The sequence below is a fragment of the Hemiscyllium ocellatum genome, chromosome 9 (genome assembly GCF_020745735.1).
Source record: "Hemiscyllium ocellatum isolate sHemOce1 chromosome 9, sHemOce1.pat.X.cur, whole genome shotgun sequence".
Lineage (NCBI taxonomy): Eukaryota > Metazoa > Chordata > Chondrichthyes > Orectolobiformes > Hemiscylliidae > Hemiscyllium > Hemiscyllium ocellatum.
Genome location: NC_083409.1, coordinates 47,236,643 through 47,505,689, shown reverse-complemented (window position 1 = coordinate 47,505,689; position 269,047 = coordinate 47,236,643). Strand labels below are relative to the sequence as shown.

The 269,047-nt window shown below is 40.1% G+C and overlaps 2 protein-coding genes and 1 non-coding gene across 4 annotated transcripts; 1 reads left to right on the top strand and 2 right to left on the bottom strand.

The window, feature by feature from the left end:
- Positions 1 to 28,734: 28,734 nt before the first annotated feature.
- LOC132819000 (vascular cell adhesion protein 1-like) lies at positions 28,735 to 33,484 on the bottom strand. Its single transcript, XM_060830234.1, has 7 exons — positions 33,260 to 33,484; positions 32,452 to 32,727; positions 31,771 to 32,064; positions 31,379 to 31,645; positions 31,005 to 31,268; positions 30,639 to 30,893; positions 28,735 to 30,535 (listed from the first exon to the last, which is right to left on the bottom strand). The coding sequence occupies exons 1-7, from the start codon at positions 33,330 to 33,332 to the stop codon at positions 30,369 to 30,371; spliced, it is 1,596 nt and encodes a 531-aa protein (XP_060686217.1). The 5' UTR covers positions 33,333 to 33,484; the 3' UTR covers positions 28,735 to 30,368.
- Positions 33,485 to 88,324: 54,840 nt separating this feature from the next.
- cdc14ab (cell division cycle 14Ab) lies at positions 88,325 to 267,495 on the bottom strand. 2 transcript variants are annotated; one of them, XM_060829729.1, is made up of 17 exons: positions 267,131 to 267,495; positions 266,863 to 266,953; positions 266,480 to 266,555; positions 245,999 to 246,091; positions 197,550 to 197,624; positions 196,790 to 196,869; positions 169,569 to 169,635; positions 168,419 to 168,481; positions 167,866 to 167,953; positions 165,635 to 165,865; positions 146,432 to 146,570; positions 134,694 to 134,856; positions 119,836 to 119,951; positions 104,312 to 104,359; positions 98,314 to 98,439; positions 94,763 to 95,081; positions 88,325 to 88,608 (listed from the first exon to the last, which is right to left on the bottom strand). In XM_060829729.1, the coding sequence occupies exons 1-17, from the start codon at positions 267,174 to 267,176 to the stop codon at positions 88,579 to 88,581; spliced, it is 1,851 nt and encodes a 616-aa protein (XP_060685712.1). In that variant the 5' UTR covers positions 267,177 to 267,495; the 3' UTR covers positions 88,325 to 88,578. The 2 variants fall into 2 exon arrangements, with proteins under 2 accessions (XP_060685712.1, XP_060685713.1); XM_060829730.1 differs by lacking the exon at positions 197,550 to 197,624 and having other exon boundaries at positions 88,327 to 88,608.
- LOC132819225 (U6atac minor spliceosomal RNA) lies at positions 139,575 to 139,698 on the top strand. Its single transcript, XR_009645063.1, has one exon. It is a non-coding gene; the product is annotated as a U6atac minor spliceosomal RNA (small nuclear RNA).
- Positions 267,496 to 269,047: the final 1,552 nt, after the last annotated feature.

Here is a 269,047-nt window from a genome sequence, read left to right as displayed (position 1 = left end):
ACAAAAGACCTATCTATCACCAGTAATCACCCCAGCAGACCATGAATCAAAGTCCTTATCTCCAATACTGATCTTTGGGGCATGCATTCAACTCAATGAGCATTGTTAACTTACATTAATTCGTGCATATCTCAATTCAGAGTTTCTGACCTTCAAGGTGCTGCCTATTAACCCCAGCTCTTCTGTCTCACTCAGCCAAAGGTCATACCTCATTCAATTTATGTTACTTATTCCTACATAAATCATGAAAATTTTCTCATGCTCCAAGTTATTTACCATGACAGGATGCTCAATGTTTAAAACAGTCATTCATGGCTGCAAACAAGAGTTCTTATTCCTCTGACTACATGTTCCTTACACAGACCCACTTGAGTGCACTCAGGAAGGATATAGAGTCATAAAGATTTACTGCATGGAAACAGACCCTTCGGTCCAACCTGTCTATGCTGACCAGATTTCCCAACTCAATCTAGTCCCACCTGCCAGCACCCGGCCCATATCCCTCCAAACTCTTTGGATTCATGTACCCATCCAGATGCTTTTTAGATGTTGCAATTGTACCAGCCTCCTCCACTTCCTCAGACAGCTCATTCCGTACATGTACCACTCAGTGAAAAAGTTGCCCTTCAGGTCTCTTTTATATTTTTCCCCTCTTACCCTAACCCTATACACTCTAGTTCTGGACTCCCCCACCCCAGAGAAAAAAAATTGTCTATTTATCCTATCCATGCCCGTCATGATTTTATAAACCTCTATAAGGTCACCCCTCAGTCTCCAACGCTCTGGGGAAAACAGCCGTAGCCTATTCAGCCTCTCCATATAGCTCAAATCCTTCAACCCTGGCAACATCCTTGTCAATCTTTTCTGAAACCTTACAAGTTTCACAACATCTTTCTGATAGGAAAGAGATCAGAATTGCATGCAATATTCCAACAGTGGCCTAACCAATGTCCTGTACAGCCACGACATGACCTCCCAACTCTTGTACTCAATACTCTGACCAATAAAGGAAAGTATACTAAGCGCCGCTTTCATTATTCTGTTTACCTGTGACTCCACTTTCAAGGAGCTATGAACTTGCACTCCAAGGTCTCCTGTTCAGCAACACTCCCTAAGTGAAGGTGCATGAAAAGTTTGAGAATAGCTTCAGGATGAGGGACTTGGATATGAGGATGGGTTAGTCAAATTCTGTTGCTTTCCTTAGAGAATTTTGGGATTGGCTTGATAAAGGAGATGGAATAGAAAGAAGTAGTTTCTTTGGAGGGGTTGAGAACCAAAAGACAGGTACGTAAGATGATTGGCAAATGGTCCAAAGGTGACACAAGAGAACATTTTTCCTGCTCATTGACTGTTTAGGATCTGGCATACACTTCCAAAGAGGATGTTGCAAGCAGATGCAATTGGGGCTTTCATATGGAACTGGATAAACACCTGAAGGTTTAAGAAAATTGTGCAGTGATGCAAGGAAAGAGTGAGCAATAGGACTTACTGAAAGACTTTTGGTGCATACTTAATGGGCTAAATGATGTCCTGCACTGTGACCCCTCTTTCAGTGATCTTGTGTTCCATTCGCTAATTGATACTTGATGTAAGCAAGAAGTGTATTGGAACCTTTTCCACATATGTGCGGTTTAAAGGCTTCTCTTTACTCTTCCTCAAATTTGATTTCTTTGGGAATTTTTGAGCGCTATTTTTGTCAGTGGAAAGCATATGATAATTTGTCATTTTTAATAATTTCACAACAGGTTTGCATAATTACTGCGTCGTCTGCCCCTTCCTCATTGGTCACATTTTTCTCAGGGTCCATTTCCTTCCTGAATTTTGTGGAGTCACTAGTAACCAAAATACTGAAACTTATTGTAGTTTTCTTTGTTCTGCATTTTATAATGTCTAATCTAGTTTGTTGATTTGATGGCTGGAAGCAACTGAGGTTCCACTTAAGGTCAGTGCAGGAAGAACAAGGGGAGTCATGTAGTGAAAGAATATGATGTTTATTCTTTGCTGTTACTACCTTTCCTCACCATTTTTTTCTATTCTTTTACATATTGCCTTCAGTTTTCTTATTTATATCAATGTTAATTACTTGAAATAATTACCAGAATAATTGTTTTTGAACCATTATCATGTAAGCATGTAATCACCTTTTCAAATTGAATCAGTTCTTCAGGTTGTAACTTCCTTGGCTTTGGAAAAGACTAAAGGTATTTATATTCTGATCAATCTGTTCAGAGATGTTATTACACATCGAGAATTTGGCTCCAGACCTCTGGCCCAAAAGTAGGATTACTACCACTATGCCACAAGAAGCCTGTTGCAACCCACTAAAAGATCAATGTGTGCAGCTCAGTTTTCAGTGCCAAGCTGCCACTTCTACCTGGATTTCAACTGGGTATAACAGGCATGCTTTTGACAATAAATCACCAGTGAACCAAAGGCATGTATGGTCAGAAGGTAGCAGTGAAGTACTTGTATGCAATAATATGGGTGTTGGGGCATTTGCAGCCAGGAGACATTGTAACATGCAAGCACATAGCATGGCCATCAAAGCTCTATCAACAAACACAATGCTGGTGAAACCTTTGTGAACTTTCACTATTTTTACTGTTTAGAATGGCCCTGTGTAGAGAAATGATTAGAAATATGGAATTTTGACATTTATTGATGGAGGAATAGAATATAAAAGTAGGGAAGTGTAGCTGCAACTGTACAAGGCATTAGCGAGACCATACCTGAAATATTGCTTAAAAGGTTCACTAGATTGACTTCAGCGATGAGGGAATTATGAAGAAAACATGAACAGTTTAGACTGATACTTTCTGGAGTTTAGAGGAATGAGAGGAGATATAATTGAGCTAAATGAGATGCAAAGGTGATTGACAAAGTAGATGTAGAAAGGATGTTTCCTTGTGAGGCAATCTAGAATGAGAAGTCATAGTTTTAGGATAAGGGATAGCAGATTTAATCAAAAGAAGAAGAGGAATTCATTCTCTGAGGGCCATGTATCTGTGGAATTCACTACCAGTGTCTGGTGGATGCTAGGATACTGTGTAAGCTTAGAGATGATAGAGTTTTATTTCATAATAGTTAGAAAGGTTATTCTCAGTAGCACTTCTCTCAGTTCCTAAGGAAGTTGTACAATATGCCATCTTGGGCTGTCAATTCATCTCTAGATGCCCTGAGTGCTTTTGTAGTGACAGGTGTACTGTTAATGCCTTCAACGTTATTTATTACTACATTTAGAAAGCTGCATGTTGATGGGTAATTTGGTTGTTTTGAGCAGGAACGTTTTCTGATTTGTTCAAGATCTCTACTGGGTTGATGACTTCCAGAGAATGAGGAGGTGCTGCTTCATACGGAGATTGTACAGATTGTATATCAATCCAAACAGTAAAATGTTCCCAAATATACATCAACACAAATTTAAAGCAGAGGTTGTAACTGTTATCAAAAAACTGCAATTCGGTCAACACAATCATTCGCCTTAATTCAAATATACCAGTGCACACATCAAGAAAGTAGTTTAGTAGTTGAGTCATTAGAAGTTTTCATTTAAATCTCTGCCAACAACACAGTGCTATTCTTCGTATTGCTTTGAAATTTTACATTAGCCTGATCAATTAACAGATACAAGTATTGTTGTGGTAGATTATTTTACAATCATTTGTTGAGTCAGTGTTAACGAGAATTCATCAGATATTTATACATTGTAAATCAAATATATATCTATTACTCAAATTCTGAAAGGTCTGTTTTAGACAAACAATTTTGTTTTCAACACATTTCAGATGTAGCAAGGCATCTGTTACTGCTGGCTTTACCACTCCCCAGCTACCTACGTGCCGTCCTATCTCGTCCATGCCAACCAGATCCTATATAAATCTAGTCCCATTTGTCAGCATTTGGCCCAAATCCCTCTAGAGCCTTCCTATTCATAAACCCATCTATATGCCTTTTTAAATGATGACGTAGTTGTACCAGCCTCTAAGTAATCTAATCACTAATCTAAAGCCTCCACCACATCTCCGGCAGCTCATTCCATACATGCATCACCCTCTGCATGAAAAAGTTGCCCCTTAGGTCCCTTGTATATCTTTCCACTCTCACCCTAAACCTATGCCCTCTAGTTCTGCACTCCCCCACCCCAGGGAAAAGACCTTGTTTATTTACCCTATCCGCAACCCTCATGATTTTATCAATCTCTATAAAGTCACCCCTCAGCCTCCACTCCAGGGAAAATAGCCCCAGTTGATTCAGCCTCTCCCAAAAGCTCAAACCCTCCAATCTTAGCAACATTGTTTTGAAACTTTTCTGAACCCTTTCAAGTTGCACAGCATCTTTGGAGGGAGAGCAGAATTGCATGCATTACTCCAAAAGTGGCCAAACTCATGTCCTGTTTCATTCACAACATTCCTATTCCCATTCTTGACTAAACACCCTTGCTTTGTCTTGCATGGTGTGGTAAGAGGTCACCCTGACATTCTGTTTCCAAATAAGATGTCAAGGTTAATGCTGGTTCAGCCATATTGCATTTTCAAAGAAACTGCTGCATCAGCATTTAAGCATGTTCGTGTAATTTAACTGTTTTTTCTTTAACTTGACTATTTTCCTGAATAGGAAAAAATGAAACTTGAATGATTTATCAAGTTAATTAAAATCCTCTGTCTCATTCTAGTCCCAGTGTGTGTGTGTGTGTGGATTTACAAGTTAAATCGTTACATCTAAATTTCCTGGTAACAGGGGCTAATTTATCTTGATGCTGCATTTAAGTGAATAGTTTTACTTCTGGGAATGGTTCTTTGCTTGAATTAAATGCTCAGAAATGTATAAAATTTCCAAACTGGGTGGAGTGAAGAGTGACCTTGCGTGAACTGAAACTAATTTGTGTATGTAGGAATAACCAGGCCCTTGTGGGAGTGTGAAAGGTCTGAAGCCAATATTTGCTACTGTCTGCACTCCAAGCTGCTGTCTTGCAATGAACAAGTGACGAATCTGATTGAAGAGTCATTTTGGCTGGTGTAGAATTCTGTTTCTTATCTTAATTAGAGTTCTTTTTCATATTTGCCCCCTCCTTTTTCCACCCCAATCTCCCCCCAACGCCGGCCCTTTCCTCTTCTTCCCCACCCCGACACCAATCTCTGCCACACCTTCCCCCCACACCACCACCAGCCCCTTCCTCCCCCACCCTGGGGGGGGGGGGAGGTGGAGTGGGTGAGGTAGATGGCCCTGCTTTCTCTGATGGATCTGCTGAGTTTTCCCGGGAGTTAAGAGCGACATTTTTGATGAGCAGGCGATAACAGCAGATTTTTAGGAGGAAAAGCTCTGAAATGAAAGAACTGGTAACATTTCATCTAACACAAGTCATGAAGGGAAGTTTAGTGGTCAGCAGTCTGATGATAATACAGTCCAGGAAGCAGGAGGTGGGTCTCAGAAAATAAGATTGTGGGGGAGGAAAGAGAGTAGAACTAGGAAAGGTGAAGGTTCATGGCTGGGACAAAAAACTAAGCATAGTTCCTCATGATCTATCCCACATTTTAATTACAAAAAGGACCATTGATTTACAGTTATATTGGAAATAGGTATAAAAATGGAATTCAGTCCCTAACAATGAAATAACTTGCATTTAAATATGTGCTCTCATTACCTCGGAATAGTTTGTAGTTAACCAAGTGCTTGTAGTCAGTTGCAATATAAGGAGAGCACCTGTTGCAATCTTGTTATTTTACAAAATAAATTTTGAGTCAACTGATCACTGTAGATAGGTGGATCTGGTAAAATCATGCTCGTTGGTCCTTAATGACTAAATGAACCACACATCAGCAGTGGTTTACATTTGTGTATCCACAGTGTTGTTTAGTGGCAGTCAGCTAGGGTAGATGCAGGATCAACAGCAATGACCTTAGAGTGAAGGTTGGGAGGAGAGCTCGAGTGACTACCCTTGAAATCAAAGGAGTATTTGACCAAGTGTGAAGTAGAGTAGCTCTGGCAAAATTAAAATTAATAGGAATCAGGGCAAACTGTCCATCAGTTGGAATCATACCTAACACAAGTCTATGCTGTTTTAGCTCATTATAGTTTTAAGAAATTCATTTATGGATGAGGGCATCACTAGCCAGGCCAGCATGGATGCAGATTGATGAAGGCAGAGTAGTGGGCGTTATCTATATGGACCTTAAGAAGGTATTCAACAAGGTTCTGCATGGTAGACTGGTTAACAAGGTCAGATCACGTGGATTACAGGGAGAACTTGACATTTGAACAGAACATTTGATTAAAGGTAGGAGAGAGAGGTTGGTAGTGAAGGGTTGCTTTTCAGACTGGAGGCCTGTGACCAGTGGTGTGCTTCAAGGATCGCTACTAGGTTCACTGCTTTCTTTCATTTATATTAATGATGTGAATGTGAACATAGGAGGTATGGTTAGTAAGTTTGCAGATGACACCAAAATTGGTGGTGTAGTGGACTGCGAAGAAAGTTACTTCAGAGTATAATGGGATCTAGATCAGATTGGTCAACGGGCTGAGGACTGGCAGATGGAATTTAATTTAGATAAATGTGAAGTGCTGCATTTTGATAGGGCAAATCAAGGGCAGCACTTATACACTTATTGGTAAGGTCCTGGGGAGTGTTGCTGAACAAAGAGACCTTGGAGTGCAGATTCATAGTTGCTTGAAAGTGGAGTCACAGGATAGTGAAGAAAGCATTTGGTATGCTTGCCTTTATTGGTCAGTGCAATGAGTATAGGAATTGCACACGCAACCAACTTATCCCACGTGGCTCCGACTACTTTCAGACATCACAATTTCGACCTGACCAAGACAACCACTACCTACAGCAAATCCAAAGCACCCAGAAATGGTTCTCCATTTGGATCCTCTGCTTCATGCTCATAGCCATGTGCTGCCACCTACTCTCCCTGCAGTCAGCCCTGCCCCAGCTCAGGGCCGCGCTCTCCCACACCTGCAAAGGATCCCTGTTGTTCTTCATCCTGAGGAGGATGCACACACTCAGCAAACACTTTTTTTTCCAACTTATCGAACATCAAGGAATATTAAGTGCAGCAAACTCTCATGTACTTACCTCCAAACCCGGGATTCCTCGTCATTCCAGAAGCTTCTCCAGACCTCCAGAACCGCTCAGATGCCATTAGCCACACTGCCACTATAGTCATAACTACCATGCCCAATGATGGCGTCATTTCCACCAACACTGCCTCAAAACTGCAGCCACTGCTGAATATACAGGTTCTGCAATCACCACGAGATCACTGCTGCTGAAACCACCGTGAAGGTTACCCGTCACGTCACTTCCGTCCCTATGGTTGCTGTCGCCTTAGCCACTTCTGCCCCCACCGACTTCACTCACTGGAACGCTGCCGCTGAAGACATCGTGAACATCACATGGAACGCCACTTCCACCACCACAGATGCTACTGAATGCACCGCTTTCGCCCTCCTGATTACTATGGTGTGTTTCACTTCCTTTGGTGATGTCGCCCATGAGACCATGACCATAACCACTCCAGAGACAGTCTCCATCCCTACTTCCAACTCCAACCTGTACACCAGGTTCTAGTTGCCAGCCCTGCTGAGTTTTTACCATCCCCTCCGAGACCTCACCCTCTGAAGATGAATGGTCTGTCCTCAGTAAAGGGCTCACCTTCATTCCACTATGCTCCCAGGTCAAGGAATTCCCTAAATGTTGTGACATCGAATTTTTCTTCCACCGCCTCCAACTCTGTGGTTGCTTTTTGATTCATGGCTCCCATCCAACCTCAGAGGGCCCGTTCTCTCATCTCTAACATACCCCATCCACTTGGAACTCCATGCTGGCCTGTCAATCTCTTCATCTCCAACTGCCACCGAGAGATTGACCGCCTCAACCTGTCCACTCCTCTCACCCACTCCAAACTCTTATCCTCGCAATGCGCTGCCCCCAACTCCTTCCACTCTAACTCCAAATTCCCCATCAAACCAGCAGATGGGGCTGGGGGTGATGCAGGGTACGCAATGGTAGTTTGTTGCACCGACCTGTACACTGCTGAAGCCCGTGCCAACTCACAGACACCATCTCCTACTGCCCTCTCAACCAAGACCTCACCTCTCATCAGCAAACCATCACCTCCCAGACCATCCACAACCTCATCACTTCAGGATACCTCCCATCCACAGCTTCTAACCCCATAGTCCTGAACCCTGCACCTCCCAGTTCTACCTCTTACCCAAAATTCACAAACCTGACTGTACTGGTTGACCCATCATCTCTGCCTGCTCCACCCCCCCAACTTATCTCCTCCTACCTTGGCAATGTCCTGTCCCCCTTTGTCCAGAAACTCCCAACATACATTCCGGACACTACCCACACCGTCCACCACCTCCAAGACTTTCGTTTCCCTGACACCCAATGCCTCAACTTCACCGTGAACATCCAGTCCCTGTACACGTTCATCTGCCATGGCGAAGGCCTCCAAGCCTCCGTTTTTCCCTCTCCCATCAAGCCAGCCAGTATCCTTTCACTGACATACTCATTCAATCGGCTGAACTGGTTCTTACATCCTCAACAATTTCAACTTTGAATCCTCCCACTTCCTTCAGACCAAAGGGGTAGCCATGGGCAGCTATGCCTGCCTCTTCAGATACGTGGAGCAGTCCATCTTCCGTAGTTACACTGGCATCATTCCCACTTTTTCTCCGCTACATTAATGACTGTATTGGCATCAGCTCGTGCTCCCACAAGGAGAATGAACAGTTTATCAACTTCACAAACACCTTCCATCCTGACCTCAAGTTCATCTGGACCATCTCAAACACCTCCCTCCTCTTTGTGGAACTCTCTGTCACTGTTTCCAGCAACTGACTCAATACGCACATCTACTTCAAACCCATCAACTCCCACAGCTACGTGGACTACACCTCCTCCCACCCCACTCCTGTAAAAATGCTATCCCTTGCTTCCAATTCCTTTGCCTCCACTGTATCTGCTCCCAGGAAGAGCAATTCAATTCCAGAACATCCCAAATGGCCTCCTACTTCAAGGACCCAAATTCCCTTCCTATGTGGTCAACAATGCCCTTCGGCGCATCTCTTCCACTTCCTGCACCTCCACCCTTGAACCCCATCCCTCCAACTGCAACAAGGATAGAACCCTCAGGTTCTTACCTTCCACCCCACCAATCTCCAGATACAATGCGTCTTCCTCTGCAATTTCTGCCACCTCCAGTCAGATCCCACCACCAGAGATATATTTCCCTCCCCACCTCAGCATTCCACAGAGACTATTCCCTCCGCGATGCTCTCATTAGATCCACATCTCAACCAACTCACCCTCCACTCCTAGCACCTTTCCTTGTCACTGCAAGAGGTGTAAAACCTGCACCCACATCTCCCCACTCACCTCCATCCAAAGCCCCAAAGAATCCTTCCACATCCGGCAGAGATTTTCCTGCACAGCCAAACATCTCATCTACTGTGTCCATTGCTCTCGATGTTCTCCCCTCTACACTGGGGAGACAAGCTGCCAACTCACAGGAAGTATCAGAGAGCATCTCTGGGGCACACGTACCAAACAACCCCACAATCCTGTGGCCAACCACTTCAACTCCCCTTCCCATTCTGCCAAGAGCATGCAAGTCCTGGGCCTCCTCCATTGCCAAATCCTAGTCAACTGACACCTGGAGGAAGAATGACCCCATCTTCCGCCTTGGGACTGTCCAACCACATGGCATGAATGTCGGTGTCATCAGTTTCCTCATCTCCCATCCCCGCACCTCATTCCAGATACAACCTCCAACTCGGCACTTTCCTCTTGAACTGTCCCACCTGTCCATCTTCCTTCTCACCTATCCACTCCAACCTCTGCTTTGATCTATCCCCATCAACCCCCCCCACCTGCGTCTACCTTCCAAGCTACCTAACCCCCAACCTCACCACCCCCTCCTATTTGTCCCTCAGCCCTCCCCTCACATTCATGAGGAAAGGCTTATGCCCGAAACGTTGACTCTCCTGCTCCTCGGATGCCGCCTGACCTGCTTTTCTTTTCCTGCACTACACTTTAGAAAACAAACAGCGCACTACAGGCCCTTCGGCCCTCGATGTTGTGCCGATCCAAGCCCACCTAACCTACACTAGCCCACTATCCTTCACATGCCTATCCAATGCCCATTTAGATGCCCATAAAGAGGGAGAGTCCACCACTGCTACTGGCAGGGCATTCCATGAACTCACGACTCGCTGAGTAAAGAATCAACCCCTAACATCTGTCCTATACCTACCTCCCCTTAATTTAAAGCTATGCTCCCTCGTAATAGCTAACTCCATACGTGGAAAAAGGTTCTCATGGTCAACCCTATCTAAACCCCTAACCATCTTGTACACCTCTATCAAGTCACCCCTAAACCTTCTTTTCTCCAATGAAAGCAGCCACAAGTGCCTCAGCCTTTCCTCATACGATCTTCCTACCATACCAGGCAACATCCTGGTAAACCTCCTCTGCACCCGTTCCAGTGCCTCCAAATTCCTTCTTTTAGTATGGCGACCAAAACTGCACACAAAACTCCAGATGCGGCCGCACCAGAGTCTTGTACAACTGCAACATGACCTCAGGACTCCGGAACTCAATTCCTCTACCAATAAAAGCCAGTACGCCATATGCCTTCTTCACAGCACTATTTACCTGGGTGGCAACTTTCAGAGATCTGTGTACATGGACACCAAGATCCCTCTGCTCATCCACACTACCAAGTATCTAACCATTAGCTCAGTACTCCATCTTCTTGTTACTCTTACCAAAGTGAATCACTTCACACTTACCTACATTGAACTCCATTTGCCACCTTTCTGCCCAGCTCTGCAGCTTATCTATATCCCGCTGTAACCTGCCACATCCTTCCTCACGGTCAACAACTCCACCGACTTTCGTATCATCCGCAAACTTGCTTGCCCAACCTTCTAGCCCCTCCTCCAGGTCATTTATAAAAATGACAAACAGTAATGGTCCCAAAACAGATCCTTGCGGAACACCGCTAGTAACTGCACTCCAAGATGAACCTTTACCATCAACTACTACCCTCTGTCTTCTTCCAGCCAGCCAATTCCTAATTCCAACCTCCAACTCACCCTCAATGCCATACCTCCATATTTTTTGCAGTAGTCTACCATGGGGAACCTTATCAAACTCCTTTGTGATGTAGGAATTGGGAAGTCATGCTACGGCTGTACAGGATATTGTTTAGGTCACTTTTGGAATACTGCGTTCAATTCTTGTCTCCTTGCTATACAAGAGGTGTTGTGAAACTTGAAAGGGTTCATATAGAATTTGAGTGTTGCCAGGGTTGAAGGGTTTAAGCTATAGGGACAGGCAGAATAAATTGGGGCTACTTTCTCTGGAGTGTCAGAGGCTGCTGAGTGACCTTATAGAAGTCTGTAAAATCTTGAAGGGCATGGACAGGGTGAATAGTCAAGGTCTTTTCCCCGAACAGGGGAGTCCAAAACTAGAGACCATAGGTTTAAGGTGAGATGGGAAAGACTTTAAAGAGACCTAAGGGGCAACGTTTTCATCCAGAGGGTTGTCTGTGTATGGAATGAGCTGCCAGAGGAAGTGGAGGACTTTGGTACAATTATAGCATTGAAATGGCATCTGGATGGGTATATGACTAAGAAGAGTTGAGAGGTATATGGACCAAATGCTATTTACTCAGACTAGATTAATGTAAGATATCTGGTCACCATGGACGAGTTGGACCAAAGGGTCCTGTTTCCGTGCTGTTCATCTCTATGACCCTAAAAGCAGGATCTTGTAAAGATGATATACATAAAGTGATTGTTCATCATTGAGAGTTAAAAGGAGGGAAACCTAAAGTTGAGATACCATTGTTAGATTTAGATAAGATTCAGTTGGAATTGAAAAGAATCTTTGAATTGGAAGAAAAAGAAATTAAAAAGAGTGAAATATATACCAACAGAAATGGAAAGAAAGAAGAAAGAGCAAAAGAAGATTAGGAATTGGCATTTGAACTTCAAGATAGAAAGGACTCGGAAAACATGACTAGAGAGAAGGAAGAAACAAATGTGTGTTTAGTGCCTAGATTAACACAAGGTGCAATCAAAAGATATTTCACTTAAGTTTAAAAGATAGCTGTGAAGTTAAAGTTGAATAGATGCTTGGACATTCACGTCATAGTGTCATGAGAGGTTCAGCTATAAGAATATGTCCACTAGTCTGTTACAAAAATAGGCTGTGGACTATGAAGCTGTTAAAAGGGTAAGAAGCTTCCAGAAGTTTATCAATTGAATTTTGGCACCTCAAGAAATATACCCAATCCAACTTTTATGGAATTTGCCAGAGAGAAAGAAATGTTTTGGGATCAGTGATTTTGATCACTCAAGTTAGACAAAATTTTGAGAACACAAGGGCAATTACAGTTACAGAAGAATTTCGAAATAGTATTCTGGTACCTCTTAAGGCTTACCTAGAGCTTCAAGTGACTTAACATTTCACTGCATTAAACTGTCATTATTTGAGAATTTAAGTTCTAAGATGAAGGAACAGTGAACTTTAGTTGTACTGTAGATCTGAACTTTTTAAAGGTCAAAAAGCAGTTACAAGAAGTCATGTGATTGCAGCTAAATGTCTATCATCTACTTGGAGACAGAATTGCTACCTTGCTGACTTGAGTTTTACAACCACCACAGGGAGAGAAGCCAAGTAGGTTCATTGCAGGGAAGGGGGCAGAGAAGAAGAGAAGGGAACGGGGAGCAATGGGGCAGGGACAGGAAATGGTGGAGATGCAGAAGGAGGAGGGGAATGTGGGGGGAGAGAGATTTCTCAAATGGAGATCACTAAGCTCCAAACAGAAAATGCCCTCAACTTCAAACCAAACTCAAGACCTTGACTGTTGCTGTGTGGGGGTCAGTCATTGTTTGTGGTAGAGGCAGAATATGCACCTACTCCAAACAGGCAACAATATAACTGAAGAAGACCTTACCAAAATAAATCGAAAGATAGTCATTTCCAAGAAACGACTCATTTTGCAGCTTATCGTCCATTTTCAACAATGATGTAGGAATAAAACCAGAAATTCTTGTACCGTGGTTTGACCTAAACAATGCCAAGCAGCAAGGTAGGTTCTGTGTGAAAGTTAAGATTAGAGTGGTGCTAGAAAAGCACAGCAGGTCAGGCAGCATCTGAGGAGTAGGAAAATCAACGTTTTGGGCAAAAGCCCTTCATCAGGTCTCATTCCTGATGAAGGGCTTTTGCCCGAAATGTCGAATTTTCTGCTCCACGGATGCTGCCTGAGCTGCTGTGCTTTTCCAGCACCACTCTCATCTTGACTCTGATCTCCAGCATCTACAGTCCTCACTTTCACCTCTGTGTAAGAGTTATTAACTGAGTAAACACAGTGTTTTAAAAAAAATTATTTAGTTCTCTGTTTTAAAGGATAATGTCACAAGTGTAAACATTTCAGGTGCCAACTGTGCATCTAAAGAAATGATGATATTGCCTGTTCCTAGTTTTATTTTAACACTGCAAGGTTACAGACATGGTCTTTATGGGATACCCCTTGTGTAACTTTAACAGTGTGAGCTGAGAGGATCACACATCAGGTCAGACCTTGATGTGCCTAGTGCTGACCAATAACTGAAGTATCATATCTGAAGTAACTGAAGTATTTTGGGGTCATAACTACTGTCCACCTTGTATAATCCCATAGTCATGGGAGAAGGCATGATGAGTCTATTATGAGAATTCATGTAATTTTGATCCCCAGTGGGAACAATCTTAAAGTTAGTGTGTGTAGTAGGCATTTTATCCAACCCCTAGCAGTTGAGGAGGTTTACCCAGGATTTCAACTCCATAATGAAGGTAATTAACCTTCAATAATCTCAACTATTTTTCTTTGTGAAGGAATCACTCTAATAGTTTTCACTGTTTTATGAGTTTTATTTTTGTATTTAACTTGGTTGAATGCTGTCTTAATGTCAAAGTTAGTCAAGCTTCACCTGTTCATATTTAGACCAAAATTTTAAAAAACCAAATGCTTCTTGATGAGTCCAATCTGAGCATCATTAAGCTGGTGATAGTAAGGGAACCTTTCCAGGAACAACTGGGTTATCTGGACTGTCAGCATGTTCTAATTCTATGCTGAGGTTTCAAATGAATCATCTATCTGATTTTATTTCTATTCTTGTAATCGTTTAATATACTGAGTGGCTTGTGTGGCCAGATCGTGGGAAATTTAAGAGTCAGTTGCTTTGGGCATATATGTGCTAGACTGAATAAGGGCAACATGCTTTCTGCTCTAAATGAGATCAATGAAGCAATTAGGTTTTTACAAAAATCTGGCACTGTTTACTGGTGCTAGCTATCTATTACAAGTTCTTTTGTTTTGGACTAAATTTAAATCCTCAAGCTGCCATAGTTGGTTTTGAACACAAATTCGGTAGATTTTAAGATAGGACCTCCGGATGACTGGACTCACAAAGAAACGTACAGAACTATACCAAAAACTATCTTGCTGAGATGTTTGTATCATCAATAGCCAAGAGTGAGGTGCCAAAAACTGGAGGTTGGCTGATGTTATTTAAGAGAGGTGGTAAGGAAAAGCCAGAGAGCTACACACCAGTGATCCTGATGTCAGTGGTGGGTAAGTTGTTAGAGGGGATTCTGAGGGTCAGGATTTACATTTATTTGGAAAGGGAATGAATGATTAAGGGTAGTCAACATGGCTTGATGCGTGGGAAATTGTCTCACTAACTTGGTTGAGTTTTTTGAAGAAGTGATGAAGAAGATGATGAAGACAGAGCAGTGGACATTGTCTATATGGTCTTCAGTAAGGCATTTGACAAGGTTCTGCATAGTAGACTAGTTAGATCACATGGAATACAGGGAAAACTAGTAATTTGGATACAAAATCAGCTTGAAGGTAAGAGACAGGATCGTGATGTTGGAGGATTGCCTTTCGGACTGGAGTCTTCTAACCAGCAGTGTGCCGCAAGAATCAATGCTGGGTCTGCTGCTTTTTGTTATTTATATAAATGATTTGAATGTGAATGTAGGAGGTAAGGTTAGTAAATTTGCAGATGTCACCAAAATTGGTGGTGTAGTGGTTAGTGAAGAAGATTACTTCAGAGTACAGTGAGACCTTGGTCAAATGGAGGAATGGCCCAGGGAGTGACAGATGAAATTTAAATAAATGCTGCATTTTGGAAAGGCAAATCAGGGCAGTACTTAGATACCTTAATGGTAAGGTCTTGAGGAGAGTTGTTGAACAAAGAGATCTTGGAGTGCAGGTTCATACTTCTTTGAAAGTGGAGTTGCAGGTAGACAGGGTAGTGAAGAAGGCATTTGGTATGTTTGCCTTTACTCATCAGTCTTTGAGTATAGGAGTTGGGGTGTCATGTTGTGGCTGTATACCATGTTGGTAAGGTCACTTTTGGAATACTGCATTCAATTCTGGTTTCTCTGCTATAGTAAAGATGTTATAAAACTTGAAAGGGATCAGAGAAGATTCACGAGAATGTTACCAGGGTTGGAAAGTTTGAGCTATAGAGAGGCTGAATAGGCTGGACTATTTTCCTTGGAGCATCGGAGACTGCAGGGTGACCTTTATAGAGATTTATAAAATTATGAAAGGCATGGATAGGGTGAATCAAGGTCTTTTCCCCATAGTAGGGGAGTCCAAAAGTACATGACATAGATTTAAGGTGAGAGAGGAAAGATTTAAAAGAGACCCATGGGACAACGTTTTCATGCAGAGGGTGGTGTGCGTATGGAGTGACTGCTAAAGGAGGTTGTGGAAGCTCATACAATTACAACATTGAAAAGACATCTTGATGGGGATATGAATAGGAAGGGTTTAGAGAGATATGGGCCAAATATTGGCAAATGGGACTAGATTAATGTAAGAAATTTGATGTGCATGGACGAGTTGGACCTAAGAGTCTGTTTCTGCACTACATATCTCTATAACTCTCTGACTCTGTAATTGCCCTTAAACCAAACCTGCATTTTTTCCTGTTTAAGCTGAGTGCTCTTAAAGGTAAACTCTATTTCAAACAGTTCTGCGTTTTAATTGTGCATTCATTTATGCATATTTGATAGTTTTTTTACAACATGTTTCCCAATGTTTCAGCTCTTAATATCCCACAATTGACTTTGTTGTGTTCATAGTCACTTTTATTTCTCTCACATTTCTCCCCATTTGCGTCTACTTTAGCTACCACCTCACTACAAGGGGACAACTGACAATGGATCCACAAGGAACAAATCCAGTCTATGGTTGTATTTTGGATAATGGAGTTGAGCACATTCTAAGAAGCAAAGCTGTGTTTATTTGGAAGTCAGGAGAATATAGATTTAGATTATTTACAGTGTGGAAACAGGCTCTTCAGCCCAACAAGTCCACACCGACCCGCCGAAATGCAACCCACCCAGACACATTCCCCGACATTTACCTCTTCAACTAACACTACGGGCAATTTAGCACGGCCAGTTCACCTGACCTGCACATTTTTGGACTGTGGGAGGAAACCGGGGCACCCGGAGGAAACACACGCAGACACGGGGAAAATGTGCAAACTCCACACAGTCAGTCGCCTGAGGCAGGAATTGAACCCGGGTCTCTGAGGCAGCAGTGCTAACCACTGTGCCACCATGAATTTTTAAAATATATTGCCTGTGTACTTCTTAATATCATATGTTTAGAATTCTTAATGGAGTGCAGCAATAGATATCACCATTTACACTCAGCACAGAAACTCCCATCGACATAGACTTTTATATTGAGTTAATTTGACCCAGGGAAACCATGGGGAATCTATCTGGTCAGCACCCATTTTAGCACCAATGATAGTAACACTTGGTGAATGTAGACTGGTGTCATATTGCACATTTCCAGCACACTCTATCATGATAGGCACCTTGACCAGCATAGGCAAAAGTGAGGACTGCAGATGCTGGAAACCAGAGTTTAGATCAGAGTGGGGCTGGAAAAGCACAGCAGGTCAGGCAGCATCCGAGGAGCAGGAAAATTGACATTTCGGACAAAGGGTAAAAAGTGAGGTCTGCAGATGCTGGAGATCACAGTTGAAAATGTGTTGCTGGTTAAAGCACAGCAGGTTAGGCAGCATCCAAGGAATAGGAAATTCGACGTTTCGGGCATAAGCCCTTCATCAGGAATGAGGAGAGGGTGCCAGGCAGGCTAAGATAAAAGGTAGGGAGGAGGGACTTGGGGGAGGGGCGATGGAGATGTAATAGGTGGAAGGAGGTCAAGGTGAGGGTGATAGGCCGGAGTGGGGTGGGGGCGGAGAGGTTAGGAAGAAGATTGCAGGTTAGGAGGGCGGTGCTGAGTTGAGGGAACCGACTGAGACAAGGTGGGGGGAGGGGAAATGAGGAAACTGGAGAAATCTGAGTTCATCCCTTGTGGTTGGAGGGTTCCCAGGCGGAAGATGAGGCATTCTTCCTCCAACCGTCGTGTTGTTATGTTTTGCCGGTGGAGGAGTCCAAGGACCTGCATGTCCTCGGTGGAGTGGGAGGGAGAGTTAAAGTGTTGAGCCACGGGGTGGTTGGGTTGGTTGGTCCGGGCGTCCCTGAGGTGTTCTCTGAAGCGTTCCGCAAGTAAGCGGCCCGTCTCCCCAATGTAGAGGATGGCACATCGGTGCAGCGGATGCAATAGATGATGTGTGTGGAGGTACAGGTGAACTTGTGGCGGATATGGAAGGATCCCTTAGGGCCTTGGAGGGAAGTGAGGGAGGAGGTGTGGGCGCAAGTTTCCTTGGAGGGAAGTGAGGGAGGAGGTGCCTTGGACAAAGGCCCTTCATCAGTAATAGAGGCAGAGAGCCTCTAGGATGGAGAGTTAAATGGGGTGGGGGGGGGAGGAGGTGGTTGGGAGGGTGGGAGTAAGGGGCTGGGGAGAAGGTAGCAAAGAGTACAATAGGTAGGACAGGTCATGAGAACAGTGCTGAGCTGGAAGGTTGGAACTGAGGTAAGGTAGGGGGAGGGGAAATGAGGAAACTGGTGGAGTCCACATTGATACCCTGGGGTTGAACCTTGACCAGTGTTACTGGCTCCAACACAGCATTACTTGTCCAGCGACCAGTGTTACTGATTCAGGACCATTGTAATATACTGGTCAATTCCCAAAGTACACTGGGCTTTCTGTGGGTTTTTCCCTGTGTCTGTATCCTTTCATTTTTCCTTATCTCAAGCCATTTTTATTATCAAGTTATTGTCTCCTTTTATTTATTTGTTTCAAAATTGTTTATTCCACTATTTCCATCTGACACCGGAAAGATGCCTGAACATCCTTAAGTTTCAGAACACACTATGGACTATATAATGAGGAATTGGAAAAAACCTAACTCTCAGGATGACTGATAATACTAATTGATAATAGGAATGCAAGCAAGTGCACCACTATACATCAAAAGAAAAATATGCATGATTTGTGAGGTGAGTGTCTGAAGAGCAATGTGATGCAGTAGACTTGACTAGAAATAATGGGGACAGTGTGATGGCACAGTGGTTAGCACTGCACCTCACAGCACTAAGGTCCCAGGTTCGATTCCAGCCTCGGGTGACTGTGTGGAATTTGCACGTTCTCCTCGTGTCTGGGTGCTCCAGTTTCCTCCCATAGTCCAAAGATGTGCAGGTCAGGTGAATTGGCCATGTTAAATTGCCCATAGTGTTAGGTGCATTAGTCAGAGGGCAATGGGTTGGTGTCAGACTGGTTGGGCTGAAGGGCCTGTTTCCACACTGTAGGGAATTTAATCTAATCTAAACATGTGTTGAGCACAGTGGACTGTGTGGGTGGGTAAAAACAAGGACTGCAGATGCTGGAAACCAGAGTCTAGATTAGATTGGTGCTGGAAAAGCACAGCAGGCCAGGCAGCATCCGAGGAGCAGGAAAATCGACATTACGGTGAGCAACCTCTTAGTCTCCCTACTGATCATACCGGTAAATCAAGCAAGTTGCCATTAAGTAAGCATGTCTCCTGAGGCTTTTGTAATATTACTGGCTTGTACTGAACTATCCAGTTCTACAAAGGTCATCTTTAAATTTTCCCCTTAAAATCTAAAGTTGTGTTTAAGTCATGTGGGCCTATATTCTGGCTGTTGCCATTCATTCAGTGCCAAACCTGAAGTCACATGTGGGTCTGTGTTAAAATGCCACAGTGAAACATTGAATTTACTGATTTTCAGATTTCCCTGTCTAACACACTATGCAGTTTCTATCAGAGCCACAGTGTTTGTTCAAACTAGGTTGGGTCCTCCCTCAAACTTTGCATTTTTTAGTCAAATGAATGTAATATTTTAATTGATTTAAATTTAGGTCAAGTATATAAGTTTTTAGACTTGTTATGTTGACTACATGAACAAAAATAACCTTTAAAAAGTTAACCTTTTAAGTAAACCTTAAAAAGCTAATGCAAGATGGAACTCTCCCCACAGCCACCACCTTTCAGCACAACGTCTCTATGCTTTGGTAATGCAGCAAAGATTCAAGGATGTTTGTTTTGGATGCAGTTAGCAATAAGTTTTGAAAGAATAGCTCGTTTCTATTTTTGTTGAATAGGGAAAGTTTTCAGGAACTTGAGTCAGTCAGAAAGTCTCTTGCTGTTATGCTTTGGATGATCTGATACAGATGGCCACAAATATTCACAAAATAAACCTACGAGCAGGCAGAATATGCTCAGTTCAACTACAGTGCTTTCATTTTTAAACAATTGTCTTTTAATGGGTTTCAAAGCTTTTATATTTGATATAGCAATTAAAAAGGAAACATTTTATAATTGAGTCTAGTGTGTTTTGAAAGTATTTGTGAATAATATAATTAGCTTGAGTGGAAACACTTGTGGAAGAAGAAAGGAATGACTAATTATGAAAATGAGTAGGGAAAATAATAATTAATCAAAAAGGATGAACTTGTTTTGCCCATTATGTAACCCCTCAGCTCAGATCCTAAATTCCCTCCCAAGTTCTGTCCCATTGTACTGTACAAGAAGATAAGGACCAGTAAACCAATAAATCTTGCAAGGAATATTAGTCAAATAACACATAATAAATACAGTATGTATTCACTTCACCATAACTCCTTGGTGAAGATTCGTGTGTTTTTCAGTGTCCACAAAATGAGATATATTGCTATTCAATCTGAATGAAATCTTACTGCACAACATACATTTTAATATAGACATTCCCATGTCAAGACATTATAAGAATATTTTCATTACTTGTTAAAAGGTTTGCTTCTGTGTTATCAATAAGAAGACAAATTAAGGACATATCTTTACAAAATAATATACTGTAATGGTAAATAGATGACCATGATCCTGAAAATTGTTTTCAAGAAACTAAGAACATAGTGTTGCACACAACCATTCCGAAAAGAAACTTTCCACATCCAACTAAATACGAGAATAATTGAATCAAATAAACGACTAAACTCTTATGTCCAGAACATGGGGTTGAGCATTGTCTGGACTGCTTTGACAAAAATGATCCTCAATTATATGAGCTCTCAAAACAAAAGCTAATAACTTCTATTGCATGGCAGAGTAACCCAAAGCTGCAAGTCAAGAAGATGGCATTTTATCAACTCATGGGTGATGACCAAATATTAGTCCCGAAAATTAAAGATGTGGTGTAGAGAAAGCCCAAGAAATCTAAAAATATGTTTATCATCTGATATTCAAAGTTTTTTTTGAGACACCTGGGCCATCTGTAGACCAAGCGTAGATGGACAAAATCTCCTTTATTCACAGGATGATGTTTTTCTTAAGAATGATAATGCCATCAATAAGTGCTGGAAAGAACACTTTCAACAGTAACTTAACCATGAATCCACATTGGCAGCTGATGCTGTCCAGGTTATCTCTCAGGATCCTGTGCTAGAGTCATTGGTAAACCACTGGAAAGCCTGCAGCCCTGAAAACGTTCCAAGTGAAATCATTAAGGTAAGGTGACTTTTGTTTTCATTAGGACTCCAACATATTAATCCTATGGATTTGAGAAAAAAAAAGAACAATGCCTCAAATTCAGAATATGGTAATTGTAACTATCTGCAAGAAAGAAGTAAGATTGCGCTGTCAAAATCAACAGGGTTGTTCCCTCTTGTCTGTAGCAGGAAAAATTCTTACATGCATTCTCCTGATTGCCTGTTTTTTTGTGGCTGAGAAAATAGAATGGGGCTTCATACTATCCAGAGGATCCTGCAAATTGTTCTTTATTGCCAGGCAAGTCCAATAACAATGCCAAGAACAAGAGTTGACTGAGGTGCCCCAGAACATATAGAAGATAAATGAGGACCTCCTGGAGGAATCCCACCTGATTGTCTCCTTTACTACAAGTGACCAATGGTGGGATCAGACAGATTTAACTAAACTTATCTTGGCATCAAACCGACTGCAGTACTCATCGGAGGATATTCAGCTCCTACTAGCCTTCACAGTGCTTGATGTAAATAAAACTCTCACAGAGATTTGAAAATTATTATAAGGTATCTGTACGTCCTCGGCGGCGGCGAATAGTCCCATCCCGGTTATTTTTACCTATTTCTTAGAAAAATGGATCTTAGTATCCCTACTCTAATACTGCACTATTCAATGGCTACTAAAATAGATGTTTTTTTCAACTTAATTTTTCAGCTGCAGCTGTCTTTCTCTATTTAAACCAACATCAATTGTGAGGAGGAATGGGGGAATCTCCCTATTAAAGCACTTCTGGGATGATCTTTTAGAATGTGTGTTTGAACGATAAATTAAATCACCACAATCTAGATAGTTTGCTGGAAAGATGGCATTATCAATCAAGTTTGACACTTAAGTTTACGCAAAATCAATAAGAAATCTTAGTTAGGTTAAGGGAAAATGGCTGGCCAGGAGCCACACTGGCCTATTAAAGACTGAAAGTGGAGATATTGTCCATGACTATAGGAATAGGCAGATATGGTGAATAATTACTTTGCCTTAGTCTTCATTGCTCGCTCCTTTGATTATAGGAGTTGTGAAGTCATGTTAAGGTTATACAGGTGAGGCCAGTACTGGTTGCCCTGATGTATCGTTAAGCTAGAGAGGGTTCTGAAGAGGTTTACCAGGATGTAGACAGGTTTGAAAGGTTTGAGTTATAAAGAAAAGCTGGATAGGCTGAGACTTTTTCCACTGTGGTGTAAAACGTTGAGAGGTGACCATGTAGAGGTTTATAAAATTATGAGGGATTTAGATAGGGCTAATGATAGGTGTCTTTTCCATAAGAAGAGGGAATTTAAAGACTGGGGGCATATTTTTAAACTGAGAGAAGAGAAAGTTTAGACATGAGGAGTAATTTGTTTTTACACAGAGGGTGGTTCATGTGTGGAATGAACTTCCTGAGGCAGTGGTGGTTGCAGTCACACATACAACATTTAACAGACACTTGGATAAGTACATGAATTTGTGCCAGGAATAGGCAAATACAACTGGTTTAGTTTAGAATTATGTTCAGTATGCACTGGTTGGTCTGAAGGCTCTGTTTCTATGCTGTATGACAGACTCTAACAACTGGAACAGTCCATTGCATTCATTGACGTGACCAAAGTTTTTGACTTAGTAAATCTTGAGGCATTATTGATTGTGCTGCAAATACATGGATGCTAAAAGTTTTATTAACTGTTGTAATTTCTCAATGTGGAGTATTGTGCAAGTAATTCTCACCACTGACCACCATCTCGTGTGTTGAATTATTCACGTGGAGCAGGTTTATCATCACCACTCTCTATTAGTGTAGGACTCTCATGATCTGATTTGCTATAAGAAATCAACTTGCTGGTCCAGTGAGAAGCAGTTCTTATCTCAAGCAAGGTGTAATTTATTGTATATTAGCAACATCGTTATAAAGACAACAAGGAGGAACTGGATGCTTGATCCTTCCAGGTTCTAAGTTGTTCCCCCATCAAGTCCATATTATGTCAGAATTGATGGTGCTTAAAGCTCTCGGTATTAATCTTTTTATTCACTTAGATGGTATAAAATGGTGTCCTCAGTATTTTTCCAAAATTAATATCATATATTTATGTATAAAATTATGTTTGCCAGCATCTCATGAACCCCAAATCTGAATTCAGATGAACTGGACATTTGACTGTTCTCAAATAATTCATTCTCTTTGGACTTGAAAGATTGGTTGATCTCTGGATTGAATACTTTTTTTGGGATATGGACATCATTGGCTGAGTCAGCATTATTGTCCATCAGTCAATGTTTTGAGAAAGTGGTGATGAGCTGCTTTCTAGAACTGCTGTGGTCAGTTTGGTGAAGCTGCAGCTATTATGCTGTTCGGGAGGGAGTTCCAGGATATTGACCTAGTGACACTGAAGGAATGGCAATATTATTCCAAGGCTGAATTGTTACGACTTAGTTTGGAAGAGTGTGCCAATAATTATTAAGCTAGAGAGGTTTCTGAAGAGATTTACCAGAATGCTGATTGCTTTGGAAGGCTATTGCTCCACAAACTGTCCCAAAAATGTATAAACTCCCAGTTAGACCACCAAGACTGCTATTGCCTGACTGCTATTATGGAGAAAAGTAGTTCAATTAGGTTTTGTCATTAACAGAAAACAACTCTCTTTGTTGTAATACACTTAAATTTTAAAAAATACAGAGAAAAGATTTCTCATCTACCACCAAATGACTTGATCTCTACCCCTTTAGAAACCCCAAATATACAAAAGACAGAAAGTTTGATGTATATTATTGCAGAGAAAGAATATAGACAATGAAAGCAAAATTCCAAAACTCAAAGATGCAGATTTCAAGGGTGGATCAAATTGCCTTACATGGTTCCTTTTGAGTTTTTTTTTTAGCTCTGATTACATGCTGTTGCCTGAAAAGCAATGATCAGTTTTCACTTTGTTTCTCTTACAAGAATTCTTTCTAAGCTTTTTTGGTTTTCTGTCCCTGCCCCAAATGGAGATGGGGTTGGGAGGTAGGAGAGAAGAGACAGGTGTTTCCCACTCAGTCTCAATGCTTCAAAAAGCAACATTCTTTTGTATAGCTAAAAAATGCACAGTACTTGATTATTATAAGTTGCAAGACTCTAGTATTTCGGTCATGTAGCAATTCATTTTCTATTTTAGTTTGTAGTCCCAAAAAACAAAATCTTATGGCCTCTTACCAGATGTTGAAAGAGAACTTGCAAGTTGTGACATTTCCATGTATCTGCTGATGTTGTCCTTCTAGATGGTAGTAATGGATTTAGAAAAAGTCAAAAGTCACACGACAGTGGGTTATAGTCCAACAGGTTTATTTGAAACCGCAAGCTTTCGGAGCCCCCGCACCATCCTAAGAGAATATATCGGACTCGGAATTTATAGTAAAAGACCAAAGGGTATTACAACTTATGCAAATGTATTGGCTTGAAAGGCACTGAATAAGGAGACCTGGTGAACTCCTGTGGTGCATCTTGTGTACTGCACACACTGCTGCTACTGAGTGTGGTGGTGAGAGAAATCAATGTTGTAAGGTGGATGTGGTGCGAATCAAGTGGGCTGCTTTATCCTGGATGGTTTGAGCTTCTGGATTGTTGTTGGAGTTGTGCACGTTGAGGCAAGTAGAGAATATTCTATCACACAAACATGTCCTTGCAGCTAGTGGACAGGGTTTGGGTGGTCAGGAAGGAAGTAAGTCACTTCAGGTTTCCTAGTCTGTGACCTGCCATTGTAACCACAGTATTTATATAGAGTCACAATGTCATATAGCATGGAAACAGACCCTTCTGCCCAACTCACCCATGCTGACAAGATTTCCTAAACTGAACTAGTCCCATTTTCCTGTGCTTGGGCCATATTCCTCTAAACCTTTCGTATCCACGTACCAGTTCAAATATCTTTTAAATGTTGTAATTGTTCTCATCTCTACTACTTCCTCTGGTAGTTCATTCCATACCTGCATCAACCTCTGTGAAAAGTTGGCCCTTCAGGTTCCTTTTAAATCTTTCCCATCTGCATTAAACCTATACCCTCCAGCTTTGGACTCCCCTATCCTGGGGAAAAGACCTTGGGTATTCACCTTATCCACATTTTTTGTGATTTTATACACGTCTATTAGGTCAAACCTCAATTTCCAGTGCTCCAGGAAATGAAGTTGCAGCCTATCTAGCTCTCCTTATAACTCAAAACTTCCAGTCTCGGTAGCACCCTTTCCTGTATAATAAGGCAGCCAGAATTGTAAACAATATGTGTGTATGAGTGACTGAGAGTGTGGGAGCATGTGGTATGTGAGAGAGCCTGTCTGTGTGTTTGTATATGCATGAAAATATACATGTGTGACTGTGTTAGAGAGCCTCTGTGTGAGAGAGAGAGAGATAGTAAGAGGGTGTGTGGGAATGTATGTGTGGTTAGTAATTCTTGCTGAAACAAGCAATTATTTCATTCTGACGTCTGACATACCTTTAATCTCATGCATTATTTTTATGAAGGACAGGTATTCTGTTGAAATAGGCAATTTTTTTTTGCAGAAATAATTTTTTCATTACCTGGTACAGACCCAATAGACCAAAGCACCTTTTTTTCCTGTGCTTGAGGTACAGTCACCATGCGCTATTCTCTCATGGGACAAATGGTAGTTGTTCAACCTGAGGATCACCAGACCTCAGGTGAGGGGGGAGGTTGGAATTTAACCCATGCAATTGGTATCACTCTGCATCATAAGCCAGCTCTCCAGCCAACTAAGTTAACTGACCCTAGAGTGCTGTAGATTTTTATGAATCTTTACCCCTAGCCTGGATCTCTGGCCTTGGTCATCCTCTCTGAGTGGCAGCTTCCATGGGCTTGTACCCACCACATCTTCAAGGTGTGACAGTTTTTTTTATCCCCAATCTGCTGAAACATTTGTGTTGGCATGTTGACTCTTTAACTTGTTGATTAGCTTGGATGCTTTCATTTGGCCTCAGTGATTGCCGTATTGGTCAAAACACTAAGTTCACTTCCTCAGTGATGCTATTTAAGAATTTTGTTTTTGCTTGACATGATCTCTATTTCTGGTACTTATCTTCCAGGGAAGATTAAAAAATTGCATTTTCTGAATTTTTCTTCCCATCTAACATGAGGCTGAAACCTGTCATAACTATTTGTTCCTAAGTTGCCCTGCACTCTGAGTTGTTTCAGTTCAGATGCATCAAGGGACTCAAGTGGGCTGTAATGTTTCTTGGCTATGTGCTTGTTAATGCGTGCTCACAAATATTGCTGATCCTTACTGTCTGAACTGTTTCCAGTGTTGACAGGAGTGGAAAGAATTTCTGCCAAATCAGTACAGTAGCAGATTTCCATCTTGCTGACAGATTGGAACAAATTTCCAATGCTAACATAGTTAATTTGAATGGATTCTGAACTCTTTTGGATTCTGCCGTGATTCTAGGGTGTCACAATGAAGTCTTCTACCATTTGCCCTTGGATCAATTGTTCCATGATCAGCTGTTTCTTTGGGCTATTGTTCCATTATTGATTTCTTCTGGACCAGTTCTTTGATAGCTTTTACTGGTTTAATTCGTTTTTCTGTTTAAAGAAGATTAAGGGCAAGACAAACTCATACTCCAGAATGAGAAATCTTGACTGTGAATTATGTATAGGGTTTCTACATTGAAAAGCTACTTATGTTGGAGAGTTGTTTGTCACATAGTTTTAATGGAAACCTCCTAGATGATGTACAGTAATTGCAACTGCAGATAGTGTATTTTCAAGCACGATTCACTAAGTGACGCTTGCCCTATATCAAATTTGAAATTAGCGAGTTGCCCATTGTCTTAGTTTTTCTCTTGACAAAAGACTACTAATAACTAGTTTTCCCTAGGAACACTTTAGGTATTTATTTTTATCGTAAACTCTTCCTTTTTGTGTGAGTAGATACTTGCCACCTTATTTTTCTGTGACTGTCTCCTACTTCAGCACTTTTTGTGAAAGTGACTCATTGTGTTATAGGTAAAGTGTTTTTTTTAACAGCTGGGCACTGTCTGTGTCTGTGAGGCCTGTATGTTCTAAGGAGCCAACAAGGACTTTTAGTACCTGGTGTCTGCCTTACTCCTTGTAATGACACATCACGTTTAATTTTCTAGCTTTATATCTTAATAACTAAATCGATTCTGCAAACCTCTACAGAAGGTTTCACTCTCGAATTGCTGTGTTGTCTTTTTTATAAATACTAACTGATCTGCTATGCATTTCTTGCAACTGTTGGTTCTGCTTTTGCTTTTGCTTTTGCTTCCTCAAGACTGACAGGTCTTTGTGATTCCCCAGTTTAATTTTTGTTGAATATTTCCCCTCCTTGATTGTAATGAACGGAAACATGATGTAAGAAAATTCCCCCTTCTTCAGAGATTAAAGTGGTAACCCCCTTTAGACCCACATTGTGCACCAGAAACTGAAACACTGGCCTAATTTGCATGTTAGAATGCAATACAAGTGAAAGACATTCTAGTCAGAAAATAATGCTGGACAAGATATGGAAACCTTTTGTTTTGCTTGATGCTGTTAAAAGTTGGAGCCTGTTCCACACACACACATTAAGGACCTACGGGGCAACTTTTTCACACAGAGGGTGGTACGTATATGGAATGAGCTGTAAGAAGAAGTGGTGGAGGCTGGTACAATTGCAACATTTAAGAGGCATTTGGATGGGTATATGAATAGGAACGGTTTGGAGGGATATGGGCCAGGTGCTGGCAGGTGGGACTAGATTGGCTTGGGATATCTGGTCGGCATGGACGATTTGGACTAAAGGGTCTGTTTCCATGCTGTACATCTCTGTGACCATGACTGGCACTCTAATCACATTCAGTGCTGAAGTGATAGACTTACCTGTGATTAGTTCCAGGAGTACAATATAATAAGCCAACCATTTCCAAATGCAAAGGATTACTCTAAAACAAAAGCACAGAAGCCGACCATTTTATCCTAATCATTTTATAATGGTAGTTACTTCCCTCATGAATAATAGGTTTTGCTATGTTTTCATACCTATTTATTTCCTTTCTCTTTATCCAACTGCCTAACCCAATTTTAAATATTGCTGTGAATTCTGCTTTAATCAACAGCACGGTTTAAATGTTTTAACAACATGTTTTGTCCTAAATCTGACGTACAATCTGGAATTTACTTGTTCTTTAATCACAGGAATCTACCAGTTTCTGTATACTGTGTCTCACCGTTCATGATTTCAAGTACCTTCTGTTGAATTCTCATAATTCTTTCAATTCTTGCTTCCTCTTCAGAGGCAGCATGTTTGTGCATCTGTGCTGCTCCTTCACTACTGCATTGCTTTCTGAGAGCAATGGCTTCAAAGTAATACATATCTCATTTGTCTGTAAATTCTAATATTCCATTAGCTTTTGTCACTTATTTAATTCTTTCAAAAGTAAATCATGCTTTTGCCAAAGGTCAGTAAAAGTATTTCTCCCTGTTATTCTTCCTTTATCCCTTGTGCTTTTCTCTCTGTTGCTGTGTGCCTTTATGACCCTCCTTCTCACCTCTATGTTATTTCCTTTTAGTCCCTAATTACTTTTTGTGTTTTGTTCCATTAGGGCAAGGATTGCAGATTCTCCCAAATATGCCTTTTTCCAGCAGCAATTTCTTCTCATGCTCCTCCAGTATTGTCAGGACGAGAACAGTAACATTGTTGATCTTACATTTGACTCCCAGATGAGCAGCATTCACATTAAACGTCACCAGAAAAAAGAGAGTTCTTTTTTAAAATACTTCATTTTATTAAAAACACAATTGTCAACCAGTATAAACTGCTGTACACTAGGTAGTTCTAGATATTGAATCATCTTTGGAAGCAATAAAACAATTTGGTGATTCTTTTACAGATGTGCAGAAGTAGATGCAACAAAAACTTTTATATCACCCGAAGTGTCACTAAAATCTTATCCATCATTTTGCAAACCAATTATTTTCACATTTCTGCAAGTGTCACATGAAGGCTAGCAACTGTGATAAAATGAACTTTGTTTTCTGAAGTTGTATTATTGAATTATCTGTTAAAGTTATTTGAAGTGAACAAAAGTACTTCCTGTTTTTATTAAGTTGCATATTTCAAGTTCCTGGATAATTCAAAGAAAGCTTTGAATTAACCAAAGCAGACTGCAGGATAAACTGAGTTTAATTTATTTTGTCATCTACAAGTCATACTTGCTAGTCCCAGCTTTAGAATTTGATTCCACCCCAACACAGTGTCACAAACCAGCATATTACCCAAGCTCAACAGAGCAGTCATTGCCTGGATTCAACCATAGTGGATAGTGACCTGGATCTGTACATCTGAATCTGTTTGTAGAATTGGTCCTCAGTATGTTGGTAGGTTATACTGCAGTAATCCAACCTCTCAATAGAGTTTGTCTACAGCATTAGTGTTTGGCTGCCTGGATTATTATTACAGTTATTTTAGTATAAACTGGGATTACTGTCACCTGTATGTACCAGGCCTACTGTGATAGTGGAATGAACACTGAATCTAACAGCATTCAGCAACCATATCTACTTGATTATCAAGTGTTAGGACTCTGAATGTGTATCTGCTGTCTATAGGTAGTTATCACAGTCATTTGTTAATGCCAGTATCTATTTTAGAGTGAATTGTTTGTACACTTTTACTATCAACATAATATATACTACAATTAATAAATATCACAGCTACTTAGGTAAAGAAATCTGAAAACTATTTACAATAAAGTGTCTTAAGTTCAAGTCATCTTTGCCTTTCATTCTCTGGATGCCAGCTGTTGGTAATGCGATTGAATTGCATTCATATGACAGGGACCATCTATACTTCATATCACCCAAAATGTCATTAAATCTTATCCATCATCTTGGAAATGAATTATTTTCACATTTCTGCAAATGTCACATGAAGATTAGCAACTGTGATAAAATTAACTTTGTGTTCTGAAGTTGTATTATTTGAATTATCTGTTAAAGCTTTTTGAAGTGAACAAAAGTAATTACGGCACGGTGGCACAGTGGTTAGCACTGCTGCCTCATAGCACCAGAGATCTGGGTTCAATTCCTGCCTCAGGCAACTGACTGTGTGGAGTTTGCACATTCTCCCTGTGTCTGTGTGGGTATGCTCTGGTTTCCTCCCACAGTCCAAAGATGTGCAGGTCAGGTGAATCGGCCATGCTAAATTGCCTGTAAATGTATGGGTGGGTTGCACTGCGGCAGGTCGGTGTGGATTTGTTGGGCCGAAGGGCCTGTTTTCACACTGTAAGTAATCTAATCTAATTACTTAGTTCAAGTTCCTGGATAATTAAAAATTCATCTTCCGGCCCACCAACCTGCTTCTCACAGCAGAGCCAGAAGATTTAACAGTCAGTGCAATAGGAATATTAATTCACACAGTCCTTTATTTCTTCACTAGACCTGCTGTGGTGCCATCTTGTACGATCCCTTGCAGTTACTGCTGCGATAGATATAATATGTCATACTAAATAATAATCCTGCAGCACCAAGTGAAGCGCCTACATAGGCCGTTTCTAGAATTCCCCTTGGTTTCTCATCAATGGGAGCACTTAGCTTTGTTTCTGTGGAGAGATATGAGACTATATTTAGAAACATATTTCAGTACTACAGCAGACCCAGACACCACACTCCCACAATTATATACTGAAAATATGTTTTACTTGCCATTAACGTGTATGTTCACAATTCCCGTTTGATACCCCAATTCATTGATTACTTCAACCATATAGTGTCCAGCATCACTTTGAGTTATTTGAAGGATGGAAAAGGAGTTGTTCGTGGAAGGCAAAATGGTTTCACTGTTGTTCTCCATTTTTTTCCAGGTGAAATTTGCAGAGAAGTTGCTGTGAACAGTGCAGCCAATGGTGACATTCTCACCCTCATTGACCAAGTTGGAAGGACGAACCCAAACAGTCAGAACTGTGGAGTAAGGAATAAAGTTATATTCTCATTAATAAAATTTGTGTGAAAATCGTTAACTTTCCAAAAAGTCAGATATTTTGTAACATGTTCACCAATTTCCTGACAAACCTTGAACGATGAGCTCTGTGTTCTGGGTCTGTATTCCCAGATCATTCCTGGCCTCACATTCATACTGCCCTTCATCACTAGATTGAGCTGCATCAATTATAAATGTTCCATTCTTTGCATGCAGCTTTCTTTGTCCACTTTCTGTCTTCTTGCTCAGTACAATCTCAGCAGAGGGGTTCGAGTGGCTGGTGCAAGTAATAGTGACATGCTGTCCTTCCTTCACGACGGAGGGACTGATCGTGAGGCGAGTATCTCTGGGGGCAGCTGTGTAGAGAGACGCAGAGTGAAGTTAGTGAATTAGCAAGAGAGTGCACAAAGCCAACATCAGTGATTTGGTGTGCAGAGCACTGCAAAGAGAAATAAGCTGCACTTACTGAGAACATGAATCTGCACTTGTTTGGCCTCCTGCCCTAACCTGTTGTTGGCTTCACAGCGATAGATTCCGGAGTCTGTAAGCTGGGCTTTGGGCAGCTGCAGAGTGGATTTATTCTGAGCAATGAGTGACCAGCCCTGGGCTGACAGTTTGCTCCACACAAAGCTGGCAGTGGGCTTGCTCTGAGCAGCACAGGTCAGCTGGAGATCCTGACCCTCTCTCACTGTGGTAGATGGCGTCACAGAAATTTCTGTCATCCTCGGAGCATCTATTGAGGGGGGAGAGAGAGATTTCAGTTCATGCAGTAAGAGCAGGTTGAACCTTTTTGAAGCAATGTGTTATCCATCGGCACACTATTGAATGTGATGGTGAATTATCTGTCTGGGTACTTACACAGGACCTGTAGTGTTAACTTGCTCTCCAAAGATTTTGAGATCTTCTGTATGTAGAACTGAGCCTGGCAGGTGATCTCCTGACCTGAATCATCCAGGGAAGGGATGAGTTCATTGCTGAGGGTAATCCCATCTCCCCCAGAGTGCTGCTTTTCAGCCAGGATTGTTTTTCCTTTCAGCAACTTGACCTCCACTCTGCCTGGGGGATAAACATCAGGCACAGTGCAGGTCACAGTGCTCTTCTTGCCCACTTCCAATGTCCCGACCGTCTCCAGGGTCAGCGCATCTGGGAAAGCTGCAGTTACAAGAAGTTTGAGGTCACTCTCAGTTAAGAGAACCCACAGTCTGACAGCATCCCTCATGACAGGCCACCCACATCTCCCAAATCTTACAAAAGCCCAGTCAGTCACCAACACACCCAGAAAACAGTTCTGAAACTGCAGACAATTTAAATTCGTACTTTTAAGTAAAAATCACCCAGAGCACAGCTGCTTTCTTTTCAATCAATCATTCTGTTCTGAGAGATTATTAAACATTTCTGGAGCAGGTAAAACTTGCAACCAGACCCTCCTGGTGCGCTGCCAGTGCACCACGTGAGCTCTGAAACTAGGGAAAGCTTTAACAAATGTTTTAAGCAAATATCAGCGACAGACATGCAAAAGACAAAAAGGTAAACACTCACAATAAACATTCACCTCCCGGGACTTCTGTTTCTTCTGATCACCACAGGTTGCGACACAGATGAATGTGTTCTCGTTCTGACGGGTCACCGGGGAGAAGGTGAGGGTAGACATGGAGCCTTGGCTGTTCACCTTACCCCCGAGAGGTTTGTCGATTCCTGTTCTCCAGCTGAAGCTAGGTGAGGGACATTCCTTGGTTTCACACCTCAGTACCAGCTCCTGGCCTACACGGATCCATGGCAAGGACTCCGGCTGTAGCTGTATTTGGAAGCTATACACTGAAGAGAGGCAAGGAATTTAGGAACTTCTTTGTAAGAAACATTAAAAATACATATTTATTTTTAAAAAGTTTAACAACATTTTTAAAAATTACAAACTTATAAGTAGTCTTTCAACTTTATGTAAACAGCCTTCCAGATTTATCAAACGTTTATTTTAGAAAGGCATACATATTTAGTTTTTAAAAAGTTTAATAAAATAAATTGTTCATAAACTTAAGTGCACCTGTAAGAAAAACTTCTAACTTTGTCAGAAGTTTACACGTTCCAGTTAAAAGTTCACAATTTAATGAACGTTAGAGAAGTTTGTAAATGCAAATCTTTCAAAAATTACAAACGTATCTAAAGTTTTCAATCATTTGACGTTTACAGATTTGAACCGTACTCTTTTTTGAAGTTCACAAATGAATTTTGTACATAAGCAGACGGAAGCCAAAACAGGTGTTTTGCTTTAATAATGAGCTAACAATAATGACTTCTTAAAAACAGAATAACGTGCATTAAACATTGGGAAATCGAATCCAGAACTTACCCGTTGTGAGCAGGAACTGGAGAGTCAGTGCAAAATACAGATGTGAGGTTCGAGCAGCCATGGTGAAGAGCATTCTCTCAGTTCAAGCCTGTGATATACACCGTTTATCACTACTAACCACAAGAAACTCTCAGCACTGCAGTGTGCTTCGTCCTCCCGTTTTATAGAGCTGTTTGCTGACTTGGAAATTTCCCGCTGCAGTAAAAAGAAATTCCCAATCACCTGATCCAACATCCCCTTCTGCTTTGTCTAATAAGGTTCTGGGAACTTCCACCAGATTCGTGGAGCCAAAATCATACAGGAGAATTCGCCAATCAAAATATTAAGAAATTGCGTGCAAACAAGAGATGCAACGATTAAAATCTAAACTTCAAAGTGCCCGGTATCTGATATGAGACAGTGATGTGGAGCATCAGGGAATAATTTAATGATACATTTTTGTTCAGCAGCGATTAAAATGTTGAGTTAAGTGGCTCACAAGGGTGTAGAACCATTTCTATTTCTGATCATCAGATTTTAATACATGGAATTCACCTCACAGACTTTTGCCTTCCCAATGCAACATTTGGGTCCCAGGTAGTCCCTCATAATGAGAGAGCAAACTAAGCCTGTTCCACTGCACTACGGCAGTCAGCTTAGCCATTGTGAAACTTAGTTGTTTTTTTTAGAAAGAGAGCACGTTCTTAGTGCAGAGTGCTGCAGCTGTTATTGGGCACTGGACAGGAGTAAACGATATCAAATAAGGCTTCATCTCCTTGTTGCTATCCAGTTGAAATTGCTCGAAAGAGAAGCCTGGGTCAACACAGCACCAGGATTTTGCACAGCTGCCAGGAAGTTGGCAAGTAGGGTAGATGGCACCATTGGGACATTCCACTGCCTGCAAGTCATCAGTGGAGGAGAGAAATAGAAAGGGGGCAATTGTAAGCAGCCATGGTGAAGCATATTCTCTCAGTTCAAGGGACTGGGTGGGTTGCTGTTCGGAGGATCGGTGTGGACTTGATGGGCCGAAGGGCTGTTTCCACACTGTAATCTAATCTAAGCAGAGTCGAGGAGAGGAAAGTGACTACAGATGATTAATGTGTCTCTGCTGCCTACCTTTTGCCTAAGACTGGATTGATGCTTCACGAACACAAAGGCCACATATGTACTTACACCCAAAGTAAAATACTTCCTTCCCATCAATGCTCACTTAATCTTTCGAATGAATTACAGAATACTTCTTAAATTATTGAGTAAGAAAGTAAAAATGAATTAAGTTTTATTCAACTTTAATATGTCGCCCTGTAAATAAAACACACATGATTAGGAACATCCAGTCTAATTGTGGTAGTATTTGGGAGTACATTTAACTGTTCCCTTCCTTCAAGAGAGGTTTTGCAGTAAATAGAAGTAATTGACTGCATTCCTAGCCCAAGACACCAATTTTCACTGTTCCTAAATCAAATATGTTCTTAGACTTCTGAAAAAGAACTATATCATTCCCCAAAATTGTGAGCTGGTGTGTCAACAAATCATTGCAATTCTTAGTCATAACATAAACTGTGCAAAAAAGGGTAAGAACAGCTCACCCTGTCTGTTAATCCAAAGTTCATAAGTAGGGTGACAGATGATGTTGCCAAGCCATTCTTGGATTTTCATTAAAATCCTGACAATCAGCTAAAAATATTTCAAATAGCTCAGTTTTCATCTTCACTCTTCTTATGAACTATAAACTGGGCCTGACGTGCAGAAAATCTGTGAGAATTTTATCCTTCTTCCTGTAAAAACCCATTTCAAAACATTTCATTACCTGCAGTGGACATGTCTCTCTTTCCCCAAAAGTCCCCTTGATCTATTCAAGACTGCAAGAAACTACAGAGAGTCATGAGCACAGCCCAGTTCATCATGCAAACCAGCCTTCCATTCATTGACTCTATCTACACTTCCCACTGCATCAGAAAAGCAACCAACATAATCAAAGACCCCTCCCACCCTGGTTATACTCTCTTCCATTGGGCAGAAGATATAAAAGTTTGAATACATGTATTAACAGATTCAAGAACAGCTTCATCCTTGCTGTTATCAGACTTTTGAACAGACATCTCAAATGTTAATGTTAATCTCTCTCTCTGCACCTTATGCACTCTCTTCTGCTAACCTAATGCACTTTATATTGTACCATCTGCCTATATAGCACACAAAACAACTCTTTTCACTGTATCTCGGTACATCTCACAATAATAAATCAATCAAGAGAGTTAACACTATTTATGTGGTGCCAATGGCTCCACTACTGATGAGGTATTTTTAAATGAACTCTGGAATAGGGTCACCAACTCTGGCTGGACTTGTTCCAGGGGATATCATCACATGACCTCCAATGGCCCCTCTCCCAAACTCCTGCCATCGATGTATCAATCATCAATTTCCCATGGTTTTGACTTTGAAAATCTGACTGCTCTATTCAAAGGCAACACCGCCCTCTCTACTATAGTAGCATGAAATACTGTGTAAAATAATGTGCAAGTCTCAGGTGTAGCTCAGTGGTATTACATATGTGATGTTTGAAGATTAAGAGTTCAAGTCCCAGGGTGACACTCTAGTATGGTGCTTCAGGATCTGATGAGTTTGATATTAGTATTAACCTGAGACCATCATTTGTGAATGCAAAACTAGAGTATGTTCCCAATGCATGGAACCATTTTCACAGAGTTTCAAATTTGAGTATTAGAATTTCCTTTCTTGTCATGTGTACTCAAGTACAGGACTATAGTGAAAAGTCTGACAATGTCCCCTTTTTTAGGTGCAATCTTAAGTAAAAAGTACCTAGGCACAAATCTTAGATACAAAAACAGGAATAAAAAAAGAAAAGTACATGCATTATTTTACAGTTGCCAGAATGCCCCTGCATTTGTGCACAAGTATTTTTTTAATTGTTCATTTACAGGATATGGGTGTTACTCGTCAGGTCCTCATTTATTCCCCATCCTTAATTGCCTAGAGGACAGTTAAGGGTTTTCAGTCATATGCATGCCAGATCTCCTTTCCTCAAGGCATGAATGAATCTGAAGGGTTTTTCTTTTACAACAATCAACTGTGGTTTCATGATCACCATTAGGCTAGCTTTTTTATTGAATTCCAATTTCACCAACAGCCAAGGTGGGATTCATACCTCTGTCCCCAAAACATCTACCTCGGGTTCTGGAGTATGAGTCCAGCGACTTTATCACTTTGCCATCACCTTCCGAGGTGATGTGATAAAACTGTACTCCAGCTGTCAAGGATTTCATACTTCCCCTGCCCTGGCACTGACTGCAGAACTATTCAATTTGTACAATTCCCCAACCCGCACCGAACCCTGAACCCCTGAACATTGCATTCTAACATAATGATGTCATTCTGTATGTTGTCCTCCATTTGGTTGGTTTTAAATGCGATTATGTAAAAATAAAATCACATGGCACTATTTTGAAGAGATGCAGAATATTATCGAGACCTGGTCAATGTCTGTAACCCCAACAGCACATAATAGGTTATTTACTCACTATCACATAGATATTAGTGAGGATTCAATGTATGAAAATTGACTGCCATATTTCTTACAGGTCGTTTCAAATTATTTAATGAGTTGTAAAATACTTTGGGGCATTCTGAAATTTTGAAAGGTGCTATATAAATACATGATCTTTTTCTGTTTGGACAGTGGGACAATGTGAAACACAAATCTGCTGTCCTCTCTCATGGTGACAGCATCTGTGTTCCACCAGTGTCACTCTGTGTTCATGCAGTGTTTTTCTTGTTTCCTGTCAGATAGTCACCCCAGACTGCTGCTACTGCTTTTCCTAAGATGGTGCAGTCTGAAGCCCAACTCTCAAGATCCAGAGCAGGTTGAGGTCATCCGCAAGGTCACCTTCAGTCTCTTTAGAGTGAGCCAGCAGACCTTTCACCACTACTGCTGCAGCCTTTGGTACATGGAAGCACCCAGATGGACACAGCAATCCACAAGACAGGTAGTAAGGGATTGTGTAAGTGTAAATGGCTAATTCTTTTACATAGAATTAAATATGTTGTTGCATAAAGTTCTTTTGGAAAACTTTTTGTTCATGGTTTACATTTAAGTATTTTGACCAAGAGAATGCTCTGTCAGGCCACTGTGAATAGATGAGAAGATGAGGAATGGTGACGAGATCATGAACTGGAGCTACAATAGGTATTCATGGACAGACTGACCAGACAGGAGGAGTCCCACTTGGCTATACTGCTTCAAGCTCCTCCACCTCTTCCTCCCTTTACTGAGGTAGCCTCCATATGGCAGATTATCAGGAACACTGCAGACCAACATGAACTTGGGGAACCCCTCCAGCAAGCACAGTCAGCTGAGGCATTGCTTGAAAATGACAATGGTGTCCTCCTTGATGTTCCTGGTAGGACCATAACACTCAGTCTAGGCCTACTGTTCTCACCTGGTCAGACAGTAAAAGAAATCATCAGCCATATAGGACATGTAAGTATAGCCACTTCTTGGCTCCTCATGGTGATTAAAGACATTGGGAATGATGGATTGTCTCAAGATGAGGGCATTATGGTTTCTGCCAGTGTGTTGCTCATTACCACTATGAAATAATTAACATGATTATTATATGTAAATGAAAAAAAGGCTTTGTGGATCTGATAGTTTTCCCATTAACATATGTGGGGCCACAGAGCTATGTGCATTCAATTGACAGCTCTCCACTCTGTTGGGATTCCCACTTCCCTGGCAACACCACCTGTCAATTTGTCTGCTTCTTATTGGGTAGAGGGTCATGAATTAGTTTTGTTGCCCACAGGGCCTCTGCCACCACCCACATATAATGGTGAGGGAACGTAAGGTGACCTACTCCTTCTTGGAATGATCCAGGAATGTAAACCTTGATCCCAGTGGTGAAACTGACAGTCTCTGGTATTTCTCCCCTCACACTGTGAACCTGTAGGTCCTGTTAAAGTAGAAAATTTGCAGATGATGCAAAAATAGGTGGGAAGGCATGTAGTGAGTGAGTATGATACCAACAGTCTGTGGCAGGACATAGACAGGTTAAGTGGGCAAAAAAAAAACTTGATAGATGAAATGTATGTGGGGAAATGTGAGGTTTGCATTATGGCAGGAAGAATAGAGGAGCTCTGTTTTATTTAACTGGAAAAAGACTGCAGAAAGCTATGGAACAGAGGGATTTGAGAATCCTTGTGTTGTAGTCACAAAAAGCTAGTATACAAGTTCAGTGGGTAATAGGAAAGGCAAATGGAATGTTGCTTTTATTTCAAAGGAAATGGAGTATAAACACAGATTTTACTAAAACTATACAGGCACTAGTCAGACGAAAGCTGGAATACTGTGAACTATTTTGGGTCCCTTATAAGGCAAGATATACTGGCATTGCAACTACCCAAGTGAACCTTCTCTGAACTAATACCAAATATGGAGAGACTATCTTATGAAGATTGATTGAATAGATTGGGCCTGCACTTGTTGGAAAATAGAAGAATCAAGGCAACCTTACTGAAGCATAACAAGATTCTTCAGGGACTTGACAGGGAAGATGCAGAAAGATTGTTTCCCTTTGTGAGAGAAGCTAGGAGCAGAGGTCTTGATCTCAGTAAGGGGTCTCACATTTAAAACAGATGAGAAAGAATTTCTTCTGAGGGTAGTGAATCTGTGGAATTCCTTACTGCAGATGGCTGGTGAGGCTGGGTCATTAACTATATTCAGATGAATAGAAATTTATTATTACTTGCATTTGTGAAAATACAGCAAAATGTGTATAAGTTGCCACAAAAACAGCACTATTTAATTACATAAATTATATTTTAAAAAAAACAAAGTTAGAACAAATATAATGTTTTATTAATTCCACAGCCTTTTGGTTTTACAAACCAAGGCCAGCCCTACTGTGGAGGACTGAGGCCTTCTCCAACTGCTGAGGACCAGGAGTCTCTCAAAACCTCCAAGGACCTGGGCTATCCAACAGAAACTGCTGCAGAAAGAAGAAGAGATGAAGTGATGCAAAAGATGAAATTAAGAAATTTTAAATGGTTTAATGCCTATATTAAGATAACGGTGGCACAGTGGTTAGCACTGCTGCCTCACAGCGCCAGAGACCCGGGTTCAATTCCCACCTCAGGCGACTGACTGTGTGTAGTTTGCACATTCTCCCCGTGTCTGCGTGGGTTCCCTCCGGGTGCTCCGGTTTCCTCCCACAATCCAAAAATGTGCAGGTTTGGTGAATTGGCCATGCTAAATTGCCCGTAGTGTTAGATGTAGGGGTAAATATAGGGGGATGGGTCTGGTTGGGTTGCTCTTCGGAGGGTCGGTGTGGACTTGTTGGGCCGAAGGGCCCGTTTCCACACTGTAAGTAATCTAATATGATGCAGGTATTACAAACAGTTGTTTCAGAATAAGAAACAAAAGTCCAGCTAGTATTAGAGTCATAGAGATGTACAGTATGGAAACAGACCCTTCGCTCCAACCTGTCCATGCCAACCAGATATCCCAACCCAATCTAGTCCCAACAGCCAGCAACCTCCAAACCCTTCCTATTCATATACCCATCAAAATGCCTTTTAAATGTTGCAATTGTACCAGCCTCCACCACTTCCTCTGGCAGTTCATTTCATACATGTACCACCCTCTGTGTGAAAAAGTTGCCCCTTAGGTCTCTTTTATATCTTTCCCCTCTCACCCTAAACCTATGCCCTCTAGTTCTGGACTCCCAACCGCAGGAAAAAGACATTGTCTATTTACCTTATTCATGCCCCTCCTAATTTTGTAAACCTCTATAACGTCACCCCTCAGCCTCCAGTGCTCCAGGGAAAACAGCCCCAGCCTGTTCAGCCTTTCCCTATAGCTCAAATCCTCCAACCCTGGCAACATCCTTGTCAATCTTTTCTGAACCCTTTCAAGTTTCACAACATCTTTCTGATAGGAAGGAGACCAGAATTGCATGCAATATTCCAACAGTGGCCTAACCAACGTCCTGTATAGCCGCAACCAACATGACCTCCCAACTCCTGTACTCAATACTCTGACCAATAAAGGAAAACATTCCGAACACCTTCTTCACTATCCTATCTACCTGCGACTCCACTTTCAAGGAGCTATGAACCTGCACTCAAAGGTCTCTGTTCACTCCTATGGCTTATGGCTTGGAAAGGGTGGACACTAGGAAATTGTTTCCGTTAGCCGAGGAGACTAGCCTTAGCCGTAGACACAGCCTTAGAATTAGAGGGGGTAAATTCAGAACAGAAATGCGGAGACATTTCTTCAGCCAGAGAGTGGTGGGCCTGTGGAAATTATTGCCGCAGAGTGCAGTGGAGGCCAGGATGTTCTTGACGTCACAAGGAATTAAGGGCTACAGGGACAATGCGGGTAAGTGGAGTTGAAATGCCTATCCGCCATGATTGAATGGCGGAGTGGACTCGATGGGCCGAATGGCCTTACTTCCACTCCTACGTCTTATGGTCTTACGGACCTTACCATTAAGTGTATAAGTCCTGCTAAGATTTGCTTTCCCAAAATGCAGCACCTCACATTTATCTGAATCAAATTCCATCTGCCACTTCTCAGCCCATTGGCCCATTTGGTCAAGATCCTGTTATAATCTGAGGTAACCCTCTTCGCTGTCCAGTACACCTCCACCTTTGGTGTCATCCGCAAAGTTACTAACTGTATGTCTTATGCTCGCATCCAAATCATTTATGCAAATGACAAAAAATAGAGGATCCAACACTCCACTGGTCACAAGCCTTCAATCTGAAAATCTACCCTCCACCACCACCCTCTGTCTTCTACTTTGAGCCAGTTCTATATCCAAATGGCTAGTTCTCCCTGTATTCCATGAGATCTAACCTTGCTCATCAATCCCCCATGGGGAACCTTGTCGAACGCCTTACTGAAATCCATATAGATCACATCTACCGCTCTGCCTTCATCAATCTTGTTTGTTACTTCTTCAAAAAGCTCAATCAAGTTTGTGAGACAATATTTCCCACACACAAAGCCATGTTGACTATCCCAAATCAGTCCTTGCCTTTCCAAATACATGTACATCCTGTCCCTCAGGATTCCCTCCAACAACTTGCCCACCACAGACGTCAGGCTCACTGGTCTATAGTTCCCTGCTTGTCTTTACCGCCCTTCTTAAACAGTGGCACCACGTTTGCCAACCTTCAATCTTCCGGCGTCTCACCTGTGACTATCGATGATACAAATATCTCAGCAAGAGGCCCAGCAATCACTTCTCTAGCTTCCCATAGAGTTCAAGGGTACACCTGATCAGGTCTTGGGAATTTATCCACCTTGATGTGTTTCAAGCTATCCAGCACTTCTTCCTCTGTAATTTGGACATTTTGCAAGGTGTCACCATCTATTTCCCTTCAGTCTATATCTTCCATATCCTTTTCCACAGTAAATACTGATGAAAAATACTCGTTTAGTATTTCTCCCATTTTTTGTGGCTCCACAGCCTTGCTGATCTTTGAGGGACCCTATTCTCTCCCTAGTTACCCTTTTGTCCTTAATGTATTTGTAAAAACCCTTTGGATTCTCCTTAATTCTATTTGACAAAGCTATCTCATGTCCCCTTTTTGCCCTCCTGATTTCCCTCTTAAGTATTTTAATACACTATGATATTATTGATTCGCTATGATGATTTTTCAGTCCTGCTTGGTGGAGTACATTATTTTATATCAAGCTTTGGAAATATCTGTAATGTTTATGTATGGAAAGATAATTTCCTTAAAAAAAATCTTGGAAAATGGACAAAGTGCCAAAAACGAAAGTTTTTGTATCGGGTATGCCACTGGCACCCAAACACCACAGCAACCCTAGCCTGAAATAAATCCCATTGTTGCTATATAGTTGACCCACTTCTATAATTAACCTTACATCATTGCTTTACTGAGGGCTTACTTTAGAATGCAGCAGTTCCTTAAGACTCCACAAATGTAAATGGTAAAACATTCACCAAGACATCTACAAATGCCATGATTGTGTTGGTTTCTTTTTAAAATCAGGCTGCAATTCTTTGAAAATTGAGATCACTGAAAGTGCTGTTCTTTTCTTTGAAATTATCTGGTTACATTCATTTTCCTTGCTATTATCTGCATGCATGTACACAGGAACAGGAAGGTGGTGTGTACAATTGCTTTGTTCAATTGATTGAACACAAGAATGTTTTCAGAGGAAGTATAATCTCCTAAAGGACATGTTGTTTAGCAAAGGGTTTTTCCCTCATAAAATACAGGAAGTGTTAGGAAAAGTACAGAGTGCTGTTTACTTAATTTCTAAAATTACCTAGTACATGGACTTTTTTAATCAATGAGTTCTGTTCTGCATCTGTCAGCACTGCTTGCTAAACTTACGTAGTTATTTTTAATTTGAAAAGAAGAAATGAAAAGGAAGAAAATAGAAAAGGAGTGAAATCTTGACAGGGAAAACAAAGTGTGCCATCAGAATGCACGTGAGATCCAGATAGAATAAAAACCCATTATCACCTATTAACAAAACCTGAAATTAAATCATGAGGTTGTTTTTGGACGTGGTAGTGCACTTGTTTAGATACTGCACATTTAGTTGGGAGAATGTAGTCTCAAATAAGAATGCATCAAGAAGCCATTAGGAAGAATAGGCCTATAATTATTTTCAAATTATCAACAAACCTTATCATATTTGCAAATCTCAACTTCCTCCAGAATGTATTCAATTTCCATAGGTCCAGCCAAAGCTGACAATCAAACTGACATGGTCCACCAATGGACAATGTGGGAAATGCAAGCAGCTGGGAATACTGCCCTCTTTGAAGTCAGAGTATTGACTGATGATCTTTCCATTTACCTGTGGCCCTTACTAGGCAATGTTGAAATTTTGAAACAGTTAAGGAGTTGGGAAGTAAGCCTTTTACATCATAGTACAACTCCAACAATTTCCACAAGGTACGTGCCCCAATTTTCGATGTCTGCTGCAACAGTGTCTTGTGAAACTTAATCCTCAACCTACTTTTGGAATATTAACTGATAGCTAGGTAACTCAACAATGGATTCTAGCCATCCAAATGGAGAGTTAGGTACCTGTGGAAACCACAAAGGACAACCCCAACTAGACCAGAGCAATTCCTTCTGGGCAAATTTGTCTGCAAAGAGATTGGTAAGGACCGGTGTCACTGAAGAATTTAGATGATCATGACATTCTGCTTGGGATTCAAAGCTATTCCTGTATAAGCATATCATTCAAATTCAGTGAGCCGCAAATTTGAGTAAGAGAGAGTGACTTCTTGAAGAATTTCATCTCTGGTGTATTCCAAACCACATTATGTTAGAAGAGATCAATTTGAAGTATAAAATTAGGTACTGTAACTGAATTTGTCCTGCTTATGATTTCTGTGGGAAAGGAGCCCAGCAGGAAAGACAGTGAAACAGCAATGGCAGGAATTTCTTTGAGTAATTCGGCAAGACTTCATGCTTGGGAGAAAGAAGCATACTGAAGGGAGGATGTCTGACCATGTATGACAAGGAAAGTCAGGGACAACATAAAAGCAAAAGAAAAAGCATATAATGTGGTGAAGGGCAATGAGAAGCCAGGGGATAAGCTGCTTCCATTCTGCCTCTGTACTTTTGCTAGAATTGAGGTGAAAGCCCTCCTCTTGTGGAAATGGGATTTCTGCTACACTTACACCAAGGTTATTGTAATTGGAGCGAAGCGGCTCTGAGAAGACTTCTGACAATGGTCTCTGTGCTAATTCCTAACTCGCGTGGTACATTCCAAATTATAACTACAGTTTTAGCACAATCTATTATCTTTTACTATATGAAGACATAGTGAAACTTAACTTCAATAAACATGTCATGTTTCAGCTATGATCAGTTTGTTTGCTCAATGAAAGCTAATGGCAGCTTTTACAACTTTAGGAAATACAGGAAATATGCAGTTGTAGGATAAAGAGGCACTTACTCAGAAATGGAATGGTTGTGATCTAATTTCAAACAAGGAAAGGTGGGCTGCATATGGGGAGACAATCAGGGAAAGTCATAGGTTATAGTTTCTGCTGCACCTGCCTTCTGTGGTATTCCATTATTATTGTTTGACATTCTGAAGATGGATAATTGATTCTAAATGTTTCTTGTTAAGAAGTCAGTCATCTATCCTGTTTGTTAAATGCTGTAGTGAATTTGTCAAACACAATTTACCTTTCACAAAATCATATTGATTATGCCTGACAAAATTCTGAATTTCAAATTGTGCTGCTCCTCCCTTTTTAAATAAAGATTGTAGCATCTTTCCAATGACCACTGTTGCTCTGTGACCTATTGTTTCCTGCTTTCTGTCTGCCTCTTTTCTTTAGAGTGTCACGTTTGTGCTTTTCCAATCTACTTGGTACCTTTCCAGAAATGAGAGAATTTTGGAAGATTATTATGGCCAATACATCATCCACCTCTGCAGTGACTTTTTTTTTGCAGACTCTTAAGATCCAGGTGATCATGTCCAAGGAAGATATTCACCTTTATTCCCAATAGTTTTCCTAGTTGTTTTTCTGTGGTGATAATGACTATTTTAAATGTTGCTCTTTGCCTTTTAGTTTTCTAGTTTTCTTGGCACATTTTTTTTGTGTCTTCAGTGTGAATGTACATACCTGTAGTAACTTTTCATATTTCTTTACAGTTTCCTGTCATACTCTCAGGGTGAATGTACATACCTGTAGTAACTTTTCATATTTCTTTACAGTTTCCTGTCATACTCCTATTTATCCTTCTTTCATCATTCTTTGCAGCCTTCTAAAACTTTCCCTTCAGGGTCATTTCACTGTAGGTGAATAAAAATAAATTCTGTTGTTCCTACCTTCTCCCCAGCTTCCTCCTCCCCCCCCCAGCACCCACCCCATCCCCAACATTTATCTCTCCTCCCTGGAGGCTCCCTGCCTCCATTCCTGATGAAGGGCTTTTGCCCAAAACGTCGATTTTCTTGCTCCTCGGATGCTGCCTGACCTGCTGTGCTTTTTCCAGCTCCACTCTAATCCAAACTTCCACCACCAACAACACCCAGGCAGATTTTATGTTGTTGTTCAAAGTAAGCTATTTACTTAATGGAAATTAGATCTGGTATGAAACACATTCAGCAACAACATAATGTCCTTTGTAGGGAAAAGGAAGCACTGGGACAGCAAGTGCTCTAAAGCATTGATAGCCAGTGACAGCAAGCCATTAACACCAAGTAGTGATGCAGTTCCTAAAAGGAACACATTGTTTATAACATGTGTCATCAACACTCTTTCAATAAAATTGACTGTGATTCCGTGCACGAACCAATAGGTCAATTTTTCCAAAAATCAAAACAGAGGCCCACCAAGCTACCCAGCACATAATTGGTAAGTGTCCTACATTTGATGGAGTTCCATTATAATCTTGCATTATCCTGTATTAGAATTCACTCTGACAGTGCGTGGAGATCCAGTTGTTGGCACAGAAAAGGTGTAACGCCACACCAATATGCAGCTGCTTTATTCAGCAGGAGTGAACAGACACAAAAAGGTGGGAGTGTTTGTGGAGTAATAATGACAAGTGAAGGACATATGCTGCAGGTCGAGTGAGTTTTTGTTCCTTCCTGTGGATCCGTGCAATTTTTAATCCAGAAACATACTACCAATGATAAATAATCTCCAAAAAACATTGGGAATTAAATTCATGGAAAAATGTCATGACTTGGATAGCATACATGTGTCAAGAATGAAAAGTGTTGCTGATGTTTTTTGAAGGAAATTTTCTGACTCTTAATCTACAAGTAAAATATCAATACTTATAATTGACAACGTTAGTACTATTTCAATTATGCTTATTTATTAATTTGAAGGGAGTCACTTTTTTTCCTAAACACCTAAAATTGGATTCTATCTAAAAGTCAAAATGCCAGTGAATATTACAATATGAGGTAAGTATCGAATGTAGCTCAAGGCACACTTTTGAGTAAGTGGAGAGATCTGTATGGTGTCCCTGTTTCCAAGTCTATTTCGTTTGTCCTCATCCTGACGAGTGCAAGACAAAATCTTCAACTTATTGTCCCTTTTCAGCAATGTTTATAATCTGCTTGATATATCAGGGTCTCCCATGCATTGCTGACCACATAGCAGCAGCCTTGCACCTAGTCGGAAGGAGGAACTTAAATTTATGTAATGCTGGATAAAGGTGTCATTGATAATACACGGCAGAGTGTACCAGTTCAGAACGACAACTCATCACTACCTTCTGAAGGAGATAGTAACATTGTGGTAATGTCATCAGACCAGTAAGACCACAAGACATAGGAGTGGAAGTAAGGCCATTTAGCCCATCGAGTCCACTCCACCATTCAATCATGACTGATGGGCATTTCAATGCCATTTACTGGCACTCTCCCCATATCCCTTAATTCCTTGCGAGATGAAGAATTTATCAATCTCTGCCTTGAAGACATTTAACGTCCCGGCATTCACAGCACTCCATGGTAATGAATTCCACAGGCCCACACTCTCTGGCTGAAGAAATGTCTCCTCATTTCCATTCTAAATTGACCCCCTCTAATTCTAAGGCTGTGCCCATGGGTCCTGATATCCCCATCTGACGGAAACAAATTCCCAGCATCCATCCTTTCTAAGCCATGCATTATCTTGTAAGTTTTTATTAGATCTCCCTTAAACCTTCTAAAATCTAATCATTACAAATCCCAGGATCCTCAGCCATTCCAGGGATCATCCATGTGAATCTCCGCAGGATGCGCTCCGGTGCCAGTATGTCCTTCCTGAGGTGTGGGGCCCCAAACTGGACACAGTATTCTAAATGTGGCCTAACCTGAGCTTTATAAAGTCTCAGTAGCACATCGCTGCTTTTACATTCCAACTTTCTTGAGATAAATGACAATATTACATTTGCTTTCTTAGCCATGGACATACTTTGCAAGTCAACCTTTAGTGAACCCTGGGCTAGCTGTCCCAGATCACTTGGTGCTTTGGCTTTATGAATTTTCTCACTGTTTAGAAAATAATCCAAGCCTGTATTCTTTTTTCCAAAGTGCAAAACCTTGCATTTGCTCACATTGAATTTCATCGGCCATTTCTTGGACCACTCTCCTAAACTGTCTAAATCTTTTTGCAGCCTCCCTGCCTCCTCAGAACTACCTGCCTGTCCGCCTAAATTCATGTCATTGGCAAATGCCCCGTCCCTTCATCCAGGTCATTAATATATAAAGTGAACAGCCTCAGCCCCAACATTGAACCCTGCTGGGCACCACTTGTCACTAGCTGCCATTCCGAAAAAGAACCTTTTATCCCAACTCTCTGCCTTCTGTCAGACAACCAATCCTTAATCCCTGCCAGTCGTGCACCTTGAATACCATAGGCCCTCACCTTACTCAGCAGCCTCCCGTGAGGCACCTTATGAAAGGCCTTTTGGAAGTCTAGGTAGATAACATCCACAGGGTTTCCCTGGCCTAACCTACTTGTTATCTTTTCAAAGAATTATGGTAATCCAGAGGTACAGACTGATGCACCGGAGACAAGGATTAAATGCCACATGACATTTAAATTCAATTAATAAAATCTTCCTAATGTTGACCATTAAACTCTCACTGATTGTTGTAAAAGTTACACTAATGCCCTTTTACGAAAGAAAAATCTGAGATTCTTAGCTGACCTCACCTACAGGTGATTTTAGATTCTTGGCAATGTAGTTGAACCTTAACTGCCCTCTGAAATGATTTAGCAAGCACTAGGTGTCTTGCAGCACAGTAGAAGTGTCCCTTGAGGCCAAAATGGTCTGAGTCAACTCTTGCTTGCCATGGGTCAAAAAGTGTGGTGCTGGAAAAGCACAGCTGGTCAGGCAGCATCCAAGGAACAGAAGAGTTGATGTTTCAAGCATTAGCTGTTCATCAGGGATGGCTGATGAAGAATTCATGTTCAAAACATCGACTTTTCTGCTCCTCGGATGCTGCCTGACCAGCTGTGCTTTTCCAGCACCACACTTTTTGACTCTGATCTCCAGCATCTGCAGTTCCCACTTTCTCCTTGCTTGCCATGAGCTTGTCATAATATGCTTGGTAAGTACTGGGAACAGAAAATTGTGGTCTAGTCAATGATGCCAACATCGTATGAATGAATAATGTACGTTAGAAGCCTGGAATCAGAGAGAGAATATTGTTGATGATAAGAAACACAACATTTACAGCATAGGGGCTGGCCATTTGGCTTATTATATCTGTACTAGCCATAACACAGTGTCTAGTCAAACCCTTCTTACCTCTTGCTCTGTAGGACTGTAGTTACACTACTTAATTGCACTTCCAAGTCTTTTTTTTAAACATGCTGAGGGTTTCTGGCTCTATCATCCTTTCAAACAGTGACTTCCAGGTCACCAGAACTCTCTGGATGAAAAGGCATCTCAACTCCCCTCTAATTCTATTATTTTAACTCTATGGCAGCCCTCTCCTGTTTTGATTTCTACATTTAGGGAAATAGGGTCTTCCCAACAGTTCTATCTAGATCACTCATAAATTTAAACATAAATTGTTGGGAAAACTCAGAAGGTCTTGCATCATCTGTACAGAGAAAGCAGAGTTAACATTTCGGGTCCAGTGACACTTCATAATTTTGTACTCAACCAAATCGCACCTCAGTCTCCATCTTTTCCAAAAAACACAAGCCTGGCTCATCCAATTTTTCCTTAGAGCTAAAATTCCTCATTCATACAAGTACACAAAGAAGGAAGAAGCATAGGCCATTCGGTCCATTAAGCCTGCTCCACCATTTAATAAGATCATGTCGGATCTGATTTTAGTCTCATCTCTACATTCCTTCAGTCCTCTGATAACCTTTCATCCCCTTGGTGATCCTAGGCAAAAGTGAGAACTGCAGATGCTGGAGATCAGAGTCTAGATTAGAGTGGTGCTAGAAAAGCACAGCAGGTCAGGCAGCATCCGAGGAGCAGGAAACTCAATGTTTTGGGCAAAAGTCCTTCATCAGGAATGAAGGTAGGGAGTCTCCAGGGTGGAGAGATAAATGGGAAGGGAGTGGGGCTGGGGAGAAGGTAGCCAAGAGTACAATAGTTGGTAGAGGTAGGGATGAAGGTGATAGATCAGAGAGGATGGTGGAGCGGATAGATGGGAAGGAAGATTGGCAGGTAGGACAGGTTATGAGGACAGTGCTGAGCTGGAAGATTGGAACTAGGGTAAGGTGGGGGGAGGGGAAATGAGGAAATTGGTGAAGTCCACATTGATGCCCTGGGGTTGAAGTGTTCCGAGGCAGGTAAGTGTCGCTGTTTGAGTAAGTGATGATGTTTGGGTAAGTAGTCAGACATGATTTCTCTTTCATGAAGCCATGCTGCCTCTGCTTGATTAGATTATGATTTTCCAAATGTTCTGCTGTTACTTGCTTAATAATTGATTCCAATAAATTTCTAATAATAGATATTAGGCTAATCGGCCTAAGTTACATGTTTTTTGCCTCCCTCACTCCATTTTTGTCACATTAGCAGTTTTCCAAACTTCTGGTACTTTCCAGACTCTAACGATTTTTGGAAAATTATAACCAATGCATCTACTATCTCTGTAACTACCTCTTTTAGGATCCTAGGATGCAAGCCATCAGGGCCAAGGGACTTATCTGCCCATAGCCCCATTAATTTGGCTAATATTATGTCTTTAGTGATGATGGTATTTAATTCCTCCCTTGTATTCTTTAGTGTTAATGAGATGTTCAAACTATCTTGCACCATAAAGACTGGTGCAAAATATCTGTTTAACTCCTCTGCTGTTTCCTTGTTCCCTTACCGTCTCCCTGGGTTCATTACCTAAGGAGCCAATGTTCACTTTGACCTTCCTCTTCCTCATTATATATTTAAAGCAACCCTTATTGATAGTTTTTATATTCCTTGCTAGTTTGCCCTGGTAGTTTATTTTCTCTCTCTTTATTTCTAGTCCTCCTTTGCTGGATTCTGAATTTATCCAGTCTTTTCGGGGTTAGCCATGGTTGGTTTATCCCTTTCTTAGAATCTTTTCTCCTGACTAGGATATCTTTTTGCTGTGAATTACTTCCTTAAATGTCTGCCACTGCTTGCTTGAGAAAATGGTTTCTTGGTCACCATTCCATTTTTTATCGGTTAAATTTAAATTCCACCAGTTTTCATGTCCCAGTAGAGAAATAGCTTAGACCTATAGTTTATATACTTTCCTAAGGCCCGAAACATCGATTTTCCTGCTCCTCGGATGCTGTCTGACCTGCTGTGCTTTTCCAGCACTACACTTTCGACTCTAATCTCCAGCATCTGCAGTCCTCACTTTCGTTATAGTTTATATATCCAGTGGTATTAATGGTTTGCCACCACCAACCTATCAGGACAGGGGATGTCAGTGATGTACCGATAACACCATTGCACTAGTCTTCCAGATGCCCAGGTTAATGCTATGGGGACATGTGTTCAAATCATATCATGGCAGCTGGTGGAGTCTAAATTCATTGAATCAAAGGTTAGACTCCGTAATGACTGTCTGTCATCCTGACCCTAGTGGGTGGCACGGTGGCACAGTGGTTAGCACTGCTGCCTCACAGCGCCTGAGACCCGGGTTCAATTCCCGACTCAGGCGACCGACTGTGTGGAGTTTGCACATTCTCCCTGTGTCTGCGTGGGTTTCCTCTGGGTGCTCCGGTTTCCTCCCACTGTCCAAAGATGTGCGGGTCAGGTGAATTGGCCATGCTAAATTGCCCATAGTGTTAGGTAAGGGGCAAATGTAGGGGTATGGGTGGGTTGCGCTTCGGCGGGTCGGTGTGGACTTGTTGGGCCGAAGGGCCTGTTTCTACACTGTAAGTAATCTAATCTAATCTGACCAACATGTGACTCCAAATCACTCTGCAATGTGATTGGCTTGTAACTACCCCCTGAAAGGCCTAGCAAGCCATTCAGTGCAAGGGTAAATGGAGGCAGGAAACAAATACTGGTCTTACCAGTGGCACTCACATCATAGAAGAAATAATACCTTTATTTTATAGGAAAAAATAGTCCAAAGGCATTTCTCAGGAAAATATAATAGGTTTTTGGTTAATGAATTGACGGAAATAATATGCCATATAGAGAGAGGAAGGGAGTGAGAGCCCAAAGAGAAGTCCTATGCAATTCAAGGTCAAAGGGACTCACAAGGCTGACATTCCCAGTGACATTCTCCAATGGGACGCTGCAGTGTTCTGCGATAAGCTTTATCTCATGATGGTGATGCTGGATGAGACTGAATGTTTTAACAGGACTTTGTGACCTGGCACTTACATTATTATCAGGAAGAACCAGAGGAATTTAACAATCCAAACATTAGCTCCGGTCTAAATAAAGCTTACTGACCCTAACAATCTTTGGAGTTACGAGTTAGATCAGAAATGAAAATGACCAACAGGCTAACTCTGTAGTGAATACTTGAGGAATGTTAATCAAACAGAAATAAATATTTATCCCCAGTTATATCCACACCTCCCTTGAGGTCAGGCCAATTGCAGATTTCTGTGTGATCTGAACAATAGCCAGGTCCTAAGGAAAGGCTGACTCCATAGGACTATTCATGAACAATAAAATCTTTGCAGGGACACCTGTACAAAGGTTAAGATGGACAATGCTGCATTTAACTCAACACTGTGTCTACTTGGTGTTGCTGTTTGGTTTGGAAACTCATATTTTAGGTAGACCAGCCTTGTTATAACAAAGGCAATTAGTTCCAGCCCATACAGGGCTTGATGCTGGCAGTTAATCAAAGGATAGCTGAAAATAATGTGTGAACAACTCTTAATGGGCTGCAATGGGAGTTAAAACAACTGAATGGAATGCAATACTTAAACATCAATGAGTGTGTTGGAAGGAAATATAATTAATTTTTGAGAGGAGTTATTGCAGCCTTGCACAGGGAGGGAAGTTCTATGAAAGATAAATAGCTGGTATAATAAGCGCTGAGGCAGGAAATAGAAGAAAATCAGCTTGTGCTGATTCCTGATGAAAATAAACAGCATTGTGCAAAGATGTTGATGAAGGGCAGAGTGAAATTAGGCAAGACTTATTGCCAAAAAAGACCCTGATTTGATTGGATTTATTACTGTAATGTGTATCAATGCACAGTGAAAAGTGTTATCTTACATGCTTTACACATCAGATCATATTGTACAAGTGCATCAGGCCAGCAGAACAGGGTGTCGGATTTTTTCTAAACATTATCAGTGCAGCTCACTGGTGAGGATTTGAATCCTGGATATCCCCCAGTGGTCAGGCTGGTACCTCACTCAATGAAATGGGTAACCCAGATGGAGAGAAAAAAATAGTAACAGAGCAGTAATACATAGATATGAACATACTGGTCAGACTGGACCTTGATTTTAAAAGATATAAAACAAATTGGACTATAAGTCTAATTTACCAGGCCCAAACTATGGCAATGTTCCACAGTGTGCAGACAGGAGAAGTAACAATTTCTTAAAATATTTAGGTGAAACACCATAGGAGATTTTCATACTGTTACACCTACATAAGTACAAGTTGTTGTTGTATTGTAGTAATAGAGTAGTAGTAGTAAGAGTAAGGGTTGAGGGATATGTGGTTAGATAGGTTGGTAAAGGTCAGACCAGGTTTATCATCAGGGTTATTTGTTATACAGGATTATCTGTTATCTGTGATACAATAGGCTGAATTTACTGCACTTCTGTCAGTGGGTTTGAAGGCAAGGGATTTTAAATTTAGTGCATAGCCTGCCCATCAACTCTTCACATTCACCACCATCCTCCAATTTTATTAGTGTTGGGCACCAACCTACCTGTTAGTCAATTAATACCAATATAGGGGTCTTATCCTGCCACAGGCTGCTGGTGGGTGGGGAGAGTGGGGGTTGAGAGTGAAGACCCCTCCTTGAAATATCTTAAAGTCCATTGATTGTCACTATGAAGGTGTTATGCCCACTCTATTGCTTTGTTAAGCCCTGCTCACAAATATCAGCCCAGTAAGTAAGTGTGGTCCCAGTTAAACACCCAAACACTCCTCAAATCTGCCACACATCTCATCCTCTTGTGCTCTAGACTGGAGAATGGTTGGCCTTTGATTGGCCAGCAGCTCTCCACTTGGACACCCTCACCAACCAACCCAATTGCCCCATGGCTGAACACTTTAACTCCCCCTCCCACTCCACCAAGGACATGCAGGTCTTTGGCCTCCTCCATCGCCAGACCCTGGCCACATGACACTTGAAGGAAGAGTGCCTCATCTTCCACCTAAGAACCCTCCAACCACACGGGATGAATATAGATTTCTCCAGCTTCCTCATTTCCCCTCCCCCCACCTTATCTCAGTCCCAACCCCCTGATTCAGTACCGCGCTCTTGACCTGCAATCTTCTTGCCGACCACTCCGCCCCCAACCCCCTCTCCGGCCTATCACTCTCACCTTCGCCTCCTTCCACCTATCGTATTCCCAGTGCCCCTCCCCCAATTTCCCCCCACCCCTACCTTTTATCTCAGCCCGCTTGGCACACCAGCCTCATTCCTGAAGAAGGGCTTAAGCCCGAAACATCGATTCTCCTGCTCCTCGGATGCTGCCTGGCCTGCTGCGCTTTTCCAGCACCACACTTTTCAACTCTGGTCTCCAGCATCTGCAGTCCTCACTTTCTCCCAGCAGCTCTCCAAGGCAGGACTTCTAACCTGGTCCTGACTCTGGTCTGTTATTGGCCAGTCAGAGCCATTGCTCTGTGGAGCAGGCTCTCTAAACACACAAACAGACCCTTTTTGTCAGATTAGGGACCTCAACATCCTGTTAAATCTAGCTTGACTGCTTTGTATTCACCAAGGTACATTCTACAGGCAGACCACACCATGTATACAACTAAATGAGATTGTTTGCCTGATGCACTTGTACAATATGATCCAGAGTGTAAAGCATGTAAAGACAACATTTTTCACTGTACATTGGTACATTACAGTAATAAATCAAATCAAATCAGGGTCTTTTTTTTAATAGAGCAGGCTTTGGAAGAAGAAATCAGCCTCTTCTGATGACCACCCAGCCATTTGAAAAGCTGCCTAATTGTTCAGGCCCAGATCCAATCCCCTTAAAATATATTAAGAAGATAGCCTAGATCCCAACTTTTTTCTTATTTTAAAGGTATGTGTATGGTATTGTGTTCTAGATGTAACTCAATTGGTCAAATTACCAGGCTTGAAACGAAACACACATTATTCATACACTATAATTAAAATTACAGAGAAAATAAAAACAAAAGAATTGGCTTAACTGTAACTCGTTTGAAATGCTTAACAAAATAATATATATTATAACCACCATTAATTAACTGTTTTAACAAATGAACACACCTTTGGTAAAGGCAAATTCAATAAAATAGATTGTCTCACATGCAATTCTAGCAGCAGGAAGAGAACCCCAGCTTTTAGTTGTAACAGGGGAATAGTTGTAACAGCGTGTCCAGTGGAGATTCACACGGATGATCCCTGGAATGTTAGGCCTAACATGTGATGAATAGCTGAGGATCCTGGGATTGCATTCATTAGAGTTTAGAAGGTTGAGGGGAGATCGAATAGAAACTTACAAGATAATGCATGGCTTAGAAATGGTGGACGCTGGGAATTTGTTTCCGTCAGGCGGGGATACTAGGACTCTTGGGCACAGGCCTAGAATCAGAGGGGGTCAATTTAAAATGGAAATGAGGAGACTTTTCTTCAGCCAGAAGAGCCTGTGGAATTCATTGCCGTAGAGTGCAGTGGAGGCCGGGACTTTAAATGTCTTCAAGGCAGAGATTTATAAATTCTTAATCTCGCAAGGAATTAAGGGAGAGTGCAGGTAAGGGGTGTTGAAATGCCCATCAGCCATGATTAAATGGCGGAGTGGACTCGATGGGCTGAATGGCCTTGCTTTCACTCCTATGTCTTATGGTCTACTAAGAGCTTCCACATCCAGCTTTAAGACCCCAGCAACTGCTGAAAGCTAAAACTAAAAGTCTTGGCTCTGTGGCAGCTTGCTCCCCCCCACCCTATCCAAGCTGTTTCTATTGTTCCAAGCTGTTTACTTCATTGCTTTTGAGCAGTACTTGTGTCTCAAGCTTTCTTCACTAAAAAACACTAAGACAAAATACAGCTCTTAATGCCAAAGTATCATCACACTATACCATTTTGTCTTAGAGGCCAAACATATTCACATTCAATTAATGTCATATTCTATCTAAATATATTTCAAGGCCACCTTTGGATCTGATAGAAGTCCATCCATAGCTCACCTTTTAAAGAGAGAAGAATCAGGTGAAAGTTAAAACAATCACCTTGTTGCAAACTAAGTGTGTCCTCTGTGATCTTCAGACCTCACCATCCTTTATGTAGCATTTGGACAGGAACAGGTGCTTTTCACATCGAATAGGATGCGTGCTTGTATCATGCAGTGGGTCCACAATCCCCTCCTGAAACTGAGCTATTAGCAAACACAAACTGAACTGCTTTTTAATCCCTCAGTTGAGTTCCAGTCCCATTGCATTATCAAAACAGCGCTATCCAAAGTCACAAATTTAAACTTTGTGATTGTCACTATCGGGCACTTTCCCTTCTCAGTCCCACTCACCTTCTTTGTAGCTGTTAACAAGGTTATCTGTGCTATTCCTCTTAAATGCCTCTTCTCCATTGCCCAGCTCAATGAGACTTACTTTATAGACATTTTCTTATCCATTTGCACCCACAGCATCTCAGGCAGTGGGTTCTCTTCCTGCTTCATTATTGTTACATGCAGAGTTATAGAGTCATTGTCATAGATTCATACAGCACAAACCATACCCTTCGGTGCAAACGGTCCATGCCAATCTAAATTAGTCTCACCCGCCTGCACTTGGCCTATATCCCTCCAAACATTTCTTATTCATGTACTTATCCAAATACCTTTGAAACATCGTGACTGTACCCACATCCACCACTTCCACTGTGTTAAAAAAAAGCTGCCCCTCATGTCTTCTTTACAATTTTTCTCCTCTCTCTGTAAAAATATTGCCTCTAGTCTTGAAATTCCCCCATTCTAGAGAAAAGATAATCTGCCATCCATATTATCTAAACCCCTCATGATTGTGTAAGCCTCAGAGGTCACCCCTCAGCCTCCTATCCTCCAGTGAAAAAGGTCACAGCCCTCCAGCTTTTCCTTTTAACTCAGGATTCCTAGCCTCTGATCTGTTCTTGTATCCACAATTTTAAAAGGCTGGAGCTGTTCACTGTTTGGTCTGAGAGTTTTGATAGTGGGGCATTCAGTGATGGTAATGCCATTGAATGTCAAGAGGAGATGATTAAGTGCCCTCCTGTTGGAGATGGTTATTGCCCAGCATTTGTGTGGCACAAACGTTACTAGCCACTTGTCAGCCCAAGTCTGGATACTGTTGAGGTTTTGTTGCAAATGAAAATTGTTTGCTTCAGTGTCTGAGGAGTTAGAAACAATGCTGAACATTGTGCATTCATCAGCAAACATCTCTACTTAGGCCATTTAGTACAGATCACTCTTTAACCTTACAATGTGCTTTCCCTTATAATTTGCAACAGTTAACATTATGTCTTTATAGCTTTTTTTGATAAATGCCCTCTAAAATCTTGGGTAAATATCTCTAACAATTTTCCAGTTACATAGTTTAAAAGAAATAAACATAAAAAGGTGGGTCACTGCGGCTGGAAATCAGTTCATTTCCTACCATAAATTGCAGTTAAATTGCACATAAATTATCAGATGGAGCGATGTTAATGCTGTGGAAAAGATTGAAAGTAAATCCAGGGAAACCAACACTTGAAATCTGAAAGGAAGTCAAAAGATTCTGAAAGCTCACAGCAAGCAAGTCACCTCACGAAGAAGTCAAGCAAGTCAATGTTTTAGACATAACCTTTCTTCAAGAAGTTGCGACATTCATTTGATTCGTTCACTTGTTTACTTTTCTTGGGATCTATGCTAGGCTAGTGTTTGTTACTGATCCTAATTGTCCATCAACTGAGAGACTTTCTCGGCCATTTTGGAGAGTCTTTGAGAGTCAATACACATTACTGTGGATCTGAACTCTTGCAAAGACCCAGCTAGATAAGGATGGCAGATTTTCTTCACTACATAACATTAATGAACCCGATAGGTTTTTAACTGATAGTTTTATGGTCACCAGGAACTGAGAGTAGTTTTCAATTTCAGGTTTTAGTAATTAAGTTTAAATCCCATAAGCCACTAAATAGGATTTGAAACCACATTTCGACAGCATTAGCCTGGACTTCTTGACTTCTAATCCAGAAATATAACCATGATGTCACCAACTCCTTTCTTCATCAACTTCTGTGATTTTCCAACTCAACAAAATCTCAATTTTTAAAATTTTCAATCTTTTTGTCAAATACCTCCATGATTGAGGCATCTGGATGTGTATATGAATAGGAAGGGTTGAGAAGGATTTGGGTCAAATGCTTCAACTGGGGCTAGATCAATTTAGGATATCTGATCAGCAAGGATGAATTGGAACAAAGGGTCTGTTTCTTTACTGTGTAACTCTGACTCTATGACCTCATCATTCCATATTTTTGTAATGTCTTCCAGCTCCACAACCCTCCACTATATCTGTGCTACTCTAGTTCAGGCATCTTGAGTTCCCACGGATGGCCTGTCTTTAGCTGTCAAGGATATGTCTCATACCCTCTTTAAACGTACCTGACATTATACCTCTGTTATCAAACACATCTCAAAATCTACTTTTATCAAACTTTTGGCAAACTGCCCAACATCTCCTTATGAGAAACCTTTGGATGTTTTACTATGTTAAAGGTCCCATATAAATGCAAGTCATTATTGATTGTGCCAATAGAACTTTTGCTGCATCATCTCTCATACAAAAGTTGTTAAAAATCTAACGCTTTAGAATTACAGACAAGATCTCACAGTTCTTTCCTGCAGTTGCTGTATTTTACTGGAGAATGCTTTCATAGGTATTGATTGCTCTGTATATTGCCTAAATGTTTTCATCATATTTTTAGTGGAGCAATATTCCTGTCAGACATCAACAAAAATACATTTCCAGTGGGAACTGCTGTATGGCAATCAAGAGTAGGCAACCTGTCTCAAATTGTCTTTGCCTTAGCCAACGATATCAAGCCATAGAGTAAAAAGAAAAAGCGAATGATTTTTACTACCTCAGAATGCCTCAAACACTTTAAATCAATGAAATAATTTTGAAGTGTAATCACATTGTCATGAAAGAAGTGCAGCAGACAATTTGCACACAGCAAATTCCCACAATGTGATGATGACCAGTTAATCAGACAAAGACTGAGGGAGAAATATTAACCAGGTGACTGGAAATCCCTGGTCTTTGAAATACAGGCAGTGCTGCTTTACTTCAGGGAGCAAATAGGGCTTTGGTGGGACTTAATGTTTGAAACCCAACAGCCCAAATGCTGTACTATTTAATAACTTTGGACTTTCCTGATCTGCATGATTCAGCTCCACAACCTTCCATGATCTCTGTATTCCTCTATTCAGGCATCTTCAGCATCCACAGTTTTGATGTTCCCCATTGATGGCTCGTCTTTAGTTGTCAACGACATGTGCCGTGCCCACATTAAATCTGTAATTTCTACCGGTAATCGAGAGGATGTGATTTAATGCTATGGTCCCACAGTTTGGGGCCCTAATCTGGACATTGTATTTGAATTTGTCGGAGGACTCTGGCACTAATTGTAAACTAAGCATTCCTTAAGGAATCTGAAGGAAAAACAGAGAGTAAGACCTATGGTAGAGTCATACAGCATGAAAACAGATCATGACAAACATAACCCCAAACTAAACTAGTCCCACCCACCTGCTCCTGGTCCTTAGCCCTCCAAACCTTTCCTATTCCTATACTTACCTAAGAGTCTTCTAAACATTGTAACTGTATCCGCATTCATCAATTTCTTGGGAAGTTCATTTCACATGCAAACCATCATCTGTGTAAAAACTTTGTCCCTCATGTCTTTTTAAAATCGCTCTCCTTTCACCTTAAAAATGTTCCCCTTGACTTGAAACTCCCCCATCCTCAGGAATCTACCATTAACCCAACTACATCACTCATGATTTTATAAAACTCTATAAGGTCACCTTTCAACATCCTACACTGAAGTCCCAGCCTATGCAGCCTTTCTTTATACCTCAAACCTTCCATACTCAGCAACATCCTGGTAAATCTCTTCTGAACCCTCTCCAGTTAATATCCTTTCTACAACTGGGTGACCAGAACTGGACAAAGTATTGCACAAGAGGTCTCACCAATATCTTGTACAACCACAACATGACATCCCAATTCCTATACTCAAAAGATCTGAGCAATGAAGGTAAGTGTGATGGGTAACAAAATCCTGACTGCATTGAACATAAGAAATGACCAATTAAATCAGTATCTCAAACAGCTTTGAACTTTTAGAATCGTAGAATTCCTACAGTGTTGGAAGCAGGCCAATTGGCCCATTGAGTCTACACTGACCCACCGAAAAGCATCCCCTCCTAACTTTATTCCCTGTAATCCTGCATTTCCCATGACTGATCCACCTGCACTACACATTCTTTGGTACTGTAGGCAATTTAGCTTGGCCAATCCATCTAACCTATATATCTTATCAGAAAGAAATGGAACTGTGAATAAACGGTGGATAGCCTGTTTAAATAGACGTGAAGTGAAAAAAGAGTGTTGTAACTATATGGTAAACATATTATTATGATTCCTAGCTTTGACTTCTTTTGTAGACTGAACATAGGACAATGAACAGTCTCGTGCAGGCCCACATATCTGTGCTGACCATGATGCCATTCTAAACAAATTTCATCTGCCTTGCATCTGTCTGTATTTCTCTGTTCCCTGCCTATATATGTGTCTGTCTAAATGCATCTTAAACAGTGCTGTCCTTTGAAGGCATTAGGTAGTCCAGTATCAAAAGAAAACAAGTACAAAACAGAATTACTTGGACAGCTGTCAGGGGTCACCTTTGAAAGCTTGTTTAAATCTTAAGGTAGCTATCTACCTTTCTGAGACTGGTATGAGAGTGATTTAAGGTACAACAGTCCAAATACTCCACAGTGAAAGATTTAAAACGCCACAGAAATATAAATGGCTTGAGACAAAATTACAAAACATCCATTAAGATTTGTTATCAACACGTTTATGCAGTGTAGCAGTAGTGACTCTCTTCTCCCCCTCTTTCACATACACAAGTAGTGTTTGTACATTAGAAGTACATATGTCTATTGTGCTGATTGAGATGAGAGATCTGTTAATCTTCAGAAGCAGCAATCCATTAAAAGGTGCAGTACCTTCCTGAACTAATTGGCGTAGATTGTTCTCCACTAGTTTCAAATGCCCACTGGATGATGAGAATCTTATTGAAATCGGTGACTGACATAATTCAAATAAAATGACCGAAACAGAAGTTTTGACAGATTGAAATAAGACAGTTCCACTTAATAACATCCCATTAGCATTTTTTTCACAGAATAATCAAGAGTTTTCTCTCTTTGACACATTGTTCTATTCTTTATCTTACTGATTTGTGAATGACAAGCTTTTATATGGGAGACTTTTTTATATTTTGGAAAAACATAATAATGGTCCCCATTCACCAACAATGTTTCAGAACTGGTTTGCACCAGATTGAAGCTGCCAGCCAGTTCACCAAAATACCCATCATGGTGTTTGAGATCAATGAGATGAATATTATGAATTCTGAAACTAAAAATAATTCTACTTCAGTTTGTCTTCCAGACTTCAGGTCATTTTTTTGCTAATCATGACTCATAGTTTAAGAGGCCTTTCTGTTGTGAGTACCTATTACTGCATTCATTAGATCCAATAGTAAGTGCTATCTCCTTTATGGTTCTTGACCTCGGAATTCATTTCCCTTAATGTTTTGAAGGGTATATTGAAATATTACAGGAGCACTTAGAGTTATAGAGCCATAGAGTTATACAGCACGGAAACAGACCATTTGGTCCAACTTGGCCATGCCAACCAGGAATCCTAAATTAATCTTGTTCCATTTGCCAGCACTTGGTCCATATCCCTCCAAACCCTTCCTATTCATATACCCATCCAGATGCCTTTTAAATATTGTAATTGGACCAGCCTCCACCACTTTCTCTGACAGTTCATTCCATACATCCACTGCCCTCTACATGAAAAAGTTGCCCCTCAGGTTCCTTTTTAATTTGTCCCCCCTCACCCTAAACCTATGCCCTCTAGTTCTGGACTCCCTCTCCCCCACCCCACCACCACGCAAAAGGACCTTGCCTATTTACCCTGTCCATGCCGACACGATTTTATAAACTTCCATATTTTATAAACCCCCAGCCTCTGATGCTCCAGGGAAAACAGCCCCAGCCTACAGAAGAAATACTGTAAAGTCAGTAACTGAATAGACAAGAGGCTTGTTATCCTATTATAGCTATTACATACCAACCAAAGCAGTCCCTAAACATTGTAAGGCACCTATTCTCACTTGAGGATCAGCAGCTCAGAAGATTAGACAGAATTTTAAAAAGAGTAAAGAATGATTAAGGATTAATAAGGAGGGAAAATTTAGAGTTTGAGAGAAAGCTAGCAAGAAATCTAAAGACAGATGCAGAGTTTCTGTAGATTTTTTAAAGTGAGCATTAGTCCTTGAGAACATGAGTCTAAGGAATTAGAGAATATAAGGAGATGACAGAAAATTGAACAGGTGTTTTGCATTGGCGTTCACTATGGAATAACATTGCATTAACATTGTAAATCTGGAAAAGGACAGCCGTGAGGAACTCAAAATTACGAATATAAGGGAAGTTGTGCTCAGCAAATTATTAAAGTTGCAAAGCTGACAAGTATTCAGGTCCTGGTGGACATCATTGAGGAAAGAGGTGGCTAGTGAGATAGATATTAGAGTCATAAAGACATAGAGATGTACAGCATGGAAACAGACCCTTCGCTCCAACCTGTCCATGCCGACCAGATATCCCAACCCAATCTAGTCCCACCTGCCAGCACCGGCCCATATCCCTCCAAACCCTTCCTATTCATATACCCATCCAAATGCCTTTTAAATGCTGCAATTGTACTAGCGTCCACCACTTCCTCTGACAGCTCATTCCATACACGTACCACCCTCTGCGTGAAAAGGTTGCCCCTTGGGACTCTTTTATATCTTTCCCCTCTCACCCTAAACCTATGCCCTCTAGTTCTGGACTCTCCGACCCCAGGGAAAAGACTTTGTCTATTTATCCTATCCATGCCCCTCATAATTTTGTAAACCTCTATAATGTCACCCCTCAGCCTCCGACGGTCCAGGGAAAACAGCCCCAGGCCTGTTCACCCTCTCCCTATAGCTCAAATCCTCAATCCTAGCAACATCCTTGTAAATCTTTTCTGAACCCTTTCAAGTTTCATAACATCTTTCCAATAGGAAGGAGACCAGAATTGCACGCAATATTCCAACAGTGGCCTAACCAATGTCCTGTACAGCTGCAACATGACCTCCCAGCTCCTGTACTCAATACTCTGACCAATAAAGGAAAGCATACCAAACGCCTTCTTCACTATCCTAGCTACCTGTGACTCCACTTTCAAGGAACTATGAACCTGCACTCCAAGGTCTCTTTGTTCAGCAATACTCCCTAGGATCTTACCATGAAGTGTATAAGACCTGCTAAGATTTGCTTTCCCAAAATGCAGCACCTCACATTTATCTGAATTAAACTCCATCTGCCACTTCTCAGCCCTTTGGCCCATCCTGTTGTAATCTGAGGTAACCCTCTTCGCTGTCCACTACACCTCCAAGTTTGGTGTCATTTGCAAACTTACTAACTGTACCTCTTATGCTCGCATCCAAATCATTTATGTAAATGTCAAAAAGTAGAGGACCCAGCACCAATCCTTGTGGCACTCCACTGGTCACAGGCCTCCAGTCTGAAAAACAACCCTCCACCACCACTCTCTGTCTTCTACCTTTGAGCCAGTTCTGTATCCAAATGGCTAATTCTCCCTGTATTCCATGAGATCTAACCTTGCTAATCAGTTTCCCATGGGGAACCTTGTCAAACGCCTTACTGAAGTCCATATAGATCACACGTACTGCTCTGCCCTCATCAAGCTTCTTTGTTACTTCATCAAAAAAATCAAGTTTGTGAGACAATATTTCCCTTGCACAAAGCCATGTTGACTATCCCGAATCAGTCCTTGCCTTTCCAAATACATGTACATCCTGTCCCTCAGGATTCCCACCGACAACTTGCCCACCACTGAGGTCAGGGCCACCAGTTTATAGTTCCCTGGCTTGTCTTTACCACCCTTCTTAAACAGTGGCACCACGTTTGCCAACCTCCAGTCTTCTGGCATCTCACCTGTGACTATCGATGATACAAATATCTCAGCAAGAGGCCCAGCAATCACTTCTTTAGCTTCCCACAGATTTCTTGGGTACACCTGATCAGGTCCTGGGGATTTATCCACCTTTAACCGTTTCAAGGCATCTAGCACTTTCTCCTCTGTAATCTGGACATTTTGCAAGATGTCACCATCTATTTACCTGCAGTCTATATCTTCCATATCCTTTACCACAGTAAATACTGTTGCAAAATACTCATTTAGTATCTCCCCCATTTTCTGTGGCTCCACACAAAGGCCGGCTTGCTGATCTTTGAGGAGCCCTATTCTCTCCCTAGTTACCCTTTTGTCCTTAATATATTTGAAAATTTGTTGCTGGTCAAAGCACAGCAGGCCAGGCAGCATCTCAGGAATAGGGAATTCGACGTTTCGAGCATAAGCCCTTCATCAGGAATGATGAAGGGCTTATGCTCGAAACGTCGAATTCCCTATTCCTGAGATGCTGCCTGGCCTGCTGTGCTTTGACCAGCAACACATTTTCAGCTGTGATCTCCAGCATCTGCAGACCTCATTTTTTACTCGAAGTCCTTAATATGTTTGTAAAGACCCTTTGGATTTTCCTTATTTCTATTTGCCACGCTATCTCATGTCCCCGTTTTGCCCTTCTGATTTCCCTCTGAAGTATACTCCTACTTCCTTTATACCCTTCTAAGGATTCACTCGAACTATCCTGTCCATATCTTACATATGCTTCCTTCTTTTTCTTAACCAAACACTCAATTTCTTTAGTCATCCAGCATGCCCTATATCTACCAGCCTTCCCTTTCACCCTGACAGGAATATACTTTCTCTGGATTCTTGTTATCTCATTTCTGAAGGCTTCCCATTTTCCAGCCATCCCTTTATCTGCTAACATCTGCCTCTAATCAAAATTGGCCTTTCTCCAATTTAGAACTTCAACTTTTAGATCTGGTCTATCCTTTTCCATCACTATTTTAAAACTAATAGAATTATAGTCACTGGCCCCAAAGTGCTCCCCCACTGACACCTCAGTCATCTGCCCTGCCTTATTTCCCAACAGTAGGTCAAGTTTTGCACCTAATTGATTTTATTGTCCCTAAATTTACGAGATTTGGAGAATATTTAATTAGATTGAAAATAGTGAATATAACTCCTTTATTCAAAAAAGGTGGGAGGAAAAAGCAGGAAACTACAGTCCAGATGGCTTAACGTCTGTCAACGGGCGGATGTTAGAAGCTATTGTTTGAGACGTTATAGCAGGACACTGAGAAAATTAATGGTAATCAGAGTCAGCATGGTTTTGTGAAAGGGAAATCATCTTTCATCAACTTAATGGAGTTCTGTGAAGGTGTAATGTGCTAAAAGGGGATGAACTGTACTTAGATATTCAGAAGGCATTTGATAAGATGCCACATCTAAAGTTTTTGTGGTAAATAACAGCTCCTGGTATTAGGGGCTATCACATTGGCATGGATAAGAGAATGAATGGCAAACAGAAAACTGAGAATAAGTATAGATGGTTTGTTTTGTAGTTGCATGATGTATTGAATGGTGTGCCACAGGGATCACTGCTTCAGCCTCAACAGTTTATAATTTGCGTGAAGAGACTAAAGGTCTGATCACAAAAATTTGATGATAACAAAGAAGTAGATAGGAAAGTAACTAGTGAAGAGGACACATAACTATAGACCAGTGAGCCTGACCTCGGTGGTGGGAAAGTGGTTGGAGGGAATCCTGAGGGATAGGATATACATTTATTTGGAAAGGCAAGGATTGATTCGGGATTGTCAACATGGCTTTGTGTGTGGGAAATCATGTCTCACAAACTTGATTGAGTTTTTGGAGAAGTAACAAAGAAGATTGATGAGGGCAGAGCAGTAGGTGTGATCTATATGGACTTCAGTAAAGCATTCGACAAGGTTCCCCATGGGAAACGGATTAGCAAGGTTAGATCTCATGGAATACAGGGAGAACTAGCCATTTGGATACAGAACTGGCTCAAAGGTAGAAGACAGAGGGTGGTGGTGGAGGGTTGTTTTTCAGACTGGAGGCCTGTGACCAGTGGAGTGCCACAAGGATCGGTGCTGGGTCCTCTACTTTTTGTCATTTACATAAATGATTTGGATGTGAGCATAAGAGGTACAGTTAGTAAGTTTGCAAATGACACCAAACTTGGAGGTGTAGTGGACAGCGAAGAGGGTTACCTCAGATTACAACAGGATCTTGACCAGATGGGCCAATGGGTTGAGAAGTGGCAGATGGAGTTTAATTCAGATAAATGCGAGGTGCTGCACTTTGGGAAAGCAAATCTTAGCAGGACTTATACACTTCATGGTAAGGTCCTAGGGAGTGTTGCTGAATAAAGAGACCTTGGAGTGCAGGTTCATAGCTCCTTGAAAGTGGAGTCACAGGTAGGTAGGATAGTGAAGAAGGCATTTGGTATGCTTTCCTTTATTGGTCAGAGTATTGAGTACAGGAGCTGGGAGGTCATGTTGCAGCTGTACAGGACATTGGTTAGGCCACTGTTGGAATATTGCGTGCAATTCTGGTCTCCTTCCTATTGGAAAGATGTTATGAAACTTGAAAGGGTTCAGAAAAGATTGACACGGATATTGCCAGGGTTGGAGGATTTGAGCTACAGGGAGAGGCTGAACAGGCTGGGGCTGTCTTCCCTGGACCGTCGGAGGCTGAGGGGTGACCTTATAGAGGTTTACAAAATTATGAGGGGCATGGATAGGGTAAATAGACAAAGTCTTTTCCCTGGGGTCAGGGAATCCAGAACTAGAGGGCATAGGTTTAGGGTGAGAGGGGAAAGGTATAAAAGAGACCTAAGGGGCAACCTATTCATACAGAGGGTGGTACTTGTATGGACCGAGCTGTCAGAGGAAGTGGTGGAGGCTGGTACAATTGCAACATTTAAGAGGCATTTGGATGGGTATATGAATAGGAAGGGTTTAGAGGGATATGGGCTGGGTGCTGGCAGGTGGGACTAGATTGGTTGGCATATCTGGTCGGCATGGATGCGTTGGACCGAAGGGTCTGTTGCCATACTGTACACCTCTATGATCTATGACTCTATGACATAAGGACCTTATAAAAGAATATGGATGAATTGAGTGAAAAAAGATTTGTCCAAAAGAGTATCTTTTGGGAAAATGTGATAAGCTAAATAAGTAAATAAGCTAAATGTTATCTAAATGGTGAGCGTTTACAGAATTCTGAGATACAGAAGGATTTGGGTGTTCTAATATTGAATCACAGAAAGTTAGTATGCAAGTACAGTAAGTAATCAGGAATAGTATGTTGTGAGAGGAATTGAACACAAAGCTAGGGAGATTATCCGTCAGTTATACAGGGCATTGGTGAAGCCTTTCTGGAATATTGTATACAGCAGTAGTTACTTTGGTTAAGGAAGGGTGCGAGCTCATTAGAAACAATTCAAAGAAAGTTTACCATACTAATATTGTAGTATAAATCCAGGAGCATGGACCAGTTTTAGCAGAATTAATGGCAGCATACCAAATTGTAAAGTTTATAACTAAATATCCTGACTTCTGAATTGTAGTCCTGGTGTTTTGTTGAGGTAAGATTCATGGCACCTGGTCAGCCATGACTCAGAGTGACCTTTATCACATAATCTTCACTCTTCACCTCATTGATTCTGTAACCAGGCTCGTGGGTGTTTTACCTTGTTGAATGACATGTCTGCAGAGTTGGAAGTGCTCGCCTCTGCCATGGTCTTGCGTTTCCACACCACTGGTGTCAGGTTTAAATCCTAGCTGCACAGCATTCCAGATACTGCAAGCCCACACTGTGGTGCTTAACCATATTCCAGGATGTGACACAGAAAAGCAAAAGACGGGTTGGCGGTTGAAGTGGTGGAGAGGAGGACAGTTCTACTTCTAGCTGACCACCAAAGGAGGCCACACCACCAGGCTCAGCCAGTCTCAGCACAGTTAGCAGCCTGGGGTCAGAATAGTGTCCCAGATTAAAAGCATCATCCCACAGCACAGGAAGGAGGTCAATGATCTCCTGAACACCTCAAGAATAAATGTTGTCATCTTCTCTCTGCTACCCCAGACTCACAGGGCCATCACTCCTGCAGACTCTGCCATATGTTTATCACTAAATCTCATGGACTACAACTTTACTATTGCAGGCATCATATCCACACAACGGCACTCCTATTTCATCCTCGCAGATTATGAACCCTTCCTACATTCTGCATGACCAGCTCACTCTCTGCAGCACCTTGGAATCGCTCCAGTTCCTATATCACCACTAAATGCTCTTCCATCCACTTAGACGAAACTCAGATATTCCTGAAAAAGGACTTATGCCCGAAACGTCGAATCTCCTGTTCATTGGATGCTGCCTGACCTGCTGTGCTTTTCCAGCAACACATTTTCAGCTCACAAGTGAAATTTCCAAATGTACTGTTGTATTCCTGGCTCCTGGCTCTCTGCCATTAAACTTTGTGAACTTCCGTACATTTTTTTTGGTGTGAGGAAAATTTTTTTTGACAGGGTGGCTAAAGGGCTGGGATGGTCTGAATGACTGGAGGTTTTGTTGGGTTTTGGGTTTCAGAGAGAATGAGGGACCGAGACTTAGGTTCCTCCTCCCTCCCCTCAAACAAATACTGGGTGAACTTGGATCAGGCATAACTTTGGGATGGGGAGAAATGAGGGTTGCCAGTGGTCTGTCCTTAGTTTCACACCACATCTTTCCTCACACGTGTACCCTTCTCTTGTTAAGTTGCCAGCTGTTGAAGCTTCAGATAGCCAGCGACTGAACCTCTGCTTAACAAAAAGCCCTTCCTTACTCTCCAACACTCACTGGACATTAATGTATTTGCACCTTCTTTCACTCCCTATCTTTTTCTCTCTCTTCTCGCTCCTCAACCCCAACCCCTCAACTCCATGCATGATCCCACTAAGCATTCCAGCAAAATATTCCAATGTTCACTTCCCCTCCCTTAATTGCAGATGGAAGCAAACATACACACACAAACAGATGACAACCCTATTGCAGTGGATGCGCCAGTAGAATAAATCACAGCTGTTCCAATTCTATTTTGATTTAGTCCCTGCCCTCCCCTTCACTGTTTTGATCACACAGCGTTGCCCTTTGATGTGAAGGGCACTGCTTGTTACAGGCCACTCGGGTGTTTCCTTTCTTCCTAGTGGAAGAGAAAGAAGTAAATCACAGCTGGCTGATAATACAGGGGCTGGAATTACATAGCAGCAAACAGGACTTCACTAATTCACAAATCACAATACAGCCAAATCGTGTTCACAAAGTTCGTGTTCTAGAACACACCAACAAATGTGAATGTGAGGCCTTGTTTGTTTAAACTCTGGAAAATGATAGCGTACCAAAACTTTTGGTTTTGATCACCTTTCAGCCCCCAATTTGTTGTGACCCCATAGAGAGCATTAACTTTTAAAAGAGAAATGACTTGTCTAAATGACCAATGAAAACAACCAACGGACAAAATTTCACATTTTAAGAAACAAACTGAAAGCAACATAAATAAGTCTTACATTTCAGAGGGGATTTGAAGAAAAATCTTTTAACTCAGAGACTGGTGGGATCTGGAATGCACTGCCTGGGAGGATAGTTCAGGCAGGTCACCTCCCAACCTTTCAGAAGTGATTGGATGAGCATTTGAATTATGGTAACATTCCAGACGATGGACCTAGTGCAGCTAAGTGTATTTTTGGTGGCACAGATTCAATGGGCCAAAGGGCCTCTTCTGTGCTGTATGATTTGGTGATATTTCACAGCACCTAACTCAGAGAATCAAAGAACAAATACTGTACTTTTGCATTAAATAACTAATGGCATTAAGATGCATCTTAGAACTCAAGGGCAACACTGTTGCCTCACAGCGCCAGGGACCCAGGTTCAATTCCTGCCTTGGGCAACTGTCTGTATGGAGTTTGCACATTCTCCCTGTGTCTGCATGGGTTTCCTCTGGGTGCTCCACTTTCCTCCCTCAATTCAAAGATGTGCAGGTTAGGTGAATTGGCCATACTAAATTGCCTAGTCTTCAGGGATGTGTGGGTTAGGTGCGTTAGTCAGAGGTAAATGTAGAGTAATAAGGATGTGTCTGGGTGGGTTACTCTTTGGAGGGTCAATGTGGACTTGGGCCGAGTGGCCTGTTTCCACACTGTAGGGATTCTATGTAACTCCTCCTGGCAGTTAACTAGCATTACAAGTTTAAGTCTAGATTATTTCCAGACATTCCCAAACACCATAGAGTCAGAGATGTACAGAACGGAAACAGACCTTTGGTCCATGCCAACCAGATATCCTAAATTAATCTAGTTCCTTTTGCCAGCACCCTGCCCATATTCCTCTAAAATCTTCCTGTTCATATACCCATCCAGATGTCTTTTAAATGTTGTTATTGTACCAGCATCCACCACTTCTTCTGGCAGCTCATTCCATACATGCACCAGACATTGCATTAAAAAGTTTCCCATTTGATCCCTTTTATATCTTTCCCTTCTCACCCTAAACCTATGCCCTCTAGTTCTGGACTCTCCCAATACAGGGAAAATACCTTGTCTATTTATTTTGTCCATGCCCCTCGTGATTTTATAAACCTCTATAAGGTCACCCCTCAGCCTCTGACACTCCAGGGAAAACAGCCCCAGCCTATTCAGACTTTCCCTATAGCTCAAACCCTCCAAACTGGCAAAATGCTTGTAAATCTTTTCTGAACCCTTTCAAGTTTCACTGCATCCTTTCTATCGGAAGAAGACCAGAATTGCACAAAATATTCCAAAAGTGGCCTAACCCATGTCCTATACAGCTGCAACACGAAAGAAAGCATACTAAATGCTGACTTCACTATCCTATCTACCTAAGACTCCGCTTTCAAGGATCTATGAACCTGCACTCCAAGGTCTCTGTTCAGCAACACTCTCCAGGACCTTACCATTAAGTGTATAAGTCCTGATCTGATTTGCCTTTCCAACATGTAGCACCTATCAGTTATTAAATTAAACTCCATCTTCCACTCCTCAGCCCATTAGCCCATCTCATCGAGATTCCATTGTACTCTGAGGTAACCTTATTTGCTATCCACTACACCTCCAATGTTAGTGTCATCTGCAAATTTACGAACTATACCTCCTATGTTCACGTCAAAATCATTTATATAAATGACAAAAAGCAGTGGACCCAGCGCCAATTCTTGTGGCATATCACTGGTCACAGGCTTCCAGTCTGAAAAGCAACCCTCCACCATCACCCTTTTACCTTTGAGCAAGTTCTGTATCCAAATAGCTAATTCTCCTTGTATTCCTTGTGATCCAAACTTGCTAACCAGTCTACCATGAGGAACCTTGTTGAACGCCATACTGAAGCCCATATGGATCATGTCCACTGCTCTAACTTCATCAATACTCCTCATTACTTCTTCAAAAAACTCAACTAAGTTAGTGAGACATGATTTCCCACACATGAAGCCATGTTGACTATCCCTAATCAGTTCTTGTCTTTCCAAATACATATAAATTCTGTCCCTCAGGATTCCCGCCAACAACTTGCCCACCACCAATGCCATGCTCACTGTTCCATAATTCCCTGGCATTTTCTTACTACACTTTGTAAATAGTGGCAACTAGCTAGCCAACTTACAGTTTTTGGATACCTCACCTGTGGCTATTGATGATACAAATATCTCAGCAAATGGGCCCAGCAATCACTTTCCTACCTTCCCACAGAGTTCTACGGTACACCTGATCAGGTCCTGTGGAGTTATCTACCTTTATGCATTTCAAGACAAACAGCACCATCCCCTCTGTAATATGAACATTTTCAAGGTGTCTCATCTTTCTCCCCACATTCTATATCTTCCATGATGTTCTCCACAGTAAACACTGATGCAAATTACTCATTTTAGTATCTCCCCATCACCTGCAGTTCCACGTAAAGGCTGCCTTGCTGATCTTTGAAGGGTCCTATTTTCTCCCTTGGGATTCTCCTCAACCCTATTTGCCAAAGGTTTTTTATGTAGGTCACCTTTGGAATATTGCATGTAATTAAGGACTCCATCCTATCAAAAGGATGTTGTGAAACTTGAAAGGGTTCAAAAAGATGCACAAGGATGTTGCCAGGTTGGAGAATTTGAGCTGTGGGGAGAGGCTGAATAGGTTGGGGCTGTTTTCCCTGGAACGTCGGAGGATTAGGGGTGACCTTATAGAGGTTTATAAAATCATGAGAAGCATGGATAGGGCAAATAGACAAAGCCTTTTCCCTGGGGTGCGGGAGTCCAGAGCCAGAGGGCAAAGGTTCAAGATGAGAGGGGAAAGACATAAACGAGACCTGAGGGGCAACCTTTTCACACAGGGGGTGGTACGTGTATGGAATGAGCTGCCAGATGAATTGATGGAGGCTGGTACAATTACAGCATTTAAAAGCCATCTGGATGGGTATATGAGTGGGAGGGTTTTAGAGGGATCTGGGCCAAGTGCTGACAAATGGGACTAGATTAGGTTAGGATGTTTGGTCAGCATGGACAAGTCGGACCAAAGGGTCTGTTTTAGTGCTGTACATCTCTATGACTCTACATCCCCTTTTTGCCCTCGTGATTTCCCTTTTAAGTATACTCCTATTGCCTTTATACTCTTCTAAGGATTCACTAGATCTCTGCTATCTATACCTAACATATGCTTCCTTTCTCTTGACCAAAAACTCAATTTCTCTAGTCATCCAGCATTCCCTACACCTACCACCCGTGCCTTTCACCTGAACAGGAATATACTGTCTCTGGACTCCCGTTATCTCATTATTTTGAAGGTTTTCTATTTTCCAGCCAACTCTTTACCTACAGACATCTGCTCCCAATCAACTTTTGAAAGTTCTTGCCTAATGCCTTCAAAATTGGCCTTCCTCCAATTTAGAACTTTAACTTTTAGATCCTGTCTCTCCTTTTCCATTAGTTTTAAAGCTAATAGAATTATGGTCACTGGTCCCAAAGGGCTCCCCCACTGACACCTCAGTCACCTGCCCTGCCTTATTTCCGAAGAGTAGATCAAGTTTAGCACCTTCCCTAGTACGTACATCCACATACCAAATCAGAAAATTGTTTTGTACACATTTAGCAAATTCCTCTCCATCTAAACCTTTAACATTATGGCAGTCCCAAAGCTATGTTTGGCAAGTTAAAATTCCCTACCATAATCACCCTATTATTTTTACTGATAATTCAGATCTCCTTACAAATTTGTTTCTCAATTTCCCAATGACTAATGGGAGGTCTGTAGTACAATCCCATTACAAAAGACAATGTGAACAAACTGATATGCAATACAAGCATAACTGTACTGGTTTATTGAAACTAGTTTCACCATTTATTAACTAAATCAATACTGTTGTTTCATGGTGTGAAATGGTAATGCTGCCATTAAACCTAACATACTGACATAGTTAAGCTTCTTGTATTGACTGCTGTGAAATCCTGAAATCATTTTTTCCTGAAATAAATAATGCTTTCCACTTCAGTGAAAAAATGTCAGTAAAAACAAACAAGGTGAACTAGACAATTAATGACACTTTATTATTGTCCAGAAGATAGCAACTTGGGTAAAATCAGAATTCACTTTGGAAAAATTAAATGTCTCCAGTGCATAGTATCAAATTCTGCACTTGCCCTTGATTTTGCCCATTCTCCTGTGCAGTGATATCTGCATTAGCATGCCTCTGCATTAAACTTTGATACTGACAGGACAGGTTAATACTGCAGTTAATAAAGGTGGGATCCTGTCGTTGAATGATCTCTTGCAGGCTGTTTCTTGTCTTGAGAGTAGTCAACATTAGCAGAGATAGAGGATAACTAATAGAAGACAGAGCTGGGATAAAGGAGCATTTTCTGTATGGCAACCTGTAACTAAAGGAATCAGTGCTAGGGCGACAATCACTTACAATATACAAGGATGACTTGGATGAGGGAAGTGAACATACAATAGCCATGTTTGTGAAGGACATATGAAAATGTAAGAAGACAAGTGGTGAGGACAACACCTGCAAAGAGGTATAGACAGGTTATGTGAGTGGGCAAAAAATTGGCATATGGACTATAGTGTGGAGAAAATATGAGGTTATGCACTTTAGCAGGAAGAATAGAGGGACTGAATATTAGTTAAATTGATAAAGATGGATGAAAGCTACAGAGCAGTGGGATTGGACATTCTTCTCTATGAATCACAAAAAGCTAGCGTTCAAATTCAATGGGTACAAGGAAAGGAAAATGGAATGTTTTATTTCAAAGAGAATCATGTGCACAACTAGGAAAGTCTTGTTAAAATTTACTTTAATCCACACCTAAATGCTGGTTCTGGTCTCCTTTATCTAAAGAAAGATATACTCGCATTAGATGCAGTCCAGGGAAGATTCATGAGATTGTTTCTGGATCTGGAGGACTGTCTTATGAGGAGAGGTTGAGTAGGTTGAGCCTGTATTCAATGAAAAGCAGGAGAATGAAAGGTTACCTTATTGAAATATAAAAAGATTCTTAGGGGACTTGAGAAGGGAGATGCAGAAAAGGTTGTTCCCCCTTATGGAAGAGTTGAGGATCAAAGGGCATCATTTCAGAGTAAGGGATTGCACATTTAAAACTGAGGTGAGAAGGACGTTCTTCACTGAGGGTAATGAATATATGGAATTCTTTACCAGGAAAGTGGAGGTGAGGATTATCATAAAGGAGCAAATTACTATAGATGCTGGAATCTGTACTGAAAAAACAAATGCTCCAAATCACAGCAGGTCAAGCAGCATCCATGCAGAGAGGGCAAGCTAATGTTTAAAGCATATCTGCGCCAATGTTTTGTGGTTTTATAACCCTCTACTCTATTTTCTTGCCTTATCCCTTTGACCATTTGTCCCCTTACTGATGAGAAATCTATTTCGACCTTGAACAGAGTTGGTGACCTAATCTCAACAGTCCTCCGCGGTAAAAATAAGCTCGCAGGTTCTCTATCCTCAGAGAAGAAACTTTCCCTCCACTGCAATGCCTTATTCTGAGATTATACCTTCTGTTCTTAGACTCCCTCACAAGGGAAAACCATTCAGCATCCTGTCAAGTCGCTAAAGAATCTTGTATGTTTCAATACAGCCTCCTCTCAGTTTTCCAAGTTCCTTTCACAATGTCATGTACCTCTGAATATTTTTTTCCCAGGTTTGATTTTGTGATCATGTCTCTGTCACAGATGGGAGATCATTCCGTCTACCTGTATTTATGCCTTCACGACCTGACCATCCTGTAGTTAATTTTTTCTCTAGTTCTCCCAAGTGTCCTTCTCTAACTCAGGCAGCATATCCCTCTATTCTTCTTATGCTCCAATGCTGCTCCACTTTCCCCTTAAATGCTTTTCTACTTCTTGCCTCAACTACTCCTTGGGGTGGTCAGGCTTCACATTCTCGCAGATGAATGCGGGCTACAGGAGCTCGTGTAGTGCTCCCTACTCCAACCTAACGTCTCAAAATGAACAGCGGGGTCAGCGACAGAGTAGGGAAGTAGTTTTGTGAAAAATCTCAAAGGTTTTCAGATTCTCTCTCCAGAATGTCTATTGACACCCAAGTGTAGTCTCGTTAGGCTGAGGATCCAGTGAGGACACAGCAAGATTCCATAGCTGGACTTAATAGAAATGATCAGGTTTGAGTAATGTTGGATGAAGTGTAAATATTAGCAACAACACTTCCAGATAAGACATATTTATTAGTTGACAGGAGTTAAGTGAAGGGTGCTTTCATTAATCAACAGCTGTGTTTGGCCAGACAGCTCAAATTCTCTTTATGATTTTGGTGCAAGTTATCTCTGTCCGTCCCTCCCCCAGTCTGCTTGGTTTATTGTTTTTGATAAATAACAGGAAACAAACCCAGTGCTACTTGTGCATTCTCAGTCATAGTTATGAAATGCTTCAAGTGAAAACAGTTTTAGAGAGAGGGGGCTTGATTAAAATACACTTATAAAGTCATACAGAAGTACACCATGGAAACAGACCCTTTGGTCTAACTTGTCCATGCCAACCAGATATCCCAAACTAAATTCGGCATATTTGCCAGCACTTGGTCCATATCCCTCTAAACCCTTTCTATTCATATACTGATTCAGATGCCTTTTAAGTGCTGTAATTGTACCAGCCTCCATCACTTCCTCTGGCAGCGCATTCAATGTGGAAAAGTTGCCCCTTAGGTCCCTTTTATGTCTTCCCTCTCTCACCCTAAACCTGTGTCCTCTAGTTCTGGACCCCCATGCCCCAGGGAAAAGACCTTGTCTGTTTGTCCTATCGATGCCCCTCATGATCTTATAAACCTTTATAAGATCACCTCCCCCAGCCTCCAATGCTCCACGAAAAACAGCTCCAGCCTATTCAGCCTCTCCCTACAAAACAAATCCAGTGACCCTGGCAACATTCTTGTAAATTTTTTCTGAACCCTTTCAAGTTTCACAACATCCTTTTGATAGGAAGGAGACCAGAGTTGCACACAAGTGGCCTAACCAATGTCCTGTACAGCAACATGACCTCCCAACTCCAATATTCAATGCTCTGACCAATATAGAAAAGCATACTTAATTGGGATTAAGAGTCCTTTCCAGTTTTTCTGAGGCAGCACTAGATTTTATTGGAACAGTTGAACTTGTTGTTAAAAAAAAGGTGCAGTTTGAGTGCTCACTGTTCAGGAACTCCAGCCTGGAGTGGAAACAGGAGTTTTTGACATTAGTCTGGGGTTTCCACAGGTATCCAATCCGGCTCAGCAGCTGTTCTTTGGCACCTATCTGCTGCGATGCTGACCTAGACAGGAATTTCCTACAGCTGACACAATACCCCATGACATTCACCTCATCTCCCCAGGCACTAGAAGGACAAGGCCTGCCTCGGAAACAAGCCTTAGTTCATCTCTTGTCTGTCCATGACTGGTATTAAACATGATGTTCTCTTTGCTGGTGAAACCATCGTCCATGCGGCGGCTCAGGATCCACCTGAAAGACAAACAACCAGTTTAACCATAACAGGCAGCAAACAACACTTCACAGGAAAACGATGTGCCACCTCCACCAGAGACAAACAGCTGCAAATTTCAAAGAAGATTCTGATATAATATCGCAATAGTACATGTTCCTCAGTAAAAGTACTGTGTTAGTTTCCTGATCACATCTGACTAGGAGAAAGTGAAGACGGCTTATGCCCGATACGTCGATTCTCCTGCTCTCGGATGCTGCCTGACCTGCTGTGCTTTTCCAGCACCACACTTTTCGACACTGATCACATCTGATTTACGCTTTGCCCAAATAAAAACAAGTAACAGTAGATAAACTGTGCCACCAAAAACTGACCTTAAAGTGTCCTCTATCCAAATTGTTCAGGGTGCAAAGCTATAGGAGCTGCTGGTAGCATTTACATCAGACCTTTATGTAGCTGTCAGAGTGCACATAGTACTGGAATACATTCTATAGCCAAGGTAAATCAATCAATAAATGAATCAGGTGCAATATAACTGTTTTCAATTAGGAGGTATTTAGGTACGACAACTGTACTCCTGATAGGTATCAGAGTCCCTTTATTTAAAATCTAGCTGTGTAACTTACAATCGCTAATTATTGGACTGTTCACAAAGAAGGGCTTATACCCGAAACGTCGATTCTCCTGCTCCTTGGATGCTGCTTGACCTGCTGGGCTTTTCCAACAACACATTTTTCAGCTCTGATCTCCAGCATATGCAGCCCTCACTTTCTCCCTGCTCATGCATTAACTAACTAACCATTTCAAATCTCACCACCACCACTACAGTTTTTTAAAGACAAAAACTGAACTTTGAGTGAATGGCTGAAAAGATCACAAGATTTCAGAAATGAAATTTTACTCTTAACAGAAATGGAAAGCAACATTGATTAAATTCTTGCTGCAGACATGTTTTCCTTCAAACAAAAGAGAAAGATCCCTCAGTTAAGGTTCAAAATGACAGAAATCTGTCAACTACTATAATTTATTCACTAAACACGTCTTTCACTGGAGACTAGACCAAAATTAATTTTCTGTTCTTTTCCCTCAAAGTCTTAGAAGGTATCTGTATCTGCACCTTAAATCCTCTGAGCTGCAGGGCTATGGATTAGAATCAGACAGATGTACAGCATGAAAGCAGACCCTTCAGTCTAACCTGTCCATGCTGACCAGATATCCCAACCCAATCTAGTCACACTTGCCAGCACCTGGCCCATATCCCTCCAAACCCTTCCTATTCATATACCCATCCAAATGCCTCTTAAATGTTGCAATTGTAGCAGCCTCCACCACATTCACTGGCAGCTCATTCCATACACATACCACCCTCTGCGTGAAAAAGTTGCCCCTTAGATATCTTTTATATCTTTCCCCTCTCACCCTAAACCTATACCCTCTAGTTCTGGACTCCCTGACTTTGTCTATTTATCCTATCCATACCCCTCATAATTATGTAAACCTCAGCCTCCGACGCTCCAGGGAAAACAGCCCCAGCCTGTTCAGCCTCACCCTGTAGCTCAAATCCTCCAACCCTGGCAACATCCTTGTAAATCTTTTCTGAACCCTTTCAAGTTTCACAGCATCTTTCTGATAGGAAGGAGACCAGAATTGCACGCAATATTCTAACAGTGGTCTAACCAACGTCCTGTACAGCTGCAACATTATCTCCTAACTCCTGTACTCAATACTCTGACCAATAAAGGAAAGCATACCAAACGCCTTCTTCACTATCCTATCTACCTGCGACTCCACTTTCAATAAGCTCTGAACCTGCACTCCAAGGTCTCTTTGTTCATCAACACTCCTTAGGACCTTACCATTAAGTGTATAAGTCCTGCTCTGATTTGCTTTCCCAAAATGCATCATCTCACATTTATCTAAATTAAATTCCATCTGCCACTTCTCAGCCCATTGGCCTATCTGATCAAGATCCCATTGTAATCTGAGGTAACCCTCTTCACTGTCCACTACACCTCCAATTTTGGTGTCATTTGCAAACTTATTAACTGTACCTCTTATGCTCGCATCCAAATCATTTATGTCATGACAAAAAGTAGAGGACCCAACACTGATCCTTATGGCACTCCACTGGTCACAGGCCTCCAGTCTGAAAAACAACCCTCCACCACCACCCTCTGTCTTCTACCTTTGAGCCAGTTCTGTATCCAAATGGCTAGTTCTCCCTGTATTCCATGAGATCTAACCTTGTTAATCAGTTTCCCATGGGGAACCTTGTCGAATGCCTTTACTGAAGTCCATATAGATCACATCTACCGCTCTGCCCTCATCAATCTTCTTTGTTACTTCTTCAAAAATCTCAATAAAGTTTGTGAGTTTCTGTGCAGAAAATGGGATTAGAAAGGGCATCTGGGTATCTTTAAGTTGGTATGGACATGATCGACCAAATGGCCCCCTTCTCTGCTGTATCATTTCTATGTTTCTAATTTAAGTGCTAGCTTCATCCTCATCTTGCGGATAAAATAACAATAGGGGAGGTGATGGCTTAGTGGTATTAATGCAGACTGTTAATCCAGAGACCTGAGTAATGTTCTGTGGACCCGGGGTTGAAACCCGCCAGGACAGATGTTGGAACTTTGAATTCAATAAAAACCTGGAATTAACTAGTAATGACCATTATTATAAGGAACAACCTATCTGGTTCAGTATCCTTTAGGGAAGAAATCTGCAATCCTTACTTGGTCTGGTCTATGTGTGACTTCAGACCCACGGTAACGTCGTTGACCTCTGCCCTCTGGGCAATTAGGGATGGTAATAAATTCTAGCAAAGCCAGTGCCACCCTCATCCCATAACTAAATAGAAAAAACGAAGTCTTTCCGCTTTTAACCTCCTTATTTCCGTTGGTTCCTGGCAGATTGGTGTGTGGTTGATTTATACTTTTAGGAAAAGTTGGAACCCTATCCTACTATGACATCCCAAGGATTCTACACGTCTTGAAACTGATCTCCATAGCAATGTGAATCACATGGACCTATATCTAGGTGGAAATTCTAATTAAGTATCCTCTGAAACCAACTCCATTCCATCATGAAATTAAATTGACAAATTAAAGTATAACCATTGACAAAAGCTGCAATTTATATTTTTCTCAATTTCATAGGGCTGGAGAATGGAACTAGGTGGGTAGCTCTTTTGGAAGCCAGTGCAGACACGATGGGTCAAATGGCGTCCTCTGTGCTGTAAAATTCTATAACTTCCTTGGATTTGGAGACTCTCAGTCTATCCACTGTCAACACAGCTCTTCTGCTCATTGTTTACAGGTGTGAATATTTTACAACTTCTCATTAAAGGAATCAAAAGGCAAGACGTAACTGAATGACAGAGCAGACTGGATGGGAGAGTAGCCTGCTTTGCTCCGAGATATTTTCTAATTAACCTGTTTAGATATGTGGGACTGAATCTAAGCGTCCTGACCCAAAGGTAAGGACATACCTCTACAACTCAAGAATTTTATAATTGACAGTGCATGGTCACTATTAGGCTACATTTTAATTCCAGATGTTACGGCATTCAAATGTCACCATCAGCCTATGGTAGGATTTGAACCGATGTCCCTGGAACAGAAGCCTGAGGATTCTTTATTATTAATAATAGTGATGTTACCATTACATTGCCATAACCTCCCTCCCTGACTTTTGTTCCTATTTCTTATGGTCTAACTAAAATGACCTGGGCCCTCTTCTGACCCATTAGGAATGGGTCAGAAGAGGGCCAAGCTTGCTTTCGGAAGAATTCAGACTCTTTTCATTCTTTCATTTTGATCTAAATTAAAGACACAGTACTAAAACATAAGCTTACAAACTTCATATTTCAAACAAATTATTTTCAGCTAATCTTTAGAAAATAATTGAGGAACAAAAGGTGATTCAACCAGTCTAGTTTGCCCCATAACTGAGTCTTGTGCAGAATCTACCATAGTGTAGCATCTAAATACGGTTAGAATCTATTCATTGAATTCAACTGTGTTTATATTAATCAAATCATCTATTCTCCAAGTTAAATATTCAGCTTCAAAGGATTTATTCTTTATTCTGTGGAGGTGGAATATAAATTGTAACATTTGTATAGTCAGATGTTTGAAAGCTAATTTTAATTGTGTTGTCCTCAACAAATAATTTCTCAATATTTGGACAGGAGTGCATCTAACTTAAATGGGGACAAGCTCAAAATAGACATAGAGGATACGTTGAGCCTTTAAAAGGTATCCTGAGGCTGTCTTCTAAATCAGTTGCCAAAATGTGTAAGTGTCTTGAACAGAATGCTGGGTGATTCAAACACCAGTACTTTGCAGATTCAATATGAAGTAAAACAAAGAGATTCTGGATTGCAGCGTCCAGGGATTGTTACTGTGGATAATACATAGTGTCAATTTTGGGAAGAGGGCAGAAATGTGTTTACCAATAAGATGCAGCAGCAAAAAGGCACAACCTGCATGGACCAAGAAACCCTACGTTGCTGGAACTGGAGAACAGACACATAATTTTGATAAATGTGAGTAGCAAGTGATCACTTTTGGAGGGGAAGGAAGGTAGTTTTGTTCGGCACATTGAAAATATATGAAAAAGACATATCCAGTGAATAAAACTACCAGATGTACGACAGAAAAATCATGTACAAGGACCTCCAAACCCCTCAATGCTGCAGCTTTCTGCAGTCTTTTACCAATTAAATAATATTCAGCCCTTCTATTCTTCCTATCAAAGTACAGAATAGACCCTAAAAATTTCAGTGATGACAATAAGGGCAATTGTTATGTGGGGTTATATACCTAGAAATAATAACTTGCAAATATGAATAGCATCTTTTAAGATAGGTATATGTTCCAAAGTGTTTTACATGGGTATTGTTGACTGAAAGCTTTGTCAAATGGGTAGGTTTTAAGAAGTTTATTCACAGAAAGAGAGGAAAAGTGATGTTTAGGGTGAACATTCTAGAGATTAGGAGCTAGGCAGCTGAAGTCAATGCTGCCTGTAATCTTGCAATTGATATTGGGGCTGTGCAAGAGGTCAACTGGAGGTGTAGAGATCTCAAGGGAGTCACAGGATGTTACATAGATAGGAGAGATGAAGACAGAGGAATTTGAATGTAAAAATTAGCATTTTGAAATCAAAAGATGTTGCTGAACTAATGTTTGCTAATGTAAGCCAGCAAACACAGAGGTGACAGGTGAATGGAATTTGAGTCTTTGTTAGGATTCAGACAGCAAATTTGGATGAACTCAGATTTACGGATAGTTGTGGGAAATATTGGAAATGTGAAGATTTGATGTAATAAGGTGTAGTTGAGGGATTCATCAGCACATGAGCTGAAATGAGGAGCAGATAAACAATACTACTGAGATGAAAATTGATGATTTTACTGATTTAGAGCCATAGAGATGTACAGCATGGAAACAGATCCTTCGGTCCAACTTGTCCATGCTGACCAGATATCCTAAATTAATCTAGTCCCATTTGGCCCATATCCCTCTAAACCCTTCCTATTCATATACCCATCCAGATGCCTTTTAAATATTGTAATTGTACCAGCCTCCACCACTTCCTCTGGCAGCTCATTCCACACATGCACCACCCTCTGCATGAAAAAGTTGCTCGTTAGGTCCTTTTTAGATCTTTCCCTACTCACCTTAAACCTGAGCAGATAATATGATTGTAAATTCATTGGGATCAAATAGGACATCAATGATTGTCTGGTTCAATCTCATCTGCTGTCAGGGATCAGAGACAAAGTCTGTGTAGCTAGACAACAAACTTTGCAATAGGGATTAAAGACAATGTTAGCTCTTAATACATTGCTGCAGGAATTTTGTGCATATCCATAAGGAATGTAACAAATCCTTCATTGGAGCGGTTAAGAGCATCAGTGGTTATATAGAGCTGGATATTGCAAGCAAATATGTTGAACTTGCTATTATGTTTTCCTTGTTACATCATCAAGGGGCAGCAGATAGTTGTGAACTAGGAGAAAGTTCAAGGTAGATTCCCACTGGATTTTAAAGCTGACAGTTTGTGATTGGAAATAGTAAAAGAAACTATTATGGGTGATTTTCTTGCTATGATGAGATAATCAAGAATGGAGAGCTTTTGGAGGAAGTGGCGTTACAATGTATACAAAAGGATAGTAAGGTTGGGAATAGAATGGAATACAACTGTGATTCTGGAATTAGGCAACAACACAAATGGATAGATTTATGCTGTTCATAGCAATGGCTGTATTTTGGAACATTGAAGATTAGTTCCACGGTGGCATAGTGGTGAGGACTGCTGCCTCACAGCGCTAGAGACCTGGGTTCAATTCCCGACTCAGGCGACTGACTGTGTGGAGTTCACACATTCTCCCCGTATCTGCGCAGGTTTCCTCCGGGTGCTCCGGTTTCCTCCCACAGTCCAAAGATGTGCAGGTCAGGTGGATTGGCCATGCTAAATTGTCCGTAGTGTTAGGGGAATGGGTGGGTTGTGTGTTGGAGTGGACTTGTTGGGCCAAAGGGCTTGTTTCCACACTGTAAGTAATCTAATCTAATAAAAAAAGAGGCTGCACAGATGAGAAATCCAATCCATTGTTATTAGAAGATGTAGAATCCAAAATATACTAAGGTTCTTCTGATCCATGAATTTTGATCAATCTTAGCCTGATGTTCAGAATCCTACAAATCTTCTCATTTCCCTCCATAGTTTCTTCCATTTTTAGCTTCTTACAATGATTATGTTGCAGAGTTTGGATCACAAGATAACCATAGGCAATTTCCTCCCTAAATATTCCCCTTCTTCTTCCAAGAAGTTTCTTTAAAAAAGTTCACCTCTTTTAATCTCTCCGAAGTAGCTCTCAATATTTGATTGATAATGCTGCTGTGAAATGTCTTGAGGCATTTTACTGCATTAGAAGTGCTATATGAATGCAGGATGTTAAAGGTAATTTTAATAGGCAGCCTACAGTTGTCTTGTGGTGCAGTGTAATGTCCCCACCTTTAGGTTAGGATGTCTGTGTTCAAGTCTGACCTGCTCCACAGGTGTGTCATATCTGAACAGGTTAATTAAAAATATTTTTTCACAACCAAACTAGCTAAGCATTTAAAAGCAGGGACTTTGGAACAATAATAATGAGTAGTCTAAAGGAGGAGATGTCACAGATGTGAATGACAAATCCCTGCTTCAGTTAATAGAATAAATATAGGCTTGGAAGTAAGAATCAGCTAGTTGTTGGCAGCTATTCCAATTGAGAATATAGGAAAAGGATTTTTGGAGATAAGTGGACAGGTCACTAGTTATTTTAAAGTGGTGAATCAGACATTGGATTATGTAGAAAATTGAATGGAAAGACCATAAAATGTGGGAGTAGAGGTAAGCTATTCAGTTTGAGTTCAACAAGATCATGAGTGATCTGATGATAATCCTCAACTCCACGTGCCTGTACTTTTCCGTTACTCTTGATTCCATTACTGATTAAAAATATCTTGGTATTGATAAAAACCTAATGGCCTGGCCACAACAGCCCTCTGCAGTACACGATTCCACAGATTCACTACCCTCAGAAAAAAAAAATCATCATCTCTGTCTTAGATATGTGACCCTTATTCTGAGATTATGCCCTCTGGTTCTAGACTTTTCCACAAGGCAAAATAACTTTTCCACATCAATCCTGTAAAATTTCCCCAAGAATCTTCTATGTCACATTAAAGTTGCCTCTCATTCTTCTCAAGTCCAACAAACATAGGCCCAACCTCTCAAGAAGTCCCTCCATACCTGCCATCTGCCTAGTGAACCTTCTTACAGGTCTAGATACAGCATTTACAAGGCGATGTGACATCACATTCAGAGTGGTATACAATTCTGGTCATATAATACAAATTGACACCAGGTTATCAGATATTTGAATTACAAAAGTGAGATTCAGGAGCGGAACTCAGGAGAAGATGGAAAGGAGATTTAATGGAGGTATTCAAAGTACTGACACATTGAATACTGTAGAAAGGTTGACCCATACCTGAACTGTGACTAGGAGGCCCTGAATAGTTTCAGAAGACAGATGTTCAAATGTAATGATTTCAAGCAGACTGATTAATTTTTGACAGTCAGGAAACCTATAAAAAGTAAGGAATTTTAAGACTCTGCTAGATGGAGATTCTGAGAGTTCTAGGCTTCTACATTCCCATACCTAAAATTTGTAACTTAATCATAGGATTTTCTTTTTTCAAGTCATATTTATGAAACTTCCAGTTAATGCCCTTCACATTTAAAAAAAAAATCCTTTAACAGGCCCAATCTATATGAATGTAAGTTTTGCCTTTAATTTCACACGCTGTTGTGAATTACTTCATTTCTTATTAAAAGGTCACATATAGTAAGCATTTTTTGAACCATCAACAATAGCATGGAAGATCTGCCAATTTAGGAGTCCACTATAACTTTTCCTATACTTGAAGCCCCCAGTACTTTCAAGACTAATTTAGTGATTTAGCCAGCTGGCACAACAGAAAGGCTGAACTAACAATCAAATGTAAGAATGTATCTTTACAATGCACTCCAATGTTTATGTCCACAATTTTTGATACAGCAATTATTTAACCTCTTCTAGTTTGAGGTTGAAGTCAGTGGAAGGAACAGGAACAGACTCAATTAGGTTATTGAAGTCAAAATTAAACAGATTGAGGTTAGAAATCAAAGATTTCCTTTTACTCGTTTGGCATAAATGCATAATGGTGGGCAAAGTATAAAGGCCTTAACTGCAGCTAATTGCATAATCTGGACTTGGATGAGGTTGATGTGGAGACTGAATATCTGAAATGATAAGTGCTCCAATTTGATGTAATGAAAAGTGTGTTCCCAATTTCCAGCACTAATATCTTCACTTTCAGCATAAAAGTTCAAAAATATAAACTGTTTTAACATTTTATCTGGAAATCCTTAAAGTGACAAATTTTCAGTTCAATCTTAAGGTTAACCAAATGATCCCGTAAGCACCCATTCCATTTGAACTTGCTTCTCTTTAAAAGGAAATTGGAAACAAAAGCATAATCTAATGTAGATGTTTGATCATTGAATAGTTCAATGGAGACGTTATTTCCTCTATTGGGCAAGTATGGATTAAAAGGTACTGATCGAATTAAAGTGATTTCAAAGAATTTGTGGACACAAAGGTTAGTAGAAATCTGGAACTCTTACCCATATTCCCAAACAAAACAGGAGAGGATAAATCAGGTGAAAATTTCAAAAGCAGAATTGAAATATTAGGCAACGGTATTGAGGATTATGGGAACATGACAGTTATAGGGACATGATGGTTAGGTGGGGTTGACATACTACAGCATAGTCACTGGATTGAGTCTGAGTTAAGAGTCAGAGACTTCCAACTTAACATGGATAGTTATCCCGTAAATGATAGACTAATGACAACCAGTTTGAACTTCTGGGTAACAACGCAACTGCCTCATCCCCATCATCTTCCTTCCCTGGACCTCTGTCACAACATCATTACCTATACAGCTGTGACCTTGTCACTTTACTCATGTATCTCATTCACCAGCACACTGAAACACTATTTAAAATGTTCCATTCTATTTCAGAATGTTCATTTTAAAATGAATTCTAGAATATGGCTTGTCATCTTCCTGTCAATCCTGCTCTAAGAAGTCTGATGGAAAACAGTCTGCATTTCTGTAAATATGGAGGTTTCACTGTAAGATTTTTAATAAAAGAGCATTTAGTCCAGTAGATCAACAATGAATTCATTCAATGGCAGAACAAGCTGGAAGGCTAATTGACCAACTCCAGTTTCTAATAGCCAAGCAGCTAGAAACAATGTGGTGTACTGTAATTCATTAAATTATATATTATGCATTAATAGTGAAATTGACCTCCATGCAACTGCACAGACTGACATTTACATGACTGCCTATATTATACACAATGTTAAAGAAGCAGTAAAAGCAAACACAGGACACATTTATATGAATAACTGAAATTAAACTTTTAATTATTTGGATACAATTTAAAAAAGGAATACTGGCCTATAGTTAGAAAGTTAAGTATAAACATTTAAAAACCCCTTTATACATAGCATGAAAAATATATGCACTTTTAAGCTCTATATCTTCCAGACATAACTTTAAGAGGTAGAATCTTGACAATACATTTCAGCTGCCTAATGTACTGTTAAAATGTACAACCATCATTTCAAACAGCAAACATTATAAAGTATACTATAGCAAACTTTTCACAATGATTCCTTTGACAGCTGCAATTATATTAAAATAGTTTTAATATATTGATAACACTACAAACAAGATTTTTCTCATTTATTTACAAAATATTTATTTAATACCAATATTGTAAAAATCAAAGGCTTTGCCTTACACATTCCAACTGCCATCTGGTAGGTTTAAAACACCAGTGAGTGGATTTTTCTTAAGTATCTTCACAAATAGTTGTCACTTTTATCAAGTGATATTATTTATTTCAGAAAATTGCCATTTTATTTGTAGAGTATGAATGAAAAATATATAGTGCCACTAAAATTTTCTTCTCAACTATACAGAGTTCTAAAAGGGCAAATTAAAGAAATTCATCTCTGAATTTTATCACCATTACCTGAATGGTATTTTGTGTCAAACTCACAAATGTTAGTGCACAGAATTCTTGGAATGAACAAGGAAAGCACAATACTTTCATTTAGGATACCAAATATACATCTATCAAAGTGGAAATAATTTAAAAAATATATATAAAGCTGGACTTGGAACCAAAAATAAATCTAAATTGACTGTGTACATAGACATCAAATTTTACACATCACTTTATATTAAACCATAGTTGTACATTTACATTATTCTTGAAATTTTTTAATATATTAACTAATAGTTCAATATAGTGCCAAGTCTTGCGTTTAAATCAGAGTTGTAAAATCTGTTTTTAAAAATAGTTGTAAATAACTATCCTTTGCAATTAAAATGCAGCTTCATCGTAATCCTTTTAATGTAGTATTGTATACTCTTAGTGTGGTGCTCTCCTAAAAATATAGAACAGAACAAACAAACATTCACTAATTTCTAGCCATCTTATTTGGGAATATAGTTTACGATCACCCAGATCAATTTTATTTTCTACTCTAAACCCCATTCTTTCTTCCATTCCAATGGCTAATTACTGGGTTTGCTTTACATGGCATGAAATATTTTGACCAGTCGACTTCCTCACAGCCAATATCAATGTTCATGCAAACTGATCACAGTGCTTCTCCTGGCACAAGATAATCCATTTTGCAACTCTGTTAAGACCAGTGACAATCAGTGAGTGCAGGAAAGTACAGGTGACAGCTGAAACAAGAACTCAAACTTCTAAGTACTGAAGTCGAGTCACTAAACTTCCACTGTTACAGCTACTAGGTTACAACTTACAGCTATGAAACAGGTACTATAGTATCTCTTTGCAAATGCCTCTTGCTTTAATAAACCTTTTGAATGGCTCATTGTAAAGGGTTATTATATTCAAAAGTTTAACTTTTATTTAGGATGTTGCAGGGTTCTTTTTAAGAACCCAAAATTATAAAGTTTTGCCTTATTTGCAGCAATTCAGCTGGATCACTTAACAATTAAAATTTAGATGTTTTTAAATGTTAATTTAAATTCCCATAAATAACAGTGCAAAAAGAATAGAACTAGTCATCAACTGGAATCAAAGTTTTGCATTTCTTTTGATTTATCAGCTCCCAATACTTGATGAAGACTGCAGTCATGAAAGCAGAAAAGTCCTTCTGAAAGTACTGCCAATGCAATACAGCAATTACTGGCCATTTACAAATCTTTAAACATTAAGGTTGCCTAGTTTCTAGCCCAGGAAGATTAATCTTCACTTCAGTTTCTTTGCTTTTTCAGCCACAATACTTTCCATTTTCAGCGAAGTAGTGATGCTTTAGTACTGAACATATTCAGATTGAAGTGACTGCAAAAGAAAAATAACTTCAGCTAAGAATATTTAAATTTATATTGTTACAGAAAGTGTTGTAAAAAAGTGAGTGATTGAATAACACCAATGAACTGTATTCTTAAAAAGAACTTGTAAACTCTTAGCAAACAAACATCAAGAATGCTGTCAGCTCTTCCAATTGTTCAGTAGCAATCCCAGTGTTAACTCTCATCCAAGTTAAGCGGAAGGTGCATGGCATACTAATCAGTCACATTATCTTGGCAGGTGAGTTGGGGGAATTAAAGAAAAGGGAAAAATATTACTGTTTTTGAGTCATTGAGAAATCACAACAGAGCACCTGTCTCATAAATGTTGGGCAAATAGAAAAAGAAAGTTGGGATTTAGCTTTGATTTCCCCAAGAAGTTCAAATTGCTACTTGACATCCAGTCTGAGCTTTCTGGAGTACTCTGACAGTACCTAACATTTATGAAACCTTATTCAGAAAGGAAATAAAAATAACATAATACAAGAGGAAGGGGAGAGAAACAGAACACTAATTAAGTGGATCTAGTTTATTTTGTTGTATTTATTAGCTAGTAACATGCTTTATAACTACATTTAAATATGAGCAACAACAACTCACTGCATTTTAGAGTTTCTGAAATATATAATGCCATGCTTATTTAATGATTGAAATTGCATATCCTCAAACAGGCACAAGTTTTGCCTTACTTTAGTCTATTTTTCCTCAATTATTTGATGTGGTTAATCTTTGGAGCACAAGGAAATAAATTATCATATATACTTGAGTAAAAAGTTAAGAATCTAAGATGAAGTTTTTAAATCAAAAGTAGGGATAGGGCTGACTTTTACACAAGTAACAGTTTAGAAGTTGAAATCTACTGTCTCCCACTACCTCACTATTGAGTTTCCATCAACCCAACTTCCAAAAACAGTACAAGTGCTCATACACAGACAAAGGAGGTGCACAGCTGCCATTGGTGGGCTATTTTATAATTCTATGAAGTAAGTTTGTACCAGAACAAGTTTGAATTCAATGACAAATGGGTAGTAAGTATAAATACAGTGATTAAATAACATACAAAAGATATAAAAAATAAAGTTTTTTGGGTCAATATTTAGGTTTGAGTTTTTACATAGGATCAACTATTAGTTGATATAATGAACTTAAAGTCTGACAAAAAAAAACTTTTTTGTCCAGTCTATAAAGGATTATTTCTTCCTTTCTCAATTAAAATTAGTTAGCAATCTACACAGAGTATAAATAATATCGTAGCTTAACACACAATGCACTGAGTTAAAAGCCTTTCCTTCAGAAATCACCTAAGTATCCTATTACTGTTCAGCAGATTAGCATGAGTGTCCAGCAGCATTCCAGACAGGAGTTAATATTCTACAATCACAGGCTAAACAGTGATTGGTTTCCTAGAAAGCTGTTAATCATGAAAAGTGAGGTAGTTGGTTAGCTTGCCAAGCTACTGGGTTATCATTCACATGTTTCGTTAACCATGCTGGGTAAGATCATCAGTGTGAATTCCGTGAAGCGCTGTTGTTATGTCCTGCTTGGGTTTTATGTGGTCTGGTCTGTTGGGGTGAATGTCACTTTTGGATCTTCTCTGCAGTGGTTTGTACACTGGGTCTATCTCTACATATTTGTTGATGGCCTTTTTGGTTGAAAATCAGGCTTCCAAGAATTCTCTGGCAAGCTTGTCGAAGAATGGTTATTTTGTCATAGTTGAACTGATGGCTCTCTTGGTCTGTGTGTACGGAGATGAGGGAGAGTGGATCATGTTGCTTAGTTCCCAGTTGGTGTTTGTGAAGTCAGATGGCTAGCTTTCTTCACGTTTGTCAGACAATAGTGCTTCACAGAAGTCGCACTGACAATGTTAGCCAGCATGGTGATGAAACATTTGCACAATAACCCAGCAGCTCAGCAAACTAAACAACTAATTCATCCGCAAACTGAATTACACATCTTTGCAAAAACCTTAAATTATGAAAAGTGTTTGTATAAATGCAAGTCTCTCCATTCTTCTTTTCAATGAAATCAGTCTAACATTATGTCCAAAATAAAGTCATGCAGTGGCTATTCTTCTAGTCACCAGAGAATCAGCAACAATAGCTCAAGTAAACAACACAATTCGAAGGATTCCACAAATCAAATAGGTCCTTTTATAAAGCATACAGGAAAAAATAGCCTCTGAATACAGTCCAGTGATAAGTTAGAATAAAACTGTTCTGAATGGCATAACACTGGAGGTGAAGCTTTCAATGATATGACAGATATTTTGAAAGTGAGGAAATGCAAAATCACAAATTCTGAAAATGTTGAAGTGTCAAGTAAACATTCGTGGAGTGAAAGATTTCATGTCATTTTAATAAGTTTAATGTATGAAGTAGTACTGTCCACATGATAAATCAACATTGCACTTCTGATTAATAAATAATGGTAGACATTCTGCAGCATGATCACAAATTCATTCACACAAGGTATGTATACAAATGTGCCCTTCAATATTTTTAAGATTATTGTTTTTTTCTCCATTGTGTGGGCTTTACTTTCTTCATTTTTGATAAAATAGTGGCTACCACAGGCTTTATCACCATAGAAATACCAATCGCATTACACGGAAATTAGAGCTTCATTGTAGGCAATTTAATCAGTTGGAATAATTGCTTTAGGTCATGAGCACAAAGCAGGTTCAACAGTAAGGTACAGCATCCTACAGGGTAGGTAATGGCAAAAGCAAACCATCATTGCAAATACATGGTCCCAGGTTTGTATGTATTAGCATATAAGTTTTCATTTTAAGAATGACAATTTAACTGTAGAGAATGGAATTAACACAAAAGGAAGATTGAAGTTTACTACATATTAAAAAGTTGGGTCAAATTGAATTAACAGGTAAAACATAGAGAAAGGCAAGATCATAAACAGCAGGTGGGCTTAGTTTGCTATAGAACTGGAGATATGAAGTCTGTAATTCTTGCAGTAATGGCAGTCCAAAAATGGTTTTACGCAGAGGTAGAGCTAAATTAGTTTAAAAGCATATAGTAAACCCTGAGGAGTAAAAAAAATCCATTTATTTAATCAGATCAAAAAAATAATTGTACAATAGGGATAATTAACCTGAAGGCATTTTCGTGGAAATTCTGGAGATAGGAGACACTTAGGAATATTTTCTGGTTTCAATTTATTGGGTTGTTTGCAATTGTTATTTACATTTTGGAGATACCCTGAGGAACTCCTGCAGAGATGCCTGGAGCTGAGATGGCTGACTTCCAACAACAACTATCTTCCTTTGTGCCAGGTATGACTCCAACCAGTGGAGAGTTTCTCTGATTCCCATTGACTCCAGTTTTGCTAGGTCTCCTCTGTGCAGCATTCAGTCAAATGCAACCTTGATGACAAAGTTTGTAATGAGATCATGAGCTGAGTGGCTCTGGAGGAACCCAGATTAAGTGTCAGTGAGCAGGTGCATAGCTGCCAGTGTTGTAGTTATATTGGCACTAACTTGGCTAGGGTTGTGGCATGTTCTGCAGCACACGTCTTTAGTACCAATGCCGAAATGTGGAAAAACTCTGATAACAACTCCCTTGATATTATCCCAATTTTACTTTCATTATCTGCTCCATTTTCTTTTCTAAAATCGATCTAGCAGTGGTTAGATTTTTGGTTGGGCTAGAGCTTTACACAAACTAAAGATCTCTATCATTATGATTCTGTTCATGTCTCAAACATTAATAATTTTAAAATCTTTCATTATCGTACATCATAATCTACTCTGTTCCAGCAAATTATCTTCATATTCACTTTCCTCACTGTGAATCAGCATTGCTTCCCCTCAATGGATCCTAAGATAATATTCTTTTATTATTAGGCTGATCAGTACCTCATGGGTGTAATGTCCTATATCTAGTTAAAAATTCCCTGAATGCAATTAGCATTTTTTTTAAAAAGCAGCCTACAAAATCACTGTGCTATCTTTACTGTTATGCAAACCTGTACCCCAAGCCCACTTCAAATTACGAAAATATATAATTTTACTTATTGACATTTAATTTGCACCTGTAGTTTTTAATGTATTGTCAATTTGCAGTTTAACAGCATTCCATCAGGATACCTAATCAATGCACTGATATACACAAGAATCTGCATGTTCCCCTTCTGGCAATGTCAGATAAATGACAGAATGAAAACTAATTACAGGAGCTGGTGAAACAAATCTTGGTTAATGGTTTAAATTGACTGTTAGTCACTGTAGGTCAAGGTTACTGATGATTTCATGTAACCGTAGGTACTTATCCAAAATCTTATGTATCCCATGAACAGACAACAATTACAACTGGAAATTTACTTTTCTGTAGTTTTTGAATTAGTTAAAATAGTAGTTTTCCAAGAATCATTTCTTGAATAGCAACAGCATTTCCAATCAACTCTCTAAGTTGTTCCAACTTCTACATGAATGATGTTTGTAATGCATGAAAAGTGAAGTACAAGTAATAAATAAAATCTTTGAAAGCCCAGTTAATACTTTCTTGAAAATGCATGATAAATTGCGATAAGTGAAATTCTGTTTCTAGTGAAACATATTCTACTGCTCATAATGGTGATAGAAGAAAACTAAGGTGTCAAATCATAAGCTTGTACACAGTGAACACTGAACAGATAACTACCATGACGTTGAAAGTTTAAAATATACAGATAATGCTTGCTCTTTTTTGGAATAAGAATAACAAATAAATGTAATTTTAAAAAAATGTGATTCAGAACATGTGAAAGTATTTCAAACATCTATATGACTTTTTAGCACACAATCAACAATTAATTACTCAGGAATAGTCCTCCATTGTACAGATAGCATCACATACTGACCACTCCATATACTTGCAGTGTATACACAGGAAATGATTTGAAAACGATCAAATACTTTGGGAATTTAAGATTGAAAAAATAGTCGCAGTTTGAAGTGACAATCCAAGATCAGATTATTGCCTGTGGGAACCATAAATCACTGAAAACCGAGTAACCTATTTTCTCTCAATCAGAACTACATTTGCAGAAGATAACTCAGCAAATTAAAATGCAAGATATCTCTCTCCTTAAACTGTGCAGGATCTCTGCAAAACTTTTTGTGGTTCATACAATCTTGAATCTGCAAAAGTAACCATGTAAAGCAGCTTCTCAAAGCAGAAGTACAGGTACACAATCCTTCATCCGAAATCCAAAGATTTTCGTCAAGTTTTTTTCTCTTCATAACAAGGTTTGATGTGATGTGGCTTTGCGGCCCAGCACTGACAGGCGTCAATTCTGTCTCAGCCCTCATTTTACTCACAGGTGCGTGTGCTGTACAGTAAGATTTTAAAAAAATTTCACCCTGAAATTGTCACTTATTCTGAAATCCGAAGAAGTCCAAATTCTGAAAACCAGCTGGCCCTAAGGGTTTTGATAAAGGATTGTGTACCTGTAAAACACAAATTCTCAAATTTTAAGCATACTGCCCGGCTGCCCACTGCTATCTATGTTTAAAGAGAGAAGCATAATTTAATTTCCTTCTTACTAAAAATAAAGTTTGAAGTATTGTTTTATAAAGTTAAAACTGCAAATGGTGAGATAGAAATACTCAAAGCAAACTAAAGAAATAAAACTATTAAATCATTGTTCTTAACATTCCTCTCACTAATTCTGTCCATGTTTTCAAAGGAACAAACTCTTGACTGAGGTGCATTTAGATGGATTTTAGGAGTTCTATGCTGAATGATGAGTCTTAGCTGGCTATTTACCTTCAGAGACATTAGAGGGGAGTCCAATTCAGTCCTGACTGAAATAAAAACAAGTGTTGGAAAAGCTCAGCAGGTCTGGCAGCACCTGTGGTGAAACAGAGTTAATGTTTCAAGTCCGATCCGACTTCTTAAAAATTGTTCAGACTTGGAGTTCTGCTGAGTTTCTCTACTGCTTTGACTGAGATCAGTTAACCCATAACACGTCGAGGAATTGTGACAACCATATTGCTTAATAAATTCTGATGTAAGCAACTTTTTACCCTTAACACAATTACATTTGATAAAAGGAGTGCTGATATTGCTGTTTCATGTATAAGATCTTATTCTATCTCAATAAATCGTAAAATTATGAACATTTTCTTTAATGACAGCATGTAAACTTACGGGATGTGAACGACTTAGGTATCGCATGGTGGCAGGACCGACACCACTGCAGGTGGATCTACCGTTGTAATCATCTTTCGGGCTGGTACTGTTATTGATGGGGATATTGCAGATAGTGCCACTGTTGCTTTTGCCATGGTAGTTGTTGTTCAGTTCATGATAATATCTCGCAGAAAGCTGCGAGCTGCTATACAGCTGGTTGGAGGGATAACCAGATGTAAAACTTGTCCTAGGAGATGATGTCATAGCGTTCTCAGTTTCGTCAGGGGCAGCATAAAGATTTCCTAGTGAACTGCCTAGCCTGGAGTTTATGGAGAAGCTAAATGGAAACAGACAATGGGGAAACACAACATAATGCACATGGGGAAAAAACATGAAATTTCGAAGAAACAAAAATGCTGTACATATGGAAAAAATGTCAATATTCTTTGCATGTTAAAAGTGGCTTCATTAAATCTATTCACTACTCTTTAGACTCTCGTAATAATTAAGTTCAATAACTACATATGCAGCTTACTTATGTACATTTTTTGATATTAAATCTTACCATTTAAAATGTCACATGACAAAACTAGAAATATGGTTTCTAGAGAAAGGAAATAGTAATCATACATGAAATTTTTATGAGCAAAAGGAAAAACAGAATAAGGAAATTCAAAAACATAGTAATTTGGGTTTATTTCTTACAATTTTCCTCAATACTCACCAAAAAGATGCATTCATTCCTGAGTATAGTACAGCAACAGTCTATATATATTGTGAGTTGATAAACAACTCAAATGATGCTAATGGTCCTGGGACAACCCAGGGCACAATAAGGAGTTGATTAAATTAAGTAGACAAAATCAAGTCGCCTGATGCAAACAACTGAATAAAGTAACATTAATCTTACTCAACACAAATTAAACAAAACAAAATTAAAAACTGAGGAAGGCGTTCGACATGGGAAACTGATTAGCAAGGTTAGGTCTCATGGAATACAGGGAGAACTAGTCATTTGGATACAGAACTGGCTCAGATACAGAAGGTGGTGGTGGAGGGTTGTTTTTCAGACTGGAGGCCTGTGACCAGTGGAGTGCCACAAGGATCAGTGCTGGGCTCTCTAATTTTTGTCATTTACATAAATGATTTGGATGCGAGGATAAGAGGTACAGTTCGTAAGTTTGCAGATGACACCAAAGTTGGAGGTGTCATGGACAGCGAACAGGATTACTTCAGATTACAACAGGATCTGGACCAGATGGGCCAATGGGCTGAGAAGCGGCAGATTGAGTTTAATTCAGATAAATACGAAATGCTGCATTTTGGGAAAGCAAATCTTAGCAGGACTTATACACTTAATGGTAAGGTCCTAGGGAGTGTTGCTGAACAAAGAGATCTTGGAGTCCAGGTTATTAGCTCCTTGAAAGTGGAATCGCAGGTAGATAGGATAGTGAAAAAGGCGTTTGGTATGCTTTCCTTTATTGGTCAGAGTATTGAGTACAGGAGTTGGAAGGTCATGTTGCGGCTGTACAGGACATTGGTTAGGCCACTGTTGGAATATTGCATGCAATTCTGGTCTCCTTCCTATCAGAAAGATGTTGTGAGACTTGAAAGGGTTCAGAAAAGATTGACAAGGATGTAAGACCATAAGATATAGGAGTGGAAGTAAGGCCATTTGGCCCATCGAGTCCACTCCGCCATTCAATCATGGCTGATGGGCATTTCAACTCCACTTACCCGCATTCTCCCTGTAGCCCTTAATTCCTCGTGACATCAAGAATCTATCAATCTCTGCCTTGAAGACATTTAGCATCCCGGCCTCCACTGCACTCTGTGGCAATAAATTCCACAGGCCCACCACTCTCTGGCTGAAGAAATGTCTCCGCATTTCTGTTCTGAATTGACCCCTCTAATTCTAAGGCTGTGCCCACGGGTCCTAGTCTCCTCGCCTAACGGAAACAATTTCCTAGCGTCCACCCTTTCCAAGACATGTATTATCTTGTAAGTTTCTATTAAGTCTCCCCTTAATCTTCTAAACGCCAATGAGTTCCCAGGGTTGGAGGATTTGAGCTTTAGGGAGAGGCTGAACAGGCTGGGGCTGTTTTCCCTGGAGCGCCGGAGGCTGAGGGGTGACCTTATAGAGGTTTACAAAATTATGAGGGGCATGGATAGGATAAATAGACAAAGCCTTTTACCTGGGATCGGGGAGTCCAGAACTAGAGGGCATAGGTTTAGGGTGAGAAGGAAAAGATATAAAAGAGACCTAAGGGGCAACTTTTTCACGCAGAGGGTGGTACGTGTATGGAATGAGCTGCCAGAGGATGTGGTGGAGGCTGGTACAATTACAACATTTAAGAGGCATTTGGATGGGTATATGAATAGGAAGGGTTTGGAGGGATATAGGACAGGTGCTGGCAGGTGGGACTAGATTGGGTTGAGATATCTGGTTGGCGTGGACAGGTTGGACCAAAGGGTGTGTTTCCATGCTGTACATCTCTATGGTCTAAGTAGACATTAGGTACTTTTGTAAACATGAAAGCTCTTAAAAGGCAGAAGACATCTAAACTTCACAAAAATTTTTTGAAGATGCAGGTTCATATATGTTCACAATGAATCTGCTACTGAGAATGATAGGAGTAAATGACTATCAATATGACTAATTCTGGAAAGTATTTTTCAGTAAGTGGCAAGAGGGCAGGGGATCACTGAGAAAGGACAGTCAGATTATTGAAGGTTTCTGCAGGGACAGTGCCAATAAGTGATCTTCCCTATTCTGTCTGGCCAATTCTTTTGCAAAAAGAAGAAAATGTTTCCCATGAAAGAGGTTTTACAAATTTAATCTTATTTCTGCAGAGATTTATATTGGAATATATACAAATCTTGCAGCACAATGATAGTAACCATATATCATTTTATAAGTGCTCAGATGTTGAGAAGCAAAGATAAGCTGCCAATATAAAGCAGACTTCAAAATTAGATTTAGATAATAACAAACTAACAGGTAGGGTTAATTTAAACTGCACTGTAAAATATGCTGGCCAAAGTAGCTGGAATTTTCATCCATTTTAATTCTCAGCTGAAATCTAGTCACACAGAACATCTTGTCCTCAGGTATGACGTTGATGTAGTCTCACTACTTAATGAGCATTGATGTCAGTTTGCCACTTGGATGACTGTAACTAGAGTATAGAATGACTGGACAGTTTAGGGAGCAGTAATTCTGGCTTGTGAATTCATTTCTCTCACTTTCCACTCAAAACCAGAATAGGTACAAGGTTGCATCCCACCACTATAGGTAGACAACAAAACACAGGGCATTGAATCTGATTAACTTGTCTCATTTGCATTTAATGCATCAACAATATTCCACAGTATTAAAATATTTTTAAAGTGTACTCGAAAAGAGCTGAATGTTAGAAATCAAATATTAATTTTTCAGGTCAAAAATCTTGGACAGACAGAAAATGTAATTAGATTTAACTTATGGGAAGAAATTATGGCTATTGTTTCTCTAATATTTAAGCAGTATTTTTTAAAAATGTAATAATAATCTATGAACAAAATGTCACCTTTTCATATTACTGTTCATGGGTATAGGACTTCTGCTAATTCTTCTTGCACTTGGATAATTCATTGAGATCTTTGAGGATTTGAGAGGTGACATTGATCCTTGGCTAGTACTTGAAGAATTGATTCTGTTAAAACATAGCCACAAAATTAAATAACCTCAAAACACTATATTTGAGTACAAAGTGGAAAACGTTTACTGTGTGATTCAATACATTTATTTTCTAAAACTAAACTTCAGGATGATTCACATGATCTTTATGTTAAGTAACTATAATACGAACATAAATAATGTTTTTTTTGAGTGAGATTGTATATTAGTTCATTATTTTCAAATTTTCCAACAATACAGTAATAAAAGTCAGTCTTTTGGACGACTCATGGAATTTCAAACTTCTAAATTGTGCTTGAGGCAGAGTTGAGCCAATAGCTTATGATATGGTTTATTTTTAAATCTGCAAACTATAAAAATCAGAAAATATCCATTGGTTATCTGGTTATTATCACCTTGCTTTCTGTAGTATTCTGCAGTGTCTAAATTGGCTGTCAACTTTCCAACATTAGATCAGTGAGTACAGCACTTTGGGACATCCTGAGGTGTGAACGGCTTTTAAATAAATGGAAGTCCTTTCTTTATAATGTCTGGGGTATTATATCAATATACAGTAACATTTTATTAACTGCCACCTATGGGACCAGGAGTGTGCCAGCTGATCAAATATTCCAGATAATCAAGAAGTCCACATGGTTAATGTAAAAACATACACTGAGGTACACACATTACTGTTATGCTTTATTTACAGCATAAATCACTTAAATAATAATGCAACTTGCTTTAAATAAAACTTACAGGCAGAGAGTCTTCTCACTTGCACTCTCAACTGCCTACTCGGGACATCGTGGTAGGTATTTGAGGAGAAACGGACTCAAAATTGAATCAACTGCTATTTCATGTGGTCATTCGATTGAACAACAAGTATATTTACATAAGGTAAATAAATCAAAACTACAATAACTGGACAGAATAATAAAATAAACCTCACGGTATTTGAGGTGTATAATTTTTGCTGGTCTTTCAAGAGGGCCAGTTCATAAGGTGCCAGTTAAAACAAAGTTTGCTATATATGTATATATGTAAATTAGTGAAAACAAGACCCTGCAACAAGCACATTTATAAGTCACACAAATCTCTCAACAATAGTCCAACGCAGCCAATCACCATCTTCTCAGGATAGTTACATCTAGACAACTAATACAACCTAGCTAGCTACACTCATCCCAATGAAATAGACCTTAAAAAAATAAATTATCAATGAGTTTACAAATCACCTCTGAACATTTCTGGCAGCCAGTATGACCACATCTGCAGAAATATCAATGATTTGATCAGCTTGAGTGCTGGATTTTGGAGCTTGAGTGTTGGTGGGAGGCACAACAGTGCATCCGTAAGGCTGAAAGTTACATTGATAGCACATTTTTAGATGCAGCTCAAGGCCATGCAGAGAAGGCATGGGTGATCAGTCAGGAGGGTGGCAGGCAGATAGGGAGGAAAGCCCCAGAGTACATCTCACTCAAGTACAGATTGTGTGTTGAAAAATGGAGAATGACAACTTGTCTGGGAGTGCAACTAGAGCCTAGTTGCACAAATGGGGAGCAGAAAGAGAAGGAAAACAATAGCAGCAGGGGATTCTATAGTAAGAGGTACAGACAAGTGTTTCTGTGGCCACAGTCATGACTCTAGGATGTCATACTTCCTCCCTGGCTCTAGGGTCAAGGATATCACTGGCTGCAGGGCAAACAGGCTGAGATTATTGTTCACAATGGGACCAATAACAGAGGTAGAATGAGGGAGAAGGTTCTATATCAATAATTGAGGAAATGAGGTAGATTAAAAAGCAAAGGGTGCTATGTGATAGTGATTACAGGAATAGGTGAATAGACTGGATGAATGCATGGCTAAAAGAGTTAGATAGGAGGGAGGGCTTCAGACTCCTGGATCACTGGGTCAGCTTCTGGGAAGATGGGACCAGTACAAGTCCAACGGATTGCAACTGAACTGGAACAGGACTAACCCCCATTGGCAAGAAATTTGATGTTGCAGTTGGTGGAGGTTTAAACTAACTAAGGGAGTGGAGATGCAGTAGGATATGCTGCATAAACAAGTGCAGAAAAAGGAACCAAATCTTTCGAGGAAACAGAGCAAATACAGCCAGGTAGAGAACAACTGAGCATGGCAGGGCTGGATGGCATTTTTTAAGGCAAGGAGCCTTGCAAGTAGGCAGATGAATTGTGGGGTGTTGATGAGTGCATAGGCATGTGATATAATTGCTATCAGAGATCTGGTTGAGGGAAGGAGAGGACTGGCAACTCAATATTCTGCAGTATAGAATCTTTAGGCATGGTAGGTGGGAGGTATTATAAAAGAGGTGGGATAAAAAAGAGGCAATCTATTTGTTGGGTGTGTACAATGGACTCCCCAAACAGGGAGCAAGAGACAGACACATGCAGACAAAATTCAGATGTGTAAAATTAATAGGGAAATAATAGGGTAGGATTTCAAAGCTCTTAGTATTAACTGGCACTGACAATAGGCAAGACAAAATGTGACAAAATGTCTTTAGAAAGGGAGGAGTTCTTAAAACATGCCCTTAAGAGCTTTTTAAGCCAGCACACTCAGAGTCCTACAAGAGAGGGGGTGCTATTGGATCTAATTTTAGGGAATGAAGCTAGTCAAACAGGAGGTGTAGCAGTGGGGCAGCATTTTGGGGAAAATGAGATGCAAGGTAATTATTTATCAGGACAAAGATGGACTGAAAATAAAAAGTTTCTTAATTGGGTGATGGCTGATTTTTATGGATCAGAAGCAGCTACTAGCAGGAATCTCTCACTTTTTGGGCGCAGCAGGTGATGAGAGGTCAAATGGTATGTTAGCCTTAATAGCAAGAGGATTTGAGTGTGGGAACAGATTTCTTGCTGCAGTTGTATAGGGTCTTGGTCGGAGTATTGTGTGCAGTAATGATCTTCTTATGCGGGAAAGGATGTTTTGGAGTGCAACAAAAGGTTTAGCAGAATGATTCCTGGGGTGGAAAGTGTAACAGAGACTGAAGTTTAGAAAAATGAGGGGTGATCTCAGAAACCTACAAAATTCTAATAGGAAGTAAGTTCCTGATGACCAAGAGTCCAGTAACAGGGGTTACAGTCTAAGGATATAGGACATGGCCATTTATGACTAAGAGGATGGGAAAGTTTTTCACCTAGAGAGTGGTGAACCTGTGGAATTCTTTGCTATAAAAAGCAGTTGAAGCCAAAACAGTGAAGGTCTTGGATGAAATATAGTTTTTAGCGTTAAAGGAATAAAAAGGGAGGGGTCAAAACAGAAACAGGGTACTGAATAGAATAAGCATCCATGATCATACCAAATGGCCCAGCAGGCTTGGAGGGCCAAAAGCCGACTTCTCTTATTTCCTATGCTAGTCCTCCCAAAAATGCATCGCCTCACATTTTTCAGGATTATTTCCATTTGCCACTGTTCAGCTCAGCTGACTAGCTAGATTAGATGCACTTCATGTGAACATGCTGGTAAACACATCACTGCCACATTTTCACAACTGATCAAGGAAGAAAAATGCTTCACATAAAGCATTTTGTGATAACAAATGTTTGTCTTCACACTGTGTGGGTGACTACTTAATGCTATTGCCTTTTGAAAGATAATGTACTGCATAAAAAGTGAAACCCACCCCACAACCCACAATGAAACACTTATTCCATCAACCTCATGTATGGTACAGCCATTTTCATTGCCATTGCACACTGCTTTTTGGATTGTGATGGAAGGAAATAGCAGCCTCTCAATCTAAGTAATCCCCCAAATTATGTTGGTTGCATGTCATATCACGACCATTAGAGTATGACCTTCTCCACTTTGTTAATTAATCAGTTTATTTAACTGTACATACCCACACTTCACTTTCCACCAGGTGGGAGGATAGGAAAGTGCTAATCAACAAAGTAAGATTAACTAATAATAAAATGTTAAGCACGCAAATAAGCCTCTCATCGCTCACTAAAGAAATTTTTGACTTACCATTCAACACACATAGAAGAAGACTGTGCTTTTTTTGTTATTGACAGTGAGAATCGCATTACTGTCAATCTCACTTGATTTCCCCAACATTTTCACCAATGTTCAAATCATTCAGGGGTTAGGAGATTGCAATCATTGTGTTCAACAGAGTTTCTTTGCAACAATCCTACATTATAGTAGTGTCTGCATTTCAAAGAGATATCCAGTGGTTGTGAAAAGTATTATATAAAACATTTTTTTTCATATGGCTATATTAGAATGAGAGTGTATCCCATTGGAAAGGGAAAATTTCACCTAACACACAGTGCTTGATGGGAGCTCAATCATTGTTTCCAGAGGCGCTAAGAAAGTATTGATAATCATTTAGATATAATCCAAGCCAAAACATAGATTTTGCTACAAAGTAAATAAATCTAACCTTTTTGTTAAAAAAGCTAGAAATTTGTATTATGGATTCTGATACAAATCCAGTACATAATTAAGCTAAAGGAAGTGTCAATACTTGCAGGTATCTAGCAAGCAAAATCTAGGTGCCAGCAGTTCCAACAGGTATGAAACAAAATTAAAAATATTCAAGGTAGTCTCTCAATAGAACTGCCAGGATAACACACAGTTTACATCTTGTAGAACAGAGATACATTGTCCTGGCCAGTCTTCATTTTCTGTAAACTTAAACCCACCCAAACTCGACCTCATCTATTGCCCTTACTCTAACCCAGGGGTAAAAAATGAGGTCTGCAGATGCTGGAGATCACAGTTGAAAATGTGTTGCTAGTTAAAGCACAGCAGGTTAGGCAGCATCCAAGGAATAGGAAATTCGACGTTTCGGGCATAAGCACTTCATCAGGAAGGGGAGGAAGAGAGCTTCTTCAAGGAAGGCATCCTTGCAAGAGGATTCGCAGTAGGTTAAAATCTTCGGGTAAAAAATGAGGTCTGCAGATGCTGGAGATCACAGTTGAAAATGTGTTGCTGGTTAAAGCACAGCAGGTTAGGCAGCATCCAAGGAATAGGAAATTCGACGTTTCGGGCATAAGCCCTTCAGCAGGAATCCTGATTCTGAATCCTGATCCCCATTCCTGATGAAGGGCTTATGCCCGAAACGTCGAATTTCCTATTCCTCGGATGCTGCCTAACCTGCTGTGCTTTAACCAGCAACACATTTTCAACTTACTCTAACCCAAACCAGTTCTACTCATGCATCACATGCAACGGTTGCCAGTCTCTCAATGCCTTAATCTCTTCATGGTTTCACTCTTCTCCATTGTTACAATGCCTCCAGCTCTCCAACTACTGTGTTCCTCCAACCCTGCCATCTTGTGCACTCCCAGACTCTTCCCCCATACTACAGTTGCCATGCTTTCAGATCCTACAGTCCAAATAATAGGAATAGGTCCCTAAATCTCTGCTTTTCTGTATCTCCTTGGCCAAGCTAATAGTCACTTCACCCTGTATTTCCTTTTTTGACTCACTGACAGTTTTTAGCTCATTGTGCTCCTTTCCAGCATCCTGGAAGATTTTGTACAGTTGAAGACACTTTATAAGTTCAATTCTATGTCAGTAACAAGATCCCGTATCATGTCCTTTCAATCCATGCATGTGAGTTTGTGTGAGACTGGGAGAAAGAAAAAGAGAGAAAACAAGAGTATACGTGGACAACAACCTATGCATGTTTCCTGAAATGTAATTTGCAAATATTTGGAAAAAAGAAATTGAATTTCTTTTGTTGTCCATGTCTAGGTATAGGGATGCTAGTTCTTCTTTAACAAGTAGAATGTTCAACTAGTTGTGTATTTTCAAACCTATCTTTAATTTTTCAGTGATATCCAAAACCAGCCAATTCCATATTTATCTATACTGTCATTTAAAAACAGCTAAATCTGGAAAATTTTCAAAAATAAATTACGTTTGCTTACCTGAATGGCTGTGATGGAGATCTTGAATGAATTTTCATATCATCTAACCTTTAAAGTAAGAATTATATTAATAAATATAATGCATATTATTAAAAGTAATCCTAATGTTTTATTACAATTTAGAACAATAAACAATTTAAAACTCAGATTCATATTTAATTAGCATTGTTATTGCAATCAAGAAAATGACAGCTACTCGTCATTCATCTCTGGCAATTCACAGTTATATGAGTTTAAGTGTTTTAAAAAGAGACTAATTGATTTCTTCGATCACGTAATGCACATAGTAGTGACCTTCGAAGAAACATTAACATATTAGGATAGCTAATTATATCATCTTTTCGACTTCGTTTGTGCTTCTTTATGCAAATCTTAACAATTATTTCCACAAAAAAGTGCAAACCTATTTCAGGGAACAAGGTCAAAGGTCAGGAAAAACCAACTAAAGCTTTTTTAATATAACAAGGTATTCATTTCTTTATACAGCAGCTGCACTTTAACAAAGCAAATAACATTCAATAGTCACGGAGTCATAGAGATGTATAGCATGAAAACAAACCCTTCGGTCCAACTCATCCATGCTAACCAGACATCCTAAATTAATCTATATGTGTGCACATAATACCTCCTTGAAATAGATGATATTTAAGTAACTGTATATTTGCTTTAAGAAATAGACTGCTAAATATTATAGGTAAATAGCATGAAAAAAATTACAAACATGTTTTAGCCAGGAGGTACTAAACCTTTTAATTAAGCATTAAAAGGTATCAAAGCACTTGGAAAACATTCTAAAATGGTCAGGTTATTCATGTTATCTTAAATCATATTTTGTTTGGGTTATTCTTATAGTAAAAACACCTGAATTAGGCAATTAGGCTCAATTAGTATTCATTTTTAATATTGAGTACACAACACGATGGATCTGATAAATAGCAAGTTCCAACCATCACCATTATTCTCATCTGCATCACATCGATTGGAGTCTTCATACATGTACAATAACAATCCTCCTTTATTATGGCCAAACTACTGTCATGTCTAGCAGTTTGATGTACTGATAGTGATGGCCTTGACTCAAATGGCAATCCTGCATGTGTAATTTTAGTTACAGGGCATCTGCAACTTATCTGGCCACATTGCACATGATTGTTATGCTTTGCTCTTTCCAGGAATGGGAGGTAGAAAAACAGAACTAGGTACTTCCCTTGGATCAAGGGAAGAATCCCAAAATGGTACTGGTTGAAATCAACTAACTCACCACAGTCTGAACCCAAAATCTTTTATTCTGTATGGTCCAGTATCACTTAGCCTGAAAGAGATTGAGGACTGTGTCTTACTTATGTCTTGGTGATTTTACACTGGTGTTTATTTATTTTGGATCATAAATAAGTATCATTGTGCTGATTATTTCATGTACCTAAGCTATGGAAATTTTGTTCTAATATTATACTGTCAAAATATAGGACATGCTTTTAGTTAAGTGAATAAAGGAAGCCATTCATAGATGTTACACATACATTTGAAAGATAATGGATTTCTTCTGGTACTATTTAGAGATTTAAAATAGACAACATTATTGATTCTTAGTCATCTGCAGATAAAATTATTATTGACAAGTAAATAAAGATAGAAGTATGTTGAGTATGGGTTACTGCAATAATAATAAAGATAAAATGATATTCAGGATGTACAAATAGCAGTTTATTCCATCAGTGTCAATGGAGGCGATTTCCATTATTGTAGAGGGGAATTATAAGTGCAAATCTAAATGAAGTTTAATTTTATGTGTACAAATTGCAAAACCATCTAAAATATTCAAAACTATTAATTTTTTTCTAGATAGGGAAATTAGCAATGGATGTATCCTTTGAACAATAATTTATAAGAACCCAAATGCTACAAATGATGTTTGCAAAGAAAATCTTGTTCCCATATTTTGTGCAGAAAACATCTGAGAGACAAATACAAAGATTATGATCATAGTGGAAATGAACAACCAGTATTCAACTTCCATCATTTGAGATCTTCGTGGTCTAAAAATTGTCTTTAAAAAGGAGGTATGTTGCTAACTTAAAAGACTGTTCTGATCATTTGACAAACTACATTGGAATGTAGGAAATTAGCTGCCTCAGAATTACCTTTCCATTCAAGAGGTCCTGAAAGTCAGTAAGGGTATATTGTAAGTGCACACACATATTGAGAGATAAAAGATTGCATACAATTACCCAGCTTAAAATGAAACAATGACAAAGGCTGCAGATTCATAAATCAACAAGCCTTAGAGCAAAATGGGGGAAGAAACACATACTGATAGCAACAAAGACACTGGAAACTGTTCTACCTCAATGAAAGATTCAGCAAAAAAGCACTTCAATAACAATCAATGTTCACCAAGAACTTAGTATTTGCAAACTTTGCAAGTGCAAAAGGAAAAAGAGGGCAGCTAAAAACTGATGGACTCTGGTCTTTGCATTCTCACAGCCTAAGGGATTCCAAAGATCTGTAACTGTACTTTCCTTCACCTTCCCATCTGAAATAGACACCCACATACCCACTTCTTCATAAGTTCATTACCTGCATGTGTGCACACATTTGTTGTTGCATTTTATATTTTTCGGGGTAAATGATAATTAAAACTCCACTCAAGAAAATGCTGGAATTGACTCTCCTTTGTTTTTTATCTAGTTATCTAAATCTAGTTGAAATGTAGAAACCACATGTTTCAATTTAACAAAAACCTGTTGCAACCAAATAAGATGGTGAGTAAAAGAAGTGAAGCAGGGACTTGGCAAGATGGCAGTGATTCTGTAGAACTGCCGTGGATGGCTCTGCCTTACAGGCTAGGCATACTTGTGTTTTTTTGTTATCTCTGGCCAGCTTATATGGAGGAATTATTAGTTTAAAACCTTGCCGAACACATATTTGTTAATATTTGGGAGTGGGAAGGGTGCTAAAGGGAAAGGGACTGAGCAATCAGCAGCAGGGAGGACACTCCCCTGCAGCACTAGGCACACCAGAGACTGCAGCAGCAGCAGCCTCTCCCGAACTCCTGGGAACCCGACAGACTCACAGGAATTGGCTGCGACAATGAAACTTACCTCAAAGAGTGGGGTTGCGATTGAGGGGATCCGTGGGGAGATTCACGTCCATGCTGCAGAAGCATGAGCGGGAGATCCAGGGCCTCGGGAAGCAGCTGGAGGAGGTGGAGGGTCGAACCAAGGCCTCACAAGCAGCAAAGGAGTCCTCATCCAGTCGGATCCTGGTGCTGGAGCGAGAGGTATGGGCCTTGCGAGACCATGTCAACGACCTTGAACACCGAGGTTGGAGGAAGAATCTTCGAACGGTCGGATTCCCGGAGGGTGAGCAGCCAGCCAGCTTCTTTGAAAGCTGGCGGCTGAGTTCCTGGGCCTTCAGATCAAATCCAGCAGGCTGCAGATTTAAAGGGCTTATCGGGTTACAGTGCACATGTCAGGGCCGGTACAGCATCCCTGCCTGGTCCAAGTGCACTTCCACTCATTTAAGGACAAGCAAAAAGTAATAGAAGCCTCCAGATTATGGAAAAGATCCACAGGCACTGCTGTACAAGGAGTCAAAAATCATGTTTTCCAGGATTTCTCAGCAGTTTTAATTCAAAAGAGGAAGTCCTTTGATGAAGTTAAAAAGAGGCTGAGGAACCTGGGTATCCAATACTTCAGAGGTACCTCACAGTGCTCTGTTTTAGCCACGAGGACTCAGTTTATACATTTGATTCAGAGGATAAAGCTAAAATCTTTGTGGACACTTTGAAATAGATGGACTAGTCTGAAGAATACGGCTAATGTTTGTCCCCTTTTCCTTCTTTCCCCATGTTTTCCTTTCCTTTTTTTCCCGTTCTCCCTAATAATTTTGTTTTTAAAAAAACACATGGAATATGTTGTTCCTTTTTTTAAGAACTGAATTTTATAATGGGAAATCTTGTGGATGTTCTTTGTTGTCTCCCCCAACCCCACTTCTTTTTGTTTGTTCTCTTTCTCTTTTAGGCACAAGTAGGGGTGGCATGAAGCCGGGGATGGGTGGAGTGCTCATCCTGACTTTGTCTTTTTTCTCTTGAATTAAGCATGCGCTCCTTGTTTTTTTTCTCACCTAAGGATTGAGCACAGTCTGGGCTTGAAGGAGCTGTGAAGGAGGGGATGGGTAGGGTGAGTGCCCCCTGTGGGTAGGGGGGAGAGTCTTCTGTTCAAAGTTTAATAGTTGGTTTTCTTTGTAGTTTTTTTGCTAGTAATAGTTGTTTGTAGTTATGATAGGTAGTTTTTGTATACACAATTTTTCACTCTATGAGTCTTTATTTACTTGTGCTTGGCGCTTTGTCAACAAGGTTCTCCCTCCCAGGGGTTCAAGGGTCTCTGAAAGGGAATATGGATAAGTGTCTTATTAAATGGTGCACCGGGAAGATCAAGGGAAGTAATTTGCCTGTCAAAAGGAAAAAAGTGCTTTCTAGCCTTAAGAGGGAAAGAGTTGATATTGCTTTGTTGCAGGAAACCCATCTTGATGATGGGAAACATCTAAAGCTACAACAGGGGGGTTTAACTGGGTAAGCGGCCGTGGATGACTAGGGAAGTTAAGAAACATATAAAGTTAAAAGAGAAAAAGTATAACATAGCAAAGATAAGTGGGAAAACAGAGGACTGGGAAGCTTTTAAAGAACAATAGAGGATTACTAAGAAGGAAATACGCAGAGGAAAACTGAGGTACGAAGGTAAACTGTCCAATAATATAAAGGAGGATAGTAAAAGCTTTTTCAGGTATGTGCAAGGCAAAAAAATGGTTAGGACGAAAATTGGGCCCTTGAAGACAGAAACGGGGGAATATATTACGGGGAACAAAGAAATGGCAGAAGAATTAAATGGGTACTTCAGATCTGTGTTCACTGGGGAAGACACAAGCAATCTCCCTGAGGTAACAGTGACTGAAGGACCTGAACTGTATTTGCCAGGATTTGGTGTTGGAGAGACTGTTAGGTCTGAAGGTTGGTAAGTCTCCGGCGCCTGATGGTCTACATCCCAGGGTACTGAAGAAGGTGGCTCGGGAAATCGTGGATGCGTTGGTGATTATTTTCCAGAATTCGATAGATTCGGGATCGGTTCCTGAGGATTGGAGAGTGGCTAATGTTATACCACTTTTAAGAAAGGTGGGAGAGAGAAAGCAGGAAATTATAGACCAGTTAGTCTGACCTCAGTGGTGGGAAAGATGCTCGAGTCTATTATAAAGGATGAGATTACGGCACATCTGGATGTAGTAACAGGATAGGACAGAGTCAGCATGAATTTATGAAGGGGAAATCGTGCTTGACTAATCTTCTTGAATTTTTTGAGGCTGTCACTCTGAAGATGGATGAGGGAGATCCAGTAGATGTAGTGTACCTGGACTTTCAGAAAGCTTTTGATAAAGTTCCACATAGGAGGTTAGTGAGTAAACTTAGGGCGCATGGTATTGGGGGCAAAGTACTAGATTGGATTGAAAATTGGTTGGCTGATAGGAAACAAAGGGTAGTGGTAAACGGCTCCATTTCGGAATGGCAGGCAGTGACCAGTGGGGTACCGCAGGGATCTGTGCTGGGACCGCAGCTTTTTACAATATATGTTAATGATATAGAAGATGGTATCAGCAATAACATTAGCAAATTTGCTGATGATACAAAGCTGGGTGGCAGGGTGAAATGTGATGAGGATATTAGGAGATTACAGGGTGACCTGGACAAGTTAGGTGAGTGGGCAGATGCATGGCAGATGCAGTTTAATGTGGATAAATGTATGGTTATCCACTTTGGTGGCAAGAACAGGAAGACAGATTACTACCTCAAGGGAATTAACTTAGGTAAAGGGGCAGTATAGAAAGATCTGGGTGTTCTTGTACACCAGTCAATGAAGGCAAGCATGCAGGTACAGCAGGTAGTGAAGAAGGCAAATAGCATGCTGGCCTTCATAACAAGAGGGATTGAGTATAGAAGCAAAGAGGTGCTTCTGCAGCTGTACAAGGCCCTGGTGAGACCACACCTGGAGTACTGTGTGCAGTTCTGGTCTCCAAATTTGAGGAAAGACATTCTGGCTATTGAGGGAGTGCAGCGTAGGTTCATGAGGTCAATTCCTGGAATGGAGGGATTACCTTACACTGAAAGACTGAAGAGACTGGGCTTGTACACCCTTGAGTTTAGAAGACTGAGAGGGGATCTGATTGAGACATATAAGATTATGAAAGGATTGGACACTCTGGCAGCAGGAAACATGTTTCCGCTGATGGGTGAATGCCGAACCAGAGGACACAGCTTAAAAATACGGGGTAGACCATTTCGGACAGAGATGAGGAGAAACTTCTTCACCCAGAGAGTGGTGGCTGTGTGGAATGCTCTGCCCCAGAGGGCAGTGGAGGCCCAGTCTCTGGATTCATTTAAGAAAGAGTTGGATAGAGCTCTCAAAGATTGTGGAATCAAGGGTTATGGAGATAAAGCAGGAAGTGGATACTGATTAGGAATGATCAGCCATGATCATATTGAATGGTGGTGCATGCTCGAAGGGCTGAATGGCCTACTCCTGCACCTATTGTCTATTGTCTATTCTTTGCATTCTTTACTACTGAAAGTAGGGGAATGGCAGTACTTATTCAGAAAAATCGTCCATTCACATTATTTGACCAGGTGAAAGATGAGCAGGGACAGTTTGTGATATTTAAAGCCCTGATACATGTGGAGGAATATGGCATTTTAAATTTCTACTGTCCTCCAGCACATCCCCTCAAATTTTTGATTAGTGCCTTCTCTAAGCTGAGTGCTCCTGGAACACAGCACATTATTATGGGTCAGATTTTAATTGTCTTTTGGATCCAACAGTGTATAGGATGCCTTGTGGGCCCCCAACTATTTCTTCGCAGGCCAAGTAGGTGACTGACTTATGTGAGGTGTTGGGGCTGGTGCACATTTGGAGATATCTTCACTCTACTGCCAGAAACTTTACCTTTTTTTCAAAACACATAAATGTCACACAAGGATTGATCTTTTTCTGGCTTCCTCGGCCCTTCTGGATTCAATTATGGGTGTAAAATTTGGAATATAGCTATGTCTGATCACGCTGCAGTATATTTGGAGGTTAAGGCCAAGATTGAGGGGTTAGGTTTGCGGCACTGGCGTTTGGACCCTTTTCTCCTTAAGGATACCAAATTTGTGGAATACTTTTTGAAGGAGTTTCAGGAATTCTTGACTATTAGCTCGGCACTAGTAGTGCGTCTATGCTATGGGAGACCGCTAAGGTCTTTGCTAGGGGATTAGCTATTTCTTCGAGTAAAAAATGAGGTCTGCAGATGCTGGAGATCACAGCTGCAAATGTGTTGCTGGTCAAAGCACAGCAGGTTAGGCAGCATCTCAGGAATAGAGAATTCGACGTTTCGAGCATAAGCCCTTCATTAGCTATTTCTTATTCGGCTAGCCGGAAATGACAGAAAGGGGAACAGCAGCGTCTGCTTGAGATGCGGTTGAAAGTCGCCGAGGCGGCACATTTTGCATGGCCTTCAGTGACTAAACTACAGCAGATCAATGCTCTCCCAGCTGCCTTGAATTCAATAATACTTAACAAACCGCGAAGAAAGAACTTGCTTTTGCTAGACAAAGGCTGTTCGAGTATGGGGTTATTTAGCGCACCTGACTAGGAAAAAGCATGCTCCCCAATCCATTACTGCAATCAGAGATAGCGCTGGGGTCCTTACATACGATACCAAAATGATTAATGAGACTTTTTGGAATCTTTACTCTGAACTGTATCGTTCTGAAGGTTGCAAGGACAGGAGGGCTAAAATGGAGGCCTTTTTTAAGAACCTAGTCTTTCCAGGGGTAACCTTGGAACAAGCCTCTCTCCTTAATGCCTCCTTGACAGTTCAGGAAATACAGAGGCAGCTGGGCAACTTCAGAGTGGGAAAGCGCCTGGCTCTGATGGTCTCCCAGATGAGTTTTATAAGGAGTTTATAGACACTCTGTCAGGGCTGATGTTGGAGATGTATAATCACTCCTATATGCATGAATGCTTACCACCACCTTTGAGAGAAGCTAATATTTCCTTAATTCTTAAGAAGGGGAAGGTTCCTGAGGATTGTGCCTCATACAGGCCCATCTCTCTATTAAATTTAGATTTCAAGATTGTCTAAGAACTTGGCACTGTGATTGGAAAAGGTGTTGCCCAATTTGTTAAAGAGGACCAAATAGGTTTTATAAGGGGCTGAAGAACCTCCAATAATCTTAGAATGTTGCTGAATATGATCCAAGTTTGTGAGCAACAATGGATTCAGGGGTTGGTGATTTCCTTGGATGCAGAGAAAGCATTTGACCGAGTGGAATGGCCATATCTTTTTTATGTCTTAGAGTGGTTTGGGTTGGGTGGGGTCTTGCTAGGTAGGTGGAGATTTATATACCACCCTCTGGCTGCGGTCATCACCAACAGGGTGAAGTCCAGAATTTTAGGATTGGTAGGGGTAGTTGTCAAGGCTGTCCCCCCTTTCACCATGGTTGTTTATGTTGGCCATAGAACTGCTGTAAGATGCCATACGTCAGAACATCCGCATAACCGCTCTGGAAGTGGGATCGAGGGTACACAAGATTACACTGTATACAGGTGATGTTCTCCTGTTTTTATCAAACCCGATGACCTCCATATCTCATCTGATATAATGTATCAATTCATTTGGGGCTATTTCAGGATATAAGATCAACTATGCAAAATCGGAAGCTATGCCCTTGGGGAAACTCATGGATGTGCCAGTGGTTGAAGGCAGCCCTAGGTTCCTTTTTAGGTGGTCACAGGCGGGGTACCAATACTTAGGCATTTTTATTAACCTCATGTTTGATCGATTATTTCAGACTAACTTTGCTTACTTGCTCGACAATATTAGGCTGGACCTCCAGAGATGAGAAGCTCTTCCAATTTCATGGTTGGGCCGAATATCTCTCATAAAGATGAATGTTCTTCCTCGTTTGTTTTATCCCATGCGTATGCTCCCTCTCATATTTCCCAGGTCAATGCTGCAGAGACTCATGGGTTGGTTTGGTTCCTTTGGCATCATGGGCGGCCCCTCATCAAACTTAATAAATTGCAAGGAGGGGGAGGAATTGATTTCCCTGACATCAGGAGGTATCAATTGAGTTCCCTATCATCCTTTGTCTGCGATTGGGTAGGTAACAATCCGAACTCTGGATATTGAGGCTTCCCAGGCAAAGTGCCCGCTTATTAACCTGTTGTTCACGGATAAGATGAGGACAGTTATGGACCACTGCCAGAACCCCATTGTCAAGTATAGTTAAGGCATGGAGGGCGATGCATCAAAGTGAGGATTGTTTATCCAAGACTTCACCACTCACCTAGTTGGTATGCCAGGCTTCTGACCAGGGATAATGGACTCAGGTTTCAAACTATGGGCAGTGAGAGGGGTTCCAGTTTGGGAGGCTTGTTTGAGGGGGAGGTATGACATTTTTCGAGCAACTGAGCGCAAATATGGGTTGCCCCCAGCAGAGATCTTTTCCATATTTTTTCAGGTTAGGGATTTCATCCAGAAGAAGACTACACTTCTCACTAAGCCTAATACGGAGAGGTTGTACTACGTTCCACAAGCACCCTCTTGGTTAGTGCCCTCAATCGCGTGCTGGGTGGCAGGGCCTGGCAGGACATTAATTGGTTATGTGAGGTCTGGGAGCAAGAACTTCTGAAACATGGGAGAACATATGGGAGAACACGGGAAGGATCTCAATCTGTAAAGGACGTGTGCTACTCAATTAAAGGTTCTGCACAGGGTCATCTGGCACTGGACCGTCTGGCGATGTTTAAAAAACAGGCATCTTCAGTGTGCCCCAAACGTAAGATAAATGTAGGTACTCTTACCCATTCCTTCTGGACATACTCTGCGTTTATTGTTGCGCTGTGGACGGGAGAGAGAGGGAGTGTATTGAGGACTGAAGTTAAAGTAGACCCACTATCTCTCCTCTTAGGTCTACCGAATTTACCATCTTTAGACGGGCATGGGAAGAAACGATTTAATATTCTTGCATACTGTGCATGGAAGAATATTTTGATGAACTGGGTGTCTGAGAACCACCTGGGCTTGCTGGGATGGTGGAAATTAATTATGGAGCACATTCCCTTGGATTTTTTTTACAAACATGGTGCACCACACAACAGACCATTTTTATAAGACATGGCAGCCCTACTTGAGTTATTTGGATATAGATTTGTCGGCTATCTTAACTAGGGCATTTGTTTAACCAGGATGGTTAGGTTTGTTGAGTCCTGGGCCCTGGAGGGAGGACTCCTGAGTTAATATTGGTATATATACAACGCTCTCTGCTGGGGGCAACCCGTATTTGTGGCTCAGTTGCTTGAAAAACATCATAACCTCCCCCTCAAACAAGCCTCCCAAACTGGAAACCCCTCTCACTGCCCATAGTTTGAAACCTGAGGCCATCATCCCTGGCATACCAACTAGGTGAGTGGTGAAGTCTTGGATAAGCGTTGGGTGCTTTGCGCCGAGCATAGTTATTTTGTATTTTGTGGGTTTTTTTGTGTTTTCTTTTGCTTTTCTTTTTTTTGATCTATTAGTCATTTACTCATTTATTACTGTTGTTTTGCACAGTGTTAGAGTTTGTTTTGTATTGTAGGGTAGGTTAGTAGTTAGTGGACAGTAGTTGTATTGTAATTCGTGTTTTTCTTATTTCCCTTTATTATACTGGTATTTGTTGTTGATTGTATTTTTCAATAACTTTATATGATTGTAAAGTCAAAAAAGATTTTTTGTGCTCATAATAAATATATTTACAAAAAAAAGTGAAGCCATGGTCATCATACTGGTAATTTCCCCAGTTTTAATATTGCTTTAAATTATCAGTTGGGTGAATGAGCTTTATACTTTTACTGATATTCCCAATTATTCTGTTCTATTATACAATCCTCCACGTAAGTCTGAAAAAATAAGTGTACCCCTGCTGTTAAGTACAGCTGGCATGCCCATTTCGTACTTATAACGTATAGCAGGCAGAAAGCAGTACTTTGATAAATATGGTAAATGTTCTTCAAATGTACTTTTGATAAAAAGTTGAGAGAGAAGATATGTGGGCTACTTTGAACACTGGCGTTTTTGGTACCCAGGCCTGACCTATAACTTGTACTTAATTCTAAATTCCTTCTCGGGTCTAACCCCTTTCTCGGGTCAAATCTGAAATCTATCATAAACACCAATATAATCAGCAATTGCAACAGCATTATTTTCACATCAATCAGGCAAAATGCTGTTATCAAAATCAGTATTCAGTCTAACAGGTACAAACGTACAGGAAATAGTGTCAAACATAAATTTATTTTCTTCGGGACCATTACTTAATTGGGACCGTTCTAAAGGCTGGTTTGCAATGCTAACAGTGTGGGTTCAATTCCCATCCTGGCTTAGAACATCATGAAGGAGTCTTCTTCTCCACTTTTCCTCTAGTGTGAGGTGTGGTGACCTTCAGATTAAACTACCACCAATTGTCACTTTCTAATGAGGCAGCAGCTCTATCTTCTGGTATGATTAAGTTGACTTTACCTTTATTTTATATTGTCAAAAACGCTTTATAATAAAATTTTGTCTATTAACCCAAGTTTTTGTTTCTGTTTCTTTTTAAGAAAAGAATGAATGAGACCTTTATTTGCAGATAAACAAGACCTGTTAATTAATCCAAAATGAAAAAAACTTAGGAAAGCTTAAATATTGTGTCTAAGGAACAAAGATTTTACAAAACTCAAACACAAAGTTCAATTAATTCAGTGAGATTGTACATCCAAATGGAAAAAAAAGACACACACACTATCCATGTCACTTTTCCTATTGACAAAGGAGTCAAGGATTATGTGGGACAGACTGTTAAATAGGATTGTGACCACAATCAGGTCATCCATTAACTTTCTAAATGGCAGATGCCAAATTCTGATCCAGAATTCTATGTGCTTATTGCAGACCTCTCTGATACAAGCAAATTTCCAAAAAAAAAGTCATGACCATGCTCTCAACTATGAGTTGAGATACAAAACTTTGATTTAAATTGCAGTATTATTTTAAGCCAGAGCAGAGGAAACCAAAATTATGCTATTCATTTCTGCATACAAAACGAACGTAAAATGTACATGTTTACATTGCAAATGTGAGGTCTTACACTTTGGAAAAAAGAATACAGGCATGGCCTATTTTCTTTATTTTACTTTATGAGAAAATTCATAAAGTCAAAGTACAAAGGGATCTGGGAGTGCTAGTCCAGAATTCTTAAAAGGCTGATTTGCAGGGTGAGTCAATGGTTAAAAAAGCAAATGTAATATTCTCATTTATCTCAAGAGGATTGAAATATAAAAACAGTGATGTGCTACTGAGACTTAATAAAGGTCTAGTTAGGCCCCATTTAGAATACTGTGACCAATTTTGGACCCCACACCTCAGAAAGGACATACTGAGAATGGAGTGTGTCCAGCAGAGATTCACATGGATGATCCCTGGAATGGTAGGCATAACATACGATGAATGGCTGAGAATCCTGTAATTGTATTCATTAGAGTTTAGAAGGTTGAGGGGAGATATAATAGAAATTTGCAAGATAATGCATGGCTTAGAAAGGATGGACTCTGGAATTTGTTTCCGTTAGGCGGGGAGACTAGGACCCATGAGCACAGCCTTAGAATTAGAGCAGGTCAATTTAGAATGGGAGACATTTCTTCAGCCAGAGAGTGATGGGGCAGTGGAATTAATTACCATGAAGCACAGTGGAGATTGGGATGTTAACTGTCTTCAAGGCAGAGATTGATAAATTCTTGATCTCACAAGGAATTAAGGGATATGGGGAGAGTTCGGGTAAGTGGAGTTGAAATGCCCATCAGTCATGACTGAACGGCAGAGTGGACTGAATGGCCTTACTTCCACTCCTATGTCTTATGGTCTGAATAGTTCATTTCAAATTAGATTAGCCTAATTTTGGAGGAATAAACATCTTGACATGCATCATTGCTAGACATTACTTTCAAAGCTGTTTCAGGAAATGCCTGACAGTATTATTTTAAAATGGATTCAATCCCCTAAACTGTATTGAACACCGGCTTGACCTAAAACAGAATATACTTTAGGAAAGATGTGAAAGCATTACAAACGATGCAGAAACGATTCACAAGAATGACTCCAGGTATGAAGAGCTTCAACTAGATAGATAGGTTAGAAAAGATCAGGCTGTTCTTCTTAAAGAAAGATTAGGAGATGTGATAAAAGTATTCAAATTATTGAGAGCCTGGACACACCAGATGGAGAAAACTATTCCTGTGGTTTTTGTAGAGTGCTGGCATGGACACATGGATAAAATGGCTTCTTAGTTTGAAGTCATAGAATGGTTACAGCACAATGAGAAGAAACACAAAAATGCTGACAAGTTGTATTTCAAGAACGTCCCAGTGACCAATACTCATTTATATCAGTGACTTAAATGAATATGAATTACATAGGAGAGTAAAGTTACAAAGGCATAGTTCACAGGATGAATACGCAGATTCAACTTCTAGTATTCTTATATTTAAAAAGGAAGATGGAACAAGTCTAAGGAACTACAGTTCAGTTAGTTGAACAATAGCAGTAGGAAAGGTAATGTTGTCTTCGCCCTAAAATGTAAATAAAAGAAGAGGAAGCTGAAAAATATAAAAATAGCATGGATTGCAAAAGGAGAGGTTAGGCTTGACTAACCTTACTAAATTCTTTGAGGAACCAACACAGATTAGACAGTTTGAATTTTCAAAAGGCTCTTAACAAGGCACAGAGTCAGAGATGTACAGCACGGAAATCAACCGCATAGTTAAACTTGTCCATGCCAGATACCCTAAATTAATCTAGTCCCATTTGCCAACATTTGGGCCATATCCCTCTAAACCCTTCCTATTCATCTACCCATCCAGGTGCTTTTTAAGTGTTGCAATTGTACCAACCTCCACCACCTCTCTGGCAGTTCACTCCATACACGCACTACCCTCTGCGTGAAAAAAATGCCTCATGTCCCTTTCAATTATTTCCCCTCTCACCTTATATCAATGCCCTCTAATGTTGATCTCCTCTACCCTAGGGAAAAGACCGTGTCTATTCACCCTCAAAAGAATTTAGTCAGGTTAGTCAAGTCTGACCTTTTCTTTTGAAATCCATGCTGTTTTTATATTTTTCAGCTTCCTCTTTTTTCAAATTCCATTTTAGAGAGAAGATAACATTACCGTTCCTACTGCTATTGTTCAGCTAACTGAACTGTAGTTCCCTTGCCACTCATGGTTTCATAAACCTCCATAAGGTCACCCCTTAGCCTCTGAAGCTCCAGGGAAAGTAGTCCCAGTCTCTTCAGCCTCTCCCCACAGCTCAAACCCTCCACAGCTTGGTAACATCCTTGTCAATCCTTTCTGAACCATTTCAAGTTTCACAACAACTTTCCTATGGCTGGGAGACCAGAATTGAATGCAGTGTTCTAAAACTGGCCTAACCAATCTCCTGTACAACCACAACATGACCTTCCAACTCTTATATGCAATACACTGTTTAATAAAGCAGTATCCCAAAAATCTTCTTCACTACCCTTCTTACCTGCAACTCCACTTTCAAGGAACTTTGAACCTATACTACATAGTAATTCACGGCTAGGGTACATCATGAGTTGTTAGCGGCCAAAGTAGCACAATTGATAGCAAGCTGACTACAAATCAAGGTCAGGGCTAACTCAGATTGGCAAGAGGTAGGAAGTGGTGTTCCATAGGAATCGTTCATTAATGATTTGGATTCAAGTGAATTGGAAAGGTAATTTCAAAACTAGGATAGAGATTTGTAAGATTATGAAAGGTTTTGACAAAAAAATGTACAGCAAAGGTGTCTAATTACGGGAATCTCTTAAACTCAGAGGACATGAATGTAAGACACAGTCTTTAATTGATCCAATTGAGAATCCAGGAGAAATTTCCTCACTCAACAATGCTAATGTTCCACTGTAGGGGATTAGATGATGTAAAAAGCATTGAAGCATTTAACTGGTAGACAAGTCTATTGCAGGATCTGCTGATAGGGCTAACTGAAGTAGGGTGACAGAAACCTTGAATGGAGCATAGACCAGTTCGGTCAAATGGATTGTTTCTCTGTTGCCCACTGATGCAACTCTGTAAAATATTGAAGCGGTTGCACTTAAATTTAGTTTGTATTAGATTCTACAGACTATATTAGCTTGATTAAAGGAACAGTTTTGCATTCCAGTATTTGGTTTTTTATAGCAAGATAAGAGCATTTCATAACTAATACCAAAATTGTATTTTTGACAGCTCTAAAAAGAGCTGCTCTGAAGCTTGATACAAAATAATTACAAATGCCAATAAGAAATTCAGAATTCGTCAGGTAAAAGTCTATTTGGGAAAAATTAGGGACATTAAATATTTAATTTCGATTCAAGTTCTTTTATTCCACATAATTTTGTAATGTACAAACTGTAATGTTACCTTAGTGTTCCTGTTGTTGCTGATCGTGGTTGCCTCCTACTTTTTAAGGCACGAAGTTTATCTCCCTGAGTCATATAATTTGTTGTTGCTGGACTTCCATCTTCTGTATAATTGTTCTTTAAAGGAAAAAATGGAATTAAATGTTCCATACATTTTGAGAGAGATTTTTAAATGCAAAGAAAACACACCACTTATTAAAACTTACAAAGAAGTGACTGAACAGTGTTGAAGACATTTGGGGGTGAGGCTGGGGTGCAAACAGAGGGAGAAATAAAACTATACAGAAAGCAGATAACTGAATCATTGCAGACAAATATATTTTAGTCCTTTTCTTGCACTAGCAGATCATTTACAACAGTGTTCACGGATTTAAGATTGTAGTTATGATAAAGAGCAACACCAGGCACTGAAATGTGGAATGAGGGAATAGAGTATAGATAGCAGAACAAAAGACCTTGATAGAAGGGGTTAAACTTGAAACATAAATATTCCAGTCAGCCCCTCAATCCAGTTGTCACAGAGTCATATAGCATGGAAACAGACCCATCAGTCTAACAAGGCCATGCTGAGCATAATTCCAAACTAGTCTCACCTGCCTGCTCCTGGCCCATATCCCTCCAAACCTTTCCTATTCATGTATCTATCCAAATGTCTTTTAAACATTGTAATTGTACCCGCATCCACCACATTCTCAGGAAGATCATTCCACACACGAACTACTCTGGGTGTAAAAAATTTGCCTCATTTTTTTTAAAAATCTCTCTCCTCTCACCTTAAAAATGTGCACCCTTGTCTTGAAATCTCCCATCCTAGGGAAAAGACAATGACCATTAACTCTGTTGAAATCTCTCATTATTTTATAAATTTCTATCAGATGGCCTCTCAACCTCCTATGCTCCTGCCTATCCAGCCTCTCTTTATACCTCAAACCTTCCATACCAGGCAACATCCTGAACCCTCTGCAGCTTGATAATATCCTTCCTGTAACTGGGCAACCAGAACTGGACACACTACTCCAGAAAACGCCTCACCAATGTCCTGTATAACTTCACATGACTTCCCAACTCCTATACTCAAAGGTCTGAGCAATGAAGGCAAGCATGCCAAATGCCTTTTTAACCATCCTGTCCGTAAGTGATGCAAACTTCAAAATATTATGTATCTGTATTCCTAGGTCCCTCTGAACTACAACCCTACCAAGGGCCTACCATTAATTGTATAAGCCCTATCCTTGTCTGTTGTACCAAAATGCAGTACAGTACCTAACAATTATCCAGATTGAATTCCATCTGCCATTTTTCACCTCATTGACCCATTTGATCAAGATCCCTTTGGAATTTTAGAAATTCTTCTTCACTGTCAACAATGCCACCAATTTTGGTGTTGTCTACAAAATTACTCACCTTTTTGCGATACAAAAACCTGAATTCAGCTCTAAAACAATTGTCCATTACCTAATTAGTAAAATAAAATACCTAGTCTGCAGAACAGTGGGCACTGTAATTTAATACAACAATAAAATAACACTTGTTCAATAAACGGTGGTAAAATAGGGATAGAGTTGAGAAAGATTTAGAAGCATGAGTATACTTGGCACTTAAAAGGTTCACTTGCTGCTGAGTTTTAAAAACTGAATTAGAATGCAGAACCAATCGTTCTCCCCGTGTCTGCGTGGGTTTCCTCCGGGTGCTCCGGTTTCCTCCCACAGTCACAAAGATGTGCGGGTCAGGTGAATTGGCTATGCTAAATTGCCCGTAGTGTTAGGTAAGGGGTAAATGTAGGGGTATGGGTGGGTTTCGCTTCGGCGGGTCGGTGTGGACTTGTTGGGCCGAAGGGCCTGTTTCCACACTGTAAGTCTAATCAATACACAAAAGCATAAGTCATTAACTTATCTACATAGTTTAGGATTCTGATTAAAATTGGTCACATGCACACTCCAATGACAATAATAAAACAGAAACGAATGTTGTCGAGGAAGTTTTGTCTACTGAGTCAGTATAAGTGAAAGTTAGGAACAACAAGGGAGCAGTCACCTCATTGGGGGTTTTCTACAGACCCCCTAATAGCAGTCGGGAGATCAAAGAACTCAGGCCGGCAGATTTTGGAAAAATGCAGACGTAGCAAGGTTGTTGTTATGAGTGACTTCAACTTTCCCAATAATGCCTCGAACCTCCTTAGTGCAGATGGTTTGGATGGAGCTGTTTTTGTCAGGTGTGTTCAGGAAGGTTTCCTTACTCAGTATGTAGACAGGTGGACAAGGGGAGAGGCCATTTTGAATTTGGTGCTCGGCAATGAGCTAGGACAGGTGTTAGAACTCACAGTGGGAGAATACTTTGGTGAAAGTGACCACAACTGTCTCACATTTACCATAGCCATGGGAAGATATTTAATTAGGGAAAAGGGAATTATGATGCTATCAGACAGGCTTTGGGAAATACAGTTTGGGAGCAATTGTTGTACAGAAAGGGCACAACAGACATGTGGAAACTGTTTAAAGAGCAGTTGTTGCAAGTGTTGCATAAATTTGTTCCTCTGAGACAGGCAAGAAGGGGTAAGATTTAGGAGCCTTGGATGACGAGAACAGAGGAGCATCTCATCAAAAGGAAGAAAGCAGCTTACATAAGGTGGAAGAAGCAAGGATCTAGCACAGCTTTAGAGGATGACAGGCTTAGTAGAAAGGAGCTCAAAATGGACTGAGGTGTGGTAAAATGCAATCTGCTGAATGAAAGCATAATTTCTTCACTTTTGTATCCCAATGCCAGGGTCAACATTCTAATTGTTCTTTAGACTATTTCTTTTGCTCCTGTGCATGTAGTGATATGTACATGGATCAAATCACCTGATTGCTCCATAGCTTCTAGTCTCTCATCATTAAGAAAATAATCCAATTCATCATTCTCACATCCAAAGGAGGTAACCCTCAAACTGAACTTCATCTACCAGTTTCACCACTATGTCCTTCTACCTTTCTATTCCCATCCACACAGTTTACTGCTTTGTCAGGCACTTAGGTCATTCATAAACTTGGAGTTCAAATTTAGATTTCTTTATCTAAATTATTAACAAATATGGTGAAAAAAAAGCTGCAGTAAAATCCAACTATAAACGGTAACACTAAGAATGGTATCCCTCTTTTCTCAAATCTCTAAAAGCTAAAAGCGAGTTTTGAGAAACTTTGCAGCTCAGGTTGAGGTTCTGGATGTAGGTTTGGTTGCTGAGCTGGAAAGTTCATTTTCAGATGTTTTGTCACCATACTAAATAACATCTTCAATGAGCCTCCGAATAAAGCACTGGTGGTGCAGATCGCTTTCTATTTATATGTTTGAATTTCCTTGGGTTGGTGATGTCATTTCCTGCGGTGACATCATTTCCTATTCTTTTTCTCAGGGGATGGTAAATGGGATCCAAGTCAATGTGTTTATTGACTGAGTTCCGGTTGGAATGCCTGGAAACATGGCATTCCAAACAGAACTGACTTGGATCCCATTTACCACCTGAGAAAAATAATAGGAAATGATGTCACCGCAGGAAATGACAGCACCAACCCTAGGAAACTCAAACACATAAATAGAAAGCAGTCTACATTCAAAGGCTCACTGAAGATGTTACCTAGTATTGACATGAAACGTCTGAAAACGAACCTACATCCAGAAAGCTAAAAATTGCAAACAGCACTTTTTTCAGTCCATTTAAAAATTAGGTTGAGTGTTTAAATGTTTTTGAGATACATATCAAACCACAACATTGCAGACTTATAAACAAGTCATAATTTACTGTTGCAAGCTACATCTTCAGTGCATCTTACATCACATAGGGAGAGGCAACTAAAGGGTTGTAGACAAAGCCTCAGTTGGCTGGATTGTTGATTTGCAATGCAGATTGACGCCAGTGTGGGTTCAATTTCTGCACTGACTGAGGTTAATATGAAGGCGCCCCCTTCTCATCCTTGCCCCCTCACCCAAGGGATAGTGACCCTAATGTCAAACCATCATTAGTCATCCCTCTCTTCAATGGATAAGCAACTCTATGGTCCAGTCAGGCTATGGCGACTTTACCTTTAGGCCTAAAACCAGGGGACATAATCTCTGGACATGAGTTTGCCATACAATACAGAAATGAAGAGAAATTTCTTCACTCAGGTAGTGGTGTATTTTTCAAATTTTCTACCCTATTGGCTTTACAATTTCAATCATATGCAGCATATTCAAGACAAATCAATATAGAAACATAGAGATGCACAGCACAGAAACAGACCCTTCAGTCCAACTCATCCAGGTCGACCAGATATCCTAACCTAATCTAGTCCCATTTGACTGCACTTGGCACATATCCCTCTAAACCGTGGCACAGTGGTTAGCACTGCTGCCTCACAGTGCCAGAGACCCGGGTTCAATTCCTGCTTCAGGCAACTGTCTGTGTGGAGTTTGCACATTCTCTCCATGTCTGCCCGGGTTTCCTCCGGGTGCTCTGGTTTCCTCCCACAGTCCAAAAAAAAAGTGCAGGTTAGGTGAATTGGCCATGCTAAATTGCCTGTAGTGTTAGGTGAAGGGGTAAATGTAGGGGAATGGATCTGGATGGGTTGCTCTTCGGAGGGTGGATGTGGACTTGTTGGGCCGAAGGGCCTGTTTCCACACTGTAAGTAATCTAATCTAATCAAAATCCTTCCTATTCATTTACTCATCCAGATGCCTTTCAAATGCTGTAATTGTACCAGCATCCACCACTTCCTCTGGCAATTCATTCCATACATGCACCAGCCTATGCGTGAAAAAGTTGCCCCTCAGGTCCCTTTTAAATCTTTTCCCTCTCACCCTAAAATTATCCCCTCTAGTTCTGGACTCCCCTAATCCAGGGAAAAGAGCTTGTCTATTTACACTATCTATACCCCTCATGATTTTATAAATCCCTACAAAGGTCACCCCCTCAGCCTTCGACACTCCAGGGAAAACAGCCCGAGTCGATTCAAACTCTCTCTAAAGATCAAACCCTTCAACCTTGCAACATCCTTGTAAATCTTCTCTGAACCCTTTCAAGTTTCACAACATCCTTCAGGAAGACCTGAATTGTACACAGTATTCCAAAAGTAACCTAATCAATGTTTTGTACAGCAGCAACATGACCTCCCAACTCTTAAAATCAATGCTTTGACCAATAAAGGAAAGCATACTAAATACCTTTTTCACTATTCTATCTATCTGAGACTCCACTTTTAAGAACTATGAACCTGCACCCAAACGTCTCTATCATAGAATCATAGAAATTACTGCACCCCAAGTTCTCTTTATTCAGCAACACTCCCCAAGACCTTATCATTAAGTGTCTAAGTTCTGCCCTGATTTGCTTTTCCAAAATGCAGTGCCTCACATTTTTCTACATTAAACTCTATCTGCCACTCCTCAGTCGTAGACTTCTAGAGACTAACGACAACAGGAGAAATAGAAAAATGGTATTGGCCATGACCTAACTGAAATGGAGGAGCAGGACTGACTGGCTAAGTTTGCTACTCCTGTTCCTGTGTTTACATATAATAATATGGCAGAATCACATTTTGCATTATGTGCCAAAGAGTGACCACTCAACATCAGGATGCCAACCCCCACCCCTAATCAACAAATTGGCACCCACATGAGGAGATCAGGACATGGTGGCTTCTTGGGGGAAGAAAATAAAATGAGGTCAGAAATTGCAAGATTACTACACATGGTTACAAGTGGAGATTAGACTAGCTGGAATTTTGGAGAGGTCTTTGGTGAGAGACTGAGAACAGGCTAACAAATGAATCTCAGAGCACAAGCTCCACATCATCCTTTGCTGAAGCGTTGTCTGAAAACAGGCACCCGTCCTGTATATTTAAATAAATTGTTAATGGAGTTCCAAATGGTCACATAAAACAATAAGGATGAAGACAATATTAACTATGCCAATTGCACAGATTAGGTGCAACTCCCTTGGTCTACAACTGTAAATTAATTTGCATATCAGAATTCCCAAATAATTTTTGCTGAATGCATTCCAGGGTATTAGACGAAAGTCACATTCTAAGTGCAGCTTTCATAAACATAAAAGCATAAGCAAGAAACACCAAGAGCAGAATTTTCCCATTTTCATTTGAAATGTTCTGTCGAATGAGATTCATTGTGCTTTGTCCACCTTGATTTGGGGCAACACTTCACAAGGAACCTTCCTCTCTTCACCTCATTAATAGTGAGCTTGGGTACCTTCCTTGAGAAATGGTGCAGCCAGAGAGGTGAGCTTACAACTGCCTGAACCATCAGATGTTCATGCCACAGGCACCACATTGAAAACCCAGATGCACACCACTTCAGATGCTACAAGCCAGGAATGACTGCTTTACATTTAGGTCATAGCCAGGGGAAAGGAAAGGGGCCTGTACATGTTAATGAAGGTTGATGGCAGTCCTTTTTTCTAACTAGCTAACATGTGCCATGCTATCAACTGTAGCCAACATGGGCATAATTTGCAAGTCTGAGCCAGTGCTGTGTCTCTAGTAAAGCAGGCCAGCTAGCAGTGCAGAAACATGATTAATAATCTTCTGCACTCTGCAAAGGTCACTGCCAACATCATCTCTCTGCTACCTCTCAATCACAGAGCAACGACTAACTTCAAATTTGTTTCTACACAGACAGCTGGAGGTTTGTGGACTACAGCTCTCACTAATGCATGCATTATGTCCACCAAAGTCTCTCACCTACCTCATCCTCCCTTTCCTGCCCACTGGATTAAGTGCCTGACTGACTGTAGCCAACTTCACAAACTGAAATTGGAAGAATCCTTTGACTGACTATAGTGATACACTTGACCAATATTACTCTCTGTTCACTCCATTAATAACGGCTCCCCTGCGATTTGCACACATCGTCATTTCCTTCCAGCACATGCACTGTGTTGATCCTATAAACAGCTGACACATGCTGCAGGTGTGACGCTGACACAACATGGTGCCACAAAGACACGTCCACACCAATGACACATCCACACCAATGAATATTCCATACTCCCTGCCTTCACAAACTATCTGCTTCTCTTTCTGCAGTAAAAAAGCAATGCAAAACCATAGAGGCTGGCAGCTTGTGACTAAGCACCAAAGACCCTATGCATTAAGCAACATTGATCCATATAGAGGATAGCAGCCACAAAGACAGTGCTGAGATCAGTGAACATGTGCTAAGAAAGCAATGTGAAGTATACAAAGGCTTACAGCTCCAAGTAAACATAAAGAGCGTGCACAAACAAAGCAAGTTAAGAATCATAAAGTGCATGCTGTGTAGATGTATGAGATGATTGTGCCCCTATGTTGAAAACAACCTGGGGAAAGCATACGTGTTGCTGAATATAGGAGCAGGAGTAGGCCATTCAGTCCCTCAGGCCTGCTCTACCATTCAACAGGATCATGGCTTTTCTGATTGTAATATCAATTCCACATTCATGTCCCTTGTTTACTATAATGTCATCAACCTCTGCCTTAGAAATATCCAAAAGGTTCTGCTTCCACCATCTGTGAAGGCTCACAACCCTCAGAGAATTATTTTTTGCCTCATCTCTGTTCTAAATAGGGGACCACTTTTTCTTAAACCAGTGACCCCTAGCTACTGATTCTTCCAGAAGAAGAAATATCCTTTCGACATATATATGCATAATTGAAGCATAACCTCCATACTTTTGCACTCAATTCTCTTTGCAATAAGTAACATTCTATCAGCTTTCTTTATTACTTGCTGTAACTAGCCTTCGGTGATTCATGCATGAGGACACCTGGATCTTTCGGCATCTTGGAGTTTTATTATCTCAATAGTGAGAGATAATACGTTCCTTCCTATTCTTACTGTCAAAACATGCAATTTCACATTTTCCCACACTATACTCCATCTGCCAGAGCTTTGCCCACTCACGATGTTTTTAATGTAGCCTGCTTATGTTCTCATTTCCTATCTATTTTTGTGTCCAGCAGCAATTCTGGGACCCACACATTCAAACCTGAGCCACAAAGTAAAGAACTGAAGGGCTGAGGTAGCACTGAAGCTGATCCACATACAGGCATGGTGATGTGGTAAAGCTGGTGGCTTGCCAATGCCAACTTGATTGGATGTAAGATTAAGGAGGATGGTGGCCAGAGACCATTCAGGAATGTTGTTGTGAAGAAATAGTTGCCTCATGGCTCGGACAAGCATTTGGCAAGTGGCAGCTTCCAGATGTGCATTCAGATCTATAGAATCATAGAATCCCTACAATGTGGAAGCAGGCCATTCAGTCCATCAAGTCCACAGCAACTCTTCAAAGAGCATCCCACCCTATTCCTATAACCCTGCATTTCCCATGACTAATCCACCTCACCTGTAAATCCCTCAACACTTTGGGCAATTTAGTTTGTCCAATCCTAATCTACACATCTTTGGACTGTGGGAGTATTTGTCTGGTCTTTGTGCTGTCAGGGAAGAAAGGAAGAATCAGAGGTGACATATAAATAAGATGCATCAGGGCTTTAATGAGGTGTAAATGCATAGCAGTATTTGCACTTCAATTATGGAATTCTGAATTGCCATTTAAGGCTTGAGGAAAATGTTTTCTTGACTCCACAATTCTGATTTTTATTCTAACCATATTTTCCCACTTTTCTCGCCATTGCTCATATCACATCAGGGATAGAAAAATTCTGCCAAGAATGAGATTAACAGTGGGAGGTAGTGAGACCAAGTCCAATGACTGATCTGTTGGAAAAGGAAATTGTTCCAGAAACATACGTGCAAGACATAGAACATAAGTGAAACATATAGAAAGCAAGTGAAAAAAGACTAATGATTTGGGTTTGTACTGAAGATTATGAAAGGGGACTGAAAGATGAGAGAAACACAAGAGCTCATTATTAAAAAAAATTTAACATTACAGGATAAAGCTATAGGTTTGGAGAAAAATGGTCAGATTAAACCCCCATTAACAGTTTATTGAATATGTTATGAAAAGATGCCACAAAATTAATGTTGTAAATGCATTTATAATATTGCATTATTTCCAACGGAATGGAAGATATTAGAAAATGAATCAAGAAAAGTAAGAAAGGTTCAACTTAACTTGGGTTAGAGATGAGATAATGGTTAGCCTGGGTCCCATGTCAAATGTACCATATTATCTTGTTCCATGTTCACCTTTTCAACTACAGCATTTCCTATTTAAATGATATTGCTTTCATTTTCAGTCAACAACTGCTCTGGTCAAAACTAAATCCTTTGGGATTGCTTATGACCAAGATACATTTTCCACTGGTTTTTTTCACAATATTACATAGTATTGATTGATGATGCTCCTTCAGGAATTCTTTTTCCAGGCTCACATGGATGCATTCTCTATGTATCACAACACTAACTAAATCATTTACAATTATTTCTTCACTATGTATAACCATTTAAAAGACTCCCAATCTTGACTCATTCTCATTCTTGGTCTTCAAATTATATTATTTTCTATAGATCTAGAGTTAACATTAACATCGGTATAGGATGGTGAGTTTTATCTTACCACCAGCCCATATCACAGATATCATGTTCAACTGACAAAACTATAAGTGTTCCTTTTTAAGTTTCCAGAATGTTCTTACTCAAGATTCTTACTCAGCTGTTTGCTCTGTTTGAAGCAGATGGCTGCAAATTTTGAATCTTGTTCTATCCTAGACTTTAGAACAGAGATGTTCGTGTTTGTGCATCAATCTCTATCCTTACCTCATCCCCACTACAGCCAAAACATGTTGGTGTTCTCCAGATCCACTTTATCAATGCTCTGATCAATTCCCTCCTAACAGTAACACGAAAACTACCCAAAATCTGCAATTCACATCTTTATCTGCACCATTTCACCTTTTCATAACTCACCAACACAAATGTTCACACACTCATCAGGCAATACTTTGAAATTTGTATGACCCTCATGGTTTTTACACTGCTCCATGAACTTCAGACTAGTTATGCATCTTCCGGTTGCATCCTATCCTCTCATTTTCCATTATTAGCTTTCTACAAAGTCCTCCTCCCTCAATGCAAAAGTATTCAACCTTCTCTAATTAATGAAACTCTTCCTCAACCACCGACCCAACTACCCTCTTAATTTCAAAAAACTCAAGATATCTGCCAACATCATCAGTGGTCTTCCCAAAATCCCCTTTTGCGCAGTACCATCATGACATATCAAAATCTTTTGTAGTTGGATATTGATCAAAATGACACTTATCAATAACTTCTTACTATAAAAGATTCATGTGACCTCTAAAAATCAAATTCTGAACACAACTGAAGAAAGAATGTAAATAAAACTACTTTTGTAAATTTACATCCCTTCCAATTCAAAGTGTAAACATTTATTATCTGAGCTGATGCAAGTTAAACTTACAAAAACATTTTAACCTGAATCACAAACAGATAGGGGAGAAAATAAAGCCACAGATTGTAAATACTAAGTGCATAAATTATGCTGCCTTTAATTCTTTAACAGTCTTATTACATGCCATAATTACAATGACACATGCTCTATTTATACCAAATGTGGTGCTCAAAGTAGCATATGTGCTACATGCTACCTCATCTGGGTGGAAAACAAATTTTCTCATTAAAATCATTTTTATAAAGGTCTTGAGACCAACTGGGAATTTAAGTCACACTGGCACTAACAAATCTGTTATGATAAAAATAAGAATCCCTTTAACCAATATTAGAAATTAAAGAGTGTGCACATCTTGCCGGCTGTGCACTTATTTTCTATTAAACTGTAATGCAGTTTCTGACTTGCAATAATTGATACTACAAGCCTATTTATACTAATAAAATATATTCTAAATAATTCTTAATCAAAAGCTTAAAAAAAAACTTATATGACTTCCAGGTCTGGCTGGATCATTGCCAAAACTGCTTATTATTTTAGGGTCTTCCTGGAAATGTAAAGGTAATGTCTAGCATCTCTTCTTTACTATAAACATTTTTGCCCTGTTCCTTCCTTCTACTCTTAGTTCTAATTACAAATTCAAGGAACCAACAGATTTGTTTTTGTTCTTGAATTGAGACTATCTGCACAGCGGATTCCCTCCCTCTAATCCATGAAGTAGAAATTCCCCACAAGGGTATCCAATGGCCTGATTCTGAACCTACATCTTTCTCCTTCTTCCCTCTTTACTCTCTACAAATGATCACTAAACTCATTTTGCCAACAAGATCTAACTCGTAATCCCTTAACCTTATTGCCACCAAAACTGTTGACAATCTAACTTTCCTTCCCTGCTCTCATCTTAGCAGATAGTGTTAACAGTAACTTCTCATCAGGTACAGTCCAGCTCTCCTTTAAAGATGCTAACTTTACCCACCTCTTTAAAAAAATCCCAACATTGCTGAAGTCCTACAAGTTTTTATCCTCCACCCCTCCTTTTCCTTATCTATGTGTGCTGCTCAGTAACTTCTGAAAATATGTGAGGGTAAAACTCAATAACTTCCAAATATTAAGTGCAGAAATATGAATGTGCAACTAATTAATTCACAAAAGTATTCCAAGTAGGACACCAACATGGCAATATCTACTAGCACAAAATATTTAAATATACATTTGATGAAATTTAATTAGCTTTATTAAACAGCAAAAAGATGTAATTTGATCTGTTCGATCAAAATTATGTTGTTATTAGCCACCATCTGTGTTTATTTTAATAAAACAGTTGTTCACATTCTCACAATCAACAAGAACAAACTGAAACCATTGCAACATCCTCACCATTGCTGCTTCTGAATGCTGTAGAGTGCCATTCAAAAACAACATGGCAATGCTAGTTACATGTTTGAGTGCTGTGAGTTAAGATTAATGTCCTAATAATCAGTTATATGCTCAGATTTATTTCACCACAATACTCCTTTCCTAATGACAAAATCTATATGACTTGGTTCCAATAACAAGTACATACAACATTTCTATGAGTTAATTGTAAAGACTAATATGCATTCTTTTCATTATTGAATCCTGCAAAACTGATAACCAATGTCAGTCAGATTACACAAAAGCAATGCTATGCAAATGTTGCAGGTACATTTCAAAAATATACAGATGCACAAAATTTTCATTTGAAATTTCAAAAAAAAACATTGAGACACATAAATCAAATGCTGCATTCTACTTTGAAAAACTCAGCTTTATCCTATAAATGAAATACAGACTAATAAACATCACAAATTTATATTGTGCAAATTACATTCACTTCATACTGCTCACAAAAGAACATTCAATAACTGTGCAAACAGTGCCAGCTTATTGCTCTTAAGTGAGGAAATACTGGTGGAAATAAAGATGTGTTCACAAAGATACATCATCATAGCAAGACAGCTACTGTAACAAAGATAACAAAATAAAGGCATATAGAATTAAGACGACTATAATGTATTGAGATAGAGAACAGAAAGGAAAAGGAGAATTTCCTGAAATGAAAGATGCATTGAATGATGCACCACACACATATACAAATACAAGAACTACAGCATACCATGGAATTCCTCAAGACTAGCTGCTATTACATTATGGCTAATTGGTATCCTAAACACAATTTGCATGCCTTTTCCCTATGCCCTAGCTTTGAAAATTTAAATTGAACTATATACACAGCCTTTGTGGGAAAGGGGCTGTTTCACTGTTCCATTTGCTCATGAAAAAGTGGGTCCTGATTTCATTTTGAAATAGTCTGGCTTTAATTTCAATATTTTGCTCTCTTTGAACACAACCGAGATGTTAGCTTCTGCACGCCACCTTATAGAATGCTTTCAACATTTCAAAAACGCCCTTACAACACAACTGGCATTAAATGTACTGGTGATCCTGTACTGTAACTCTTTCAAAATGGAAATATTTTTCTGAGATTTGGTGCCTGACATTAAATATAGTACTCCAGCTGGGGATTGGCAATTTTTATATTATAACTATTTTAAGGTAAGATGTCAACATTCAATTAGCTTTTGTTATAATGGTGCATTAGATTTGTGTGACATGTATACAGATGAAGATTTCCTTGCTCCTCCAGCACCCACTTCCGTCCACAAGAAAAAATTTAATTTTCCTTTCTCAGAGCCAATTGTCAATTCTACCCACTCAACCTGGTCCCTCCATAACCTAAGGTTTCAGTTATGGAACTCTGCCCCCAGTTTAGGGTGATCTACAAATCTGGACAAAGAACACCTATTTCTTCATCTAAGTCATTTTTAAAATGGCATTAAAGTTAAGGTCACAGGTACAGTGCAACATCATTTGTCAATTCCCAGCAATCTTAAAAGATTTCCTTTATGACTTCACCCAATCTCCTATCAATCATTAATTTTCTGGACTTAGAAATGGGAGAATAATCCTGAAATTTTCTGCTCACATAGAAGTGACAAAAATTGTGTCAAGGATTGCAAGAGTCTGCAGAAGGTCTAATCTTAACTACATCACTGCAATTCAATATAGAGGAGTGAAGTGCACTTTAATCTCTCCAGTCCAGAAATCTGAAATACCATTGATCTGATTTTTGTTTCAGCGTGGCCCATAATTCACTTATCTCTCATAGCATTGCAACAATTTATATGATAGGAGAGAGGGAGACAAGACAGTTGACAGAGGAAGAGAGGTCAGCTGAACTAAGTAAAGAATAAAATTAAAAATCAAAGTTTTCGAAACTGGTAATGTTTTGCCAAACTTCTGGAAACGGGGACATACTCAGCTTTTAATACTAAATGTTTATTGTTACCCTACTCTTCCCTTTTGATTGTGCTAATTCTAGTTTCTGTGTTTAAACATGACCTTGTGCTGCATTTTCTGGCAGAAACTGACATTGTGAAGCTCCATCTTCTGCCTTCCGTTCTTTTGAAATTGTACTTTTGATAAGATGCGACTTGGATGCAAGCATTCAAGTCTGAAGAGGTGACAGTGTAATACATGTTGCAATGACTACACGTCTTAAATAAGATATTCGAGTACAAAATGCCGTAGACGTTGCGTGTATATGAGTGGCTTGTTTAGTGCTTTCTAGTTGTCATTGTTTTATGTTGGAGGTAGATATTTTTATCTGATCGACACACTTGTTAACTACATTATTTCTTAATCCCATAGGGAAGGAAACCAGCGTCCTTACCTAACCTGGCCCACACGTGTCTACAGAGCCACAGCAGTGTGGTTCACTTTTAACTGCCTTCTGGGCATTAGGGATGTGCAATGAATGCTGGTGGCCTAGCCAGCGATGCCCTTATCTAGTGAAGAATTCCAGAAAATACTTATTTATGAATTTAGTTCCAGGTTTGATAAGATGTGACTTGGACGCAAGCATTCAAGCCTGGAGAGGTTACAGTGTAATATATGTTGCAATGACTATACATCTTTAATAAAATATTAGAGTACAAAATGCAATAGACCTTGACACACAAATAAATCATCATTCCTACATAGTCTGATCTTCCCTTCCGGACTTAATTGGGGAGGAAATGGGAAAGTGGTGGGGTTTCCACCCATCATGCATCTTAATAAAAGCTCTCCAGCAAATCTGCCACAGCAGAAGCGTTGAACTCACCTTCATGCCTAGCAAACCAGTAATCCTTTTAAAAAGAACTGATGCAATCATGGTGACAATCCACTAGCTTTGCTATAATTCACACATCTCAAGAACGACATGTAAAGGAATGCTACAGTTGCAGTACCGTACAAAATGAGAATTGCAAATTTTTAAGCATTTTGTCTACCAGTTTCCAAATTATAGGCTTTTCTTGAAAAGAATTAGAAGGTCAGTTTCATTGCATTGTTATTGATGAGAAGAGAGTAAACATTTGTCATGATTGTGGTCATGAAAGGAACAGCCTTACCTCTATTGCCTTATCTAAGGAATGCATTTTCATGCTTCCACCAAGTGAAAGACTATCAATGCCAGAAATGATCCGGGATAATCCAGTGCATTCTTTATCGGTACTCTGCCGTCTTTTCAAGGACCTATAAATATCACCTTCAAGCCACATGTGGCCTTGCTTCCTGTAGACAAATTCAAGAGGTCAAAATTGAGACCTTTATATTTAAAAAAAAACCTTGGAAGTGAATATATATGTACAGTTTAAAAGAGCTTTGTGCTGTCCCTCAGTATCCAAAAGTGATTAAATTCACATAGGCAGAAGCCTACAATAAATTCCACGGACACTTTCATTTTTTGACCATCAAACGTTGGTTAAAGTTTTCTGAGTATTCATGTGCATTCACAGCTGTCATTTAACTAGAACCTTGGCTCACTTTGTTAATAATCTCACTTCAGCAGAATTAGAGACTTTTCTTAGTACCAGATCTAAGGTACAGGTTACCATGTCGTTGCATTCTCAACAAAGTGCAACTATTTTTGCATGATAGCTGCAGTGCCTAAATTCCAATTAGCCTCCACCTTCAAGAAGAAGGTGCGAAGAAATAAAGATCAAATGCTGCTAGAAGTCACAATAACAATTACTTTGAACTATTTTCAGCCTCCGTTCAAAGTCAGGCAGGATCCCATATCTCAAAAACACAACACATTCAAACTCAAAAGTAAGAAAGAATGCATCTAACAATCTAACACACAAGTTCAAAATTTTGAATAATGATTTATAGATTTAGTTGACAAGATCTAAAAGTCAGCTAATAAAATTAGGTTCAGCAGCACTGTCCCGTCTAAGCTGTGGGGTCCAAGGTGCCAGTCACAGCATTGACTTCTGTTCCAAAGTTGCTGTTGTGCACAGGCCTCAGAGTCCCATGCACCTGGAAAGAAAATTAGAGGGAATGCTAAGCAGTAGAACTGTGCATTAATGTCTAGGGAACTCTGCTTGAATTCCAGTATATTCAAAACAAACTGGAACATTATTGGAAACTTCTCCATCATTTTCTTAAACTTCACTATTCCCTCATTAGACAGGTGTAACTTCCAATTTCCTTTTTCGCAAAAAAAAGCATGTTGTCAAGGATGTTCATTTTGCAATCACCAGGACAGATGCAAGAGTACCAAACCGCAAAAGGAACCAACAATTTATCTTACAAAGAAAATGGTACTGACTGGCTGTCGTCTCAACTAATTTGCTTAGGGGCTGACATGGACAATGCACAATGGGACAGTTCTGCGTTGTACAAAAAATTGCAAAACATGGACATATTCCTTTGTTTGCAGAGGACAGGGCCAGGTATATATATATATATATATGCAGATTCTAGGGAGTGCAAGTGAGCTAAATTGTGACGTGACTGATAACTGAAATTGTCATTAAGTTTAATGCCCAACAGATCTGGGATTATTCAACAAGTACAGTTTAAGCACAGAATCACTCTATCGTTAGATATTACATTACAAAGTCTTGCAATGTGATTCATTTTATTACCTAATTACAATCATAGTTTGGAGCACATGAGCAATTGAAAACTTGACAGATGGCAAGTGGAGCACTGCAAGGCACAGGTGACTGTAAACCCATGGTTCCTAAAGATTTTCACCACTGGAGTTCCCTTGCCTTTTGTCAGAGTCTGTGGTAGACTAACAGACGTTTGTACAAATATTTGACACATTTACCTTTGTTCATAGAAAACATCTTGCACACAGTTAGTGGGAAGTAACTGGATGGATCAATTCTGTGTAGCTACATAACTGGCATTAAAATAATGTGTGCATAGTACAATCTGAGCATGGTTACAACAAGCAGACGAGGTGCACTTCCCTCAAGAAATTAAGAGATATTGTACCGGCATTCAAGAAAGTTCAATCTTACCCTTTTCTACATTACAGAGGATAAATATTAGCTAACACCAATATCACACTGAAAAATTAGCCTTCAAATCATGTGTTTTAGTGGAGATACCAGTACTTTTCCAGGATATCCACAGTAATACAGCAGAATTGAGATTTTGAACTTGATTTACTTTGTAATCTTTATTTCTAATAATTTAACTATATTCCTTGCAGTATTTTGGAGACTCAGATTGGTGAGTTCATTTGCCTGTGAAAACTGCAGTCAGCAAACTCGCAGCAAGCCTCAAGCTTCGGAATACTGTGCTCTTCATATTCTGGAACTGGTATTTTTCAGATTCTTGTTGTAGTCTTCAATTGGCGATTATGTGCCAAACTGGTAGAGTCTGCCAAACTGGTAGAGTCTGTTGGAAGAGAACTTGGAAATAAGTTACCCTTAGACCTTTTGTACATTTATATGGATGTTAATGGTTTAAGTTTTGCAGTATTGCTTGTTCTTTAACAAAGAAGGATTTTTTGGATGAAGTTAGATGTTGATATTTTTATATCAGTGTAATTCTGACTCAAAATAGTTCATTTCTCTTGGGGAATATTTTAGTGACATTGATTAACTGCAAATCTCTTGTCCACATTATCTTTATAATGGTAGGCTAGCCATTCATATTTGTTTCTTCGTTTCATCCAAGTTGAGTGCTTCATTGTTGAATGCTTGATGGTTTGTATACACAGCTACATTTGTTAACTTAGGATATAATTCTCCTTAATTATTAGTTATTTTTTTACTACTCTGTCTTTAATTTCCTTATCTGGTATTTTGTGAATGACTTTTTGTTTAACTGAATGATAAGAAATGTGTTCAACAGTTCATATATTTTTAACATGCTTTGGGGGTGGAGGAGTGTGACTGTGGTTAGGAGTAGGGGAGAGGAGAATAGAATCCAAACTTTTCTCATTTGTTTTAAGACACAGCTTCCCAAAATGGGGTCAGAACTCTAAATGGGGTCATTAGGTCCAAGGCAGCAATAGCCAATCCCCTCAACCTGCTTTCAAACATCTTTCCCCTCCAACTTGCCCCTGCTCACAAAGGTTTTCAAGTCCCAAAATAATGTCACACTTGGAAAATGTTTGGGAAGCATTATTTAAAGAGAACCAAACTCTATTTCTCACCAGGGAATCAAAGTAAGCAATTAACAGCCATCTTCATCTACTACTTATATATGAATTTAGTTCCGGGTTTGAGATGATCGGCATAGCGGTAGGTTTCTGAAATTAAAAATCAGTCAATATTTAGACAATAGACAACAGGTGCAGGAGTAGGCCATTCAGCCCTTCGAGCATGCACCGCCATTCAATATGATCATGGCTGATCATTCCTAATCAGTATCCGCTTCCTGCCCTATCTCCATAACCCTTGATTCCACTATCTTTGAGAGCTCTATCCAACTCTTTCTTAAATGAATCCAGAGACTGGGCCTCCACTGCCCTCTGGGGCAGAGCATTCCACACAGCCACCAGTCTCTGGGTGAAGAAGTTTCTCCTCATCTCTGTCCGAAATGGTCTACCCCGTATTTTTAAGCTGTGTCCTCTGGTTCGGCACTCACCCATCAGCGGAAACATGTTTCCTGCTGCCAGAGTGTCCAATCCTTTCATAATCTTGTATGTCTCAATCAGAACCCCTCTCAGTCTTCTAAACTCAAGGGTATACAAGCCCAGTCGCTTCAGTCTTGCATTAAACATTTTTATAGTGAGTTTCCCTCAGAAAATATTCAGACTCTTCAGAAAAGATAGCTGCAGCCAAGATATCAGATGGAAGATGAGTGATAGAATTGGTACAAGAAATCATGAACCAAGCATACTAGTGCTTAATGCTGAAGCAAGTACTTTTTAAAAGAGAAATCTGGCCTCCTCCCCAACACTGCACATGCACATTCCTGCCAGATTGACAAGTTCAGCACAAACTAAACATATGGATGATAATATTAAGTCATTACTTGAATCTCTGGTTTACCAGCTATATCTTTCCTTCTCTGTCCTCAAAAGCCCTCCAATCAATTAGGATCAGGTATCTGATATTAATTCTCTCCCTCCTAATTCTCATACTTTCTGCAGTTTGTTCCTATTGCACGTTCATCCATTCTTTACTCTTTAGGGAAAGGAACACTCAGATAGGATGTGTGTGAGATGAGGTGTAGACATCACTGAGAATGGGAGGGAAAAAAACAGATTTACAACCACATAAAGGAATGGAAGTAATGTTAAACAGCGATGATGTGTAACATTCATACCTGGTAAATGAAAGCAGGAGAAAGGATAAAGTAAAAGGACAATGAAGTCACAAAACATGATACAATATTTCGATAGTTATTTTTAACCTACAGTGAAAGAGATCTCTTCATACAGGTCAGGATCCGTTGATTTCCATGAGAAAACTGAATGATGGATTTGGCAATTTCTCAATCAGCAGGCTATCATCTCTCATCTCCTCAACAATTCAGGAAAATACACACCTATTTTATTTCACTCTAGCACTATATAAAACAACTATATGTTTGTACATATGGACATCTACATGGAGGTAAGTCTTCCACACACAGTTGTTAATTTTAGGGGTGTTCAACTGGTTTAACAATCTAGGGGAAGAGTTACTCCAATATCCGAAAGCCTCAGTACCAAAGTAGAGAGCATATATCATCAAACTAACTGAAATTCATCAGGAGGAGAAAGTCTTGGGAGGGGCCTTGAATGCATCAGTGCAGGTGGAAAGAGTCTGAAACAAATGATAAAATCACAAAACAATGGAACATAACAAATCTTGAATATAAAATCAAAAGATGCATTAAATCTCTTAAAATACTTCCGCTTTTACGTGCCACCTATGTGTTTTCCAAGTTGATAGCTTTGATTTAAAAGGGAAAAGTAATGCACATGTACATCACCTGTATTATTCAAACTATGTAAATGTTGAAGGAAAGTTGAAAATGCATCAGTGTATATTTGGAAACAGTATGAAAGGAGAAAAGGTTAGCACTCCTTTTGACACAGATGGAATGGATCCTAGTGGACTTACAACACACAAATGGTTAAGGCATTGCCATTTACTCAGTGGCAACTCACCATGATTTGGGGTCCTCTTGTGGCATAGTGGTAGAGTCCCTACCCTTGAACCAGGAGGCTCAGGTTCAAGTCCCAACTGCTCCAGAAGTATGTAATTACAACTCTGGACAGGTTGATTAGAAAAATAGATTAAACTTTTTTTTTAAAATGTGGCAATTCATTTTCTCTTGAGAATTTTATTTTCTTTATTCCTAGGTAGGATGCAGGTACCATTGGCAAGGCCAGCATTTGTTGCCCATCCATTCTTGCCTTTGAATGAGTGGCTTGTTAAGCTATATCAGAGGCCAGTTAAAAATCAACAATATTGCTCTGGATCTGGAGTCACACATAGGCCAGACCAGCAAAGAATGGAAGATTTCCTTTCCTAAAGGATTTAGTGATCCTGATGAGTTTAGCAATTACCAATAGTTAGCTTTGTATTAGACTGGCTTTTTTAATGAAATTTAAAATCTAGCATCTGTAATGGTAGGATTTGCATCAAATGTCCCCAGCATAGCTAAATATATTTGGTTTATTAGTCTAAAGACATTACCACCACACCAGTATCTCTTCTACAAAATTTGTAATAGAAATAAATCAGTTTTTTTTATTCAACATGCCAAGGTATTGAATAAGTCTGCACTCAAAGTAATGCTAAGCAAAGTAATCTCTAATTACAAAGTATAGCTCATGCTAAATAAACAACTCAATATTTTTAAGTTCTAAAACAATGAATCCAAACTACTTATACAAAGTACAACTAGAGGTTGTGATTATATTCTAAAATGCAAGAAAGCAGGATGAAGACAGAGTTGAGAGTAAATAGATAATCCATGTAATTGTTACAGTATACTTGTAATATTTATATTTCCCACACAGCTCAAATAAACAAAGTGGTAAATAAAATCAAGTCAAGCATGAACATTTCCAACACAGATCAAAGAACTGCAGATACTGAGGATCTGAAACAAAAACAGAAATTGTTGGAGAAACTCAGCAGGTCTGGCAGCATCTGTGGAGAAAAAGCAGAATTAATGTTTTGAGTCCAGTGACTCTTCTTTAGAATATTTCCAAGTTCTTTCCAACCAATTTACTACTAATGTAAGGGTCACAGTCTGGACAAGGTCTGAAATACTAATGGAAAAATCCAGAATATGGCACCACAAAACAGTGGCTAATCACCAGGTGTCCTAACTTAAAGATGTCATGTTTAGACATGACATACACAAAGAAATGCAAATTGCTGACTGCAATTTTCGAAGAAACCTGCTTAAACTGTACCTGGAAACAAAGATTAGGTACTAGCACTGAAATATTTAAAACCTCAATTCTGGTATTTTGTACAATCACTGAGGGCACAGCAATTCAGGAAACTAATAGCAAAAGAAGTATGCACAATTTATCATAAGTTTAAATAGTTAATGTAATGTACTAAAATGAGAAACTGCACAATATTTAAATGTAATGAATAAAATTGACAGAAATCGATCAAGTTGACTCAAGGGAACATTGAAACCAAAATAAATATATGTGCACCAATGTCACTGTCTCATTAAACAGACAGAAAGCATGATGCACAAGGTCAAAGTCTCTTCATTTGGAATTTGACAAATCTTTTGACAAGCTTCCCTATTTTAATACAGTTACACAGTCCAAGGAGAACACATTGCAAGATGCATTGTTTGTCAGTATAATGCCACATGATATAACTAAACATTCAGGTGGAAAATTTACTTGAAAAGATCTTTAAACCAATCTGGATATCACTTTTCTTTTGCGTCAATTCCATGCAATAACGTAGCAAATATCAATAAACGTTTTCACAGAACATCCCTAGACGACATGATTCACAATAAGCCAAGTTTCAAAAAAATTAAGCAAATCGTTACAATGGTTTTTCACAACTAGTATCACAAATTATATTTGACCAATGCTTTTATATTTTGTGGAATATGTGATACCAGCGTGTGTGTAGATTTGTTAACATTACCAATACTCAAAACGAAAATACAGGAGACGCCAGTGAAGATAAATCATTACACTAATGTAAAAATTACAGTTTATTTCAAACAATAAAACCCTTAAAAAAAACTTTGATAAAATGTATGTTTCCAAATAAATTGTCACAGTCATTTTACACAGAACCCGTACACTCAAATCCACTATAGCTCTCTTGAGCTTGAGATGCATGACTAAAATTCAATATAAATGACATATCAGAGCAAACCTAAGCAGCATGTTTACCTATATTGTTTTGCTGAATCATATCTGACCTTCCTATGAAGTGTTGGAAACGTCCTGCAATATTAGATTAGATTCCTACAGTGTGGAAACAGACCCTTTGGTCCAACATGTCTGCACCAACCCTCTGAACAGTAACCCACCCAGACCCATTAGCCTACCCGACATTTACCCTTGACTAATGCACCTGATGATACGGATGATTTAGCATGACCAATTCACCTGACTTGCATATCTTTATGATTGTGGGAGAAAACTGGAGCACCCGGAGGAAACCCATGCAGACACAGGTAGAATGTGCAAACTCCACACAGACAGTCACCTAAGGTGGGAATTGAACCTGGGTCCCTGGCGCTATGAGGCAGCAGTGCTAACTACTGAGCCACCGTGATGCCCTCAATTAATGTTATAGAGTCATTGAGTCATACACAGAAATAGACCCTTCAGTCCAACCCATGCTGAACATAATTCCAAACTGAACTAGCCCCACCTGCCTGCTCCTGGCCCATATCCCTCAAACCTTTCCTATTCATGTATCTATCCAAAAGTCTTTTAAACATTGTAATTGTACCAGCATCCACCAAGATCATTCCACACATGAAGTACTCTTGGTGTAAAACATTTGCCTCATGTCTTTTTAAAAATCTCTCTCCTTAAAAATGTGCACCCTTGTCTTGAAATCCCCCATCTTAGGGGAAAGACAATGACCATTAACTCTGTTGAAATCTCTCATTATTTTATAAATTTCTATCAGATGGCCTCTCAACCTCCTATGCTCCTGCCTATCCAGCCTTTCTTTATACCTCAAACCTTTCATACCAGGCAACATCCTGAACCCTCTGCAGCTTGATAATATCTTTCCTGTAACTGGGCAACTAAAACTGGACACACTACTCCAGAAGAGGCCTCACCAATGTCCTGTGTAACTTCACATGACTTCCCAACTCCTATACTCAAAGGTCTGAGCAATGAAGGCAAGCATGCCAAATGCCTTTTTAACCATCCTGTCTGTATGTGACGCAAACTTCAAAGAATTATATATCTGCACCCCTAGATCCCTCTGAACTACCAACACTACCAAGGCCCTACCATTAATTGTATAAGCCCTATCCTTGTCTGTTGTACCAAAATGCAGTACAGTATCTTGCAATTATCCAGATTGAACTCTATCTGCCATTTTTCACCTCATTGACCCATTTGATCAAGATCCTTTTGGGATCTTCGAAATTCTTCTTCATTGTCAACAATGCCACCAATTTTGGTGTCGTCCACAAAATTACTCACCATGTTATGATACAAAAACCTGAATTCAGGTCTAAAGAAATTGTCCATTACCTAATTAGTTAAGTAAAATACTTAGTCGGCAGAACAGTGGACAGTGCAATTTAATACAACAATAAAATAACACCTGTTCAATAAATGATGGTAAAATAGGGATGGAGTTGAAAAAGATTTAGATGCGTGAGTATACTTGGCACTTATAAGGTTCACTTGCTGCTGAGTTTTAAAACTCAGAACCAACAAGTCATTAACTTACCTGCATAGCTTAGGATTCTGATTATAAATGGTCGCATGCACAGTCCAATGACAATAATAAAATGCATGGGTTCTCGCGAAATGATTTTAGGCTGTAATTTCTGCTGCAAAGAGTCACACCAAATGCAATTTTTAAAAAGATTCCATCTCTGTACAATAAACCTTGCAACAACTCAAGATTGTTTTGGTGAATTTAGCATGCTTATTTCATGGTGCCAAATGACTGTGCCAGAAAATGCTGAGAAAATGTGATTAAAACTTCATTGACTCTAATGATATTATTGCACTTACAATAATGTCATTAAAATATTTCAGAAAAACTCTGAAAATTGCAGCCTTTCTTCACTAATCCTACTGACAAGCAGGCAATAAGAGTATTAATAAAAAATATGGATTTTGGTAGTGTTGATTAAGAAAAGTATGTTAAATAGGATTGCATTGTTGGATTAATGGTATCTCAAAGTCCTAATGAAACACTGTAATAGGGAGATCTATCACGAGTTCATTATGGCACTGCCTATAATACAAGACTCTTCAGTTTTCTGCTACTGAAGAGTTGGGTCATGCTCAAACAATAACTAGAAGCAACCATTTCCTGGTCAAGGCTAATTCTCTGTCAATAGATGTGGAGCTGGGAAAACACAGCAGGTCAGGCAGCATTCAAGGAGTAGGAAAGTCAATGTTTCAGGCTGAAACCCTTCATCATAATTCGGCCTGAAACACTGACTTTCCTACTCTTCGGATCCTGTCTGACCTGTTGTATTTTCCCAGCTCCACATCTATTGACTCTGACTTTCAGCATCTGTAGTCCTTCCTACCTCCAAGGCTAATTCTCTGATTTCTCAGTTCCCTCCCTCCAAAATGTGCTAGGAAGCCATACAAAGACCAAAGAGTAAGGATAGTCATAAAATATTAGCTTCTGACTGACATAATGTTCATTCTTGTTGCACATGTGAATAACTCCCTGAGTAATGTTAAGAGGGAAGAACACAGGAAAGATTAGCATGTGTTTTTTTAAGAACACCCATTACTTCTTTAATACCTTAGATACTGTAGGCTACTGTGATTGCTTGGTAAATAAAATTAGCTTTGCCCTTCACAAATATAAACAGTTAATTTACATAAAGCCATAAGTAGTATTTTTTTCTCTACTGACATCAAGACACTGGCTATTGGAATATCTAAACAGTCCTTTTTGCATCGCTGACTAGAGTTGCACATCCAGTGGAATCTCAGATGTAGCAAACTCCATGGGAATGGCCTGGAAATCTGAAGACTTCAGTGGCAATTCCCCCTTGTCTGAAAAAGAAACTCAAAACAGAGAATTCAGGAGGTTTCACTACAATTAAGTTTAGAGCTACCCAGGAAAAGTTAGAAATGTCAAAACCTAGTTTAATTCCTGGGTAATTAAGCTAACCTTCCCAACTTAGCAGTATACCTTTGAGACCCCTGGCAACCACATTCACCAATCAGACCCTACCAAACAACACAATTTCTCACCCTGTCACCAGACCTGAATTCCCTGGAACCCGCTGCAAGACCCACCTATGCCCACCTGGTGGCACCCTAACTTCTGAATCGACTGCTGTCCTAAGCGCACAGTTACCATTTCACAGCAGCTATCAAAGTGTCCAGCTGTGCTTCTTGACATTTAAATCCCAGAACATAATATATTGACTGCTGTAAAAGGGATTATGGTTTGACTTTCCCCAATTGTCCTGCAGTCCAGGGTAACTGTGTTGATATCAACTATGCTCAGCATTCTGTAGGATATTGTATTGGAACTAACAGCTAGAAATGTGGTGAATTAAGAAAGAAATCACTAAAAAAAGAGCAAAAATGACAATTTGACTGATTACCATTCCTTGTAATACATTCTTTCAAACACTCAGTCTGTTCTGTCAGAGCATTGGTCATCAACTTGCTAGTCAGTCAAATTAGGATAAAAGTTGAGCTAAATCAAGACATTTTAATAAACATGAATGCCATTGATTTTTAAACAATTTACGATGCCCATAAAAGAGCAAGTATATAAAAGGTGACAGGATTGATTTTTTTTTAATAAAGATGATCATTTTGACATTCAGGAGAACTAAGATTTACCTCCCTCATTCAAAATCAATGTGGACTGTCATCCACCTGACTGAACAGCTCTGTGAAAACCACTCAGCTGCAGCCAAGCTTCAACTTCAACCTCAACCTTTGCAGAAAGAGAAGGCTCCATGGATACCTAAAGTTTGGTGTGGTCACAGACATTAGTAGTTTTCGGAAGCTGAATAGCAATCACACATGACAAGTTCCTGTTCTGTAGCAAGCAGAGCAGTATAAAGCAGGCATTTCAATACCCTACAAACTATTTAGAATCCTGAGAATCCCTACAGACCATTTGGCCCAACATGTCCACACCAACTCTCCGAAGAGCATTCCACCTGAACTCATACCCATACTCTATCCCTGTAATCCTGCATTTCCCATGGCTAATCCACCCTAACCTACACATCTTTGGACTGTTGGAGGAAACTGGAGCACCCAGAGGAAACCCACACAGACATGGGGAGAGGGTGAAACTCAACACAGTCTCCGAAGGCTGGAATTGAACCAGGTCCCTGGCATTGTTTGGCAGCAGTGCTCACCATTGAGCCACCCTGCCAACTGCGACGGAGTTTATTATTGATTTTGAACAAATCTATACAACGGTGGCCTGAAACACAAAATTCTTGACAATAATCCAAATCATCTATTTCCAATAAAGTGATAGAATAAATCTATTCAACATAAAAATGCATTTCAGCACCAAACAGAAATTATATTTACATTCTTTAAAGTTCTAACACACACTGTTTAAAACAAAATCAAAACTTAGTAATGTTTCTGGCCTGATTGTCTTTTTAGAGCACTTAGAAAAAGTGCTCTCAACCTATACAACAATTCTTTCTGAATTACTACATTAAATATTTTCAAAATCAAGATAAGTTAGTCACTTACTCCTCCAAGAAGTGCTGCTGTGGGCCTATTATAGACCCTGGTCGACATATCCTAATCCATCCTATGGCTTCTGCTGCAGTAAATCTGTAGTGTTTCATTATGTAACAGGCTATTAATGTACCTGTTCGTCCTAAACCAGCTGAAATGAAGGAAAATTGATTATATGGTTACATAATTTCTCATATTGGTAGCTTAAATAAAAACTAATTTATAACTATTAAACTAGGAATGATTGAAATCAAATTAGACAAAATATGATTCTGATTTAATGCACCTTACAACAAAAATTTAAATCTAAACCTAGTGAAGAAGAACATCATTATTTATCATGGCAACAATCCAATCGCCCATGCAGTAGCTAACTATTATTAAATGAAATTTCTAAAAAATAAGAAAGGAACATTTTTTTCCAATCAAGATTGGGAGCAATTTAGTGGACTACTTGGACTTAAGTGTATTTGATGTTTTGGTCCTGCATTCTTGAAATTAATAATGACTTCCTAATCATTAGAAAGTGCACTTTCAACTGTCTGACCAAACATTTTATGTCAGAAACAACACTCCCTCACATTGCTTCGTGCTGTCTATCTCTCAGTTGTATAGATTAGTTCATGGGAACACCTGATTCTTAAAAAGGCACACTGATTGTGTAGGGCTGATTTGTTTCCTGAGTGGTCCAATCCTCATTGCTGTGCAGTTCACCCCCTCAGGCAAATTAGAGTCGTAGAGATGTACAGCGCGGAAACAGACCCTTCGGTCCAACTCATCCATGCCAACCAGGTATCCCAGTCCAATCTAGTCCCACCTGTCAGCACCTGTCATATCCCTCCAAACCCTTTCTATTCATTTACCCATCCAAATGCCTTTTAAATGTTGCAATTATACTAGCCTCCACCACTTCCTCTGGCAGCTCATTCCATACAAGTAACACCCTCTGCATGAAAATGTTGCCCCTTAGATCTCTTTTACATTTTTCCTCACTCACTGTAAACCTATGCCCTCTAGTTCTGGACTCTCCCACCCCAGGGAAAGGACTTCGTCTGTTTATCCTATCCATGCCCTTCATAATTTTATGAACTCCTGTTAAGGCCTCTGACGCTCCAGGGAAAACAGCCTCAGCCTATTCAACCTGTCCCTGTAGCTCAAATCCTCTAACCCGAGCAACATCCTTGTAAATCTTTTCTGAACCCTTTCACAACATCATTCCAATAGGAAGGAGACCAGAATTGCACGCAATATTCCATCAGCAGACTAACCAATGTCCTGTAACATGACCTCCCAACCCCTATACTCAATACTCTAACTAATAAAGGAAAGCGTACCAAACGCCTTCTTCACTATCCTATCTACCTGCGATTTCACTTTCAAGAAGCTATGAAACTACACTCTAGGGTCTCCTTGTTCAGTAGCACTCCCTAGGATATGACCATTAAGTGTAAGTCCTGCTAAGATTTGCTTTCCCAAAATGCAACACTTCTCAGCCTATTAGCCCATCTGATCAAGATCCCATTGTAATCTGAGGCAACCTTCTTCGCTGTCCACTGCACCTCCAATTTTGGTGTTATCTGCAAAGTTACTTATGCTCGCATCCAAATCATTTATATAAAACGATGAAAAGTAGTGAACCCAGCACCGATCCTTGTGGCACTCCACCGGTCACAGGCCTCCAGTCTGAAAAACAACCCTCTACCACCACCTCTTCTATCTTTGAGCCAGTTCTGTATCCAAATGGCTAGTTCTCCCTGTATTCCATGAGATCTAACCTTGCTAATCAGTCTCCCATGGGGAACCTTGTCGAACGCCTTACTGAAGTCCATATAGATCACATCTACCGCTCTGCCCTTATCAATCCTCTTTGTTACTTCTTCAAAAATCTCAATCAAGTTTGTGAGACATGATTTCCCACACACAAAGCCATGTTGACTATCCCAAATCAGTCCTTATCTTTCCAAATACATGTAAATCCTGTCCCTCACAATTCCCTCCAACAACATGCCCATCACGACGTCAGGCTCACTGATCCATAGTTCCCTGGCTTGTTCTTACCACCTTTCTTAAAAAGTGGCACCACGTTAGCCAACCTCCAGTCTTCTGGCACCTTACCTGTGACTATTGATGATACAAATATCACAGTAAGATACCCAGCAATCACTTCCCTAGCTTCCCACAGAGTTCTACGGTACACCTGATCAGGTCCTGGGGATTTATCCACTTTTATGCATTTCAATACATTCAGGACTTCCTCCTCTGTAATGTGGACATTTTTCAAGATGTCACCATCTGTTTCCCTACATTCTATATCTTCCATGTCCTTTTCCACAGTAAATACTGATGCAAAATACTTGTTTAATATCTCCCCCATCTCCTGCAGCTCCACACAAATGCTGCCTTTCTGATCTTTGAGGAACCCTATTCTCTCCCTAGTTACCCTTTTGTCCTTAATGTATTTTAAAAACCCTTTGGATTCTCCTTAATTCTATTTACCAAAGCTATCTCATGTCCCCTTTTTGCCCTCCCAATTTCTCTCTTGAGTATACTTTTACTGCCTTTATACTGTTTTAAGGATTCACTCAATCTATCCTGTCTACACCTGACATATGCTTCCTTCTTTTTCTTAACCAAACCCTCAATTTCTTTAGTTATTCAGCATTCCGACACCTACCAGCCTTTCCTTTCACCATAATAGGAATATACTTTCTCTGGACTCTTGTTATCTCATTTCTGAAGGCTTTCCATTTTTCAGCGATCTCTTTACCTGCAAACATCTGGCCCCAATCAGATTCTGAAAGTTCTTGCCTAATACCGTCAAAATTGGCCTTTCTCCAATTTAGAACTTCAACTTTTAGACCTGGGCTATCCTTTTCCATCACTATTTTAAAACAAATAGAATTATGGTTGCTCGTCCCAAAGTGGTCCCCCACTGACACCTCAGTCACCTGCCCTGCCTTGTTTTTGCACCTTCCCTTGTAGGTACATCCACATATTGAATCAGAAATTTTTCTTGTACACACTTAACAAATTCATCTCCATCTAAACCCTTAACACTATGGCAGTCCCAGACTATGTTTGGAAAGTTAGAATCCCCTATGACAACCACCTTATTATCCTTACAAATTTGTTTCTCAATTTCCCTCTGACTATATAATACAATCCCAATAAGGTAATCATCCCTTTCTTATTTCAGTTCCACCCAAATAACTTGCCTGGATGTATTTCCGCGAATATCCTCCCCCAGTACAGCTGTAATGCTATCCCTTATCAAAAACACTACTCACCCTCCTCTCCTGCCTCCCTTTCTGTCCTTCCTATAGCATTTGTATCCTGGAACATTAAGCTGCCAGTCCTGTCCATCCTTGAACCATGGTTCTGTAATTGCTATGATATCCCACTCCCATGTTCCTAACCATGCCCTGAGTTCATCTGCCTTCCCTTTTAGTTCTCTTGCATTGAAATAAATGCAGTTTAATTTATCAGTCTTACCTTGTTGTCTGCTTTGTCCCTGCCTGCCCTGACTGTTTGACTCGCCTTTGTTCTCAATGTACCGGTCTCAGATCAGTCTCTCCTCACTATCCCCCTGGGTCCCTCCCTACCTTAATAGTTTAAATCCTCCTGAGCAGCTCTAGCAAATCTCCTTGCCGCAATATTAGTCCCCTTCCAATTTAGGTGCAATCCGTCCTTCTTGTACGGGTCACGTCTACCTCCAGAGAGCTTCCAATGATCCAAAAATGTGAATCCTTCTCCCATACACCAGCTCCTCAGCCGTGCATTCATCTGCTCTGTCCTTCTTTTCCTACCCTCAATAGCTCGTAGCACTGGGAGTAATCCAAATATTACTAGTCTCCAGGACCTCCTTTTAAAATTCCTGCCTAACTCTCTGTAAGCTCCCTTCAGAATCTCAATCTTTTTCCTTCCTATGTCATTGGTTCCAATGTGTACAATGAACTCCGGCTAGCCCCTCTCCCCCTTGAGAACATCCTGCAGTTTCTCTGAGAAATCCTTCATCCTGGCACCACGGAAGCAACACACCATTCTGATTTTTCGCTGCTGGCCACAGAAACATCTATTTGGACTTTGGACTAGAGAGTCCCCTAACACAATCAATTTCTTGGAACCCGACGTACCCCTCATTGCATTAGGGCCAGTTTCGATACCAGAAACTTGGCTGTTCGTGCTGTGTTCCCCTGAGAATCCATCATCCCCTATACTTTCTAAACCAGCATTCTTGGTTGAAATGGGGATAGTCACAGAAGACTCCTGCACTAAACTGCCTACTTCTCTTACCTTTCCTGCAGTTAACCAATCTAAGTGACTGTATCTGCGAGTTTTCCCCCTTCTTATAATTGCCATCCATTACATCCCCTCGCTCTTGTAAATTCCTCATTGCCTCTAATTGTCTCTCCAACCAATGCATTCAATCTGATAGTATTCGCAACCAACGGCATTTATTGCAGAAATAATCCTTAGTAACCTGTAAACCCTCCCTAAATTCCCACATCTGACAAGAAGAGCATATCATTCTATTAAAGGCGATTTTTGCTTCTATCTACAGACCCAGAAAATAGCATTGTCTTATTCCTCTGCAAACACTGCTCCAGGTTAAATTAATACTTATGGATTATATTTTAAGTTTAATCAAGAGACATATCTCAATAAAACATATAATCAAGAAAGAACCCACTCTACTCACTACTGCAGACTTATTACAATGCCACGCTTAAAATATCCACTTATTTGTTTCTGTGCTGTCACCTCTCCCAAACAGGCTCCTCCAAGATCAGTTGTGAATTTTACTATTTGTTAATTTTCCTAGACACACTCCAATGTCCAGTGATGCATGAATTCAAACAGCAAAGGCGGTAACTGCGCAGTTCACTGCTCTGTCAGTTAGCAATGTGGGTTTCTTTCTCTCTCTCCTGCACTGACCTCACCATGTGCTTCTTTTGTCTGTTCCTCTCTCTTTTAAAAGTGCTGTTGTTTTGACTTTTTTTCCTCCAAAAGTCTTGTATTTTCCCAGGTTTTACCAGTTCAAACATGGCAGATACATTTCTCCTTTATGCCATTTTCCCAGGACATTGGTTAGGCCACTGTTGGAATATTGCGTGCAATTCTGGTCTCCTTCCTATCGGAAAGAAGTTGTGAAACTTGAAAGGGTTCAGAAAAGATTTACAAGGATGTTGCCAGGGTTGGAGGATTTGAGCTATAGGGAGAGGCTGAACAGGCTGGGGCTGTTTTCCCTGAAGAGTTGGAGGATGAGGGGTGACCTTATAGAAGTTTACAAAATTATGGGGGCATGGACAGGGTAAATAGGTAAAGTCTTTTCCCTGAGGTTGGGGAGTCCAGAATTAGAGGGCATAGGTTAGGGTGAGAGGGGAAAGATATAAAAGAGACCTAAGGGGCAACTTTTCACACAAAGGGTGGTACGTGAATGGAATAAGCTGCCAGAAGAAGTTGCAACATTTAAGAGGCATTTGAATGGATATACGAATAGGAAGGGTTTGGAGGGATATGGGCCGGGTGCTGGCAGGTGGGACCTGATTTGGTTGGGATATCTGGTTGGCATGGACAAGTTGGACCGAAGGGTCTGTTTCCATGCTGTACATCTCTATGACTCTAAGTTACACCAGGCAATTAGAGAAGCCTGACAGAACATTTTCTCCTCAACTTCGTGTTCTGACCAAAGAATGCTGGTGGAACATAGCATTTAGTACCAGATTCAGAACTATATGATGCAAATACACTTGTGTAAAAATGCAGAATCATGTGGGAGCTGTAATGATGGAATCATCTTCATTCTGAATGGGGTTGGGAACCATCATTCTGGTGAGTGATATAATTACTGTTGTGAGGAGGACTCAAAAATTCAATAGCAGGGGCAACGGATCATGACAGACATGAAATGTGATAAAGCAAAGAGAAACATTGAGTAGATAGACCAGGGTGTAACAGAACAGGAAAGAACATATTAACTTAGAAATGCTTCAGCAATTGCAAAAAAGGTAAAAAGGTAAAAGGTTCTGTAGATGAATGCCTGCATTTTCAAAATAAAGTAGCTCATTTCTCAGCACAAATAGGAATTAATTTTTATGACCAAATAACCACAGAGAAACTAGCGAGACTAGTTAACAGGTGTATTGGGACAGACATGTCTTAGCCGCTCTCTGGGGAGTCAGTTAAAGTGCAAACTATCAACCCATATATTGATGACCACCATTCTCAATTCCAAATGAAGAGACAAAGTTACAATGGTTTGTCAGCCTCATGAGAATGGTCATCCAAATAAAACATTAAGGAGGCTATTAATTTTTGGAATGTTGATGGTATCAAACATTCTCCACTGAATGACAATTTTCACATTCCGAAACCTATAACATTTCCAACTGCCATTTTGAACAGTCAACATAATAATGCCTTTTAAAAAAAAACGTGAATGCCACATCTTCAGAAATCATCTTTTTGGCTGTGTCTTGTGTAGATGGGGAGTGTTTGTATCAATTACATTTCAGGTATTGTGGAAGTTAAATATTTATCCTTACTTTTGTTTAAAACTTACAAAAAAGCCTGTTTTGCGTCAGTTCTTAGAAGTCAAAGCACTCAAGATGCACCCAAATATATCAATCAATCAAGAGGTGGGGAGAAGAGATGATTATCTCATATCTCTCCCATCCTTAGGACAGAAAGAAATTTGTCTACTCTTTGAGTAATGTCAGTGTATGTTTAGGTCCACCACCAGCCAAGATGGGCCTTCAGTTTTAATGTTCCAGGAAAATGAAGTTACTTACGGTGCAGCACTTTTTCAGCAGCCACCTAGGTTATGAGCTCCGGTGGGTGAGAAACCCATAGTCTTTCAATTTAGAGAAGTGACTGATACCATTCACTTTGTCTGTGGACAAGCTTGGAGGGGAACTTGTGTAGTTTGACTCTTAGAATAATGTGCCTCTTTCTGAGATCACCTTTTCAAGTACTCATATGTTTTCAGAACAATAAGGCCAATAGAAAGCAATGTGTGTGTGCGAAAGGACTGAATGGTTTATTGGAACAATGAGGCCAATGGGGACATCAAGGTGCATAAAAGCATTTGCAGGAGAAATACTTCCACATACTGCAAAACAAAGAGCAAACCAAAAGGTGGAATGCAGAAAATGAAAACCCTAACGACATTTTACATACTTATTGTAATCAATAACAGCTGCTTCACACATACAATGTAATGTTTTAAATGCTTATATCCTAAGATGTAATTAGCCAAATATATTCTAATGAAAACAGATTGAATATAGTTACTAGAGTTGGTAATATTGATTAAAAACTCCAATCTTTGTCTTTTCATACCCAATTAAAAAAAACTTGCCTTTAGAGAGAAAAACTGCATTACCATTTTAAATCCGATATGACTCTTCTTCAGCATTGAAGTGAACTTACAGTCAGAAATAGGATAGGTTATAATGGGGAACAAACGACATACCAATTAAGTGGATGGTATGGTTCTGTTTTCACAAAGGAAGACACAAATAATGTCCCAAAATTCTTGGGGAACTAAGGGACTAATAAGAGGGAGGAAATTAAAGAATTCAGTATTAGTAGTGAAATAGCGATGGGGAAACTGGTCAATAAATCTCAGGGCCTGATAATCTACAAAACAGATAAGTTAAAGAATTGGCCTTAGAAATAATGGATGCACTAGTGCTCATCTTTCAATATTCTATAAACTTTGGAACAGTTCCTAGCAATTGGAGGCGAATGCAACCCCACCATTTTAAAAAAAATGAAAAAGTAGAGTTTCACCCACAGGTTAGTCTGCCATCAGTAGTCGGGGGGGAACTGATAGATCCCATTGTGAAAGATCTAATAGCAGAGGACTTGGAAAGTAGTAACAGGACTAAATAGAATCAGTATGGATTTGCAAAAGGGAAATCATACTTAACCAATCTACAACAATTTAAAGGATGTAACAAGTAGAGTTCATAAGGGTGACCAGGTGGATGTGGTTTACCTGGACTTTCAGAGGGCTTTTGTGAAGGTCGCATCTAAGAGATTAGCATGTAAAATTGAAGAACATGGAATTTGGGGTTGTGTACCGACATAGATAAAACATACTGGTTGGCAAACAGAAAATTGGACTAATCAAATTTTTTCTCTGGTTGGCAGGCAGTAATTAGTGGAAGGGCTCAGTAATATTTTGTAAGGTTATCCATTTTGGTCGTAAAATCACGAAGGCAAATTATCTGAATGATGACAGATTGTGAAAGGGGAGTGTGCAGTAAAACCTGGGTGTCATTGTACACCAGTCACTGAAAGAAAGCTAACAGGGACAGTAGATGGCAAAGAAAGCAAATGGTATGTTGGTCTTCTTAGCAAGAGGATTAGAGAACAGGAACATGGATGTCTTAGTGCAGTTATACAGGGTTTTGGCAAGACCACACCTAGAGTGTAGCCTGCAGATTTCGTTTCCTAGTCTGATGAAGAATGTTTTAGCTCTGGAGGGACTGCAAGGGAGGGAAATCAGATTGGTTCCTGGGATGGAAGGGCTGCTATATGAAGAGAGACTGGATCAGTTAAGTGACAGTCATCTTGTAAAAACCTATACATTTTTAAAAGGACCAGACAGAGTAAAGGCAGGAAGATCTTCCTGATGAATGGGAAGTCCGTAACTAGGGGTCACAGTGTTAAGATGCAGCGTTGACCATTTACGACTGAGAAGAGAACAGATTTCTTCACCTAGAAAGAGAGGTGAGCCTGTAGAATTCTCTGCTGCAGAAAATGGTTGGAGTCAAAACATTTTTGTAATTCTTCCATGAAAACTTTCATAGTTCTTAAGACTAAAAGTATCAAAGGGTACAGGTAGAAAGCAGGACAGGGTACTGAGTTGGATGATCAGCCATGATCATACTGAATACTGTGTCAGGCTCAAAAGGGCAGGAGGGCCTACTCTTGTGCTTATTTCCCATGATTCCATGAAGATGTTCTGAAGGCGAGTCATATCAGACTTCAAATCTTAACTCAGTTTCCTTCTTCACAGATGCTGGTGAGTTGTTCTAGAACTTTGTTTTTATTTCATATTCCCAGTATCCACCGTATTTTATTTTCATCCACCCCACTGTCTCCATTACTCAGCAAATCATCAATATGCTGACTATCCAAAATCACACTGTGCAAATTCAGTGTATTATACAAAACACAAAATGGCTGTATGCGTCAGCAGACAGCCAGACAGGACAAGTCACATGCATCGCTGACAAAGGATTAGGAAGGGGTTTTGGAGCCTGGCAAGAGCAGGACCTAAGGCTAGTTACTTTAGTGCATGCTGAATTTGGAACAAAATAAATTAATTACATTTATTTTGGGTACATTTTAATGGTTAAGACCTTATATCCATTACAGAGACATGGTTACAAGGAGATCAAATCTGGGAACTAAATATTTGAGGGTGTGTGACTTTTAGGTAGGAAGGAAAGTGTGATGGAGTAGTTTTGTTAGCATGAGATGGAAAGTGTGACAGCAATAAATTATCTTGGATTGAAATATGCAGAATGCATATGGACGGAAGTAAGAAATAACAAAGGGAGGAAGACACTGGTGGGAGTAGAGTATTGATCCCCTAACACTATGCATCGAACAGGAAATAAATCAGGAGATATTGAGGGCACATAAGAAAATCAGTAATTAATCATGGGTAACTTTATTCTTCGTACAATTTGGGACAAATCAAATTGGCAGAAGTAGCAAAATAAGAATTCACAGTGTAGATGTAACAGTTTACTTGAAAAATATGCTGTGGCTTCTATCAAGGATCCGAATACTTAGTTAATGAATAACAAAGCAAGTTTAATAAACTATCTCAGAGTAAAAGGGCCCTTATAAAACAGTGACCATAGCATAGCATAATTTAGCATTCTATTTGAGAGCAAGAAACTTTAGTTGGAAATAAGTATGCTAAACTTAAATAAGGGTAATTACATAGGCATGAGGACAGAATTTACTAAAGTGGACTGGGAAAAAAAAGACTTTAGCAGAAGACACAATTGCCAGATAATAGCAGATGTTTAAGAAAATTGTTTATGACTCACACTAAAAAGGTATATCCCAGTGGAGGAGGATTCTCAGAAGGGAATAAATTAACCATGGTTAACCAAGGAAGTTAAAGGTAATACAGGTAGCAGTGGGATAACATGCGTTTTGATAGTGTGATTTGGCTATCAGGCAGGTATTTTGGAGAACGTTTACCTCCGTTGGCAATAGCACAACTCCAGCAGGGATTGGTTACTGTGCTTCGTTCTACGCATACTCTGATTGCTCCACGCCCATTTTGCATATGTGCTGATGTTCTTACTGTTCTACACGTATGCCGGTGTCAGTACATGCACAAAATTGGTGCAGGTCTTTGCGCCATTCTGTGCATGCACCAAAGTCTCTGTGTTGTTCTGTGCATGCACAATGTCTGTGCCAAAGTCTCTGCACTGGTGTAAGTGCTGTTCTGCGCATGTGCCAATGTCAGCTGCCAAGAGAGTTACTGTACAGAGAGCAGCTTTCTTACATTTTTAAAATGTACTGCGTTAAATTTATTTTTGTTTAGTTAATAAATATAATTTCAACTTACATTCAGGTTGTGCTATACTTTGCGTTAGACTTTTGGGTGATTTTTGAGTGATCTTGTGTGATATTTTTGTTTGGTCTGTCCCTAACCCCACTTTTCCCATAGGCCCCATTATTTTTATTAAGCAATTTTCTATTAAGTGAAGTTTCAATGCAACGTAACTACAGCATTATAGGAGAACTACTAGTACAGAAAGAAGATTCTTTATCCAAACATCCAAAAACCTAACAGCCCTGAAATTTGAAGGTTTTTTTTGTCAAGTTATTTTCTCATTAACAAGGTTGTTTGGTAAGCAGTTAACCCAGGTAGCCGCCCACTCGATGCGCGTCACTCAGATGTGACATGGGGGTGCGTGGCCAAGCACCGACAAGCCTGGGGTTTCTCTGTGAACAACCCCAAATCGACACCACTCCATATGTGTCATTCAGATGTGACATGGGTGGAGGGGGTGCAATCAATGTCCTTAGTTAGAAGTCTGCTGCTCCGGTAAGATTTTCAAAAATTTCACCATTAAACTGTCACATTCTGAAAACCGAAAAATTCTGAATTCCGAAAAACAGCTGGTCCCGAGTATTTTGGATAAAGGATTGTCTACATGTATCAAATTGAAAGGAAAAAAAAACTATGTGACAAAGATTAGTAGTAAGTCAGAGGACTGGGTATGTTTTAAGAATCAATGAAAGATGACCAGAAAAATAATAAACAGTGAAAATAAACTTTGAAGGTAAACAAGCAAATACAGGTACACAATCCTTTTTCAGAGATTCTTGGGGCCAGTTATTTTTCGGAATCGGAATTTTTCAGATTTCAGAATAGATGACAATTTCAAGGTGAAATAAAAATTACCTAACAGCAGACCTATTCATGGTGTGAATAGTATGAGCGCTGAGACACAATTAATGCCTACCAGTGCTAGGCCACGCTGCAATGTTACATCTCAGTGATATGGTTCAAGTGAGTGTGGAATTGAGTCACTTGTTCGCACACCAAAATGATGCTCCACACTCCATGAAAAAATTTCGGACTTTGGAGCTTTTCAGATTTTGGAATTGTGATAAAGAATTGTATACTTATGAGAGCTTCTTTAAGAATATAAAAACAGAGAGGCCAAAGTGAACAAAAGCCCTTTAAAGGATGAGGCTGGGGAAATAATAATGGGGAACCAGAAGAATTGAATAAATATTTTGCATCAGAGTTCACGATAGGGTGGTACTAATAACGTTCCAAAAAATACTAAATAATCAACGGGCAAAAAAGTGAGAGGAAATAAATATGGCAATTAGTCATAGATATGTCCAACACAGAAACAGACACTTCGGTCCAACTTGTCCATTCTGACCAGATATCCTAAACTAATCTAGACCCACCTGCCAGCACCTGACTCATATCCCTCTAAACCCTTCCTATTCATATACCCATCCAGATGCCTTTTAAATGTTGTAATTGTACTAGTCTTTACCACTTCCTCTGGTAGCTTATTCCACACACACACACCATCCTCTACATGAAAAGTTGCCTGTTAGGTCTCTTTTATATCTTTCCCCTCTCACCCTAAACCTATGCCCGCTAGTTCTGGACTCCTCAGTCCTGGGAAAAGACCTTGTCTGTTTACCCTATCCATGCTCCTCATGATCTTATAAACCTCTATAAGGTCACCCCTCAGCCTCCAATGCTCCAGGGAAAATAGTCCCAGCCTATTCAACCTCTCTCTGTAGCTCAAGACCTCCAATCCCCGGCAACATCCTTGTAAATATCTTCTTAACCATCTTAAGTTTCACAACATCCTGCTGATAGGAGGGAGACCAGAATTGCACATAATATCTGAAAAGCAGCTTACCCAATGTTGTGACCTCCCAACTCCTATTCTCAATGCTCTGTCCAATAAAGGAAAGTGTACCTTCTTCATTATCCTATCGTCTCTTTTCACCTCCACCCACCCCCAAATGAAGCAAAATGCTCAGAGACAGAGTAGTTTTACCTATTCCAGGCCCTGAAGGGAGAGAGAATGATCGTCCATGTGCACAAGGACATGGGTTCTCAATCTTGGCTGAAATAGCAGTTTCTTCATGAATTATATAGTCATTTTACAGGGAGGAGCATCCAGATAAGGCAATATACATACTGTTTGAGTGATTGTAACAATCAGCAAGCATCAACAGTAAAGATTGAGCCATCTGCTGTTACACAAATGTTCTTAACTTTAACTGGCTTCACATTGTTACTACTTTTCACCTTGTTGAACTGGCCTTACATACTGAATCCTTCCTCATCTTATTAAATGGCTTGACATAATGAAAACTTTTTCACCTTGTTAACCCATTATCCATGCCTCCAGCACCTCATTGTTAACTGCACGTTCTTATCTGATCTGAGTCACACTCAGTCAAACCTCTTGTTTTTCACGACCTGCTTATACCCTATACACATTTTCATTCCCTCCTTTTATCATTTCCACCAAGATGGCACTACCAGCTTTCACAAGACTGTGACAGCCAGTATTTAAGCAAGTTGCTGAAACACAGCATACAATTATTAGAATAACAAAAAATACTATTCCGTTACAGTTAGGAGAATTTGAAAAATCCTCCCATGTGGAAAAAAAATTCACCAATAAAGTTCTTAAAATTCACAGTCCTTAGTGACCACTCCATCCCCTCCAAGTCAAGTGAAACAAGCTTGTTCTCCAAAAGTCTCTTCCAGTAAAATCCAACTTGAAAACAAAATCCAACTTGAAAACATGGAGAAATCTGAATTCTTGAATAAGGGCAGTTAAATGCTTCACAAAACTGACATGACTTCCATTCTTCCAGAGATGCTTCAGATGGAGGATACCAGTGCATCTGAGCATGCAGTTACAGGCTAGATGAACGCAGCAACCTTTGCTGCGTCTGCTCCTGTTCTGCTGTTAAATGCAACAAAGCCAACTAGCTGTTGTGATGTTAGCTTGGTCAGTGAATCTTCATATGCCTTAAATGATTGAAAAACAGGTAAAGCTCATGTAGTTTAATGTCCATAGGGAGGCCACTGACAAAAGCGCACCAACCTCCAGAAATTAACTGTTGTTAATTTCTTCACTTTTCATGGTCATGACCGGGGAGCTAATTGAATCTGTTGGATCAGATTGTGGAGGTGTTGGCAGTGGTCCAAAGGTGTGCTTTACCTGTGAATGGACAAACTCTAGAGAAGATGTTCACTGCTGAAAGTATCTTTGCATTTCCTCTCTCATTCCTTCCTTGCCAAGATGGGTATCAGTATAAAGACAGTCACACATTTAACTGTACTAAATTGTATCTGCGTATTTCAACATTCTTTTAATTCTTGAAGTTTGTTCCTCTGTTCACTATTTACGGCATCAAGTTTTCTACAAGCCATAAACTTTAAATTTTACTGCCAAAACAATTCAATCAATTAAAAACAATAATTAATGGTCCTAAAATTAAACCCTCGAGGGACCCCATTCAGGTTATTCAAAAATTATTTTCCTTTAACAAATTGAAACGTGGCTAATGTGAAAGCTGTCAGAAAAGATATTTCAAAAGTCTGTAACAGCAAGAAGACAACATGTTTCCTGTGCTTTAGCAATTAAAGAGGCAGTTTCAGTTCAGATTTAAATCTCAAATATTCGCGGGAAACAAGTGCTGAATATTTTAAAATAGGTTCTCCAAATGAAACTGCCCAAATAAAACAGTCGGAATTATAGTGGCAACTTTGGTGGAGATCAACATTCTTTGAATTTGCAATATGAAGGGGGTCAATGAAGTCTTAACAATAATTAACAGAACTGAAACAGCTCAGTCTCAAGTTCTTATATGCTCTAAAATCTTAACAAAACGTCAAATTCAAACTCCTCTTTTTGTGAGCACTGCATTAAAAACATAGCAGCAAAGATATTTTAATACAATATTCTCATGGCTAAAGCATGATCAGTGACCCAAATGTTTTTTTTAACAGGCATTGTAGAATTTCAAACAAGTTGGGGCCCAAGGCACTCAATCAATTTGTTTTAAGGTTACAAGTTTAGCAATTTTAAAATGGACATAATGTTGTACAATTTCAATGTTAAAAAAAACTACCCCATTACAGAGCCTACAAAACACACTGAATTGAGATCCTGGTTCAAAAAAGGGAAAAGTTACTTAAAAGGATTTCTGAACCAGTATTTTAACAAACCAAAATTTTTAAACATCAAACACTCTCAGCATGGCACAATTTACATTGAAACTTCCCCCCCGACCCAAGTATTAGTACAACCTTAATGTCAGTGTTTCTCAGTTTTTTTTGCATCCTTTCACTTAGAAATTACACTTAGAAAAAGAGAAAGCCCTTGCAGCAGACCACATGGCACCGCAGTCCAAGCCACTCTCTTCCCCCAGAACAAAGACTCACAGAGCCTCAAATTTCACCACTAGGAGACTTCAATCCCTTTCTCACTTTACTCTTCAAGTGGGCTTGTACCCCACTTAAACAAAGAAAACCTGAATATCAATTAAACACAGAAAACTCGAACCCCAATTAAACACAGAGGGCTCGAACCTCAACACAGGGCGGAGGAATTGAACCTCAAATCAAACCACCCAGAGCACTCGAACCCCAGTACTGTGCAGAGGACTCGAACCACAATCAAACCCAAGCCAGGTGACTTGAACCCCAGTACCGCACAGAGGACTCAAACCTCAATCACACCCCACCCCAGGGGACCCGAACCCAAGTACCACGCAGAGGACTTGAACCTCAATTACACCTACCCCAGGGGACTCGAACTCAGTACCATGCGGAGGTTTCAAACGTCAATCATAGCCCCCTTCTTCTAACGCAGAGCAGAGAACTTGAACCTCCATTTGTCAACATGCTTGTGAAACTGTATCTCTCGACTGAACTACTTAACGTTTGTGGAATCCATAGAATAGAGAGCGATCGAGTGAAGGGACCGCCTCTGGCACACAGGAATATCGAGAGGGAGCAAGGTTTAAAATCTTATCTATGGACCTGTGCGTCTCGAGATACCGATGTTCCAGGTGGCCGCTGACACCGTTTGATCGTAACTATTTGTTAGGATCCTGCTAACTATGCCAATATTGTTATTCCAATCCCCCCCAAATCAAAGCAAAACGCTCAGAGACACGGTGTAGTTTTACCTCCTTCATCGTTCTTCCGAGCCCTGGAGGGAGAGAGAACAGTCGCCCATGTGCACAGGGAAAATTATGAAGGGCATGGATAGGATAAATAGACAAAGTCTTCTCCCTGGGGTTGGGGAATCCAGAACTAGAGGGCATAGTTTTAGGGTGAGAGGGGAAAGATATAAAAGAGACCTAAGGGGCAACTTTTTCATGCAGAGGGTAGTACGTTTATGGAATGAGCTGCCAGAGGAAGTGGTGGAGGCTGGTACAATTGCAACATTTAAGAGGCATTTGAATGGGTATATGAATAGGAAGGGTTTAGAGGGATATGGGCCGGGTGCTGGCAGGTGGGACTAGATTGGGTTGGGATATCTGGTCGGCATGGACCAAAGGGTCTATTTCCATGCTGTACATCTCTATGACTCTATGACATGGGTTCTCAATCTTCTCTGGAATGCAGTTTCTTAGTGAATTATATAGTCAATTTACAGGGAGGAGCATCGAGATAAGGCATTATACCTTTTGTTTGGGTGGTTGTAACAATTAGCGAGCATCTAAGTAAAGAATAAGCCATTTGCTGTTACATAATGGATGTTCTTCACCTTAACTGGCTTCACATAATGAATATTTTTCACCTTGTTAAGCTGGCCCTACACACTGAATGCTTCAAATATTGTTAAATGGCTCGACATAATGAATGTTTTTTCATCTCATTAATCCACTACCCTTGCCTTCAGCACCTCATTGTTACCTGTTAGTTCTTATCTGATCTGAGTCAAGCTCAGCTGAACCTCTTGTTTCACAAAACTCAGAACTTAACTCTTTCCCTACTTGCTTATACCCTATACACATTCTCAATCCTATGTACCTGCGACTTCAAGGTCTCTGTTCAACAACACTCCCCAGGAACCTTACCATTAAGTGTAGAAAAATATTAGGGACAAAAGACCAAAAAGTCCCTGGAATTGATTGGTTACATTTTTAGGTATTAAAGGAAGTGGAAAAGCCCAAGATTAGAAAACTACTTATTCAAAAAGGGAGGGAAATAAAATAAACTACTCTCAGCCAGTTAGTTTAACATTTGCCATTGTGAAAATGAACTAGGTGAAAGTGAGGACTGGAGATGTGGAGATCAGAGTTGGGAGTATGGTGCTGGAAAAGCATAGCAGGTCAGGCAGCATCTGAGGAGCATCGACGTTTCATGCAAAAGCCCTTCATCAGGAAAATGAAGTCTACTAAAATGTATCTAATAGCAGAATATTTAGAAATACACAATATGATCACACATGGTTTCATGAAGAAGAAATTATGTCTGACAAATTTCATAATGGAGAAATTATATCTGACAAATCTGTTTGAATTCATTGAGGAGGTAACAAGAAGGATAAAAGGGGAAAACAATAGATGAAATACATTTGGGTTCATAAATGGCATTCAATAGGCACTGTGCGCAAGATTACTCAACAGGATACAAGGGCATGTGTATTGAGAACAGTGTATTAGCATGGATAACTAATCCAAGACAGAGTTGCGTTGAGAAAAAGCAATTTCTGGATGGCAATTTGAAACTACTGGAGGGCTGCAGGAATCAGTGGTGGGACTATAGTTATTTACAATACATTTATTAATAGTTTGGATAGAATTTGCAAATGACACAGTCTATAAAGCGATACAGGTGGGTTATGCCAGTGAGCAGAAACTTTGCAGATGCAATATAATGTGAGAAAATGTCACATAATGCACTTTGGCAGGAACAGAAAGAGAAAGACTACAGCAGAGGAGGAACTGGGGGTGCTTGTGTGAAATCACAAAAAGGTTAGCATCCAAGTTCAGCATGTAATAGGGAAAGCAAATGGAATGTTGGGGTTTATTTGAGAAGGGAATGGAATATAAAAATACAGAAAACTGCGTAAGTCACTTGTTGAGCCACATCCTACCATGAACAGTCTTGGTCTCCTTATTTAAAGAAGTATATACTGGCATTGCAGGTAGTCCAGGAAAGATACATTAGATTGGTTCCAGCATGGAGGGATTTCCTTATGAGACGAGATTGAGTAGGTTGAACTTAAGACTCTTTGGAATTTAGATGAACAAGAGCCGACCTTATTGAAACTCATTAGAATCTTAATGGGTGTGACAGGTAAGATGCTAGAGGTCGTTTCGTCTTGTGGGAGGTTCTAAAACCACAGGGCATAATCTCAGGAGTTGTCCATTTATGATGGAGTTGAGGAGAATGTTTTTCTCTGAGGGCAGTGCATCTATAGAATTTTTTTACTGAAGAGGATTTCAAGACAGGGCCATTAAGTAAATTTAAGGCTGAGATAGGCAGATTTTTAACCTGTGAGGGAATCAAAGGTGATGACGAAATGGCAGGATAGAGAAGTTGAGCGTTATCAGATCAGCTATAATTTCAGGGAATGGCAAAACAGACTGGATGGGATGAATAGCTCACTTCTGCTCTTATGTCCTAAGGTCTTGTAAATTACAGAAACATTGAGAACTAGCATCACTTTTTCATTTTGCAGGAGTCTTTGTTTTCAAAATGGGCAATTGTATTTATTTCCCAACTAGCTGGAATTATAGTCAGCTATGATGTAAGGATTCTTCTCATACTCTAGCATTCAGTATTGCTTATTTAACAACTCTGTACTGTAAATTCAGGTTTCTTTTTAAATTGGTGTTTCTTGGTATAGAATGCAACATAAGTAATGAGCAATGAATCTTAATCCTAACAAACAATTTTAGGGAAAAGACAGCTCAAAAAAAGTAGCTTTGTGTATTGAAGGCCATCCTCAGTTTGCATTTTGCAAATGTCATCGCTTTCTGAGAGCTTCTTCTATATTTTATGGTGCAAGTTACTTTTGTCCTTTAATCATGAACGTTTATGCTGGTTTCATGGTGCTCCCCAATAGGAAAGACATCAGTTCTATGTATCTCTATTTGGATCTTAGCACTTTCAGGATGTAAACAGGGTTTCTGCTATTTTCAAGTTGTGACATTAGCTCAATTCAGTTTCTGAAAGGTTTACCATTTGCAATATCTTAATAACCAAATTATTTGAATATAGATTAGTAATGCATTTTAGCAGATGTTAATAATACAAATTTAACAACATTAGATTATTTCTGTGTCAAGTACTTCGAAGGTTTTTTGCTTCTGGAAGTACTACTTTTACTTCCATAAGTCAGTTCTGAAATTGTTTTGCTTTCTCCTGCTATATAATATTTTGTAAACTCCAAATGTTATGAAAACACCAATGTCAAATCATCAGTTAATACTTGTACTCATGAGCTACATTCCACAAATATTTGAATAAGATCCACTTGACACAATGGGGCAAGAGGCAGCACAATGTTATATATTCCCTTCCACAGCAGCATCACCATGGTCTTGGAAGGAACCTGCAGACTTAGCAAATCATCACAACTAAAGAAAGAGTCATGGAAGCAATTAACGCAATGACTGTTGTCAAAGAACAAATTAATGGATTCATACCTTTGCAATGCACAGCAATAGCTCCTTCTTCATTTTCACATATTGTTAAAAACCTTTTCACTATGGAATCACTAGGCGTGCTTCCATCAACAAAGAAAAGGTCATAATGTAGAAAGCCAGCATCTGTAAAGCGTTTAGCATCATAAATTTTCTTGTTAAGTCTGATTATTGTGGTAACACCATGTTTTCTGAAGTATGGAAAATATGCTTCTGGTGCATGGAGAGGATAACCTAAGGATTGGTTAAAAAGAACCCAGCTTAATCCAAATGTGAAAAAAAAGTTACCAAAATCCTTAATAATTACATTGTGCAAAATTGTGTAACTTTGTCCACACCCTTAAAAAGCACTAATGCCTTTTCTTCTATTTAAAGCATTCAGTTAATTTGTAGTGGAGTTGCCAATGGTAAAAAGATAATTTTTTTTCCACTTAACAGACTGAATTTACTATGAGAAAAGAAACATAAGGAAGGAAAACACCATGAACTTTGTGATGCTCAGTTCACTATATGAAAGGGTTACCATCTCTTAAGCCAAAGAATACTTTTTCTTTTGACTATCATCACTCTATATATCACAATGAGTTACAAAGTCCCAAGGGAATACTACCAGCAATATCTACCCACATGAAATTTGATGGATTCAATAGCACAGTAGTCTTAATATTGAATTTGAATCCCAAAATAATTGAGTTCAGTACACAATAGTATTTAAATTAACAGAAAATGGATGACCATTACTTTATACTTGAGTTCAATTGGTGATTCATGAGTTGACAAACAAATAAAAACAAACATTAAAATCACAGGTCAATTACAGCCCAATTGTTCCCTAAAGTCCTTCATGAAAAATAATTTCCCACTTTCAGTCAACAAGCTATTCTTGTTCCATGACATGTGATCGGCTACTGCAGATAGTATTGAGCCAGGCATTTATAAAAACAAAATCACAAATAACAAAACTGGCCCGCCACATTCTCGAATAGTAATGCTGAACTGCCAGCATTGGCCATGCACTTTATACAGAACAACCTTGGTTATCAATTGTCCAACTTTCGGATTATCCAAACAAGATCTCAAGATCCCAGTATGGCTTCCTTTGCCTATGATCAGATCAGTTATCCAAACAAAATACTTCCTGCCCATCTCGCTCGGATAATCGAGGTTCTTCCATATATGTAAATTATTTTACAGTTTTGCACCTGAGTGTTAGGGTTAATAGCCCACATTCAACATAACCACGAAGAGTCAATATTTTGAGGATCAGTAGGGGTTAAGGATGTTGGAGGCCAGATTAAACCTTATCACATTTTCTTTTAAGGAAATTATTCCATGCAGTGAATGTCATTTTGAAGAATGCAAATTAAAGAAACTTTCACTTTATTTAATGGTTCAAATATATTTTTGCATCAATTATAATGTGGCTAAATTCCACACAATAGTATTTAAATTAACAGAAAATGGATGACCATTACTTTATACTTGAGAAAAATGTACATAAAGTGCAAGACAATAGAACTTCTTCAAGTGTTAAATCTCCCTAAATATACACAAACTATCTAATGAGGCACACTTGAAGACAAATAGATGTAAATGTCTTAATAACAATAGAAACTGATTATTTTGGAATACTGGACCTAATTGCATAAGTAGCAGCGCCACCTGGTGCCAGAAAGCTGAAACTAAATTCAAAACTGACTGATTAAACTAGTTTCTGCAAGAATGTAAACTTGAGAGTTATACTATCTCTAGAAATATTTAATGAGAATTATTGCTAAATAGAAACAAGAGGAATTTCACAGCACCATTATCACCAAGTCCAATTACCATCTGGTTTTGGTTTCAAATGTACAGAGGATTTGAATTTTAATCACACCACCTGGAACACTTGCAGAGCCATCAGACATAACCCAAATTTCATGCGAGACTAACAGTAACTCATGGCTACCTTTTTCATTCTTGACAATCAGATCATCATATTTTGAGTTAGGAGTCAAAACAAAAACTGGCCTTTTGCAGAGTAAGTCCACAATTCACATATTTGTGACTTTCATTTTAAATAACACAACAATGCTGAAGGATATTGAAAATTACTTTTCAAAAAATAACTTGTTCAAATATAACAGTTTTTGCTAGTTGCGGAGTCTTAACATTTTGTTTGTCTTTGGATTACAGAGAAACAATACATGGTACACTGATACAACCTTAAAGATTGTTCAAAATATTTTCCTCACCATTTTCAACTTTGCTTTTTGGATGGGGTCCACTGAAAGCCAGAAACTTGCCTCTGATGATCCAATTAATATCACCATTTTCTACACGCTGCAGAGAAGAAATGCTCATCACGAACAAGGCTCAGGTGATGTCACTTGGACACTTAAAAAAGTTCTTAAGTCTTTCATGTGAGAAAAACAAATGATATATAAGATACACATTTACATACTATGGGAATTGTGCACATTCCCAACATTTTCCACATGCTCGATATTCAGCAGCCAGAATTGAATAGCCAAAGAATTGTCCAAAGAATTTCTGATTGATGAGGTACTGTTGAAAGAAAATGCATCATGGGGAGGCAAGTGTGGATTCAAATAAAGCTTATGGCCAAAATAGGGGGAAATCAAGAAGCAGACCACCTAGAATGAAGCAAAGTTATCCCTGCCACAGTAAATTGCATCCACCATAAATTCTATATTTTATCTCCATATAAAGTACAAATCATTTTTCACAGTAATAAAACTACAATTACTCCAAGTACACAATAATTGGGGGAAAGGGAAAACTTGCCTCATAGTGCTCATATTCATCCACATCAAATTTTTCAAAATTTAGAAAGCCATGTTGGAGGGCCTGAAAAATAGTTTATGTAATCAAATGTTTTCAATAAGTAGTGCTATGTATAATTCAAAAATAATTCAGACAGTTTTAAAACCTAAAAGCACTCTGCCTAACAAACTTATTTGAAAAGATAACTACTACCTATCTAGTTGGCTCTTAATCTTTTGAATAATATGCATCTTTCAAACATTGTGCGAAGATATCCCACGTTTAAAGGAAAAACACACTATAGAGTGCATGGAAATAATGTCAATAATGTCATCGAATTTCAGATAGGTTTTGTGTAATTGCTCTCATACTGTCACAACATACAAAGTTTTAGTACATACTATTTTTACATTTCTTGGATTTACCAGAAAGGAATATACCAATGTAATATAATTCAACTTATGAGGTATAATTTTTTTCTCTAATAAGGAAGACTGTACAGAATTTAGCTCCATTTTTAAAACTGATTCATATGATTCTCTGGAACAAAGACACAACTTTAAATGAGAATTTCTTGAGCAGTTTCCTGAAAATTTCATGGATGATAGGAGACTTAAACCCATTTGTTCTTAAATAACAGGGGCTGAGGCTGGAGGCATGCAATCATGGTGCACATAGACTGTTTATTATCTGGATTGACAACTTGGCTTCATTTATTTGTATAAATGTAAAAAAAAAGGACATGAAAATATCGATTGTAGTTGGAGCATGACAAGCTTAATAGTGAAAACAGAATCCTTCATGACATCTGGTGCTTGTTACCATATTTAACAATAGGAACTGATAGTCCTGTAGCATGTAACCTCACTCATACGTGAGACAAGACGGGAATCACACCAGTTACAAGTTTCACATTAAGCTGGAGTGAAAACAGAGGGATTCGTCAAGGAAAAGAGAAATATTCAAACTTTGTTTTTTTTCTGAACATGGAACTTTTGAAACTGAAGGATATTCAAATTCCTGATACATTGTATTCACTTACTTATAAAACTGAGTTGTTTACTAAATGGCTCCTTCTTCTGAACCCAAATTATTTACATCGTGAAATTTATAAGAAACAAAACCGAAGTGTAATTAAAAGCTACCAGTAACTGACTGATAGACCACATACCTGATTAATTGCATGCAAACAGTCCAGAATGGTTAGGTGATATGTGGAGTTTCCAAAGGAGGCATCTCTATAAAATAAAAAACAATTTAGCAAAATGGATTTATCAATGAAATATCAATTTACTGCAGAAAGAATTGGGATTCAACCTGCTGGCACAGTTATGGTTGAGAAAGGAAATAAAGATTTGGGGCTGTGCTTATTTATTGTCAGTTGTTAAAACCACAAGCTAATAGCAAAGCATGATATAAATTATAAACTTCAATACGTTTTCCAAATGACTCAATAGGCAAATGCAACACAGGATTCTAGACAGATTTGGAATGTCTCAAGTTCAAAAAAGTTCAGTTCAGTTTACCTAATCATGGGTAGGGTTCTCTGGATGCAATAATAAGTAGTTAGGATTCCTTGATCACTATCCAGTGCATCTATGAATCTAGGATGATAAATTAGCCAGTGTGATCCTGATAACACTGATGTTTCACAGCGCCAGGGACCCAGGGTTCGATTCCACCCTCACGTGACTGTCTGTGAGAAGTTTGCATATTCTCCCCATGTCTGCATGAGTTTTCTCCCACAGTCCAAACATATGTAGGTTAGGGGGTTAGCCACATGCTAAATTGCCTGTAGTGTCCAAGGATGTGCAAGCCAGATTGGAAATGCAGGGTTACAGGGATATGGTGGAGGGGGGGTGTGTGGGGTGTGTGGATCTGGGTAGAATGTTCTTTAGAGGGGTGGGTGGCCCACTTCCACACTGTAGGGATTCTATGAAAAGACTTCAGGTTTGTATGATATTATTTCCCCATGAGACATTCATTACCTTCAGGAGAGGGGAACACGGAAAAAAACAAATTTGAAATTCCAGCTTAAGTGCAAAGTTTAAAAATAAACCCACTCCAACTAAAACAGTAAGACAAAATTAAATGTAGCTGACTCTGAAAATCTGAAATAAAAATGAAGTGCTGAGAATACTATGGAAATCTGGAAACATCTGTGGACTAAGAAACAGGCAACGTTTCAAAACAACTAAGAAATCCCTTCAATCTTAAGAAATCATAAAAAAAAACTTTGAATGCAGGAAGCCAGAAACAAAAACATTGCTGGAAAAACTCAATAAATCTGGCAGCATCTGCAGACAGAAAGCACTGACTTTTCTTCACAACTCTAAAGAAGTCACATTCAACTTTGAAACATTAACTGAGCATTTTCAATACTTTGTTATTAATATAACTAAAATCACATATGTGCACACCTGATATTACACAATCCATTACAAACAAAGTGGTTTTCAAAAAGGTCACAGAATCAGAAACGTATTACATCGCATTCAGCCATTGTTTGCATCAGCTCTTCAAATGAGCATCATATATGAATGCCATTCTCCCCTATACTCTTTCACTTTATTTAAGTAGAAACAATCATCCAATGCCTTCACATGCCTCAATTGCACCTGCTTCTGCTAAAAATGCATCCCCGATTCAAACCACTCATTGTGAAAAGCTTCTCTCTCGTTTGCTTCTTTTGCAAATCACTATAAATCGGTGTTCTCTTGTTCTTGATTGTTTTACAAGCAGGTACAGTTTTTCTTCAGTTACTCTACCCAATCCCCTTATGTTTTTGAAAACTTGTATCATATTGCTTCTGAATTGCCTTCTCTCCAAGGAGAAATCTCTTCAATCTATCCTCATAATTGAAGTTTCTCATCCCTGGAACCAATTTTGTTAACCTCTTCTGCACTTACTCTAATAGGTTCACAGCCTTCCTACACAGAGACAACCAGAACTATAAGCAATATTCTAGTTGAGGTCTAAAGACAATGCAGTCAACCCAATTCAGAAAGTTATGAACAAGTGTTAACAAATATTAACATTAGACTTTTTGACAAATTGAAGCAATACATGGTAAAGTGCAGCCTAGTTTATCAATCAAACGTCAAGAGCATATTCTGGACTTCTCTAAATGAACAACAGATGGGATATTGAATAATTTTATCACAAAATAGTTTTTGCCTTGGCTGAATTTTGCCCTGTGGAGCATGATAGTAGTTTGGTCGTAGAAACTTCAGGGGATTGTGGAAAATAAACATTTTGGGAAAGCATTTCATCTTGCACTCATCAGGATAATAAATATCAAAGCATATGTAAAATATTTATGCTGTGCAAGACGGAACAAGTGCCACTTGCTTGGCAGTCAGATTCTGATTGATAGAGGCATTGCCATGGGTAATCCCATGGGTAACCAGTTAATGCTGATTGATAATTAGATGCCAAGCTTTGTTTCAATTTTATACAAGGCAGGTGAACTCCGATTGAGTCTTAGAGATGTACAGCATGGAAACAGACCCTTTGGTCCAACTTGTCCAGGCTGACCATATATCCAAAATTAATCTAGTCCCACTTGCAAGCATTTGGCCCAAATCCCTCTAAACTCTTCCTATTCATATATTTATCCAGGTGCCTTTTTAATGTTGTGATTGTACCAGCCTCCACCACTTCTAGTTTTGGACTCCCCTACCCTGAGGCAAAGACCGTGTATATTTATCCTATCCATGCCCCTCATGATTTTATAAACTGCTATGCAGTCACCCTTCAGTCTCTGATGCTCCCAAGAAAAACAGTCCAGCCTATTCAGCCTCTCCCTATTTCTCAAGCCTTCTAACCCTGGCAACATCCGTGTAAATCTTTTCTGAACCCTTTCATGTTCCACAACATCCTTCTTATAGCAGGGAGACCAGAATTGAACACAGAATTGATTCCAAAAGTGGTCTAACCAATACTTTGTACGGCCACAACATGACCTCCCAATTCCTATGTTCAATGCACTGGTTAAGACACTGACCGAAAAATGAACCAGAGAACGGCTGTCACTTATTTTGTTATGCTGAAACAAGTGTGGTGTGTGTACATGTTCTTTCAATTCAGTACTCCAGCAATATTTTGGATAGCATAAAATTTTCAATGGTTACAAAATCAATCTTAAAAAAAATTATGTTTTTAAACAATCTCACTAAAGTATTCTTGTCACATACTTCATATCTTCAATTACTTAATTTTTCAATGGTCACCAACTGACTGCATCTGTTGGGAGTTTACTACAGGGTCAAAGAAAGGAGATAGGCCAAAGTATATTTCAGCCAGAACTGGAGATCAAATCTGTTGATGTTATTCTGAAGCACACAATAACCATGTAGTTGGTTGAGCCTACAGTTCTACTCTTTCAAAGTGAGTTTCAAATGCCAATTTAAAGACAATGTTACAGTGCAAAATTGGGTCTGACTCTGAAAACTATGCAATATCTAGCTCTCCCTGATGTTTGAAATCAATTTAGAAACCACAAATAAAGAGATTTTAAAAAACAGGTTTGGATATTTTACGTTACACAGGAATTACAAGAAGTAAGCCTCAGTCTACCTGCCATTCAATGAGATCATGCCTGACCTGACCCTGACTCAATTCTTCATCATGCTGGCTCATTGTAGCCTTCAACTCGACATATTAAAATAAAACTGACTACACCTCTTTAAATACTTTCAGTGACCTAGTGTCCACAATTCTTTAGGGAATAAAATTCCAGACATTCACTAACTTCTGGAAGAAACTTGCATCTCAATTTTAAATTCCCTTAATCTGCAACTATGCGCCCTAGTTCAAGGTTACTCCACTAGTGGAACACCTTGTCAACATTTATCCGGTCAAGCCCTTTCAGAAACTAGTATTATATGAATGCTAACGCGTAAAGCCTTACCCTAATATTGCTATTCCTCACTTTTACCAAACGAATTCCACATTACAATCTATTTAACATATCATCATTAACCATGACACTAATACTTTCATTGTCAAAGCTACCCAGCTCCTTTTCCTTTTTGTCTATTCTTCCAGAACATCTGATACAATTAAATATTGGGTTCTCAGTCTTGGTCAAACTGTAAGTACGCCTGTGTAATTATTGTCAGGTTATAGTCACTTATTTATATTTGTGCCAATCAACTTCTCAATCTTTTTCAAAAAGTATGAGTGCATTCATATAAAAAGCCTTAAGTTTGACTTTTTAACATCATTGCTTACTCTGATTCTGCAACTCGTGTATATTTTACATTCCTTTCTGTTACACAAGTTATTGTTCCCGTCTTTACAACCTTGAACTCTACTCTCTTAATCCTGTTTGATTATATAAACTTCTCTTCAAGTGAACCCTCTCAATTAGTTGTCAATAGGGCCTTAAACTAAAGTAGCTGAAATAACTGAAGGGCCAGCATTTGGACTTAACAGAAATACTAGAGAGATAGGGTGTAGGTTTGCTCGCTGAGCTGTAGGTTTGATATCCAGACGTTTCATTACCTGGCTAGGTAACATCATCAGTGGCAACCTCCAAGTGAAGTGAAGCTGTTGTCTCTTGCTTTCTATTTATATCTTTCTCCTGGATGGGGTTCCTGCGGTTTGTGGTGATGTCATTTCCTGTTCGTTTTCTGAGGGGTTGATAGATGGCATCTAGATCTCAAACACTCTCAAACAAAAACTAACAAACTTAAATGACTCAGTACAACCCATGGACAAAACCAACGTCATCTACAAAATTCCGTGCAAGGACTGCCACAAACACTATGTAGGACAAAGAGGAAGAAAGTTAGCCACCAGGGTACACGAACACCAGCTAGCCACAAAAAGACACGACCCTCTCTCCCTCGTAGCCCTACACACGGATGAAAAAAATCACCATTTCGACTGGGATAACACATCTACCCTGGGACAGGCTAAGCAAAGACATGCCAGAGAATTCCTAGAGGCCTGGCACTCCAACCACAACGCTGTAAACAAACACATCGATCTAGATGCCATCTATTAAGCCCTCAGAAAACGAACAGGAAATGACATCACCACAAATTCCAGGAACCCCATTAGGAGAAAGATATAAATAGAAAGCAGGAGACAACAGCTTTGCTTCACTTGGAGGTCGCCACTGATGATGTTACCTAGCCAGGTAATGAAACATCTGGATATCAAACCTACAGCTCAGCAAGCAAACCTACACTCTAAACCTCAACCTGAGCTACAAACCTTCACAAACCTTGCAAATACTAGAAACACTAGATACCTCATTCAGTGAGATAATGGCAACAGCCATATGGAGTAACAACGAGTTTGAGAATGAGGAACAAAGTGAAAAACCTGTAGAAGGAAGTCCAACGAACAATACAAATTTTAAAACAGGAAAGGGAACTGGAGTAGATAAAGGATGGTAATAGAAATGAGCAGAAGTGGAGACAAACTCACAGATGTACAGATGGAAAATGGACAACTGTTCATCATATATTGGTATCACTTAGATGTCCTAAGGTGATATTGTAAGTAGCACTTGAAAGTCTGAGGGCATAACATGTAGGAATACAGAAAACTCAAGCATTGATAAACAGGCATTTTATCCAGCCAAAACTTCCTACAGATATTGTGTATTAGTATTATAACAGGTCACACCAGAAAACATAAACATATCATCAAAACAGCATCTTTAGCACCTATATCAGTTTTTGAAGAACCAGTCAGATATTACTAAACTGGACTGTTACTCAAACAGGAAACAGCACACCGATACATTCTTAAAATTCTGAATATGACAACCCAATTCCCAAAGGGACATTCCTTTGAGGACAATTGCTTTGTCCAAAGGTGGACTGTTGCACAATTCGTGGATAAATTCCAACTAAAAGAACAAAGATCAGCTAGAAATCAGTAAGTGGATGTATGAAGAGTTATGGCATCAAGTTCACGCATCGAACAGTTCACTGAAGATGACAGGTTTGACCATAGTCAATCCAGAGGGGAAAGGAAGCCTAATGAAGGTTAGATATGGTGGATAGGGAGAGCCTTTTTCCAAGTATGATGACGGCGAGCACGAGGAGGCATAGCTTTAAATTGAAGGGTGATAAGATATAGGACAGATGTCAGAGATAGTTCCTTTACTCAGAGAGTAGTAAGGGTATGGAATGCTTTGCCTGCAACGGTAGTAGATTCGCCAACTTTAAGTACACTTAAGTCGTCATTGGATAAGCACATGGACATACATGGAATAGTGTAGGTTAGATGGGCTTTAGATTGGTATGACAGGTCGGCGCAACATCGAGGGCTGAAATGCGCTGTAATGTTCTATGTTCTATGATACTGAATTAAGCAAAGACAGATTAGAGGGCCTTAGTTTAAATCTATGGCTCATCTATAGATAGTAAACCTAAACCTTTGTGGCAAAGAAAAGATACTTTAATTTATCTGTATCCTTTGGACAGGAAGGAAAATACATCAGTTAGAAAAAATACATCAGATCAGACCGTTGCCTTTATTGTTAATCTGACCACAACTGGAAAATGTACAAACTAAAACAGGAACACGCTCAGTTGTCATTCATCCATAAATAGTTCACTATAGGAGGCCACTCTGCCAACCATGTTTACGGCAGCTTGTTGAAAAGGGGTATTCAGTTAGCAACTCTTACTTGTTCTTTTCCCAATAACCTCAAATTTATTGTTATTTTTGAGTAGTCTCCAGCAAGGAAAACCTCAAAATTTAAAATAGTCAGTCAGTTGCTTCCATCAGCCAAAGAGTGATAACGATTATCCAATGATATCAAAGTTGACGCTTAATCATGTTTACGTAAGTTCACGTCTTGGAATGTTAAAATTATTATTGCTATAATGCAGTATTGAAAAGGTTAGATGAGCAAAAAATATCTTTTCATATATATTAATTCTTTGTCCAAAAGTAAAATACTCTACATGCTGATACAAAACTATAATTAAACTGCACGGGAGGAATCTTCCATAACCTGCTCTTGGCTTAACAAGAAAAATCATGAATGCAATTTTGATTTCCTAACATAAAGGAAAACAAATCAATTTTCACTAATTAGGTGGCTCATGGTGGAAAATCTCAGCAAACCTACAGTTCCATCCTCCAGTCTAGTACAGTGAGTTATATTTCTGACAGATCAGATTTATAGAAATCCTTTTCCAAGACTTGCATCATGCTCTGCCATAATGTCTGTGAAACACTCTGCAGCAAAACAAGTTCATGCCAATGAGATGATCATAAGGGGTGGAGATTGTACAATCTCTTTCCACCATATTCCTGAACATAATAACTTGTGATATAAAATTCCCATAAAAAAAATGAAATCTGTGCCCTCTTGTTACTGACTCTCTTGTCAGGGCCCAGATTGCTTATAGAGTACCAGCACCAACTCAGTACATCAATTATAAGCAGTAGGCAGGCTGAAGCCACCCTGAGAAACCGCAGAAGATATGTGACGCTTGATTTATCCTGATAGAATGCAAAGAGGCCAAAGTTACCACAGGTCAAAAGCAAGGATCAGAGCAGACATGTATTCTATAATGAACAATGGAATAGTCTTTATGACCTGAAACTCATTAAGAGACAGTAAGCCAGACAACAAGGAGAGAAATTATAGAGCCACAGCCATACAGCATGGAAACAGATCAACTAGTCCACTCCAACCATGCTCCCAAACTAAACTAGTCTCACCTGCCTGTGCTTGGCCCATATCCCTCCAAACCTTTCCTGTTAATGAATGTATCCAAATGTCTTTTAAACATTGTCACTGTACCTGCATCCAGCCACTTTCTCTGGCAGTTCATTCCATACACGAACCACTCTGCAAAATATTTGCCCCTCACGTTCTTTTTAAAATCTTTCTCCCTTGGCCTTAAAATATGCCCCTTACGTTTGAACTCACCCACCCAATGGAAAAGACCATTGTCATACACCTTATCTATACCCCTCTTGATTTTAAAAATCTCAATAAGGTCACCCATCAGCTTCCTACACTCCAGTGAAAAAGGTCTCAGCCTTTCCAGTCTATTTTTATATCTCAAATCCTCCATTTCCAGCAACATCCTGGTAAATCTTTTATGACCCCTCTCCAGTATAATAATATCCTTCCTACAACAGAGCAACCAGAATGGCAGAACAACTCTCAACAACATCCTGTACAACTTCAATATGACGTCCCAATTCCAATATTTAAAAGTTTGAGCAATGAAGGCAACTTGCTAAACAACTTCTTAACCACCCTGTCTATCTGTGATCCAAATTTCAACAAATTATATACCTAAACCCCTAGGTCTCTTTATTCACAACACTACCCAGGACCCTACCATTAATTGTATAAGTCCTGTCCATATTTGTAATACCAAACTGCAAAACCTCACATTTATCCAAATTAAACTCCATTTGCCTCTCCTCAGCCCATTGACCCAATTGATCAAGTTCTCTTTGTAATCTTAGAAAACCTTTTTCACTATCCACTATACCACCAATTCATATACTTACTGACCATGCCTTCTATATTCTTACCCAGGTCATTTATATAAATACAAATAAAAGTGGACCCTGCACTGATCCCTATGGAACACTGCTGGTCACAGGAATCCAGTCTGAAAATAAAAGCTCTCCACCACCACCCTCTGCCTCCTACCACTATATTTGTGTATTCCCCAGTTTCGACCAGGCCCCTTAGCACCATAATCATATCTTGGATAGGGGGTGGGTACATTGAGGATAATCTAGCCTCACCTCATTTGAGCTGTGACCCCATTGGCTGAAGTTAGAGGTTTCAGAAAGGGGGCTCAGAAGGGACACCTGGCTGCCATTGCCTCTGAGAACACTTGGCTGACGAAGACTATGTACAAGAACCACCTTTTTAGTTAGACAACTTTCAGTGCCCTCTTGGTAGTGCTCAGTGAATTCCATCCAGCAGCCTGATCAAGTTCACCAGAGCAGGTGGTATATGTGTTTTCCAGTCAGTCAGCTTAGTTTGGGAAAAGTTAACTGCATTTGTGTAGGAGCTGTTTTCTGTAAGTTTTCTGTGAGTATTTCAATTAAATTAAGTTTGAACCACAGTCCTTTGTTTGTCTCATACAGCAAGAACACGCAGGTAAATGCTTTTTGAGAAACAAACTGGTCTAAGTATCTGTATAGGATATTTCAAGGGTAGTACTTCAGAAACAAAAACTCAGAGCTAAAATTTGTCAGATGGAAACTGACAGTACTATAAACTTACATTTATTCATTTTGATCAACATTAGGAGTCATTTCATTTATTTAATATTGGCACCAAAATACTATAAGTTACATAAGCTTGACTCGTATTGCTTCAATTTAGAACTATTATCTAATCAGAGTGTTCAAAATGTTAAAGGGTTTGATAGTTTCTGTATACCCAAAATTACTTAGTTGGTAAATCCAGAATAAATTGGCATAATCTTATAATTAAAACTATTAAAATTCAGGCCTGAACAAAGGAGGTCCTTTTCACTAAAAACATACTGGAAATTTAGAGTTTTTGTCCTCAAAAGGCTGTAAAATGATTATTTAATTGGAGCTTTCAGAACTGACATATATAAACTTTTGTTAGGTTAAACTATCATGTGATATGGAATAAAGGTAGATAAGTAAGTGAAGGTGAGGTACACTTTAGGTTTGATCCAAAACAATTGGCCTATTCCTGTCTCTATTGTGAACACCCACTTGAGAAAGTGCTCTGATATTTTGATTTAGGTTTTATTGTCACATGTACTCACGTACAGAAGTATAGGAATACTTTGAAAAGTGTACAATGTCACTAGACATGGCACTATTAGATTAGATTAGACTAAATTAGATTAGATTACTTACAGTGTGGAAACAGACCCTTCGGCCCAACAAGTGTACACCAACCCTCCGAAGAGCAACCCACCCAGAAGCATTTCCCTACCGTTACCCCCTCACCTAACACTACGGGCAATTTAGCATGGCCAATTCACCTCAGCTGCATATTTTTGGACTGTGGGAGAAACTGGAGCACCCGGAGGAAACCCATGCAGACGCGGGGAGAATGTTCAAACTCCACACAGACAGTTGCCCGAGGCAGAAATTGAACCCAGGTCTCTGGCGCTGTGAGGCAGCAGTGCTAACCACTGTGCCACCATGCCGCCTATCATAGGGACGAAGGTAGCAAGTAGAGAAACAAAGTAAGAAGTTAACACTATAGTCCTTCCTAGCATTAAGTGGAAAAATAAAGTAATAAAGGAAAAATGTTGAACAGTCTTCCTTAAGTACATTCTCTGCAGGGGCTTGGTCACCTCTGCTCTGGCTTCCTTTCTGGGTAACCTAGAGCTTTCTGTTCTTGACATCACAGATGACAGGGAACCTGCCTCATTAACACTTCAGGCTCGTTCTAACCACACTGGGCTCAGACCAACAGCTGCTTCCTCATACCAGACCTCCAGTTGACACTGCTCTGGGCCCACAGCTGCTCCATGCACTAAATCTCCAGCCGACACTGCTTGGGATTCACAGCTGCTGCCACACTCCCCATGATGCCATTGCTGCCGCTGCTTCTATCTCTTGAACTCTACAAAGAAAGTTGAAAAAAAAAGACGAGAAGTGGAGGGAAGAAAAAAAATGCAGATGGCCTGAAGCAGACAGGCCTATTGTGCTGGTGTCACCATTTTGAATAGCTGGCCTGCTCTCCCCTCCACGCTGCCCTGTCCTGCTCTCCTCTGTGCTGCTGGCATATTCTCTGCTACTGCCACTGCTTAAAAGGCCTTAAAAAAATGAGGGGAAAAAAAGTGAAAAACAAAATGAAAAAAAAAGAAAACAAAGAAAGTAGACGGAGGTGGACGAGCCCTGAACCAAGAACCCGAATGCAGTACCTCTGCGTTTATTTGGTTGCACCACAAGTTTAAGATTTAATTAAAGTAAGCAGATTCCCAATTTCACTGTCTGATGAAATTAGCTTGACAGGAAATACTAACCAGGCTCTTGTATTTAATACGAATCACTATTACTGTAAGCAAATTCTAACCACAGGTAAATAGCTATTAATTATCAACACATTACTACTAAAAAAAATACTCCCTTTAAAATCCTGACACATACACACACAGACAAAAAGAGTATAGGCGTAACAAGGGGAAGGAAAAATTACTGGGAAAATGAGGTGTTTGTTTTTCTTCCCAAGATGTTCTGTTTTCTGACATCCTTTTTTCAGTCCTTTAATTCTTTGCTGAAGTCAAATTTAAATACTAAATAAAAGAAGTTTTAAATCTTAATTGTTCAGTTTCAGAGTTTCTGGTTAGAGACAAAACCTCAGAGCAAATTCAGAGGCAGAACAACTGTCTGGTTCCAGGCTTGGCTACAAAGATACAGACTCAGACCCTCCTTAGTCCAATCTGGGAATTTCCTGCCACTGTATCATGCACACACAAGGGTAGGCTGGTGATCTTTGGATCCACAACTGGTTACAAATGCACAGAGTCTTACCCTGCACACATCAAACAGTGCTGTGCTATCTTATCATACCTCTCCATTGCTTGCAAAGTGAGTGTAAACACAATACAATCTTTGATTTTAAACCAGCCCTTTTCTCATTTTAGTCCACTATCAAAAAATAAAGAAAACACAAAAATGCAGTCTTTACACTATACTCCCGCACAGGTTTCCACTGATTCTCTTTTATCTGATCTGATCAGCATATTCCACCAATCCTTCTACCTTTTGTTCATTTGGCTTCCTCTTTAATGCATCCACACTATCTATCATTTTGTGGTTCAAATCTGACGATATCTTTGAAGTCACAGGTTTGCAAAATGCTGTTGAAGAAGCCTTGATGAGTAAATGCAATGCAACTTGTTCGTTGTGCACACTGTTGCCATTATGCCTTGTTGATATGGGGAGTCAATACTGAAGTTGGTGGATGGGGTGCCAATCAAGTGAGCTGCTTTGCCCTTGATGGGAGTTAAACTTCTTGTGTCATTGGAGGTACACTCACCCAGGCAAGGGAAAAGTATTTCATCCCACTCCTGACTTGTGCCTTGCAGGTGGTGAACAGGCTTTGGGAAGACATGTTACGAGTTCCTTGTGACAGAATTCCGAGCCTCAAACTTTCTCTTGAAACTTCAGTATTTAAAATGGCTGGTCCAGTTCTCTTTCTGGTCAAATAGAAACACCCAGGATGTTGATAGTGGGGGACTAATCTATAGTTATGCTTTTGAATGTCAAAGGGTGATGGTTAGATTCTCCCTTGCTGGAGTTGGCCATTGCCTGGTGTTTATGTACTGTGAATGTTGCCTGCCACTAATCAACCCGAACCTGGATGCTGTCCAAGTCTTGTTCCATATGGAGACTGACTGCTTCAGTATCTGAAGGGATATGAATGGTGCTGAACATTGCACAACTATAAGCAAATATCCCTTTTTATCCTTTTGAAGGAGAGGTTATCGATGAAGCAATTGAAGATAGTTGAGCATAGGACACTACCTTATGGATCTCAAGGGCTCTTGTGACAGTGCTAACATTCCTACCTCTGGATCAGGAGGCCCAGGTGCAAGACCCACCTGTTCCATTGGTGCATAATAACAATTCTGAACAGGTTGATTATAAAATATCTACCCTAAGGATCTCCAGCAGTAATGTCCTGGGAGTGAGACAATTAACCTCCGACAACCGTAACCAGCTTACTTTGTGCTAGATAGGTCTCAAACTTGTAGTGAATAATTTCCAATTCCCATTGCCTCCAGTTTTGTTTGGGCTTTGCAATGCCATACTTCGTTAAAGTCTACCTTAATGTCAAGGGCCAATCTCTTACATCTCACCTCTGGAATTCAGAATGTACCATGGCTGTGATGAGGTTAGGAACTGAGGGGCCCTGTCAAAATCCACAGAATCAGAGGGCAAGTTATTGTTAAGTGAGCATTGTTTGGTAGCACGATTGATAACCCCTTCCATCACTTTGCTAATGATCAGAATAGTCTGTTGTTTTTAATTCATTTGTGGGATGTGGGCATCGCTGGTAACCAGCACTTATTGCCCAACCCCAGTTACCCTTAAGAAGACCATAACACCATAAGACATAGGAGCAGAAAGTAGGCCATTTAGCTCATTGAGTCTGCTCTGTCATTCAATTATGGCTGAAAAGTTTCTCAACCCCAGGAGGAGTCATGAATGGTGCTGAACATTGTGCAATCATCAACAAACATCCTAACTTTGGAGCTTATAATGGAGGGTAGGCCATTGATGAAGCAGCGGAAGATGGTTGGGCCGAGGACACTAGCCCAAGGAACTCCTGCAGAGATGTCTTGGACCTGAAATGGCTGTCCTCCCACAACTATGACCACTTTCCTATGTGTAAGGTCTGATCCAATCATCAAAGAACTTTCCCCCATTGATTTTAGTTTTGCTAGGGCTTCTTGATGCCACACTTGGTCGAATGCAGCCATGGTATCAAGGGCGGTCACTCTCAAACTCACCTCTGTGTCTATGTTTGAACCTAGGCTATAATGAGGTCAGGAGTTGAGTGGCCCTAGCGTAAGCCAAACTACAGTAATATTTGTTGTGGTTCTGTTCGCCAAGCTGGGAATTTGTGTTGCAGACGTTTTGTCCCCTGTCTAGGTGACATCATCAGTGCTTGGGAGCCTCCTGTGAAGCGTTTCTGTGATGTTTCCTCCGGCATTTATAGTGATTTGTACCTGCCGCTTCCGGTTGTCCGCTGCAGTGGCAGGTATGTTGGATCCAGGTCGATGTGCTTATTGATTGAATCTGTGGATGAGTGCCATGCCTCTAGGAATTCCCCGGCGGTTCTCTGTTTGGCTTGTCCTATAATAGTAGTGTTGTCCCAATCGAATTCATGTTGCTTGTCATCTGAGTGTGTGGCTACTAAGGATAGCTGGTCGTGTCATTTCGTAGCTAGTTGGTGTTCATGGATGCGGATTGTTAGCTGTCTTCCTGTTTGTCCTATGTAGTGTCCTATGAACTATGAAAGCAACCACCCCAACACACACAAAAGAAGTTGCATCAAGACACTGTTCAAAAGGGCCACAACACACTGCAGCACACCAGAATGCAAAAAGAGGAAGAAGAACACTTCTACAATGTATTCGCCAAAAACAGATACCCCCGCAATTTCATCAAGGATGCCTAAGGGAAAGACAACGGAATGAGGACATGCCACAACCCAAAGGACTAGCCACACTACCATATATCAACAGCATTTCTGAACTGACAGCCAGACTACTGCGACCACTCGGACTCATAACAGCCACTCTCAGACAACAACTCACCAGGATGAAGGACCCGATACCCAGCATGAGCAAAACCAATGTAGTGTACAAAATCCCATGCAAGGACTGCACAAAACACTACATAGGACAAATAGGAAGACAGCTAACGATCCGCATCCATAAACACCAACTAGCCAGAAAACGACATGACCAGCTATCTTTAGTAGCCACACACACAGATGACAAGCGACATGAGTTCGACTGGGACAACACTACTATTACTATTATAGGACAAGCTAAACAGAGAACAGCCAGGGAATTCCTAGAGGCATGGAACTCATCCACAGATTCAATCAATAAGCACATCGACCTGGGCCCAATATACCGGCCACTGCAGCGGACAGCTGGAACTGACAACCGGAAGTGGCAGGTACAAATCGCTGTAAATGCAGGAGGAAACATCACAGAAGCGCTTCACAGGAGGCTCCCAAGCACTGAGGATGTCACCTAGACAGGGGATGAAACATCTGCAACACAAATTCCCAGCTCAGCGAACAGAACCACAACAACGAGCACCCGAGGTACAAATCTTCTCCCAAACTCTACAGTAATATTTGGCCCAGGTTGGATTTATCCTGTTTTCTATTCGCATGATTCGTCTGGGTAATTTTTTACATCATCAATAAGATGTCTATTAGAGCTCCAATGCTGATAAAAGGTACTGGCTAAGACTTTTCTGGATCCCCATACTTGCCTCACTCACAGTCACACCCTTTTGTTCCTGACCACACAGCAAATTTGATGTGATTAAGCTAAGGAGTGTGACTACCTTGTGAAACAGCATTCAGGTATCTCTTCCACTCACTGATTCTGTTAATAACTGGATCACACTGACATCCACCAGCTCCTACATACTCAGCTGCAACACATTGTCTTCCCAATATTTACAGTGTAAGACTAATTAAGAAACTCAATTTTAAAATTGCAATTTTCATGTTTTTGCATTCAATCCTTGATTAACAAAGGCAAGTATCCATGTGCCTTATTAACCACCCTATTGATCTATCATTCTGAATTCTAAGGTCATTCTATTCATTATGGACTCCTTTGCCTACTTTGGCCTCAAAATGCCCATGCATCACTCTCACTTTATGATATATAAAACACCACGCAGTAACTATGAGAAACATTACATAGGACAAATGGACAGGAAACTTGCAATCAGAATGGACAAGCATCAGCTTGCAACAAAATGACATGACCAGTCCTTCCTCATATCAATTCACACTGACAATGAAGGACATCAATTCAACTGGGACAATGTTACAATACTGGAACAGGCTAAACAAAGACAAGCCTGGGAATTATGGAGGCCTGGTACTCATCCACAGGTTCCATAAACAAACACATTGAAATAGATGCCAATCTACAGACCACTACTGTACAAAACCAGAAGTAGAACCACTCATCAAAATAGACAAAACTGTATAAATTCAGGCAGATCACAACAACAGTGCCTCATCCAGAGCCTACACAGCACTGAAGATGTTACCCAGGAGGGAGACGAAACGTTTGCAAGAAAATCAACCAGCTTGGCAAACTGACCAACAACTTCAATCACAACCCGAACTACAGATCTTCACTAAAACCTTAATCACCTCTCACTTTTCAGGATTAAATTTCATTTTCATTGTTCTGTCCATCAGACCAGCTTATCTATATTGTACTGTAGTGTCATGCTTTCCTCCTCGCTACTTACCACACCTATATGTGCCATGCTTCCTATATTAAGTGTCTAGATCATTAATTTACATTATGAACCACAAAGGGATACAACACCAAACCCTGTGGTAATGCACTGGATGCAAGCTTTCAAGTCACAAAAAAATCTTTGACCATCACAATCTGCCACTTTACATGGATGTCATGGGCTTTCACGTTTTGACCAGTCTTCCATGCGAGATCTTGCCAAAAGCTTTACTGAAATCTATGTATTCTACATCTATTGCACTACCCTCAGCTACACACCTAGAATTTGAGGAAGATAGATTAAAAGCAGAAACTTAAACATTGCCATCTCTGAGCTACTTCTGGTGCTATGTGCTAGTGAGTATTGGAATAGCCAAATAGACTAAATGAACAGGTCTCAAAGATTTAGTGCAGGAGGGATATCCAGGATTTCTGGATTAGCAGGTGTGTTTCTGGGGAAGATGGTGCCATTACAGGTCTGATGTATTGCATCTGAACCAGAATGGGACCACTATCCATTGAACTGAGGTAATGTAGCTGGTGATGTACAGACAGAGGAGAAACCAAGACAGTCTGGAAGACAAAATGAAGCAGATGAGTTGAGGGTGTTGATTAACAGCTGAGAATATGATATTATTGTATCACTAAGACATGGTCAAGGGAAAGGCAGAATTGACAGCTTGACATGACAGATGGTGATGGCAAGATGACTTTAAATTGGTTTAGCCGGGGTATTAAAAGAGGTGATGTGATATTGATAAAGGAATCAATTATTGCAATGAGGCAGGCTGATACTTTCCTCAATCAAGGCCATATGGGGAAAACTTAACAACAAAAGTGGGCAAAGATACTGAGAAGGAGAGTATTATAAAACCCCCACCAAAGAAAGGGAGATAGAGAAGCACAGATACGTAGGCAAATCTCAGAAGTGTGGTAATATTAGGGAATTTCAACTTTCCCAATCTTGATAGACAAGAGGAATGGAATCAGACCATAGGACATGGGAGCAGAAGTAGGGAAAGGGAAAGCAAGGGAAAGAAGACATTGGTAGTGTAGTGTAAAATCCTCTAACAATACCCACTTTGTAAGAAAGGTATAAATCAAATATTGGAGTACATAACAAGATGCAGTAATAATTCTGGGCAACTTTAACGTTCATGTTGACAGAGTTAATCAAGTTGGAGATGGTAGCTATGACAATGAATTCACACAGTGCACTAGGGATAGTTTCCTACAGCAATGCTTCATAGAGCTAACCACAGAGCAGGCTATCTTGGATCTGGTAAAGGGTAATGAGGCAGAATTAATAAAAACAACCTTAAGGTAAAATATCACTAAGGAAGTAATGATCATGAAATGATGAAATTTAATATACAGTTTGAGAAGGAGAAACTTGGGTCAGAAGCAAGTTATGTTCAACTTGAAGGGAATTATATTTTTTTGTATTCATTCACAGGACAAGGGCATCACTGGCTAGGACTGCATTTTTTGCTCATCCCTAATTGCCCAGAGAGCAGTTTAGAATCAACCACATTGCTGTGGGTCTGGAGTCACATGTAGGCCAGCATAGGTAAGGATGACAGATTTCTTTCCCTCAAGGACATTAGAGATCCAGATGGGATTTTGTGACAATCTACAATGGATCCACCGTCATTATTAGGCTCTTAATTCCACATTTGTATTGAATTCAAATTCCACCATCTGTTGTGTTTGAACCCAAGTCCTCAGAACATTATGTGGGTTTCTGGATTAACAGTTCAGCAATAATACCATTGCATCCTCAGCAAAAGAACAATGAAAGGAGATTACAGTTATCTAAACTGGATTGGGCAGATAGCTAAACAGAAAAGACAGTAAGCAAGTAGTGTCAGTCATTTAAGAAGGTAATTCATTACACTCAGCAAGAAAATATCGCAGGAAGGAGAAAAGATTCTAAGAGATGGATCAGCCAACCATAGCTAACCCAAGAAGGTTAAGGAGAATATTAATTGAAAGAAAAGCAAGCAGGCAAAAGTGATAGCTCCAAAGACTGGGATAAAAATACAGAATCCAGGAAAGGAGGACTAAAAAGATAAAACGATAGAAAACAATCAAGGGCAAACATGGTGAAGAATATAAAACCTGACAATAAAAGCTTCTTCAAATATATAAAAAAAGGACAGAGGGATCAAAGTGACTAAAGACCCATTAGAAAATGAATCTGGGAAAATAGTTATGGGGAATAAGGAAATTGCTGGAGAGTTAAACAGATATTTTGCATCAGTCCTTGTGATGGAAGATACTTCAAACTACCTATTCATACTGAAGAATATGGAAGGAAGATTAAGTACTATCACCATCACTACAAAAGTGGCAGCAGACAAACTAATGGGGCTAAAAACCAGGTAAGTCCCCCGGCCCTGATGGCTTGCATTCTGGGTTTCTAAAAGAGGTAGCTACAGATAGTGGATTTTGGACAAGTACTGGAGAATTGGAAAATTACTAATGTGACACCACTATTCAAAAAGGGAGGAGGCAAAAACTGGGAATTATTGGCCAATCAGCCTAACATCTATCGTTGAAAAAACTTTGGAATCAATTGAAGCAGTATCAGCATGACTTTACAAAAAAGGAAACAGTGTCTGACTAATTTATGCAAGTTTTTCCAGGAAGTCGAAGCCACAGTCACTCAATGAAGGAGTGGTTCTCTGAAATTTAGTGATTTCAAATAATCCTATTGAACTATAACCAGGTATCATGTGATTTCTGGCTAAGCCACTGTAGATAGAGGGGAACCAGTAAATGTGGTGTATTTAGATTTCCAGAAGGCATTTGACAAGATACTCCACAAGGTTAGAACATAGAACAATACAGCACAGAATACAGCCGGCGCAATACAGCCCTTCGGCCCTTGATGTTGCGCCGACCTGTGAATTATTAAGTCAGATGATAAGAGGCCATGGTACTGGAGGTAGCATATGAGCGTGGATAGACAATTGACTAATGGGCAGAAAACAACAAGTGAGAATAAGGAGTTCTTTTTCTAAGGAATAGGTGTGATTGAGGTTCACAAGGAGGAGGTATTAGAAATCCTGCAGAGTGTGAAAATAGATAAGTCCCCTGGGCCGGATGGGATTTATCCTCGGATCCTCTGGGAAGCCAGGGAGGAGATTGCCGAGCCTTTGGCATTGATCTTTAAATCATCATTGTCTACAGGAATAGTGCCAGAACACTGGAGGATAGCAAATGTAGTTCCACTGTTCAAGAAGGAGAGTAAATACAACCCTGGTAATTATAGACCATTGAGCCTTACTTCAGTTGTTGGTAAATTGTTGGAAAAGGTTATAAGAGATAGGATTTATAATCATCTAGAAAAGCATAATTTGATTAGGGATAGTCAGTACGGTTTTGTGAAGGGTAGGTTGTGCCTCACAAACCTTATTGAGCTCTTTGAGAAGGTGACCAAACAGGTAGATGAGAGTAAACCGGTTGATGAGGTGTATATGGATTTCAGCAAGGTGTTCGATAAGGTTCCCCACAGTAGGCTATTGTACAAAATGCGGAGGAATAGGATTGTGGGAGATATAACAGTTTGGATCAGTAATTGGCTTGTTGAAAGAAGACAGAGAGTGGTGGTAGATGGGAAATGTTCATCCTGGAGTCCAATTACCAGTGGTGTACCGCAAGGGTCGGTGTTGGATCCACTGCTGTTCGTCATTTTTATAAAAGACCTGATGAGAGCGTAGAGGGGTGGGTTAGTAAATTTGCAGATGACACTAAGATCGGTGGAGTTGTGGATAGCGACGAAGGATGTTGTAGGTTACAGAGAAACATAGATAAGCTGCAGAGCTGGGCTGAGAGGTAGCAAATGGAGTTTAATGCGGACAAGTGTGATGTGATTCACATTGGTCGGAGTAACCAGAATGCAAAGTACTGGGTTAATGGTCAGATTCTTGGTAGTGTAGATGAGCAGAGAGATTTCGGTGTCCATGTACACAGATCCTTAAAAGTTGCCACCCAGGTTGACAAGGTTGTTAAGAAGGCATACAGTGTTTTAGCTTTTATTAATAAAGGGATCGAGTTCCGGAACCATGAGGTTATGCTACAGCTGTACAAAACGCTAGTGCGGCCGCACTTGGAGTATTGTGTACAGTTTTGGTCACTGCATTATAAGAAAGATGTGGAAGCTTTGAAAAGGGTGCAGAGGAGATTAACTTGGATGTTGCCTGGTATGGAGGGAAGGTCTTAGGAGGAAAGTCTGAGCAACTTGAGGCTGTTTTTGTTAGAGAGAAGATTGAGAGGTGACTTAATAGAGACATATAAGATCATCAGAGGGTTAGATAGGGTGGATAGGGAGAGCCTTTTTCCAACAATGGTGGCAGCGAGCACGAGGGGGCATAGCTTTAAATTGAGGGGTGATAGATACAGGACAGATGTCAGAGGTGGTTTCTTTACTCAGAGAGTAGTAAGGGTATGGAATGCTTTGCCTGCAACAGTAGTAGATTCGCCAACTTTAAATACATTTAAGTCTCATTGGACAAGCATATGGACGTACATGGAATAGTGTAGGTTAGATGGGCTTCAGATTGGTATGATAGGCCTTGTTAAGGAGGCATACAGTGTTTTAACTTTTATTAATAGAGGGATCGAGTTCTGGAACCATGAGGTTATGGTACAGCTGTACAAAACTCTAGTGTGGCCGCACTTGGAGTATTGTGTACAGTTCTGGTCACTGCATTATAAGAAGGATGTGGAAGCTTTGGAAAGGGTGCAGAGGCGATTTACTTGGATGTTGCCTGGTATGGAGGGAAGGTCTTACGAGGAAAGGCTGAGGAACTTGAGGCTGTTTTCGTTAGAGAGAAGAAGATTGAGAGGTGACTTAATAGAGACATATAAGATCATCAGAGGGTTAGATAGGGTGGATAGGGAGAGCCTTTTTCCAACAATGGTGACGGCGAGCACGAGGGTGCATAGTATTAAATTGAGGGGTGATAGATATAGGACAGATGTCAGAGGTAGTTTCTTTACTTAGAGAGTAGTAAGGGTATGGAATGCTTTACCTGCAACGGTAGTAGATTCGCCAACTTTAAATACATTAAGTCTCATTGGACAAGCTAATGGACGTACATGGAATAGTGTAGGTTAGATGGGCTTCAGATTGGTATGACAGGTCGGCGCAACATCAAGGGCCGAAGGGCCTGTACTGCGCTGTAATGTTCTATGTTCTATGATAGGTTAAGTAAATGGACAAAAATTTGGCAAATGGAATATAATATCAGAAGATGTAAAGTTCTTCATTTTGGAAGGGAGAACAAAAGAACAATATTATTTAAATAGAGAGAACAGCACAAACTGCAACAGAGACTTGTGCACAAAACACAACACTAACACACAGGTGCAAGTAATCAGGAAGGCTAATGAAAGGTTGGCCCTTATTTCAAGAGAGTTGAAGTACAAGAGTAGGGAAGTCTTACTGCAACTGCGAGAAAGTGTAAAAGGTATGAGTAGGCAGGGAAAGAGTTAAGTTTTGGGTTGCTTGACAAAAAGCTCCGCTAACATGACTTTGACCAGATAAAGTTAAAAATCACACAACACCAGGTTATAGTCCAACAGGTTTAATTGGACTATAACCTGGTGTTGTGTGATTTTTAACTTTGTACACCCCAGTCCAACACCGGCATATCCAAATCTTGACCGGATAAGAACTTGCAGTAAACAATGAGGTGCTGGAGGCAAGGGTAGTGGGTTAACAAGGTGGAAAAGTATTCATTATGTAAAGCCATTTAACAAGATGAAGAAACATTCAGTATGTACAGTCAGTTAACAAGGTGAAACGTATTCATTATGTGAAGCCAGTTAATGAGGTTAAGAACATTCATTGTGTAACAGCAGGTGGCTTAATCTTTAATACTGACACTCGCTGATTGTAATGGTCACCCAATCAATATGTGTGTTGCCTTATCTGTATAATTCACTAAGAATTTGCTGTTTGAGAGAAGACCAAAAACTCATGTCTCTGTGCACATGGGTGATTGTTCTCTCTCTCCCTCCAGGGCCCGGATGAAGGAATCTCTGAGCATTTTGCTTCAACTGAGGTGAGAACAGGACAACAACTATACAAAGTGCTGGTGAGACCACATTTGGAGAACTGTGAGCAGTTTTGCGTTCCTGACTCATGGAAAAATATTATTTAATTTGAGGCAATTCAGAGAAGGTTCACTAGGATGACCCTTGTCATGATGGGCTGTTTTATGAGCGAAGGTTGAACAGGTTGGAACTCTATTCATTAGAATTTAGAAGAATGAGGTAGACTCATTGAAAATATAGGATTTCTAAGGTGCTTGAACTGGGAAAGATCAGACAAGAACTACAGACTTGCAAGCCTAACTTGCTATAAAATGTGCAAACAAGGGTGTGGACAGTCATGGGTAGAAGAGAGGGGAATGAAGGAATAAAGGCACAAAACCCAGAGAGCAAATCAAACAAACTGTCTCACCAAATCCATACATACACAGCTATCCACCTACGAACACTTCATTTGCACCCCTCTCCACAGCCACCTATTTGCCAACCCAACACACTAGTTTATCTCCATCCTCTTGCTTGTTATTTCACAATGTCCATTTCACTACTACTTCAGCACGACTTCTCTTTTACATTCATAGACAATGCACTGAAAAACATGTAATTCTCATCATTACTTAGACAATGATCCTGAGGTAGGACAGGTTGGATACTACAAACTATGTTTTAATGAGGCTAATGATCAGGTCAACTATTTGACAAAGTCACACCAAACACAGCTAGCAAAAAGAAAAATCAATGTTTTCAAACATATTAGACAAAGTCCAATTTTTATATTCATTATTGGCTTGACAACATAAAAGACTAAATCCAAAAGAAAGAATAGCTGTATAAAACTACAAAATGAGAGAGTCATAGAGAACAGCATGGAAACAGAGCCTTCGGTCTAACTCATCCACGCCGACCAGATATCCCAACCCAATCTAGTCCCACCTGCCAGCACATGGCCTATATCCCTCCCTTCCTATTCATACACCCATCCACGTGCCTTTTAAATGTTGCAATTGTACCAGCCTCCACCACTTCCTCTGGCATCTCATTCCATACACATACCACCCTCTGCTTGAAAAGGTTGTCCGTTAGGTCTCTTTCATATCTTTCCCCTGTCACCCTAAACTACACCCTCTGATTCTGGACTCCCCCACCCCAGGGAAAAGACTTTGTCTATTTATCCTATCCATGCGCCTCATGATTTTATAAACCTCTATAAGGTCACCCCTCAGCCTCTGACGCTCCAGGAAAAACAGCCTCAGCCTATTCAACCTCTCCCTACAGCTCAAATCCTCCAATGGTCGGCATGGACGGGTTGGACTGAAGGGTCTGTTTCCATGCTATATATCTCTATGACACTAAATCTCTTCTGAAGCCTTTTAAGATAGGAAGGAGACCAGAATTGTACAATATTCCAACAGTGCCTAACTAATGTTCTGTACAGCCGCAACATGATCTCCCAACTCCTGTACTCAATACTTCGACCAATAAAGGAAAGCATACCAAATGCCTTCTTCACTATCCTATCTACCTGCAACTCCACTTTCAAAAACTCCAAGGTCTCTTTGTTCAGCAACACTCCCTTGGACCTTACCATTAAGTGTATAAGTCCTGCTCTGATTTGCTTTCCCAAAATGCATCACCTCACATTTATCTAAATTAAATTCCAACTGCCACTTCTCAGCCCATTGGCCTATCTGATCAAGATCCCATTGTAATCCGAGGTAACCTTCTTTGCTGTCCACTACACCTCCAAATTAGGTGTCACCTGCAAACTTACTAACTATACCTCTTATACTCACATCCAAAGCATTTATATAAGTAATGAAAAGTAGTGGACTCAGCATCGATTCTTATGGCACTCCACTGGTCACAGGCCTCCAGTCTGAAAAACAACCCTCTACCACCACCCTCTGTCTTCTACCTTTGAGCCAGTTCTGTATCCAAATGGCCAGTTCTCTCTGTATTCCATGAGTCTAATCTTGTTAACCAGTCTCCCATGTATAATGCCTTACTGAAGTCCACATAGATCACGTCTACTGCTCTGCCCTCATTAGTCCTCTTTGTTACTTCTTCAGAAAAGTTAATAAAGTGGCCTATAATTTGTAATCAGATTTTAGCTTGATAGAATTAGGAAATGATAACAATCACAAGTCTGCAAATAACCGAACAGAATGTGATGTTAACATGTATTCAAGAAAATGTAGGTTATGGTGGTAAAATGCAATTATAAAACTAATTGTTAAAATATGGGTGTCCCTGGCAAGGCCAGCATTTGTTACCCATTTCCAATTACCTTCAATTGATAGGGAGTTGCCTTTTTTAAAATATATTTTTGTAATCAACCTGTGCAGAGATGTTATGACATACCTCTGGGGCAGATGAGACTGGAACCCACGTCTCCTGGTCCACTGGTATGAAAGTGAGTTGCTTTCTTAAATTAATGCAATCATTGGTTACAGGTCCAATTTGTTGAATTTCTTCAGATTCCATTCTGAATTATAACTAATTACTTACAATTTTCTAATTTTGCTAGAAAAATTAAATATTGCAATAGCATAAAGTTGTTGACTTCTATAACATTGAATGATCAAGGTGAATGTCTGTTTTTATAAATACACCCCAACACCTAGTAACTTTTGTTGGTCAGTGATCCTTTCTTGCTTATACAAAGGATACTTAAGAAGGACTTAACAAGGGAAACCTTTAACTAGATATTTATGAAATGTGGAAAAGGAATACTAGAAACTTCACAGACAAAGAACGCAAAATACCTTTCTTTCATCAAGCAGTATGAAACTCAAGTTCCAACATGTCCATTCATTTATTACTTATAAACCTCTTCCTGGTCAGACTAAACAACAATGTTAAGAACATAAATTTAAAGTACCTGGAAGCATGGTAACATGTGAAGAGAACTTTGCACATTCAGTTCACAAGCACAGGAAGCTCAAAAGTTCTCATTGCATAGCTATGAAATAAATCTTGACACTACCTCAAGGTAATTTTTTGCTTCCAAGTTCATTTCCACTATGTATCCAATTTCTTTTCTCCCCCCTCTGGAAGTTTACATTACAAGAATACACTGAGGATTTTGATGTTAGTGTCATTGTGGAACTGTATAAACACTTGCGCCGAACTGTTTACAAAAACTGGCTGCATGTCTTGCTCACTCCAAAAGCTTTGGAAAAACACCTGTTAAAATCTAAAATATTTAGCTTAATTCATAAATCAATTCACACTTCAAAACAACTGTGCATGAGAAATTTAATAAATTTGTCAAAAACACATTATATTTTAATTTTTTGTGTACACAAACATATTTGGTTGCAACTTACTTTACAATGCCTTGAGAAAAAAGACTTATGTAAATTCAAATTCCTTCTTTATTCTCTTTTAGAGTGATATTATTAACTGACTATTTTACAACAGCACTTTCAGTAATGGGTTGTTGCCAACACATTATGAAATTATGCCTGATAGAATCCATTTGCTGCAGCTTTCAGTGATACTCCAGCATCCACTTATTTTCATGCACTTAATAATGAACAACATTGCATACTGACCAACAGAATTTCAGCCAAAAATTAATTTAATTCCAAAATACAAATAGATAAACAATACTCAACAACATGACTAGTAAAGAATACAAACTTTACAGTATTGAATCTTCAAAGACAAATGAACTACAACATATTGAAGCATAAGCTACAATGTTGGCATTTAGTTTTGAATCTATGATATTTTACCAGTCTTGAGGATTTGGTTTTTAACCAGAACAAAATAACACAGTATCAATTTTCACACGCATACTTCAGTGTCACCGCACTTGAGTCATCTAAAAATTTTAAATTGTTTTACTACCTGAGCAACATCAGATGCACAGAAATTTCCTCCAACTAAATTTTGGAAAATCTGAAGTCATTGTTTTCAGCCTTGAGGGAGAAAGGTAGCATAGTGATAATTGTCACCAGACTAGTGACCTAGAGTCCCAGGCTAATTGCTCAATCCCAGCAAGGTAGCTGATTCAATTATTACATAAATTGAATTTCAAAGTTAACCTTGGTTATAGTGACTATAAAATTATCAATTACCACGATTGTCCTTTATGGAAGGAAACCTCTGTCTTTACCTGGTCTAGCCTTCATATGATTCCAAATCCACAACAATGAAAGTGACACCCAACTGACCTCAGAAATGGTTTGATAAGCCACTCAGTTCAAGGATAATGTGGTATGCAAAACAAATGCTGGTCTAGCCAGCGACATCCACATCTGCAAGAACTTCTGTTTTAAAGAAAATGGTTTACGTCCACAAACTCTAGCCACTGGTTCCATTACATTCGTTTGCAATAAACTGAGGCTAAACAAACTGTCAGCCATCTTCAATGCCACATTTTAACAGTATTGAGCTTCAGCCACATATTTGCACTAAGACTGTCAAGTCCTATCTTTGTACTATTATCAACCGCATGCCTGGTTAGACTCCTATGTTAAATCTTTGACAAACTTAAGGTCACCTAAAATTCTGCTAGTAAAAAATGAGGTCTGCAGATGCTGGAGATCACAGCTGCAAATGTGTTGCTGGTCAAAGCACAGCAGACCAGGCAGCATCTCAGGAATAGAGAATTCGACGTTTCGAGCATAAGCCCTTCATCAGGAATCATTCTGCTACCCCAGTTTAACTCACACAAAGTCCCACTAATCCATTAATAGTGCTCCATTATGTTACATTGACTCCCAGGTTAACCAGCATTCAATTTTAAAATTCTCATCTTTCCCATTTCTTTAATCTCTACCCATTGTTCATCCTGAGACTGTTTGAAATATGTGACCCTACTAATTCTGGTCTCTTGAACATCTCAACATTTAACATTACCACCATTGAAGAATGTGCCTTCAATTGACAAGGCCCCAAAAGTGTAAAATTCCATCTCTGAACCTCTATGGTTTCCTTTCTTTCTAATCCTCACACCCTTCTTTGAGGTGTTCTTAACTTTTTGACCAAGCTTTAATCAATAAAGCGGCTGTGTGTTAAATTTTGCTTGATTACACTCATGGAAAGTCCTTTAGAATGTTTATGGATATTAAAAGGCACTATATAAATACAAAGTCATGTCAACGTCACGTGAAACAATCAGTATAAGGAGCCTCTCCACGCTGGAAAGAAAATCAATTTGAACCTTTAAATTAAAACAAACCAGTACTGTAGGAACTTTTCACCTTCCCTTCCTTGCCGAGCTATTATCTTGTGATGACTTTGGAATGGGGGGTGGAAGGAGGAGGTTATAAATAAGCACTGTCAATCTTTTTAAATGCTGCAATCAAAGAAATGAAATACCAAGAAAATTACATGTGCAACATTGCAATCATACCTGAATGGCAGATAAGGAGGGTTCTTTCCTGCTACGAGAGATCTGTAAGCTTCTTCTGGTGTTTTTTGAAGATAAATGACCTTGTTGAAGAAAGAACACAGTAAGTCTGATTTACAGTTGTCTACTAGTCCTCAAAATTATTGCACAGACTGCAGCTATATTTTCAAATCTGCCCAGCTTGATTTTTGCATAGGTGAAGTGTCAACATTAAAGTATAAAAATAAATCTAAGTTGTAGAACCACAGCCAGTCAGAACACTTGTTAACCATATAAGCCTAGTTAAAACTGCAAAAATATTGTCAGAAATACTTTGCTCCTCCGGCTGTCTTTGCAGATTCAAATCTGTTGGGAGCTTTACCTTTTTAATGCAAAATGTTTCCATGCAAAAAAACACTGAAAAGGTCAAGTCTTGTTGATGAGATGTAGTCGAATTTTCAAATGGTGTATTAAGTCAAAAACTATTGCTCATTATAGCCGGCTTTGAAAAATACTTTAGTCAAGAGTCATTCCCTCTACTGAGTGATTAAAAAAAACTACTTCTCCGAAGTTTGATATCTCATCTTCTACCTTAATTTCACTTGTACATTCCAGTCTTTAATCATTCCACAGAGAGCAAGTTAAAATGATGATCTGCAAACTTCGCTTCCTAGTTTGCTGTTAATGAGAATACTTCAACAGGATTTTCTTCTCAGCCTGCTTGATGAGTTTACTGTTCCTGGACACCAGAATTAAACTAACATCATAATGGAGAAATACGCACCATGGAGTCCACCAAGTCTTTGTAGCAGCTTTTTTTGGGATCAAGAGTGAGTGCCAACTGTTCTATTCCAGGAAGCTAATCAGTAAAGAATAGAACTAGAGATTACATGTTCATGTACTTAAACAGCTTTTGTTTACAGAGGAAAGCATATTCAAAACATGCACCTTGCAATTCAAGCACATTTTCAGTCAGCCTCAATATATTTGAATCAAAATAAATTCCCAGTTAATGTTCACTACCTAAAATAAATTGAACACACAATTAGCATACAAGTTAACACTAACCACAATAGACAATAGACAATAGGTGCAGGAGTAGGCCATTCTGCCCTTTGAGCCTGCACCACCATTCAATATGATCATGGCTGATCATCCTTAATCAATATCCTGTTCCTGCCTTATCTCCATAACCCTTGATTCCACTATCCTTGAGAGCTCTATCCAACTCTTTCTTAAATGTTAAATGAAAGAAAGTGAATTACTTTCAAAACATTCATAAAACTTACAGAAGACTACTTAGATATCTGAATTGTTGTGAACCCAGTTGATGGTCAAAAAGTCAGGTCTCAGTAAAATCTGGCTTGATAGATCATAGTGCAGTTTGATTACTATGGTCATCAGTCACTGAATAAATGCATTTCAGTGCCTATATTCTTTTAAAAAAATATACAAATTTATTACACGAAAACAAAAATATGAGAATTTAGAAAGATCTTAAGAAAAATAGCCAAAAGAAAAAAAAATCTGTTTACAGCAATATCCTGTACAGATACTCAACCTCAGTAAAGTATCATTCTTATCTGAACTCTATATTTCTTACTTAACTGCCTGGGTTGCACGCATTTCTTTCAGCGACAAGTTTCTACACATTCACCAAATGTTATTCTTCTTGTTATGGTCTCTCCCCAAGATTTGCAGATACAGACCACATTTGACTCTGTCTAGCTTAGCATTAAGAAAAGTCCTGTCTACTTCAATTGATAAAACAGTTTCAATACTTTTATCTATCGCTAAAAAATATGTTCTACTGTAATGAAGCTCTTCTTCTCAAATGAAAACCAAATGTAGGCCCTGTCTACCTCTGAATGTCAGAAAAGTTCAACATTGTTAACATTTCATCAACTGACTCCCCCAGTACTTCATCTAGTCATTTAGCTTAAGGTCTCATGCTTTCTTGAAAATGATATATGATCTCTTAAAAAGCAATTTTCTAAACTAAAATGAAAAGAACAATTTACCTTTACTTTAAAATCTAAATCCCCAGATGATAACATGAAACTTGATCACAGAATACAAATTAAAAAATGAATATAAAAAGATTAATGTGCAAAGAGAGGTCTTTATGTGTTGATGATCCTTGAAATTAAAGGGAAAAGTATATTCTATTTTCTATAAACTGTAAATAAGCTTACAACAATTTGGAAATTGCAGATTCTACAACATATTATCCAACTGGGCTATGTTAGGTGCTTATGCTCCAAGTGAACAGAATAATATATTAAAAATGCATAACAGACCAATTCATAAAAGGCCCAAACAACTCTTTCCAGATCAACTGAAGATGAGACATGCTACACAGTTTAAGGGGGTCACTATGCAGGAATATTTAGCATTTTGTTTTCAGTTGTGAACAGACAATTAATATATGAGATGTTTAAAGCCACAAGTAATACTTCCATATGTTTAACACATTGAAGATGAACAAACATAGTTAAATGAAATTAGAGTTAAGGCATTTCTTAATGTGTACATCTAATCAACACAACCATATTCTTTTGTGAAACACAGGAACTTTCACACATACTTTGGATAAAGTTTCCTGCATCATATTCATTAACAATCCAAACCTTATCCATAATTATAAAGCAGACCAGTAGTTTTGGAAATCATAAATTATTTCCACTCTACCTTTTGTACGTGCTGCACATTTACAAATGTAAAATACTTCTGAATAGAGAAGTTTTTAAATTATTGATGCATTGCATTTTTTTATTGCAGTGTACACAAGAGAGAGTGGCATATGGGAAAGAACATGTGCACAACTGTTTGCATGTGCGACAAAAGGAAGCCGAAGCATACATAAGAGAGAAGGGGCAGCGTAGGTGCAATGAGAGACACGAAATGACACTACAAAAACTTAACAAAAAAGAAAAGAATGAAGAATAAAAGAATAAAGAAACATAAATTTCTGATAAATAGATTACACCGAAAGATCAAGAGAAGTAGTCATAAATTCAAATTAGGTCAAAAGTTTTCACCTACATGCACTGTTGCCATACAACACCAGGGATCCGGGTTCAATTCTTGCCTTGGGTGACTATCTGTGTGGAGTTTGCACATTCTCCCTGTGTCTGCATGGGTTTCCTCCAGGTGTTCCAGTTTCTTCCCACAATCCAAAGAATGTGCAGGTCAGGTTAATTGGCCATGCTAAATTGGCCATAGTGCATTAGTCAGGGGTAAATGCAGGGGAATGGTCTGTGTGGGCCTCCCTCTGGAGGGTCGGTATGGAATTGTTGGGCCAAAGGGCTTGTTTCCATACTGAAAGGAATCTAATCTAATCTAAAAATTGGTGAATTAACATGTAACACTGAATAGTGGCTCATTTAGATTGAAAATGTTTGGGTATAAATGTGATTATAAATACATGTGGAATGGAGAACCGAATCCAAAGGCTGATAAACAGAGAAGGGATACTTTTCAAAATGACCAGAGCAATGAAATGATTTTATTGTAGTGGTTCTGTTCGCCGAGCTGGAAGTTTTTGTTGCAAACGTTTCGTCCCCTGGCTAGGAGACATCATCAGTGCTCTGGAGCCTCCTGCGAAGCGCTTCTTTGATGTTTCTTCCGGCATTTATAGTGGTCTGTCCTTGCCGCTTCCGGGTGTCAGTTTCAGCTGTCCGCTGTAGTGGTTGGTATATTGGGTCCAGGTCGATGTGTTTGTTGATGGAGTTTGTGGATGAATGCCATGCCTCTAGGAATTCCCTGGCTGTTCTCTGTCTGGCTTGCCCTATGATAGTAGTGTTTTCCCAGTCGAATTCATGTTGCTTGTTGTCTGAGTGTGTGGCTACTAGGGATAGCTGGTCGTGTCGTTTCGTGGCTAGTTGGTGTTCATGTATGCGGATTGTTAGTTGTCTTCCTGTTTGTCCTATTTAGTGTTTTGTGCAGTCCTTGCATGGTATTTTATAAACTACATTAGTTTTGCTCATGTTGGGTATTGGCTCCTTTGTTCTAGTAAGTTGTTGTCTGAGCGTGGCTGTTGGTTTGTGTGCCGTTATGAGTCCTAGGGGTCGCAGTAGTCTGGCTGTCAGTTCTGAAACGCTCCTGATGTATGGTAGTGTGGCTAGTCCTTTTGGTTGTGGCATGTCCTCGTTCCGTGGTCTATCTCTTAGGCATCTGTTGATAAAGTTGCGCGGGTATCCGTTTTTGACGAATACCTTGTATAGGTGAGCAAAACTAATGTAGTTTATAAAATACCATGCAAGGACTGCACAAAACACTATATAGGACAAACAGGAAGACAACTAACAATCCGCATACATGAACACCAACTAGCCACGAAACGACACGACCAGCTATCCCTAGTAGCCACACACTCAGACAACAAGCAACATGAATTCGACTGGGAAAACACTACTATCATAGGGCAAGCCAGACAGAGAACAGCCAGGGAATTCCTAGAGCCATGGCATTCATCCACAAACTCCATCATCAAACACATCGACCTGGACCCAATATACCAACCACTACAGCGGACAGCTGAAACTGACACCCGGAAGCGGCAAGGACAGACCACTATAAATGCCGGAAGAAACATCAAAGAAGCGCTTCGCAGGAGGCTCCAGAGCACTGATGATGTCTCCTAGCCAGGGGACGAAACGTTTGCAACAAAAACTTCCAGCTCGGCGAACAGAACCACTACAACGAGCACCCGAGCTACAAATCTTCACACAAACTTTGAAAATGATTTTATGTAAAAAGAACATATGAGGCAGGACAGCAAATGTAACAATGGTATGTAATATAACTTAGAGCCAGGACTCTTTCAAGATGAATGGTTAATTCTCAGCTGGGGACAAATCACACAAAATGCCAATTACTTGACAACATTCATAAATATATCCAGAGTAACAAATGAAACAATACTCAAGTTACTAGGCAATAGTTGGAAGTTCAGCACATGGGGCATGCCACTCCCTACATCATGAAAGCAAATTGTCAGAGACTTAAATCAAAAATTTGAACTGAACTTTTAAAGCAAGCTGAAAAAGCACTAAAAAAAGGTTGGGCAAGAACTAATTATTGTTGTAAAGAAAAGCAGGTTTCAGTTACAGAACCACGGCAACTGAAGAATAAAATGAAACACTACCCACAAAACAAAACCTTAAGGAGAATTTTCACACTATTTGTACTATAGGCTAAAAAAATTTAATGGTTGTAAATGAATACCCAATGGACTCTTGAAAAAGTAAATTTTACAGCCATAAAGTAAAAATATAATTTTGCACCCAAGTACCAAGGGAGATCAGCAGCTGCAACTCAAAACAAAAACAAAAGTTGTTGGAGAAACTCAGCAGGCATGGTAGCATCTGTGGAGAGAAAGCAGAGTTTTGGAACAGAAGGGTCACTGGACCCAAAGCATTAACTGCTTCCTCTCCAAAGATGCTGCCAAAACTGCTGAGCTTCTCCTGCAATTTTGGTTTTTTATAACTAATTGTTAAGAAAAGTTTCAAAACATGACAGAAAATGGCCTGCTGGTCGAATTTTAGTGTAGTTATTTAAACCTTAGTACCTTTCAAGTGTGGTGCCCAGAACTGGATGTAACATACCGAGGAGGCCAAACCAGCCTTTAATCTTGTTTTTTTGTACTCTAACCTACCTGTTCAAAGATGTTATCATATACCTCTGGAGCAGATGGGATTTAAAACCTGGGTTTCTGAATCACAAGTAGGAGCACTAACCCTGTACCATGAGACGCACGAATATAGTCATGTTATATTGTTTTTTCTCATTCTTCCTAATATAATGAATCAATTTATACTCCTCTGAAATAAATTGAATCTGCTCTTTGTCCACCCACCCATTTCACCAACTAGCTAATGCCTTTCAAATTTCGACATTCTCCTCTACAAAGTTCATGACTTTGAGCTCCATGTTGCCAACAAATTTGATATTGAACCCTACACACCAAAGTTTAGGTTATTAAAGAAATCATGAAGAAACAGAGAACGTAGAAAATAAGGATAGGCCATTTTCACCTTTTGAGCCTGCTCCAACATTAATCATAGTGGATCATCTGATTTAATAGCTTATTCTCACTCCCACCTCACCAAATCCTTTCATCCCTCAGCCACAAGTACTATATTCAACTCTTTCTTGAAATCACAAAATCTTTGGCTTGGACTGTTTTCTGTCATAGCAAATTCCACAGGCTCACCACTCTCTAGGTCAAGAAAATCATTCTCATCTTAGTCCTAAATGACTTAACTTATAAACCATCGACTGTGATTCCTGATTCTGGACTGCCCTGCCATCTGGGACACTGGACTAGTCCTGTTAGTATACTATAGGTTCTATGAGATGCCTCCTTATTCTTCTGAACTCCAGCAAATACAATCCTAACCAATTCAATCTCTCCTTATACATCAGTCCTGCCATCCATGCAATCAGTCTGGTAAATCTTCACTACATTGCCTCTATAGCAAGAACATCCTTCTTCAGATAAGACAACCAAAACTATATACACAATATTCTAAGTATGGTCTCATCAAGGCCCTGTATTAACAACAGTTCAACATCGCTGCTCCTGTACTTAAATCCTTTCACCACGAAGACTTACACACCTTTTGACTTCTTGATCGCCTGCTGCACCAACACCCGAGTCTCGTTGCAACTACCCTCTCTCAATTTTATAGCCATTTTAGATAATTACCTGCCTCCGTTTTTGCTCCCAAAGTAGATAACCTCGCATCAATCCACATTATACTGCATTTGTCTAGCATCTGTCCATTCATTTAGCTTGTGCAAATCACAGTGAGTCATTTCTGCATTCTCTTCAAAGCTCACCCTCTCCAGCTTTGTGTCACAAGAGCAGCAGCGCTTAGAACAATCCCACGGGATTCCTTATAAACCTTCCTACAATGTGAAAAACAATCCTACACCACTGCTGTGATTCAATCTATTTCATACTCATGCTGTTCTGTCCTTTTGTTCAAGGAGTCTTAACTTTGTTTACAAGTCTGTTATGCAATACTTCATTAAATGCTTCGATTAAGTTGGTATACACCATATCAACAACATTACCAAAGATTCAACAATGTTACCTTCCTTAGACTGGGAAAAGGCTAAATGTAAAAGATTGTTCTGAATAAACTCTTGCTCCTCACCATGATATACATATGTATCTAAATATTTAGGTTTGAATATTTTATCATTTCCTTGTAAATTTGTTTACCTACATTGTTCCACTAATTGGTGGCCTGTAGAATATTTCAAACAATAAAATCATACTTTTATTCTTTCATGCTCTAGCCAAAATCGATGTGTGTCCTTAACCCATCTGGAGCATCTCTCTCCAGCAGTACAATATTCTCCTTAAATCTACACTGCTAACTACACTACTCTTTTCTTTCCTGGACAACATTGTCCTCAGATATATTTAGTACCCAGTCCTGTCCTTCTTTAAGCCAAGTTTCAGTTAACATAACATCAGATTACCCGATCCCTGCAGTTCAGCAACCTTATGCATTATACTCCATTCATCCATATATATGCACAATTAAGCTACCTTTGATTTACACAGCCACTCTTACTTCAAAGCAAAAAAAAACAAATTTCTGAAGAAACTCAGTAGGTCTTAAGAGTATCTGTGGAATAAACCTTCCAAGTCCGACGACCCTTATTCTGTACTCTTACTTTATTTAACTCAGTTAGCGCTGCTGCCTCATAGCACCAGGGACCTGGGTTCAATTCCCGCATCGGGTAACTCTCTATGGGGAGTTTGCACATTCTTCCCGTGTCTATGTGCGTTTCCTCAGGGTGCTCATTTCCTCCCACAATCCAAAGATGTGCAGGTTAGATGAATTGGCCATGCTAAATTGCCTGTAGTGTTAGGTACATTAGTCAGGGGTATATGTAGGGGAATGGTTCTGGGTGGGTTGGTTGCTCTTTGGAGGGTCGGTGTGGACTTGTTGGGCCGAAGGGCCTGGATCCACACTGTATGGAATCTAATCTAATCTAATCAATTCTTTACTGATTCTTATATGCTGTCACTTCCCACCTTCTGTACATTTTGTTGTTCCTCTCTAATAGCGCCTTCTGTTCCTATACACCTGCCAATTTATTTTAAAACAACAATGAAATACCTTGTAATAAAAACAGTGTGCTGGTGAAACTCAACAGGTCGAGCAAGAAAAACAGATGTAAGTTTCCAGTCAAAATTACTTTTCTTCAAAACTGAAGCGAGGTGGAAATGTGATGGGCTCTATGCTGCTGAAACAAAGAGGGACATGTGGAATAGAAGATAAGGTCAGACAAAGGTTAAAAGGTGAGGGAGATTAAAGGTATTATTGAATAGAAGGCAAAGACAGTAGTAATGGTTGTGGAGAAGGAACAAGTAAGGTGCTCATAAAACCAAAGTCAGCTCTGACAAAACAAAAACATGAAAACAATATACAGACCCTGGGGATAATAAAAAATTAAAAATGAAGCTCCCAGTCTAGATTTTGCCAGCACGTTTTATATTCCATAGCTTCAATATAATGCAAGTTACTTACCTTAGTGGCAAACTAGCTTTTTCTATATTACTCCTAAATTTTCTTTTACAGAATTCTAAATGGAAAAAGTAATCACATTACCCTTCAACATTCTCTTCTTTAGTACAAGATGTTAATTTCTGACTGCCATAGTACACTGAGCAATCATTCTTTGTTAAATTCAAGAGGTCTTGTGCAGCAGAGGTAGAATTCCTACCTGTAAGCTAGAAGTTTTGGGGACAAGTCATGCCCTAGGACTTGATGGTCAAGGATCATGCATTCGTAATGTAGCCAAACATGTTGAAAGTCAACCTGTATGATGATACCATGGCTTTAAGAGGTGTATTTTGTCTTTTTTTTTAAATAAAGGATTGAGACAGAGCTGCCAAGCAATCTGCTCAAAGCCATTAAAGTAATGTGAACCCTTGGGTTTTAAAAAAAAAGTTGGGACAAGGGAAGCAGCCTGAATGGGTGGGGTCAAGCTCCCATGCAACCAAGATTTTTAGCTTTAGCTTTCTGTAATTGCTGGAGTCTTGAATCGGGATGTAGAAACTCTTATTCCTCTCTACTACCAGCTAAAATCTGCGGTTCTTTTCCTGTTGCTAGAATTGCATGTGAGACAATCTGTTTACTGAATGTGACTTTGCCAAGGGTAAATTTATAGGATGTTACTACGTTGGAACAGTTAAGTATTAGCAGTTATTGTATCTGTTATTTAGTTAAGCATTTTCAAAGAATAATAACAACAACAACAATACAGGTAAGCTGATTATTTTCTTTTGTTTCGTTTTTATTTTGTCTGTATTTTAACTACAGTGTTAAAAAAAATGCTTAATGATGAGTAGTTTGACCAATCCAATTGCACCTGGAGTACAACACCTTACACTTATTTTTAAAACAAGAACAAAACGTTAGGGATTAAACTGTCATCTTATTACATCTTGAGGGGTTTGGTCTGGTTGATAACACTTGTCAGTCCTTCCAATATCAATGGTCAACAATGCAATGAAAGAAAATTGCAGCCTCCGCCATCCGTTAATGGTTTCATTCTGCCTTTTTCCAAATACACAGCAGAGTTACATATAATCAGCCTGCACTAACAGCTGGAGTCAACAGTAAGAACACTCAAACAGTTCAATACAAAGCTAATCACAAACTGTTCTTCAAACAAATCATCTACAAACTTCATTCAATAAAAACTAATGTCTCCTCCACACTTACAGGGAAACATTAATGGAAATTGAAATGTAACTAAAATAGCTGGACAGTGTATCTTTGACAGCTGTTAGTTTTTTTTTATATTCTGCAAATGCATTATTTATAGCTACTAAATTAAAAAAGGTCTTGCAGCATAGCTTGTATTACAGGCTATCAATGAGATTCCAGTACTTGCATAAGTGTAATCCAATCAGAAGAATGTCAATTGGCAGCTACTGAACATAAGTAAAGCTCTGAAAAAAGGAGTACTGTAAAGATTTCCTCCAGAGGAATCTTTATGCTAAAAAAAACTTACAAACAATGGTCAAAGCTCTGAAGCAATGCTACTTGTTTCAATTCAGCGTCATACATGAAATGAAATGTGGAAAAAGATAATTTTGTCCAATCATTATAATAGCATTTCAAAATGAGAATAAAACAAATTCCCCCATGAATTATACAGACACTTTTCTAATCATTCAAATTTGACTTTGAGATACATTATCCAGTTTAAACTTTACACTTAGGAGAGTTATATAACCAAAGTCAGACATTAGTTTTCAGAATGTTCTCATTCAAATTAAGAGAAGTGGGCCACTCAGTGCCTCAAGCTTTTTCTGTATTGAGTAGGTTCATGAATCATATTCCTAAACCTTTTACAAAAGTATGTTCATCAAATTTACTAAACAATTATATACGGGAATGTGAAATAAGAAGCACTGTCCTCTTTTCTTACATGTCAAACAAACTCCCATTTTTGAAATTGTGGAGAATTCCCTAATCATAAACAAATGTACTCTATTACATACGATATTACGCATCTAACCTTTAAATCTTCCCGATTCATGACCAGAAACTGAAAATCTAAACACTTGATCATCCTTAATTCTCAATAATGCTGCTAGGTTGGGCTTTATTGTGCAATACTTATGTCATCCAATTAAACCACTTTTGATACTTGGAAGCAATTTTCAGTCATCTCCATTACGCAATCTTTCAAATGCACTGTTGTTTCAAGAACACCAAGTTAATTTAAAATCATAAATAGTCAAATTAGAAATCATAGTTGAAAAAAATTTGGAAGAATAAATGAAAGCTGCAAATGTGTTGCTGGTCAAAGCACAGCAGGTTAGGCAGCATCTCAGGAATAGAGAATTCGACGTTTCGAGCATAAGCCCTTCATCAGGAATAAGAGAGAGAGAGCCAAGCCGGCTGAGAAATCCTTGTAGAGGGAGGAAGAGAGCTTCTTCAAGGAAGGCATCCTTGTAAGAGGATTCGCAGTAGGTTGAAAGCCAACATGGAAAATCATGATTTAAGTTCAAATTCCTGGATAAATTAAGAAAGATGTTTGCTGTGGACCACGAGGTTGATGCATGTATGGAAGTTCAACAGGAATAGATAAAGTACCATAAATAGGCTTTAATTTTGCTAAGGTGTCTATGAGATTAAAATAGGACAGTGCAAACATAAAAGATAACGCACTGCATTTACATTATAAATTAATTCTTTCACAAAAATATTCATAGTTTCAGTTACAGTGAATACAGTCGGGACTAAGAGGGTGAGGATGAAGGATGCATGTGCCGATTGGCAGAACGACAAAACATTGATCTGTCCACAAGGATCAGTCTGGGGCTTCAACTTTTCATTACATTAGTGACTTGAATACAATATACAGTTTCAATCTTTCATTCAAGCTTGCAGATAATTGGAAGATATGCTTCCCTTAGTTTGTGAACCACAGCTGTTTATTCTACTTATACTGGAATGAGGACAATCCTGAAGATAGATACACTCTGGATTTTAGGCAGATTTAGTGTCATAGAAATGTGAAAACCTTAGGGTAGGTGCTGAAAGTCTGTTTGCTCTGGCTGGAGAAGATTGCACTAGGCATCAGTCTCTGAACAAGGTGTCAGCCAAACAAATGAGAAGAATTTTCACCCAGACAGAGCAACCAATCTTTAGAATTCCCTATCCAAGATGACAATCAACTGATGTAATATTCAAGGTCTGTACATTTTTGAAACCAAGGTCTTGATGTTACTGATGTAAATGATTTATCTTCTGAACACACAATTTAAAAGCTGACAGCTGGGGACTTTTTTTTTAAAAAAAACTAAATGTAAGGGAGTGAGAACCACAATTTCTTTTTAGAAAAAAAGCAGTCTTTTACTTCAATAGAACATTGGTCAGACTCATTCTGGAGCACTCTGTTTCTCCTCCAAGACCATTATGATATTACTGAGGTAAAATGGCCAAAACTATGCTGATTTTAGGGGGATTATATTAAGATAGGTGACATAAATTTAGCTTAGACTCTTTTATATCCTTGTTAGTCAAGAATAGTATAACGGTGACTGAAAGAATTTTTGACGAGGACTTGTCTACTGAGGTAGTATGGGCTGAGGTTAGAAACAGGAGAGGAGAGGTCACACTACTTGAAATTTTTTATAGGCCTCCGCAGAATTCCAGGGTGGAGGGGAGGATTGGCAAAATGATTCTGGGAGGAGTGATAGGAACAGAATGGTCATTATGGGGACTTTAACTTCCCCAACATTGACTGGAAATGTTATAACTCTAGTACTTCGGATGGATCAGTTTTTGTCCAATGTGTACAAGAGGGTTTCCTGACAAAATATGTCGAGGGCTGACAAGAGGGGAGGCCACAATGGATTTAGTGCTTGGTAATGAACCAGGCCAGGTGTTTGATTTAGTTGTAGGTGAGCATTTTGGACACAATGATCATAATTCAGTTACGTTTAGTTTAGTGATGGAAAGGGATAGGTGCCTGCCACAGGTCAAGAGTTATTGATGGGGCAAGGGCAATTATAACACGATTAGGAAAGAATTAGGGTGCAGAGAATGGGTTATCAAAATGCAGGGGATGGGGAAAATGGAAATGTGGAGCTGGTTTAAGGAACAGACATTGCGTGTCCTTGATAGGTGTGTCCCTGTCAGGCAGGGAGGAAATGATAAGGTAAGGGAACCGTGGTTTACTACAGAAATTGCATCTCTTGTTAAGCAGAAGAAGGAGGCTTATGTGTTGATGAGACAAGATGGTTCAGATGAAGCAATGGAGAGTTACAGATTAGCTAGAAAGGACTTAAAGAGAGAGTTAAGAAGAGCAAAGAGAGGACATGAGCAGCTTTTAACAGATAGAATAAAGGAGAACCATAAAGCTTTCTATAGGGATGTGAGGAATAAAAGGATGACTAGGGTAGGAATAGGGCCAGTCAAAGACAGAAGTGGGAAGTTGAGTGTGGACCCTGTGAAGATTGGAGAGGTTCTAAAAGAACATTTCTCATTGGTTTTCACTCAGGAAAAGGAAAATCATGTAGAGGAGAAGGTTGAGATATGAGGTATTAGACCAGAAAGGACGAGGTTAGTTACAAAGAGGTGCTATCAATTCTAGAAGGAATGAAAGTAGACAAGTCCTCTGGGCCGGATGGGATTTATCCAAGGATTCTCTGGGAAGCTAGAGAGAAGATAGCGGAGCCATTAGCTTTGATATTCGAGTCGTCATTGTCTGCAGGTTTAGTATCGCAGGACTGAAGGATTGCAAATGTTGTGCCCTTGTTCAAGAAGGGCAGCAGAGATGACCCAGGTAATTATAGACCAGCAAGCCTTACTTCTGTTGTAGGAAAGGTTTTGGAAAGGATTATAAGAGATAGGATTTATAATCATCTAACAAGCAACAATTTGATTTCAGATAGTCAACATGGTTTCATCAAGGGCAGGTCATGTCTCACAAACCTCATTGAATTTTTTGAGAAGGTGACCAAACATATAGATGAGGGTAGGGCTGTTGACGCGGTATACATGAACTTCAGTAAAGCCTTTGATAAGATTCCACATGGTAGGCTGTTGGAGAAAATGCAGAGACAGGGGATTGAGGGTGATTTAGCAGTTTGGATTAGAAACTGGCTTTCTGAAAGAAGGCAGCTAGCAATGGTTGATGGAAAATATTGAGCATGGAGTCCTATTACTAATGGTGTGCCACAAGGATCTGTTTTGGGACCACTGCTGTTTGTCATTTTTATAAATAACCTATCCACAGGCATAGGTGGATGAGTTAGTAAGTTTGCAGATGATACTAAAGTCGATGGAGTAGTGGACAGTGTGGAGGAATGTTGCAGGGGGTCTTGAATAAACTGCAGAACTGGGCTAAGAGGAGGCAAATGAACTTCAATGCAGCTATATGTGAGGTGATTCACTTTGGCAAGAATAACAGGATAGCAGAGTATTGGGTCAATGGAAAGATTCTTGGTAGTGTGGATGAGCAGAGGGATCTTGGAGTCCATGTACATAGATCCCTGAAAGTTGCCATCCAGGTTGATAGTGCTGTTAAAAAGGCATACGGTGTGTTAGGTTTCATTGGTAGAGGGATTGAGTTCCGGAGCTGCAATGTCATGCTGCAACTATACTAAATGCTAGTACGGCTGCATATTGGAATATTGTGTACAGTTCTGATCGCCCCATTACAGGAAGGATGTGGAAAAGGTGCAGAGGAGATTTATCTGGTCTGGAGGGAAGCTCTTATGAGGAAAGGCTGAGAGAGTTGGGTCTGTTCTCATTGGAAAGAAGAAGGCTAATAGGGGATTTGATAGAGACATACAAGATGATCAGAGGGTTAGACAGTGAAAGTCTTTTTCCTAGGATGGTGATGTCAGCTTGTACTAGGGGGCATAACTACAAATTGAGGGGTGATAGATTTAAGACAGATATCAGAGGCAGGTTCTTCACTCAGAGAGTGCTAAGGGCATGGAATGCTCTACCTGCCAATGTAGTTAATCCAACCACATTATGGAGATTTAAACAATCCTTGGATAAGCACATGGATGATGATGGGATAGTGTAGGGGGATGAGCTTAGAATAGTTCACAGGTTGGCGCAACATTGAGGGCTGAAGGGCCTGTTCTGTGCTGTATTGTTCTATGTTCTAACATAGGAGCAGGAGCATTGAGCCCCTCACGCATGCTCCACCAATTTAGATCATTGCTGATCTACTTCTATACCTATTCCCATACTAATTCTGCATCCCTGATGTCATTAGTAACTAGAAATCTATGAATTTCTGTCTTGAATTTAATGACAGAGATTCTACAGTACTCTGAGATAGAGAATTTCAAACATTCATCACCTGCTCTGAATAAAGAAGTTCCTCCTCAGGTCAGTACTAAATAATCTTGCCCTTTATTATGAGACCCCATTACCCTAAATCGACACCATCTGCCTACAAGAAACATTCTTTCTGCATCTACTGTACCAACCCCTTTAACAATTTTGTAAATTTCTGTGAGATCACTTCTCATTCACTTCAACTCCAGAGAATACATGCCCAGCCTCTTCAATTATCCTCACTGGGCAGTGCTACCATCTCAGGTATCAATCGGTATAATGAATCTCGACTACACTCCCTCAATAGGAAGGCACCGTATCCTTCCTTGAGCAAGGGGCACTTATACTGCACTTTAAGTGCAGTCTCAGTTCAATACAAATGAAGTAAACTTGTTTTTGTATTCAAATCCTCTTGTGATAAAGGCCATCATGACACTTCCCTTCCAAACTGCTTGTTACATCTGCATGCTTGCTTTCAGTGTTGTAAAAACAAGGACATCAAGGTCACATTAAATATCAACATTTTCCAATCTCTGATCATTTCAGAAATACTCTGCACCTTTATTCTCCCTGTCAAAATGGATAACCTCACACTTACCATATTCCATCTGCCACGCTCTTGCTCTCTCACTCAACCTGTCTAAATCCTTTTCAAGCATTTTTGTATCCTCCTCACAATTTACATTCCTATCATGTTTTGTGTCATCCGTAAATGTGTAAATAGGCCTTCTCATCAAGATCACTGATACAAATAGACAACAACGGGGAACCAAGCACTGACCCTTGCAGAACTCCACTGATTACAGTCTACCAAGCTGAGAATGACAATTATCTCTGCAGCCATCTCGTCAACTCTCAATGGTGAAGGTCCAGGAATTTCTTCAATCTTCTTTTTCATTTATTTCAGTTCCCCAATCTGATCACTAGAGCCTTAAATCCTAATTATTTCAAAGGTGTCTTTCTCTGTATAGACAGCACTTGTGTGGCTTCTTTGCAATTGCTCTACTCATAATTAGAAATTCTCTTGTCTCTACCCACAAAGGACTAACTTTTGTTTTGCGAAGCTTTTAGAAGACATTTTTATGTTTTGTGCTACTTTACATTCATATTCTATTCCTTCTTTCATCACTTTCTTGTTCCTCCTTTTGGCAACATTTCAAGCATGCTCCTTTAATTTCACACAATCCTTAACTTGCCTTGTTAATCATGTATTTATTGCTTTTCTCTTGTTGGATATTTTTGTCTTAAAAAGGATGGTCCGTTTCCTGAAAAGCAAGCACTAATTCTTTAACAGTGGCCATTGCCTATCCACTCGTCAAACATTTCAATGTATTTTCTAACCCACCACTGCTAACCTCCTCACATACAGTAAATAATCTGTACCCTCAAGATCCACCTACCGGCGAACTCATAGTAACGTAATTCAGCATCCATGAGCAAAATCCCATATTTTTCACGAGCTCCACACTCATGAATTTCAACATTCTTCGAGATTCTCAGAATCGGACTGCTTGCGTATATGGGGGAATTAATGTACCAGAATCAAGAATCTAGTTTCAAATTAAACTACATGTTTTGGAAATGTAATGGTAAATTCTGTCATATTATGGTCACTATTCCCGAAAGGTTCTTTTACAGAAATATGAATTAACTGTTGGTCATTGCATAATACTGCATCCAAAACAGTCTGTGCCCTGTTTCATTCCCCAAAATCAAGGAAGCACCACAGTGACTCCAACCAATACTAGAGTTCTGGAGTTCTAGGTTTTGCAGCTGAAGACATTTTCCATGGATGATAGTCTTGGCCACTTTTAGATTAGATTACTTACAGTGTGGAAACAGGCCCTTTGGCCCAACAGGTCCACACCGACCCGCCGAAGCACAACCCACCCATACCCGTACATTTACCCCTTACCTAACACTACGGGCAATTTAGCATGGCCAATTCACCTGACCCGCACATCTTTGGACTGTGGGAGGAAACCGGAGCACCCGGAGGAAACCCACGCAGACACGGGGAGAACGTGCAAACTCCACACAGTCAGTCGCCTGAGTCGGGATCTACAGCATCTACAATGAACCATATGGCATTCCATGCAGCTGCGCAGTCCTACTTTCAGATTAAGCATTGGCTTTTCTTATTGGGGTGGGGGTGGGGAAGAGTGGGATGGGGGGGAGCTGAAAAAAGAGTCACATAGAAATCTATTAAATTCTAATGGGATTAAACAGGGTTGATGGAGGAGGAGTCCATAACCAGGGGTCACAGTTTAAGGATATGGAATGAACCATTTAGGACTGCGATGAGAATTTCTTCACCCAGACACAGATGAGATTTTGGAATTCCCTACCACAGAAAGCAGTTGAGGGCATAAATTGTATGATTTCCTAGGAGTTGTTAAATATAACACTTGGGGCTAAAGGGATCAAAGGACATGGGGCAAAGTGAGAACAGGTTATTATGCTGGGTGATCAACCATGATCATAATGGATGGCAGAGCAGGCTCAGTTAGATGGATGGCTGATCTATGTCACCAACAGAGTTTATTCCATTCCCACACCGGCTGAGATTACCATGAAGGTAACACTTTTTCAACATCATCCCACTCCGAAGGCTTGGTGACCCTCAGGTTAAACCAACACCGTCACTTCTCATAACATTATAAGTTATGCATAAATGTTCCATAATAGTTCACCAAACGATGGAAAGACCTAAGCTCATGTACAGATGTGGGAACCAGGGCACTTTTGATTACCCTCACTTTATCTTCCAATGGGTGTAATCCAGTCTGGTTGACTCTGTAGCCCAAATAGGTACTTCAGGTGCCTGGAACACCTATTTTTCCCTTCTAAAGTGTATGCTTGTCTGGGAGAAGGTCTAAGGACTATGTCCAAGTTCTTGAAGTGGCCCTCATTGGTCTTCCCTGTTATTAGCACATCAGCTAATAAACAGGGACCTGGGGTAGACCTTGTAAAATGTTCTCCGTGGTCTACTGAAAAATTACACAGGCTGATGATACCCAAGTGGCAGTCTCTTATATTGGCACAAACCCTCATGGATATTAATTGTAGCATACTTCTTGGAATCTTTAACTGTAATTTTAAGTTTGCATGACTCAAGTCCAGCTTCGTGAAGGACAGACCCCCTCTCAGCTTTGCATATAAATCAGGTACACGAGAAATTGGTATTTATCCAGCTGTGAAAAGCAGTTCATCGTTTGTTTAAGAACCCCACAAAAACAAACTGACTTGATGAACTTCACAATCAATAATACCAGTGCAGCCCATTTTGCAAACTAGACTGGTTTGATGATTCCTTAGCTTTCTAGTCTTTTGATTTCTGCCTCTATTTCTACTCATTAGGCAAATAGCACGTGTCTTGCAAGATTGCGGAATTGCTTCCTGGTCAGCATGCAAGGTGGTCTGGCTCCTCTGTTAGTCCCTAGACCCTCCTAAAAAAAATCCAGGTATTTAATGAGAACTTAACGCAAGCAGCCATCTTCTAATTTAAAATGTCATGCCATTCTTGGTGATTCTTTCTCAACAAATTTCGCCCCATCAAATTTGACTCTGAGCCTTTTACCACAATCAGTGCTAACTGAATCAGATGTTTCTCATAAGAGACAAGAATCAAAGTTGTACCCTTAATGTGGAATGGGCTGCCAAAGGAAGTGGTGGAGGCTAGTACAATTACAACATTTAAAAGGTATATAGATGAGTATATGAATAGGAAGGGGTTGGAAGGATATAGGCCGGTTGTTGGCAGGGTGGGACTAGATTGGGTTGAGATATCTGGTCGGCGTGGACAAGTTGGACTGAAGGGTCTGTTTCCATGCTGTACATCTCTATTACTCTAATTTGTAAAGGTTCCACAGCATAGGCTCTCAGTCTAGCTGAGGTCTTGCGCAAATCTAAGAGTCCCGAGTGAATTTTGTTAAAGGCTTGTTCTGCAATCACTGAAATGGCTGCACCAGTATTGGTCTCCATTAGAAGTGGGTGACAATTTAAACAGATGTTTATTTTGATTTGTTCTGATTTGGATGTTGCTAAGCAAATTAATGCTTCTAAAATAGATGTAAGTGCACTTCCCAGCGTATGCATTCTCCTGGATACTGGCCCTGAGTTCTCTTACTCAATTTAGGTTTAGTGGGACTGTTCTGCTGTGTTGAGTCCACACACCGACAGCATCTATAATGGTTTGCCTTTCCAGATCCTGAAGAAAACTTTCAACCATTTGGCTGAGGCTTGGCTTTGTTTTGAAGCTTTTCTGTGAGTTGACCTAGAGTCTTTATGATCAGGATACATCCCGAGTGACACAATGCAATGTAACAGTCACTCTAGTGGTGTTCCCTAAGCTCAGTTGGACTGGCGATGTCCGCTTCCATTGGAATATCCAGCAACTCACATTCTCCACTGATTAAGCCAGTTATAGTGCCGGTTTGAAGCTCAACTGGACTTCAGCTGGTAGGCGTTTTTGCATGGTTACATCATTAATCCCACATACCAAACAGTCTCTCGACATCTCATTAAGAGTTAAACCAAAGTCCCATGCCTCTGCCAGCTGTCTCAACCCAGTTAAAAGTCCAGATATGGGTTCCACTGATTCTCAATTTGCTGAGTAAAAACAATAGCACCTCAGAGGCAATTTCAGGTCCACAGCCTATACTGTGGAACCTTTACAAATTATTTATAGAGATGTACAGCATGGAAACAGACATTTCAGTCCGACTTGTCCACGCCAACCAGCTATCTTAACCCAATCTAGTCTCACCTGCCAACAACCGACCCATATCCCTCCAAACCCTTCCTATTTATACACCCATCCAGATGCCTTTTAAATGTTGCAATTGTACTAGCCTCCACCACTTCCTTCGGCAGCCCATTCCAGTTGAGTTCTGGTCAATGGCAACCACAGACTTTTGATAGCGTGAGAGATACAGCAATAGTAAAGCCATTCAATGTCAAGCGATTATTGATCAACTGTCTCATGTTGGAGTTGGTCACTGTGAGGTACTTATGTAGTGCAAATGTTACTCAACTATCTACATGCCCCGAATTTGTTCAGGTCTTGTTTCAGATGGGTACTGATGGCTTCTGTATCCAAGAGGTTGAAAATGATAAACCTTGGGCTATGACTTCTGATTTTATGATGGAAGGAAAGCTGTTGAAAATTGCTGGATCTTATATATTACACCAAGAAACCGCTGTACCAATGTCCTGGAACTGAAGTAATTAATTTCCAGCAAACTCAACCAATTTGCTTTGTGCTATGTATGATTCTAGCCAGTGAACAAAATATCCTGCAACATTCAAGGCAGACAGTAAAGTGCCATATTTGCAATCAACAGCAACAAGAAACAAACAAGTACCATTGTAAATGAGTTAGTGTTACATAGATGAACAACAAGATTTTTGAAGCACTGACGAGCAATGAAAAAACTCAAGGAGCGCTCTTCTCACAGGCTATTCAAATAGTGCAAGTAATTATGGTAAAGAGAAAAGAAAAATATTAAAGTTTGGCCCCAACGTATTTGTTACATTCAAACCAGAGGCCAGAAGTTGGAATTGTTTTCTATAGCTAATAATGCAATCTTAATTATACTGCTGCTGAAAATTATTTGGCAGCTTGTCAATGTCAACATCAGTTAAAAATAATGTTTTTTTTCAGCCAAATATCATATTCAGAGCAGGTTAAAAAATTGTACTTGTTAGTCATAGAAATGTACAGCACAGAAATAGACCCTTCGGTCCAAATTGTCCATACCAACCAGATATCCTAAATGAAGCTAGTCCCATTTGCCAGCACTTGGCCCATATCCCTCAAAACCTTTCTACTTATACCCAGCCAGATGCCGTTTAAATGTTGTATTTGTACCAGCCTCCGCCACTTCCTCTGGCAGTTCATTCCATATATGTACCACCCTTTGTGAAAAAGGTCCCTTTTAAATCTTTCCCCTTAAACTTATGTCCTGTAGTTCCGGATTCCTCCAGCAAATTTAATGTATTTTCTTGCCTTGTAGAAGATGTTAGAATTCAGGTAGCAAGTGTATTGTGTAAAAACAATAATTTATTTGACATAAAAAGTGGTTCAATAAAGACAAGTTTTACAAGAAAAATACAAATTTGCAACTTAATATATTACCAAGCTGGTTTGCTTTTGAGCCACATGGTGGGTTTGCATTTATATAGCTTCAAGGACACAAAGACTTGCACTACAATTAACCTCTTTGAAATGATCACTTATTTAGTCAAATTTGAGAAAATTTGAGTGGTTGTGACTGAGGAAGAACTGTTGACCATCAGAACAGAAATCCTTCTCTTCTAATTGTAGCACAAGAATCTTTACAAGCAGACAATGCAGACTTCAATTTAGCAAACTCAGTAATGCAATGAACGGTCAGCATGGATTATGTGCTCAGCCTGGATTAAAACATGAATTAATTGCCTTCTGGTTCATCAGAAAATGACAGTATCAAATTCAAATGGGCTTAAACATAGAGTTGAAAAAGTTAGTCAATAAAAAGAAGGTAAATAAGAGATTTTAGAAAGCAGGTTACATCAATATAGATGAAATTAGTTTAGTCGAAGACCATAAATGTTCGGAAGTATTAATAGATAAAAGATCAAGAACAATGACAAGGATTATGCAATGTCTGGACAACTCCAAGCAAAAAAAAATCAAAAACAAAAAGAATCCCACAGTCCAAAGAACAGAAAAGTAAAGGTGTTGGATAGATACAAGATCCAAGAGATTTGGCAGCCTTTGCATCACAAACCAAGAATAAATATATAATATTGTCTTGAGAACATTCTCATTTCACGTACAACATTGAGCTTCCAGACTGCAGTGGATGTGTGCATGCAGGGGTGGCTATGTAGATATATTCAATAGACCTGCAGCTATTGAAGGGCAATATTTAAGTAGATGCAACTTCAAAACAACATGGACACATGAATCAGAGCCCAGACAGTCAGTGCTTTGGGTTATCTTTCACAGGAATCACCTAATCCCAACTCCTTTTCCTCCTGCTTCTCCATTTTACTTAGGTCACCAATATGCTGGCTCATCATCATTCATCATCTTCACTTGTCAAGAGTAGCTTTATTTGTCATTTCTACCATATACAACTGATAGAGTAAAAATGAGACAGCATTTCTACAGGACCAAGGTGCTACATGGACAGCACAAACTACATCATCATACGCAGAGCAGCATAAAGTGCATAAGAAGTTCAAAACACGCAAGCTAGCGGTAATTTCTGACACGTCAAGATAATAGGCACAGTGGTGTACAAAGTACAGTGTAAAAATGATAATTAATAAAACATTGTTCTAGCAGCAAATCGAAGTTGTGCAAAGAGTTTCAGATAGAATAGGGTCTAATCATACAGTGTTAAGGAGCCTGATGGCCGGGGGGAAGAGACTGTTGCACGATCTGGCCGTGAGAGACCGAATGCTCCGGTATCGTCTGCTAGGTGGCAGTGAGGGATGTGTGGGGTCTTCCACAATGCTGTCAGCCTTTCAGATGCAGGATATGGTGTAAATGTCTGTAAAGAAGGAAAGAGAGACCCCGATAATCCTCTCAGTTGTCCTCACTCTCCGTTGTAGGGTCCTACAATCCAAGATGGTGCAATTTCCGAACCATGCAGGGATGCAGCAATTCAGAGCACTCTCAATGAATCCTCTATAGAATGAAATATATAGTTTACAAAAACAATTTCTTTAATTCACAAAAACCCAGGAAAAAAAGGTGTTCCAACAGTGGCACTCAAAAGAAACCAAGGTTTGTACTAGATGAAAAGGAAGTCGTCTATGAAATTGTCAAAACTTGTAAGTTTAAGAGTTGGGATCATTTTAGAATCCTGTACAGGAGAATGAAGAAAAAGATTAGGAAAGGGAAAAATAATGAGAGTAAAGTAAACTACCAAGAAACAAAAAAATTAAAAGACTTTTATAGGTATATCTCAAGGAGATTACCAAAAATAAATGCATGGCCACTACAAGCAATCAGGAAACTTGATATCTGCTAATAAGGAAAAACCCAGAAAAAAATATTTTTGCATGTGTCTTGCAGATGAAAATACTATTAAGTTTCCAAAAATTATCAGGAAATCTAGGAGTTGTTGTAAATAAAGAGACAAGATATTAGTGTTACGAGAGAAAATAATGGGCCTCCAGTAGATAATTCCCCTAGACTGGGTGAAATGCAGCCCAGAGTCCTTAAAGGTGTGACTGCAGTTATATTAGCAGTCATCTTTCAAAATTCTAAAACCTAAAATGATCCTTGTAGATTGGAAGGTGGTAAATGTAACTGCACCAAGAAAGGAGGGTGAGACAATTGGAAACAATAAACCTATTAGCCTAACGTTAGTTGCAGGGAAATGCTAGACTCTATAACAAAGAATGTGATAACAAAACACCAAGTAAGGAATGCAAAAACTGAGTAGAATCAACATTCATACAAAAAGTGAATCGCGTTTGACTAACCTGTTTAAGTTTCAATGAGAATGCAATTGGCAGAATAGATATGGGAGAGCCAACAGATATGGTGTACTTAAATTTTCAGCAAGTTTTCATAAAGGTCCAATACAAAATGTTAGTAAACAAAAATAGAACACATGGGATTGGGGTAATACATTGGCATTGATTAAGAACTAGTTACTGTACAGAAAACACACTAGAAATAAACAGGTCGTTTTCAGGTTGTCAGGCTGTGATTAGTATGGTGGTGAAAGGGTTTGTGCTTGGACCCCTGCTATTCACAAATCTATAACAACAATTCAGAAACATTACTTTTCATCTCCACATCCAACTTTGAAGACAACACAAAACTAGGTGAGAGTGTGGAAGAAAATCCACTATCTTGTCCACCCACAGCATAGCCAATAACCCACAACAGAAACTACCCACAGTGCCTCAGCATTAACCAAACAGGCTAACCAAGACACTAGGCAGCAAGCAGGATTTGACTTAAGCCACTTTCAGACTGCGGAATATACTTCCCAAGACTCCTGACAATAGGCTTCCTAGCCCTCAATAAGCCAGTCCCCACTACTGAGTGAGGTGGCTGCGTTTGTCACCACTCAGGCCCAGGAGGAGTCGTGGTGGGACACTGTGACCGCACAGTGCCCTAATCTGACCCCACCGCCCAACCCCACTAGTACCCACCGGCCCATGCGCAGCAGAGTTGCTGTCCTGAAGACCCAGGAGACTGAACATCAGTGCTCCTGCATCATGATCAGCTTCAACCCCCCCCTCAAACACCACCTCCCCCAAAATCCCCTTGACAAGCCCTGGATCCATGCGGAGGCTTGGGCCATGTTACAAAATGCCCCCGACCCATTAAAGCAACCACTCCCATTCCACAATTAGCTCCTTCAAATCTCCTCCATTTATAATTGTCTGCTCCAGGACATGCAGACCCTACTACCACTCGCTTACGGGGCTCACTGGGGACTTACCCACACAGTCCTGGGACTCAGCTGGGGACTGTGAGAGGTTGCTAGTCAGCACCATAAGGGAGCTAATCAAAGCCAGCGCGAGACAACATACTGACTTTGGTGATGTTTCTCGTTGCCTGCAGAGAGCGGATGAGCCTCTGCCTGATTTTATCACCTGATTTAAGGAGGTCTGGAACTCCTCAGCAGGTATTTTGTTACAGGAGAACGAAAAACTCGCCAGGCAAACCCTGGTGTACTGCCTGCATATGCTCAGGTATATAAAGCGCATAATTTGACTTGGCAGACGGCAAACCAAAGGGGATATGCTGACCACATTGAATAACTTGGACAGGAATGAGTTACTCAGCGTGCAAAATCAGACCACTGTTGGGGCAACAACACACTGGCACAGCGCGCTCGCGAACAACCGAGGGGGCAGTGCTGGACCTGCAGTAGAACAGGACAGTGGATGAGGGATTGCAGGACCGTCCCTGGCCAATATCACTTGGGTGCTTCCACCGTTCCCCAATCCTCCCAAGCACAACAGCAATGAACTGCTCCAAGAAGGCAGCCTTGACAGGCCACCCACATCATGGCTGACCCCTTCCTCCATGCCCCAGAGTCTAACTAGGGCTGCTGTGGGAGGGAGGATCTGCAGGCTGCCTTGATACGCCTCTCCCACTCCCCATCTGAAAATCCAATGATGGAAGTAGAGGTGGGAGGGCGGCTCATTTCATTCTTGTTGGACTCCCAGGGCCACCCATTTGTCTGCGCCTCCCTCTGCGGAATTCTCCCTGAGCTTGAAAACTATCTGTACCATGGTGTGTCGGAAGTACCCACGAAAGAGCCACTCTGCCACCCTGTCAATTTCAGTGTGGGACCCACCACTGTCCTTGATGCTGTGATAATTTCTGCCTCCTGCCCAGTAGTCCTCCTGAGTTAGCAGACATTGTGCAAACTGAATGCCAGCATCCACTGCTCCCCTCAGGGTCTCATGCTGGAGATTCTGAACGCAAACTATTCCATGCTGTGGGCAGCGACTTCCCACAGCCCTGAAACCTCCAACCAGGCCACCTTCAGCTACGCCTGGTCATGCTTGAACAGTCCTACCTGCACCCTTCTTGAACCCCTCCTTTCTTTCTTGGCGACGGCTCCATCATCCCCCACTTTATCTTTCCTTCGCTGGGTGATACTGACAGACTGCTTTGTCTAGCAATTTCGCTGTGCAGCCTCTTGCCCACAGGAACCGACATCACCTATACTGCACTTGCAGACTTTCACGTCGCCCTCACCTCCCCTCTGGCACTCATTGGGCTTTATTTTATAGGACCTCAGGGGGTTGCAGCAGAAGTTCAATCCATTGTAGAGCAGGCTGCGACTTGGCAACGATTCCGCATGACCCCCTCATCGTAAAGAGGCCTTGGCTCCCGAAGGTCTGCCACAGCAGCCTCCTCCAATACATTGACGATTTGTTACTGGCTTCCACCTCCACTGGTTTGTGTATGCAGGACATTGTTGCCTTACTCTGCTGTCTGGAACAAGATGGACATAGGATCTCAGTTGAGAAAATGCAGCTCTGCCAAGACAAAGTTCAATACTTAGGGTACGACCTTTTGCATGGCCTTAGAGCGTTGTCTAAGGAGCAGGTGGCAACTATTACCCAGCTCCCTCTGCCTACCACAAAGTCTCAGCTGCAAGCTTTCCTGGAAATGGTTAACAATTGCAGGCACTGGATTCCTGACCACCATGCTATTACTGAACCCCTACGTGAGGCACCTCACCTAAGCAGCCAACGAAGGTGCACTGGCCATCTGAGATGCAACAAGGTTCACTGACTCAGCTTCATGGGGATCTCTGGCGCCTGACTGCTTTTTTACTCTGTACAGTTACTACCAGTTGTAAGGAGAATAGCGGCAGGTTTGAGGACTGTGGCGGCCGCTGCATTACTAGTGGAAAAGGCCACCCTCATTGTGTTGGATTACCCATGCACCATTCTGGTTCCCCCAATGGATGTTCCTGCTGCTTAATTCAGCAGCAACACAACATTTTACTGCCACCCAGACAATTGGATATGAGGTTGCATTACTATCCAAGGCCAATTGTTCCCAACAGCGCACCCCTGCTTTGAATCCCGCTATCCTCCTTCCCCTCACCCAGAACGCCCCTGCAGACAACCATAACTGTTTTGACCTCGTACAGCAGGTTGTTACCCTGCGCCCTGACCTCTGTGAGACACCGCTAGAAACTGTGACCTTATACTTTTTACCGATGGGCCCTCCTTCAGACTCATGGACCAACGCATACTGGCAGGCTATGCCATCTGCACCCCCTTCACCATCCTCAAATGGGATATCTGCATATGCTGCAGAGATATTCGCCCTCACCAGAGCCTGTGTCATTGCATAGGGCAGCACAGCCAAGGTTTATACAGACTCCAGATATGCTTTTGGAGTCGTTCACGACTTTGGAATGATCTGAACAAAAAAAGGGTTAATCTCTCCAGCAGGGAAGCCACTGCAACACGTTGCGCTGATTGCCAACCTCTTGGAGGCAATCCTACCACCATCTGCTGTAACTGTCATAAAATCCGCTGCCCATACTGTGGCCAGTGACCCTGTCACCCGCAGAAATGCATTCACTGACACAGCAGCCTGGGAAGTTGCGTTGCACCCCATCACATATGTCCTGTAGGCCACCAAAATGGCAAAAGATCCAGAATCTCCTGACCCCATGGCAGCAGTTCAAGCTGCTCAAGACGCTGCTCCATGAGAGGAGAAGGACAGCTGGGCCTGTCTTGAACCTGAAGAGGCATCTTCCCTATGGCTGTTTGTCGACCCCGATAGCCACATTATCTGTCCGTGAGCCCACCTGCATGCATTGGCCCTCGCAGCCTATGGAATCAACTACATGGGCAAGACCTCAAAGCACGATACACGTGGTCCAGCAATCGCAACAGGAGTTGCTGCCGCTGCCCAAGCCCTTCTATCATGGTGCCTCATTTGCCTGCAAAACAACGCAGGGAAACTTGTGACTAGGTATGACCACTCACCTACACTTGAGGGGTCTTTCACTCACTTGCAGATCGATTTCACCCACATGCACCCGAAACAAGGGTTCAAACACATCCTGGTCATTACCGACATGTTTTCAAAATGGGTGGAAGTATTCCCCACTAAGAAGGATGTTGCATGAACAGTGGTTAAATATCTCCTATGAGATGGCATTCACAGATTCGGGGTCCTGGGTAACATCGAGACAGATGGGGGGGACCCACTTTATGGAAAAACTGACTACTGGCATTGGCGAAGTGCTGCAAATGCCATGGAGGCACCATATCCCAACCAGCCTCAGTTTCCAGCATGGTGGAACTGATGAATGGCAAGCTCAAAACTACCCTCACCAAAATCACCCAAGACATGGAGGCCTTGCCACTGGCTCTCTACACCATAGGTGGCTAGGTGCACAGCACCACAGGGCTCACCCCTTTTGAGGTGATTATGGGGTGACTCATGCCCACTGCTACCAGGTCCCTGAAACTGTCTACAGACACAGCACTGCTCCTGACACAGGAGGCTCCCCACACCGCAGCACGAGTCACTTCATCTATTCCAACCTGGGCACTATGTTATGATAAAATCACTGGAAAAAGATTCTCTCTCTCCTAGGTGGTACAGCTTGTTCCTAATACTCTTGAAAACCTGGACAGCTGTCAAACTGGAATAAAGACCCGTGTGGACACATGCAACACACTGCAAGAGAGCTCCACCCCCAGAGGACAGCAACCCGGACGGATGACAGATCCGAGGAAGGATCCAGTTGCTCGCCGCAGCCATCATCACCATCTCCCTCACACTCACCATCACACCATGGATCACTGGGGAGTGGATATATGCAGCAAGGCATCTATTTGGTCATGAGTTGCGGATCAACACATTCCTAAAAATGGTCTATGTCTAGGCCTAGAGAGTCAACAAGACCCACTGCTAAATCTGCACTCGTGACCTCATCCACTCCCATGGAGGCATTCCCTTGGAACCTGTTCCCTTTAACACCTCTGAATGGTGGCTGGAATGGAACAGGTCCCCTGAAGTCACCACACTCAGCAAATGACTAGCTATGGGGGTAATAGCCCACCCCCTGAAGGTCAGTGGGGTACCAGTTAGGTAGATTTAAAGGGCGGTTTTACCTGGCTTACAACCTGTCCTACAAACCCCTGGCCCTGCTCCTTACTGATACTACCAGACAGGGGCCTCAGACACAGCCAGCTATCCAGATGGGAGGCTGGCTAGAGTCGGTGCACCCCACACCTCACTCACGTGGCACAAATACCACGTTTATTGCATTCTAGGCGGAAATCCAGATCCACCATCTGTGGACCTATGATGACACATATTTCATCTGGGGCCACAAGGCCTACCCTTGGCTGCCATTGTCCTGGACTGGAAGCTGCTATGTTGGGTATGTGATGCCATTCTTCTATCCTCCCCCTTCCTAAAGCCCACAACTTGCAGTAAACGAGTTCTCACTGCGCTCGACAAAATCCTTTCCATCTTTGCACCTCCCTATGCAGCCCTGCAATTAGACATAGAAGACCAGCAGCTCGCCACCACTTTAGAGGAGTAACCTATGCCACAGCCAAGGCTCTCGCTCAGCTAAATGTGGAGGCTGTCGCCATCTGCACCTAACAGAATGGCCTTTGATCACCTGGTGGCATAGAAAGGGGGCTGTTGCACCCTCATCGGTGCTGACTGCTGCACATACATTCCTGACCCCAGTGACAACATCACTGGCCTGGCCCAGCATATCCGATAAGCTGCAGCCGTCCCACGCGGACAGGGATCACACTGGGAAATGTGAAGCTGGGCAACTGTCTGGCTGGGTTCATGGGGCACATCCCTGTTGAAGGGACTGATAGCCTTCACTGTCATGATTGTAGCGCTGATCATGGCCATTCGAATGTGCTGTTTGCGCTTGTGTTCGATGCTGCTACCACTCCCCCCCCCCCCCCCCCCCCCCCCCCCCCCCCCCCCCCCTTACCACTCAACAGGTCCGCTGGCAGAATATCCTTGCCCCGGGGCGAACTCTATTGCTTTGGAGTCAGACTCCGATGGCTATTCTTCCGATTCCGAGACCCCCTATCCGATAACCCCACACCCAGCACCTGCTTCATCACTCCCTTGGGAAAAAAAAGGGGTAATTGTGGGAGAAAATCCGCTACCCAATCCACCCGTAGCATGGCCAAAAAGAACTTAAGGAATCATGGCTGCCTCAGTCACAATTGAAACTATCCAGAATGCCTCAGCTTTGACCAAACAGGCTACACTTCCCGAGACAGCCTGACAATAGGCTTCCTAACCCTCAATAAGCACAACCGCTACTAAAGCTCTAAGGGCTGCCTTACTCTTCACACATACTGGAACCCCACAAAGGGTGCCCAGACTGAGAGGCACCAAGATAACTCACCCGCGACCAAGCCACAATGGAAACCCACTGTTGCCGGGATGAGAGATACTCACACTTACTCTCACAAAGGACGGAAATCTGTTTTGATTACAGACTGGTGGCTACTCTCAGATGGCTGATTGTTCTCCCATCGATTCCATCTTCTCTTGATAAATCTGTAATTGTACTGTATCCCTATAAACAACTGCCCACACTCTCTGCTTGAGGAAGAGAACCCTTGGTCTACCTGTACAGACTGTCAGTTCTGTGTTAGCCTAGTCAATTTCTCTTCCAGCAATAAACAGTTTGTCAATTTCATCCCATCTGCACTTGTGTGGTCTCTGTTCAATTGGGTAATTTCTCTGACAGAGACAAAGGTTTGAGGGGAATGTAAAAACATTGAAGGATTTTGGAGGGACTGAATGAGCAAAAACTGGGAGATGGAATAGGAGGTGAAATAATGGGAGGTTATCCACTTTGATATGAAAAATAGAAATACAGTTTGTTTCTTAAGCGGTGAGAAATCAAGAAGCATTAAACTTCAAAATAGGATGACTGTCTTTTTTCTGAGTCACTGAAAGTAAAAGGTAAATCACCACAGTACTACTGAACTCTTTTTCTTTTTTTTTCATAGCACCCAAATTGTGTGTGCGCGCAAGTATGGGACACAGTGAAAGACACAAGGTGCACAAATCTTTATTCGTTTCCACCACCAGGAAGAAAGGAAACACCTGAGTGGCCAGTGACAAGCAGTGCCCTTCACAAAGGGCAATGCTGTGTGATCAGTGAAGGGAGGGCAGGGATTAAATCAAAATAGAGTTGGAGTAGGAAATAATGCACTCCACTCCCTGCGGCGCACACCTCTCCCTGAACAACTCCAGGGTGTCAGTGGAGACCACGTGCTCCTTCTCCAAGGACACCTGGACTCTAACGCAACCACGGTAGAGGGGCAGACAGTCGGCCCTAACGATCCCCTCCACAGCCTGCTGCCTGGACCTGTTTATGGCCAGTTTGGCCAGACCCAGGAGCAGACCCACAAAGAAGTCTTCAGACTTGCCCTCCTTCCTCCGTACCGGGTGCCCGAAGATCAGGAACGTGGGACTGAAGTGCAACCAAAAGCAGAGGAGAAGGTTTTTAAGAAAATCAAAACGGGAGTGCAAACGCCCACACCCAATATACACATGGCCCACGGACTCCACAGAACAAGCAGTTGGGCTGGGAGTCTGTGAACCACCGCAATCTGCGGTTGCAGGGGACCGCTGCGTGCGCCACCCTCCACCCCAGATCCCCGAGAGAAAGGGGGAGGACTCCCGTGTAGAGAGCCCTGCACTGGGGATCTCCACCGCCCGGTGACAACTATTGAACTCTTGGCTGCTCTTAGAGAGAGATGATTGGTGTTGGTTTAACCAGAGGGTCATCACATCTCAAGGGAGGAAGTGGATGAGAAGATAACCTCATGGTAACCTCAGCTGGTGCAGGAAATGAATCCATGCTGTTTGCATCATTCTGCATCAAAAACCAGCCATCCAGCTAACTGAGCTAAACCAACCCCCAACACTTGTAGCATGCAGGTACAGCGAGCAATTAAGGCAAATGGTAAATTATTCCAAAAGATTCCAGTATCACAGTAAATATGTCTTACTGCAATTATATATGAAGTGTTGGCAAGATCACACTTGGTAGTATGGTGTGTAGTTTTGGTCTCCTTCTCAAACAAGAAGTATACTTGCTATAGAGAGTGTGCAAAGAAGTTCAATAAAGTAATTCTTGGAATGAAAGAACTGTCCTATCAGGAAAGATTAAATAGACTGAATCCATAATTTCTCTCATTTAGAAGAATGAGGGATAATCTTATTCAAAAATGCTTAGAGATCAAGATGGTAGATTCAGGAAGGATGTTCCATCTGGCTGGGGAGTCTACAACCAGGAGACAGTTTTAAATTGCCCTTTATTTTGAGATGGAGGAATTTCTTCATTTGCATGTTGGCAAATCTTTGCAATTCTCTTCCCTACAAAGTGACAGCACAGTCATTCAGCATGTTCAGGATTAGGGCCAATAGTTTATGTATTGAAAATACTAAGGGAGATGGGGCAAGTGCAGGAAAAGACTGAAGTAGAAGATCAGTCATGATCGCCCTGAATGATGGGACATTAAAGGCTGAATGGCCTAATCTTTTTTTAAAAGAAGTGTTCTATTCTTAATTCCCATCTTTGATTACCACTGACCTCTGCATAACAAAAATAACTAATTTTCTCCAAATCTCTATCTGTAAGCTTTCTACCCTCTCTCTAGTTCTCTTCCTAAGACCTAAAACTGAGCTTGCTGCAGTGGATGTCCACAAACATCATTAAACATATTGTACTTCCTGTCTCACTTACTCAGTCAGAACACAGCACAGTGGCTCAGTGGTTAGCACTGCTGCCTCACAGCACCAGGGTCCTGGGTTTGATTCCTGCCTGTCTGTGTGGAGTTTGCACATTCTCCCAGTGTCTGCGTGGGTTTGCTCTGGTTTCCTCCCAAAAATCAAAGATGTGCAGGTCAGGTGAATTGGCCATGCTAAATTGCCCACAGTGTTAAGTGTGTGAGTCAAGAGTACATATAGGGGAATGGGTTTGGTTGGTTTCTCTTCGGAGGGGCGGTGTGGACTTGTTGAGCCGAAGGGCCTATTTCCACACTGTCGAGAATCTAATCTAACATCCATTACAATCAAAGAAGAAAGGAGCTTAGTGCCATATCTGACATCTGAGTTCAGTTTTCCTTCAAATTCCTTGGTATTTTTGCAATCTTGAATACCTCTCTTTCTTTGAATACTGCTATCAAAATGCTTCATCTCCAGAGCACATGAGATTTTCTTTTGGATGTTAACAAGACTGTGTAGTGTATTCTGGACCCAATACCTCATTAATAAGTCCATACTTCTGTCTGTAGGTCAACTAGTTCTATAGCTTTGTGTTTTTTCACTCCATTCTTTGATATGTTGATTAGCCTGATGTAGTCATCATTCCTCTATTTACAGAGACCTCTTCATTCTGCTCTTAGAGTTTCTTCATTTCACAAGTACTGGGCCCCATCTACCTTTGATTGCATTCCCTTTAAACAACACATGTATCTCTGATGAAAATGTATTTTCAATATGTTTTGTTAATTTATTTCTAGCAGCCATTTTTCTGTCCCTCATTGATATCCAAACTTTCATACATTACTCTTACAACCAGGAATCTTTCTATAGCAAACCACTTTCTCTCCATTACATTTTGCCTTTCTGTACAATTATTTTATATTAGCCAATTGACAGTTCCTTTAGTTTAATGGTCTGAGTTTTCATCTGAGCTGTTTTCTTCAGCCTTACTGCCTCTAGTGATCTCACACGCTGTGTGTTACCAACCAGGTCTACAGCAAGTTTTATCAGTGTTCCTCGTTTCTGTTGTAACTTCCACTTCTCCTAGCTGTCTCACCATACGCTGTCAAAATTCCTTTTCTTTGCTCTCACTTTTGCCTATTTGATGTCCTGTCTACCTCTCAATGTGCATGTTGTGTTTTCCTTACAGTCTGCTCTGTCATCAATATTGTGTTGGATGGTCATTGTTGTGTGGCAAAGAATTCTTACAGGTAAAAGTAATTAAGAAGGTTAGCAGGATGCTATCCTTTACTAAAGGCGGAAGTTGAACATAAAAGTAAAGAAAGGTCATGCTTAGGTTATATGAGGCATTGGTGAGACCACATTTATATGAATACAATGTTTCCTTATTGAAAAAGAATGTAAATGCATTAGAGGCAGTTCAGACACTATTTAGTAGATTTTACCTGGAATGTGATTATTGTCTTATGAGGAAAGGTTAGACAAACTGGACCTATCCTCTGGAATTGAAAGACTTGATTGTTAATACTGTTCAGGATCTTGTATACTTTAAAAATGTGAATATAAAATCCTTGTGAGTTAGCCCAGAACAGCGGGACATCACTTAAAAATTAGGGATTGCCCTTTTAGGATAAGGATGAAGAAAAAATATTGTTCTCTCAGGGCTGTGGAACTCTGCTTAAGAAGGGTGACGATGGAAGCAGGGTCACTGATCCTTTTTTCAAAGGTGGAGGTAGATAGATGCTTTATAAACAAAAGATTCAAAAGGCTGAACTGGGATAGATGGAAATGTGAAATTTGAAACAAAAAGATCTTATTGAAGGGCACAGCTTGCTCAAGCTTTCACAGGTCCTCCTTCTGTTCCTCATTCATATGTTCATATGTCTGGTAGAATCTGTGAATGTACTCAGAGTACACTTTGTGTCCCTTTAACTTTTTTTTAAAAATGTTTTCCTTTTCTGAAATATACTTATTATTAATTACTTATTGTACCAAAGTACAAATGGATCTGGGAGTGCTAGTCGAGGATTTTCTAAAGGTAAACATGCAGGTTGAGTCTGTGATTAAGAAAGCGAATGCAATGTTGTCAGTTATCTCAAGAGGGTTGGAATATAAAAGCACCGTTGTGCTACTGAGACTTTATAAAGCTCTGCTTAGGCCCGATTTGGAGTACTGTGTCCAGTTTTGGTGCCCACACCTCAGGAAGGACATACTGGCACTGGAGCGTGTCCAGCGGAGATTCACACGGATGATCCCTGGAATGGTATGTCTAACATACGAGAAACAGCTGAGGATCCTGGGATTGTATTCGTTGGAGTTTAGAAGATTAAGGGGAGATTTAATAGAAACTTACAAGATAATACATGGCTTGTAAAGGGTGGACGCTAGGAAATTGTTTCCGTTACGCGAGGAGACTAGGACCTGCGGACACAGCCTTAGAATTAGAGGGGTTCAATTCAGAACAGAAATGCAGAGACATTTCTTCAGCCAGAGTGGTGGGCCTGTGGAATTCATTGCCGCAGAGTGCAGTGAAGGCCAGGATGCTAAATGTCTTCAAGGAAGAGATTGATAAATTCTTGATGTCACAAGGAATTAAGGGCTAGAGGGAGAATGCTGGTAAGTGGAGTTGAAGTGCCCATCAGCCATGATTGAATGGCCGAGTGGACTCAATGGGTCGAATGGCCTTACTTTCACTTCTATGTCTTATGGTCTATGTCTTATGGTCTTATATCGTATGGTCTTATGATCTACTGCATTAATTAGAAGGTAGGTAATAAGAAAGGCCAAAACTAAAATGATCTAAAATTTGAGAGTCAAGGAATTACGCAGTTATAGCACTTATTTGTACCAAAGTGCAAAGGATTCTAGGCCACCTCAGATGGTGGAATTGAATAGATTTCAAGTGAGTAGAAACATTGGTTTTCCATTTCTTTTAAAAAAAACCTCTGTTAATATCAAGAATGTGAATCTTTTCTGTGAATATATTAAATCATCAAAATTACCTCAATATATCAATACAGTAAATGTATACAAAAAGGATGAAGTCCATACTAACAGGTCATGTCCCCACTAGATTATGTATACTTTGGTTTACCGCCATAATTTCTTGACCAATACTTTACTTCCTGCATCAGACTGATCTTCATTTTTGTCTGGTTTTTCTCACAATTTGCTTTTGAAGTCTGACTGAAAAGCAAACTCAACTCTGTTGGAATAGTATAGTTAAACATTACATTGTAATGGTGAACAACCTGTATTGTCTAGGGTTGCCTTGTAAGAGAACAAAAATAAAAACACTTTCTAGCCACTGATGAAGGGAGGCATGAATTGACTACTCAACTCATTTCCTGACTTTCTTCCATTTTTAATTTCCTCTGTAATCTTGCCTTCCCATCTCCATTCTCCACCAAACACTTCGGACTGGCACAGTGGCTCAGTGGTTAGCATTGCTGCCTCATGGTACCAGGGAGCCAGGTTCAATTCCCGTCTCGGGTGACTGTGTGGAGTTTGCACATTCCCCTTGTGCCTGAGAGAGTTTCCTCTGGGTGATCCAGTTTCCTCCCACAGTCAGAAAGACGTGAAGGTTAGGTGAATTGGCCATTCTAAATTGTCTATAGTGTTAGGTGCATTAGTCAGAGGGAAATGGGTTTGGGTGGGTTACTCTTTGGAAGGTGGGTGTGGACTTGTTGGGCCAAATGGCCTGTTTCTACACTGTAGGGAATCTAATCTAATTTTTTTTAAAAATCTGTATCTAAATTCCATCATGGAGCATCGAGATTTTAAAATTATTCCATTATTATTGGTCAGGCTTTCAGCTACCTAGATCTCAATTTATTGAATTCCCTGCCCAAATTCTCTGCATCTCTATCATATTTTCCTTCTTTAAAGACAATCCTTAAATCCCCTTTCACTCTTTGACCAAACTTATGCTCACCTGTCCCAAATCATAGCTTAATGTATTATTTTGATATACAATGGCTCATGAAACACCTTGGAATGTTTAATTACACTAGAAGGTGCTCTATTTTAAAAAGGGTAAGCTAGATGCCACAGGCACTATGTTTTCATAGCTTTGGTCAGGCATTTACATGGAAATATCAATGTAATGACAATGTCTCAGGCACAACGACTGGATGTAGTCACATGGAAATTGCACTTCTATCCAGGGAGTAACAGTGTTTTGATTGCATTTTGAGATTAATGTTTAAGCACTGGCATCTGTCAACTTTGGCTTCTCCTAAATAAAATACAACCACTGAACAATAACAGCATCACTTTGAAGCACTTTGGGAAAACTAAAAGGTTAATGGGTTAATTCACTCTCTTCCCCCAACCCAAAATACTAACACTGTCACCCAAAACAATCAAAACTTTCTAAGGTTATTGGATGCATGGGTTCATTCTTATCTAAGGATCTGAAGGGTCCACAAGTTATGGAAAGTACAGGCTGATGACTACTTGAAAACATTTAATGCACAAAAAATGGTCATTCAAATGTAAATATTGAAATACCTGAGCCACAGCTAGGTTTCCAATAACAATACTTAAACTTTTTAGTATTGGTATTGAAGAACAAAAATAGTTGAAATGCTAAATCAGTTCAAATTATTTAAATCTCAGAATAAGATACTATGCATTAATTTTAAATTTCAGATGTACAGGTAAACTGACCTGATGAGATTCACAAGTAACAAGTTCCAGTGATGACTTATTAAACATGAGTGGACACAGCAGTTTCCTAGAGACTCATGAAGCAAAGCATTTTATTCTTTCCTGTCCATATCATCCACTGTCCATTGACCAGTTGCTGATCACTACGGACAGTCTGGCAGCCATTCAGCTTCAATCATTGATCAACTACTTCTAGGAGGAACCTACTGAATGACTCAACAGACAGGCCATGAGGAAGTCAGAAGACACGACCAAGCCAGCTAAGCGTTCTTTTATAGATGATGTTTGAAACTGAAGGTTGTTCTGAGCATTTTCTTACTTCAGTGTTGGACACCAAATTTCATTGGTGTAATCTCAAAAATCTATCAGATGCCGTCTGATATGAAAGACATCCTGTCTCCTTCCTTGATTTTTTAAAAAACAATTCCAATTTTCATAAACATAAAGGAAATGAACCATGCATCTACACTCTTCAAACCCAAGTTTTGTTTTCATAGAAGAGTTTCTAATGTTCCATTTTTTTTAAACAGTTGACTGAAAGCTGATAATACTAGAGCTATTCTTGTATTGATTTATTTGTTTATGGTTCTCTGGATATTAAAGAATTACTCACATAGGTGGACAGTCTATAGCACAAACTTTATTTTTATAGAGAACATCTGCACATGTTGGTAGTGTCTGATCACATTTTATTTCCCTTTACTTGTCATTTATGGCTAGTCCCATTCTTTCAGCCCAAATGCTGTCTGAGTTGACGAGCTATTGCAATGCTCTAACACTTTTGTTAAGGAGAAAAATCAGCAAAGTCCGACTTTGTAAGTGGTCTGTCATTGATTCATTTCACTCCAAGATCAACATTGGTTCTCCTTCCAGGACAAGAGTAAGCAAAGACTTATATTTTGTAAATATTTTGTCACAAGAAATCACTATATCAATAACACTTGTGATCTGTACTGAAATGGAAATGCATCTAGTCTGCTTCATATAGATGGAATTGTTAGGACTTCAAGCGGATACAAATGTTAGTTTGTGTTCTACTAATGTTAAAATTGTAAATCAATGTATTCATATTTAGCCACCAAAGTGACCTCAGCTTTTCAGCATGCAATGCAATTAGTGTAAGCAATACAAATGAAGCTCACATTACAAATGGAATACGACTTTTCAGGATTACTATGGCAGTCGCTTTGCAAACTATTTTCTAATCTCACTCCATTTTAACTCATTATCACTTTCACAGGGAAAACTAAGAAAGGGTAAAGACTAACTTTCCCAATAATACCTGCATATTAAGCATACCTAAAACATTGAAAATTAAAATGAACCTAGGTTCAAGCAAATAAAAACAAGGATCCATATCCTATTTAGCCAAGGAACTCAGGCCCTGCATTATGTGAGAAATCCAAGGCATCCCTGGTGTACTAGACAACTGTGTGCAGGAGATGCCTTTGATGGCAGGAACTCAAACTCTGGCTATTTTGGAAACCAATTGGCAATTAGGTTCACTATGGTGCATTTGCTAGGTGACGAGGTCCACGGATAGGTAGGAAGCGAGGAAATCCCCAAAGTCCGTCCTGCCTGCAAACTGTTTACCAACCATGGAAAGCAGTCAGAGTAAGAAATTCCTCTTATGTAGGCTAGACATGGCCAAGGCTTTGGCACTGTGGTGGTCCAGCTACTCACTCAGTGGGGGAAGAAGGAGATTCATAAGTGAATGGAGGAGAGAGGCTTTTACAGCCATGGCTGCAGGATAACAGAGTCAAGAGGTCGCAGAACTGCTTTCAGAGTGCCCTGTAGCTGTGAGCCAGGTGTGTGCTGTGTGCACACGCGTGTGGTGCGCGTGCGTGTGTGCATAAGACACTGAGCGAGAGCATGAGCAAGCACAAGAGAGAGAGCACCTCAAAAAAGGTAGTAATCTCTGGATTCTTCCCAGTGCCACGCAATAGTGTATATTGTACATAGTGGATGAGTGCATGGCTGGAGAGATGTGCAGATTGAAAGCTTTAGATTCCAAAAGCATTGGGATTGTTTCTGCATGAAGTTGGTCCTATGCAGCTGGATGGGTTACATCTGAAAAGAAACGGGACCAAAATTTTCATGGAGAATTGTTAATACTGTTGGGATGCATGTAAAGTAGATTGACAGGAGGATGGTATCCTGATGAACAGCTCAGAGGGAAGAGAGGCTGAGGTGGAACTAGGAGTTAAAAAAACTAGTAACAAAGAGCCTGGAGGGTACAGGAAATACATCAAATAAGAAATAAGTGAGTTCAGCGAGGTTAAATTGAATGTATTTTAATGCAAGGAGCCTGAAGAATAAAGATGAGCTGAGACCACAGAAAATTAAATTGGCAGGGTTGACAGATGAGCAATCCTACTTACAGGATATTCAATAAAGATGAGAAAGAAAGAAAGAAAGATTTTTGGGGGGGGGGGGTGGAGTCGCAATATTGATCAAAGAATTGATGACATCTTAGATTGATCACCAAAAGGAGACCATTTTACATAGAAATAAACAACACACAAAAAAAGGGGAATACACTGTTGGGTGTATACAATTATCCCCCAAAAAGAGTCATGGAGGGATGGAGGATCAAATATGTTATCACATTTCAGAAAAGTGAGAGAATAATAAGGCAGGAACCGCTGGGGATTTAAACTACCAGAGTATTAAACGGGATGGTTTTAGTGTGTAATAGAAGGATGGAGCAAAATTCTTAAACTGGTTCCAAGACAGGCTTTTGAGACATTATGTCGAACACCCAAAGAAGGTGACAGTTCTGGACTTAGTACTGGGAAATGAGGCCTGGCAGGCAGAAGGCATTGCAGTTGGAAAGCATTTTGGGGATGGTAACCATAACTGTTAAGATTTAGGACAGTTATAGATAAAAGGATGAATAGCAATAGATTGGGGAAAGGCTAATTTGACTAAAATAAGATACCATTTGACCCAAGAGGACTAACAGCATTTGCTTCCAGATAAAGTAATCAGGGCACTGGGATGCATTCAAGGAGAAATATCATGAGCACAGGATAAATATATTTCCATGAAGACAAAAGGATGGGGTCAAGATCAGAAAACTCTGGAGGTCAAGGGGTATAAAGGTTAGGATTAACAAAAATAGAACAGCTAATGGCAATGTTGTAGGCTCAATAGTTATTTTTGGATCCTCTCCAGCCACAGGTGAGATGTTCAGAGAACTGGAAAATTGCTCATGGTTGGCATAAATCTCCAGCCATGCACTAGTCAGCTATATCCTATAACAATATCCTTTTATTCCTTTAAATAAAAGGAAGGAATAGATGAGGAAATTATAGGGCAGTCAGTCTAACCTTGATGGTGGGAAAGTTATGAGAAAGAATTACGGATGACAGAATATTTCTGCACTTCGGCATGGATTTGTTAAGAGAAGTTCATGTTTGACAAATTAATAATTTTAAGATGGTAACCAAATAGTGTGCATTAATGTAGTCTGCAAAGATGCAGCAATGCTTTTGCTAAGGTCCCTCATGGCAGACTGATCAAGAAAGTAAGAGTGCAGTTTTGGAACCAAAATTGGTTGAGAGGCTGGGAGCAAAGATTAGATTCCCTACAGTATGGAAACAGGCCCTTCGGCCCAACAAGTCCACACCGACCCTCCGAAGAGTAATCCGCTCAGACACATTCCCCTACCCTATATTTATCCCTGATTAATGCACCCAACACTATGGACAATTTAGCATGGCCAATTCACCTGACCTGCATATCTTTGGATTGTGGGAGGAAACAGGACGAACCTCGAATATCCGAACTTAATGGGCGGGCACTATTTCCTTCGGATAATCAATTATTCGGTTAATCGATCAAATGCCTTTCCTCTGGGGCTCGGAGTTTTTGGAAGTCTCCCATTCAGGAGACTAGCAGCAGCAGCACAGCGCCCACCCCCTGCCTCCAGCAACAGACCCCCACAACCAACATACCCCCTGCCCCCAACACTATCCACCCTCAAACCTGTCCAACACTGCCCCTCCCCCAACACCAAACCCGCCACCCTGCTTCCGTGCAACTCATCCCAAGCCCATCCAACACCGCCCCATCGACCCTGTGCAACATGCCCCCAACAATCCCCGCAACCACAACCCCGTCCAACACAGCCCCCTGCCCCCCCCGATAGAGTGCAACACTGCCTCTGCCACCCTCCCACTACCAACCCATGCAAACTTGCTCCCAACCCCATGCCACACCACCCCCCTGCTCCTGACCCTGTAAAACATTGCCCCCGCCCCCAACCCCGTAGACACTTGCCCCCTCTCCGGGACAGCTGGACCAGAGAGAGAGAGAGAGAGAGAGAGAGAGAGAGAGAAGAGCGAGAACAGTCATTTGCAGACGGTGCCTGTTTAATCATTGTAAACAAAAGACACGATCGTTGTTGGAAACACGTCTTTGTTGTAATGTTTCCATAGGAGGAGATCTCGAGATCTCCTTCGGATAATCTGATTTTTGGATAATTGGTATTCGGATAATCGAGTTTCCTCTGTAAATGGTAGAATCTTGGAAAGTACTGAAGGTCAAAGATTTTTGCTGTGCATATCCACACATCCCTGAAGGTAACAGCGAAGGTAGATAAAGGCGGTTAAGAAGTCATAAGATACTTACCCTTCTTAGCTTAAAAATGTGTTGCTGGAAAAGAGCAGCAGGTCAGGCAGCAAAGGTGCAGGAGAATCGGCATTTCGGGCATAAACCCTTATTCTGCTTGACCTGCTGAGCTTTTCCATCAACACATTTTTAAGCTCTGATCTCCAGCATCTGCAGTCCTCACTTTCTCCTAGTTGACTTACCCTTCTTAGTCAAGCCACAGAATACAAGAGCAGGGAGCTTATGCTGGAATTGTATAAAAATTATAGTTAGGATGCAACTGGAGTAGTGCATGCAATTCTGAGTACCAAATTAAAAAAAGGATGTAATTCTAGTAGAATAGGTGCAGGTGAGATTTACCAAGATGTTGCCTGGGTTGGAGGATCTGTGCCACAAGGAAAGATTGGATAAGTTGTTTTTCTTAAAGCAACAAAGACTGAGAGAGAATCCAACAATCTCATCTGTTATAAAGTGGTAGCTGCATTCACATGCGACCTCGTGTTATAAAAAATCATGCAATACAAACAAACAATGGTGCCTATGGGGAAAAGCAGTTTTGGTGGTTCGCCCCAACCTTATCAGTAAAAATAGAAACAAAAAATAGTAGTTAACCTAACACAAATGATAGTAAACATTAAAGTCATATATTTTAATGAAATAATGCAATAAATGTAACATCTCAAAGGGTTTTTCAGTTTGCTGAGTTACAGTATTGCATTAAGACAGAAGCTAAGGGTCATCGTCAGCATCATCATTACTTTCAGGTGCAGTTTTGGGTGCAGGTTTACAACACAAGAAAATATTTAGTGCAGAAGTGGATGGCTTGGTGGTTCATCATCCTCAGACTGTTCCTTGGGAGTCAGAATTTTGCTGCTTCGCCATCTTTTTTCTTTCATGGAGAAGCTGTCAATAAGATGCCAGATAAGACTCTATGCCATGAACTGCTATCCTGCTGCGTTCTGCATCGTAGTCATCGTCTTCTAAGAGCTACAACTGCTTTTCAACTTCCCTCAGGATTGAAAACAAAAGAAGTGGAAAGTTCTCATGGTGCTGTATCCTGGACTTCACCTTCATCTAGAGTTTCAATTTCCACCACAAAAACAAGTTGTTACAGATCCGCTGTGGTGAGGTTTTTACAACAGGGCTCAAGCAGCTCCAACATCCTCAGTCTACACTTCTTCAAATCCAACTTGCTTTGCAAGAGTGACACAATGTTCTTTGATTGCTGGTAGCTCCTGATGGTTCAATGCCTTTAAAACCATGAAAAACTGGAAGCAGCTTTCACCAAACTGTATGGAAACAGTCCATACTGACATCACCCCAGGCCTCCACAATGACGTCAATAGCAATCATAATGTTAAAGCTCTTCTAAAAGTGAAGAACATGGTTTTCATTATCCTCCTCGATAGCTGCAATCAGCTTCTTGAATGTGCGCCTTAAATAATAAGCTTTAAAAGCTCCTATTGTACCCATGTCCATGGGTTGAATGAGAGAGGTTGTGTTCAGAAGTGGAAATAGCACTTTGATGAGCTTCCTGAAAGCATCAATGGTGGGAGGATGGCTTGGTGCATTGTCCAGAATAAGGAGAATCTTGAAATCCTCAATAATTTCTAAAAAAAATCCTCAAAAACATCAACAACAAAGGTCAGAAAGAATCTGCCTGATCATCCAACCTTTTTTGTTTGACCTGAAATAAAGGCCTAGAGTGGACTTAAGGTATCCTTTCAAGGTCACAAGTTGGCAGAGTAGTACACCAGAACAAGCTTAAGCTTTAAGTCTCTCAACAACACAGTCATACTATCTTTAAAATCTGGAGCATGTGCTTCACTCTTAGAAATGTAGGCTCTGATGCCAATCACTTCCAGTATAAGTCTAAGCCTGTCTCGTCCAAATTAAAGATTTGATCTAAAGCGCAGCTTTCTTTCTCGTTCTCGGAAAGAAACATAGCGCAGGTTCCTCATCTGCAATGGCAGCTTTGCAACGTAACTTTACATTATGAAAAACATAGCAGTTCTTAAACTCAGCAAACCAGCTACTAAGAGCACTGAAGGCAGGCACATCTGCAGGATTTTCAGCTTTTTTCCCCCCCCTTAGGACTTCAGATTGACAGGCTTTCTGTTTTATAGTGAGAAAGGTGGTCCCAGATTGCTTTTTCGATTGATCTTCTATCCATACATTTAGAAGTCTCTCCAACTCCCCAAGTTCCTTTGTTTGTGATCTCAGATTTGCGAGCACTCAGACTTGTTCCAGCAATGCAGCTTGCTTAAATTCTTTTCACATTGTCTCTAATGGTGCTTAGCACAGACTCCTTTAATCCTGTTGCACAAACAGCATCACATGTTCTTTCATTACGCTCAAAAACGCTTTATAACATCTAGCTTCTGTTCAAGTGTTATAGTCATTCTACAGTCACCATCCACGGTTTTTTTCATCTGGATGCTTCTGGTCGACATTCTTGCAATTTTGTCCTTCCACATTCATGGAAAACACAGCAAAATTTGCAAAAACAGGACCTAAAAATCACTGAGTATAGCACTGTGCCTTTCATGAAGCTTTTCATAAGGAAGGGCGTGAGTCAACTGACAAAGTGATGTTGACAGAGACCAGTTCTTCACGTTCTGACGGAGATGGAATCACGTAACAGCCACCGGGAGTTGGCGATTTGAAAAAAATCCATTCCCCAATTCACCAATCGCATTACAGCTAAATCGCATTGATGAAATGTGCATTAGAAGAACGACTTGTTCAAGAAATTGAGGAGCATAAATAGGAGGGGAACAGCACTTTTTATAGTAGTACAGCAATCAATAACCAGAGGGCATAGATAAGTGGGAAGAGGCCAAGAGGAGAGGTCTTCTGACCCAAAAACTGGTGAGAGTCTGGAACTTACTGCGTAAAAAAGGTGGGCGAGTCAGAAACTCTTAACAGCTAAACAGTATGCAGACCTTCATTTGTGCTGCCATTGCGTCTCGGGCGATGGGCCAAGAGCTGGAAAATAGAACTAATGTCACCAGATCTTTGTTGACTGGCATGGGCACAATGAGCTGAATAGTCTCAGGCTGCGCTATAAATGCCTATGAGTCTATGGCATATTATTATAGAACACAAGATTTCAATTCAGGATTAGTATTTTAAAAATAACAATTTGAAAACTGCATCAAATGTTCTTGTACAGATTTGTGCTAAACTCTCCACATTCAACAGAGACAGACATTCAGTGAAACTGGACTCTCTACAAATACCCCCTCGCCAATCCACAGTATAACCGAATTCTCTCCAACCCTAATGACAAGCACCCTCTTCCCAAGCCAGGTCTTCCCCTACACCCCCCCCCAATTAGAAATCAGATCCTACCCAACCATCGAATTTCTTCTCCAAGCACCACTCTACCTGGATGAGACTCAATTCTCTAGAGAAAAAAAAAATTGACAAATGTGGCGGAGAAATTCTACCATTTTCCAGCACCCTGGACGCTGATCCATTTCTAGAGCCCAGACTACAGGCTTCAGTCAGAATATTTTTACTCCTACTCCTCCATAGCTTTGAACACTATCAGTAGGCCTCATCCACTTTATCCACCTTTGTTCCCTTCTCTCCTACTCAATATCCCAGGCACAATTCTTCCCTCTGCTGGCCCTACCTTCCCCCGTAGTCCCACTGCTTCAGCAATGCAGCATCACCCCAAAAACCCAACCCACCACTGGATGGTGCTCTACAGGCTGCAAGTGGGAGCAGGGCCACCAACTGGAAGTTGATCTCTTCATCTTCAAAGTGCAAGTTAGCTTGGTGGCAGGTGAAATATGGAGGAGCTGAGCTGTGGCTCCCTAGACCAAGTGGAGGCCAAAACCAAAAAAAATGGAAATTCCACAGTCAAAAAGTCATTCAACAGAATTTGCTACTCAACAGTCATTTCTCATTTTTTTTCTCTTAAGGACACAAAACAATGCACCACAGGATGCAAGAGCACAATTAGGCCACTCATCCTCGAATCTGCTCCACCAGTCAAAGAGATCATGGCTGATCTGATAATCTTCAACTCCCCTTTCCTGCCTTTCCCCATAACCCTTCATTCCTTACTGATTAAAAATATGCCTATCTCAGTTTAACAATCTAGCCTCAACATTCTCAGTGGTAAAGAATTCCATAGTTTCACTATCCTTAGGAAAGAAGAAATTCCACCTCATCTGTTTTAAATGGATAACCCCTTATTCTGAAATTGTGCCCTCTGGTCCTAGACTCTCTTTAGAGGAAAGCAACAATTCCGCATTTACCCTGTCAAATCTCCCATGAGGGGCATGGATAGGTTAAATAGACAAAGTATTTTACCCGGGGTGGGAGAGTCCAGAACAAGAGGGTTTAGGGTGAGAAGGGAAAGGTGTAAAAGAGACCTAGGGGGCAACTTTTTCACACAGAGGGTGGTGCATGTACGGAATGAGCTGCCAGAGGAAGTGGTGGAGGCTGGTACAACTGCAACATTTAAAAGGCATCTGGATGGGTATGTGAATAGGACGGGATTGGAGGGATATGGTGAGTGCTGGAAGGTGGGACTAGATTGGGTTGGGATATCTGATAGGCATGGACGAGTTGAACCAAAGGGTCTGTTTCCATGCTGTACATCTATGACTCTAAATCTCATAAGAATCTTGTATGTTTCAATAAAAAGCTTCTTCTAAATTCCAATGAGTGGGGGCACAAGCTACTCAACTCATAAAACACAGCCCTTCCATATCTGAGATCAGACAACTGATCTTACTTTGGGCTGCCTCCAATACCTTTCCTTAGGTAAGGGGACCCAAGGTGTTCAAAGTGCATGGAACTGGTGCAAGGAATTAAAAGTAGCAAGGGAAGAGAAACCATTACATAAACTTGTTTGAAGGATATGAATTAGCAACCGTTCTTGGAACTTTCCAGTGTAAGAACAAAAGTACTTCAGCAGAAAAACAGTGATTCTTGTTTTGTCTTCCATCAAACCCTTTTGAAATAAAGATGCAGAGGTGAAAAGAAGTATTCAAACAGGAAAAAAAGACAAAATGAAAAAAGGTGATCAGCAAGGAAGTACATAAGATGCAGCTTCCCACAGTTAAATCACTGCATAAAAATCAAAGATGATTACAGACAGCATCTCAGCAAGTATGGGACCAGTCACTGCAAGAGATACTATACTAAACACAAAAGAGGAAGGTGAAGTCAAATTATCACAGTGGGCAGAACACTTCCAGGAAGCCCGCAATAGATTCTCTCTGGGTCAACATAGCCCAAAGTTGATCAGGTTCTCAATTAAGCATTGAATAAAAGTGTAAAAATATTTGCTGAAAATGAGGTGAGGAAGGTAGTTGCTGCACTCAAAAGCAATAAATATCCTGGATTACCTAATTAAGAACTACAAAAAATTATGCGAATAAATCTTAAAAACTGCTGAGAAGTCTTAGCAAAAAGCAGGACAATTCCCAGCTGGCTAACTTCATCCCAGACAATGATCAAAAATCAGCAGAATAATGGACGATGTCACTAACAGTTCTAGGTGGCATTTACACAGTGATAGTCTGCTCACAGATGCCCAATTTGGGCTTGCTCCATCAGGAGCATCCAGCTTTTGTCCAAAGAGCTCAATTTCAGGAGAAGAGAAGAGTGACTACTCTTGAAACCAAGAGCAGTGTTTGATGAAATATGGCACCAAAAGAATTTCAGCAATATTGAAGTCAATGAGAAGCATGCAAAATCCCCATTGGTTGGACTCATATGGACTGGCAAAAAAGAAGATGGCTGTGAATATTAGAGGCAAATCAGCTCAGTTCCAGCAAGTTCCTTAGATAGGTGCCCTAGACAGAACTACCTCAAAACGTTTTTGAATTACTTTTGTTCCATTTTAAAGGACAGGAGTGTGGATGTTCATGGGTAATTGCACATCATTGTTTGTATTATCTGCAACTCAGGTACTGAAGTCCATGAGCTGACAAGTAACATTGAAATATGCACAAATTTCAGGAAAAAATTTTGTAAAGAAAGATAGCAACGGGCAAGGCCATATCAAAGAACTTGTTGTTAATAAATGCAAATCAAATAGACTCGGAGTCATAAAGATGTATAGCACAGAAACAGACCCTTCATACAAATCATCCATGCCAACTAGATATCCTAAGTCAATCTAGTCCCATTTGCCAGCATTTGGTCCATATCCCTCTAAACCCTTCCTTCTCATATACTCATCCATATGTTGTAATTCTGCCAGCCTCCACCACTTCCTCTAGCAGCTCATTCCATAAACACATTGTCCTCTGTGTGGAAAAGTTGCTCTTAGGTCCCTTTAAAATTTTTCCCTCTCACCTAAACCTATCCCCTCTAGTTCTGGACTCTGCCATACTGGGGAAAAGACCTTGTCTATTTATCTATCCATGCCCCTCATGATTTTATAAATCTCTACAAGGTCATCTCTTGGCCTCCGATGCTCCAGAGAAAACAGCCCTAGCCTATTCAGCCTGTCCCTATAGCTCAAACCCTCCAACACTGGCAATAATCCTTGTAAATCTTTGCTGAACCCTTTCAAGTTTCACATCATCCTTCTTCTGGAGGGAGACCAGAACTGCACACAATATTTCAAAAGTGTCCTAACCCATGTCCTGTACAGCTGCAACATGACGCCCCAACTCCTATACTCAATGCACAGACCAATACAGGAAAGCATACCAAAGGCCTTCTTCACTATCCTATCCACCTGCAACTCCGCTTTCAAGGAACTATGAACCAATGTACATGGCTTTGTACATGAGATGTACATGCTATGTGGAGTAACCCTAATCAGTCCTTGCCTATCCAAATACATCAAAATCCTATCCCTCAGGATTCCCTCTAACAACTTGCCTACACCAATGTTAGGTTCATCGGTTAATAGTACCCTAGCTTTTCCTTACCACCTTTCTTAAATAGTGGCACCACATTAGTCAACTTCCAGTCTTCCAGCACCTCACCTGTGACTATCGATGATCCAAATATCTGTTGCTACCTGCATCAGCAAAGAGCATTAGTAAAGAACATAGTATATTCTGTAAGTTTAATTAATATTGTAGATTTTGATTCTAGGATGTTCAACTCCATGAACACAGATGTTCAAGAAATATGTAAATTAACTACTAACATAGCTTCAAGACAAAACATGTGTAAGCTTCCACTTTTAGGAGCAACATGACTAATAAATATTAGATTTACAATTTCAGTATTTCATTTTAAACTGCTTTTCATAGCAAGTAGAAAAGTTGAATATTAAAAAGCTGAAAGTGAAATGCAAATTGCTACTACAACTTCTGAACAAAAGTTCAATTGATGCCTAGTTACTTGCTAACAAGCTAACACCACAGCCTCGCTGTGTTGAGCTGTATCGCATTTTTATAGAGACAGAGTAATGAATGAAACATTGTGTCTGAAACAATAATAAATCAAGCATAGTACAGACAAGGGCCCTGGTGACACTCAAGATAATCATCAATCTTGTTCTCATCAAAATAGCAGTGAAAGAAATTGACTACTTCATGAGGCACTAGGTATAGCAGGAGAACAGTGTATAATGTTTTAGGTTATGGAATTTCCTCCTCCCCTTCTCATTTAAAGTAGTCCTTAAATCTTTTGCTAAATCTTTTATCATGTGAGCCAATTTTTACTTGACCTCAGGTGACTAACACTCTGCAAACTTCTATTAATATTAAAAAAACCTAAAGTTTTGGAGCTTTCAATAGTTTAGATTAGGTACGTTAAGACCATATCTACAGAGATTTTTTTCCCCATTGACAAAGCTTTCATAGTTAAATAGTCAATTCTTTCAAAGCAGAGATAAATAAAACTGCAAGTATAAATAAAAGCATTACTTACTGAATAGGCACCAATTAGAAATGCTGCATTAGCTCGTTTTCGTTGATCAAAGCTGGTGTAGTGGACAATCTTCTTCCTTGACAAAGTAAATGACTAAAAGGGAAAACAGTTTCATAGTAAGTAACATCCAGTTAATTTTTCAAAAACATCCAAGAATACAATTTTCATAATAAATTATTACAAGCCTTGAATTTGGCCACTGTATTTTTCATCACTCCACGGACAGTTCCAAATACATTACACTGCTGTGTCTTTGAATAGGCTATCCATTAGCATTAGAAAACAAACTTGTGAAAATTCCCATTTTATATCTGATGGTGAGATTCATTGAAGTCTCAGAACTGAGGCCTGCACAGATATGGTTTCTACAGAGTAAAAGTTAACTCTCCCACATATACAAGCTTCTGTTAACTGATAAAATTTGCAAGAGGTTCTAATCCCGGAAATCTCAATGCATGACCACTAGAAAAAAACTCTGTCTTTAGTACTTTTCCAAACTGGACAATTTCAACAAGTAATTCATGTTTGCCTGGCTGAGTTGTAAAGAATTAGTGATTTGGCTGTAACACTAAATTATGCATTGCTCAAAAAAAAGACACATTGAAGAATTTTGTTTTGCACTCAACAGGCTAATATGCAAGGAATATCCAAAGGAAAAGAACATTTATACTGTATGGAATAGAGTCTGACTAATTTACAAATTGACTTGGATTGGTACAGACGTTGCTACAGAAAATTCACCAGTGTCAGTCATCAATAACTGCCAAACCTGGCATAAATTTTAAAAACAGTTTGGCTGATTGGTCAAGGCATCACCCAGAGCAGTGAAGTCGAGAATGGCTGCCAGCTGTACTATTGCCTTTGAATGTGTACTTGTTCTACCTGGCCCTGTGAATATTAACATACGGAACTTCCAGTACATGAAAGTACACCATGATGACTCTGACTTACAATCCCAAATTGGTTGTCAGTATAATTTCTCATACAATCAGGATTATGTAGCAAAATATTGTCCAACTGGAGAATCATATCTAATGTTGGGATATTGTGTTGACAGCATTGCAATAGTGTTTAGATTAGAGTGGTGCTGGAAAAGCACAGCAGTTCAGGCTGCATCAGAGGAGCAGTAAAATCGATGTTTTGGGCAAAAGCCATTCGTCAGGCATTGCAATAGTGACTGGCTGGGTATAATCAGTACCTTGACTGTTGCAAATGTTTGCTTCCTAATTTCCCATTACTTTGTTTTTTTTTAAAGCAAATTGCCCTGAGGAATGGATAACGACAAGAAGACATACAGCCTAACCAAAATCAGCCTTGCTATCTCTGCAAGTGCAGTAAAACTAAACAGAAAACACCCAATAATTACACCAATGTTGCCTAACCAGACTTTTGAAGAACCAATCCCAGTCTTTGCGAATGATTAATTCCAGACAGTGGTTTTGTATCGCAATCAAGCGAGACATAATTATTCAATTCACTAACTTTAGCAGAGGAACAATTAAACAAGGTAATAGTTAATTTCTATGCTTGCAACCCCAAATGTGTGTGCTTGGCCACCATTTCACACAAAAGACAAAGTCAGACAGAAAGTTAAAAGGTTTTAATAAAAGAAAATAACAAAATTGGTCAGATTACTTAAATGCTTTTCGTGATGCATTGTTTCACAGGCATAAATGTGAACTCCTCTGTTGCCTTTCTGAAAATAGGGTCATTTCTCAGGTTTAACTCAGCATTCTATTCTTCGGGTTTTCAGAAGCTGGTATGGGAGATTAGGTAGAGGGCTTTCAAAGCTTCATACTCTGTCATTCTGAACCAAGCTCATTGCCTCAGAAAGCACAGATTGAAAAAAAAGCTTTAATTCTGGTTCCATCCTAATAGGATAATCATTTCTTCCCAAGGCTTATTATGAAGTTTAAGGCATGTACTGTGCGTTTAAGAGAGAGAGGGAATGCTGTTCTGAACAGTGAGATTACAAGCACTTGTGTATATGACTAGATGACAGTTCCAGAGTGTACTGGAAAATTGAAAATAGGTATCCATTTCACAGCTAAATGTTACATGGGTTTTGGTTGCTCTTCTGACAACATTTCAAATTTAACCAGTTTAAATTATACCCCAGGATATTAAACCATATTGAGTTTGAATTTACTGTTTTGTCAACATCAAACCAATGAGATGATCCGATGTTGAGGTATAAGAATGTGGACATTTCAAAAATTGGTCAGAGCAAACGCCGTAGAGCCAGAGCTAACTGCCAATCTAACATCTTGCTCTCAAAAGAAATTAGAAAACACTCTATCAAAAAAGGTACCTTTTCATGTGAAACATACTTGCAGTAAAAGGGAAAGACAACTACTCAAGGAGATCAGCAGCTGGAAGAAAGTGAAGACATTGAAGAAGACAGAGACTGTAATGTAATTTTAATAAGAGTCTTATTGGAACAGCATATTTTACAGCATTTGAGTCAGATTGTAGGTAGTTAAGAGAAAGCGGGGCTTAGATTTGTAAATAAGTTTTATTTAAATGTTCATTAGAGATCGAAAAATAAATTGATTTTTTTTCTTCAAATAATGGAATTTGGGAGTTCTCTGTCACTCACGCTTTAACAGATTACGAGGCGAGACGAGCTTTTCTGGGTGTTTGGTTTAATTAACAGAGGGGTTTAACCTTCCATGTCATAACTGCTTTAATGTCTGTTAAATTACTGCCATTGTTACAACATGGTGGTGAACCCTTCTGTTAATTAAACCAAATGCCCAGAAAGGCTCACCTCACCTCGTAATCTGTTAAAATAGGAGTGATAGACAAACCCCATATTCCACTATTTAAAGAATATAATAATCAACTTACCTCTTAACTCTAAAAGTGAATATTAAAAACAACTATTCACAACTCTAAGTCCCCCTTTCTCTTAACTGCTTATCATCTGCCTCCAACTTTGGAGCGTCGGAGGCTGAGGGGTGACCTTATAGAGGTTTTACAAAATTATGAGAGGCATGGATAGGATAAATAGACAAAGTCTTTTCCCTGGGGTCAGGGAGTCCAGAACTAGAGGGCATAGGTTTAGGGTGAGAGGGGAAGATATAAAAGAGACCTATGGGGCAACCTTTTCACGCAGTGGTACGTGTATGGAATGAGCTGCCAGAGGATGTGGTGAAGGCTGGTACAATTGCAACATTTAAGAGGCATTTGCATAGGTATATGAATAGGAAGGGTTTGGAGGGATATGGGTCGGGTGCTGGCAAGTGGGACTAGATTGGGTTGGGATATCTGGTCGGCGTGGACAGATTGGACCGAAGGGTCTGTTTCCATGCTGTACATCTCTATGACTATGACTCTATTATGTACTGTTCCAATAAAAACCCATATTAAAATTACATCAACTTAATTTCAAAAGCACACAACGGCGGTCATCTCTGATGCCCGCCTTCTTTTGGCTGAAGATCTCCCTGGGTCGTCCTCTGTCTTTTACTGCAAGGATGTTTCTATCAAAAGGTACCTCTTTCATACAAGAATGTTTTTGAATGGCAACCTCGATGGCAGTTACTCTCTGACTTTCAAAATGCCTGCTTTTTTATATAACCTAAACATCAGATTGTCTCATCGGTTTGAAGTTGGCAAAAACAAAAAATTCAAAAGTCGATTGGATTTTAATATCCTGGGGCATCATTTAAACTGATTGGTTAGATCCGACTTGTGAAAACAGCAACCAACTCGGATATCTATTTCACGGCCAAAATATATTCAATTTTCCACTACACTGAGACTGCTAGTTAGTCACATGACAGGTGTTTGTAAACTCTCAGTGCAAAACAGCATGCACCCTCTCTTCAAGGTACAGTCCACGCCTTATACAGTCATAGAGATGTACAGCATGGAAACAGACCCTTCGGTCCAACCTGTCCATGCTGACCAGATATCCCAACCCAATCTAGTCCCACTTGCCAGCACCTGGCCCATATCCCTCCAAACCCTTCCTATTTATATACCCATTCAAATGCCTCTTAAATGTTGCAATTGTACCAGCCTTCACCACATCCTCTGGCAGCTCATTCCATACACGTACCACTTTCTGCGTGAAAAGGTTGCCCCGTAGGTCTCTTTTATATCTTTCCCCTCTCACCCTAAACCTATGTGCTCTAGTTCTGGACTCCCCCACTCCAGGGAAAAGACCTTGTCTATTTATCCTATCCATGCCCCTCATGATTTTATAAAGTCACCCCTCAGCCTCTGATGCTCCAGGGAAATCCGCCCCAGCCTATTCAACCTCTCCCTTTTGCTCAAGTCCACCAAGCCTGGCAACATCCTTGTAAATCTTTTCTGAACACTTCCAAATTTCACAACATCCTTCCGACAGGAAGAAAACCAGAATTGCATGCAATATTCCAACAGTGGCCTAACCAATGTCCTGTACAGTCAGAACATGACCTCCAAACCCCTATACACAATGCACTGACCAATAAAGGAAAGCATACCAAATGCCTTCTTCACTATCCTATCTATCTTCTACTCTACTTTCAAGGAACTATGAACCTGCACTCCAACGTGTCTCTGTTCAGTAATATTCCCCAGGACCTTACCATTAAGTGTACAAGTCCTGCTTTGATTTGCTTTTCCAAAATGCAGCATCTTGCATATATCTAAATTAAACTCCATTTGCCACTCCTCAGACCATTTGTCCATCTGATCAAGATCCCGTTGTACTTTGAGGTAACCTTCTTCGTTGTCCACTACACCTCCAATTTTGGTGTCATCTGCAAACTTACTAACTATACCTCCTATGTTCACATCCAAATCATTTATATAAATGGCAAAAAGTAGTGGACCCGGTAAAGTAGTGATCTTTGTGGTACTCCACTGGTCACAGGCCTCCAGTCTGAAAAGCAACCCTCCACCACCACCCTCTGTCTTCTAACTTCGAGCCTGTTCTGTATCCAAAATGGCTAGTTCTCCCTGTATTCCAGGAGACCTAACCTTACTAACAAGTCTCCCATGGAGGAACTTCCTTGAATGTCTTACTGAAGTGCACAAAAATCACATCTACCACTCTGCCCTCATCAATCGTCTTTGTTACTTTTACAAAAAACTCAATCAAGTTTGTGAGACATGATTTCCCATGCACAAAGCCATGTTGAATGTCCCAAATCAGTCCTTGCCTTTCCAAATGCATATAAATCCTGTCCCTCAGGATTCCCTCCAACAACTTGCCCATCACCAATGCCAGGCTCACCGGTCTATAGTTCCCTGGCTTGTCCTTACCACCTTTCTTAAATAGTGGCATCACGTTAGCCAACCTAGAGTCTTCCAGCACCTCACCCATGACTATTGGTGATACAAATATCTCAGCAAGGGATATAGAAATTGCTTCACTAGCTTCCCACAGATTTCTAGGGTACACCTGATCAGGTCCTGGCAATTTATCAATTTTTATACGTTTCAAGACATCCAGCACCACCGCCTCTAATACGGACATTTTTCAAGATGCCACCATCTATTTCCCCACATTTCATGTCTTCGATGGCCTTCTCCACAGTAAACACTGATGCAAAATAATTGTTTAGTATCGCCCCCATCTCCTGCTGCTCCACACGTAGGCTGCCTTGCTGATCTTTAAGGGGCCCTATTCTCTCCCTAGTTACCCTTTAGTCCGTAAGGTATTTATAAAAAACGTTTGGATTCTCCTTAACCCTATTTGCCAAAGCTGTCTCATGTCTGCTTTTTGCCCTCCTGATTTCCCTCTTAAGTATACTGCTACTGCCTTTATACTCTTCTTAGGATTCACGATCTGTCCTATCTATACCTGACATATGTTTCCTTCTGTTTCTTAACTAAAACCTCAGTTCCTCTAGTCATCCATCATTCCCTACACCTACTAGTCTTGCCTTTCACCCTAATAGGAATATACTGTCTCTGGACTCTCATTCTCTCATTTTTGAAGGACTCCCATTTTTCAGTCATCCCTTTACCTGCGAACATCTGCTCCCAATCAGCTTTTGAAAGTTCTTGCTAAATGCTGTCAAAACTAACCTCCCTCTAATATAAACTACAACGCTTAGATCCGATCTAACCTTTTCCATCACTACTTTAAAACTAATAGAATCATGGTCGCTAGCACCAAACTGTGCCCCTACTGACACCTCAGTCATCTGCCCTGGCTTATTTCCCAAGAGGAGGTTTTGCACCTTCTCTACTAGGTACATCCACATACTGAATCAGAAAATGTTCTTGTATACACTTAACACTTTGGCATTGCCAGTGCATGGTTGGAAAGTTAAAATCCCCTAACACAAGCATTCTTACAGATAACTGAAATCTCCTTATAAATTTGTTTCTCAATTTCCCAGTGACTATTGGGGGTCTATAATATAATCCCAAAAAGGTGATCATCCCTTTCTTATTTCTCAATTCCACCCAAATAACGTCCCTGGATGTATTCCCAGGAATATCCTCCCTAAGTACAGCAGTAATACTAACCCTTATCAAAAACACCATTCCCTCTCTTTCTATCCTTCCTATAGCATTTGTATCTTGGAACATTAGCTGCCAGTGGTGTCCACACCCAAGCCACGCCTCTGAAATTGCTAGGATAGCCCAGTTCCTAACCATGCCCTGAGTTCATCTGCCTTCCCTGTTGGGCCTCTTGCATTGAAGTAAATGCAGTTTAATTTATCAGTTCCACTTTGTTCCTGCCTCCCCTGACTGTTTGACTCGCTTGCTTTCCAACTGTACCCGTCTCAGATTGATCTCTTTCCTCACTATTTCTCTAGGTCCTCCCCCCACCAAACATTACTCGTTTAAATTTTCCAAGCAGCTCTAGCTAATCTCTCTGCCAGTATAATAGTCCCCTTCCAATTCAGGTGCAATCCATCCTTCTTGCTTAGGTCACTTCTACCCCAGAAGAGATTCCAATGATGCAAAAATGTGAACACTTCTCCCCTGCACCAGCTCCTCAGCCACACATTCATCTGCTCTATCGTCCTAGTCCCACCCTCACTAGCTTGTAGTACTGGGAGTAATACAGATAGTACTACCCTCAAGGACCTCCTTTTTAAATTCCTGCCTAACTTTCTATATTTTTCCTTCAGAATCTCATCCTTTTCCCTTCCTATGATATTAGCTCCAATGTGTACAATGACTCTGGTCCCTCTCCCCTTTGATAATATTCTGCACCCTCTCTGAGACACCCTTGACCCTGTCACCAGGGAGGCAACACACCATTCTGATTTTTTGCTGCTAGCCGCAGAAACGCCTGTCTGTGTCTCTGACTAGAGAGCCCCCCATCATAATCAATCGCTTGGAACCCCCACGTACACATCATTACATTAGACCCAGTCTCAATACCAGAACCTGGCTGCTCTTGCTACATTCCCGTGAATCCATTATCCACCACATTTTCCAAAACAGCATACCTGTTTGAAATGGGGATAGCCACAGAAGACGCCTGCACTACCTGCTTCCCCTTCCTACCTTTCCTGGAGTTAATCCATCTACCTGACTGTATCTGCGGCTTTTCTCCTTCCTGTAACTTCCATCCATCACACCCCCTAGCTCTTGGAAATTCCTCATTGCCTCTAACTGCCGCTCCAACCAATCTACACGATCTGATAGGATTCACAACCAAAGACATGTCCTGCAGACATAATTATCAGTTACATGGAAACTCTCCCTAAACTCCCACATCCAACTGGAAGAGCATATCACTCTATTAAAGGCCCTCTTTGCTCCTTCACAATCTAAAGACCCAGAAAATAGCACCATCCTTTAGCTCTAAAAAAGTGCTCCAGGCTAACTAAGTACTTATGGTTTATATTTTTAAATTTAATCAAGAGATAGATCTCAATAAAATATATAATCATGAAGGAACCTACTCTACTCACTACTGTAGACTTGCAGCAACGTTACATGTTAAAAACGATGCACTTATCTTTTCCTGTGTTGTGAGATTGCCCACACAGGCTCCTTCAAGGTCAGCTGTAAATTTCACTGTTTGTTAATTTTTCCAAGACGCACTCCGATGTCCAGAGAAATATGAACTCAAACAGCAAATTAAGTAACTGTACAGATTCACTGCTGTGTCAGTTAGCAGTGGAGGTTTCTTTCTCCCTCTCCTTCACTGACCAGGTGCTCACTACCTTTTATCTGTCCTTCTCCTTTTAGAAGTTCCGTTGTTTTGATCTTTTCTCTCCAAAGTTCCAAAACAATGCAACAGCATAGAAAACAGTAATTGCTGCTCCAGGAATTTGAGAAGATCACTTCAATCATTCAAAACACACCATGGACAAAAAGAACATTGGGTATGTGAGTGGACACTTCAGCCAAAAATTTGTAATGGGGCTGTATGTGTTCTTCTGCCAACTGTGCATGGGAGGGGCAGTAACAACTGAAGCGAACTGAACCGAAAGGTTAGTGCTGTCCAGGTATCAGGGATTAAAGGATGATTGAGAAAGATAAGAATAAGTGTCTAATCATTACTGTTTATTAGGAAACAGTAGCAAAATCAATGATGCATCTACTGGAGCATATTGAGCAGCAGGACTTGCTCCACGTGATTGAAGTCTTGGATGGTGACTGGAAAGAAGGAAGATATTGGTATAAATAATAAATTTGGTAGAAATTGAGCGATGAGGTAGGTGAAGAGTATTTGAAAAAGTGAATACTGCTTGATTGGGTGACAGGAGGAAGAGTTTGGGAGGAAAGAATAGTTCACTGAAAAAAGTCAAAGAAAGAGAGAATATTAAATAGGCTTTTGACCCAATACGAGACAAAACATGGATGTAAACAGAAATAATATTAATTCTGGGATATAACAAACAATAGGCAAGACAAGTTGCAATGAATAAACAGAATGGGAAGGAAAATGAAATAATAGCTCAAAACATCATTTTCACAATTCCCTTCCTCAAGATCGGCAAAGGAAATTACAATAGAAATGCTCATAGTCAATTCCTTTGCATCAGATTGCAGAGTACAAGATTGTTATAAGGTAATCAGGAAGGCCAATGGAATGTTGGCCCTTAGTTCAAGGAGGATGAAGGGGAAAAAGTAGAGACGTTTAATTGCAACTGTACAAAATGCTGGTGAGACCACATGTGGAGTACATGTGAGCATTTCTGTCCCCTTATTTAAGATATCATTTCATTGGAGGCAATTCAGAAAAGATACCCTAGGATGATCTCCAGTATGAAGGGAAAGTCTTATGAACAAAGGCTAAACAGACCCAGGTTCAACTCCACCCTTGGGCAACTGTCTGTGTTGGTTGCCTCCTACAGTCCAAAGATGCGAGGGTTAGGTGGGTTGGCTATGCTAAACTACCCATAGTGTCCAGGGATGTATAGGTTATGTGCATTAGCCATGGGAAATGCAGGGTTACAGGGATAGGAGTTTCTGGGTGGGATGCTCTCTGAAGGGTCATGTGCCTTCAACTTTATAACACTTCATTCCTTCGGAAAAAAAAGGAACCATCATAATGAAAAGATGGCTTCTTTTTTTCTAATTCTTAAACCCATTAGATTAATGTCCTATGTATTTCATTGTAAGTTCATATTAATTTCTGCACACAAGACTGGTATCTGTTTATCTATACTTTATCCTTTACATCCATGATAATGCATCTGCTTTCTCATTTTTATGACCCGCAACATGTACAATTTGTAAGTTAAAAGTCTGTAACGCAAGACGCCAACAAAATAGTCTGGTCTTTAAACTGTTGCAAAAACGCAAGAGGACTGTGATCGGTGTACACAACTGTCTCTGACACACTGTTCATCACATTAACATTAAAATGTTCTAAGACCAGCACCAAACTCAATAATTCCTTTTCGACAATAGAGCATGTTCTCTGGTGGGTGTTGAGCTTCTTTGAAAAGTAGCCAATTGGCTGTTCAATTCCATCATCATCTTCCTGCAGCAGTATAGCTCCAACTCCTATATCGCTAGCATCAATTGCAACTTTGAAGGGCTTCAAAACATTTGGTGTAGCTAAAACTGGTGTGATGGTTAATACTGATTTTAAATTGTCAAATGCCTCCTGGCATTGTTCTGTCCATCGAAATTTTTTGTTCATAGTCAGTAAATTTGTTCGCGGTGTCACTATGCTGCTGAAGTTTGGAACAAACTTCCAATAGTATCCACTTAGTCCCTAAAAACTAAGTACCCCTTTCTTTGAGGATGGCTGTGGAAATTCCTTCTTGGCCATCGTCTTTGCCTTCCTCAGGGTCAACCTTCCATGACCGATGTTATGTCCCAAGAACGTTACCTCTGCCTTCGCAAATTGTTTTCTTTAAGTTTATTACCAGTTTTGCTTCTCTTAATCGTTTGAAGAGCTCTGCTAACTGTACCATGTGATCTTTCCATGACTCACTAAAGATCATTACATCATCCAGATAGACTGCACAGGTTGTTAACCCAGCCCCAACTCTGTTCATGAGTATTTAGAATGTGACTGGCGCATTCTTCACTCCAAAAAGGCATCACTTTGAACTGATATAGCCCATTTGGAGTTACAAACACAAACTTCTTTCACTTTCTCAGATAAAGATACCTGTCAATAACCACGCAGTAAGTCCAACTTTGTCATGTAACTGGCTTGTCCAACTTTCTCAATACAGTCCTCCTATCTTGGTATTGAATAAGAGTCTGATTTTGTTATAGCATTGACCTTCCAATAGTCTACACAAAATCATTGAGTTCTGTCAGGTTTGGGAACTAAAACAATTGGCAAACTCCACTCACTCTGACTTGGTTCGATGATATCTCCGTTGAGCATTGCATCCACTTTCTTCTGGACTTGTGTGGCTTTGCAAGGATTAAGTCTGTAAGTCTGTAAGTGTGTTGCTTTAGCAAAACAGCATTCCTCACCTCCACCTCATACACAATAGTATTAGTCCTGCCCATCTTATTCCTGCATATGTCCTCATGCTCGAACAAACCTTTCAATGGATTCTTTGCTCCTGAGAAGATAGTTCACTAATCTATCCCATTCCTCAAGGACTTTCCTCATTGTTTAACATATTTTGAGGCACATCAAACTCCACCGCATCTGGATTAGATTCCTCACTCTGTGGAGCAGTAACTAACACCTGTTTCTCCAGTTCCCTCTCTCTATTATAATAAGGTTTCAACATATTCACATGACATACCCAATATAGTTTTTTTTTCCCTAACTGGCATCTGTACGAGATAGTGTACCTGACTCAACATTTTCTCAATTTGATAGGGACCACTAAACCTGGTTTTGAAGGAATGTCCTACCACTGTCAACAATACTATTAAGTCATCCCCTTGAGAAAACGTTAAAATTTCAGAGTTTCTAATCTGCTGCCTGCTTCATTCTATGCTGTACCCTCTTCAGGTGTTGTTTAGCTAACTCACTTACCCAATTTAATCTCTCCCTCACCTCAGATACATAATCCAAGTGGGAGATCACCAACTTCAGTCCTGTCAACTTTTCCTTTAATTAATTTCAAAGGCCCTCTCACTTCATGTCTGAATATTAGCTCAAAAGGGAGTGAACTGATTAGATTAATTTGGGGCATCTCTACTGGCAAACAATACAATTGGAACACCTTTATCCCAAACACTTGGATAATCCTGACAGTACGCTCTTAACATGGCATCAGACCCTGAAGACTACCTTTCTAAAGCTCTCTGGGATTCAGGATGATACGCACTTGAATTAAAGTGTTGTATGCCTGAGCATCCATGACTTCCTTAAAACAGCCCAGCAGTAAAAGTAGACCCTTGGTCTGACTGAATCTCTCTGGTTAGCCATACTGTGAAAAAAGCTACGAACTCTTCTACCACACTTTTTGCCTTAATACTTTGTAATGGAAATGCCTCCAGAAATCTGGTTGACACATCCATTATGGTAAGCAAGTACTGGTTCCAACTTTTAGTTTTTGGGAGGGGACCTACACAATCAAATCATAAATCATAATTCAAGATTCTTTGAGTCTTGAATTGGCAACAAAAGGTGCTGGTTTTACGACAACTTGTGGCTTACCTACCAATTGGTACGTATGATATGTTCGACAAAAGTTAACCACATCCTTGTGCATTCCAGGCCAATAGCCTGGCCAATGTACCTTAGCCTGAATCTTCCTTACACCTAGGTGACCTCCTACTGGTAATTCATGTGCTACCCGTAACACTTCCTATTTGTATGCTACCAGCAACACAATCTGGTGCACCTCTGCCCATTTTTCATCTGCACTAACCTGTCGTGGTCTCCATTTTTGTCTCAGGATTCTACTTTTAAGATAATAACCCTCAGGAATACATTCTGATTCCTTTACCGAGTATGCATCATGATACATCTTTTATTGTCTCGTCTTTCTGTTCTAAGTTCATTAGCCTTTCAGGACTAACACTTCTGCTTGACCCTCTGTCTGTTCAGGATTGTCTTGCACAACTACGTCAAATAGGGTGTCCGCTAACTGAACTTCAACTCCTTTGTCTTTCTCTTTAGATTTTGTTTCATGTTGTAACTTATGATAGTGAGATATTGTTACTACACAGTCTGGAAAAATTGCAGGGTATTTTTCTTTTAACTCCTCAGTTCCTAGTCCTCCTTTGGTTTCTCCACAACAAGGGGTGTCACTCCCATCTTGGATCCTGCTAAACCGTTCCCAAGAACAAACTGTATTTCTGGAACTGACACTCTGTCAATCACTCCCACTGTTACCTTTCCAGTCTTGATTTGGCTTTCTAACGTGATGTTATATAAGGGAACGCTAAATTTCTGTCCATCTATCCTACAAATTACCATTCTCTCGGGTAACAGGTCAGAAAATGTGCAAATACATTCATCTCTTACTATCAGGGACTGATTAGATCCTGTACTTCTCAAAAATATAAAACTTATTTCCCTTTCCCCCATATTCTGAGTAAACTTTATCCACAGAGGCAAAGTCTTTATAGAGATCAAACACTAACTCCATGCCCAGCCCCTGCGGCTTCTCAACCTTTCTTGGGGTCTCCTTTACTACTTTTATTAATGCCACCGGCTTAGCCTCTTTTACCACATTTTTTCCCCACAGTGCCTTGCTTTAACAACCAGCACTGTGACTTTACATGTCCCACCTTCTGGCAGTGAAAACACCTCTTACCAGTGCCTTTCTTAAACTGTCGGCACTATACTGTTCTGTGTCCCACTCCAGTACAGTGAAACCACCTGAGGCCTTTCACCTCCTTTCCACCCTTGTGGGCTTCTTTTTTAACCCATGGTAAACAGTTATCAATGTGCTCTACTCTTTGGTTTGTAACGGAAGATCTCCTCTTCGCCCAATTTTTATCCCTCACAGGATGAAATTCTTGCAAAAGCTAAACTTTGTCTTATACAATCATGCATATTCATCTGCCATCTCTGTTGCTCTTCTCACTTATTTAACTTTCTGTTCATTCACATGAATTCTTATCATCTCTGGAAGTGAGTTTTTAAAGTCCTCCAGCAGAATAATCTCTCTTACAGCCTCTTAGGTCTTATCTATTTTTAAGGCCCGCACCCGTCTATCAAAATTACTATGTTTAATTCTTTCAAACTCAACATAAATCTGACCTGGTTCCTTCTTTAAGTTTCCGATCCGCTGTCTTTACACTTCTGGTACCAATTCATAAGTACTCAAAATAGCCTGTTTGACATCAGCTTTATCTCCTGACCCCTCATCTGACCATGCTGCAAATAACTCACCAGCTCTGCCTACCAGCTTAGTCTGAACTAGCATTACCCGCAAGTTCTCTGACTACGCCATCTGCCTAGCCAATTTTTCAAATGAAATAAAGACGGCTTCAATATCTTTTTCATCAAAATGTGGCAATGTTTTAACATATTTGTATATAATCAGTATCTTGTCTTCTCATCTCCATACTGTTAACTTGACTTTTCACAACTTCTGAAGTGCAATTCTCTTTCCCTTTCTCATCTTTCTTTGCTCAGCTAAGAACCTTCTTGCTATTTCTTTGCGCTCTCTCTCTCTCTCTTATGGCTTTTCTTTCCCTTTCTTTATCTGCCAACTCCATTTTCCTCAACTGTAATTAAGGTTTTCCTAACTCTACTGCACTTGTCTGTTTCTCTGACACATCTAAATGCTTGACTAACTCCCTCATAATTCCAGCTTTACTTTTATCTCTGGTTAAACCCAATTCTAATCTATTTGCTAATTCTAAAGGTAGGGCATTTTTCTGTCTTTCTAAACTATCTTGGCAAATTTGGGAATAATCTTCAAACTCCAGAACCTCATTTAAAAGCTATTTTTCTCACTTTTAAATTTAACCAACCACAAGTTACCACAGACTGGATCGGTCTAAACCTGTCCAAATCACAGATCTGAGTTCCCAAACTGTTTTGACATGGCACTGAGCCCTTCTGTTAATTAAACCAAAATGCCCAGAAAAGTTCATCTCACCTTGTAATCTATTAAAATATATGCATGACAAATAACTCCTATATTCCACAATTTAAAGAATATAATGTCAATTTATTCTTTAAAAAGTGAATATTAAGCAATATCTATTCACAACTCAAAGCACCCCCTTCTCTTAACTACTTGCTATCTGCCTCCAACTCTATAACAATATACTGGGGCGGCACAGTGGTTCAGCGGTTAGCACTGCTGCCTCACAGCACCAGGGTCCCAGCCTTGGGTGACTGTCTGTGTGGAGTTTGCACATTCTCCCTGCGTCTGCGTGGATTTCTTCTGCGTGCTCCGGTTTCCTCCCACAGTCTAAAGATGTGCAGGTTAGGTGAATTGGCCATGCTGAATTGCTAGCTGCATTACACAGAGGGAAATGGGTCTAGGTGGGTTACTCTTCGGAGGGTTGGTGTGGACTGGTTGGGTCGAAGGGCCTGTTTCCACACTTTAGGGAAACTAATCTAATCTATTCCAATAAAAATCTGTATTAAAATTACATCAGCTTTATTTCAAAGCCACACAGCGGCTGTCATCTCCAGTATCCTCCTTCTTTCAGATGAAGATGTGCTTGCATTGTCTTCTATCTTTTACTGCAAAGATGTTTCTATCAAAAGGTACCTTTTTCATACGAGTATGCTTTTGAATGACAGCCTCTGTCTTTCTCACTGACTATTACTTTCCTTCTGATTTTCATAATGCCTGCTTTTTAATATGCTAAACATCAGATTGTCTCATTATTGGTTTGAGTTCGGCAAAAACAATCAAACTTGACTGGGTTTTAGTATCCTGTATCATCATTCAAACTGATTGCTGTTTTGACAACAATTCTAATCTAACCAATCTACTCAGGTATCAATTTCACAGCCAAATTTTACATGTTTTCAATTTTCCAGTACACTGAGACTGCTAGTTAGTCATATAACAGTTGCTTGTAAACTCTCAATGCAAAACAGTAATCACTCTCTCAAAAGGTACAGTACACATTCAACTTCATCACATCATCTACTTGAACACAGAGTCATTTCCAGACTGGCTGAAACCAATTCCCAGATACTAACTTCATTAACAGCCTACTTCTGCTAGCTGCTTAAATACAATGCTCTTCTACAGGATTGTTATGACTGTTATAATGCTTTAAATCAAGAATCAAACTGCACGTGGCCTCCAGCCTGACTCTCAAAATAAGTGAATTTGGTCTGTTCTTTTCTTTTACCCCAAGCTGTTTCACAGTCCACAAATCACCTTCAGCTTCAAACCAAAATTGTTAAAAAGAATAAATAATTTAAAAACAATAAGAGTTCTAACAAGTGCTAGATGAAAAGTTTTGACAAGACTTTTTCAGCAACACAAGTTCAGTACTACTTAAGTACTATTTCTAATACATTTATTTTATCAATTTCTAATCAGTTTCTTGTCAATAGTAACTCCCAAGATATTGATAGTGGGGATACAGCCACAGGAATGTCATTAAATGTCAAAGGACAATGGTTGGATCTCGGTCTTGTTGGACATGATCACTGTGTGGCATTTGTGTAACAATTGTTAGTTGTCACTTGTCAGCCCACACCAGGATATTGTCTAGGTCTTACTGCATGAACTGCTTCGGTATCTGAAGAGTCACAAATGGCGCTGAATGCAATCATGATTGAATATTCCCACTTCTGACCGTATGATGGAGGTCATTAATGAAGCAGCTGAAGATGGCTGGACATAGGTCATTATTTATTTTCTTATTCTTCATTTTGAATACATCACCTTGGAAACAGGCAAGTTTTAAAAATCTATTATAATGTCCAAGTCATTATGTATTGTAATCACTTAACTATTCAAGAAAATAAAAAGGAAGACAGCCTCTTATTCAAGCATTTTGATTCTTGTCTAAATTCTGAATACTCTATTTTGGAGCTATTTTAATGCTACAGAACTCTAATCTCTAATTTCAATCTGTAGCGCTGCTTGACCAGCAGCAGTTAACGTTTGGTGGATTTATCATGTCAGCTGTCATAACCTTATCCCACTACACAAGTAGCAGCTATTTGAGTAGTTAATACATCTCCAGGAACCTGTTTCAAATCCAGTACATGATGTGAGGAGATATCTGCATGTTGCTAGTGATCTAGAAAGTCTATTTATAGTAGTTTCAATTGAATAAATATCTATTGCACAAGTTTGATATTTTGAAGTGAATTCATTGATTAACTGATATTGAGATGCGAATACATAGCATTGGCCTTAGAAACAACAACTGCTGGAGTTCACCTTCAAAAAAGATAAGCTTTCAAAAATCAGAATACTTTCTACCAAAGACTAGGTAATCGAATTACTATGCATGAATGATGGTGAAGGCAGATTCCCAGAAGAGAAAGTGTCATTGCAGTTTGACACAATCTATCAGGTTTATCAATCCAAGTCTCCACTATATTAAATACAAGCAAGCATTGATTATCGCAAATCTCCTGAAAAACACTTTTGTACTTCTTACTGATCAGTCATAAAAATGGCTATTTAGCAAAGGTTGAAGAGAACTACAAACACAGTGGAAACAGAAACAGAGTCACAACTTCAGCAGAAAAGATAAATTAGCAACAAAAGACTACAATTAGTACTGGCTGTCCTGACTAGAACTAATGAAAAGCAAAAAAAGGGAAAAAAAAAATCAGATGTGGTTCAGAGGAAAATTATACCATCACCTTCAGTTTAGAAACACATCATGCCAAATGCTAACTATGATTTTTTTTTAAATCATGAGGTGCATGGATAAGGTAAATAGACAAGGTATTTTCCCTGGGTTGAGGGAGTCCAGAACTAGATGGCATAGGTTTGGAAAGATTAAAAAGGGACCCAAGGGGCAACTTTTTCATGCAGAGGGTGGTGCATATACAGAATGAGCTGCCAGACGAAGTGATGGAGGTTGGTACAAGTACAACAACATTTAAAAGGCATCTGGATAGGTATATGAATAAAAAAAGGTTTAAGATGAGGTGAACCAAATACTGGCAAATGGGACTAGATTAGTTTAGGATATCTAATTGGCAAGAATGTGTTGCACCAAAGGGTCTGTTTCAGTGCTGTACATTTCTAGGAATCTAAATACTTACCCAGTTCAAGACAATCTCAACAAGAGAAAATCCAACCATCATTCCTTGACATTCAATGGCATCACCATTGCTGAATCCTTCACAAATGTGAGGTGATGCATTTAGGCAAGTCTAATTCTAGAGCGAATTATACAATGGGAATGGAAGAGCCTTGGGAAAAGCTGATGGGTAGAGAGATCTGGGAGTGCAGGTCCATTGAACCCTGAAGGTTGCTGCACAGGTGGATAGAGTGGTCAAGAAGGCATATAGTATGCTTGCTTTCATCAGACGGGGTGTTGAGTATAAGAGCTAGCAAATCATGTTGAAATTGTACAAGACATTGGTTCGGCCGCATTTAGAATACTGTGTACAGTTCTGGGCGCCACATTACCAAAAGGATGTGGACACTTTGGAGAGGCTGCAGAGAATGTTTACGAGGATGTTGCCTGGTATGGAAGTTACTAGCTATGAAGAGAGGTTGAGTAGGTTAGGTTTATTTTCATTAGAAAAAAAAAGGAGATTGAGGGGGGACCTGATTGAGGTTTACAAAATCATGAAGGGTATAGACAGGGTGGATAGAGACAATCTTTTCCCAGGGTGAAGAATTCAATAACGAGAGGTCATGGTTTCAAAGTGAAAGGTGGAATGTTTAAGGGGGATACACGCAGTAAGTACTTCACACAGAGGGTGGTGGGCATTTGGAGCGCGTTACCAGCAGAGGTGGTACAGGCAGGCATGGTAGATTCACTTAAGATGTGTCTGGACAGATGCATGAGTAGGTGGGGAGCAGAGGGATACAGATGCTTAGGAATTGACCAACGGGTTAAAACAGTACATTTGGATCACCTCAGGCTTGGAGGGCCTAGGGCCTGTTCCTGGGCTGTAAATTTTCTTTGTTTAACATCATTGACTAGAAACTGGACAAGCCATATAAATATGGTTTCTACAGAGGCACGGAGCTATGTGCAAGTAATTGAACTCCACCTCCCTAGTATCGCTCCAATCTACAAAGTAGATTGGAACTATATTTCCATTCCTCTTCTGTCGAAGGATCAAAAATCACGGACAGCATGTCTCAACGGCGTACTCAACTCACCTAAATCTCAAGTATTGCAACAGTTCTAAATAAAAAAAAACTCACCATCTTCTCCATAAGACTCAAGGGAAATAATACCTGGCCTAACCAGCAAGTCCTATATCCCCTAATCAAATTATTTTTTAAAAATAACCAATAACCAAGTTACTGAATTTCTGAAATAAACATATATTTCCTTGACTTTATTTGGGCAATACTGAAGACTGCAAAAACGTCATCTTGTATTACCTCAGTCTCTCAATCATGCGATTTCACATTTATTTCAGCAAAGAAACAATATTGAGGCTGATGGAAAGTAGGTAAGGGAGCAACAAGATTCAATGCTCATTCAGATCAGCCATAATATTACTAAATGGCAAACCAGGCACAAGGGATTGAATGGCAAGCTCCTGCACTCAATTCATACGTTCAAAATGCTGCTTCAATCGTAACATGTCAACTGGCCTCCTTCTGTGTTGTAACAGTTGTGAGATTTTGCAGTTGGCTCAGAAACTAACAACAACAATTAGTGACATTCTTCATTGTTGTGTAGCCCAGAAGTATGAGAGTTTGATTGCAGTTCATCTTTGCAAGACTCTTCGATGTGCAGAGACGGAAATATTCCCAAAGAGTTTTGACAAGGATAGACTAGTTGACTTAAGAGACAAGGAAACAGACCTATTCAGTCCTAATTGTCCAATATAAACATGGTCACAAACTAAAGTAGTCCCAAGTACCTAAGCTTGACCCACACCACTCGAAACCTTCCCTATTCAAGAACTTATCAAAATGTCTTTTAAACATTGTACCTGCATCCACTACTTTCTCTGGCAGTTCATTCTACACAAGGCCACACTCTGTGCAAAAATGTTGACCCTTGAGTCCTTGTTTTAAATCTTTCTCCTGTCAGCTTAAAAAGCCTGCCCCACAGATTTCAACTCACCCACCCTTGTCGTTCACCTTATATATGTCCCTCATGATTTTATAAACCTCAATAAGGACACCCCTCAACCTCCTCCAGTCCAGTGAAGAGTCCCAGCTTTTCCAGTCTATTTTTATATCTGAAACCCTCCATTCCCAGCAATATCCTGGTAAATCTTCCTTGAATCCTCTCCAATTTAAAAAGTATTCTTCAAAGACAGGGTGAACAGACCTGCACACACTAACTACTCCAGAAGAGGCATCACCAATGTCCTGTATAACATCAACATAACATCCCAATTTGATTGGGCTTAATATTTTATGATCACCATTTGAAAACTATTTTTGGCATATAGTAGGATGGGAGAGGAACTATCATGCAAGCGAGATGACAGAAAGTGCTATAATTTATTGTGTCATTGTTATTATAGAATTAGTGTCATTGAAAATGATGTCAAATTAGCTCAGCAAGGCAACTGGTTGAAAGGAGAATAGTATCTAAAATCTGACAAATCCCAAAAAACATTCCAAGCCCTCATATCTTTGACTAACTTATTTGGATTGTATTCTTGAATTACATCCCAGTCACAATTATCATTACTCCAAGTGCACACGTGCCTAACTTCAACTTGATAACAGAAGCCACATCTTTCAAATATACCGTTCTCCATCAGAATATCGTATCCAAAAAAAACTAAACTTAACATTACGTCACACCTACACTGTTTATTGCCAATCATGGCTTCACTTTTTTCCCTGCATCGCAAATTAGTTGGTGTAGTCCTCTGTCTTCACTCAAAATTTTTTAAAAGTCTTTTTAAAAAAAATGCAACTTTTTCCCCCCAATTCCCGGGGGTGATCATTGAAGATTCCCACAAAACATCAAGACAAATTTATACTGGAATACTCGCAGCATTATAACTTCACCGCAGTTTTTTTCCTTATATTTGTTAAGCATTTTAATTTCATATAACAAGTAACCCTTTGCCACGGTACCTACTTTCAGTTTCTTGTTGAGTTTGCAGCAATATCGATACAGTTGGGCCAAGTTGAGTGGTCCAAAATCTGCATAGAAGCTGAAAAATATCAGCAATTAATTCACTGGCGTGTGGTTACGGTACAGCAAAAAATTCCAGATAGTTTCTGGCGCAATACTGTTTCGAAGGCTATCGTCTACTATAGCCAACCAGTAAAAATCAATCACATCCATTGATGTTTTTGAATAATCAAGGACAAGATAAAAAGTAAGATTAGCTTGAATTGTGTTCTTGATTTCCCTTGTGTCACCATGAGCACATTAACAAATCCGCGGTTCCACACTGTACAGTGCAGCTCCTTGCAGAAACTTTTTTGCTTCCCCCGACCGTAGAACCAGAAACTTACTTTTCGTAAACCAGCTCCTCGTCAATGCAGAAGTAATGCGTATTGACTGTACTTTTCGGCTTGTTTCTCAGAGTTGCGAAGTACAAACGATCTAGAGCGAAAATACGAAATTTGAAGCCGGGATGGGGGGGGGGGGGGGGGGGGGGAAGAGGAGGAAGGCGAAAGAAAAAGGATTAAAATCAATGTCAACAGCATTCCGCGCCGGGAGCAGACGGGTCAACATACATACATCCTCAACCCGAGAGGACCTTAACTCCAACACACTCACCTTTACTAAACTCAGAGGCGCTGATCAGCTCTTGCTCCTCGGCCATTTTATTGGAGGGGGGGGTGGTATTGAGGCGCTGCGCGTGCACTGGATGAGGAGGGTCAAGCCAATAAGGCGCGCGCCTTGGCAATGGCAAGGGAGAGTCAGTGGGCGCGCGCTCGGGACGGTTCCAAATTCAAATTTTCGGCAGCGAGAAGCACGGACCTCAGGCAGGGGAGTGCTGCCCCCGTGGTCCGAGACTTCCTGCGAGCCAGAGGAGAAAGTAGTCCCTCGCGCTTGTCCAGTGTGGCCGACGCTTGGCACCCTGCCCGCCCCCACCCCTCCGCGGCTCCTTGCCGTCAGCTCAGGCCACTCCGCGCGTCGCGGTGCCCGCAAACACAAGTCAACAGCAAAGTCACATGCCAGCTGCCTGTCGTTACCATGGCAGTCACTCGGCCAATCGTCGGATCGGAGAACGTCCCAGAATGGGCACGGCAACGCCGAGAGCTGGCGCTCCTGTACCCCGGCAGGGAGCGCCGCGAGAGCACCAGGCTTTCTTCAGCTCGCAGTTTACAGTGAGTCCACTTTGATTACACACAAGGTTACACACCGGCCTCAAACTAGCTCCCAAACCCGTCATACCTAACTCCTCAACATAAGGGAACTTCCCAGGATTAGTTGCTTATCCAGTGCATCTTTGCTAAGAGATCGAGAGGCCGAGGAGATAATACATTCACCAGGGATTTCAGTTGGTGTTTGGGGTCTGCAAAAGGGGCTTCTACAGCCTGAAAATAAGCGCATCGCATCAGCGTCCGTTCTAAAACATCTGTATCTCTATTCCAGGAATTGGCCCCGAGCTTTGTAGCGTTTCAAGTGCTCGTTCTAAATAGCTCATAAATGTCTTGACGGTTCCCAACTCTACCTCCATTTCAGATACCCAATACTCTGAGTGAAAACAATTTCCTCAGATCTCCTTGCCTTAAAACTGTGGACTCTAGTTATTGACCCATCTACCAAAGGTAACAATTTCCTCTTATATACCCCTCAGCCTTCTCTAATGTCCTTCAGAGGAAGAATTTTGCTGTCTTTCCGCGGTGTGGTCTACATGTGCGTCCAGACCCACAATAGTGTGATTGACTTTTAAGATGTCTCTAAAGTGGGCGAGCAAGTTACTCAGTTCAATAAATGTGCTATTAAAAAGCTGAATAAGAATAATATTGACAAAAGCATCAGAAACAACAAAAGCACACCCGGCCTTGTTGATCACAAAAAATATTCTTCACTAACATCTGGGGACTCAGCAAAAGTGGAAGAGCTGGTAAGTTAAGCAATAGTTGGATAAATTCATATTTAACAAATCATAGAATAAAGATTAGATTTCCTACAGTGTGGAAACAGGCCCTTCAGTCCACACCGACCCAGACACGTTTCCCTCTGACAAATGTACCGAACACGATGGGCAATTTAACACGTGCAAACTCCACACAGACAGTTGCCCAAGGCTGGAATTGAATCTGGGACCCTGGCGCTGTGAAGCAGCAGTGCTAACCACCGTGCCACCCTAAAGGGAAGACCTTTCAGAATGGAGATAAAGAGAAACTTCTTCATCCAGAGAGTGGTGAATCTATGGAATTCATTGAGTATATTTAAGACTGAGATAGATAGGTTCTTGAGTAACAAGGATTACGGGGAGAAAGTGGGAGAGTAGCGTTGAGAAACTTATCAACCATTATTGAATGGTGGAACAGACTTGATGGGCTGAATGGCCTAATTCCTGCTCCTATGTCATGGTCTTATATCTTAGAGCCAATGTCCTCCATCACCATTCCCAGGTATGCTCTGCCCAGATGGTGAGACAGTGATAAATAATGAGGTGGTAGTGACTCTGGAAGTTCACAACATTGATTCCAGGTCAGGGAATCGATGGCCCAGTGGTAT

Bases quoted from the DNA above. Each gene is read 5' to 3' on its own strand.
- LOC132819000 (XM_060830234.1), bottom strand. From the start codon at position 33,332: ATGCTCTTCACCATGGCTGCTCGAACCTCACATCTGTATTTTGCACTG. The intron at 32,728-33,259 runs GTAAGTTCTGGA...GCCTCTCTTCAG, and splicing joins CCAGTTCCTGCTCACAACGG to TGTATAGCTTCCAAATACAG. The intron at 32,065-32,451 runs GTGAGTGTTTAC...TTGTAACTGCAG, and splicing joins CCGGGAGGTGAATGTTTATT to CTTTCCCAGATGCGCTGACC.
- cdc14ab (XM_060829729.1), bottom strand. From the start codon at position 267,176: ATGGCCGAGGAGCAAGAGCTGATCAGCGCCTCTGAGTTTAGTAAAG. The intron at 266,556-266,862 runs GTAAGTTTCTGG...GATATTTTTCAG, and splicing joins GAGGAGCTGGTTTACGAAAA to CTTCTATGCAGATTTTGGAC. The intron at 95,082-98,313 runs GTGACATTTTGT...GTTTCCATTTAG, and splicing joins ATGAACAGTAATATGAAAAG to CTTCTCCATAAACTCCAGGC.